The sequence below is a fragment of the Carcharhinus amblyrhynchos genome, chromosome 7 (genome assembly GCF_965287045.1).
Source record: "Carcharhinus amblyrhynchos chromosome 7, sCarAmb.v2.hapA, whole genome shotgun sequence".
NCBI lineage: Eukaryota > Metazoa > Chordata > Chondrichthyes > Carcharhiniformes > Carcharhinidae > Carcharhinus > Carcharhinus amblyrhynchos.
In genome coordinates this window covers 20,711,072-20,999,429 of record NC_137330.1, presented here as the reverse complement: position 1 = coordinate 20,999,429, position 288,358 = coordinate 20,711,072, and the positions used below count along the sequence as shown (strand labels likewise).

The following is a 288,358-nucleotide window of genomic DNA, read 5'->3' as shown; positions in this document are numbered from 1 at the left end:
TTTGTAGAGACGACATAACTTTGACTGTAAATCATGATGGAAAAATGAAATCCAAAGCTCTTGGTAATGATGAGAATCTGATACACATCATCATAGCACTGTTCATCTGAAATAATTACTGCCACAAGTATCATATCTCATTTTCGTAACACCATCAGATTGTTATCAGCCACCTACAGTTCCTTCCAGACACATTTATCAGTATGGAGTTTGCACATTGGATTTGTGATTATTTCACTGGCTGTAAAGACAAAGAGGTTTATTCCATGTTGAAGTGCCAAGCTTTGAGTATCACAATTTTACTTTGATTGGATTCTACAAGTTCACTGCCAGAAGGTATCAGGAAGGCTCCGATGTTTAATTATAACATGATACTTAACAAAAATTGCAGCTGACACAAGATCAGAAAAATTGTATGGAACATAATAACATTCAGCCCCTTAAGCCTATTCCAATATTCAATCTGTTTTTGGCTGTCCTTTATCTTAACTCCAACTATCCATTCTGGCTCCTTACTCTGGCCTAATAAAAATCTATCAATCTCAGCATTGAAATTTGCAATTGGTCACACTGGAAATAGTTTTTGAGGGATAGGTTTCTACTGCCCTTTGTATGAAGTAGTGTGGTTTGTCTTTGCTCCTGAATGATCTTACTTCTAATTTTAAGGTTAAGCACCACCAACCCTGCCCGCCCCTCCACATTTTGGGTTCCTCCACCAGAGTGCATTTAGCAAAGCAAGAACATTGCAACCAGATTCAAATTACACTACAGTGAACAGAAAGATGCCAAGAAGGGGCAGCCACGACCTTATTGGTAGCATGTCAGCACAGTGGTTAGTACCGCTGCCTCAGAGCACCGGGGACCCAGGTTCAATTCTGGCCTCTGGTCACTGTCTGTATGGAGTTTACACTTTCTCCTTGTGTCTACGTGGTGCTCCAGTTTCCTCCCACAGTCCAAAAATGTGCGGCTTAGGTTGATTCACCATGCTAAGTTGACCCCACTGTCAGGGGGTTTAGCAGGGTAAATGTGTGGGGTTATAGGAATAGGACCGGGGTGAGATTGTGGTTGGCACAGACTTGATGGGTCGAATGGCTTCCTTCTGTACTGAAGGGATTCTATGATTCTATGATGTGTTATTTCCCTGGCAAGACCACTAATTCTGAAAGAACCTTATTTTGGTGATCTGCGCAGCAGCAGCAGAGATAAATTACCATTGGAAATCTGTAACACTTCTGAATAAAACTCTGAGGGATTCATTCTGGTGACAAGCTTCATAAACATGTCCTTCATCATAATTTGCAATCAACTGGATAGCAAAGTCATATAATCTCAACAGATTGTTAATATATTTCAATTGTGCAGTGCTGAATGGGTTGCCAGAATAGAAAAGGTAAATGAAAATCAGTACAGCCTTCAAGGGCTCAATTGTCCGCCACCTGGGAACAGTCCACTCACACATATGGTTTATATTTTCTTGTAACTTCTATTGGCTGAAAGCAACGCTACTTTGTAAGCTTATCCTCCAACCTGAGATAGCGTGTGCCAATCATTTCCAAATCTCTTTATACATAAATTTTAATCAGAGCTGGATAAAATTTGATAGAAGCGTGCAGGGTTTTAAAACAAAAGGAATTAATCCATGATTACAGAGTGAAGGAACACAGGGTAATATTTTTATTCATCAAGCAAGGCCTTTAATGAGACATAAAATTAAGAGTATGGAGAATAAAACCCTGTTTGAAGCGTTTTCTTAGGTTCTTTAAGAAGAGCTGATTGATGACGGCTGCAGTTATGCTCATCAGAAACTGATTTCTCTGATTCCTTACATTTGTTCTGATAGATTCCATCACAAACACATCTCTGCAAGATGTGGGAAATCAGGTGGAATTGCACAATTCCCATATATTACACAGTTGTTATGTTTGGTGAACTCCTTGAACCCATCTTGTGGATTCCTGTGGTGGGACTCCAGTGGAGAACATCAAAAATGTGAGGTTCACAAGTGGCTGATGCCCAGAACCTGAGCATACTACTTAACAAAATAAAACAAGGACATACAATTCAAGGACATACTTCAAGGACATACAATTATAGAATCATAGAATGACTACAGTTTGAAAAGGAGGCCATCTGGCCCATCGATGTTCATGCCAACACTTTGTATAAGCAACTCAAGCTGTTCCACTTATCTGCCTTTTCTCTGCAGCCCGGCAAATTTTCTCTTTAGCTAATGATCCAATCTCCTTTTGAAAGTTGCAACTGAATCTGCTTCCATCACATTCTCAGGCAGTGTATTCCAGACTTTAACTACTCGCTGCTGTAATTTACAATGGAAAACCTTTATCAACCCCTTACGTCTTCCAACAGTTCTGTACATGAAAGTATGATGCAATATGGTCACACATGTTCACTGACTGATACCACTGGGATGGTGTTCTTTATCACTGAAGTGTTACGTTTGAGAAAGGAAAGTGCAACCATACAGACTAACATGTTGAGTATCTGTTTCGTATGTGAGCAGAATGTGAATTGGTATTTCAGTGCCAGGTTGATTACAACAGGCAGCAATAATGGTGTCATAGCAGTATTGGGTCTCAGTTGCAGTATTGAGCCTATATTCCATGTCTCCTTGCACTCTCCAATAGTTACTGCGCTGACCAAAGGTTGAGACAGCTGTCCTCAACCACTGGCAAAGAAGTGTGGGCAGTTGTAACCTCTATATGCTGCCAATATCCATTGAAAAACCAGCTACAGGATTTTAAATATAGATTTTCCAGTCATTTTTCAAGCTTATGTCATCAGCCAATGGAGGCCTCCTAATTTCATACCAGTGACCTTTCATTGCATGTTTTGTGTCTTCACAAGAGTGAATTCATACAAATTGAGTGCAATGAGATGTCTTGGAACTCCCCCATTCCTAGATGTCTTTGCTGAAGGTATGGTCAGCATTTCCTCTGCAGTCTGGATCAAATAAGGAGTGGAGATGGGATCGTTGGATTTGGAAGTTAGATGTGGCCTATCCCTAATTTGGGCCAACAGCTGTCTTTTATTGTTGCTGAGTTTAGAAAGTTGGGGCCAGTCTCGTGCCATCTGATCTTGGCATCCTTCTTTCAACTCCCTCCCTAAACAACAAAATATAGTAATTAAAACAATCCAAAAACAAACCTCAAAGAAAATAAAGGTTCTCAAAAAGTTATTCCAAAATAAATGTTAAAAAATTGAAATTTCAGACAAATCCAGAATGATGTCATTGTGCAGGGACATAATGAAAGTATTGATTTTTTATAAGCACAGTGGTTAGCCTCAGGGTGCCAGGGACCCAGGTTCCACTCCCGGCTTAGGTGACTGGGTGGGGTTTGCATGTTCTCCTCATGACTATGTGGGTTTCTTCCAGGTGCTCCGGTTTCCTCCCACGGTCCAAAGATGTGCGGGTCAGGTTCATTGGCCACGCTAAGTTGCCACATAGCATCAGGAGGACTAGTGGGTAAATACGTAGGGCTATGGGGAGAGGGGCTGGGTGGGATTGTGGTCGGTGCAGACTTGATGGGCCAAATGGCCTCCTTCTGCACTCTAGTGATTCTATGATTCTAAAGCAGAAACTTTTGTCACTTTAAGAATGCCTGCGGTCTGGATCTTCTCTAGCTTCCTCTCCAAATGGCCACTGAAGGAAAAAGGAGCAAAGGCAGCAGATATCAAACAAAGTGAAGCTTCAGGACCTGATAAGTAATGTATGAAATATAAGACCTCAATAATAAAAGGCAAAAGGGTTACATTTATATAGAGCCTTTCACAACCACTGGGTGTCTCAAAAGAGTTTTATAGCCAATGGAGGACTTTTGAAATGTAGTCACTGTTGTAATGTAGAAAATGGATCAGCCAGTTTGTGCACAGCAAACTCCCATAAACATAACTCTCTTCAGTCTGGGAACATTGTCCAAGGTGATAAGGTGAGCAAGCACTCATAGCAGCTGTGTGAGCAGGGAACATTGAATGATATAAATACATCAATATGACAGTAATATTACTGCTCGTCATCATTCTGTGGTATTTTACAAAAACACAAGAAAATGGTAAAGGTGTGTTATGAAAGCTAGTGGCTTTTGCTGCCAAATAAACGTGTTGGACTTTAACCTGGTGTTGTGAGACTTCTTAAAGTGCGTTACCACAGAGTTTCCAGGTAGACTATTTAGAAAGTAATTTTGGGTGGAATGCTTAGTATTGTGTTTTATGCTTTGGAGATATGCAGATAATACATACAATATATGCAACGGGAATTTTATTCAATACTTTCAAATGTCAGCTCTCTCGCAGCTTGCCTCAGTTTGGTTTCTTTTTCCAAGTCACCACACCCAGGGTTAACTAATCACACACAGTCAGCAATCAACAGACTCACATAATCAAATGCCGAACAACTGAGCAACAGAACACTAGAACACTTCATGTTATTAAGGGGTTCACACCAAAGAACTGTGTACAAAATAGGAAGGAAAGATGCCATACTTACTGCAGATAATATATGTAAGCACACCACATTAAGGTTGCAAACTCAGTATGGACATAGTGATGGAGGGTTCTTCACATGTTTTACTGCCTCCCCCCCATCCCCGTACTATTGATCAGCTGTCAGGTCCACCTTTACAGTCACCTTCCAACACTGTTACCAATTGGCTGCTTCTTTCAATATCTGACAGCAAACCTTTTCTCCAAGCCTGATGCTTTTATTATTAATAAACAAAAATGCCAAAGATTATTTAAAACAATACATGTTCATAATGGCCCGATGATTTCTTTTTTCTCCTGAGATATTGATAGCAGTGTCTTGGAGGCTAATTCTTAACTGCTGTGTCACAGCACCAGGCACCCGGGTTCAATTCTGACTTGGGCACTGTCTGTGCGGATCTGCATCTTCTCCTTGTGTCTACATGGGTTTCCTCCAGGTGCTCCGGTTGCCTCCCACAGTCTGAAAGATGTGCTGGTTAGGTGCTTTGGCATTGCTGAATTCTCCCTCAGTGTGCCTAAACAGGTATCAGAGTGTGGCAACTAGGGGATTTTCACAATAACTTAATTGCAGTGTTAATGCAAGCCTACTTGTGACATTAATAAATACATTAAAAGAAACTGTGCAGTGCTCTGCTTATCTGTGGAATTGTAGAAAATGGTAGAACTTTGGGAATCCTAAACATTTGTTACACATTGTAATAGAAATCTGTGCACTGATAGTTGACAATTTGTCAGAGTACAGTGGGCATAAATGTTGCAGTCGAACTCCTGCAGGGAAGTAGGTTCTCACATATAGCGCTGTAAATAGGACTCATGGATCAATGTTTGCAGCAGCACAATGCAATCATTACTGTTTCCAGTAATGTACACCAGCCTATCAGACAAACAGACAAGACATATGTGACAAATTCACATAGCTTTCAATATGGAATATTGCTCAAAGTTCCTCCTATGGCTAGGTTGAAATGCTGATCAGGAATATTTGTTAACAGAAAGTATGCTATCACAGAACTGCAATGACACAACAACTGCTTATCAAGTCACTGAACAGTGACAGCTGGCTGGAGAAATCTTTTACTGTGTAATGATGGTGTTGTGATATTTCTGCCATTTTCTGTAATGTGCTGCATTCTCAATGTATGAAAAATGTAATTGTTTCTCTGTGGCTTATTTAAAGAATTGACAGAAATGAACAAAAATGAATGACTGTCCACATTCAGAGACAGAAACACATGTAACAATGTGGACTTCTCTCCAAACAATGCAAAAGGAGCAACATATAGGGCAGAATTTTATGACTTCATCAGGCCTATTTTTGGACGGGAAAAAGTCATAAAATCGGGAGTGATCCGACTGGCAGGAATGGTGCCCGTTTTCAAGCCAATTCCCATTTTACTACAAAAAAACTGCACTATCGGGACCCCATCCAAAATAGACAAAATGTTAGTTTGCATTTTTTTGCATTTATCACGATGTAATTAGTGAGCTTTACTCCCAATTGTCCCAGCTCACCTGCCTTAACCACATCATTTACTGCAGCTGGAGCCAGTGAGAAAAATACCAGGAGAGGAGGTTGTTTCGTAGTGGCCACGTTGCATTTTGGGCTGGGGGGAACCTCTGGATGTGTGGGGTGTGGGCCTGTTGTCCAAGCATGGACCCAGGTCTGAGTGCTGACCTTGTGTATTGGCACTGACCCCGAGTCCGAGTGCTAACAGCAGCAATCAATATTTGTGGTGGGAGATGGGCTGGAAACTCTCAGAGCTGGCAGTACTGCGGCAGTACTCAGGGGATATGGGGAGTGTATGTTGCTGGGGAGCTGTGGGGAAATGTGGGCAGTGTGTGTTACTGGAGGGCTGTATGGGATGTATGGGGAGTGTGTGTTTCTGGGTTGAGGGGTGAGCAGAATTCTCTAACTTTTCCATCTCTCTTCTTCTCCCCAAACCATCCTCCACTCCCAGATTGACAAGCTGGCTTTGCAGTGCAACCCATTGATCTTGCTGTTCATTTGGTTGCTGCTGGAGCTGAGGAGGAGGAGCAGGAGGATGGATTGAGGGAACAGGGGGCCCAGGGAATACCACTCACAGGAGGAGTGGGAGACGGCTACAGGAGGCAGGACATGGCAGCCATTTGCCCCAAGTGGGGGGCAGGAGAAAGAGGGAGCAGAGCCCCAGCAGTTCAGCACTCAAGTGTCCTTCGAACAACGTCAGATATCATGTACTAATGACCGCTCCGGCTCTGAAAGGAGACAATGCGACATCTGTGCCATTTGTTGCAGGACCTGGCACCTCAGGATGAGAGAGGCAACCAATCCCAATGGCTATGAGGGTGATGGTTGCCTTAAACGTTTACACCATCGTGTCCATCCAAGCTGCCAATGGAGACCTTTGTGACATCTCACAGTCATCCATGCACAAGAGTCTGAGGGAGGTCAAGGATTCCCTGTATGCCCAGGCTGGCCACTATGTTAGGTTTGACACGGACCAGGGCCAGCAGAAAGCTCAGGCTGCAGGATTCATGGCCACCCAAATGTACAGTGAGCTATAAACTGAATGCACGTCGCCTACCAGACCCTGGTGAAAAGTCCTAGAAGATTCATGAACTGAAATGTCTTCCATTCCACCAATATGCAATTGGTATGCGACCATCAGCTGAACATCATTTACATCTGTGCCAGAAACCCTAGCAGTGAGCATGACAGTTTTATATTGAGGAGCTCAGCTGTCCTGGAGATCTTTGAGGAGACCAGGGTGCAGGGATAGCTAATGGGGGACATGGGGTACGCCCTAGGACTTGGCTGATGATGCTTGTGCAGAGGCCTGAGACTGAGGCAGAGGCCCATGTTACCACCTAGCCAATTGTGGAGTAGTGCATAGTGTTCCTCAAAATGCGATTCAAGTGCCTGGAGCGCTGTGGTGGGGCCCTCCAATTATAGCCCCCAATATCGTGCTACATTGTGATCGTGTGTTGTGCCCTGCGCAGCCTGGCACAGCAGTGAGGAGACCACATGACGGATGAGGAGATGGAGGCCAACCATCACTGGTGTGGAGACTGCCCAGCAGGAGAAAGAGGAAGAGCAAGTGGAAGAGGAGGAAGATAACGATGATCCATTCAGGCGCTGGAGAACTGGTGGCATCAAGGGTCAGGCATCGAGAGCGACAAGGGAGGACCTGATCACCACACGTTTTGGTAACTATGTCTTATGTCTTATGCTGGGCCTTGAGGCAGGTGGGAGGGGGATTCGAGGGATTGTCTCCCAGGTTCTGGGATGCCATGGCACATGTTCCAAGTCATTGCCGTGACATGCCACCTGTTGTAGCCAGTGAATGATTTAAGTGCTTTGTGCTGTAGCAGTGCGCTGAGGGCCCTCCCCCACCAACATCATTGTGCAGGGTCCCTCCAATGACCTTCAGGAGAAGTACATTCCTATTGGAGGCTGATCAGAGACAAATTAGTCACAGCTACGTGGTGAAATAATATTTGTTGGTGCCAATAAAAGTGATATCAAAATAATTGCTGATATAAAGACAAGTGGAAGTGAGACTTTGAAGTGCCTAAAGATTCTATCTAACTAGTGTTCTCCTTCAGCCATGCCATTTTAGTGGTGTTACAACTTCATAACTTTGCATGATGAGGGGGCTATGTTCAAGGGGGTCCCAGGGGAGTGGGGATGCGGGGGAGGTAAGGGGGTCGGCAATGTTGGGGGAGGGGGTGAAGTCCCAATATCCGTGTAGGGGAAGGGGAGGCTGTATCTGGCCCGGAGGGGGTTCTGTCAAGAGAGCTGCTGTTTTTTGAGCTATTTCTGCATGCACAGTTTGTGGCTCTGAGCTGAGCTGCAAGCTGTCTGGTGAATCAAGACCATTGCCTCTGGAGGCTGAAAATAAGGGTTAATCCATTCCTAATGTCTAATTCCATAAGACTGGGAGTGAAGACTCGCCCAAAAAAACGGGTAAGGAACTTCCCATTTTCACGCTAGCTGGGCACTTAGAAAAAATCTCGCAAAGTTCTGCCCATAATTTCCAGGAGTCGGCAACTGCCTAAACAGTAATTAATAACAAGTAGCCTCGTCATTGGTGTAATGCTCTAATTATCTTACGGGTTGGGATTTTAACAAAAAGAAAACGACATAGTTTGCACACAGAGATTAAAAACAGCAACAGCAGGTTTATTAGAGTAGAAAATGAACTAAGGCAAAAGCCTATGAGACACCTCACCGTCAAATCATGTGATCAGCTCTAAAAGCTATCATATACAACCTTTCAAAATATAATAGTTGGATCTATCTGACAGACTACTGGCTCACTATTGCCCTTTGGGGAAAGAAATGTGCCATCCTCACCTGATCTGGCCTACATTGTGACTCACAGACTCACAGATCCAGACCCACAGCAAAGTGGTTCACTCTCAACGCCTCTGGAATGACAGAACAAGTCACTTAATTGCATCAAACCACTATACAATGACATTGGATTGACCAACTGGCATTGACCTAGGCACCCAGTCCTGTTGACCCCGCAAACTCGTCCTTACTTGTGGAGTTTTCCCACAAGCTTAGTCAAGCAACAACTTGAAAGGGTCATACTCATGGAATCATATTTTACAGTCAATAAGAATGACTGAGCAGATCCACCAGAGATGGCAAGACAGGGATATACATTTGGGAGGGAGCTTGGGAGTTCCCAACATCCACGCTAGACCCAAAAAGTTTCATGCTATCAAGTCAAACATGGAAAAGGAAACCTCCTACTGCTTACTGTCCTCCCTCAGTGATGGATCAGTGCTTCTCCATGTTGAATACCATTTCACAAAGGTGGGAGGCAAGGCCCAGGATGTGCTCTGGAAGGGGATGTCTCACTGTCCACCATCAAGCATGGTTTGGTAGCATCATGGCTGACCCAGCCAACAGAGTCCTAAATGACATATGTATCAGTGTTTATAAGAAAGACAATGCTGACAAAATATCCATAGAAACAGAAATGCTCTAGTGAATACTTGAGCTGAAAATTGAACAGCAGGAGGTATCGGAAAGGCTAGCTATGCATGGAGGAGATGAGCCAAATGGTTTGCATGAAAGGTTGCTAAAGGAAGTCAGAGTGGAGAGAGGAAAAGGGCTTGCTTTAATTTTTCAGTCTTCCTTCAACATGGGAGAGAAATCAGAGGATTGGCTATTCAACTTGGAACTCCACTTGGAGTAAACACTAAGGGTGGTAAAGGTACAGAATTTATTCTGGATGGAGGACTTCAATATCCATCACCAGGAGTGGCTCAGTAATACTACCATGGGCTGAGCTGACTAGATCCTAAAGGACATAGCTGCTAGTCTGGGACTGCAGCAGCTGGTGAGGGAACCAACAAGAGGGATCATGTTCTTTCCAATCTGCCTGTCTCAGATGCATCTGTCCAGGGTAACATCAGCAGGAATGACCACTGCGCAACTTGTGGAGAGCAAATCTTAGAACATAGAACATAGAACATTACAGCGCAGAACAGGCCCTTCGGCCCACGATGTTGCGCCGACCAGTTAAAAAACAATGACCCTCTAACCTAAACCAATCCCTTTTCATCCATAAACCTATCCACGGATCTCTTAAACGCCCCCAAACTAGGCTCATTTACAACTGCAGCAGGCAGGGCATTCCAATCCCTCACCACCCTCTGGGTAAAGAACCTACCCCTGACATCCGTCCTATAACTACCCCCCCTTAATTTAAAGCCATGCCCCCTCGTGCTAGCTTTCTCCATCCGAGGAAAAAGGCTATCACTATCCGCCCTATCTAAACCTCTAATCATCTTATATGTTTCAATAAGATCCCCTCTTAGCCGCCTTCTTTCTAGCGAAAACAACCCCAAATCCCTCAGTCTCTCCTCATAGGACCTCCCCTCCATACCAGGCAACATCCTGGTAAACCTCCTCTGCACCCTCTCCAAAGCCTCCACATCCTTCCTATAATGTGGGGACCAGAACTGCACACAATACTCCAAGTGCGGCCGCACCAGAGTTGTGTACAGTTGCAACATCTTGTCTTCACATTGAGTTGTGTGACTCTACCACGATGCTAAAAGACTTTGAACAGATCTAGCAGCTCAAAACTCGGCAAACATGAGATGCTGTGGGCCATCAGCAGCAGGATTATATACAACCACAATCTGTAAACCAATGGCCCAGCATATTCTCCACTCTACTATGACCATCAAGTCAGAGGATCATCCCAATAAAGAGGGCATGCCAGGAGCAGAACCTACAGATAAAGTGTCAACTTAATGAAGCTACAAAATAGAACTGCTGCGTGCCAAACAGCATAAGCAGTAAATACTGACAGAGGTAAGCAATTCCACAACCAACTGATCAGGTGTAAGCTCTGCAGTCCCACACATCCAGTCGTGAATGTTGCTGGACAATTAAACAACTCACTGGGGGAGGAGGCTCCACAAATATCCTCATCCTTGGTGATGGGAGATCCCACCACATCAGCGCAAAAGACAAAGCTGGAGCATTTACATCAACTTTCAGACAGAAGTGTCGCGTGGATGATCCATCTCAGCCTCCTCCAGAATTCCCCAGCATCACAGATTTCAGTCTTCAGCCAATTTGATTCAAACAGCTGAAGGCACTGGATACTGCAACAGCTATGGGCCCTGACAACATTTGGTAATAGTACTGAACACGTGAGCTCCAGAACTAGCCAAACTGTTCCATTACAGCCATAAAACTGGCATTTATCCAACAAAGAGGAAAATTGCATAGGTATGTCCTTTCCCCAAAAAGAAGTCTCACAACACCAGGTTAAAGTCCAACCAGTTTATTTGATAGTAAACCCACAAGCTTTCGGAAACACTGTTCCTTCATCGGGTGTGTGGAAGGTTCCACAAAAAGCAAGATAAATCCAACCCAGCCAATTATCCTCCCATCAGTCTACTTTTACAGAATCACACAGTGTAAAAGAGGCTTTTTGGCCCATCAAGTCTGCACCAACACATGAGAAACACCTAACTTATCTATGTAATCCCGTTTACCAGCATTTGACTCTTAGTCTTGAATGTTATGATGTACCAAGTGCTCATCCAAATACTTTTCAAAGGATGTGAGGCAACCCACGTTTACTGTACTCTCATGCAGCATATTCCAGACTGTCATCACCCTTTGGGTAAAAAAGATTTTCCTCACATTCCCCTAATTTCCTGTTTCTCACTTAAACTTCAACTAAGGGGAACAGCTGTTCCATATCCACTCTGTCCACGCTTCTCATAATTTTAGACACATCAATCAGATCTCCTCTCAGTCTTCTCTGCTCCAACATAAGCAACTCAAGTCTATCTAATCCCGCTTCACAACTTAAATGTTCTATCCCAGGCAGCGTCCTGGTGAATCTCTCTAGTACAATCGTATCCTTCCCATAAGGTGGTAACCAAAACTCCAGCTATGGCTTCACCAAAGTTCTACACAACTCCAAGATGACCTCCCTGCTTTTATAATCTATACCTCGATTGATAAAGGCATATGTCCTATATGTCTTTTTTGCCACCCTACTAACATGCCCTTGCGCCTTCAGAGATCTATAGACAAATACTGCAGCAAGATCCCTTTATTCCTCAGAACTTCATGCTGTTCATTGAATATTTCCTTGTCAAATTATTCCTTCCAAAGTGTATCACCTCACAATTTGCAGGGTTAAATTCCATCTGCCACTTATCTGCCCATTTGACCACCCAGCTATATCTTCCTGTAGCCCAAGACATTGAACCTCACTGTTAGCCAAACAGCCAATCTTTGTGTCATCCAAACTTACTAATCTTACCCCCCACATAGTCATCTATGTCATTTATATAAATGATGAATAATGAGGGTCTCAGCATTGAGGTACACCATTAGACACTGGCTTCTATTCACTAAACATCTTCCGTCATCACCCTCTGTCTCTTGTGACAGCGCCTATTTTGAATCCACTTTATCAAATTACCCTGTATCCCATGTGCAATTGCCTTCTTTATAAGTCTCTGATTTGGAACCTTTGCTGAACAAACATAGAACATAGAACCCTACAGTGCAGAAAGAGGCCCTTCGACCCATCGAGTCTGCACCAACCACAATCCCACCCAGGCCCTAACCCCATACATTTTACCCGCTAATCCCTCTAACCTACACATCCCTGGACACTAAGGGGCAATTTTTTAGCATGGCCAATCAACCTAACCCGCACATCTTTGGACTGTGGGAGGAAACTGGAGCACCTGGAGGAAACCCATGCAGACACGAAGAGAATGTGTAAACTCCACACAGACAGTGACCCGAGCCGGGAATCGAGCCCAGGACCCTGGAGCTGTAAAGCAGCAGTGCTAACCACTGTGCTACCGTGCCACCCGTCTAACCATCTAAACTTTATCAACTGCACTACTCTCAGCTACACCGGATCACCTCCTCAAAAAATTCAACAAATTTGTTAAGCATGAGATCTGACAAAACCATGCTGACTATCTCTTATCAACCCTTGCCTCTGAAATGGAGATATATTCTCTCCTTCACAATTTTCTCCAATAGTTTCTCCACCACTGGTGTGAGACTCACTGGGTCTGTACTTCTCTGGTTTATCTCTACAACCCTTCTTATGTAGCAGAACCACATTACCTGTTCTACACTCGATTATCAGTAAAATGATGGAAGAGTCATCAAAAATGTTACCATTTAGCACTTACTCAGCAACAACCCACTCCATTTGTGTTCTGAAAAGGCACTCATCTCCTCAACTCATTACAGCCTTGTTCCAATATCGATTTATAAAAAGCCAACTAAAGACGTGGGATGACAGTGACTGCCCTTGACATTGAGGCAATATTTGACTAAGTGTGGCATCAAATGGTCCTAGCAAAACAAAGTCAATAGGAATCAAGTTGAAGTTGTCCACTGGATGGAGCCATATCTAGTACATTGGAAGATAGTTGGCGATCAACCACCTTAATCCTAGGACATAACTACAGGAGATAATCAGGATAAAGCCCACTTAATTGGCACTCATCTGCATCTTCAACATTCATTCACTCCTCCACCGGCACACAGTGACAGCAATATATACCATGAATAAAATGCACTACAGTAGCTCACCAAGGGATATCCATCAACATCTTCCAAACAGATACCTCTACCACCTAGAAGGACAAGGAAACACCTACATGATCCTTTCCAAGTCACATACCATCCTGACTTGGGATTTATATTGCTGATAATTTTGAAAATTTTATAATAAATGATAATTGCCAATTATATTGCTGATATATTTGCTGTTTGTAATATATATAAATGATTGGAGGTAAATGTAACTGGTTTGATTAGTAAGTTTGCGGACGACACAAAAGTTGGTGGATTTGCGGATAGCAATGAGGACTATCAGAGGATACAGCAGGATACAGATCAGTTGAAGACTTGAGCGGAGAGGTGGCAGATAGAGTTTAAACAGGACAAATGTGAGGTAATGCATTTTGGTAGGTCTAATACAGATAGGAAATATACAATAAATGGCAAAATCTAATGAGTATTGATAGGCAAAAGGATCTGGGTGTACAGGTACACAGGTCACTGAAAGTGGCAATGCAGGTGGAGAAGGTAGTCAAGAAGGCATATGGCGTGCTTGCCTTCATTGGCCAGGGTATTGAGTTTAAAAATTGGCAAGTCGTGTTGCAGCTTTCTAGAACCTTAGTTTGGCCGCACTTATAGTCTTCAATTCTGGTTGCCACACTACCAGAAGGAGTTGGAGGCTTTACAGAGGGTGCAGAAAAGATTTACCAGGATGTTGCCTGGTATGGAGGGCATTAGCTATGAGGAGAAATTGGAGAAACTTGGTTTGTTCTCACTGGAGCGACGGAGGTTGAGGGGAGAACTGATAGAAGTCTACAAGATTGTGAGAAGCATGGACAGAGTGGATTGTCAGAAGCTTTTTCTCAGGGTGGAAGAATCAATTACTAGGGGACATTGATTTAAGGTGCGAAGAACAAGGTTTAAAAGAACATAAGAACAAAAGAACATAAGAAATAGGAGCAGGAGTAGGCCATCCAGCCCTTCGAGCCTGCCCCGCCATTCAATAAGATCATGGCTGATCTGTCGTGGCTCAGTTCCACATTCCCGCCCTCTCCCCATAACCCTTAATCCCCTCGCTTATCAAAAACCCATCAACCTGCGTCTTAAAAATATTTAGCGAGGCAGCCTCCACCACTTCAACGGGCAGAGAATTCCAGAGATTCACCACCCTTTGAGTGAAGAAGTTCTTCCTCAACTCCGTTCTAAACCGCCCCCCCCTTTATCTTGAGGCTGTGCCCCCTAGTCCTACTGTCCTTTCTGAGCGGGAAAAGCCTCTCCACCTCTATCCTATCCATCCCATTCATCATCTTATACGTCTCAATGAGATCTCCCCTCATTCTTGTAAACTCTAATAAGTACAAGCCTAGTTTATTCAGCCTCTCCTCATAGCTCAACCCCCTCAACTCCAGTATCAGCCTAGTAAACCCTAGTTTTGGACGCCGTACTTACGCAAGGATATTTTGGCCTTGGAGGGAGTGCAGAGGAGGTTTACTAGGCTGATGCCAGAGTAAACCCTAGTTTTGGGCGCCGTACTTACGCAAGGATATTTTGGCCTTGGAGGGAGTGCAGAGGAGGTTTACTAGGCTGATGCCGGAGTTGAGGGGGTTGAGCTATGAGGAGAGGCTGAATAAACTAGGCTTGTACTCATTAGAGTTTAGAAGAATGAGGGGAGATCTCATTGAGACGCATAAGATGATGAATGGGATGGATAGGATAGAGGTGGAGAGACTCTTCCCGCTCAGAAAGGACAGTAGGACTAGGGGGCACAGCCTCAAGACAAAGGGGGGTGCGGTTTAGAACGGAGTTGAGGAGGAACTTCTTCACTCAAAGGGTGGTGAATCTCTGGAATTCTCTGCCCGTTGAAGTGGTGGAGGCTACCTCGCTAAATATTTTTAAGACGCGGGTTGATGGGTTTTTGATAAGCGAGGGGATTAAGGGTTATGGGGAGAGGGCGGGAATGTGGAACTGAGCCACGACAGATCAGCCATGATCTTATTGAATGGCGGGGCAGGCTCGAAGGGCTAGATGGCCTACTCCTGCTCCTATTTCTTATGTTCTTATGTTCTTAAACTTCCTCTGCACTCCCTCCAAGGCCAAAATATCCTTGCGTAAGTGCGGCAATCAAAACTGCACACAGTACTCCAGCTGCGGCCTCACCAATGCCCTATACAGCTGCAGCAAGACCTCCCTACTTTTATATTCAATCCCCCTCGCTATGAAGACCAGCATCCCATTCGCCTTCCTGACCACCTGCAGGCTGGGTTTTTGCGACTCATGCACAAGGACCCCGAGGTCCCTCTGCACCGTCGCCTGCTGCAGTTTTGCGCCACGTAAGTAATAGTCCTTCCTACCATTATTCCTACCAAAGTGGACCACCTCGCACTTGCCAACATTAAATTCCATTTGCCATTTCCTGGCCCATTCGCCCAGCCTATCTAGATCCTTCTGCAGACTCTCCACACCCTCCGCGCAATTTGCCGTTCCAGCAATCTTGGTGTCATCAGCAAATTTCGAGACCATACACTCGGTTCCCTCCTCCAGATCATCTATATAAATGGTAAATAGCTGAGGCCCCAGCACCGACCCCTGGGGCACTCCACTAGTCACCAACCACCAGTCCGAATAGCACCCATTAACCCCCACTCTCTGCCTCCTATTTGACAACCAATCCTCTATCCACGCTAACACCCTACCCCCAACTCCATGTCCCCTGACCTTCTGCAATAACCTCTTGTGAGGTACCTTGTCAAACGCCTTCTGAAAATCAAGACCACTTCCACCGGCTCTCCTCTATCCACCGCCCTAGACACATCCTCATAGAACTCCAATAAATTTGTTAGACACGACTTCCCCTTAACGAAACCGTGCTGCGTCTGTTCTATCGAGCAAAAGGAGATGTACGAGGCAGATTTTTTACACAGAGAGTAGTGGATGCCTGGGACTTGTTGCCGAGGGAGGTAGTGGAAGCAGATACAGTATTGACTTTTAAGGGGCGTTGTGACAAGTGCATGAATAGGATGGAAATAGAAGGATATAGTCTCAGGAAGGGTAGGGGGTTTTAGTTAAGTCGGGCAGTATGGTTGGTGTAAGCTTGGAGGGCCAAAGGGCTATTCCTGTGCTGTAATTTTCTTTGTTCTCTTTGTTCTTTGTAATTGTCACTGAGTCAAATTCGTGGACCTCCCTTGCTGATTGAACTGTGATTTTTCAGAGTGACTTCATTGCACTGTTAATATAAACCCACTTCTGACACTAATAACTAAACTTAAAAAAAACTTTAAACTGTGGTTGTTCCACAGAGACTACAGATTACAGAGTCATAGAATCCCTACAGTGCAGAAGGAAGCCATTCAGCCCATTGAGTCTGCACCAACCACAATCCTAGGCCCTATTCCCATAACCCTACTTATTTACTCTACTAACCCCAACGCGTAATTTAGCATGGTCAATCAACCTAACCCACACATCTTTGGAGTGAGGGAGGAAACACACACAGACACAAGGAGAATGTGCAAACTCCACACAGACAGTGTATCAAGCTGGGAATCAAACATGGGGTCCCAAACGTTGTGAGACAGCAGTTCTAATCACTGGGCCACCATGTTGATTTATGTCTGATTATGGCTCTGTGAAGTACCTTTGGAAGTTTCCTATGTTAAAATTCTAAGAGCTACAGCTAGGATGACAATGATAAAATAAAATATGGTAAATGTTGCTGTAAGGTAGAAACAGTATGGAGAGCCAAATTATTTGAATTCAGGTTAGTTCCTTGTTGGGACAAGGTTTTTTAAAACCTTGCCATTCAAGAAGGCAGCTCACCATCACCTTCTTCTCAGCAATTAGAGATGGACAATTAAGGTTGGCTTAGCCTGCAATGTCTACAGCCTATTAACAAAAACAAATAGTCTAAAAATCACACGCTGTACGTCCAAGATTTCTTGAAATGTGCTTTTAGAAGACTACATTGTAATTCATGCCTGATAGCCCAGAATGACATACAAGTTGGTGAGGGTGCTGCAGTTAACGATAACCGCTTGCTAGCATGAATAATATGTGACTGAACCATTTTTACCTTTTTTTACGGCATTCACTGTCAGCAGACTTGCAACAGTGGTGATGTTACTAATGGTGGAAGAATGGCGCTGGTCATGCAAAAGTCCATACATCCAATAATGGCGCTATTAACTCATAGCACCAGGATCCTATCATAGTCATTCCACTGAATACAACTTACAGATTATACACCACTGATTTTGTTGCTGAAATCCCCATTTGTGCCTTGGTCATCCCCAGTCTTGATTATTTCAGTACTCCCCTGACCAGCTTCCCATTCGCATCCTCTAGAAGCTTCTGTGATGATATGACAGGTGGTTACTGTCAGGCCGCCAAATCCCAAAGGAAAATGTGAAAAGCTATCGCAGTTATTTGCAATTTATATTTTATAATGAGAAAGAATCTGCACTGAAGTCAGGAGAAAATCTTTCAAACCACTTTTGGAGATTTTAAATACTGCATTTCCATAAGACCATGAGACATAGGAGCAAAATTAGGCTACTCAGCTCATTGGGTCTGTCGGCTATTCAATCATGCCTGCTATTTTCTTATCCCCATTCTCCTGCCTTTTCCCCATAACCCCTGATCCCCTTATTAATCAAGAACCTATCTAACTCTGTCTTAAAGACACTCAATGATCTGATCTCCACAGCCTTCTGCGGCAAAGACTTTCACAGATTCACCACTCTCTGGCTGAAGAAATTCCTCCTCATCTCTGTTTTAAAGGATTGTCCCTTTAGCCTGAAGTTGTGCCCTCTGGTTCTAGTTTTTCCTATTAGTGGAAACATCCTCTCCATGTCCACTCTATCCAGGCCTCGCAGTATCCTGTAAGTTTCAATAGGATCCCCCCTCATCCTACTAAACTCCGAGTACAGACCCAGAGTCCTCAACCATTCCTCATACGACGAGCTTTTCATTCCAGGGATTATTCCTATCAACCTCCTCTGGACCTGTGCCAAGGCCAAGCACATCCTTCATTAAACATGGGGCCCAAAACTACCGACAATACTCCAAATGGGGTTTGACCAGAGCCTTATAACAGCCTCAGAAATATATCCCTGCTCTTGTATTCTAGCTCTCTCGACATGAATATTAACATTGCACTTGCCTTCCTAACTGCCAACAGAACCTGCACATTAACCTTAAGAGAATCTTAATGACTCCCAAGTCCCTTTGTGTTTCTGATTTCCTAAGCATTTTCCCATTTAGAAAATAGTCTATGCCTCTATTCCTCTTTCCAAAGTGCGTAACCTCACACTTTTCCACATTGTATTCCATCTGCCACTTCTTTTCCCACTCTCCGAGCTTGTCCAAGTCCTTCTGCAGTTCCCCTGCTTCCTCAATACTACCTGTCCGTCTACATATCTTTGTATCATCTGAAAACTTAGTAACAGTGCCTTCAGTTCCTTCCTCCAAATTGTTAATGTATATTGTGAAAAGTTGTGATCCCAGCACTGACCCCTGGAGCACGCCCCTAGTCATCGGCTACCATCCTGAGAAAGACCCCTTTATCCCCATTCTGCCTTCTGCCAATCAACCAACCCTCTATCCATGCCAGGATCTTACCCGTAACACCATTTCAATGTTTAAAAAAAAATGCAAGATTACACTTAGTCAGTGAACAGTAATTCTACAAACATTTCCCAAAAGATTTCAGCTTTGTTAAACTCAGGGCTAAGCTCCCCTTTTAGGCAACAGCCTTCAACAGGTTCTCTCTATAAAAATTCCTGTAAGGTCACCATAAACATCTCCTGTTGCTACAGGGCTTCTGTCATATTCAGCTCACCTAAAACTCTGCCCCTAACCCACGTCAAACTCTGTCACTGTTCTCAACTTTCTGAATTGCTTCCCATTTCAAATTGTCACACTCATATCCCTTCATGCCTTTGTATTTTCTTATCACTGCCATCTTCTCAAGCCCTGCTTCCAATTTCAAATTGTGATGAACATGCCCTTTGTGTCGCCATTGATGGCCATGTCTTCAGTAATTTACCCTCTTAGCTCTGAAATCCAATCCCTAAACCTCTGTTTCTCTGCATTCTCTTGCCTCTGTATCTCCCCTTTATGAACAAATATTCGGTCACCCCTCCTAACATTTTATTGTCTCAACGTTGATTTCTGTCTGGTTCTGTGGAGCTGTGAAGTTTTCTATGTTAAAGGTGTTACAAAATTCTAAGAGCTACAGCTAGGATAACAGTGATAAGATAAAAGATGGTAAATGTTGCTGTAAGGTAGAGACAGTACGGAAAGCCAGGTTATGTGTATTCAGATTAGTCCCTGGTTGGTCAAGATCTTTCAAGAGTTTGTATTGACATTATTAGTAGTTGGGCTGGATGTACAGTTAGTCTAATCTAAGGGCCTGTAAGAGAAACACCTTCCCCAATACAAACTTTTACTTGTTTCATACCTTTGTGGTCTGCAGCTTCTCTTTTAAAAAAGTGATTCTATACTACAAACACCCAAAATAGAAGAACTGCAGAAATACGGCGAAATGAGAAAAATCATCAGTATTTCAGCCTTTCAAAAGAAATTAAGGTAATAATATCGCAACGCCCAAGCTGATGACAGAGGAGTGCCGAAAAACAGCAGCAACCATTAAATAAAATCAAAGTTTAAATGAAGAGTTTGGAAAAAATCAGCATAAAAAAAGTGCTAAAAACATGAAATACTATGGATGCTGGAATCTGAAACAAAATAGAAAATGCTGGAAAATCTCAGGAGGTCTGACAGCATCTGTGGAAAGAGAATAGAGTCAACATTTTGAGTCAGGGTGACCCTTCGTCAGAGCTGAAGACAGGGAAAATCAAATAAGATTTATACCATGATGGCGGAGGGGGTTTGTAATTGATAGGGATGGCATAGACAAAAAGACAAATGGAATGGAAGTGGTGATGATAAAATCTGAGAATGGTGCTAAGAGCGTCCGTTAAGATATTGGAAAGTGTAAATGGCTGAACAAAGGTGCAGAATGTAGGAATGTGGCAATTAGCTCTCACTGAATGGGGGAGGGGAAACAAGATAGAAAGTGAGATTTTGGAAGTGGAAAATTAAAGATAAGAATATAAAATAATAAACGTGGATAAACAATATGAAAAGAAGAAATAAAACAAATGGAGATGGAGTGGAGGTGGAGGAGAGAGTCCATGGTCTGAAGTTGTTGAACTCAATGTTCTGAAGGCTGTACATTGCCTGATTAGAAAATGAGATGATGTTCCTCCAGTTTACATTGGGTTTCACTAGAACATTGCAAAAGGTTGAAGATGATCATGTGAACAGGACAGCAGGATGGTGTGATGAAATGGTAAGCAACAGGAAGGTCTGGGTCCTGCTTGTAGACAGACCGAGGGTGTTAAGAAAGGGCGTTTAAGAGATCCGTGGATAGGTTCATGGATGGAAAGGGGTTGGTTTAGGTTAGAGGGTCATTGCTTTTTAACTGGTCGGCGCAACATCGTGGGCTGAAGGGCCTGTTCTGTGCTGTAATGTTCTATGTTCTATGTTACCCAGCCTATGTTTAGTTTCTCAGATGTAGAGTAGACCACATTGGGAGCAGCAAATGCAATAGACCAGAGTGAAGGAGGTGCACATGAAGTGCTGCTTCAGATATAAGGTGTATTTGGACCCTGGGTGAGCAGGATTGAAGGGGCAGGTGTTGCACCTTCTACGATTGCATGGGAAGATCCCATGATGATGGGTGAGGTGCTGATTGTGACGTACAAATGGATCGGGGTGTCCCAGAAGCCCCGCCTGCCCCCCATATAATTGCAGGCCGTTCCCCACCACCACCACCCCTCCTGCCTACCCGCACCTCCTTTTATCCTTTGAGTATAAATTTTGTCTGATTTTTCTTGTCTTCAGCTCTGATGAAGGATCGTCCTGACTTAAAATGTTGGTTCTCTCCGCAGATGCTGTCAGACCCGCTGAGATTTTCCAGCGTTTTCCGTTTTTGTTTCAAAATAAGTGCTACCGCATGCTCTGCATATTCACAATTGGAACAGTGCCTGGAACAGTGCCCCCTCTACTGTGAGTAGCAAGTATTGCCACAATTAATTGAGAGCTCAGGGAACCTTGTTTGAAAGAAAAAAAAGCAAGGTGGTGCTTAAAAACTTCATGACACATTTGTGCTTACGCAAATCTTCCAATAGTAAAAATGGTGGGAGTTTTGGCATCATGGGACCATATGATGGAAGCACCGAGAGCTGGAATTCATACACTGAAAGATTCAAATACTTTGTCCAGGTTAACAAAATGTTGATAGACATTTTAATCCCAGCCTTTCTGAGCATGATAGTGGGAAAAGCTTTCAACCTCCTGCGAAGTCTGCTGCAACCAGAAAAACCAGATGTAAAAAGTTATGATGACATTGTGGAAATATTGCAGGTCTCTTCTCACCAAAATGTTTGGTCATCATCAAGAGGTACAGGTTACATAGACGTAACCAACAAAAAGATGCATCAATTACAAAATTCATGGTGCCTTTCAAGAAATTAGCTGAATTCTGTGAATTTGGAGAGTTCTTGAACAACACCATTAGAAACAGACTGTGTGACTTAAAAAGCAAGCTATCAAAAAAAAAGCCTATTAATGGAAAGCAACTTAGAATAAAGAAGGCTTCAAAAGTCACAATCCCTATGAAACTAGTAGCTAAGGAAATCCAACAATTAAGCTCCAGCACTGAAGTCCATAAGGTATTGTCTGTGACCCGAACACCGACACAGCTTCGAAATTGCCACTGGTTTGTAAAATCTTGTTGTTGTAAAGATGCAAAATGCAAGAATGTGGTTAAAAAGAGGAAGATAGTTGGAGAAAGAAACAAGTTTCAAACAATAATTATGAAAAGCATGATCCAAATGAATCAAGTGGAAAACAAAATAGAGGGAAGAGTGTTCACATTGGTACAAAAAGGGTGCACAAAGGGACCACGATAATGAACTGTCATTGCACCAATTGGCAACTGCTGGTACAACCAACCATTACCGGATGGACAACCAGTAAAAACGGAGGTGATATTGGCACTGAAACTGCAGGAATAATGGTTACTGACATAATGTCTATAAGCGAAGAGCAGCCATTGGTGTTTGCATCAAGATCTGTGAACAAAGCAGAAATGAACCATTCACAGATAAGGAAGGAAACCTCAGGCTTCATTTTCAGAATCAAAAACTTTTACCAGTACCCATGTGGAAGGAAATTTAAATTACTAATGGATCATCAACCACTGACAATGATACTCGGGCCACACATCAGTATTCCATCTCTAGCCAGATGCAGATAAAATATGCACATAAAATATCAATCAAATCTCCATGGAAATGCTGATGGATTCTTCAGATTACTTCTCTGTAACAAGTTGTCAATGAATAATTTGAGTGGCAGTATTTTATATTTTGAAAAAGTTGAGAGTATCCCTGTAACCACCGGAGAAGAAGCATACCTGGAATGATTTATTACTATCAGAAGTTATGGACATGGTACATTGTGGCAAATCCATGGGAACAAACCCAGAGCTGAAACTATATGTTCTCTGATGAATTGAACTATTTGTACAGACCACTTGTCTTCTCTGGGGAATGAGGTTCGTCATTCCACCATTGTTAAGGAAATGTATCCTAAACCAAATTCATAAAAGTCACTGTGGGATAGTAAGGATGAAGGAGATAGCCAGAAGATGTTTTTTGATGGCCAAGATTCAGTAATGGAATCAAGAAGGTGTGAACGTGTTTGTCATGTGCCAGAGTTCGAAACTTGTTACCACCAGTGTCATCACACCCATGGGAATGGCCAGAAGGGCCATGACAAAAAGTCCACATCAATTGTTTGAAGGGTATGTTCCTCATTGTGGTAGGCCTGCATTCAAAATGGCTTGAAGTCACCGTTATGAAGAATAAGCCCTCAGAGACTATAATCAAGAGACAGGGTGAGATTTCTGCAAGATTCCATCACCCTGAACAATGCGTTAGTGACAATGGGCCATAGATCGTTTCACAGATTATCTAAAGGAGAATTGAATCAACCACTTTTGATTTGCTTATCATCTTATCACAAATGGCTGGCTGACAGGTTTGTCCAGACATTGAAGCATTCATTGAAAGCGACTAGTGAGCAAAGTTCACTGTCAAAATGACTGAGCCAATTCCTGATGACATACCTGGATACTCCAAAATATGATATTCCAAAGTCCTCCAGCACCACTCATGACAAAATGCACAGCATTCGATTTGCTAAAGCCACCTTAGACAAGAGAAATTGTTGAAAGAAAACAGCAAAGTCAAATTGTGTGATATAAACACAGGGCTAAACGCTGTGTTTTTCAGAAAGATCAAGATGTATTGGCAAGGAACTATTTCACCATTGAGAAGTGGATACCTGCTATCATATTGGCACAGACAGGACTGGTCTCCTCCACTGTGCAAACTCAGAACAACGTGGTGTGAAAAAGACATGCTGACCAACTCTTAGCAATGAGAATAATGTTGCCAGAGATGGAGTCAAACGAGAGCCTACAATAAGTTGTGCCAATTCCTGAGAATCTGACAATGTCTGAAGTAACTGTGGAGGAAAGTATCCAGCTGAAGACATTTCAACATAGAGAGTCAACCTGCAACATCGTTTAATTCAACCAAAAACACCTGAGGTTGCTGGCAGGGAAACTTGAAAAACGGCTAGAGCCAATTTTGGGTCAGACATTTTTCAGGCAACCTTGGGGCTCCATGCATTGGTCCCCAAATTTTGGGCTTTGTTTCATCCTTTCAGATTCATAAAATGGGAGAAACCAGGTTCCAATTCTACCTACACATCTCTGAATGCTATCACAAATAATGCAGTGGACTTCTGTTTGATAATGCCTATATTAAGTTAATCTTTCTCTACACCCTATCTTTGACTGTAATACTATATTCTGCACCTTCCCCTTTCCTTCTCCCCTATTTATTCTAATGAATTATATGTTCTGTCTGTTCAGCACGCAAGAAACAATACCTTTTACTGTATCCCAATAGATGTGCCAATAATAATCCAAGTCAAATAAAGCAGCTGGTGAACAAAGCAGCCAGTCAGTAAACTGAATGTGTTGTGGATTGGAGTGGGAGGAATGAACTTCATGCTCTTGATGGTTTCAAAGTTCATTGTGGGTTCCATTTGTTTTCCTGATAAGTCAATTTGATTGCTCCTTCAGCAAATTGAAGTATATATCAAATATACCTTTCATTCAATTTTAGCTGATTTATAAAATAATTGTAAATGCATTACAAAAACTTTGTTTAGAGCTGGTATTTGTTGGTTTGTAAAGCTACCAAGGGATATGGCAATGACAAGCCTCATGCCAATGTAAATGTATATTATTCATGTATTTTTTTTTACAATGCATAATAATAAGCTGCAAATGCGCTCCATGCACTTCCCCCACTTCCAGATATTCCAAATGTCTTGCATTCATTTTCAGATTTTCAGTTATTTTTTTCCTTCCTGACTAATTTTTCACAGCAATTCTTCATGAGTTATCCATCTGTTGTCCAGTATCCAAAGCAACTGCTTCTCAAGGACACTGAGGAAGCATTTCAGTTTGCCTCTGCTGGACAGGCACATTTATTCTAAGATTGCTGGAAAATGTATTATTAACTACAATCAAATGCAACATCTTTAATTGAAGCAAGGTGCTTCACAGAGGTGCAGGCATGAAAGATGGATGCCAAGCCAGAAAAAAAGATACAAGGAAGGGCAACCAAAAGGTTGCGAGAAGTGACGGGTTTAAAGGGCAGTCTGAATAGAAGGTATAGTTGGAGAAATAGAAGCTCCGTCAGCGGTGGAAAGTTATGAACTGTCAGAAATAAGAATTTTTTGTGCACATAAATTGAAGGTGGGATGGGGGGTATGGACGGGAGTCGGGGGGGTGGGTGGACAGGGAGGGAGGGGCGGATCGGGGTGAGGGGTGGATGGGGGAGGAAGGGAGGGATGGGGATGGGGGTGCAATAGAGGAGGTGGCTGATGGGGGGAGGCAGACAGGGGGAGGTGGATAGGGTGGGACAGGCAAGGGGGAACAGATGGAGGGGGGGTCGGACTGGAGGGGGGGGTCGGACTGGACGGGGGTCAGACTGGAGGAGGGGGGTCAGCTGGGGGGGGGAGCGGGTTGGCGGGGAGAAGGCTGATGGGGTGCGAACAGGGGGTACAGATAGGGGGGCGGATGGGGCATGAACAGGGTGGGAGGACGAACGGGAAAGGCGAATGGGAGGGTGGGCAAACAGGGGAGCGTGAACTGGGGGGGGGGGGGGCAACAGGGGGAGCGGGAGCGAAACAGGGGGTGCTGCGAGGACAGCGAACCTCGCAAATTACCATCTTCCACTGTGGAAAAACCTGCCACGGCCAATGATTCTGCTTCCACTATCTTTTCAGGAGAAGAGTTCCAAAGTGTCATGACCCTCTGAGAAAGAAATCTTCTAATTTCTGTCTTAAAAGGTCAACATCTTATTTTTAAACAGTCATCCAGTGAAGGGAAGGGAAAGGGAATGTAAGACCTGGGAAAGGTACAGACAGCAGGAGGTGGGTAAGCTAGAAAAAGATTTAAACAGCAGAGTGGTAATTTAAAATTTGCAGTCCAATATGCAGAGTTTGTTTCTTTTGAACAGTGTCATGAATGCATTCCAGGTTGGGACTGCGAGTGAGATCGCTGTCAATTAGTGCACAGCAGTGACTTGCCCCACTAGAATCCTTGCAGTAGCAACTGCATCATGTGTTTGCTACAGCATTGGCCAGGAAATCTGTACAGATTTGCATATAGTATGTAAAATTTAGGCTTTTCATTGTTAAGAGGAATTGTGAATTTTCCAGAGGTATATAAAATAGGAATGGAAAGTTAAATTCTGGTCATTTTTATGGCAAATTGGAACAAAACCTGTACCTGTCAGTCAGCTTGCCAACCAATCTGCAATCCTTTCTCCCACAGTACAAATTGCTCCGATTGTTTTAAATTTGGCATTCATGCATTTGTCCTGATGAGTGCAAAATGAAAAGCTTTGGCACCATGTCTCACTTTTCAACAACATTATTACTTTAAATTAACTTGCGCGAGTACAGGTTCAAACCGGTAAAGGGGAATTCTAACACTGATTTAAGAAATTCTTTCTCAAACAAATGACAGCAAATTTGACGCCCATGGGATTAAAGAGGGAATGGCAATATGGATACAAAATTGGCTAAGAGATAGAAAGCAGAGTGTAATCGGATATGATTGTTCCATAGACGAAGAGGGAAATATACAGTACAAAGTCTTAGCAGCCAGCAGTAGGAATATTTCTCTTTTTGATTGACATTAACAACTTGCACTTAAATATCATTTAAAAATCAACAGATGACACAAAGTTCAGAAATGTAGTAAACAGTGAAGTGGATGTATCATCAGACAGGCGGTGAAATGAACAGACATGTGGCAGATGAAATTTAATGCAAGCGAGCGTGAAGTCATACATTAGGGGAAAAAAAGGGAAGACTGCATAGACTAAATGGTACAACTCTGAAGTAAGTATTGGGAAAGAGAGATTTGGGGTTTATGCATGCAAATGTTTGAAAATGGCAGGATGAGTTGATAAAGCTGGCAAAGTAGCATAATAAGTAGGATAAGGCAAAGTAGCATAAGGCAATCCTGACTCTAAGTATGGTGGCATTGAGTACAAAAGTAAGAAAGTAATGCCAAATCTTTGATCATATCACTGGTTAGCATCAGCTAGTTTATTGCATCAGTTCTGAGCATCACACTCTTGGAAAGATGTCAAAACCTGGAGGATGCAGAAAGGACTTCTCAATTTGCACCAAGGGTTATGATATTTAATTATAGAGCTGTTGTCCTCTATAGAGCAACGAAGGTTAAGAAAAATTTAACTGAGGTGTTCAAAATTATGATGTGTTTTGTAAGAATAAAAGAAGAAACTGTGTCCAGTTGTGTAGCCAAATACTGATTTAAGATGATTGGTTCCAAAATAAATGGCCGGAGATTTACCTCAGTAAATTTTAATGATCTGAATTGCATTGCCTGAACGGATGGTGGAATAACAACTTTCAAAAGGAAATTAGATCCCTACTTAAAAAAAACAGCAGGGCTATAGTGAAAGAACAGAGGAGTGGTACTAATTAGTTCGATATTTTAGAGAGCTGACTTCTTATAATATGTCAAGTGGCTTCCTTCTGTGCTGTATGATTTTATACTTCTGTGAATCTAAATGTGAAATGTTGCAATTTAGAAGGAATGATGAAGCAACACAAACTAAATAATACAATTATAAACCAAGCACAGGAGCAGGGAAACCTGTACATTAATTTTTGAAGATGACAGGAGACATTGATAAGATTGTCATAAAACATATGTGCCAGAGATTAAAGGTCATTCCTGCCTGGTAGGATATTACATAGAACAGAATCATAGAAACTACAGTGTGGAAGGAGGCCATTTAGCCCATTGAGCCTGCACCAACAACAATCTCACCCAGGTCCTATCTCTGTAACCCCACATATTTACCGTCCAAGTACCCCCCATACTAAGGGGAAAATTAATCATGGCCAATCAACCTAACCCGCATATCTTTGGAATGTGGGAGGAAACCAGAGCACCCAGAGGAAATCCAAGGAGACATGCAAATTCCACACAGACAGTGACCCAAGGCCAGAATTGAACCCGGGTCCCTGGCGCTGTGAGGCAGCAATGCTAACCACTGTGCCACTGTCTGCCCCAATTACGACAGTGGTTGCTGAACTTGACCATTAATAAATAACTCGTATTATAAAAGCTTCTATCTTACGAACATTACCCTGCAACATGCCAATGAAGACAGAATTTTGTACCTTATCAGAAAAGAAGCCCACATTCAAATTTAGAGTGGACATCTGAGTTCATTCTGAGGTAAGCGGCAGTTTAAATGGCCTGCCGTGTGTGTGTATGTGTGTGCGTGTGTGTGGAGGGGGGGAGGGTGTGTGTGTGTAAGTGGTAAAATCCTAATGTGGAGATGCCAGTGTTGGACTGGGGTAACCACAATAAGAAGTCTCACAACACCAAGTTAAAGTCCAATATGTTTATTTAGTAGCAAAAGCCACAAGCTTTCGGAGTGCTGCTCCTTTGTCAGGTGGGAGTTCTGTTCACAAACAGGACACATAAAGACACAAACTCAATTTACAGAATAATGATTGGAATGCGAGTCTTTACAGCTAATCAAATCTTAAACGTACTTGAGTGGAGAAAGGGTTAAGCACAGGTTAAAGACATGCGTCCAGAAAGGACAGTTAGTGAGATTTTGCAAGTCCAGGCAAGTCGTGGGGGTTACAGATAGTGTGACATGAACCCAGGATCCTAGTTGAGGCCGTCCTCATGTGTGCAGAACAAGGCTATCAGTTTCTGCCCAGCGACTCTGCACTATCATGTGTTGTGAAGGCTGTCTTGGAGAACACTAACCCAAAGATCAGAGGTCGAATGTCTATGACCGCTGAAGTGTTCCCCAACAGGAAGAGAACAGCCTTACCTGGTGATTGCCAAGCGGTGTTCATTCGTCCATTGTCGTAACGTCTGCATGGTCTCCTCAATGTACCAAACCTCTGGACATCCTTTCCTGCAGCATATCAGGTAGACAACATTGACTGAATTGCAAGAGTATGTACCCTGTACCTGGTGGATAGTGTTCTCACATGAGATGATGGCATCCGTGTCGATGATCCGGCACGTCTTGCAAAGGTTGCTGTGGCAGGGTTGTGTGGTGTCATGGTCACTGTTCCCCTGAAGGCTGAGTAATTGGCTGCGGACAATGTTGTGTTTGATGTTGTGCAGTTGTTTGAAGGCAAGAAGTAAGGGTGTGGGGATAGCCTTGGCGAGATGTTCACCTTCATCAATGACATGTTGAAGACACCGGAGAAGATGTTGTAGCTTCTCCACTCCGGGGAAGTACTGGACGATGAAGAGTGCTCTGACAGCCATGTCCCCTGTTTGTATTCCGAGGAGATTGGTGCAGTTTTTCACTATGGCATATTGGAACTGTCAATTGATGAGTCGAGCACCATATCCTGTTCTTATGAGGGCATTTTTCAGCGTCTGGAGGTGTCTGTCGCGATCCTCCTCATCCAAGCAGATCCTGCTTATACAGAGGGCTTGTCCGTAGGGGATGGCTTCTTTAACATGTTTAGGGTGGAAGCTGGAGAAGTGGAGCATTGTGAGGTTATCCGTGGGCTCGCAGAAGTGCTGAGGTGACTGTCCTTCATGTAGATGCGTGTCTAAGAATCCAACCGATTCCGGAGAGTAGTCCATGATGAGTCTGATGGTGGGATGGAACTTGTTGACGTCATCATATAGTTGTTTCTGTGATTGTTCACCATGAGTCCAAAGGGAGAAAATGTCATTGATGTATCTATCCCTCATAAGAACAGGATATGGCGCTCAACTCATTGATTGACAGTTCCGACATGCCACAGTGAAAAACTGCACCGAGCTCCTCAGAAGACAAACACGGGACAAGGTGGACAGAGTACCCTTCATCGTCCAGTACTTCCCCGGAGCGGAGAAGCTACGACATCATCTCCGGTGCCTTCAACATGTCGTTGATTGAAGATGAACATCTCGCCAAGGCCATCCCCACAGGATGGCCATCCTTCTTGCCTTCAAACAACCGCACAACCTCAAACAGACCATTGTCTGCACCAAACTACCCAGCCTTCAGGAGAACAGTGACCATGGCACCACATAACACTGCCACAGCAACCTCTGCAAGACGTGCCGGATCATCGATAAGGGTGCCATCATTTCACATGAGAACACCATCCACCAGGTACACGGTACATACTCTTGCAACTCAGCCAAAATTGTCTACCTGATACGTTGCAGAAAAGGATGTCCCGAGGCATGGTACATTGGGGATACCATGTAGACGCTACGACAAAGGATGAATGAACACTGCTCGACAATCACCAGGTAAGGCTGTTCTCTTCCTGTTGGGGAACACTTCAGCAGGCACGAGCATTCTGCCTCTGATCTTCGAGTGAGTGTTCTCCAAAGCAGCCTTCACAACACATAACAGCACCGTGTCACTGAGCAGAGACTGATAGCCAAGATCTGCACACACGAGGATGGTCTCAACTGGGAGCTTGGGTTCATGTCACACTGTCTGCAACCCTCACAACTTGCCTGGACTTGCAAAATCTCACTAACTGTCCTGTCTGGAGACAGTACACATCTCTTTAACCTCTGTTTAATGCTCTCTCCACTCACATTGTCTGTAGCTTTAAGACTTGATTAGCTGTAAAGACTCGCATTCCAATCTGTAAATTGAGTTTGTGTCTTTATATGCCCTGATTGTGAACGGAACTTCCACTCACCTGATGAAGGAGCAGCACTCCGAAAGCTAGTGGCATTTGCTACCAAATAAACATATTGGACTGTAACCTGGTGCTGTGATACTTTTTATTGGTAAAATCCTAGCCAAGGGGATCCTAAGCTTTATAAACAGCTTTCTTTTCACAAATATGTACCCTGCAACAGACCAACAAGGTCAAGACACAATTTTGTACTAAAAGAAAAGAAGCCAACATTTTTAATTTAGAATGAAAATTTATGATTGTCCATACTTTCTGCAAGGGTGCACAGGATTCTGAACAGAAAGTCCTTTCTTGTCCAAATTAAGGCACCTAAGAGGCCACTTAATCCGAGTTAACATTTTGACTCTGTGTGATTAATTCTACAGAATTAAGGAATGGTGTAGAAAAATGTGATAGATTTAATACTGTTTAAGAGGTGGTAGAGTAGCTGGATCAGAACAGAAGGTCAGAGAGAGGCGAGAACTAGGAAAGATTTGACAAAATATTGCATGAGCACAAGACAGACAGAGTGTCAATGATCATGTTAAACACTGAAAGTGCCGATATATATTGGCTATAATAATTCCGGTTCACAAGTACGGTAAATAAACATTGCAATTGTTATTCAGTTAAGAGCAAAACAAGAAATGTTACTAGCATAAAGGTAAGATAGCAGAACAAAGCAAAACTTAAGAACAGTCATCACAACATGGCCTTGTGGGGGAGGAGTAGCTTTGAGACGATAATAGAGAGTCAAATTGGAGGAAAGAATTCATGATCTTAAGTGTTGAACTTAATGTTGAATCCAGAAGATTGTAAAGTGCCTAATCAGAAGATGAGGTGCTTTTCCTCCAGTTTGCATTGGGCTCCACTAGAGCATTGCAGCAGGCCAAGGATGGACATGCGGACATAACAGCAAGAGATAAAGTGGCACACAACAGGAATGTTGGGGTCATGTTTACAGATTCAGTGAAAGTGTTCTGCAAAGTTGTCACTCGATTTGCATTTAGTCTCCCCGCTGTAGAGGATACTACACAGGGAGGAGTGAATTCAGTAGATCAAATTGAAAGAGGTGTAAGTGAAATTGGCTTAACTTGAAAGGAGCATTTGGAGTCTTAATGGTGAGGAGGTAAAGGGGTAGATGCTGCACCCTCTGCAATTGCATGGGGAGGTGCTGTGGGAAAGGAATGAAGATTTAGGGGTGTTGGAGGAGAGAACTAAGGTGTCAGGGAGGGAGATGTCCTTGTGGAATGCTGACATGGGAAGTGAGGGGAAACTATGTTCTAGGAGGGATGGGATGATGTGAGGGCAGAGGTGTGGGATGCAAGTTGGACAGGGTTGAGTATCCTGTCATCCACAGTGGGAGGTAGGAACCCTTAGTTCAGGAAAAAGGCAGACGTGTCAGAAGTGCTGTTTGCAAGGTAGCATCATCCAAAGAGATGCAACAGAGGCAGAGAAACATTGGAGAATAGAATGGGGCCCTTACAGAAAGCAGGGGGTGAGAAGCTGTAGGAGTCTTATGGTTGGTGAGCGATAGTGTGACAAGAGAAAGTAGAATCTTAAATTACCATTATAAAATAAATTTTAAAAGCAATCAGCTACTGCTCCAAAAAAGAAACTTCCATTCGCTTTCACCTGAAGAAGTTAGCATTTACTCACAATAAACATCATATGGTTTGGCTATAATAACTGTAAATTGACTCCACATTATTTTCCCTTTTAGACAAAAGCAGGATCAGATTTTTTAATACAAAATATGGTGAGAGCAGTGTAGAAATTGTGATGTACCTCCCAGGTTTTCAGGATTCATATTAAGCACCACAGTCATGTTCAGGAGCGCGGTGAGAAAATGCCCAAAGAGCAGGAATCCTTCAGCATGATCTGGACAGGTTGTGTGAATGGGCAAATCAATGGCGGATGCAGTATAATTTGGATAAATGTGAGGTTATTCACTTTGGAAGCAAAGACAATAAGTCATATTACTACCTGGATGGCTGTAAATTGGGGGAGGTGGGTGTGCAGCGGGACCTGGGTGTCCTTGTGCACCAGTCGCTGAAGGTAAGCATGCAAATACAGCAGGTGGTAAAGAAGGCAAATGGCATGTTGGCCTTCATTGCAAGAGGTTGAGTACAGGAGCAAGGATGTGTAGTTGCAATTATACAGGGCCTTTGTAAGGCTACACCTAGAGTATTGTATGTAGTTTTGGTCTCCTTTTCTGAGGAAGGATATTCTTGCTCTTGAGGGAGTGCAGTGAAAGTTTACCAGGCTGATTCTAGGGATGACAGGACTGATGTGAGAGGAGAAATTGGCTTACCTTGAAAGGAGCATTTGGGGTCTTTACAGTGAGGAGGGAGGAAGTAAAGGGGTAGGTGCTGCACCCTCTGCAATTGCATGGGGAGGTGCTGTGGGAAAGGAATAAAGCGTTAGGAGTGATGGAGGAGAGAACCAAGGTGTCAGGGAGGGAGATGTCCCTGCGGGATGCTGACATGGGAAGTGAGGGGAAACAATGTTCCAGGAGGGACAGGATGATGTGAGGGCAGAGGTGTGGGATGCAGGCTGGATAGGTCAGGTTTGTTTTCACTGGAGCTCAGACAAATGGGGGGGGATCTCATCGCGACTTATAAAATTCTAACAGGACTAGACAGGGTAGATGCAGGGGGGATATTCCCAATGGTGGGGTTCACAGTATGAGGATTCAGGTAGACCATTTAGGACAAAGGTGAGGAGACATTTCTTCATCCAAAGAGTGGTAAGCCTGTGGAATTCATTACCACAGGAAATAGTTAATGCCAAAACATTGAATGGCTAGATAAAGCACTTGGGGCAAATGGGATCAAAATTTATGGGGAGAAAGCAGGGATTAAGCTATTGAATTAGATCAGCCATGATTGTAACGAATGGTGGAGCAGGTTTGAAGGCCAAATGGCCTCTTCCAGTTCCTATTTTCTATGTTTCTATGCCATATTGATCCAAGTGCTCAATAGGCATCTTTCCATCTCCCCGTCCCCTTCCCTGACATCCCCCTGACTACTGCAATATGTGTAGCTCTCGATTATATCTCTCCCCATTTATATTCTGTGCCTGTTCCTGGAAAAAGCTCTCCCCTAATTCACTTAGAACTGTATTTTCCCAGCGGTGTAACCTTTAGCCTTTCATTCACCACAACATTCTACAGTAACCAGTCTGCACTACTCTGTCACTGTGCTAAACCACAGTAAAATTATTGCCATCTCGCACCCTGGCCATTCTCTGGTGATCCCTGCTGCTCAAGTCCAAATGACATAGACTTGAATGCACCTATATGAACAGTGTTTCAACTGCTCACCATCAGATATAACTGGACCATGTAAAATGTCTGCAAAAACTGATCACTGGCCTATCGAGGATGCCTATTGAGAACTTGGATCAATATGGCATAGAAACATAGAACATAGGAACTGGAAGATCAGGGGCCAAATGATCTTCGGGCAAGTGTTCTCCAAGGCAACCTTCACGACACATGACAACGCAGAGTCTCTATACAGAAACTGAGGGCCATGAGGATGGCCTCAACTGGGATCTTGGGTTCATGTCATACTATCTGTGACCCCCACAACTTGCCTGGGCTTGCAAAATTCTGGCTGGAGACAATCCACATCTCTTTAACCTGTGCTTAACCCCCTCTCCACTCACATTGTCTGTACCTTTAAGACCTGATTACCTGTAAAGACTCACATTCCGACCATTATTTTGTAAATTGAGTTTGTGTCTTTATATGCCCTGTTTGTGAACAGAACTCCCACTCACCTAATGAAGCACACTGAAAGCTTGTAGCTTATGCTACCAAATAAACCTGTTGGACTTTAATCTAGTGTTGTGATTCTCCTTACTGTGTTTACCCCAGTCCAACACCGGCATCCCCACATCATGGCTTCTAAGACCGAGCCAGTTCCTTATCCATTTTGCCAGCTCACCTCTGATTCTGCATGACTTCACCTTCTTCCAGTCTGCCATGAGGGATCTTATCAAAGGCCTTACTGAATTCCATGTAGACTACTTTGACTGCTCTACCCTCATCAATCATCTTTGTCACTTCCTTGAAAAATCTGATTAAGTTAATAAGACACGATCTCCCCTTCACAAAATCATGTTGCCTCTCGCTAATACGTCCACTTATTTCCAAGTGGGAGTAAATCCTACCTCAAAGAATCCTCTCCAATAATTTCCCTACCAGGGGCATAAGGCTAACCAGCCTGCAATTACCTGGATCATCCTTGCTACCCTTCTTAAACAAAGGGATAACATTGGCTATTCCCCAATCTTCAGAGACCTCCTCTGCAGCCGGTGAGGATACAAAGATTTCTCTCAAAGCCCCAGCAATTTCCTCTGTAGCCTCTCTCAATATTCTGGGGTATATCCCATCAGACTCTGGAGACTTGTCTACCTTAATGTTTTTCAAGATCCTCAGTGCTTCCTCCTTTATGATTTCAACATGACCCAAACCAACTACGCACCCTTCCCCAGATTCATCATCCACCAAGTCCTTCTCTTTGGTGAATACTAATGCAAAGTATTCATTTAATACCTCGCCATTTCTTCCAGCTCCACTCATAGATTCCCTCCTCTGTCCTTGAGTGGCCAACCCTCTCCCTGGCAACCCTCTTGCTCTTTATATATGTATAAAAAGTCTTGGGATTTTCCTTAATCCTGCAGGCCAATGACTCCTTGTTTAAGTTTCTTACTCCTTGTTTAAGTTTCTTTCTATTTTCCGTATATTCCACACTTGCTTTTTGTGTTCCCAGCCTCCTAGCCTTGACAAATGCTTCCTTTGTCTTTTTGACTAGGCTCACAGTATCTCTCGTTATCCAAGATCCCTGAAACTGATTGATAGGCTGATTGATTGGGTAACAAATTGTCCCTATATTGGACCTCCCTGATCCTCGCACATTAGGCGTAGACTAAAATCATGAATAGGTCACTGAGACAATGGGACGGCGGCGCGGGCTCGTTGGGCTGAAGGACCTGTTTCCCGTGCTGTGTTGTTCTTTGTTCTTAAACTTGCCATATTTATCCTTCATCCTTACAGGAACATGCCAGTCCTAACTTCTGATCAACTTACACTTGAAAGCCTCCCACATGCCAGATTTTGGTCTGCCCTCAAACATCTGCCCCAAATCTACATTCTTCTGTTCCTGCCTCATATTATTGTAATTAGCCTTCCCCCAATTTAGCACCTTCATCTGAGGACTACACTTATCTTTATTCATCAGTACCTTGAAATTACGGAATTGTGGTCACTGTTCCTGAATTGCTCCCCTACTGAAACGTTGACCATTTGGCCAGGCTTATTCCCCGATACCAGGTCCAGTACGATCCCTTCCCTGTCTGAATTATCTACATACCCTTTCAAGAAGCCCTCATGGATGCTCCATACAAACTCTGCCCCATCCACGTCCCTAGCACTAATTGAGTCCCAGTCAATACAGGGGAAGTTAAAATCAGCCACCACAACAACCTTGTTACTTTTACACCTTGCCAAAATCTGCCTACATATCTGTTCCTCTATCTCCCACTGGCTGTTGAGAGGCCTATAGCAAATCCCCAACATTGTGACCACACCTTTTCTATTCCTGAGCTCTACCATACTGCCTCGCTGTATGAGCCCTCCGAGGCATCCTCCCCGCAGTACAACTGCGATATTCTCCTTAACTATCCCTTTTACATCCCCTGTATCCTGCCTGAAACATTTATATCCTGGAGTGTTAAGCTACTGATTGTGGTGTGTGGGTTAGAAAGTTCAGGATCTAGTCACAGAAGGAGGAGCCAAGGCCCACACCACAGAGTTTGGAGATGGGTTTCACAGGAATAATGGTGTTGAAGGCTGAGGTGTAGTGAATAAATAGGAGTCTGACATAGGTGTCTTTGTTATCTAGGTGTTCCAGGATTGAGAGCAGGGCCAGGGAAATGGCCTCTGTTGTGGACCTGTTGCGGCAGTAGGTGAACTGTAGTGGATCCGGGCAATCCACGAGGCTGGAATTGGTTCGTGCCATGACTAACGTAATGATTTAAATGACGAGCTGCCTCAGTAAACCAGCATGCAGGAAAATTATCCTGCTCCAGTGAAAACAAGAATCGTCATGTTCAGGGCAGGACTTACAATTTGTAGCCAGTTCAGCTACTTCACAATGGAAAGGCTGCTGTGGTGTAAGTCTGAGACAATGTTTCTAATCATATTCAATATTATTTAGCAGAAAAATTATTAAAGGAAAGATATTAAAATCTCTATAAATTTAAATTCTCCACATGCTGTTCAATTTCCACACAGGTACCAATTATCTAAAGAGGCTGCTTTTACTCAACATAATAACAACTTAAATAAAAAAAGTGATAAAAAATAAATTGTTAAAGCATTACAAGTTGCCTCATAGGTAAAGTGTCCACAATGGAAGAATTCAGACACTGTCAACGACAGATTAATATCATGTAGCTTCAGCATGTGAAGTGTTAGAGGACATCTTCCCTACCAATTGGATATGCTTTTACATAAAGATAAAAATGGACTAGTGTGCATGAAATTCAAATTTAAATGATAAATTCTTATACAAATACAGTAAGCACTTTGATCATCATAGGCTCCTGTAAGTGAAAATAAGTTGACCTGGTTTAACAAGTAGTATGTACAACGGTGTATAAAGTAGTATGTACAACAAGTAGTATATAAACGGTCCTTTGTCTTTTATTTTAAATGTCCAAGATTTTAAACCAATGATTGATATCAGACACAGCCTGAGGCACTGACTATAACATTACAAATTAGTCCCACCAATCTCAAATACAAACCTTGCTAGGAAATCTGGCCTGCACTCTCTATTGTCTCGACATCCTGTCATGCCCAAAATTGAACACAAAACTGCAGACGAAGCTTGACGTGTGATTTACAGAGGTTTGCATTTCTTCCTTGCTTTTGAACTTTTGCTTCTGGTTGTTTATAAAATCAAAGATCCTGCATGTTTTATCAACAATTTTCCCATCTTGTCCTGCCACCTTCACCAAACAAATCCATTTAGTTAATATTGTCTCTCCTGAATATTCCCATCAAAATGCGTCATGTTACATATCACTGTGTTAAATTGTACCTGTCATGTGCCTGCCCAATAAATCAGTTTGTCCAAGTCATCCTGAAGTCATTATAATTCTTCTCACATTTTTGCAACAGTTCCAAGTTTTGCGTCATCTACAAATTTTGAGATTATGCCCTTTAGGTGTAGTCCTAATATCAATCCTTGGTGACATCCTGAAATGGGCCTGGTGGCACATGGTTAGTATTGCTGCCTCACAGTGCCAGGGACCCAGGTTTGATTACGGCTTTGGGTGACTGTATGGAGTTTGCATGTTTCCCCCATCTCTTTGCGGGTTTCTCCAGGGCGATCCAGTTTCCTCTCACAGGCCAAAGATGAGCAGGCTAGATGGATTGGCCATGCTAAGTGGTCCCTCAGTGTCTAAAGATAAAAGCCATGGTAAATGCAGGGGTTATGGGGAGACCATTCTTTTGTAGAGTGGTGCACACGTGATGGGCCGAATGGCTTCCTTCTACACTTTAGGGATTCTAACCTTCCTTCCAGTCTGAAAAGCAATTATTCACTGCTACTCTCAGCCTCTGTCTCTTAGTCAATTTCTTTAGATGCCATTGCTCATTTAAATCCCCTGAACTTCAATTTTGCTAACATGTCAAGGAGATAACATTATATCAAAGACTTTCTGAAAGCACATATGTGCACAAACTGCATTATCTTTGACAATCTTCTTCACTACTTCATCAAAGAATTCAAATCATGTTAATACAGTATAATTTGACTTCAACAAATCCATGCTGGCTGTCATTTATAAAGCTGTATTTTTTTCAAGCGACAATTATTTATTTTTCTTGGATTATTGTCTCTGATTGTTTCCTTGTAACTGACTGTTTGGTCTGTAGTTATTCCTCCATCATTTTTATTTTGAACATGCCTGTAGCATTTCTAATCCTCCTCTGGTCTCCTAGTTTGAAGGATTGCATATTAAGGAAAATTAAATATCTGCACAATCACTTCAAACCACCCTATACAAATCACAAAGTTGTAAAGCACAAAGTACCTTTCAACACAAGAAAATTATGAATTTTGTTCATAAATTAGAAAAATAAATTGGAGTTCCACAATTTGACTGCAAACAAACAAAAGAAAGGTTGTAATTCCACCAAAAAGCAGTTCAGTTCTAATTTTATACCCGGCATTAGAGAGTTAGCTGGATTAGCACGGTGGCATCGTGGTAAGCTCAGCACCCAGGCATCAGATTCGATTCCTGTCTGTGTGGAGTTTGCAAGTTCTCCCTGTGTCTGCATGGGTTTCCTCTGGGTGCTCTGGTTTCCTCACACTGTCCAAAGATGTGCAGAGTTAAGTGGATTGGCCATGCTAAATTGACCCTTAGCATCAGGGGGATTAGCTAGGGTAAATATATGGGGTTATGGAGATAGGGCCTGTGTGGGATTGTGGTTGGTGCAGATTTGATGGGCGAATGGCCTCCTTCTGTACTGTAGGGATTTTATGATTCCTTTAAAAAAATAAAGGGAGTTCTTTAACCTAAACCTCCACACCACATGCAGACCAAAAAGGAGGTAAATAACTGAAGAGCACACAAGAGGGCTCGGTAATAAGTATGCATGCACTTTGATATCACATGTGAGTACATGTTAGTGGACACATGTGTAAGTGTATATGCCCCTGCATGTTACTTGCGAGCAGTCACTCTTGCTGGTTAATCAGTGCCTTGATCATTCGAAGAAGAGATAGTGAGGGTTGGGGGTCAATACTGCTGAATATTTCCAGAATTTTTGGTTTTCATTTCAGAGCAAGTATGTTCCCTTCAAGAAAAAAAGGTGGGAAACTAACAAATGCAACGCCTCTCTGTGTCAAGGAGGTTAAAGAAGAACAAAGAAGCATCAGTCTTACGACGATATTAAGTGCTCAAGATTACAGAAAACCTGGAAGAGAATTGAACGTTTAGGGTGGCATGGTGGCACAATGGTTAGCACTGCTACCTCACAGCAGTAGAGACCCAGGTTCAATTCCGGCCTCAGGTCATTGTCTCCGCGGAGTTTGCACATTCTCCCCGTGTCTGCATGGTTTTCTGAAGGCGCTCTGGTTGCCTCCCACAGTCCAAAGATGTGCAGGTTCGGTTGATTGGCTATGCTAAAATTGACCATGGTATCAGGGGATTAGCGAGGTAAATATGTGGGGTTACAGGAGTGGGGCCTGGGTGGGATTGTGGTCAGTGCAGAGTCAATGGGCTGAATGGCCTCTTTCTGCACTGTAGAGATTCTATGAATGGCCTCCTGCTGCACTGCAGGGATTCTATGATTCTATGAGTAACATTAAAAAATAATTTAGGAAAACAGAGAGATGGCATGAGAAAACATTGACAAGTATAATCAAGGAAAATGTAGAGTTTTTATAAAAACATAAAGAGCAAGAGGATAACTAAATAAAGACTAGAGCTTATTACAGATGATTTGGCTAAGCTCTGTATGGGTGTAGCGTTTATGAGTAAGCTCCTAAATGAATACTTTGACAGGGATGATGCAGACAAGTACACATGTACCCAAAAAAATGTATTACACATAAAACTGACAGGTGTGCACTCTTACACATGTACCCCAGGGGCATATACCCTTACACATGTGGCTGAAGTACACAAGTAAGCTCACTTCGAATAGCACCCACTGATCAGGCACTGATTTTCCTGCTAATAGCTGTTTCCAGTCCACCAGAGCTAAATCATATTTCAGCTTAGCCTTACCCCAATTGAGAATGAACATTCCTGATCTATATTCATCCATTTTCATAACTAGCATAAATATAACTGAATTATGCTCACTTAAACCGAAGTGATCCCCAACCATCCCTTTTACCCACCCAGCTTTATTCACTAAAACTAAGTCCAGAATGTAACGTTTTTGCTGGGCTAAAAAAAATTGTCTGAATGCATTTTAAGAATTCTGCTTGCTCTCTGTCTTTCACACTAATTTTATCCCCATTAACATTTCAGGTACTTGTGACAATCATTGCAGTTCTTTGAGATTTGCATACATATTTGCTCTTCTATCTTCTTTTTGAGTCAATAGTACACACCAAATAATGGGATTGTCCCTTTTCTGTTCTTCAGTTCAAACACATGACCTAATTTGATAATCCTTCTAATACATCATCCCTTCTTATAGCAATAACTGACTCTTAAATCAATAATGTCACCCCCTCCCCCACATCATCATCATCATAGAATCCCTACAATGCAGAAGGAGGCCCATCAAGACTGCACCAACCATAATCCAACTCAGGCCCTATTGCCGTAACCCCACATATTAGAAGTTTAGAAGAATGAGTTTAGAAGAATGAGGGGAGATCTCATTGAGACGTATAAGATGATGAATGGGATGGATAGGATAGAGGTGGAAAGACTCTTCCCGCTCAAAAAAGACAGTAGGACTAGGGGGCACAGCCTCAAGATAAAGGGGGGGCAGTTCAGAACGGAGTTGAGGAGGAACTTCTTCACTCAAAGGGTGGTGAATCTCTGGAATTCTCTGCCCGTTGAAGTGGTGGAGGCTGCCTCGCTAAATATTTTTAAGAAGCGGGTTGATGGGTTTTTGATAAGAGAGGGGATTAAGGGTTATGGGGAGAGGGCGGGAAAGTGGAACTGAGCCACGACAGATCAGCCATGATCTTATTGAATGGCGGGGCAGGCTCGAAGGGCCAGATGGCCTACTCCTGCTCCTATTTCTTATGTTCTTATGTTCTTATGTTCTTATATTTACCCTGCTAATACCCTGACACTAGGGTCAATTTAGAATAGTCAACCAACCTAACCCGCACACCTTTGGACTGTGGGAGAAAGCCGGAGCACCCAGGGGACACCCACATAGACATGGAGAGAATGTGTAAACTCCACACCAACAGTGACCCGAGGCCAGAATTGAACTCAGGTCCCTGGCGCTTTGAGGCAGCAGTGCTAACCACTGTGCTGCCATGCCACCCTTAATAACTGCTAATACACATACTTATTTTTTGCACCCCTCTCTATCTTGCTGTCTACTTATCTCTGTGTAATATGACGAACATTACATATTTCCACTTGCATTTGTAAGAATACATGCCTCTCGGGTAAATTAATATATATGCTCTTTGCATATATTGTAAGAACGCATTTTCCTTGTGTACTGTGATGTCAGAAGGAGTCAGTCAACAATATAGATAGGGATCCAAATCACACCATACTTACCCAGGCATTCAAGTAATAAGTTTATTAATGAACACACACAAGGACATATAGCCAACTTTGTGAAAACAAAAAGATTCTAGTTACCAAGGAGGTTCTCATCCAGTCCTTAATCAAATTCAGATAGGTTTGTTACCCATAAAGCACATAGTGAATTTGCAGCCAACAGTTAACCGGCACAAGAGCCCAGCACCTTCCTAACTTTCACCCTAAGGCTCCCTCTTTTAGCAGGACTCTGCTCACATTGGCTGATAAGCTTGCACAGCTGATCCTTGCCTGCACTGATTGTTCACCTGTGGCCATCTTGGTTGGAGTGGCTGCATTTAGCAGCCATGTTGAATGAGGGGTAGACATGGTCTAGAAAGTGAAGGGGCAAGTGTCAGAAATACTGCTTCTCCAGCAGCCAGCCTTTTGTCAAATCACAGTACATTTGTAAGAATATCTTTCTTGGATAGATGTGTAAGAGTACATGTTCCTTGGTTCCATGTGTATACATGATCCTTTGATACATTCGTAAGATTACACAACTCTTCAGTGCATGAGTGCACATGCCTCTTGGGTACATATGTGAGTGGACATATCTCTTATGTATGTATGAGGACTGGAGGGTAGCTAATGTGGTACCGCTGTTTAAAAAGGGTAGTTGGGATAACCCTGGTAATTATAGACCAGTGATTTTGACATCGGTGGTAGGAAAATTGTTGGAAAAAATTCTTAGGGATAGGATGTATAAGCAATTGGAGCATTGCGATCTGATTAGGGATACACAACATGGCTTTGTTCAGGGGAGGTCTTGCCTTACGAATCTGGTAGAATTTTTCGAGGAGGTGACAAAAACGGTTGACGATGGGCGAGCCGTTGATGTCATCTATATGGATTTCAGTAAGGTGTTTGACAAAGTCCCTCACGGTAGGCTGGTAGAAAAGGTTAAGGCACATGGGATACAGGGACAGGTAGCTAGATGGATTGAAAACTGGCTAGGCAACAGGAGACAGAGAGTAGTAGTGGAAGGGTCCTTTTCTCGCTGGAGGTCTGTCACCAGTGGTGTGCCGCAGGGCTCAGTACTGGGACCTCTTCTCTTCGTAATATATATAAACGACTTGGAAGAGGCCGTACTTGGTGTGGTCAGGAAGTTTGCAGATGACACCAAGATGGCAGGATTGGCGGATAGCGAGGAGGATTGTCAGGTGACACAGCAGGATATAGATACGTTGGTATACTGGGCAGATAGATGGTAGATGGAATTTAATCCTGACAAATGCGAGGTGATGCATTTTGGAAGGAATAATGCAGGGAGGAGTTACATGATAAAAGGTAGACCAATTAAGAGTATAGAAATGCAGAGGGACCTGGGAGTGCAAGTGCACAAGTCTCCTGAAGGTGGCAACCCAGGTGGAGAAGGTTGCGAAGAAAGCTTATGGAATGCTAGCCTTTATAGGAAGGGGTATAGAGTATAAGAGCTGGCGTTTAATGCTTCAGTTGTACAGAACGTTGGTTAGACCGCATTTGGAGTACTGCATCCAGTTCTGGTCACCTTACTACTGGAAGGACGTGGAGACCCTGGAGAGAGTGCAGAGGAGGTTTACCAGGATGCTGCCTGGTATGGAAGGACTGGGATATGAGGAAAGATTGGGTAAACTGGGGCTCTTCTCCCTAGAAGGACAGAGATTAAGGGGGGATCTGATAGAGGCGTGTAAAATAATGAAGGGTATAGATAGAGTCAACAGTGGCAGGCTTTTTCCTAGATTGGAGACAAATATCACGAGGGGTCACAAGCTAAGGGTGAGGGGGGAGAAGTATAATTTGGATACTACAGGAAGGTTTTTCACACAGAGGGTCGTGGGGGTGTGGAATGCACTACCAAGTAAGGTGGTGGAGGCAGGCATGCTGGACTTGTTTAAGGTTTACTTAGACAGGCACATGAGTGAAACAGGGATGGAGGGTTATAGAAGACGGTATTAAAAAGGGTCAGAGCCTAGGGACGATACTGGAAATGTAATACTACATGTTAATGTTTTGTCTCTTTTAATCCGCAGGTGTGTCGGTCCACCTTGTTGCCTAACGAGGGGTATGCACACGGTGGGTCGTGTGTGGGCTGCTCTTGGATGTTTCAAGAGTGGCCTAGTACTTCGCGTCATTGTGCATGCTTAAACCTGGACCAGCAGATGGGCACCACAACAGCTCAGTGACTATCACTGTTTGCTGTGCAGATACGTGGATTTGGGCCAGTATCTGTGGGAGTTTGCGCATTCTCCCTGTGGTTGCGTGGGTTTCCTCCGGGTGCTCCGGTTTCCTCCCACACCCCAAAGATGTGCTCTTAGGCTGATTGGTGTAACAAATTGTCCCTACACTATTCTCCCTTGAATCTGGTTACATTAGGGGTACCATTCGCATACACACGGGGCAAGGTAGGTGTAGGAAAATGCTTTGTTAAGTTGGCGGCGCAGGCTCATTGGGCCGAAGGGCCTGTTTCCTGTGCTGGGTTGTTCTTTGTTCTTTGTTTGTTTGTACATGCCAGAATATACATATCTTGCAGGTAGATATGTGTGAGAACATATCCCTTGGGTACACGTATGAGAAGATATATCTGTCAATTATGTGTGTGAGAGTACTGACCCTCGGGTAGGTGTGTGAGAATATACAAGTTTCTGGGGTAAATGCCATCTCTGAGTTTGTGACTGGTTCAGCCGGCTGGCAATCCTGGTCTCCCAAGTTAATGTCCAATACCTTTTGATATATTCCGGTGAGCCCCCTCATATGGATTTGAGCAGAACATCCTCAAGCTTTCAGGAAGCCCTCTGGCTTTCCAAAAGTGCGCTCGCTGCTCTCTGCAGGTGTTAACGCAGAGTTAGAAGAGCATTTCCCGCGCCCCCCCACACACACACCTTCAGAGGGGAAAATAGACATTGAGGGGCTGCTGAGAGAGGCGGATTGGAAGGGGTGCTGAATAGGAAAGCGTCAGCAGCACATGAAAGCACCTGCGGGATCTGTACCTGGATCCAGCCGCAGCAGTTTCTGTTCCTGGGGGCTGGAATGATTATGGGCAGTGTGTGAGCAGACACTGCAGCGTTAACATACCAATTAAACGGGAGAGATGGAGGGAGCCGGCACCAACACGGAACACTCCAATGATATCAACAGCAGCCTCCAGCTCACCGCCAGCGCGGATTACGACGATGAGTTTATTCGGTATCTGTGGACGGAGTACTTGTACCCCAAAGAGTACGAGTTGGTCCTCATCGTTGGTTATATTTTAGTGTTCCTTGTGGCTCTAGTTGGAAACATTTTGGGTGAGTAACACTTCCCTAGACTTTAAGCAATGCCATCACTCCGCTCTGAAGGCGCTAACTCTACCTGTATTGGCATTTAGACTGTAACTTACAACCTGGGACTGTTCTATGCTACTTGTACCCTAAAGTCTGCAGCTGCTCTCTGCTACTGTACTTGTATAGGGATTTCAATCATCCACCTTACAGCCCGTCGCTGCCTTCTGCTAATGTACCTGTACTGAGATTTAAACCATGTACCTTACGGTCCGTGGCTGCTCTCTGTTACGGTGGCACTGAAGCTTCTTAGCGCCAGGGACCCAGGTTCAATTCTGGACTCGGGTCACTATCTGTGGGATGTTCTCCCCGTGTCCGCCTGGGTTCCCCCGGGTGCTCTGGTTTCCTCCCACAGTCCGAAGGAGTTGCTGGTTAGGTTTGCTGCCAAATTCTTACAGAATCATAGAAAATTACAGCTCAGAAACAGGCCTTTTGTTCCTTTTTGTCTGTGCCGAACCATTTTTTTGCCTAGTCCCACTGACCTGCACTTGGACCATATCCCTCCACACCCCTCTCATCCATGAACCCGTTTTTCTTAAATGTTAAAAGTGACCCTGCATTTACTACTTTAAATTTATTCCCTCAGTAAACCCCGAATAGACGCTGGAGTGTGGCCAGGATTTTCACAGTAATTTCATTGCAATATTATTGTAAGCCTACTTGTGGCATTAATAAATGAACTTTATTAACCTCTTGTACCTATATGGGGAGTAACACACTGTACCTCACAGCTGGCAGATCTCTGCCAATGTAGCTGTATTCAGTTTTACAAGTATACCTTACAGCTTGCAGTCATTCTGTCACTGTACCTATATTGGAATCTAGACCTGTATCTTACAGCCTACATCTGCACTCTGTTACTGTGCTGATATTAAAATTTAGATCTGTACATTACTGGCTGCAGCTGCTCTCCACTACTGTACCTGTATTAGCAGTTAGACTGTAATTTACAGCCTGTAGCTGCTCTCCTCTACAGTAGCTGTATGGGGACTTAGACTGTATCTTACAGCCTGCAGTTATTCTCTGATATTTTATAGAGATTTAGATCCTTTAGCTTGCAGTTTTTATCTACTCTATGCCACTGTCCCCATACTGGCATTTTGGGGTTTGCATCTGTACCTTACAGCCTGTATCCTTATTGGGGTTTAAGGGTCTACCTAATTGCCTATGATGCTATCTGTTGCTGCACCAGTACTGGGATTTAGACTTGTACCTTAAAACCCTGTGACTATCTGGCCAATCAATCTAACCCGCACATCTTTGGACTGTGAAAGGAAACCGGAGTGCCTGGAGGAAACCCATGCAGACACAAGGAGAATGTGCAAACTCCACACAGACAGTGACCTGAAACAGGAATCGAACCCAGATCTCTGGAGCTGTGAAGCAGTAGTGCTAACCACTGTGCTGCCGTGCCGCCCCAGGTCTTAATTCCTATTTATAGGGATTAAGACCTGTGCTTCGTATTCTGCAGCTATTCTTTGCAACTGTACCTGCATTCAGAATTTGAGGTGTATTTTACAGTCTGCAGCTATTCTCTGCAAATGTAACTTTACTGTGATTTAAACATGCGCCTTACAGCTGCATTACAACACCTAGACCAGGAGTTTGACCTGTACCTTTACATGAACAAAAGAGTGACTGTTAAACTAATGAACAAGATTTTAAAAAATTTGTTGCACAGACATAATGCTGTTGGTGTTGGAAATCTGAAATGAAAACAAAAGCTGTTGGAGGAGGTCACAGTCTGGCAGTGTCTGTGCAAATAGATAAAGCCACCTTCCATGAAAGGTTATCAAAATGAAAGATTACTTCTGTTGCGTTGTCATGTCTGTGGATGTGAACATGGCCCTTGATTGCAGAGAGCTGAGTAAGTGTCTTAAAAATCGGATTTGAGCGTTCCTCATTGTCCCAGCCAGAGACATCGACCAGATTGGAGAGTTTAGCTTTGCACATGGCGTGTACACGAGAATACCAAGTACCTAAAAGAATAGCTAGTGCTGCCTTTACCTTTGTGTGGGTGGCTTAGCTGATTGTATTCTTTAATCCTGTTAGCACAATGGAATTTTTTGACCTTTTTTAATAAAAAACTTTTTATTCCTGATCTTCTAGCCTATTAGGAGGCATAGTCAAAGGGTCAAAAGGCAGCATAAAACTGTGAATTCCCAAACCTGCACTTGTTTTAATTCAATTATCAACTTCAAATTGCTGCCAAGCAGTTTATCATGCTCATTGACAGAAAAGTGTCAGTAGGATAGAGATAGGAGGTTGGATTGGAGGCAACATATCAAATCACTGAACAGGTATGAAGATGCAGTGAGAGGGAAAATGGAGAATTCAATGGAAAGATCAATTAGATAGGCCACTCTCATTTGTACTTACCTTACAATTGTGTAATTACCCAACTGACAGCACTGGGAGATAAGACCCACTTTTATAGACATCTTAACATATCATCTTGAGAACCATATTTCACCAATGTCTAAAATGGTACATTGCACTTCCTGAAAAGTTCATAAATTTCTTTTTCAGTCTTGTGCTGAGAAAGATAAAGCTGCCACCCGCAATCTGATAACATTAATGATTGTCACTGAGGATTAACACGTAGACACAGCTTGATGTATATTATCAAGTTAGGTTGAGGAAACCATTGCAGACGAGTTAAAATGTTGATGACTGGGAACAAGCAATCAGGATAATGTCATTAAATCTTTTAGCAGTAGTGGGAGACTCCTCGCTATTCAAGCATGTCCAAGCTGGACATGATTGTCACAATTTTACAATGAAATCTATGCTAAAGAATTTGATTATAGTGGAGGAAGAGTGAGTTCTGTTATATCCACTCTCTGTTTACTTTTGTATAATGCCAGAGGCAAGGAGGAGCCAAAATATCTGAAGAGCTTGGCAGTTGCAGTGGATGGTCAGTACCTGGTATTTCTCTGCTTTCAGTCTTTGTTTCAGTCCCACCAGGATTGCTAATCATGGCTTATCTCATAAAGTCATAATGGGACAGGCATTTTGGGGATCATACTTTGATGTATTGGAGGGACTTGTGCATTGTGATACCATCAGGAGCTCTTTGTTCCTGGTAGGGCAGAGTGAGTCAGAAGTGCAAAGTGGATAATCTATTTCAACCACTTCCAGAAGTCCTTAGCATTACAGATGTCAGTCTTAAGCCAATTCAATTTACTCCATGTGGTATCAAGAAACGGCTGAAGGTGTTTGAGCCTCTCAGTTGCTGTAGAGTAAAGGAGACACGTAGATGCAGGGAGAATGTCCAATCTCCACACTGACAGTGACCCAAGCTGGGAATCAAACCTGGGATCCTGGCACAGTGAGACAGCAGTGTTAACCACTGTGCCATCTAAACTGACCTCTGTCGATCTGTAGTTTGAGGATTACTGCAGTTTTGTTGCCCCACTCTGTGCTGAATTTGCAAGACATTTGCAATCTCTTCAATTCTACATACAAGAAACTTGGCCAAAACAAAATCTTTATAGCTTCCTGTTGAAACAGAGATTCTGGAACATGTTGAGAAATTCCCATACTCTGGCAGCTACGTTTCTCAAAAGGTTACATTCCTATAAGGATGAAAGATAAGTATGGCAAGTTTTGGGAACTTTGGATAATGAGAGATATTCTGAGCCTAGTCAATGAGAAAAAAGAAGCATTTGTCAAATCTACGAGGCTGGGAACATACAAAACAAGTGTGGAATACAAGGAAAGTAGAAAGAAACTTAAGCAAGGAGTAAGAAGGGCTAAAAGGGGTCATGGAAAATCATTAGCCAGCAGGATTAAGGAAAATCCCAAGGCTTTTTATACGTATATAAAGTGCAAGGGGGTAGCCAGGGAGAGGATTGGCCCACTCAAGGACAAGGAGCGAATCTATGCGTGGAGCCAGAGGAAATGGGTGAGGCATTAAATGAATACTTTGCGTCAGTATTCACCAAAGAGAAGGACTTGGTGGATGATGAATCTGGAAAAGGATGTGTAGATAGTTTGAGTCATGTTGAGATCAAAAAGGAGGAGGTATTGGGGTTCTTCAGAAACATTAAGATAGACAAGCCTGGTGGGATATACCCCAGAATACTGAGAGAGGCAAGGGAGGAAATTGCTGGGGCCTTGAGAGATATCTTTGTATCCTCACTGGCTACAGGGGAGGTCACAGTAAGAAGTCTCACAACACCAGGTTAAATTCTAACAGGTTTATTTGGTGGTAAACACCACTAGCTTTCGGGGTTTGCCCCTTCGTCAGGTGAGTGGGAGTTCTGATCACAAACAGAGCATATAAAGGCACACACAGTTTACAGAATACTGATTAGAATGTGAGTTTTTACAGCTAATCAAGTCTTAAAGGTGCAGACAATGTGAGTGGAGATAGTATTAAGCATAGGTTAAAGAGATGCCTCCAGACAGGACAAGATGTTGCAACATCCCAATCTCCGCCCAATTTTCCAGCCTATCAATATCCTGCTGTATTCACTAACAATGTTCATCGCTATCCACAACTTCAGCAATCTTTGTGTCATCTGCAAACTTACTAATCAGACCAGCTACGTCTTCTTCCAAATCATTTAGATATATCACAAGCAGCAGAGGTCTCAGTACAGAGCCCTGTGGAACACCACTAGTCATGGATCTCCAATCAGAAAAAGACCGCTCCACTGCTACCCTCTGTCTTCTATGGCCAAACCTGTTTCGTAGCCATCTAGCTAGTTCATCTTTGATCCCGTGAGATTTAACCTTTTGCACCAGCCCGCCATGAGGGACCTTGTCAAATGCTTTACTAAAATCCATGTAGACGACATCCACGGCCCTTCCCTCATCAATCATTTTTGTCACCTCCTCAAAAACACTCAACCAAACTTGTGAGGCATGACCTCCCTCGTACAAAACCATGCTGTCTATCGCTAATGAGACTATTCAGTTCTAAATGTGTATAAATCCTATCTCTAATAATCTTCTCCAACAATTTCCCTACCACAGACATCAAGCTCACCGGCCTATCCGGGTTATCCTTGCTACCCTTCTTAAATAACGGGACCATATTTGCTATCCTCCAATCCTTTGGGACCTCACCTGTGTTCAATGAAGAAACAAAGATTTCTGTTAAAGGCCCAGCAATTTCATCTCTTCTCTCTCTCAGTAATCTAGGACAGGTGCCATTTGGCCCTGGGGATTTGTCTATCTTAATGCTTCCTAAAACATCCAACACTTCCTCCCTTGTAATTGTAGTTTGTTCTAACAGGTCTACACCGCACTCAGAATATAGTGTTCAATTCTGGTCAAAGTATGTGGAGGCCTTGGAGAGGGTACAGAAAAGATTTACCAGGATGTTGCCTGGTATGGAAGGCATTTGCTACGAGGAGAAGTTGGAGAAATTTGGTTTGTTCTCACTGGAGCGACGGAGGTTGAGGGGAGATCTGATAGAAGTCTACAAGATTATGAGAGGCATGGACAGAGTGGCTAGTCAAAGCTTTTTCTCAGGATGGAAGACTCAATTACTAGGGGGCATAGGTTTAAGGTGCGAGGGGCAAAGTTTAAAGGAGGTGTACGAGACAGATTTTTTTACACAGAGAGTAGTGGGTGCCTGGAACTCGTTCCGGGCGGAGGTAGTGGAAGCGGATATGGTAGTGACTTTTAACGGACATCTTGACAAGTACATGAATAGGATGGGAATAGGATATGGTCCCCGGAAGGGTAGGAGGTTTCAGTTAAGTCAGGAAACATGGTCAGTGAAAGCTTGGAAGGCCGAACAGCCTGTTCCTGTGCTGTAATTTTCTTTGTTCTTTGTTATAATTGATGAGGAAATCCAACATAAATCAGTGTGCCAACTCAGCGTTCCACAAACCAAATAACGTACGTTTGACAACAAGCACTTTCACAGGCCAAAAAAAGTCAGTATGTTCAGAGCAGTTGTTGTCCCATAGTCCTGTACTACAGTGACATCTGGGTTGTGTGACACATAAGACTGCTAAAGAAATTCCATTTGTAATTAGGAATGAAACTGGACAGACCACCTGACATTGACTCAGTCACGTGGAAATGATGATGGTAAACTCAACCTTGTTGACCCTGCAACATCCTCCTTGCTGAAATGTAGGGGCTTGTGTCAAAAATGGGATAGCTGTTTCACAGACTATTCAAGCACTGCCTGACATAATCAGATCTTACAGATAATGTCCCAGACACTGCCATCGCCATCCTTGGTTACGTCCTGTCCCACTGGCAGGCAGATCGAGCAGAGGTGGTGGCAAAGTGGTATGTAATCAGGAAAAAGTTGCCCTGGGAGGCCTCAACATTGAATCCAGACCCTATGAAGTTTCATGGTGTCAGGTCAAACACAGGCAAAGAAGCCTCCTGCTGATTACCAAGTACCATCTCCCTTCAGCTGATGAATTAGTATTCCTCCACATTGAACACCACTTGGAGGAAGCACTGAGGCTGGCTAAGGTACTTAATGTCCTTTGGGTGGGGAATTTCAATGTCCGTCACCAAGAGTGGCTCAGTAGCATCACTAATGATCAAGTTGGCTGAGTCCTAAAGGATATACTGCATGACTAGACATGCAACAGGTGGTAAGGGAACCCGCAAGAGGGAAAAACAATTTTGACCTCATCCTCACCAATCTCCCTGCTGCAGATACATCTGTCCATAACAGTATCAATAGGGGTGACGGCTACTTAGTCCTTGTGGAGACAAAATCACATCTTCACATTGAGGATAGTCTCAGTTGTTTTGTGCCCCAGGGATCGGTGCTGGGGCCTCAGCTATTTACCATTTATATAGATGATCTGGAGGAGGGAGCCGAGTGTAAGGTGTCGAAATTTGCTGATAACACAAAGATAAGTGGAACAGCAAGTTGTGCGGAGGGTGTAGAAAGTCTGCAGAGGGATCTAGATAGGCTGAGCGAGTGGGCGAGGACCTGGCAGATGGAATACAATGTTGGCAAGTGTGAGGTTATCCACTTTGGTAGGAATAATAGTAGGAAGGACTACTACTTACAGGGCGAAAAGCTGCAGCAGGCTACGGTGCAGAGGGACCTGGGGGTCCTTGTGCATGAGTCGCAAAAACCTAGCCTACAGGTGCAGCAGGTGGTCAGGAAGGCAAATGGGATGCTGGCCTTCATAGCGAGGGGGATTGAATATAGAAGTAGGGAGGTCTTGCTGCAACTGTACAGGGCACTGGTGAGGCCACAGCTGGAGTACTGTGTGCAGTTTTGGTCGCCGCACTTGCGCAAGGATATTTTGGCCTTGGAGGGAGTGCAGAGGAGATTCACTAGGCTGATACCGGAGATGAGGGGGTTGAGCTATGAAGAGAGGCTGAATAGACTGGGCTTGTACTCGTTAGAGTTTAGAAGGATGAGGGGGGATCTTATTGAGATGTATAAGATGATGAAAGGGATGGATAGGGTAGAGGTGGAGAGGTTCTTCCCGCTCAGAAAGGACAGCAGGACTAGAGGGCACAGCCTCAAGATAAGAGGGGGGGCAGTTTAGAACGGAGTTGAGGAGGAACTTCTTCACTCAAAGGGTGGTGAATCTCTGGAATTCTCTGCCCGTTGAAGTGGTGGAGGCTACCTCGCTAAATATATTTAAGACGCGGGTAGATAGGTTTTTGGTAGGCAAGGGGATTAAGGGTTATGGGGAGAGGGTGGGAATGTGGAACCGAGCCACTTCAGATCAGCCATGATCTTATTGAATGGCAGGGCAGGCTCGAGGGGCTAGATGGCCTACTCCTGCTCCTATTTCTTGTGTTCTTATGTTCTTATGTATGACACGACCAACGTGTTAAATGGCATAGACTTTGATCAGGTCTAGCAATTCAAGACTGGGTGATCATGAGCAGTTTCGGGCCATTAGCAGCAGCAACAGAATTGTACTCAGCCACAATCTGTAACGTCTTGGCCCGGCATGAAGTAAAGTGGGCACCATGGTGATACAGTGGTTAGCACTACTGCCTCACAGGGAATTATGTTCGATTCCCGGCTTGAGTCACTGTCTGTGTGGAGTTTGCATGTTCTCCCTGTGTCCGAATGGGTTTTCCAGGTGCTCCGGTTTCCTCCCGTTGTCTGAAAGATGTGCTGGCTAGGTGGATTGGCCTTGCTAAATCCTCCCTCAGTGTATGTGAACAAGTGCCAGAGTGTGGTGACTCAGGGATTTTCACAGTACCTTCCTTGCAGTGCTAAGTTAAGCCTACTTGTGACTAGTAAATAAACTTCTAACTTCACTTTAGCAAGTAATAGTCAGAGCTAAGCAAGCCCACAACCACCAGATCAGATCCAGCTCTGCAGTTCTGCCACATCCTACCATGAAGGCTGGCAGACAATTAAACAACTCACTGTAAGAGGAGGCTTCACAAATATCCCCATCCTGGACGATGGAAGAGCCCAACACATCTGTGCACAAGATAAGGCTGATAAGGCATTTGTTAAAACTTCAGCCAGAAATGCTGAGTGAATGGCCCATCTCAGCCTCCTCCAAAGATGCTCAGCATCACAGATGTCACTCTTAAGCCAATTCGATTCACTCCACATGATATCAAGAAATGGCTGAAGGCACTGGGTACTGTAAAGGATGTGGACTCTGACAATATTCAAGCAATAGTACAGAAAACCTGTACTCCAGAACTAGCCACACCCAAGCTGCTCCAGTACAGTTGCAACACTGGCATCTGCCCAGTGATGTGTAAAATTGCCCAGGTATGTCATAGAGTCGTACAGCACATAAAGGTCCTTTGGTCTATCGAGTCTGCACTGACAAAAGCTACCATTAAAGTAGCTTTAATCCAGCACTTATCCCATATCTTTTAATGTTATGATATTTCAAGGGTTCATCGAAATAATTTGTAAGGTTTCCGGCCTCCACTACTTTCCCAGGCAGTGCATTCCAGATTCTCACTGCCCTGTGAGTGAACTTTGTTTTTCTCAGATTCCTTCTGAATCTCCTGCTCCTCATCCTAAAACTATACTCTCTCTATTCATCCTGTCCATACCCTTCATAATCTGATACACCTCAGTCATATCCCGCTCACCTTCTCCAAGCCTATCCAATCTCTCTTAATAGCTCAAATGCTCTATCCTAGACAGTATCCTGGTTAGTCTCCTTTGTGCCCTCTCTGATGCAACCATATTCTTCCTATAGTGAAGTGACCAGAACTGCATACAGTATTCCAGCTGTGCTCTAACCAATGTTCTGTACAGCACCAACACAACTTACTGGCTCTTATACTCTGTGCCAAGACTGATAAAAACAGGTGTCCCGTGTGCCTTTTTAATGTCCTATTTACCTGCTCTGCCTCCTTCAGGCATCTGTAAATAAGTACCCCAACATCCATCTGTTGCTCTGGGCTTCCGAGAGTCCTGTCATTTATTAAATATTTTCTTATCCTGAATGTATCACCTTTTGCTTATTAGGGTTAAATACCATTGCCACTGCTCTGCCCACCTGATCAACCCTTCTATATTTTCCTGTAATCTGCAACCTTCTTCACCAATCTTGGTGTCATCTGCAAGCTTACTTATCATTCCCGCCACATTCTCAGCTGTATAATTTCCCTAAAAACAATAAGGGACTCAGCACTAAACTTCATGGTACACCACTGGGCATCAGCCTCCACTCACTCAGATAGCCTCCTGTATGCAAAACAGGATAAATCCAAATCAGCCAATTACCACACCGTCAGTCTATCAGTAAAGTGATGGAAAGGGTCATCAACAGTTCTATCAAGTGGTACTTACTCAGCAATAGCCTGCCCAGTGATGCCCAGTTTGAGTTTTGCCAGGGTCACTCAGCTCCTGACTTATTGCAGCCTTGGTTTAAACATGGACAAAGGAGCTGAACTCCAGAGTTGAGGATGACTGTCTTTGACATCACGGCAGCATTTGACCGGGGTATGGAATCAAAGAATGCTAGCAAAACTGGAGTCAACCTGAATCAGGGGAGAACATGCCACTGATTGGAATCATACCAGGCACAAAGGAAATTGATTGTGGATCTGGAGAGCAGCCGTCTCAGCTTCAGGATATCACTTTAGGAGTTCCTCAGGTACCGTACTAGTCCCAACTGTCTTCAATTGCTTCATCAATGATCTTCCTTCCATCACAAGATCGGAAATAGGGATGCTCACGGATGTTCAGCATCATTAATAATTCCTCAAATGCTGAAGCAGTCCATATTCAAAAGCAGCAAGATCTGGAGCAATATCCAAGTTTGGACCAACAAGCAGTAAGTAACATTTGTGACACAGAAGTGCCAGGCAATGTGCATCTCCAACAAGAGAGAATCTAATCATCACCCTTTGATATTGAATGGCATGACTGCTCTCAACATCTTGGGAAGTTATCATTGTGATGATACTGTGCCTTTAAGAAAGGTATTTTAGTCATGTTTCTGTGCTGAATGCGTTTACTAGTCCCTTACATTTTGTCTGGATCCAGCAGCACTATTGTTACTGTAGCAACATAACTAATCTTAATTGATAAATTGTTTGTTTTGATTTTAATTAATGCAGTGTTCTATTGTTTTATGTTTTCCCCTGGGATATTTCAGAGTGGGGCTTGATTAGTTGATTGACAGATAAGGTCATATGACTGGGTACAGCTAGGCTTTCAAAGCAAACTCAAGCCAGTCTACTTTGAGATTTTTAGTGAGAGGTTGCTTTCTCTGTATATCTTGCTCCGTTCGATATGGAGACTGGAATCGGCCAAGAAATAAGCTTTTCCCTCTGAGATTCTATTATTTGGGAGTGGAGCTTTCTCTGGAATTTGCTGCATGAAAGGTAGACGACTGGTGACTGTCTGGATCACTCTCCAGTAGTGTCAAAAGACAGGAAATCTACTATCTATGTGAGCATCTTTGGTTTCGTGCCAACTGGTTCAAAATAAGGGATTCATGTCTGTGGAGGATAGTGCTACACAATAGACATAGCTGTTAAGCTGTATTTTGTTTAAAAACTTCCTAGTGGGTCACTTGAAACATACCTGGAATGAAAAACCTCATGCCTACCCAAATACCAAAATCAAGTATAAAAGTTAGAATCTAGGCTAACTTCATAAAATACGTTGGAGTTTCTGATCTTGTTCTTAACACTATTGACAAGAAACTGAACCGGATGAGCCGTATAAATATGATGGTGACAAGAGCAGGTCAGATGCTAGGAATTCTTCAATGAGTAACTTACGTCTTAACTCCCCAAAGACTGTCCAGAATATGCAAGTCACAAGTCAGGCCTGTGATTGAATACCTTAACACAGTAAAAAGTCTGACAACACCAGGTTTTAGTCCAACCTATTTATTTGATAATATACTCACAAGCTTTCGAGGTTAGCCCCTTCGTCAGGTGAATGGAGAGTTCTGGCCTCAGACAGAGCATATAAAGCACAGACAGTTTAGAGATTACTGATTAGAATGCGAATCCTTACACCTAACCTGCTGTTCAAGACCTGAAGTGGCTGATAATGTGAGTGGAAGGAGCACTGATCACAGTTTAAAGAGATGTGTATTGTCTCCAGACAGTACAGTGAGTGAGGTTTTGCAAACCCAGGCAAGTCACGGGGGTTACAGATAGTGTGACATGAACCCAAGATCCCGCACACATGAGGACGGTCTCAACAGGGATCTTGGGTTCATGTCACACTATCTGTAACCCCCGTGACTTGCCTGGGTTTGCAAAACCTCACTCACTATACTGTCTGGAGACAATACACATCTCTTTAAACTGTGATCAGTGCTCCTTCCACTCACATTATCAGCCACTTCAGGTCTTGAACAGTAGGTTAGGTGTAAGGATTCGCATTCTAATCAGTAATCTCTAAACTGTCTGTGCTTTATATGCTCTGTCTGAGGCCAGAACTCTCCATTCACCTGACGAAGGGGCTAACCCCGAAAGCTTGTGAGTATATTATCAAATAAATAGGTTGGACTAAAACCTGGTGTTGTCAGACTTTTTACTGTGTTTACGCCAGTCCAACGCCGGCATACCCACATCATGATTGAATACCTTCCCCTTGCCTGGATGACAGCAGCTCCAAAAATACTTAAGAAAGTTGACACTATCCAGGATAAAGCATCCATAAACATTCTCTCCCTGGGCACCGATGCACAGTAGTAGCAATACGTACCTTCTACAGATGCACTGCAGGAACTCACAAAACTTCCTTCGGCAACACCTTCAAAGCCCATGACCGCTGCCACGTAGAAGGACAAAGGCAGCAAATAAATGGGAACACTACTACCCTTAAGTTCCCCTCCAAGTCACACACCATCCTGACTTGGAAATATATTGCTGTTTCTTTGTCACTGGTTCATTATCCTGGAACTCCCTTCCTAACAGCACTATGGATGTACCTACTTTGTGGTTGCTGGTTTCTGAAGTAAGTTCCATTGAAAGAATTGAGGTCATGTCCAATGGATTTAGGGATGTTTTCGTTGGAAAGAAGGCGGCTAAGAGGGGATCTTATTGAAACATATAAGATGATTAGAGGTTTAGATAGGGTGGATAGTGATAGCCTTTTTCCTCGGATGGAGAAAGCTAGCACGAGGGGGCATGGCTTTAAATTAAGGGGGGGTAGCTACAGGATGGATGTCAGGGGTAGGTTCTTTACCCAGCGGGTGGTGAGGGATTGGAATGCCCTGCCTGCTGCGGTTGTAAATGCGTCTAGTTTGGGGGTGTTTAAGAGATCTCTGGATAGGTTTATGGACGAAAAGGGATTGGTATAGGCTAGTGGGTCATTGTTTTTGTAACTGGTCGGCGCAACATCGTGGGCCGAAGGGCCTGTTCTGCGCTGTAATGTTCTATGTTCTATGTTCTATGTTCCCCTCGGTGCCACAGATGGGGATTTCTGGTTGTGGGATGAATCAGCACAGAATTCATTGCAGGTAGGAGGGCAGCAGTGATAGAAACTAGATACACTGAGGTGGGAGAATGTCTCTGACCATAAGAGGAGCATTGCAAGAAAGATTTGTTCCTGTAAACTGCAAGGATCTGAGTGGGAAACTGTCTTTTGAACTTTGGGAAGGAGTCACAAAAGCAGATCCTTCTGTGAGGAAGACTTGGTGACTTTGAGCTAGTTTTTGGAGAAATGAAAGTTTGGTTGTGCCTTCAGCTGGCCACCAAGTCATGAACAGGCATGCAGTTGTTGGAGATAGAGCAAAGAACCACAGCAATAGTCCCAATGTTAGATGTCTGAATTGTAAGGAAAGGCTGAAGCGAATAGGATGTTTAATTTGGAAAGGAGGTTAGAACAGAGAAGGTGAAGGGGAGATTTAATGGAGTATTGGTAAAGACAGGAGATAGATTTGAGGTACTCAGAAAAAGAATGAGTGGTGACGTTTTTTTGTGTCATGAGTTGTTCTGATCGATAATACATTATTATTTAATAGGGTGATCAAAGCAGGTTCAATGACCACACTCAAGATAGAATTGGATTAACACTTGCAGGTCTTTGGGGAAAGAACAAGGAAGTGGGGCTATTTGCATGACACACTCTAAGAGCCAAGTGAGCCTCGACTATATGGCATCTTTTTTTATTCTTTTATGGGGTGTGAGCATCACTGGCTAGGCCAATATTAGTAGCCCATCCCTGATTTCCCTTGGAAACATGTACTAAACCGCATTCCTGAATCATTGCAGTCAGACCTAGTCTAATCCATTTTCAATACATCAATAAGTCCTGCATTCTGCCACTATCTTATTCCCATTACAAATTTCTCTACCTAGATTTAAAGTGGGAATCCCCAATATGTTGAACTTGTCAAGCAATTCTGCTTTTCTATCCAGGGGTGCTGCAATATCTTCAGTAAGGGAGGCTGAAGTTACTGTGTTGACAAATTTACAGTGTTACCATTGAAGACATAGGAAGTTGTAATTGAAAAAGGGATGGGATAGATTTTTTAAAGATCTATTTTACTTTTAAGTAAAGTTTGCTGAATTTTGATTGGGTGTTCCCAGTACCAGGGAGAGTGGGGCAACAGTTTCCTTTCAGTCTCTGGGGCTTTTCGTATGGCTAATTGAAAACTGGGACAATCAGATCTCCCGTATCTGTGTTTACACAACGTCTGAGTAAATAACAAGGAGCAAAATTTCCCAGTCGCTGCTGAACGAAGTACCAAAGAGCCATTGGGAAGCTTTTCAGAACCAGCAACCAACCCCATTTTCATTTTCTAAAGGCAAAAATCTAGCTGTAAACTGCAACTTGCGTTGTTCACATATAAGAAATAGATCTTAAATGACTTTAAACTACATTTAGGGTGGCATAGTGGTTAGCATTGCTGCTTCACAGCACTATGGACCTGCGTTCGATTCCAGCTTTGGGTGACTTTGTGGAGTTTGTACGGTTTCCCTGTGTCTGGGTGGGTTTACTTCAGATGCTCCAGTTTCCTCCCATAGCCCAGGTAAATGCACAGGGTTATAGGGAAAGAGCAAGTTGGTGGGCCTGGGTAAGATGCACTTTCAAAGAGTTGGTGTAGACCCGATGGGCTGAAGGACCTCCTTCTGCACTGTAGGGATTCAAAGGGACTATCAACTTTCATGACATCTGTTTTAATAAGAACATAAGAACATAAGAAATAGGAGCAGGAGTAGGCCATCTAGCCCTTCGAGCCTGCCCCGCCATTCAATAAGATCATGGCTGATCTGTCGTGGCTCAGTTCCACTTTCCCGCCCTCTCCCCATAACCCTTAATCCCCTCTCTTATCAAGAACCCATCAACCCGCTTCTTAAAAATATTTAGCGAGGCAGCCTCCACCACTTCAACGGGCAGAGAATTCCAGAGATTCACCACCCTTTGAGTGAAGAAGTTCCTCCTCAACTCCGTTCTAAACCGCCTCCCCCTTATCTTGAGGCTGTGCCCCCTAGTCCTACTGTCTTTTTTGAGCGGGAAGAGTCTCTCCACCTCTATCCTATCCATCCCATTCATCATCTTATACGTCTCAATGAGATCTCCCCTCATTCTTCTAAACTCTAACGAGTACAGATACAGTCAATATAAAACCCAGTCTCTCACAAACCTATTAGTCGAATGAAAGCGATTGGAAAGAGATGTGTGAACAAACACTACATTCTTTTAATGCATTGCAGCCGCTGAAAGCACTAAATTGGCTTCAATCTTCATTCATTCTGACCCTCTGAGATTTTGGAATTGACATCATGTCTATGTGGGTTTCTTCTGGGTGCTCCAGTTTCCCTCCATTGTCCAAAGATGTGCAGGTTAGGTGGATTGATCATGTTAAATTGTCCCTTGGTGTCCCAAGATGTGTATGTTAGGGGGCTACGTGCGCTTATGGGGATCAAGCAGAGGGTGGGCCTGAGTAAGATGCTCTGTCGGTGAGTTGGTCCAGACTCGATGGCCGAATGGCGTCCTTCTGCACTGTAGGGGTTCTATGAGTCAATGATATCACGATTAATTCGCAATAAATCAGAATTCCTATACTGATAAATGTTGCTTTGTTTAGTTAAGCAGTTTAATATATGCTGGCAGTGGGAAATGAACTTCAGTCATCCTTGACCAGCTGTTCTAACCCTTTAAGGTTTTAAATGTTGCTGCTGTGGGGCAGTCAGTTTTAAGGGAGAGAGGAGGTTAACAAGCAGCAGGACTGCTCATGCCCGCTGGCTGAAAATCTGCAGGGATGCCTGGGCACACCACTACGGGGAGGGTAGACTTAGTTCAGTCCATTTCTCAATGCTGCTGGCAGAAAACAAAAGAACTGTTGAATGACTGGAAGGCATGTTGGAGGGTACCTGGTGTTGGTTAGGGTTATGTTTGCAGCTATTGAAGTTTGTGGTAATAGGGTTAGATGAGGTAAGGCAGGAGGAGTTTGATATCATAGAGTATCATAGAATCCTACCAAGCAGAAGGAAACCATTTGGCCCATCAAGTCTGCACTGACCACAAACCCACCCAGGCCCCATTTATCCCAGCTAATCCCCTGACATTAAGGGGCAAGTTAGCATGGCCAATCCACCTAACCCGCACATCTTTGGACTGTGGGAGGAAATTGGAGTGCTGGAGGAAACCCATGCAGACACAGGAGAATGTGCAAACTCCGCACAGTGACCCGAGTCGGGAATCGAACTGGATCCTTGGCGCTGTGAGGCAGCAGTGCTAACCACTGTGCCACGTGACAAGCACCTCACCAGTATGGACCAGTTGAGCTGAATGGCCTGGTTATTATGTAATTCAGAATGTTGTGAGAGTGGAATGAACAGTTTAATTTTAGCAAGTACCTTGGTGCTTTGAATTGCTTGGGTCGCAATGGGTGTTAAGTTCATTTCAATAGCAAACCAACAAAAGTACTTTGCTGTGACACAAGATTCGACTAATTGCTACTGTGTTGGCTGCCCTTTCCTCTTTTTTTAGGCTAAACTAACACATGACAGAAGGTGAGATGACTTTCCCAGATCTGTGTGCTGTGCGAAGAAGGGTGATGCAAACTTGAAAAGTTAACTCTGTTTGTCTCTCCACAGAGACTGCCAGACCTGCTGAGTTTTTCAAGCATTTTCTGTTCCTTATTGCTATTTGAGAAGTTACTTGTGGATGATTTACGTAGTGAGACCTTAGAACGAAAGCGATAGTGGGCGTAAAGACAGTTAATACTAGCCAACAGCCTGGCTGGTATACTTATTTATGTGGTTTAAAAATTATATGTCCAGCATAGTCCACAAAGTCACTACCACGTGTCATTGCAGACAGCCCTTAGCATCTCTCCTGCTCTAGCATATGAACTCCTGACAGTCCTTTCCCTTTTAACAGAAGTTAGATACAGTTCTATCTTGGAGGCAGCAGCCCCAAATACACTTCAATATCAGTGAATATAAAAATCTGAATGTAATATCCTAACTATGTTAGAGGTTGTGTGTTTTAAAGAAAAATATGTGGTTTTCACATGTAGGTTCAAAATAACAACAACAGGTCTATTGCAAGAGCTGTTACATGTACACAGAAATTGTAACTATGGTAGAAGCCTGTGAAACAACCCAACCACATCACCATCAAACCAGCCCTTAAATCAATCATGCAACCACTTAAATTTGTGTTTAGAGTTATATATTCAAATAGCAGTACCAGAGACACACTGATTCAAGACAGCATAGACACCAGGCTAGAGATGGGATAACAAGATTATGTCAGGGTAGTAAGGAAGGACCAGGTGATGTGACTATCAGCCAGCAATGTTCAGACATTCAGATACCATCAGGCCCAGCTCAAAATGGAGAATGCTGCTCTTTGCAGTACCTGTCATGAGTCAAATTGTTCCTGGAATGATATGGAGGGAGTATTGCAATCTTCCTCTGTCATGCTTCCTCCCACTGTGACCAACCTTGGTACCAATGTGACTGACATTATATCAACATCCATGATAGATGCAGCGGAGATTTCCACACCTAGAAAACTTGAAGCCTCTCTTGACTAATCGCCAATTGGCAGCCAATACTATGCAATGACAAGGCAGGATATGATTAATGCAATTAGAGCATCGTAGCAAACATGAATAAGAAATTTCAGGCTAAGAGCATATGAGGTCAAAATGGCAAATAATGCAGCACCTAGATACACTTTTATGATGTGTATTAATAGAAGTTAAATTACTGAGATGATTTAAACAGAAGCAAGCTACAGTGGATGCTGGATATCTAAAATAAGAAAAGGAAGAGCTGGAAAACACAACAGGTCAGGTAGCATCTGTGGAGAGAGTTAATTTTTCAGATCAATGTCCTTTTGATCAGAATTGGAAAAAGTTAGAAATCTAACCGGTTGTAAGCCAGTGCAGTAAAGGGGGATGGGAGTAGAAGAACTAAAGAGAAAATTCTAGGCTGAAAAGCAAGAGAAATTAAATGACAAAAGGGACAATGGTTTAAAAAAAAGGTTGGTAATGCGATATGTAAAGAAGTGAGAGTTGGTCAGTTTAAATGGCAATCAAGGGATCATTACCAAAAATTGGTGTCTAAAAATGGGAGCAGTGGCTCTGATCTGAAACTGTTAGATTCAATGTTGAGTCTGGAAGTTGGGAAGTGCTGACTGATGAGGTGCAGTTCCTTTAACTTCTGTTGAACGTCATTAGAACAGTGTAGGAGGCCGAGGACAGAGAGGTCAGTGTGGGAATGGAACAGAAAACTGGCAAGTGACCAGAATCTTGGGATTACAGTAGGCAGAGCAAAGGTGTTCTGCAAAGATGATCCCCCTCCCCTTCCCCTCCTAATTTACCTTCAGTCTCCCCAGTGTAGAGGAGACTGCATCATGAACAGTGAATAGAGAATATTAAACTCACAGGAGTCCAAGTAAAACATTGTTTCACTTTGAAGGAATGTTTGAGGCCTTGGACGATGGGAACTGCAGAGGAAAAGGGATGTGTGTTGCATCTTGCATGGAAAAGTGCCAGCGGAAAGGGAAAGGATGGGGCAAGGGATTGAAGAGTATATCGAGAACCAGCTGTGGTGCCACAGGTCTGGCTGCTGTTGGTATCTCCCCCCTGACAGACTATCCCTCTCAACAGTATCCAAAACAGTACACCTGTTGAAAGGGGAATAGGCACAGGAGACCCCTGCACTGTCTACCTGTCTGAACCTCGAGTGTGACAACCTCCCTGTCTATCACACTCTCTGCCTCTTGAATGCTCCGCAGTGCATCCACCTGCCACTCTAACCGAACAACATGGTCTGTGAGGAGCTACAACTGGAACACATTTCCTGCAGACAAAGTTGTCAGGGAGACTCGATTGCTCCCTAATTTCCCACATCTGGCAGGAAGAGCACACCACTGCTGTAACTACCATCCTGTCCTTATAGAAGTAAAAGAATCTCAACTCGCCTCTCCTTGCATGTGGTCCTCCTGCCAACTTTTTTTTTTGTTTTTATTCCAATTCAATCCAATCAAGTCCAATTCAGAATGTCAACAAGTTGACATATTCCCAATCCAAGCTGACAAGACAGGGCTCTCACCTCCTGTCTTGGGCTTGATCTACATGATCCAAGCTGATTGGAGTAGGTGTAGCACCTCCTCCAAGGCTTGATTTCAGCCAAAATGGCTGAGATGCCACTTTTAAAAATTGCTTCAAATGAAGCTGAACTGTAACCTAATGACTTCAGCCAAGTACAGCATGTCAATACAGTACTTCATCTAACACAAAAGGCCAAGAAATGATTTGGTTCAAAAAGAACATAGGAAAACACTAAAGTAATGTTTGTGAGGGGTGTTTAACTGTCCCTTCACAGCAGCTCCTGCACAAACTACCTTCTGGTTGCAGTGACTGCACCTATGCAAATATTACCTGTAACCGCCAATCGCCTTCGCCATTCTGCTGCTTCACTTGGACACTTGCCTTAACTCAAAGTAAGAAGGTGTCTCCTGGAAACCCATCACCTGGTCACAGTGACTGCACCTATACAAATACTACCTGCATCCACCAATCACCTTTGCTGCTCAGCTTCCTTCAATCTAGACACTTGCCTTCACTCAAAGTAAATGGTCGCAGGCTGTTATGAGGGAGGATGGCAGACTCCACGGAGAAACTGGTTCAGCAGATTCTTCTGGAGATATGCACAGACCTGCACTCTGTCACTGTCACCATGTGTGAGCTTCTGCAGTGGCTATACAAAAGGAGAATTGAGCATCTTGACCTCCTTCCAGGTGCCCTGGCCCTCAAACCTTCTAGCAGGAGCCTTCAGGCACCCAAAGGGAGGAGGACCACCACTTAAGACTCTCTAAGGATGTCTGGCCCTTTTCCATGTGACCCCTTCAGCCTTGTCCTCTGTGACCGCACAATACATCCCCATGCCTCTTCACCTCTCTATACCCCCAATGCCCTACACCCCACAATACTCCATCCACCTCTCTACACCCCCAAGCCCCATTTGCCCCTCTACACTGCAATGTCCCTTCTCACCTCTACACTAATGCCCCTTCAAGCCTCTACAATGCCTATGCCCCTTCACCACCCTACAACCTACAGTGCCCCTTCATCCCTCTATATCCCCAGGCCCTTTGCATCCCCCAATGACCCCTTCTGCCTACTACAGCCCCCAATGCACCTTCACTCCACTGCACCCCATTCACCTCGCTACACCCCTATGCCCCTTCACCTCTCTACACCCGCCATGCCCTTTTGCCCCTCTACACACAACCCCATGCCCATCGTGGATAGGTTTATGGATGGAAAGGGATTGGTTTAGGTTAGAGGGTCATTGCTTTTTAATTGGTCGGCGCAACATCGTGGGCCGAAGGGCCTGTTCTGCGCTGTAATGTTCTATGTTCTATGCCCTTTCACACCTCTGCAGCAAAGTTTCAAGTTTAGTCCTATTTGCCACATCCTAGTTTTGGGGTGCTGTGGATGACTCTAATATGTAGTTTTGCAACAGTTGAAACTTTGTCAAGAATGTTTTATGTGAGATATTTTTATGATGTAGAGAGGCTGGCGTTGGACTGGGGTGGTCACAGTAAGAAGTCTCCCAACACCAGATTAAAGTACAACAGGTTTATTTGGATTCACGAGCTTTTGGAGCACTGCTCCTTCCTCGAGTGAATACTTCAGCGCCCTGAAAGCTCGTGATGTCAAATAAACCTGTTGGACTTTAACCTGGTGTTGTGAAATATTTTTATGTTCGATGACTTGGTCATATGGTTAAAAGAGGACGATTTACTGCCAAACATGAGCACAATCCTGAGGTGTAAATAGATGCTATGAACTTGAGAATAAAATCCTTCCAGCACAACCCATCCTACTCCCTAGTAACTTGCTGGCACAATTTATTTTTCTGTGCCCCCCCTCACTGCCAGTTGCCCAGGTCTCCACACCCACCCTTATGCTGCTTTACTTATATGCTCCCTGTATATTCCTCCCATCCCCCAGCACAGACCCTTCCCACACATTAGTCCCTCCTACAGCCTTCTACTTATTGTTTGAAGGGCAGGCAATTCTGCTCATAAGCACTCCTTCAATGGCCACAGACATCACACAGCACAATTGTTCACCCTATCAGAGGGTAGGATTCACACAGTCAGTACAGTGAGAGCTGAGAGAAGCAAACACACCCATCAGTTACTAATATTCAACTAAATGTCAACCCAGAATTCTGAGCTGGAGTTCTCATCTCCAATCTGGAATCGTGTGCACGCCACGAACCTTCCTGCACCAAATTTAGGGATGTTACCAACAAGCCAAAGGCTCAGTTCAGTGTCCTGTTGCAGAAATATATTTGTACTCAACCAATTAATTTGTCAATTTTAAGCTGATAAAATAATATTTCTCGGTATCTCACTAGACGTGGCACTATGAAATCATTAACCTGACAGAGACATAGACGACACAGAATCCCTACAGAAGGATAGGGATGGCAAGGTAACACAGTAGCACTGCTGCTTCACAGCACGAGACCTGTGTTCTATTCCCAGCTTCGGTCACTGTGTGGAGTTTGCATGTTCTCCCCGTGTCAGCGTGGGTTTCTTTTGGGTGCTCTGGTTTCCTCCCATATTCTGAAAGATGTGCCAGTAAGGTTCATTGACCCAAACAGGTGCTGGACTGTGGCGACTAGGGGAATTTCGCAATAACTTCATTACAGTGTTAATGTAAGCCTTACTTGTGACTAATAAATAAACTTTATTTCATTCAGCCTATCAAGTCTGCACCAACCACAATCCCACCCAGGCCCTATTCCTGTAACCTCACATATTTACCCTGCTAACCACCTGACACTAGGGTCAATTTAGCGTGGCAAATCAACCTAACCCACACATCTTTGGACTGTGGGGGGAAGCTGGAGCACCCGGAGGAAACCCACGGAGACACAGAGAATGTGCAAACTCCATACAGTCAATGACCCAAGACCCCAGTCAGAATCGAACCCAGGTCACCTATGCTGTGAGGCAGCAGTGCTAACCACTGTACCGCCTGTTGCACTTCCATTTGCTGTTGCTTGTATTTCAATTGATTTTGTCTTTTCATTGGAAGATTACACCATGGTTTTGCAATGTGCCCTGAGCATGCTCCAACCACCAGGCCATACAATATTTTCGGCTGCTTGGAAAGGCCTGCTTAATGAATTGGTACCATTTGCTTCATGATAGCTGTGCTGTGCTGCACTTTCAAAGTAATGTAGATGCATCCTATGCAAGTGTTCCAGTGCATAAGAGAAGACCTGTTATTTGATGACAAAATAATTCTCATCTAATAGTCTGGACATATTGACTATAATTAAATCTGCTAACCCATTTTAATTGCTTACAATAACTGTGCTTCTGATCCATGCAGAAGAATGTTATACTGCTTCAAATATGTCATATTATAGAAAGCAGTTATGTTTGTTTTATACATGAGGAGACAAATTTCAATTTTCCAGGTTTTGCTAGTAAATGGAAATTACTTATACTCTTTCTTCAATTTATTTGCTTAAACGTCATGTAAGTTTATACCTTGAGGCAAAGCGGATCCACCTGTTATGTAGTTAGAAGTAATGAGAAAGAGCACACTTGTTAAGATTTAGTGACCGCTACAGGATCAGATGTAAGCTGCAAGATGGATACAGAATTGGCCTGGTCATAGAAGCCATGATGTGGAGATGCCAGCGTTGGACTGGGGTAAGCACAGTAAGAAGTCTCACAGCACAAGATTAAAGCCCATCAGGTTTATTTGGTAGCACGAGCTACAAACTTTCAGAGCGCTTCATCAGATAAGCTATCAGTTTCTGATAGCCAAGCTCTGCACACATGAGGATGGCCTCAACCAGGATCATGGGTTCATGTCACACTATCTGTAACCCCCCATGACTTGCCTGGGCTTGCAAAATCTCACTGACTGTCCTGGCTGGAGACAATACACATCTTTTTAACCTGTGCTCAACCTTCTCTTCGCTCACATTGTCTGTACCTTTAAGACCTGATTACCTGTAAAGGCTCGCATTCCAACCATTATTTGTAAATTGAGTTTGTGTCTTTATATGCCCTGTTTGTGAACAGAACTTTCACTTACCTGATGAAGGAGCAGCACTCTGAAAGCTTGTGGCTTGTGCGACCAAATAAACCTGTTGGACTTTAACCTGGTGTTGTGAGACTTCTTACTGGCCATAAAAGACGGAGGGTAGCAGTGGAAAGGTGTGTTTCTGAATGTGGTAAATGTTAGTGCTAGGGCCTTTGCTATTTGTAATATATATAAATGATTTGGAGAAAAATTTAACTGGTTTGATCAATAAGTTTGCGGACGACACAAAGTTAGTGGAATTGCAGATAGTAATGAGGTTGGAGATTTGAGCAGAGAGGTGGGTAGATGGAGTTTAATCCGGACAAATGTGAGCTAATGCATTTTGGAAGGTCTAATGCAGATGGGAAATATACTGTAAATGGCAGAACCCTTAAAAGTATGGATAGGCAGAGGGATCTGGACTTAAAGGTACAAAGGTCACTGAAAGTGGCAATGCAGGTGGAAAAGGTAGTCAAGAAGGCATACGGCATGCTTGCCTTCATCAGCTAGGATATTGAGTTTAAAAGTCATGTTACGGGGCGACCTGATAGAAGTCTACAAGGTTTTGAGGGGCATGGACAAAGTGGATGGTCAGAAGCTCTTTCCCAGGGTGGAAGAGACAATTAGTAGGGGGCATAGGTTAAGGTACGATGGGCAGGTTTAAAGGAGATGTATGAGGCAAGTTCCAGTGTCTTGAACTGGCTGTCGCAGGAGGTAGTGGAAGCAGATATGATAGTGACTTTTTATGATAGTCTTGACAAATACATGAATAGGATGGGAATAGAGGGATATGGTCCCCAGAAGGTGACGGTTTTAGTTCAGTGGGGCAGCGTGGTTGGTGTAGACTGGGAGAGCTGAAGAGCCTGTTTGTAAGCTGTAATTTTCTTTGTTCTTTGTTCAATAAATTGGAAGGAGAAGCACAGAGGGAGTGGCAAGAGGGAAGGTAGCTGTTGATTCGTATAATTTTCTCTCATTTCATTGAGTTTGTACATTTGTAGGTTATTGGACTTGGTAATAGCTGACTAATATATTAATACTACCAGAGACCTCTCCAGTCCCACAATCAATGACATCAATAACATTTCACAGCTGGCTTTACACCAGCATCTTAGAGGTCACCGAAGCTCTTCAAACCTGGAAGAACACTTATATCTCCCCTGTGGTGGAAAGCAAGTAGTTCGTGAGGTAGTGGATGTTAGAATAATATAATATCTTAGGCTTATTAACTGTACAAGACACAAGGCACTAATCACACATATGAGATTAGGTAAACACATTGAGGGTAAATTTATTAAAACCAGGCACAGGAGAACAGTTATACTAAAGTAGGAACTTTGAAGGCATCAGAACTGTGTGTGCATGTTCTGCTCAAAGCAAAAGTGAAACAATGACTAGATCACATGACACGTTTCACTTCCATTGATGTCACACTGATATCCATCAAAGGGAGATTACAACAGTTGAGTTGGGAACTAGAAATAGAATCATCATGTTTTTATGTTCATTGGCCTATTTTGTACAGACATGATTGGGAGATGAATTGTTGTTAGCCATGGCTCAATGATAGCAATCTTGCCCCTGAACAATGAGGTTGTGCATTCAAATTTCAGTCCAGAGATATGATACACAACCAAGGCTGACAACTCACAACAGTACTGAAGGACTAACAAGCCCAGCTGCCATTTTATGACTCTCACTCTTTCACTCCAACCTTATCCAGTAAACACAAGTGACCTCTTAAATTGTAATTGCCGAAAGACTGTGTAATTTTCCAGCCTCGAGATGTTTACTCAGTTTCTTTTACCCAACAACCTTTCAATTGAAAAAATAATTTCTAACACTGGAATGTAAGTTTTTTTTTATATAGAGAGGGAGATTGAGGAGAAATTACATAAGTTAAATGGCACAGTTTTAAAATGGGTGAGAGAACAAAGAAACCTATAGGGGTACTTGTGCACAAAACATTGAAGATGTCAAACCTGATTGACATAGGAATGGACAAGATATGTGGGATCCTCTGCTTTTAAATAGAGACATATAGTCCAAAATCCAGAAAGTTAAGCTACAAACTATAAAACATTAGTTTCAGAACCAGCTGGAGTACCGGATGGAATTTTACTGCCCTCTCGCTTGATGCAATATTCTAGCCCTATCCCCTCCCGAAGTCAATGGACTTTTGATCAGCAACAGGGCCATAACATTCTGCCCCTGTTTCTAACTCTGAGTGCCACACTTTAGGGAGTGTTTTTTTTTGAGGACTCAGAAGAGATTTATTAGATTGCTTCTCAGGATTTCAGTCGCATGGCTAGATTGAAGAAGCTGGATTGTTCTCCTTGGAGGAGAAAAGGTTGAGAGGTGATTTGCTAAAAGTGTTTTAAATTCATGAAGTGTTTAGGTAGAGTAAATACAGACCGTCTGCTTCCAATAGCTATAGAATCAACAACCAGAGGGCACATATTTAGGATGATTGGCAAAAGAACCAGAAGTGAGATAAAGAAACTATTATCCAGCATTGAGTGGTTCGAGTTTGGAATGGTCTGTCTGACAGGCTGGAAAATCTGATTTCAGTAGCAGCTCAGGTTGGGTAAATATTTGAAGGAGAAGAAAATGTAAGAGTATGTAGGGAAAGCAGGGGAATGAGATTTACTAGAGTGTGTTGTGAAAGAACAGGCGCAGATTTGATGTACTGTTCAATGATTCTTGTTTAAAGCAATGTGAATTCACATTGTTTAATAAACCACATGCTGCAGCCACTGAGGTAGAGGGCGAGTTTGATGTGCTCATCTAATGATCCAACAATTTCTACTCTTTTCTGCTGTGACTGAGGACGTTTTTAATAGAGTCATAGAATCCCTACAGTGGAGAAGAAGGCCATTTGGCCCATCAAGCCTGCACCGACTACAATCCCAACCATACTCTGTTATCTCATCTCAGGTGGCCTAACAAAACATGTATTATGGTGATGATTATATTCATGTGAGACCAGTATGAGATGGCACAGTGGTTAGCACTGCTGCCTCAAAGCGCCAAGGACCCGGGTTCAATTCCCAGCTTGGGTCACTACGTGTGTGGAGTCTACACATTCTCCCCGTGTCAGTTTGTGTTTCCTCTGGGGTGCTCTGGTTTTCTCGCACAATCCAAAGATGTGCAGGTTAGATGGAATGGCCATGCTAAATTGCCCCTTAGTGTTAGTGGGACTAGCTAGGGTAAATGCATGGGATTATAGGTATAGGGCTTGGGTATGATTGTGGTCAGTGTAGACTCGATGGGCCAAATGGCCTCCTTCTTCACTGTATGCTCTATGACTTCTGAGAATATAGTTTTGGGTACGGGAACAGTCAACTTGAGTCTTCTTGCAAATCCATGAGTGGCAAAGGGTTCAAGGGGTCAATACAAAGCAGAAGAAAAACAGAAAGTGATAAACAAAGGGGACTTCTGTGAAGTTAAGATGCAGGAATCAGTTGTTATTAAAAGTGTGATTTAATACTCTTTTATCAAGGAGAGAATTAAGATTAAGTGAATAGGGTGCGGTTTGTTTACAAGTGTTTTCTGCAGGTTTATTTTCTGTCTATAAAATAAAAGAGTTTAACAATCCCTATTGAAATTTTCATATTGCATTATTTCTTAATCCTTCTACAGAAAAATGGGATTAGTTACCTCAATATCAATTTCAAGATTACGAGATATTGTTAACCTCGGTGGTTATGCAATTGTCTAAGTATTGGATAGTACAGCTCCATGCCTGAGTGCAAGATCCTATGAATGCTTATGCAAATGACCACTCTTGCATTTGTGTAAATATACAGGGTGGACCCAACAGCTGTAATAGAGTTTTAATACTCAATGTAACACTCTTTTCTGCTGTGACCAAGGACATTTCTAATCAGCTATCTCATCTCAGATGGCCTAACAAAACACATATTATGATCATTAATTTAAAATTGATGCTGAGATTAAAGAGTAATTTCTTTATACAGCAGGTTGTTGGAAAATGGAATGCATTACTCCAGGTGTGGCTGAGGCAGAGTGTATTGCATCTTTTGAGTGAAAATTGAATCAAGCGGGTACACAGTTAAAATGGGATGATTAGCTCAATTCTTGCTGGCCACCATTTAATGGCACGCAGAGAGTGAGGTTTTTGTAGGAAGCTGTTGGATAATACATAGATGCATGCAAATCTGTTGTGCCTGCTGCACAGTCTGCTTTAACACATATACGGTGGACAAATAACTGCGAGTAGACGTCTTGTTAGTACAATCAATATTTATTTAAGACACAATCAATAATCACCCACCCAACCAATAATAGGTTATCTTACAGAAAATACGAGAGTTCAAGTCTAATACAAGACCTTGACTTAAATTTGCATGACTGACAAGCAGATATTGGCCTTTATCTGTGCGTTGGTCACCATCGTCCTCTGAGCAGTCTGGTCCTTTGGTCTGGTCTGGCACTCTGGCTCCGGTCTTCCTTCCTTCTTGGGTGTGGTGGCTCTCCTCGTGCTGGTTGTCACTGGTGATGGTCACTGCTGTTGTAGCCCGTTCGTGGGGTCAGAGAGAGCAATTCTTGGTTGCGTGTCACCCAATATACCCTGTTGGGATTCACGCGGCTTTTGGCCATTGCCAATCAATCGATCAGGACTTAATCACCCTGATCGATAAGAGTCCAATCAGGTGCTGCCACACCAATCTCTGGGTGTGTCCGAAACGGCCATGTCTGTAGGTGCTGGGGGCACGTAGAATACATGTCTCTCTCCCAAATAAGGGGTTACGGCGCTCCTATGTCTGGTAAACAATCCAGTTTAACCAGAAAGTCTCAATTGTACTGGAAATTACCCTTATCCTGTGTATTTATTTGTCTGGGTTGCAGTCTGTTTATCTCTGTCTGTTAGGCTGCATGATGTGGATATGCTGGTGTTGGACTGGGGTAAACACAGTCACCAGGCAAGACTGTTCCCTTCCTGGTGGCGAACACTTCAGTGGTCACGGGCATTCAGCCTCTGACCTTCGGGTAAGCATTCTCCAAGGCGGCCTTCACGACACACGACAGCGCAGAGTCGCTGAGCAGAGACTGATAGCCAAGTTCCGCACACATGAGGACGGTCTCAACAGGGATCTTGGGTTCATGTCGCACTATCTGTAACCCCCATGACTTGCCTGGGTTTGCAAAACCTCACTCACTGTACTGTCTGGAGACAATACAAATCTCTTTAACCTGTGATCAGTGCTCCTTCCACACACATTGTCGGCCACTTTAAGACTTGAACAGCAGGTTAGGTGTAAAGATTCGCATTCTAATCGGTAATCTGTAAACTGTCTGTGCTTTATATGCTCTGTCTGAGGCCAGAACTCTCCATTCACCTGACGAAGGGGGTAACCCGAAAGCTAGTGAGTTTACTATCAAATAAATCGGTTGGACTTAAACCTGGTGTTGTCAGACTTTTTACTGTGTCAGGCTGCAGCCTGTTGTTTTAGCTCTTTCCCAATTTTCCCAGAGCGTTTTACAAATCGCCACTTTAGATGGCCCGTTTGGCCACAAATGTAATGTAATTCAGATTTTAATGGTCTCCTGCCAGCCCTGTCAGTATCCAGATCATTAATTTCTGAGGTCCGAAGGTTGGTCAAAGATTGTCCAAAGTGAGGTCATGAGATAAAGAGAAGCTAAAATGGGCCCAGGACTCTCCCTTCTAACCCCACACATGAAACTGTCCAGATTCACACACCACCTGCTATTAACCCTGGGGCTCTGGGTATCTGCTGAAACCAACTTGCCTGGGACAGAGCTATAAGCAGAGACTGGATAGGCCTAGAATTTTTTCTTTAGAGCAGCGAATGTTCTAAAGAAATGATTCTAGGACATGATTGAGGTGTTTAAGATTGAGTGGTATGGAAAGGGTGAGTGGGGAGTCGCTGTTCCCCTTGGTTGAGGGATCAGTCAAGATGGTGCATTGTTTTAAGATAAGGGGCAAGAGATTCAGAGGGGATTTGAGAAGGTTCCTTTTCACGGAGATGGTGGTGGGAATCTGGAAATACACTGCCTGGGAAGGTAATGGAGATTGGAAACCTTACAACCTTTAAAAAGTATTTGGCTGAGCAGTTGAAACATTATAACATTCAAGGATGTGGGATAAGTGCAGGAGAATGGGATGCGTGTGCCTTTAGTGATAGTTATTGTTGATGCAAACTCAATGGGCTGAAGAGCCTTTTCTGCACTATACAATTTACTATGACTGTATGGGGGGGGAATTTCCCCATCCCATTCACTATGATAATCGTAGCAGCAGCAGGGAGGGGTGGTGGTTGGGGGGGGTGGATTGGCGGGGGGCTGTGGACCATGCAAGGGTCCATTGACCTCGGGTGGGATATTCCAGTTTTGGGGCAAGCATGCCAGAAAATCCTTCCCTATGACTCTACTTCTTTCTCCCCGTTTCACGTGGACAGCTGGCTAATGGGGTATAATTCAGATTCATCCTTTAAAAATCAGCTCCCACAGGCACTTATTCCCCAGAAGGTGAGGCATGGACTCTCTCCATCCATCTCCCTCCCTGCTTCCCACCAGGAAGTTAAATTCTAGAAAGGACAAGGGAATGTGCAAGTAGTGAAAAGACTTGATTTTATCTTTGCTGTTTCTAATTTTTTTTCTTTCAGTTTGCATTGCAGTCTGGAAGAATCATCACATGCGGACAGTCACAAACTATTTCATAGTTAATTTGTCATTTGCTGATATCCTTGTTACAATTATCTGCCTTCCTGCCAGCCTGCTGGTTGATATAACTGAGACATGGTTTTTTGGGCAAGTTTTCTGCAAAATAATTCCATACCTGCAGGTAAGACCGTCCTCGTTTCTCAGCAAGTGTTTATAAAAAAAGAGACTTGCATTTATATCTCACTTTTTACAAGCACTGGCTGCCTCAAAGCTTATCTAAAACAAAGCACACTATACAGTGTGAGCTTGAAAAAGAGCAAAAGTAAATTATAATAACAGAAGCAGAAGAATGATTGAAAATCCAGATCGATTAGTGACAGCTGAAGGATTGCCATTCTGTTTAATTAAAAAATTCAACAGCAGCAAAAAAGGTTTTTAATTCAAGGATGGTTCGGTAAATGATTCTTAAACAATGTGAGGGGAAAGGCACTGGGAAACTTTCCTCTCCAAGTTAAGTGTAACAACATCATAAATCCATTTATAAAGAGCACATTTTGAATCTGACATCATGCATAAATCAAACCTGACTGCCTGGCTGTGGAGAGGCTCTAATTCACTCTCAGACTCCTTGATCACACAATTAGTAATGCGCTGTATTGTCCAGAAAGTTATTCAGTCCCAAGTTGAGCTGACTAATCTCAACAAGTGCTGAAATTGGTGTGCTCCGTATTGGCCCTGGCATCTCTGGTCTTGGGGGAGGGGAAAGCATGAGCCTGCATTCCTGTTCCTGTTTATTGTCTGGTGACCCTACTAAAAGGTGGCCATGTGTGGATATCAGTTGTAGATATAACCTTCTACCCCCGTCCCACTTCAACAGCACTCACCCCTGCCCCACCTCAAATAACATCATGACAGATTACTGTCTGGACATGCCAACGAAAATATCTTCCTATCCTGCCAAAAGTGAATGGACTTGTGGCTGGCCCTCCGCATCTCCCATGGGGAGGGGGGTCCCACCACATGAGATCGGAAAGCCCCAGTTAACGTTTCAGGTCAATCAGAACCCATCATCATAATTTAACAGCGCAAGCACCAAAATCATTGTGGTGAATCTGTGTTACACATCTTCCAAGACCAGTTTATCATTGCTGAGGTTCAATGCTGAAAACTGAATCTAGTATATGTGCTTTAACCAAGGCTCTGTACAAGTACGGTATAATTTGCTCGTTTTTTTATTCCACCTCCGTTTAGTTAACGACAAACATTCCATTAACCTTAGAAATTCATGCACTATTGATGTGTGTGCTAGGACACCCAAATCCATCTTCTCCCCCATCCTTCTGGTCTCTCACTATTGAAATCAATTAGAATTTTTTTTCTTGGATCTCAATTGAATGCTTTTATGATTTCTTTACATTAAATGACATGTGTCTTAATTGCACCCAATTACTTAATCTGTCTATGTCTTTGTAATTTCCTGCTCCTACGGGTCATTTTTAAGGCCTCCCCTACAACCTTGATTAGAGAGCTCTCTATTTCTGTACCCAAATCATTAGAATCATAGAATCCCTACAGTAAAGAAGGAGGCCATTCAGCCCACCGAGCCTGCACCGACAACAATCCCACCCCAGAAACAAACCCCACACATTTATGCTGCTAATCTGTCTAACCTACACATCCCAGGGAGCTATGGGGCAGTTTAGCATGGCCAGTCAACCTAACCTGCACATCTTTGGACTGTGGGAGGAATCCGGAGCACCCGGAGGAAACACACGCAGGCACGGGGAGAATATGCAAACTCCAGACAGGCAGTGACCCAACCCGGGAATTGAACTCAGGTCCCTGGAGCTGTGAGGTAGCAGTGCTAACCACTGTGTCACCATGCCACCCATTTTCTTTCGTGTTGTTATATTTTGCCAGATGACAATGGATGGGATGATCATTAATGTACATAGCAAAAATCTCAGTGTTAGTGTAAGCCCCTGGGGAACATGACGTGTCACATCCTGATATGCAGAATGTATTCCCTTTATCCATGTCCTTTCTCCTGACCCAAGAGAGAAAGACCTGAATTTATATAGCACCTTTCACAACGACTGTACAGCTCAAAGTACTTTACAACGTATGAAGCACAGTCACTGTAGGAAATGCCAGCCAATTTGTGCACTGCAAGCTTCCACAAACAGCAATATGTTATCATAGATTGTAGGAGGAGGAGGAAGCCATTTGGCCCTTCGAGCCTGCTCCACCATTCATTACGCTCATGGCTGATCATCCAACTCAATAGCCTATTCCTGCTTTCTCCCAATAATCTTTGTTCCCATTCTCCCCCAAGTGCATATCCAGCCACCTTTTAAATATACTCAGTGTTCTGGCATCAACTACTTAATGTTGTAATGAATTCCACAGGCTCACACTCTTTGGGTGAAGAAATATATCCTCATCTCCATCTTAAATGGCTTACCCTGGATCCTCAGACTGTGACGCCTGGTCTGGACTCCCCCACTATTGGGATATCCTCCCTGCATCTACCTTGTCTAGTCCATTTAGAATTTTATAAGTCTACAAGATCCTCTCTCATTCGTTTGAACTCCAGCAAAAACAATCCTAACCTAGTCAATCTCTCCTTGTACATCAGTCCTGCCATTCCCAGAATCAGCCTGGTAAACCTTTGCTGCACTCCCTCGAGGGCAAGAATGTCGTTTGTCAGAAAAGGAGACCAAAACTGCACACAATACTTGAGTGACCTCACCAAGGCCCTATATAATTGCAACAACATATCCCTACTCCTGTATGCGAAACTTCTCGCAATGAAGGCCAACATACCATTTGCCTTCTTTACCACCTGCTGCAACTGCACGCTCACCTTCAATGACTGGTGCACAAAAACACGGCTGCACACTCCCTCTCCCAATTTACAGCCATTCAGGTAGTAATCTGCTTTCTTGTTTTTGCTTCTAAAATGAATAACCTCACCTTTATCCAAATTATACTGCTTCTGCCATTGATTTGCCCACTCACCCAACCTGTCCAGATCATTCTGAAGGATCTCTGCATCCTTATCACAGTTCACCCTCCCACCCAACTTGGTATCATTTGCAAACTTTGAGATGTTACATTTTGTTCCTTCATCCAAATCATTAATATATATTGTGAATAGCTGGCGACACAGCACCAATCTCTATGGCACCCCACTAGTTACTACATGCCAATTTGAAAAGCACCCATTAATTCCTACTCTTTGTTCCCTCTCTGCCAACCAGTTTTCTATCCATTTCAATACACTTCCCCCAATCCCATGTGCTTTAATCTTGCACGATAATCTTTTGCGTGGGACTTTGTCAAATGCTTTCTGAAAGTCCAAATATACACACCTGCTTGTCAACTCTACTAGTGGCATAAGAACATAAGAAATAGGAGCAAGAGTAGGCCATCTAGCCCTTCAAGCCTGCCCCGCCATTCAATAAGATCATGGCTGATCTGAAGTGGATCAGTTCCACTTTCCCGCTTTCTCCCTATAACCCTTAATTCCCCTGTCTGTCAGAAACCTATCTACCCGTGACTTAAATATACTTAGCGAGGTAGCCCCCACCACTTCAATGGGCAGAGAATTCCAGAGATTCACCACCCTTTGAGTAAAGAAGTTCCTCCTCAACTCCAATCTAAACTGCACCCCCCTTATCTTGAGGCTGTGCCCTCTAGTCCTGCTATCCTTTCTAAGTGGGAAGAATCTCTCTACCTCTACCCTATCCATCCCTTTCATTATCTTATACGTCTCTATAAGATCCCCCCTCATGCTTCTAAACTCCAACGAGTACAGACCCAGTCTATTTAGTCTCTTTTCATAGGCCAACCCCCCATCTCTGGTATCAGCCTAGTGAACCTCCTCTGCACTCCCTCCAAGGCCAATATATCCTTCCGCAAGTACGGCGACCAAAACTGCACACGGTACTCCAGCTGCGGCCTCACCAGTGCCCTGTACAGTTGCCGCAAGGCCTCCCTGCTTTTATATTCTATCCCCCTCACTATAAAGGCCAACATTCCATTCACCTTCTTGATCACCCACTGCACCTGCAGACTGGGTTTTTGCAACTCGTGCACAAGGACCCCCAGGTCCCTCTGCACCATAGCATGCTGCAGCTTTTCACCTTTTAAATAATAATCCCTCCTACTATTATTTCTGCCAAAGTGGATAACCTCACACTTGCAAACATTATACTCCATCTGCCAGCTCCTCGCCCACTCACTCAGCCTATCCAGATCTCTCTGCAGACTTTCCACACCCTCCACGCGATTTGCTTTTCCACTCATCTTCGTGTCATCAGCAAATTTCGTCACCCTACATTTAGCCCCCTCCTCCAGATCATCTACATAAATAGTAAACAGTTGAGGCCCCAGCACCGATCCCTGCGGCACTCCACTAGTCACCAATTTTCAAAGAATTCCAACAGATTTGTCAAGCATGATTTCCCTTTCATAAATACATGCTGACTCTGTCTGATCCTGCAACTGCTTTCGAAATGCTCTGCTATAAAGTCCTTGATAATGGATTCGAGAATTTTCCCCACTACTGATGTTAAGTTTATTGGTCTATGTTAATGAACAGGTTAACCAGTTTTAGCTATGTTGATTGAGGGACTTTATTCACTTTCTGTGATGAGCACCAGGGAGCTAACTGGTTCTGACAAAGGGTCATCTAGACTCGAAACATTGGCTCTCCTCACAAATGCTGTCAGACCTGCTAAGATTTTCGAGCATTTTCTGTTTTTTTTGGTGAGGTAGAAACAACGTTGTGTTGTCATTCTGTTATTTTATAACAGAAATCACAAAAACATTGAAGTAACTTCTCCACTGTCCTCCAACATAGTAAGAAGTCTGACAACACCAGGTTTAAATTAAACTTAAGTTAACTTAAACCTGGTGTTGTCAGGCTTCTTACTGTGTTTACCCCAGTTCAATGCCGGCATCTCCACATCAGTCCAACACAGTGCCATGAGACCCTCAACATAAACCTGAGGGGAAAGACAGGTTCCCAGTTTAATGTTTCCTCCAAAAAGGAACACTTAGGACACTGTAGCACACCCTCAGTACTGCACTGGAGTGCCAGCCTTAAGTTTTTATGCTCAAACCAGGATTGAAACCAAGTTAAAAATATAGAAAAGAGATCACTGCCCAGGACTGACACACAAAAATTATGAGGTATCTCCAATTCTGTAAACTTTCATTTTTGCCAATAATTTTGCATCAGAATCCTAAGAAATGCCTAATTGATGTCAAGATAGGGAGGCTCCATAGTCACACTCCTTATCTACCACTTTAATGGGCTCCTTAAAGAATTCAAAATGGTTAGTCAGATGTTTGGTGCTCATAACTCGTTTTAATGCCTTTGAAGCAATCCAACAATTGTAAACAAGGCCAAATGTCCCTTTTTGCTGAATAGTTTAGTTCCTCCTGTGGCCTAGTGATATAGGTCACTAAACTGGTAAACCACACACCTAGAGTAATGCTCTGGGATTCCAATTTCAAATCTCACCACAGTAGATGGTTAAATTTACCAAAAGAAACTAGTTTTAAAAGAGATCTTAAAGATGTCCAATCTCTAACCATGTTGGTGCCAGAATCAATACCAAAGTATTAAATACAGTCCCCAGCATTGTAATGTCAGTGGAGATTGGTCAGGATGCATAAAGTTGATTTATTCAGGTAAATAGACTCGAGCAGAAGTCCCTATAAATTTCAGTGCCAATGTATTTCTCCTTTTCATGCCCTTAACTGATGTTTAGTTTACAAAGTGAAGTTTAATAAATGTGTCCTCTTTCTTTCAGACTGTTGCAGTTTGTGTATCAGTGCTGACACTGAGCTGCATTGCGCTGGACCGCTGGTATGCTATATGTCATCCCCTCATGTTCAAAAGTACAGCCAAACGAGCACGAAACAGCATAATAATGATATGGATCGTATCTTGTGTCCTAATGATTCCCCAGGCAATTGTAATGGAATGCAGCATCATGGTGCCTGAGTTGGCAAACAAAACTCTTTTATTCACCATCTGCGATGAACAGTGGGGAGGTAAAAACAATATTGTATTTTGGACAGCTTGTTTTATAAAATTATTCACAAAACAATAGACGCCAGTGCTTTATTTAACATTGATATTCATGCCCATTTCGAGCTTCAAGAGCTAAAACATTCAGACCTAGTAATCATCATGCTGTGTTTCTTTATGTTTAAATTTTAGATTACAGATTTTTGTGTAACATCTGATTTTCTGCTGTACCAGCACAGCACTGAATTTCTGACCGTTGTTTAGTCTAGCCTGACACAACAGGATATCCCTGGCATTATTAATAATCTGAAAAAAGATGCAATTTTTTGTGCGCGAGTAATTGAGCACTTACCGCTAACTGTTGGGAGTGCCATGTTTTCCAACATGTTAATTATACTGAAGTTGAGAAATACATTGCAGAAGCAATGGGACTAAAAAATAAGAAGAGAAATGCTAAAAGTGTAATCTCAGACGAAGCAGAATACAAAAGACAAGAAAGGTTACTTTTTCCGAGAAACTCTTTACTGATATTGATATTGCTTTTATGGGACAAGCAAAGAGGAGGAAAGTCCCCATCAGGCACAGGGCATGACTTCTGATTTAACCAGTGGGGAATAGAAAGGGAGACAATAGCCATGATCTAACCAAGGGCACAAATTCTGTAATGGTTGCTAAATCTCATGAGCTGCCAAAAACGGGATTTGCACTGGCAAGATCTCAGTTTGAGATACTCCCAGAAGGGGCGTGAACCTGATTTCAGTACATTAACATACTATTAAACGGTTTGACACCATAACGTCCAACCACGGCACATCCTTCTCCCCTACCTCCCCTTCCCACCAGCTGGTAGTATGGTGTCATTCCGGCTAAGGGGGCAGGTCAAGGGGACAGTGCTAAGAGGGCTCTGGCAGAGGGAGTTACATAAGAACATAAGAACATAAGAAATAGGAGCAGGAGTAGGCCATCTAGCCCTTCGAGCCTGCCCCGCCATTTAATAAGATCATGGCTGATCTGTCGTGGCTCAGTTCCACATTCCCGCCCTCTCCCCATAACCCTTAATCCCCTCTCTCATCAAAAACCCATCAACCCGCGTCTTAAAAATATTTAGCGAGGCAGCCTCCACCACTTCAACGGGCAGAGAATTCCAGAGATTCACCACCCTTTGAGTGAAGAAGTTCCTCCTCAACTCTGTTCTAAACCGCCCCCCCTTTATCTTGAGGCTGTGCTCCCTAGTCCTACTGTCCTTTCTGAGCGGGAAGAGTCTCTCCACCTCTATCCTATCCATCCCATTCATCATCTTATACGTCTCAATGAGATCTCCCCTCATTCTTCTAAACTCTAACGAGTACAAGCCTAGTTTATTCAGCCTCTCCTCATAGCTCAACCCCCTCAACTCCGGCATCAGCCTAGTAAACCTCCTCTGCACTCCCTCCAAGGCTAAAATATCCTTGCGTAAGTACGGTGCCCAAAACTGCACACAGTACTCCAGCTGCGGCCTCTCCAATGCCCTATACAGCTGCAGCAAGACCTCCCTACTTTTATATTCAATCCCCCTTGCGATGAAGGCCAGCATCCCATTCGCCTTCCTGACCACCTGCTGCACCTGCAAGCTGGGTTTTTGCGACTCATGCACAAGGACCCCGAGGTCCCTCTGCACCGTCGCCTGCTGCAGTTTTTCTCCACGTAAGTAATAATCCTTCCTACCATTATTTCTACCAAAGTGGACCACCTCGCACTTGCCAACATTAAATCCCATTTGCCATTTCCTGGCCCATTCACCCAGCCTATCTAGATCCTTCTGTAGACTCTCCCCACCCTCCGCACAATTTGCCTTTCCACCAATTTTGGTGTCATCAGCAAATTTCGACACCATACACTCGGTTCCCTCCTCCAGATCATCTATATAAATGGTAAATAGCTGAGGCCCCAGCACCGACCCCTGGGGCACTCTACTAGTCACCATCCGCTAATCCAAATAGCACCCATTGACCCCCACTCTCTGCCTCCTATTTGACAACCAATCCTCTATCCACGCTAACACCCTACCCCCAACTCCATGCCCCCTGACCTTCTGTAATAACCTCTTGTGAGGCACCTTGTCAAACGCCTTCTGAAAATCCAGAAAGACCACATCCACCGGCTCTCCTCTATCCACCGCCCTAGACACATCCTCATAGAACTCCAGTAAATTTGTCAGACACGACTTCCCTTTAAGGAAACCGTGCTGCGTCTGCTCTATCAAGCAGTTCCCCTCAAGATGCCTCGCTATTTCCTCCTTGAAGACGGATTCTAACATTTTACCTACAACAGACGTTAAACTAACCGGCCTATAATTCCTTGCCTTTTGCCTGGCACCCTTCTTAAACAACGGCGTAACATTAGCCGTTTTCCAATCTTCCGGCACTTTCCCGGAATCCAGCGACGTCTGGAAAATAACCACCAAGGCATCCACTATCACCTCCGCCATTTCTTTCAGGACCCTCAGATGCTTTCCATCCGGTCCTGGGGACTTGTCCACAATCAGCCCCTCCAGTCTGTCGAGCACCGCCTCTCTAGTAACAGTAATGTCATTAAGACCCTCCAGTCCTACCACCTTTCCATCACTAACACCCGGCAAATTATTCACGTCCTCCTCCATGAAGACAGAAACAAAAAAGTTATTCAAGACCTCCGCCATATCCCCATCCCCTACCACTAAGTCCCCCTTCTCATCCTCTAAAGGACCAACGTTCACCCTAGCCAGCCTCTTCCTTTTTATATATTTATAAAAACTCTTGCTATCCTTTTTTATATTAAGCGCTAGCCCAGCTTCATAGTTTCTCCTACCCTCCTTTATCAACTTCTTTGTCAATCTTTGTTGACATTTAAACCTCTCCCAATCCTCTTCTCGCCCACTACTCTTAGCTACTCTAAACGCCTCCGCTTTTAATTTAACACTTTCCTTCACCTCCTTCGTTATCCACGGCTTATTACCTCTCCTCCTACAGTCCTTTTTGACCATCGGAATAAATTTCCGCTGAGCACCAAGAAAGATCTCCTTAAAGATCCTCCACAGCTCCTCAGCAGACCTACCTTCCAACGCGCTCCCCCAGTCCACATTCGCCAATTCTTCTCTCATCCTACCGTACTCCCCTCTGTTCAAACAAAGGACATATGTCCGGGAACCCACTTTCTCCTCCTCCATCTGCACCAGAAACTCCACCATACAATGATCACTCTCCCCAAGAGGATCCTTCACCGCAAGTTCCCTAATTCTACCCGCCTCATTACATAGTACCAGATCCAAGATAGCTCGCTCCCTCGTCGGCTCCAACACACACTGTTCCAGGAAACTATCCCGGCAGCATTCCAAGAACTCCTCCTCGAGCCCACCGCGTCCAACATGGGTCGACCAATCAATATGCAGATTGAAATCCCCCATAACTACGGCCGTCCCATTCCTGCACGCTGCACTTATTTGCGCGTTAACAGCCCGCCCCACCTCCAGATCATTATTGGGGGGCTATAGACGACACCCACCAGCGTCTTCCTCCCTTTGCTGTTCCTAATCTCTACCCACAACGATTCCACCTTCTGCTCCTTGGCTCCAATATCATCCCTCGCTACCACCCTGATGCTATCCTTAATCAGCAGAGCTACGCCCCCCCCTTTTCCCTCCTGCCTATCCTTCCTAAACACTTGATACCCCTGGACATTCATCTCCCAGTTCCTGTCACCTTGCAGCCACGTCTCTGTAATGGCCACCAGATCATATCCATTTGTGTCGATCTGCGCCACCAACTCATCCACTTTATTCCGAATGCTTCACGCATTCAGACAAAGCACCTTCATCCCAGCCTTCACCTGGACCTTATTTGCCAGAACGCCACCAACCATACTCATGCCCCTTACTCCCTCTATTATTGGGACATCCTCGGCCTCTATCCTTACCTGTACCGTCTCCTTTACTTTAGACCCCGTAATGTCACCTACCCTCACACCCTCCCCCCCCCTAATTAGTTTGAAGCCCTGTCTACAGTCCTCTTTACACGATTAGCCAGCACTCTGATCCCAGCACGGTTCAGACCAACCCCATCCCACCTGAACAGGTCCCACCTACCCCAATACTGGTGCCAATGCCCCATAAATTCGATCCCATTCCTCCCACACCAATCCCTGAGCCACCCATTCACTTCCTTAATCCTATCAACCCTACGCCCGTCTGCACTCGGTTCAGGCAGTAGCCCAGAGATGACCACCTTGTCGGTTCTACTTTTTAATTCCATTCCCAACTTTTCATACTCCCTCCCCAGATCCTCAGTCTGCATTTTGCCTACGTCATCGGCACCCACATGAACAACTACGACCGGATTCTTACCCTCCCACTCCAGGTTCCTCTGCAGCCCAGATGCGACATCCCGTACCCGAGCACCAGGCAGACAACACACCCTTCTGTGCACTTTGTCATTGTGACAAAGAACAGTGTCAATACCCTTAACCCCACTATCCCCAATTACAACTACGTTCCTTTCCCCCTTCTCTTTGCCTATGGCCTGCTGCATCACTGTACCGTGTGCAGTCTGCTCACTGACCTCACCTCCCTCGTTCTCGTCCAGACTGGAAGCAAGAACCTCAAACCAATTATGCAGCTTGAGAGGCTGAGGCCTCCTCTCCCCACCCTCCTTCCTCCTCTCAGCAGCCCCCTCTTGTTCCTGACCCTTAGAGTTAGCCAGTCTAGGGGAGGTGGATGTTACTTGCACCCCATTGACAATGGCCCCCTTTCTCCCCCTGATGAGCCTCAGCGTCCGTAGCTCAGAGGCCAGCTCATCTACCTTGAGCTGGAGCTCCTCCAGCAACCTGCACTTACTGCAGACATGTTCACTGGGGAGGACCCTGGGGTCCACCAGTTCCCACATCATACAGAAACCACACATCACATGCCCCTCCATTATTCACTGCAGTAATTTTGAAAATTTCCACATGAACTCACCTGGCCCTTTTTCTCCTAAGCCCTTTTGATATTAAGCCCTAATTGCTCACTCTGCTTCCCTCTCACTCCACTGCCCGCTCCGACGCTGTTCTTCAAGTTAGTATTGGGGGTGTGTTCCCGATTTCCATCAGGGGATCCCGATGTCTGAGAGGTGGGGGGAAGGGGATGGTCTCAACGTGTGTGGAGGGGCATCCAAAATTCCTTGGGAGCGTGGATTTCGATGTCCATGGGGGTTGGAGGCGATATTTGTGGGATAAGGTCTCCTTGTCAATCGGGGAGTGGCGGGGGGCTGAAATTTAACTTGGAGGTCTCAGAATTCCAGCTTTGCTGGCATGTTTAGACCCTGCCCCTCCAGCTGGCTGTGTAATTCTCATGATGTGGGAATGCCGGCGTTGGACTGGCGTAAACACAGTAAAAAGTCTGACAACACCAGGTTTTAGTCCAACCCATTTATTTGATAATATACTCACAAGCTTTCGGGTTAGTCCCTTCGTCAGGTGAATGGAGAGTTCTGGCCTCAGACAGAGCATATAAAGCACAGACAGTTTAGAGATTACTGATTAGAATGCGAATCCTTACACCTAACCTGCTGTTCAAGACCTGAAGTGGCTGACAATGTGAGTGGAAGGAGCACTGATCACAGGTTACAAAGATATGTATTGTCTCCAGACAGTACAGTAAGTGAGGTTTTGCAAACCCAGGCAAGTCACGGGGGTTACAGATAGTGCGACATGAACCCAAGATCCCTGTTGAGACCGTCCTCATGTGTGCGGAACTTGGCTATCAGTCTCTGTTCAGCGACTCTGCGCTGTCGTGTGTCGTGAAGGCCGCCTTGGAGAATGCTTACCCGAAGGTCAGAGGCTGAATGCCCATGACCACTGAAGTGTTCGCCAACAGGGAGGGAACAGTCTTGCCTGGTGATTGTCGAGCAATGTTCATTCATCCGTTGTCATAGCGTCTGCATGGTCTCCCCAATGTACCATGCTTCGGGACATCCTTTCTTGCAACGCATCAGGTAGACAATGTTGGCCGAGTTGCAAGAGTATTTACCATGTACCTGGTGGATGGTATTCTCACGTGTGATGATGGTATCCATGTCGATGATCCGGCATGTCTTGCAGAGGTTGCTGTGGCAGGGTTGTGTGGTATTGTGGTCACTGTTCTCCTGAAGGCTGGGTAGTTTGCTGCGAACAATGGTCTGTTTGAGGTTTTGTGGTTGTCTGAAGGCAAGAAGTGGGGGTGTGGGGATAGCCCTGGCGAGATGTTCGTCTTCATCAATGATATGTTGAAGACTCCGGAGAAGATGTCGTAGCTTCTCCGCTCCGGGGAAGTACTGGACGACGAAGGGTACTCTGTCCACTGTGTCCCGTGCTTGCCTTCTGAGGAGATCGGTGCGGTTTTTCGCTGTGGCGCATCCCCGGAGCGGAGAAGCTACGACATCTTCTCTGGAGTCTTCAACATATCATTGATGAAGACGAACATCTCGCCAGGGCTATCCCCACACCCCCACTTCTTGCCTTCAGACAACCACAAAACCTCAAACAGACCATTGTTCGCAGCAAACTACCCAGCCTTCAGGAGAACAGTGACCACAATACCACACAACCCTGCCACAGCAACCTCTGCAAGACATGCCGGATCATCGACATGGATACCATCATCACACGTGAGAATACCGTCCACCAGGTACATGGTACATACTCTTGCAACTCGGCCAACATTGTCTACCTGATACGTTGCAAGAAAGGATGTCCCGAAGCATGGTACACTGGGGAGACCATGCAGACGCTACGACAACGGATGAATGAACATCGCTGGACAATCACCAGGCAAGACTGTTCCCTTCCTGTTGGCGAACACTTCAGTGGTCACGGGCATTCAGCCTCTGACCTTTGGGTAAGCATTCTCCAAGGCGGCCTTCACGACACTCGACAGCGCAGAGTCGCTGAACAGAGACTGATAGCCAAGTTCCGCACACATGAGGACGGTCTCAACAGGGATCTTGGGTTCATGTCGCACTATCTGTAACCCCCGTGACTTGCTTGGGTTTGCAAAACCTCACTTACTGTACTGTCTGGAGACAATACACATTTCTGTAACCTGTGATCAGTGCTCCTTCCACTCACATTGTCAGCCACTTCAGGTCTTGAACAGCAGGTTAGGTGTAAGGATTCGCATTCTAATCAGTAATCTCTAAACTGTCTGTGCTTTATACGTTCTGTCTGAGGCCAGAACTCTCCATTCACCTGACGAAGGGACTAACCCGAAAGCTTGTGAGTCTATTATCAAATAAATGGGTTGGACTAAAACCTGGTGTTGTCAGACTTTTTACTGTGTAATTCTCATCAGCACTTAGAAACTGCACAGAGTGCTGTTAAATCAGGCATGTAAAGGCATCTGTGAAGCTGGCAATAGTTTCACACTGGTTTCTGACCTGCTATTTGGGAAGATTTCACCCAATGGGTTTGGTAGATCACAAATTGATTTTTAAAAAAATGAAAGAAGAGGTATCATCTATTCATTACAGAAAGCTCACCTCAAATGAGAATTTGATAGTCAAGGAATTAATAGACTGTGGCATCAGAATCTGACTCTATGGTACCTGAAAAATGGCCTTCAGAAGCTCTGTTATGGCAGACAGGAAATGCACATTTATCTGGAGTCAGTAGTGTGCTTCTTTCCATCCTGCAATCTGCGTCCAGGGCTCCCACCTGAAAGAGACATTAGGTTCTGTGAATACTCAAGCAAGTCATCCAACATTTGTTTGAGGTTCACACAGTCATTTTGTTTGTCCTAAAAACAGGTGGGCTGCCTAGAGGAATTTTAGATCTACATGCAAACTGGCCAGCATTCCTTATAGAGCAGTTCAGCCCACTAACAGGCTGTATTTAAATCCGCTTACCTGATAGTGGAGTCAGAACAATCAGAATTGCTCTTCTTGGTCTTTCATTAAAACCACACAGGCTATCCTTGGCCACTCTTTCCCCACCATTGCATATTGCTTAGAGGTTTATAGCATAGAAACAGGCCATTTGGCCCAACTAGTCCATGCTGCTATTTTTTTTAAAACCCCTAAGCTAATCCCAATTGCCCACATTTGGCTCATCCCTCTATACCCATCTTACTCATGTAACTGTCTAAATGCTTTTTATAAGACAAAACTGTACCCGCCTCTACTACTACCTCTGGCAGCTTGTTCCAGACACTCACCCTCTGTGTGAAAAAATTGCCCCTCTGGACATTTTTGTATCTCTCCTTTCTCACCTTAAACCTATGCCCTCTAGTTTTAGACTCCCCTACCTTTGGGAAAAGGTATTGACTATCTAGTTGATCTACGCCTCTCATTATTTTATAGACCTCTAAGATCATCCCTCAGCCTTCTACGCTCCAGAGGAAAAAGTCCCAGTCTATCCAGCATCTCCTTATAATTCAAACCATCAAGTCCTGGTAGCATCCTAGTAAATTTTTTCTGCACTCTTTCTAGTTTAATAATATCCTTTCTATAATAGGGTGACCAGAACTGCGCACAGTATTCCAAGTGTGACCTTACTAATGTATTGTACAACTTCAACAAGGCATCCCAACTCCTGTATTTAATGTTCTGACCGATGAAACGAAACATGCTGAATGCCTTCTTCACTACTCTGTCCACCTGTGAATCCATTTTCAAGGAGCTATAATCTCTTTGTTCTGTAACTCTCTCCAATGCCCTACCATTAACTGAGTAAGTCCTGTCCTGTGCAATCTACCAAATGCATCACCTCATATTTATCTGAATTAAACTCCATCAGCCATTCATCAACCCACTGGCCCAATTGATCAAGATGCCATTGCAATCGGAGATAACTTTCTTCACTGTCCACTGTGCCACCAATCTTAATGTCATCTGCAAACTTACTAATCATGCCTCCCGTATTCTCATCCAAATCATTAATATAAATGACAAATAACAGTGGGCCAGCACTGATCCCTGAGGCACACCGCTGGTCACAGGCCTCCAGTTTGAAAAACAACCCTTTACAACCACCCTCTGTCTTCCATCAAGAAGCCAATTTTGTATCCACTTAGATACCCCACCCTGGATCCCATGAGATTTAACCCTATGCCACAACCTACTATGCGGTACCTTGTCAAAGGCCTTGCTAAAGTCCATGTAGACAATATCTCGACCTTTTGACAAAGATCAAATGGAGGATCAAGTTTGAGATTGTGTGTAACGTCTGTTCTTGTTAGCTTGGATCTTGTATGTCTCATTTGTCAGGACCAAGAATTGGAATTAAAATTGAATTTGTTTTTGGAGCAAGTGAGGAGCTGGATTAAGGGATTGGCCGGTCCATTCTGCACATTAACTTTGTTACCACTGAGAAAATCATAGAGGTTTACGGCCTGGAAATAGGCCCTTCGGCCCAACTTGTCCATGCCGCCCTTATTTTTTTTCAAAACCCCTCTAAGCTAATCCCAGTTGCCTGCATTTGGCCCATATCCCTCTATACCCATCGTATCCATGTAACTATCTAAATGCTTTTTAAAAGATAAAATTGTACCCGCCTCTACTGCTAGCTCTGACAGCTTGTTCCAGACACTTATGCCCTTTTTGTATCTCTCCCCTCTCACCTTAAACCTATGCCCTCTAGTTTCAGACTCTCCTACCATTGGGAAAAGATATTAACTATCTACCTGTCTATGCCCCTCATTATTTTATAGACATCTATAATGGAATAATTTTTTAAAAGTTGAAACTATGATCTCTGTGCAACTGCTTTCTAGATGATATCCACTCTTCCCAATCCCCTGACGCCTCTCCCCTCTTCCTAGATTAGGTTCTTGTCAGCTCAATGTGGCTGAATATGAAGTGCGCCTCAGACACATCCTTTCAGTAACAGGGGCCATCTCTGCCCCTTCTATTTGGGGATGTGGTCAATCAACAGAATCAAAGTGAATAGAATGTGAACAAGTTTGAGGGAATGTGGCTGGAGGAGAAATATTGACAAACATTGTTTCAAGGCAACTAGAATAACTCCAGTAAGTTGTTGGCCCCTGCTGTCCGTGCAGCGATGACTTGTCCATTGCCTAAACAACCAGTCCTATCTATCTTGCCAGAAGAGAGGAAGAGGGAGGTGTATGGGATTATTTTGGAGTCAGGTCAGACCTAAGTTTGCATGTTATTGATAGAAGATCAGTGTTAATCTTCTATGGTTCAGTTGGAGTTGCAGTGCTTTGAAATTGCAATATGTACATATTGTCCACTTGGAGCTGCTATGCAGAATCACAGTAAGAAGTCTCACAACACCAGGTTAAAGTCCAACAGGTTTACTTGTAGCAAATGCCATTAGCTTTTGGAACTGGCTGTTCCTTCGTCAGGTGGATGGGAGTTCTGATCACAAACAGGGCATAGAAAGACAAAAACTCAATTTACATGAATAATGATTGGAATGTGACTCTTTACAGTTAATCAAGTCTTAAAGATACAGACAATGTGAGTGGAGAGAATATTGAGTGCAGGTTAAAAAGATGCGTATTGTTTCTAGACAGGAAAGTTAGTGAGATTTTGCAAGTCCAGGCAAGTTGTGGGGGTTACAGATAGTGTGACATGAACCCAAGATCCCAGTTGAGGCCGTCCTCTTGTGCAGCACACAACAGTGCAGAGTCACTCAGCAGAAACTGATAGCTAAGTTCCGCACACATGAGGATGACCTCAACTGGGATCTTGGGTTAATGTCACACTATTTGTAACCCCCACAACTTGCCTGGAAAGTTAGCAAAATCTCACTAACTTTCCTGTCTGGAAACAATACACATCTTTTTAACCTGTGCTTAATGCTCTCTCCACTCACGTTGTCCGTGCCTTTAAGACTTGATTAACTGTAAAGGTTCATATTCCAATCATTGTTCATGTAAATCGAGTTTGTGTCGTTATATGCCCTGTTTGTGATCAGAACTCCCACACACCTGATGAAGGAACAGTCAGTTCCAAAAGATAGTGGTGTTTGCTACAAATAAATTTGTTGGACTTTAACCTGGTGTTGTGAGACTTTTTACTATGTTTACCCCAATCCAAAACCAGCATCTCCACATCATGCAGAATCACACCAGCAGATGGAGCTGTAAGGCAATGCACATAAAGAATGGAGAAACCAGATAAAATAACCCATCGTTACTCATGCACTTTTGTTTTCTGGTCTTTCTCTGGTTGTTCTCGAGTCCCAAGAGCCTCTCACTGGCTATGGACCTCGCAGAGTGACAATGAATGGGCAGCCCATTTTACAGCTCTCAACTTTTATTTCAAATGATCTCTGTGATAAAATTTGAGAGAGACAAAAAAGTTTAAGTTTTTAAAGTTTAATTAATTTGTGTCACAAGTAGGTTCACATTAACACTGCAATAAAGTCACTGTGAAAATCCCCTCGTTGCCATACTCTGGAGCCTGTTCGGAAAAGCTGAGGCAGAATTTAGCATGACGAGTGCACTTAATCAGCACATCTTTCAGACTATGGAAGGAAACAAGAGCACTCAAAGGGAATGCATGAAGACACTGAGAGAAGGTGCAAACTCCACACAGACCCAAGTGACCTAAACTGGGAATTGAACCCAGACTCCTGGCACTGTGAGGCAGAAGTGCTTGCCACCCTGCCACCCCAAAATGGACTATCTACTTGTAACATTCATTTTACTAGCACGATGTATCAAGATCCACATTAGTATCTGAGTAAACAGCAAATACAAACATCTTGTGAGGAATTGATCTAATTACAAAGAAAACAAAAAACAGTACAGCACAGGAGAAGACCCTTCAGCCCACCAAGTTTGTGCCAACACAGATGCCTCTCTAATCTATCATTTTCTTGCCTCTTTGGGAACACTTGGCATCCATATAAGTTCTGAGGTTGGCAGTCTGAAACTGAGAGAGAATGTGGTCTCTACACCAGATACACTATGTGAACTTCCCAATATGTCACTTTGAAGTCCGTTGAACATGATGATGTTTTCCTGTGAGAGTTAGATACTTGACTGGCTGAAAAAAAAAATCAGTCTCACAATTTCATTAAGTAATGTTATTTGCACAGATAACATCTCTCATCTAAATGTAATAGGGATGGTATGTGTTACAGTAATTTAATACTGGTAGATTTTGGGGGATGACTTTTCTGTCTGATCTTTAACAGCTTTGTTATGAAATGACAATCAGAATGTGTCTCCAATTGTGGAACATCATTGGCTGTTCTCTAAGATCCTGCCTCCTTGTAAAGTTTTTAAGTGGTAACAGAATTGAAATTTATACATTTCAGAGGCACTGGTTTCTGAGAAACTCCTAACAGCTCATGCAAAGTTCTAAATTTCCCATTCTATATTTCACTACCACTAAATAGCTTGGAAGATAAAGAAATTGTTGAACTATGATCAGCTATCTTTCCTAGTTAATATGAGCTTCTATGTTACAAAATACCTGAATATATTATCTTGAAATATCCACTGACAATATTTATTCACTGGAAGGACGTAAAATTTAAATTCAAACCAAATGATGGACTAATATTATTTTACTTGACTATTGCCAGAACAGAATAATTCATTATAATTTTATTGAATTTCCAACGTGCAGTTTTTATACTTCCTATCTTTTCATTACAGATGACATTTATCCCAAAGTCTATCATATCTGCTTTTTCATTGTTACTTATTTGGCTCCTTTGTGTCTTATGACTTTGGCCTACTTTCAAATATTTCGGAAACTCTGGTGTCGACAGGTGAGTGTGTGACCATGCTACCAATGGGAAAATTACAGTCACTCTCAGAAAGTTTGCCACAGACTGTACTTTTTCACTTACATTGTAGATACCAGGGACTTTGTCGGTGATCCAAAGAAATTGGAAGCCTCTTGCGCTGCAGTGTTCATCACAGAAGGCTGGCAAGGTCCAGGTCAAGTCACGGACAAGTGCCGTGGCTGCAGAAATCAAACAGATCCAAACAAGACGGAAAACAGCACGGATGCTTCTGGTGGTTTTCATTTTTTTCACACTTTGCTACCTTCCAATAAGTGTGCTAAATATTCTGAAAAGGTAAATTTGGTATTTCCCAGCAGACTGGTGTTAGGATTAGGTGAGGAGGAACAACCTGATTTTCCTTTATTTCCACTCCTCCTTTGCAGAGTTTCTGAATTTGAGAACAAAGGGTGCCATATTGCCAATTCAGCTTGTAGTTGATTGCGCGGGATTTTTAAGAATTAAGCCAGGCAGCATGTTCCTGAGTTAAAGACATGAGGGAGATTTTGTTTTAATATACTAAAATGCCCACCCCTCCAGGTAAACACTTATAAATGTTGAAAAATGTACAAACATGTCCTACTTCCCAGTAATGTTCACACACACACACACACACACACACACACACACACATGTTCACACAAGCACGCAGAAAAAAATACAACTTTACAGAGTATCAAAGGTTAAACCTGGCCAAGTTCTTGGGTGGCACAGTGATTAGCACTGCTGCCTCGCAGTGCCAGGAACCCAGGTTTGATTCCTGGCTTGGGTCACTGTCTGTGTGGAGTTTGCACATTCTCCCCATTTCAGCGTGGGTTTCTTCCAGGTGCTCCGGTTTCCTCCCACAGTCCAAAGATGTGTGGGTTAGGTAGATTGGCCATGCTAAAATTGCCCTTTAGTGTCAGGGGGATTAGATAGGGTTGCAGGAATAGGGCCTGGGTGAGACTGTGGTTAGTACAGACTCAATGGCCAAAAGACCTCCTTCTGCACTGTCGATTCTATGATAAGTTAAATGCAGATTAAAAAGAAGAAAAGTCAATGAGAATTCACTGATTGCATTCAGAGACATTGGTTTTCCCGCTGAGACAATTGGTTTAAAGTTGTGGTTGATATGATGCTTTTCTCCTGGAAATGCAGTTGAGAGTGTCTGCCTGCTGTAGGAATGTAGACGCAGTTTTAAGTTAGCAAAAATAGGGTTCAAAAGTTTAGATGGACTATTGAAGAGAGAGAGAGAGTGCAAGATCACTGCTTCCTCTAGCAGCTAGAATATCTTTGCCAAATCCCAAACTTAAGCATCCACACACAAAATTGTGTCACATGACCTCTGTCCATGTCAGTTCTGTCTGCATAAAGGCAAAATACTGCGGATGCTAATATCTGAAACAGAAAATGCTGGAAAATCTCAGCAAGTCTGACAGCATCTGTGGAGAGAAAATAGAGCCAACGATTTGCGGCTGCAACCCATCCATTTTCCTGCATTTCCCTGTTTTTGTCTGAGTTCTATCCATATGAGTTGTCTATTCTAAAAGGAAGTTAATCAGTTCATGTTTGTCACAGCTCCTCTTAGCCATTGTGATAGCCAAGGGGATTAACTGCTCATGGTCCTGCAACCAATTCCTAAATGGTTTATGCAGAGATGCAATAGGAAGAAAGCTTTTTGTACCTCCAGGGAGGTATTTGTTTGTGGGGGCCTCCATAGATCCTATATCTCCACAAAATAGAATGAGGCTACTAATAATATTCATTTGAGACAAATACATTAAAGTCCACAACATTGATCAAAATATCAATCAGGAGGAGGATTTGGTGATCAGTGAAAGTTAAAAATAGTTGATTTGTAGCCAGAGTCTGGAATTATTAACTAGACCTCACATCCAGTACCACATCCTATTTCTATTGGCTTCAAAACTTCAAAACTATTCAAATTATAATTAGATCTGTATGTAACATTAAATTACCAGATTATCTTTATATAAACTGTGCTGGGTTGGAGAGACATATGGAGTAAAATATCTTAAATTTTAATATTAAATATAATTTTGACAAATATTAGAGATACTTGAATCACTGATACTCAAGCCTGAAGACTGGAGGGTGGCAAATGTTGTGCCTTTGTTTAAAAAAGGGCTGCAGGAGAAAGCCTGGAAACTACATGCCGGTGAGCCTCACATCTGTAGTGCGTAAGTTGTTACAAGCTATTTTGAGAGAGACAGGATCTACAGGCATTTAGTGATGCAAGGACTGATTATGGTCAGCATGGCTTTGTGCGTGGAAAATCACGTCTCACAAATTTGATTGAGTATTTTGAAGGGGTAACCAAGAAGGTAGATGAGGGCAGTGCAGTTAATATTGTCTACATGGACTTTAGGTAGGCCTTTGACAAGGTACCACATGGTTGGTTGTTGCATAAGAATAAATCTCACAGGATCCAGGGTGAGGTAGCCAACTGGATACAAAATTGGCTTGATGTCAGAAGGTGGTTGTAGAGGGTTGTTTTTCAAACTGGAGACCTGTGACCAGCGGTGTGCTCAGGGATTGGTTCTGGGTCCATTGTTATCTGTCATTTATATTAATGATTTGGATGAGAAGTTAGTGGGCATGGTTAGTAAGTTTGCAGATGACACCAAGATTGGTGGCATAGTGGACATTAAAAAAGGTTATATAGGATTGCAACAGGATCTAGATCAATTGGGCCAGTAGACAGACAAGTGGCAGATGGAGTTTAATTTAGAAAAATGCAAGGTGATGCATTTTGATAGATCAGACCAGGGCAGGATTTAGTCAGTTAGGGCATTGGGGAGGGTTAGAGGACAAAGATCTAGGGGTACAAGTTCATAGTTCATTGGAAGTGAAGTCACAGATGGACACATTGGTGAAGAAGGCATTTGGCATGCTTGGTTTCATTGGTCTGAACATTGAATATAGGGGTTGAGATGTCTTGTTGAAGTTGTACAAGACATTGGTAAGGCCACATTTAGAATACTGTGTACAATTCTGGTCACCCTATAATAGAAAGGATATTAAAGATTTACTGGGATGCTCCCAGGACTTGATAGTTTGAGTTATAAGGAGAGTGTGGATAGACTGGGACTTTTTTCTCTGGAGCGTAGGAGGCTTAGAGGTGATTTTATAGATGTCTATAAAATAATGAGGAGCATAAATCAGCTAGATAGTCAATATCTTTTCCCAAATGTATGGGAGTCTAAAACTAGAAGGCATAGGTTTAAGGTGAGCGGGGAGAGATAGAAAAGGGTTCAGAGGGCAATTTTTTCACACAGAGGGCGATGAATGTCTGAAACAAGCTGCCAGGGATGGTGGTAGAATTGGGTACAATTTTGTCTTTTAAAAAGTGTTTAGACAATTACATGGGTAAGCTGGCTATAGAGGGATATGGGCCAAACGTGGGCAATTGAGACTAGATTAGGAGTTAAAAAAAAGGGCAGCATGGACAAATTGGGCCAAAGGGCCTGCTTCCATGCTGTAAGTCAATGACTCTATTAAATAGAAGCAAATACAAAGAATAATGAGCACAATAGTTTGGAAATGATTCAGGTGCATTTGTTGCAAAATTTATTGCAAATTTGCTCATCGATGCTGCATTGAATTTCTCCTTCACGGAGGAAAAAAACAAAAAAATTACAAAACAATTGAAAACGTTCAATGATTGCTAAATTTTGAAAGCAAAATGCTGCGGATGGTGGAATCAAATAAAAACACAGCATGCTGGAAATATAAACTCAACATTGGGGACAATGGTTTCAGATCCAACCGACTTTGATCAAGGCTACCCTGCTGTGATATTACACACTGGACAGCCTTAACAAGACTGGGAGTTCCTCCCTTAAGTGGATGGAAGTCCCATCCTTGAGAGCCTCCAACCAATTTGATTAGTCGCAGGTCTTGCATTCCCAGCAGTGTCTGAGCTCAGTAATGACCATTGCTGGGACTACAAGCACCTCCACTGAGAGGATTGATAGTGATTGGACCAAGGTAAAGCCAGGGCGTTTTGGGCATGGAGCAATTGGGCACTCTCGGGGTGGGAGGGTGGGGTTTGGAGGTTCAGGCGGGGAGGCACAAATTTTGGGGTACCCCTGATGTCCCATCGCAAAAGATGTACCCTTTCTCTCTGCCCTTACACCCACATTGAAAGAATGGCTTTCGCCCTCTTGTCCACCTTTCAGGGGCTAGCCTATTATAACTAGAGATGGATTGAGGCCTCTAATTGCCACTGAATTGAGCCCAATAGGCCTACCGGTTGGACAGGCTACAGGATATATTACACTTATTAACATGTAATGTTTATTTATTGGTGTCCCAAGGCAGCTTACATTAACACTGCAATGAAGTTACAAGAAAATCCACTAGTTGCCACACTTTGGCACCTGGTTGGGAACACTGAGGGAGAATTTAGCATGGCCAATGCACCTAAATAGCATGTCTTTCGGACTATCCAGAGCATCCAGAGGATACCCACGCAGACACGGGGAGAATGTGCAGACTCGGGCACTGACAGTGACCCAAGCTGGCAGTTGGACCTGGGTCTCTGGCATTGTGAGGCAGCAGTGCAAACCACTGTGCCGCCCACCAGGCTGGGTGGGCAGGAAGACGATGGGCTACCTACCCATCAGATTTTACAAGTCCCCTGCAGGCAAAAACATGCCCAGCGCGAGGCAGTAAAATTCACCCCCTCCTCCTGGGTTTTCAGGGTAAACAACGCGGGAAGCAAATCCACTCAAAATCCCCTAGCACAGGACACTGACCTTTAATACGAGCCACACCACAAAATCCTTAAAATTATGCCTTCAAAATTAAATTTATGTTTATTTCAGTAAAGTGGTCACAGGGATTGATCCAGTTTTTTTTTTGTTCGTTCCCTCAGAGTGTTTGGAGTCTTCGACAATGTTAACAACAGAGCAACACTCTACGCATGGTTTACATTCTCACATTGGCTGGTGTATGCCAACAGTGCAGCAAATCCTATTATTTATAACTTTTTGAGTGGTAAGTTGGCTTTTCAATTAATTTGGCTTGTGTTGCTGAAACATCCAGATTCAATCCTGACCATAAATTGTGCTTTGTTGTAAGATGTTGAAAAATCATCATTGCCATCAATCTAAGCAGGCAGGCATTGGTTCCAAAGCTGAGGCAGCTGCTGAATTAGTAGACAGTCGAAGTGATTGGAATGGGCAGATTTTAAAAGATGAGAAGTGAGGTAACTGAAGCGGAAAAACCAGCTGACGTACAGGTCTGTCGGTCAGAGATGGGCTACTTTTAAAAAGAGGTTTTCAAAATTGCAGTGTAAGTATATGCCATTACAAGTTTCAGCATGCTATGGTTCTAGGATAGACATATGCTAACACACGTTTAACAAAAAGGAAGAAATGAAGAACAAGTGAAAGAAAGAGACTTGCATTTACATAGCACCTTTCAGAATGTCCTCCAAGTGCTTTACATTGAGGTGTAACCACTGTTGTGATGTAAAAACGTGGCAGCCATTTTATGCACAGCAAGATCCTACAAATAGCAATCAAATAATCGCCATGTAACCTGCTTCAGTGATGTTGGTTGAGGAATGAATGTTGGACAGGATGTCAGAAAGAACACCTCTGCTGTCTCCGACCTGGTGCTATAGCACCATTTACATGCAGGGGGTGAAGGCCGCAGAGGCTTCACCTTAATTCCCCATTCAAAATCACAACACTAGAGGGGACTGAACGATCCCTCCAGGGAGTAGGAAAGAGCAGTTGGGACTGTTTCCAGCTATCATACCTGTTCCCAAGGTGGGACGACAATCACTCACTGGGAGGATTCTCATGGAGGGCCAGGTTCACCTCTAATTACGGATGTCAGACAGACTCTCAAACCACTGGACCAATCAGAGGCTTTTCAGCTTAGAAGGAGCAGCAGGGTGTCATGAAAGGTAAGTGAGAGCGAGGGCATTTCAAGATGGGAGAGTCCTCTCTCCAACTTTAAAACCTTTGAATGTAAAAATGGCTTTTGCAGGCAGAACACCACTGAGAGTATGTGTTGAGGGGGGAAGGGTAGAGGAATCCTTCCCACAGGATATCCTGTACCCAGATCGGCAATTGGCATTTCTAAGCTTGCCTGGAGCAATAGCATTCCTGGTGCCCGTCTCCAGAAACCTGTCTGACCTCTGCTGCCTACAAGAACCTGGATGTCAAGTGGAAATTCCCATCTGACCTTCTGTAATTGGCTTCCATTCTCAATGAGTCTGATAGTCTATCCATTGGAATGCAGATAGGTAGTGAAGTCATCTCCCAATCTCTGCCTTCACAAAAATATCCCGGAAGTGGGAACGGAACTGGGGAATTAGCGCGCCGATGAGCCAATAGCAATACTTTTAGCAGACCCCACCTGCCAATCTCCTGTTGGAGCCCCAGCGGCTACTGATAATTCAGGCCAGATTTTGTGTTTAACTTTCTGCTTAACTTGAGACACAGAACTTTCTGACTGACAGACAAGAGTGCAAACAACTGAAACAAGGTAACCACCTGAAAACAAGTGAGTGAAGAAAACATGAAAAGAAGTTTTAAGAAAAGAGAAACAAGGAAAGCAAGGAGAAAGTTTGAAGAGAGAACTTCAAAAAATATTGAACCATTTTGTATTCTCCAACACTTCAGAGGTATGATGAATGTGAAGAGAGGCCAGTGAATTAGCAAAGGATTCGCTGATGTCAGAAGATATACTTGAAAAGTACTTTGCTTCAGTGATTACAAACGAAAGGGATATGCAGAAAGTAGTAAATACTAACTTAATTAAAAGAAAGCTGTGAAATACTATAATGCAGATTGGAAAGCCATTAAGATCCTTAAGGTGTCCAAAGTACTTGGACCTGACATGGTACATCCAGAGATTATGTAAGAAATGGGGCCCTTCAAAATTATAGATTGGGCTTCTACTGAGTGAGTCTGGGAAACGATATGTAGATGTTTTAGTCACTTTGAGATCAAAAAGGAGGTATTGGGGTTCTTGAGAAACATTAAGGTAGATGAGTTCTCAGGGCCTGATGGGACATACCCCAGAATACTGAGAGAGACAAGAGAGGAAATTGCTGGGGCCTTGAGAGAAATCTTTGTATCCTCACTGGATACAGCGGAGGTCCCAGAGGATTGGAGAATAGCCAATGTTGTTCCTTTGTTTAAGAAGGGTAGCAAGAATAATCCAGGTAATTACAGGCTGGTGAGCCTTACATCAGTGGTAGGGAAATTATTGGAGTGGATTCTTCGAAACAGCATTTATTCCACTTGGAAGTAAGTGGACGTATTAGTGAGAGGCAACATGGTTTTGTGAGGGGGAGGTCGTGTCTCACGAACTTGATTGAGTTTTTCGAGGAAGTGACGAAGATGATAGATGAAAGTTGAAAGTGATGATTGAAAGTTGTCTACATGGACTTCAGTAAGGCCTTTGACAAGGTCCCTCATGGCAGACTGGTGCAGAAGGTGAAGTCGCATGGGATCAGAGGTGAGCTGGCAAGGTGGATACAGAACTGGCTTGGTCAAAGAAGACAGAGCATAGCCGTGGAAGGGTGTGTGGCATTCCTCAGAAATCAGTGCTGGGACCTTTGCTGTTTGTAATATATATAAGTGATTTGGAGGAAGCTGTAATATCCCACCCCAGGTCCTATCCCTGTAGCCTGATGTATTTACCCCACTATTCCCCCTATAAACTACACATCTTGGCACAATAAGGGACAATCTACCTAACCTGCATATCTTTGGAATGTGGGAGCAAACCAGATGAAACCCATGCAGACATGGGGAGAACGTGCAGACTCCGCACAGACAACAATCCAAGGCTGGGATTGAATCCAGGCCCCTGGTGCTACAAGGCAGCATTGCTAACAACTGTGTCATGGTGCCACCCCATTTAGATGATGGGTCAAGAGAAAACTTCAGCTAGAATCCAAAAACCTTTGTTGTTGATATTAATTGGTCCCAAGGTCTGGCTTTCCTGAGTGCAGCCCACACTGACTCCAATATCTCAACATGTGCTTGCAAGGAACTGTAGCAGTGAACCTCATAGCACATACTAGCTTGTGCCACTATATGCTTTCCCCAGTTTCTGAAAGATGGATTGATTATCTATATGATGTTACTAGGTGAATTGCAAATCAACAAAGTGGCTTATTTTGCAACTGTTCTGTGAAACATCAGAGTGGCATTTAGAATAAATCTCTCTGTTCTATGAATTCATTCACTCTCATTTCTAAAAGGATAACATGTTACAAACCTAAGTATTGCCTTATTTCCAGTGATACTGATTGGCTCAATTTCAAATGTTGCACTACATATGTTGTTTTTTTTGCTCCCTTATTCGGTGGTTTAGGTTTTCAATAACTCGAGTCATATATCAAGAATTCCCTTGAACTCCCTTGAAGAGATGGATGTTCCGCAGGTCACAAAGTCAGTCACATGTAGTTCCTTCTTATCAGATCAGCAGATCCGTTTCTTTAAAAAGGTAGAGTTGGAATAGGAATTGGGCAGGGATAGCATTTAGATTAACAGTCTCCAGAAAATTATAATTTTTATAGTTATGAATAGGATATGATGTCACTAGGCATGATACTATGCATCATATCCAATTCATAACTTTAAAAATTATAATTTTTAGTTGGAGGGTGCTACTGACAAGGTCTAACAACTTGATTAGCACCCTTATCCATCACCTTCAGCATTCAATCCCTCTATCACAGTGATTGCACTGTGTACCATATACAAGATGCAATACAACAACTTGTCAAGGCTTTGTCAATAGCACCTTCCATTTACAACTGGGTAGGTCAGTGCTAAACACCTGATCATCTGTTTGTTCTTTCCCTCAATATAGTTTAGACTTTTCACTGAAAGAGTGGGAAATGGGGATAAGTCAATAAGCTTTCAGGAGAATATAATGTGACTCATTTATGTCACAAAGACTTAATTGGTGTCTCAAAAATCACACAACAGCTATGTAATATAAATTCAATGCTTGATTGGTCAAATTTCACTTCCAGAACCTAAAACCCCACCTTTCATTTTCAAAAACAAACTTGTAATATTTAACCAAGAATTAATTTTGATGGGTGGTTTCCACCACTTACACTGCCCAACCTTATCACAGGTGGCTATCTAAATTAAGCAAATGCCATACACCATTTCCCAGTACCGTGAGTTAATCACAAAGGCACTGCTTATACTGTATTAAGCAGGCTAGCTCTTTTAGGAAGTGCAATCCCCATAATTACTGATCTTATAACTAGCTTGCTATTTTACCATTTATCACAGTAAGAAAGTCCTTTTGCATTTTCTAAAATTACCAATTCACCCACGTAATTCATTCAAAATTCCCTGTGAATATTGGGAAGTGATTACAGAGTCATAGAGGTTTACAGTATGGAAACAGGCCCTTTGGTCCAACTTTTCCATGCCATCCACATTTTATCATTAAGCAGTCCAATTGCCTGCATTTAGCCCATTTCCGTTTATACCAGTCTTATCCATGTAACTGTCTAAATGCTTTTTAAAAGACAAAATTGTACCTGCCTCTAGTACTACCTCTAGCAATTTGTTCCAGACATTCACAACTCACTGTGTGGATAAATTTGCCCCTCTGTACCCTTTTGTATCTCTCCCCTCTCACTTTAAACCTATGCCTTCTAATTTTAGACTCCTTACCTTTAGGAAAAGATGTTGACTATCTACCCTATCTATGCCCTTCATTATTTTTTAGACTTCTATATGACCACCCTTAAGCCTCCTATGCACCGGGGGAAAAAAAAACAATCTATCCAGCCTCTCCTTATAATTCAAACCATCAAGTCCCAGGAGATCCTAGTAATTCTTTCCTGCATTATTTCTAGTTTAATAACCTTTCTATAGTAGGGTGACCAGAACTGTGTACAGTATTGCAAGTGTGGCCTTAAAAATGTCTTGTACAACTTCAACAAGATGTCCCAACTCCTGTATTCAATGTTCTGACCAATGAAACCAAGCATGCCGAATGCCTTCTTCACCACCTTGTCCACCTGTGACTCCGCTTTCAAGAAGCTATGAACCTGTACTCCTAGATTGCTTTGCTCTATAAATCTTTCCAATGTCCTACCACTGAGTAAGTCCTGCCCTGGGTCGATCTATCAAAATACATCACCTTGCATTTATCTAAATTAATCTCCATCTGCCATTCATCAGCCCACTGGTCCAACTGATCAAGATTCCATTGCAATCCTAGATAACCTCCTTCACTGTCCACCATGCCACCAATTTTGGGGTCATCTACAAACTCACTAATCATGCCTTTTAAATTCCCATCCAAACCAATAACATAAATGACAAATAACAGTGGACCCAGAACTGATTCCTGAGGCACACCACTAGTCACAGTCCCCAGTTTGAAAAACAACCTTCCGTAACCAACCTCTGTCGTCTTCTGTCATCAAGCCAATTTTGTATCCAATTGGCTACCTCACCCTGGACCCTGTGAGATTTAAACTTATGCAACAACCTACCATGCAGTCAGTGCCTTATCAAAAGCCTTTCTTAAACTCCATGTAGACAATGTCGACTTCACTGTCTTTATCTACCTCCTTGGTTACCCCTACAAAAAACTCAATCAAATTTGTGAGATATGATCTTCCACTCACAAAGCCTTGCTGACTGCCCCTAATCAGTTTTTGCTTCTCTAAATGCCTGTAGATCCTGTCTTTCAGAATACCTTTTAACAGCTTACCCACTGTAGACATTGTCCATTGGGGATGGTATCTTTAACTGTTTAGGGTGGAAGCTGGAGAAGTGGAGCATCTTGAGGTTATCTGTGGTACAGCGAAGTGCTGAGGTGACCATCCTTGATGGAGATGTGTGAGTCCAAGATGCACCGGATTCTATGGACAAGCCCTCCTTATACACAGGATCTGCTCAGATGAGGAGGATAGCAACAGACACCTCCAGACGCTGAACGATGCCCTCATCAGAACAGGATATGGTGCTCGACACATCAATCAACAGTTCCGACACGCCACAGTGAAAAACTGCACCGACCTTCTCAGAAGACAAGCATGGGACACGGTGGACAGAGTACCTTTCGTCATCCAGTACCTCCCCAGAGAGGAGAAGCTACGACATCTTCTCCGGATCCTTCAACATGTCATCGATGAAGATGAACATCTCACCAAGGCCATCCCCACACCCCCACTTCTTGCCTTCAAACAACCACACAACCTCAAACAGACTACTGTCCACAGCAAACTACCCAACCTTCAGGAGAACAGTGACCACGACACCACACAACCCTGCCACAGCAACCTCTGCAAGACATGCCGGATCATCGACACAAATGTCATCATCTCACGTGAGAGCACCATCCACCAGATACACGGTACATACACTTGCAACTTGGCCAATGTTGTCTACCTCATACGCTGCAGAAAAGGGTGTCCCGAGGCATGGTACATTGGGGAGACCATGCAGACGCTACGACAACAGATGAATGAGCACCACTCTACAATCAGCAGGCAAGACTGTTTCTTCCTGTTGGGGAACACTTCAGCAGCCACGGGCATTCGGCCTCTGACCTCTGGGTTCTCCAAGGCGGCCTTCATGACACACGATAACGCAAAGTTGCTGAGCAGAGACTGATAGCCAAGTTCCGCACGTATGAGGACGGCCTCAACCAGGATCTTGGGTTCATGTCACACTATCTGTAACCGCAATGGCTTGCCTGGGCTTGCAAAATCTCACTCACTGTCCTGTCTGGAGACAATACACATCTCTTTAACCTGTGCTTAACACTCTCTCCACTCACATTGTCTGTACTTTTGAGACTTGATTACCTGTAAAGACTCGCATTCTAACCATTATTTTGTAAATTAAGTTTGTGTCTTTATATGCCCTGTTTGTGAACAGAACTCCCACTCAGCTGACGAAGGAGCAGGAAACGCTCCAAAAGCTAGTGGATTTTGCTACCAAATAAACTTGATGGACTTTAATCTGGTGTTGTGAGATTTCTTATTGTGAAAATAACAGCAGGGCTAATGATACTTGGTGTTTTTTATGATAAGTGGCAGAGCATGTTCAGGAGACAAGCAGATACACTGTTAAATGGGAATATGTAAAAAGAATGCTGTCTGAATTATCACCTGCTATTAACTTCCAAAAAATGGTAATTGGGCCTTAATCCCCCCCTTTTTGTTAATGGAACTTGCTCTATTTTTGCCTGTAAATTGCTCATTAAACTTGCCACAGAAAACCATCTAACTCTAATCCCAATGTCATTAAACCTTGTTAATGATGTGATAGGTTAAGAACTGACAATAAATCCACCCAAGGCTGAAAATTGACTATAATAATGGAGTCTCTCGTGCCTTCAGATGTCAGAGAGGAATTTTCAAAAATAGTAAAATTTTAAATGTTAAGCTCATTTTTTCTTTACTTTTCTCTCCTCTCTCTCTTAATCCACACTTTCTTCCCCACATTGTTATTTTAATTTGTTTACTCTAATTCACCCTATTTCTTATTGCTATCATTGTTCATTTCCCAAACCTTAATTCTGATTGGGTAACAAGATAACCTTGATGTTTTCCCTATTCACAGAGACCTCGGATGCACTTTTAACAGTTCAGACAATTTTATAGGAAAAATAGTTTGGAGCTGAAGGGTGCAGGGTCAATGTTAGACAATAACAGACACCATTAGAGTCCCTGCAACAGCAATATTTAACCCAATAATTTTCCATTCTGGAATCATTCACTGCAGAAAAAGAAGCCGTGATTTAAATAACTATTATTCTATTTACAATTTTCTCTGGTCGGAATATTTCTTCAGTTAGTTGTTTGTAAAAATGATCATAAAAGTAAAAATATTTAAAAACTAAAATATCAAATTTATAAAACTGGTCAAATCCTATCAGTTGTCCATTAACTTTTGCTCATTAAGAGCTATTGTCTCTTTGTGCCTAACTTCTGCCTCTTTACTGAAGCTTCCATTCTTGAGGTGCTGATGACTTGCATCTTATTCCCTTGGATAATATGACCAACATTAACAAAAGATCCCTAGATGATGGAGATTGCAGGTTTGGGAGGTGCAGTTGAAGGAGTTTCGGTGAATTGTTGCAGTGTAGTTTGCTGAGCTCGGAGAGCCGATAGTTCCCCATTGCTTTTTAGAGTCAATTTGCCAACTAATTTTCCTCTTATTGAATATTTGTTGTGATTATTTGAAATTCTACATTCTTGTATTTGTCCTGATGCGCGAGAATGAAAAGCTTCCGCAGCATATCTCCCTTTTCAGCAATATTCAAGATATTTGTTATAGAAGACACGATTTCAGCTGGTTTTGGGTTGTGCCTGCCCACTGGTGGTCATATGGCTGCCATAGCGATAATTCTATAACACATACATTTTTTTGATAGAGATTTGAAAACAGTTTCATCTCTCCAACTCTTTCCTGACAGTACTGACTCAGTTACCAATCCACAGTCACCTCTGTCTCTTGAGTATCTTGTCTAATTACCCATTCTTAATGTGGAACCCAGAGCAGGAAGTGTCATTCGTTCATGTCCACACACACGCTCAATCTCACTTTGTCCTGTATCAGCATTCAAATTGATCTCAATGCTATCCTATCTGGATCAACATTCAAATCCAATACACTTTGTCCTGGTTTGTCAGCATTTGAATTAATTTCACTTTGTCCTGTATCAGCAATGGAATTGATCTCATTATCTCACTTACCAGCATTCAACAATTCTCACTTTGTCCTGTATCAGCATTCAAACCAATCACACACAAACACATTGATTTGATTGCTGATACACAATATACATTAACGATTTAAAGAAGGAACTGAAGATATTGTTGCTAAGTTTGCAGATGATACAAAGAAATGTAGAGGGACAGGTAGTATTGAGGAAGCAGGGAGGCTGCAGTAGGACTTCGACAGGTTAGGAGAGTGGGCAAAGAAGTGACAGATGGAATACAAAGTGGAAAAGTGTGAGGTTATGCGCTTTGGAAGAGGAATGGCGGCATAGACTATTTTCTAAATGGGAAAATGCTTAGGAAATCAGAAACGCAAAGGGACTTGGGAGTCATTGTTCAAGATTCTCTTAAGGTTAACGTGCAGGTTCAGTTAGCAGTTAGGAGGGCAAGTGTCATGTTAGCATTCATGTCAAGAGGGCTAGAATACAAGAGCAGAGATGTACTTCTAAGGCTGTGTAAGTCTCTGGTCCAACTCCATATGGAGTATTGTGAACAGTTTTGTGCTGACCTTGGAAAGGGTCCAGAGGATGTTCACAAGAATGATCCCTGGAATGAAGAGCTTGTCGGATGAAGAAAGGTTGAGGACTCTGGGTCCGTGCTCATTGGAGTTCAGAAGGATGAGGGGGGATCTTACTGAAACTTATAGGATACTGTGAAGCCTGAATAGAGTGGATGTGGAAAGGATGTTTCCATTCGTAGGAAAAACTAGAACCAGAGGGCACAACCTCAGGCTAAAGGGACAATCCTTTAAAACAGAGATGAGGAGGAATTTCTTCAGCCAGAGAGTGGTGAATCTGTGGAACTCTTTGCCACAGAAGGCTGTGGAGATCAGGTCATTGAGTGTCTTTAAGACAGAGATAGATAGGTCCTTGATTAATAAGGGGATCAGAGGTTATGGGGAAAAGGCAGGAGAATGGGGATGAGAAAAGTATCAGCCACAATTGAATGGTGGAGCAGACTCAATGGACCAAGTGGTCTAATTCTGCTCCTATGTCTTATGGTCATATAGGACAAGTGATTGTAATTAAAATGCTGATAAAGGATAAGTGATAGCAATTAAAATGTTGATACAGGACAAATGATAGCGATTAAAATGCTGAAACAAGAGAAAATATGATCAATTTGAATGTTGATCCAAACAGGACAATGCTTAGATTGTTTCAAATGCTGATAGAGAACAAAGTGAGAACGATTCTAATATTTATACAAGACAAAGTGAAATTGATTTGAATGCTGATACAGGACAGAGTGAGAATTGTTGAATGCTGGTAAGTGAGATAATGAGATCAATTCCATTGCTGATACAGGACGAAGTGAAATTAATTCAAATGCCATACCAGAACAAAGTGTAATTGGTTTGAATGTTGATACAGACAGGATAGCATTGAGATCGATTTGAATGCTGATATAGGACAAAGTGAGATTGGTTGGATGTTGGTACTTGATGCAATGATATCGATTTAGGGTTTAGTCTGCAGGGAGCAGTCAGAGGGTGGAGTAGCAGCTCTGAGAGTGTATAAACTAACTTACCTCAGGGCTCTGTGGCCTAGTATGCAGGGAGCAGTCGGAGGGTACAGCAGAGCAGCATAGAGTGAGGATATAAACAAACATACCTCCAGTCCAAAGATGTGCGGGTTAAGTTAGTTGGCCATGCTTAAATTTCCCCTTAGTGTCCTGAGATGTGTCGGTTTGATGGATGAGTGGGTGAAATATGTAGGGATATGGGGGTAGGCTCTGGGTGGGATTGTGGTTGGAGCAGACTCGGGCCAAATGGCCTCTTTCTGTACTGTAGGGTTTCGATGATTTCTATGAGGAATCCACACCCTAGCCTGCAGGGAACAGTCCCAGGGCTCAGCAGAGCAGTGCTGTGAGTATATAAACTAAGTTACCTTGGGGATTGTGGCCTTGACTGCAGGGAGCAGTTGGAAGGCAGCACTGAATGTGTATAGACTAACTTACCACGGTAATGTGCAGCCTACTCTCCAGGGAGCAGTCGGAGAGCAGGTCAGCACAGTGAGGATAGAAACTAACTTACCTCAGGGATCTGCGGCCTAGTCTTCAGGGAGCAGTCGGAGGGTGGAGCAGCGGCACTGTAGGTATATAAACTAACTTACCTCGGTCATCCGCAACTGAGTCTCCAGGAAACAGTCGGAGAGCAGAGCAGCACAGCGAGTCCAGAAATTAACTTGCCTCGAGGACCTGTGGCCTAGTCTCCAGGGAGCATTTGGAAGGCAGAGCAAAGCAGCACAGAGTGTACATTACAACAAAAAAACCCTGGAAAAGTGGTGTCACAGGAAAGCTGTGACCTAATTGGCTGGTAGGAAATCTGTGCTAAAATCTAAAAAACACAACAAAACTAATTAATGAATTAATTAACTAAATAGAGATGGCTGTCCGGGTGATGTGCTGTATGTTGTGGGAGCTGGCAGATTCCATTGTGACCTGCAGTGACCCCATCTACAGCATGTGTTGATTCTCAAAGAATTTCGTCTCAGAATTGATGAGCTGGAGTCCGAGCTTCAGATGCTGCAGCACATCAGGAAAGGAGAGAGAGTTACCTGGATGCTTTGTTTCAGGAGGTGGCCTTACCCTGTAGATTAAGTACCTCCAATTGGGTCAGTGTTCAGGGACAGCAGGGTGTGACTGCAAGTGAGACAGGTAGAGGAGTCCTGAATTCAGGAACAGAGGAGCCTCAGCTCTTGATCTTATCCAACAAGAATGAGGTACTTTCTCCCTGTGTAGATGAGGTAAAGGGCTGTAGGGAGCTGACTACTGCACCATGGAAGCCATTCACGAGGGAGGAGCAAAAAAGACAAGTGGTAGTTATAGGGAATTCCATAATTAGGGGGATTGATATATCCTTTGTAAGCAGGATCGAGCATCCTGCATGGTATGTTGCCTAACTGGTGCCAGGATGAGGAACACCTCTGACCAGCTTGAAAGGATAATGTAGAGGGAGGATTTGGTTGTTGTGGTCCACATTGGGACAAATAACATAGGGGATTATCAGGCACTAGGAATTAAATTAAAGACAGGTCCTCAAGGGTGATAATCTCTGGATTTCTACCCAAGTCATGTTTGAATTGACATAGGGATGAGAAAATTAGGGAAGTAAACATGTGGCTAAAGGAGTGGTTTAGGAAAGAAGGATTCCATTTTGTGGGGCATTGGCATCAGTATTGGAACAGAAGGGATCTGTACCATTGGGACGGTCTTCACCTGAACTGATCTGGGACCAGTGTTCGAATGGGGAGGATAAATAGGGTGGTCACAAGGACTTTAAACTAGCAAGTGGGGGGAAAGCGAAGGGTAAAATAATGGGAAGTATAATGGTTAATGGAAAGCAAAGCAGTAGGTTAGCATATGGTGAGGAGGGTTCAACTACATGGTAAATTATGAAATAAGTTAAAGTGAAGGAGAATTTAGGAGATGCTATTAATGGAAGTGTTAGGATTCAAAAAGGTGTAAAAATTAGCATAAGGACACTTTACCTAAATGCTCATAGCATTCAAAACAAGGTAAATGAGCTGACGGTACAAATCATCATGAATCTCAGGGTAGAAGGGTCTAGAGGGCACAGATTTAAGGTGCAAGGGGCAAGATTTAAACGAGATGTACGAGGCAGATTTTTTTACACAGAGTAGTGGGTGCTTGGAACTCATTGCCTGGGGAGGTAGTGGAAGAAGATACGGGAGTGACTTTTAAGGGGTGTCTTGACAAATACATGAATAGGATGGGAATAGAAGGATATGGTAGGAGAAGGGTAGGGGGTTTTCGATCAGTCAGGCAGCATGTTCGGTGCAGGCTTGGAGGGTCGAAGGGCCTATTCCTGTGCTGTAATTTTCTTTGTTCTTTGAATGAGTATGATTTAGTAGCCATTACAGGGACATGGTTGAAGCATGTTCAGGACTGGGGGTTAAATATCCAGGGGTATCAGATCATTTGGAAGGACAGACAGGAAGGTAAGGGAGGTGGTGTAGCTCTGATATTTTGTCTTTGTCCAGTTGGTAATAACTTCAGTTAGCTGTACAGCTGTCAAAAACAAATTTAACATTCTTGCTCTCTTTAAGGCAAATTCCGAGAGGAGTTCAAAACCGCGTTCTCTTGTTGTCTCCGGATGGACCATCAGGCTGAGGAACGACTCAGCAGAGGTCGAACGAGTACCGAGAGCCACAAATCTTTAACCACACAGGTCTGCCACTTTGATAATGTTTCCAAAACTCCAGAGCAGGTGGCACTTACAAATGTGACAACATCCCAGGCCTTACAGTGATCTTACTGCAAACAACATCTGCTAACAGTGACAATATTCGCAACATTCATCTCAGCATTGAAGTAAATCATAAGATTCAGACCAAAGTCTTGTTTCTGGGATACCAGTGTAAACTTCAAAGAGTGAATGTAATTTGTGTTGTGCTAGGTGACTGTCTATTTTTGGAATCGTAAATTGAATCAGGAAAATGCCACTTCACAGTAGGGATGACACTTCCCCATTATGTTCAGTGTTTGCAAACCAGCATCCCATCTCTGATCTCCCTTTCTCCTCCAAATTCCTTGAAGTTGCTGTTGCCTCCCAAATCCATATTCACCTTTCCTGGAACACTTTGTTTTGAATCCCTCCAATCAATATTCCACCCCCACCTTTGCACTGAAACAGGCTCTTATCAGAGTCACAACTGACATCCTCTCTGACGAGAGCTCTCGTCATCCTTCTGGGGCAGCACTGCTGCCTCACAGCTCCAGGGACCCAGGTTCGATTCCACCTTGGTTGACTGTGGACTTTGCATATTCTTGCCGTGTCTGGGTGGGTTTCCTCCAGATTCTCCGATTTCCTCCCACGGTCCATAGGTGTACTAGTTGGGGGTAGTTTAGCATGGCCAATCCACCTAAGTGTTCAAGATGTGTAGATTAAATTAAACAATTTCATGTCTAATTTATTGGAAAAATGTGTGAAATTACAGGAATAGGGCAGGGGAAAGGGCTTAGGTAAGATACTTTGTCAGAGGATCGGTGCAGACACGATGAGCCAAATGGCCTCTCTTGCATTGTAGGGATTCTATGCTTTTATTCTATGATTCTCAATCTGTTTGCCTCCTATAATGCCTCTCCACTGTCATTCAGCTGGGTGGAACTGCTCTTGTGTGGTTCCATTCTTGCTTGTTTCATTGTAGTTGGAGAATCACTTGAAATGGCTTCTCTTTTAGTATCAAATGCCTTTTAGAAGTCCATGTACACCACATTACAGCATTGCCCTCATCAACCCCCTCTAATATCTCTTCAGATAATTAAGAAGTTAATTAACTATGGTTTTCCCTCTGCGCTGGTTTTCCTCATTAATCCAAGTTATTCCTTCTATCTCCATCTTGCTTTCATCTTTCTTGATAAACAGCAAAATAACCCCTTAGTGTTTTTGGTGGGGGTGGGATTAGCATGTGGTTGCAGGGATAGAGCCTGGGTGGGATTGTTATCAATGCTGATCCAAATGGCCTCCTTCTGCACTGTAGGGATTCTGTGATTCTATGCCATTAAAATGTCCAGATGATTAATATGTATCGAAAAGAGCAATACTGACCCTTGGGGAACACCATGCGACTATTTATCCACTAGGAAAAAAACAACCATTCGCCGCTACTCCCTGGATAAGATTATAAGAAATAGGCCATTTAGTCCAACAAAACTGCTCTGCCATTCAATAGGATCATGGCTGACGTGATTGAGGCCTGACCTCCACTTTCCTGTCTGCCTCTCACATCTTAATCCTCAAAAAAAAAATCAGTCTAATTCCACCTTGCTTTCTATCCCTGAACCAAGTCTGGATGCTCACTGTTACTGCCCCTGATTCAATGGACGTCTAATTTGGTGATCCCATAGCGTGTTTCTTGACCAAGAACCTTTTGAAAGTCCGTACAGGGTCAACTGCATGACCTTTTAGCCCCTGTTCCTTGTTTCATCAAATCCATTGATTTCAATCAGTTATCAAATAAAATTTGTTTGAAACAAATCTGTGTCAAATGTCATTTATGAACTATTATTTTTTCTCATGATTTATTTTGCATTGGATGGGGTGACAGTGGTTAGCACTGCTGCCTCACAGCGCCAGGGACCTGGCTACGATTCCCACCTTTGGTGATTGTGCAAACTCCATGTAGACATTCTCCCTGTGTCACCTGTGTTTCCTCTGGGTGCTCCAATTTCCTCCTACAATCCAAAGATGTACAAGTTAAGTTGACTGGCCAAACCAAATTGCTCCTTAGTGTCAAGGGGATTAGTAGGGTAAATATGTGGGGTTACATGGATAGGGCCTAGGTGGGATTGCTGCCAGTGCAGGCTCAATGGGCCAATGGCTTCCTTCTGCACTGTAGGTATTCAATGATTCTATTACTGTGGTTTCTCAAAGTTCCCCCACCACTGGTATTAAGCCGAGTGGCCTATATTTACCGGGTTTCTCCCACTTTTGAACATAGGGAGTAAAATTTGAAAGTACCATCTCAGGTGTCTGGTAGGTTAGAAATGTTATTGTTGGGGAGCATGGGTGAGGAGTGCGATATCAAAGGAAATGCTGGTTCTCGGTGAGAATAAATAGGGTTGGAAATTTTTGGGTGCCGGAGTCCATGGATGTAGAGAGGTTAGGGGAGAAGGAAAGGGGCAGGGGATGGCCCTGAACATGGAGACTAGAATTAATATGGAGCAGAGATTTGAAGGAAGTCTTAAGAGGCACCTTAAAGGGTGAATTGAGAGAAAAAGGAGCTGAGGAGAGAGTCACAGTGCAGAAAAACATTACTCAGCAAGAAGTCAAATTGAACACACACAATGTGAAATCAAAGGAGCAATGCTGAGAGTTTACACCATCTGAAAGTGACAGACTAACATCGCAGGTATGACTGAAACATCGCTGCATAGATGCTGCAGGATGCAATGAGTATTTCTAGTATTTTATGATGTTACTTCAGATGCATGAGTCGCAAAAACCCAGCCTGCAGGTGCAGCAGGTGGTCAGGAAGGCGAATGGGATGCTGGCCTTCATAGCGAGGGGGATTGAATATAAAAGTAGGGAGGTCTTGCTGCGGCTGTATAGGGCATTGGTGAGGCCGCAGCTGGAGTACTGTGTGCAGTTTTGGGCGCCGCACTTGCGCAAAGATATTTTGGCCTTGGAGGGAGTGCAGAGGAGGTTTACTAGGCTGATACCGGAGTTGAGGGGGTTGAGCTATGAGGAGAGGCTGAATAAACTAGGCTTGTACTCGTTAGAGTTTAGAAGAATGAGGGGAGATCTCATTGGGACGTATAAGATGATGAATGGGATGGATAGTATAGAGGTGGAGAGACTCTTTCCGCTCAGAAAGGACAGTAGGACTCGGGGGCACAGCCTCAAGATAAAGGGGGGGCGGTTTAGAACGGAGTTGAGGAGGAACTTCTTCACTCAAAGGGTGGTGAATCTCTGGAATTCTTTGCCCGTTGAAGTGGTGGAGGCTGCCTCGCTAAATATTTTTAAGACGCGGGTTGATGGGTTTTTGATAAGCGAGGGGATTAAGGGTTATGGGGAGAGGGTGGGAATGTGGAACTGAGCCACGACAGATCAGCCATGATCTTATTGAATGGTGGGGAAGGCTCGAAGGGCTAGATGGCCTACTCCTGCTCCTATTTCTTATGTTCTTATTTCCAGCATTTGCAGTATTTTGCTCCCGAGATGTTCTATCTTCTCATGAATGGGTTAACACTTATAATCTTTGTAGGTGGAGGAAGAATTGCTCCGATCTGTATGTGTAATAGAATCATGAGTTTATGCTTTCCTGAGTTCATATTTGATGTTACAGCTCAGAACCAGAAGTGTTCCTTCTGCAATCCTTCTAGAGCTTTCTGCGCTGTGCTATTCATCAATATGCTGCAAGGAGCACTAGAGGGCAGACTTTACCAGCTTAACATCCATACCACGCTTTTTTCACACAGTCGTTTCACCAAAAGGCAGTGTCATAGCATCTGCACAGTCCAGAAGAGGCCATTTGATCCATCGAGTCAGCACTGACTTCCAACAGAGTATCTTACCTAGGCCCTCCCCCCTGCCCTATTTCTGTAACCCATTCACCATGGCTAATCCACCTAACCTACACATCTTGGGACCCTATGGGGCAAGTTAGCATAGCCAATTGATCTAATCTGCACACCTTTGGATTGTCGAAGGAAACCAAAGCACCCAGAGGAAACCCACGCAGACATGGGGAGAACGTGCAAACTCCACACACACACTCACCCAAGGCAGAAGCGGGACCCAGGACCCTGGAGCTGTGAGGCAGTAGTGCTAATCACTGTGCTATCTTGTCCTGAATGGGATGAAATTACAATAAACATTTCTTGACCATATAATTTTCATGCCAAGTCAGTTCAACACAAGTTCAAATGTTGAATAGTACAGTGTATAGGATTGAAACATTCAGATAGCCATTATCAGGGAAAGGTAAATGGGATTCATTGATTTATCAGAGGTATGTTATGAAACACTAGTGCAAGGAATTTTCTCACAACATCATGGCACAGTGGTTAGCACTACTGCCTCACAGCAATAGGGTCCCAGGTTCAATTCCCACTTTGGGTAACTGTGTGGAGATTGCACATTCTCCCCATGTCTGTGTGTGTTTCCTCCAGATACTCCGGTTTCCTGCCACAGTCCAAAGATGTGCAAGTTGGGTGGATTGGCCATGCTAAATTCCCCTTAGTGTCCCATGATGTGTAGGCTGGGGGGATTAGTGGGATAACTATTTGGGGTTATGGAGATAGGGTGGGAGGTAAGCATGAGTAAAATGGTCTGACAGTTATTTGGTGCAGCTTTGATGGGCAAAATGGCCTCCTTCAGCACTGTAGGGATGCTATCATTATCCATTCTGCCACAGCAACTTTTGATAAAAATCCTATTTACTGGTGAAAAGAGACTTTCTGCTCAACATAAGGCAGCAAAGTAGAGGACCTGAAGTTTCTTTGATAATTTACATTCTAATTGCTTTCCTCGATACTGAGCAGACATGGGGCAAGCATAGTGCAGAAAGGAAAATTGAATTCATGTTTTTCCTCAGTAGCAGAGGAAAAATGAAATTAATTATAATGACCCTACCATCAGAACCACACCAAATTGAGATTGGGTCTTTATATGCCCTGTTTGTGAACTGAAATCCCACTCACCTGATGAAGGAGCAGCGCTAGTATCTTTTGCTACCAAATAAACCTGTTGGTCCTTAACCTGGTGTTGTGAGACTCCTTACAGCGGAGGTCCCAGAGGATTGGAGAATAGCCAATATTGTTCCTTTGTTTAAGAAGGGTGGCAAGAATAATCCAGATAATTACAGGCTGGTGAGCCTTACATCAGTGGTAGGGAAATTATTGGACAGGATTCTTCGAGACAGGATTTATTGCCGCTTGGAAATAAGTGGACGTATTAGTGAGAGGCAACATGGTTTTGTGAAGGGGAGGTCGTGTCTCACGAACTCAATCGAGTTTTTCGAGGAAGTGACGAAGATGATTGATGAGGCGTAGGACAGTGGATGTTGTCTACATGGACTTCAGTAAGGCCTTTGACAAGGTCCCTCATGGCAGACTGGTGCAGAAGGTGAAGTTGCATGGGATCAGAGGTGAGCTGGGAAGCTGGATACAAAACTGGCTCGGTCAAAGAAGTCATGATGTGGGTATGCCGGCGTTGGACTGGCGTAAACACAGTAAAAAGTCTGACAACACCAGGTTTTAGTCCAACCTATTTATTTGATAATATACTCGCAAGCTTTCGAGGGGTTACCCTCTTCGTCAGGTGAATGGAGAGTTCTGGCCTCAGACAGAGCATATAAAGCACAGACAGTTTAGAGATTACTGATTAAAATCAGTAATCTCTAAACTGTCTGTGCTTTATATGCTCTGTCTGAGGCCAGAACTCTCCATTCACCTGACGAAGAGGGTAACCCCTCGAAAGCTTGCGAGTATATTATCAAATAAATAGGTTGGACTAAAACCTGGTGTTGTCAGACTTTTTACTCGGTCAAAGAAGACAGAGGTAGGAGTGGAAGGGTGCGTTTCTGAATGGAGGGCTGTGACAAGTGGTGTTCCTCAGGGATCAGTGCTGGGACCTTTGCTGTTTATAATATATATAAATGATTTGGAGGAAAATGTAACTGGATTGATTAGTAAGTTTGCAGACAACACAAAGGTTGGTGGATTTGCAAATAGCGATGAGGACCATCAGAGGATGCAGCAGGATATAGATCAGTTGGAGACTTGGGCGGAGAGATGGCAGATGGAGTTTAATCTGGATAAATGTGAGGTGATGCATGGGAAATATACAGTATATGGTAGAACCCTTAAGACTATTGATAAGCAAAGGGATCTGGGTGTACAGGTACACAGGTCACTGAAAGTGACAACGCAGGTGGAGAAGGTAGTCAAGAAGGCATACAGCATGCTTGCCTTCATCGTCTAGGTTTTGAGTTTAAAAATTGGCAGGTCATGCTGCAGCTTTGTAGAACCTTAGTTAGGCTGCACTTGGAATATAGTGTTCAATTCTGGTCTCAACACTACCAGAAGGATGTGGAGGCTTTGGAGAGAGTACAGAAAAGATTTACCAGGATGTTGCCTGGTATGGAGGGCATTAGTTTATGAGGAGAGGTTGGAGAAACTTGGTTTGTTCTCACTGGAGCAATGGAGGTTGAGGGGAGACCTGATAGAAGCGTACAAGATTATGAGAGACATGGACAGAGTGGATAGTCAGAAGCCTTTCCCGGGGTGGAAGAGTCAATTACTAGTGGGCACAGGTTTAAGGTGCGAGGGGCAAGGTTTAAAGGAGATGTGCGAGACAGATTTTTTTTTTTACATAGAGAGTAGTGGGTGCCTGGAACTCGTTGTCGGGGGAGGTAGTGGAAGCGGATACAGTCTTGACAAGTACATGAACAGGATGGGAATAGAGGGATATGGTTCCTGGAAGGATAGGGGTTTTAGTTAAGTCGGGCAGCATGGTCGGTGGAGGCTTGGAGGGCCGAAGAGCCTTTTGCTGTGCTGTAATTTTCTTTGTTCCAGTGTAATTAAGACATACTGTTTAAAAATGGCACAGAGGCTGAATTATGAAACAGGCACCATGTCAGAGTCAATGCCTGAGATGATGAATTTAGCAAATAGGAAACATCTGGGCATCCGTATTTTCATTTCTCTTCATCACTCTTGGCCCTGTAGTGAGGGAACAAGAGAGCATGCAACCATTATTCTAGCAGCATTTCCAATTTTTGCGGTCTTAGCCATTTCTTTATATGTGGGAATTTTAATGGGGGTCTTATACAAAAAGTGTAGGTCTTTTTTCCTGACCATTTGCATGGCATGGACTTTATCCAACAAGTGATATTAATAAAATGAAATACAAACGCAGGAGGTGTACACTTATCCTTTTACCTCTTTTCTCCCACCCAATCAATAGGATGGTTTTATCTTACTCAGGGTGTCAATAAAGTGTAGCCTTACGGTAGTTCAAGAATGCTAATAACACTTGGGTTTATCTATTAGCCCAACTCCTGTGACATTCATCGTAAAGGAAGTATCCCCTTGTATGATAGTCATCTGGGCCTGTCAGAACCAGACAGACTTCTCATCAACATACTTTTACAACATACATTGAAGAGAAACCTTCTGCTGAAAAAAGTCAAAATGGTGAGGGATCTTCAGCAATGAGGGAAAAGCAAATGGCTTAATATATTTATCTTTCAGAAATGATAAATGCTGCAGTTTTGTGTAATTATGCAGAGAACTAAAAGCACATAAAGAACATTTCAAAAGAGATTAGCTTTAATGAGCTGCTTAATCCGTTTTATAGAGGAAGCTCATTTGAAGGCTTGTGGGAAAGCATTCCAAGAGATAACTATTATACCCTGGTGAAGACTTTGGAAATGTGTTTTTCATTAAGGCAGTTCAAGATTCAAAGTCTCTAACTTCTCATCATTTTTTCCCTAATATATCCACCCCAAACACTAATAGAGAGCGATGTCTGTTCTCTGGTACATCCCAACTTGCGGTATATGAGAGGAATTAAATCTGCTTCATAGCACTGTGCTGGCATTTTAGTGCCCCCTATTGAGAGATGGACTTAAAAAAAAGTTTCTTCAAAATTAGGGCAATCTTCACACAATAATCTGTGAGTTTACCAAAAGCCTAACAACGCTGACAGGAAGATATATTGTCAGTGTTCCTTATATGTGGGAATCTATATTTAGCAGGACGTCCAGTGGAGTGAGAAAAAAACTAATGTCTTCCCCATTCCCAACAATATCTACTACATTCCTCAATGTTATTGGAAGACTCACAGGCCCTGTTACGATGCAGGGGTTGCCCCCCTTTTGAGACGGAACACCGAATGCCCTACAGAAGAATGCCTTGCCTTGTAATCTGATGAAAGTGTGTGGGAAGGTATAAAGTGATATTCGGTATTGTTTAGTGGTTAACTAATGTAAATACCTGACACTGACTTTAAGATGAATGCTTAACAATTCACTTATTTAAGTAACAGGGAACTAAACAAGTAACATACTGAATAAAGTAAGCTTCTAATGGAATGCTGTTCAAATAAATATAATATTCATTCATTAACCAAAAAATATACAAATAGAATTCGGTCACTCAAAATTACAACCAGGCTTTGTGGATTTCAGAAACCTTTGGAGTTCTTCTGTTGATTCCTCTGCCTGTAAGTTCTTTCTGATTTGGTAACTTTCGCTAGTTAGATGATGCGTTCTCTTAAGACATATCCAAAGCTAGCAAAAGTTGAGAACTGCCCCTTCCTTTCAAGGCTTGAGAGGTGGCAATTGTTAACTGCTGTTTTACTTCTTTGCACTCTTTTATACCTATGATGACCAGTCAATTTTCCTACAATGGGATTGGTCTGATGTTGTCAACATCATCGAATTCAAACCTTGCTGGTACATGGTAGCTGAGTGCCTGCTTTAAATTGATTTGACAGATGAAAAAAAACAGGTGGTCTTGTCAAGACTTTTTGATACAAATGTTTCAGTTTGGATTCTGGAAGTATTTTGCATCTCCAAGCACTGAAACAAAACACCAGCTTTTAAGAGGGACCACACAATGTTTATTTTCCCCTCTAGCATTTTTACAATTTTTACATCTTTACCAACATCAAATTCCAACTTCACAAACTCAACTTTGCAACCGGCTCATGTTCTTAACTACTAACAATGTGACTTCAATATGACTGATGGAGTTTGGAAAACAGAACAAAATTCACAAGAAGTTGTCCCAAAAGCCTTGTGAAAGAACTGACAGAAGATCTCTGGCTTCACTCATCTGCAAAGCTCATGCGTTTCTTCAACTTACACCATACAAATCACGACAGATGGAAATATCTGATGTACAAATGGTAAATTTTTTAAAAAATCAGCTAATTGACAAATATGAAAAAGAGACATCATAGCAATACTCTCCACTACTCCTGAAATTACTGAATTAGCCACTTCAATGTAAAATTATAGTTGTTCTACAGTTACACCAGGGATAGGAAAGGGGAAAGAATCCTGAACATATGAAATGATATTTCAGACAATATGGATGTAATTTAGCCTGTCATAGTCATTAAATTTCATGAGAGGCCAAAAATGGGATTTGCGCCGGTGAAATTTCAGAATGCCAAGCCCCCCATTTGATGATGCAATCAGGAAGTATGCAGATCTGACTCACATTAATTGTAATTCATTAACATCTATTTAACAGGCTTGATGTTGCATCTTCAGCCATCATTGAGTCTTCCCACCCACCAGCTCTGACATCATGCAGATACTAATAACTCCTGCTCTTTAAAAATGGGAACCAGGCACCATGATCTCTGAGAGGGAGGCAGAAGCTGAGCACTAATGTCTCCACTCAGCACCAGGGAGTTAAGAGGGACAGAGGCCACTGTGCAGTGCCAGGAAGAGGGACTGGGGGGTTTGGGGGAGGGTGTCAGGGAATGAGAGAGAAAAAAGAGACCAGCTGTCAGGGACATAATGCTTTATTCATGGTGGAGGATGGGGGGAGATTCGCGGTTGGTATTGGTACTTTCAGAGTTTGCTGTCTATGCTGTAACTCTACTTACAGAGCTGTGTGAGTTGCAGAACATGCTGTGCAAGTATGCAGTCACTGGCATGGGAGTCTAGGATGGTGATAGAACATAGAACACCACAGCACAAACAGGCCCTTCGGCCCACAAGTTGTGCCGATCCTATCCCTTCCTACCAGGCCTACCTATAACCTTCAATCCCATTAAATCCCATGTACTCATCCAGAAGTCTCTTAAAAGACTCCAACGAGTTCGCCTCTACCACCACCGACGGCAGCCGATTCCACTCACTCACTACCCTCTGAGTGAAAAAATTACCCCTGACATCTCCTCTGTACCTGCTCCCCAGCACCTTAAACCTGTGTCCTCTCATAGCAACTATTTCAGCCCTGGGAAATAGCCTCCAAGTATCTATCTATACCTGTCAACATCTTATAAACCTCTATCAGGTCGCCTCTCGTCCTTCATCTCTCCAGGGAGAAAAGACCTAGCTCCCTCAACCTATCCTCATGAGGCATGCCACCCAATCCAGGCAACATCCTTGTAAATCTTCTCTGCACCCTCTCAATAGCTTCCACATCCTTCTTGTAGTGAGGCGACCAGAACTGCGCACAGTGCTCCAAGTGGGACGCACAGTACTCCAAGTGTGATGTCTGGCGCCAGGGCGTTTATGGGGCACGTGGGCTTGGGGAGGGGTTTGGGATATGATGAGCCATTGAGTTAGGCCAGATGAATAGAATGGATGAGACACTGGAAGGGAAACCAACTCGATATCTGTCTGAGTTTGGGTGGAGAGAGGGGGAAGAGGATGGGGAAGAAGATGGGGAGAGGAAAGGGAATGTAAACCTATTGATCAGCTGTCCAGGAGACTTGATTATAGGGAGATGACAACAATGAACTCTTTGAATTATCTAGCCTGACTGAGTAGTGTGCCTATCCGCTCTGCCTCTTCCTGAAGGAGAAAGCAATATGCACTGTTGCATCCCTGAGACTCACACTTATGACGTTAGTTGGCCATCAAGTGTTGACCCTTAGCAATGCCAGTTCCCCACCGTCTCAAAGTCAAGGAATTTGATTAAGCCTCAGGTTTCAGGCCTCTAAATTTGGTTGCATGAGATCAAGAGGCAAGGCAGTAGCTTCTCTGCAGGACCGCAACACTTGCCACTCAGGATCAATCAGCACCACCCTCCCCTGCCCCCACACCCCATCTCAAAATTTATCAAGTGACAATGTTCTCCAATTACTAGTACCTAACTTCACCCATGCCCACGCTGTGCCCCTACAATTTCTTAGCCTTCCATTATGTCTAGGTGTGTCCCCAGGATGTACATCAGAAGTGGAGGCAGCCTGCTGCCTTCCATGTCCTGTTGCCTGAGATGCCCTTGGCGGATGTCCTCGAGGGCTGAGACCTAGAGGACCGCGGTCTATTTTTGGGTGGCAATGGTGTTTTATCATCACTCTGTCCTCCCCACGATGCCTGAGTTGCATCAGGCACAGGAAGGCTCCCAGGATCTCCTGGATGAAAGGCCCTGGGATGTGCTCCAGCAAGTCCTCCTCCTTCTGGGTGCTTATGGGTGCCTGGGTTACTCCATGGGATGGAGGAGCAGCTGCACTGAGCTCCAGTAGCCTTACCGTCATCTAGTGCTGCCAGTCCTGGAGGATTACCATTGTCATACCATGGAGTTTAAGTCCTCAGCCATGGTGCTATGGGACTGAGCCTTGCTTCAGCCATCTCCTGCCATGGATTTGTCACCACGTGCTTGCCTTTCCATTGCAGACACCACTCTTGCAAGGTTGGTTTGTGTACCATCTCCTGCAACAGAAGGCTTTGGGACTCTTCCATTCAGCTTGCAGTCACAGGGTGTCGTTGACAATCCTGCTGTCCCTGGCTCTGCCTTTGCAGCTGCGGGAAAACCTTGTCCGGAGGTATGGAACCAGCCTGGTCACAGCTGTGTCCTGGGATCCAGCAAACCTCTGACTGCTTGGGACTTACCTTCCTCCCCATAATGTGCATCAAAAGCAGTGTATTGCTCACCAGAGAGTGGCCCAATAGCTTGCCTGCTTCAATCTTCCACTGCAGGTGATAACTCTGACAGATCTTTGGTGTGACACCATCTCCTCTAAGGTCGTGTTGAGGGTGGGCAGTGGGACACTCCTGGTGGCCCAGCGAGGCTTATTGGGTGATGTTCCTGCAAGCAACGGAACATGGTAATAATGTACGGCCAGGGCAATGGTCTGGGATGCACAAAAATCACTTGAGATTGGCTACGTTTGACCTCCTCACTGTAGCGGCTCCTCACTTTTCCCTCATAGGCGCACCTCTCTCCCAGTACAGGCCCACTCTATCTCCTTCCCTATGAGTTCCACAGCTTTCTCCTCAAAAGGACTCAGGATCTTCAGCTCTGGTATCCGACCTTCCATCCTTGCTTGCTCACAGTGTTTGTGAGCAAGCTTCTCCTGCAGTAACAAAAATGGGGATGATGTTAACTGGCCACCTAGTGGGTCAAATGTTGATGAAACTTGTCTTGTGAAAAAGTTAGTTTTTGCTTGAAAGCAGTTTTGTAGTGGGCACAGTGCGTGAGCAGGGAGGGGTTGTGAGGAGAGGATTCCTGGGGATGTGAGGAAGCTTGTGGTCATAGTTCGGGTACTGAGGAACTGCAAGGTGGCAGCACGTGGGCTTGAGATGACATTCCGAGGGGTGACAGCAAGGTGGAGCGCAGAGAGGAGACAGGAAGCATTTACCCTGGCAGAAGGAAGTAGATAGTTGATCTTCTTGCAGCATTGTACCCCTGTCCCCTTGAAGAGAGCTGGCACTGACCAGTGCTGCCACTGTCACTCAGGAGGGGTTGGTGATGTTGCTGGAATTTCTCCTGCCAGCCTGAGGCTAAATTGTTCCCCTTCTCTCCTCTACAGCATCAAGCAGATGGCTGAAGGCCCCCCCCCAAACAAAATGCAGGCTTCTTTGCTGCTATCCTCCAGGCTTGACTGTCAGCAAGAGCTGTGGAGCTGTTTAATTGCAGTGTGCCCTTGATACAATTGCTCAGATGACCCCCAGGACGGGGGAATTTTTTTTCCAAAAGTGACTAAAAATTGCAGTTCAGGGCAGGTGGATATTCATACCATTCTCACACTGAAACTGACACTTGCTAAATTCTGGAAAAATTCTGCACAATCATTTCTGCAAAGTTCAGGTGCCATAACATTTAAGTGATGTCTATCTCCTTTCATTTTCTTTTTCAGATAATTATGCATTTCCCTTTCAATAGCTACTATAAATTCTGCTTCCACCATGGCCCGTGGTAGGCATTTTCTTTTGGAACAAACCTTTGTGTGAAAGGAAATTTAACCAATCTTTCTTTTCAGTCTTTTGAAGCTGCCCTCCAGCTAACAGCTGACTAAGTAATGGAAAGAATTTCGTCCTAAAGTCTTTATAATCTTCCCTTACTGTGAACATTCTTTCTTATTCCAAAGCAAACAGCCTAATTTTCACTGTAATGACCATTACTGTAATGACCACCCTCACTGGAGGCTGCTCCAAAGTTGCTGATATGGGAGAGACCCCTTGATTTGTCACTGTCTTTCTCCACTCTCATACCAGCTTTTCACTCACACCAAATCCCTGCACTGTGGCACATTTCATGAGTTAGCAAATGTTACAACTTTTGCTTGAAAGCAGTTTTGTAGTTCATTCTCTTTGCAGGAGGATTCATTTCTGTTTATGGTTATCATGCGCAATCTGTTCTGCATTGGGGTGTCTTAAATTCTCCTGCATCTTCTTTTGCAAGGCAGCTCAGATCACCCACCTTATTTCATGTCCTGACTGTATGTTTCTGGGGTGAAAAATGCAAGTATGGCATTTCACAGCTGAAAAGGAGAATTGACTTATACATTGATTATATATGCAAAAACATGATTTTCGGACAAATAATAAGAACATAAGAACATAAGAAATAGGAGCAGGAGTAGGCCATCTAGCCCTTCGAGCCTGCCCCGCCATTCAATAAGATCATGGCTGATCTGTTGTGGCTCAGTTCCACTTTCCCGCCCTCTCCCCATAACCCTTAATCCCCTCTCTTATCAAGAACCCATCAACCCGCTTCTTAAAAATATTTAGCGAGGCAGCCTCCACCACTTCAACGGGCAGAGAATTCCAGAGATTCACCACCCTTTGAGTGAAGAAGTTCCTCCTCAACTCCGTTCTAAACCGCCTCCCCTTTATCTTGAGGCTGTGCCCCCTAGTCCTACTGTCTTTTTTGAGCGGGAAGAGTCTCTCCACCTCTAGCCTATCCATCCCATTCATCATCTTATACGTCTCAATGAGATCTCCCCTCATTCTTCTAAACTCTAACGAGTACAAGCCTAGTTTATTCAGCCTCTCCTCATAGCTCAATCCCCTCAACTCCGGTATCAGCCTAGTAAACCTCCTCTGCACTCCCTCCAGGGCCAAAATATCCTTGCGCAGGTGCGGCGCCCAAAACTGCACACAGTACTCCAGCTGCGGCCTCACCAATGCCCTATACAGCTGCAGCAAGACCTCCCTACTTTTATATTCAATCCCCCTCGCTATGAAGGCCAGCATCCCATTAGCCTTCCTGACCACCTGCTGCACCTGCAAGCTGGGTTTTTGCGACTCATGCACAAGGACCCCGAGGTCCCTCTGCACCGTCGCCTGCTGCAGTTTTTCGCCACGTAAGTAAATAGAACGGGGTCTACCTTATACTTCAGGTCATCTTACATGCCACGATCTATGGATAAATATTATTCTACTTTTCCTGCCAAAGTGGACAACATCAGATTTTCCCACTTTATACTCTGGCTGATAAACTTTTTCCCACTCACTGAATCTATTTATACCTCTTTGCACTCTGTGTTCTCCTTACAACTTGCTTTTCTGTCTCTCTCTGCATCATCAGCATAAATGGCTACAAAACAGTCAGTCCCATCATCAAAGTCATTAAATTGATTATAAGTAGTTGAGGCATGCCACTAGATACAGTTTGCAAATCTGAAATTGACCCATTTAGCTCAATTCTCTACTTCTTAGAACATAGAACATAGAACACTACAGCACAAACAGGCCCTTCGGCCCACGAGTTGTGCCGATCACATCAACACCTACCAACCTACAGACCTATCTATAACCCTCAATCTCATTAAACCCCATAAACTCATCCAGAAGTCTTTTAAAAGACCCCAGCGAGTTCGCCTCCACCACCACTGACGGCAGCCGATTCCATTCACTCACCACCCTCTGAGTGAAAAACTTACCCCTAACATCACTTCTGAACCTCCCTCCCCGCACCTTAAATCTGTGTCCTCTCGTAGCAACCATTTCAACCTAGGGAAATAGCCTCTGAGAGTCCACCCTATCTATTCCTCTCAACATTTTGTAAACTTCTATCAGGTCGCCTCTCAACCTTCGTCTCTCCAGGGAAAAGAGTCCCAGCTCTTCTTGTTTGTTAGTCACTCATCATGTTAATAAACAGGCACAGTACAAAACCAGCAACTTCAGGATTGAGTCCTCGCTGGATTTTGGATCTTACTGGTATGGGAGTTTGGGCTGGGTCTTGTGGGTTCACTTGGACCATTTGGAGCATGGAAAGAGACAGACACATAAAGCTGAATACTAGTCAGTACCCCACTATATCAGCACAATACCTAACTGCGCAAGCCAGTAAGCTACTTTTATCATCTGATAATAATTTAAATTCAGGCATTGCAGCTTAAAAATATGTCCAGTTTTCAGATATCACCAGTTTTTAGGGAGCAGGATTTGAGATACTGTATCTGTATGTCCCGCGACGCTCTTATCTTGTGTAGTAATTCTTTTTGCAGCACCTTATAGAATGAATTTTAGATATCAAAATATACTACAACTACTGGCTTCCCTTTATCCACCCTGCTGGATAAAGGGATATATCCTGAAAGAACCTGAAATAACTTTGTCAATTATGATTCTCCTATCAGAAAACTATGTTAACTCTGTCTGATTAGAACATAGAACAGGGCAACACAGTACAGGCCCTTTTGGCCCTTAGTGTTGTGCTGAGCTATGTCCAAACCCAAGATCAAGCTATCCCACTCCCTTTCATTCTGGTGTGTTCCATGTGTTTATCCAATAACGGCTTGAAAGTTCCCAAAGTATCCGACTCCACTATCACAGCAGGCAGTGCATTCCACAACCCAACCACTCTGAGTAAAGAATCTACCGCAGATATCCCTCGTATATCTCTCACCATGAATCTTATAGTTATGCCCCCTAATCGTTACATCTACCTGAGGAAATAGTCTCTGAACATCCCCCTCATCATCTTATAAACCTCTATTAAGTCACATTTCATCCTCCTCCATTCTAAAGAGAAAAGCCCCAGCTCCCTCAACCTTTCCTCATAAGACTTACCCTCCAAACCAGACAGCATCCTGGTAAAGCTCCTCTGCACTCTCTCCAATGCTTCTACATCCTTCTTATAGTGAGGTGAACAGAACTGCACACAAATGTGGTCTCACCAATGTATGGCCTGGTTGCAGCATAACCCCATGGCTCTTAAACTCAAACCCCCTGTTAATAAATGCTAACACAGTATAGGCCTTCTTCATGGCTCTATTCACTTGAGTGGCAATCTTCAGAGATCTGTGGATATGAACCCCAAGATCTCTGTTCCTCCACATTCCTCAGAACCCAGCCGTTGACCCTGTAATCCGCATTCAAGTTTGTCCTACCAAAATGAATCATCTCACATTCATCAGGGTTAAACTCCATCTGTCACTTTTCGGCCCACCTCTGCATCCTATCAATGTCTCTTTGCAGTCTAAAAGAGCCCTCCACCTCATCCACTACTCCACAAATCTTGGTGTCATAAACAAATTTACTAACCCACCCTTCAACCCCCCCTTCCAAGTCATTGATAAAAATCATAAATAGCAGAGGACACAGCACTGATCCCTGTGGTACACCGCTAGTAACTGGTCTCCAGTCTGAAAATTTTCCCTCCGCACCATCACCCTCTGTCTTCTATGAGACAGCCAGTTACCTATCCAATCGGTCAAATTGCCCTCTATCCCACACCTTCTTACTTTCTTCATGAGCCTACCATGGGGAACCTTATCAAACGCCTTACTAAAATCCATGTATATGACATCAACTGCTCTACCTTCCTCTACACACTTAGTTACCTCCTCAAAGAATTCAATCAAATTTGTGAGGCAAGACTTACCCCTCATGAAACAGTGCTGACTATCTCAGTCTAAGCTGTATTTTGAGGAAAGTAATTGCTGACAAAACTTATCAATGTAAAACAGTAGATGTACTTTTGCACTAAGTAGAGGTCTCAAATCTATGCAGTATATGACAGATAAAACCCCAAATGTACCAGCCATTGTTTGTACAGGTTTATTCTTCTTGTTGCATAATAATTGCGGAAAACTCACAGACCTGGAACATTAGTTCTGCTTTACTCTCCTCAAGTGTAGCCAGAGCTGCTAAGTATTTCCAGCATTTTCTATTCTTGGTTAAACTACAGTTGGAGTTCTTGCCTCTATGTTATAGAGGGATATTGAGACATTGGAAAGGGGCAAAACTATTCACAAGGATGATACCAGAACTGAGAGGATACAGTTATCTGGAAAAACGAAACATGTTAATGTTCTCTAGAAAACAGAAGGCTGAGAGGTGACCTGGTAGAAGTCTTCAAGATAATAATAGGAATTACTGGGGTAGACATAGGAAAAATGTTTCAATTTACAGGAGGTCCAGAACCAGAGGTCATAAATATAAGTTAGTCACCAATAAATTCAACATGGAGTCAATAATAAACATTTTTGTGCAAGTAATTTGCCACTTGCAATCAGAATAGTTGAGGGAAATTGCATAGATTCATTTAAGGGGAAGCTGGACAGTTTCAAGAACAAGAGAGGAATAGAAGGATATGGTGATAGGATTAAATGTAGAGGGATGACAGGAGTGCTGATATAGAACAGTTGGGTTGCATGATTTGTTTCTGTCCTGTTCCCTACTTTGTGCATCACGACTCATGTTACAATTTTATAAAGGGAAACTGCTGTCATACCAAATCTGTCAGCCTCTCATCACAAGGTGGCAACACAGAGCGAATCACCTTCCTCTATTTACTTTATTCTGTTTGCTAATTTTGTTTGTCATTTTTCAGCAGCATGGTGGCATAGTGTTTAGCACTGCTGCCTCACAGCACCAGAGGCCCGGGTTCAGTTTCCAGCTCGGGTCACTGTCTGTGTGGAGTTTACGCATTCTCCCCATGTCTGTGTGAGTTTCCTCTGGGTGCGCCAGTTTCCTCTCACAGTCCAAAGATTTTCAGATTAGATGGGTTGGACATGCTAAATTGCCCCTTAGTGTTTGGGGGACTAGCTGGGGTAAATGCATGGGGTTGTGGGATAGGGTCCAGGTGAGCTTGTGGTCAGTGCAGATTCGATGGGCTGAATGGCCTCCTTCTGCACTATAGAATTCTATGATTCTAAAACCATACTTATATGTTTCCACACAAGGATTAGAGCACCTACGCCAATTTGTGGCCACTCAATTTCTAACCTTTGGTGATGGTCTACCCATTGCCATCCATTGTGCTTTACCCCCAGTTCATGAGTCTGGCATATTGAGAAGGCAATTCTTTGTTGGCAGATTGCAGTTATTCCTTCATAGTCCTCCCCAGTTTCATACCCTGAAATTACAGTTGCTGGGTCTTAAGTCTCTTCAGCCTCAGGATCATGACACACAATCTCACAGTCCCTACTTTATGAGCCCTGACCTCTGTGATACTACACCACATGTTCCCTATCTCCTGATAATGCCTTATTCATTTACAAGATATGGGCACTGCTGTAGGCCAGCATTTTATTGCCCGTCCCTAGTTACCCTTCAGCAGGTGGTGACAAGCTGCCTTCTTGAAGTGCTGCAGTCCCTGAGGTGTAGGTACACCTACAGTGTATTAATTGCGTGGGTTTCCTCCGGGTGCTCCGGTTTCCTCCCACATCCCAAAGATGTGCTTTTAGGCTGATTGATTGGGTAACAAATTGTCCCTATATTGGACCTCCCTGATCCTCGCACATTAGGCGTAGACTAAAATCATGAATAGGTCACTGAGACAGTGGGACGGCGGCGCGGGCTTGTTGGGCCGAAGGGCCTGTTTCCCGTGCTGTGTTGTTCTTTGTTCTTTGTTCTTTGTTCTACAGTGCTGTCAGGGAAGGCATTCCAGGATTTTACCCCAGCAACAGTGAAGGAACAGCAATAGGTTTCTAAATCAGGATGGTGAGTAACTTCGAGGGGAACCTCCGGATGGTGGTTTTCCAAGGTATCTGCTGCTCCTGTCCTTCTAGTGCCCATTTTATCCGTAACATTGCTTATCTTTCTTCCCACTATCTGTTCTTCACAGTGGTTAAACCACCGTGGGATTGTTAAACTAGAAGAAATAATTACAATTTCTTATGGTTTAACAATCCCGTGTGGTTTATGAGCGCTCAGACTCATTATAAATATAAAGCATTCAAGACAGCCTTTACTTCTCCGTCTCCAAGCATACCAGACACAACTTTCTTTACAAATCCTTTCAGCAGCCTTGTGCATCCATCTCTCACCCACAAGCAAATACCCACCTCCATCCACTTGTGCCATTCCTCTAATACAAGGAGACCGACAGCCCTTGACATCAAGGCTGCATTCGGTCGAGTGTGGCATCAAGGACCCCTAGCAAGACTGGAATCATTGGATTTCAGGGGCAAATTCTCCACAGGTTGGATTCATACCTGGTGCATTGCAAAATGGTTGTGGTTGTGGTGGGTCAGTCATCTCAGCTCCAGGAGTCCATCAGGGTAGTGTCTTAAGCCCAACCATCTTCAGCTGCTTCATCAATAACCTTCCCTCCATGATAAAGTCCGAAGTGGGGATGTTCGCCAATGATTGCACAACTTCAACCCTATGACTTCTTACCTTAACTATTAATTGCTAATGTTGAATCTTGCCTAAAGCTTTCTGAAAATCCAGCACAGCTTCGTTTAATCAGACCCACCCTTACTAATTGCTTTAATTGGAGCGTCAGTCATTGCCCTAATCCCTTACAGCTGGGTTAAATTCCACGAGGTAAATGTGGACGTGGAGTAATTATTATAAACATGGCTCTTTCAATAATGGAAAAATATTGCAATAAGCAGTAAACATGCAATAAGATCTATGCGCAAAGCATAATCCAGCAATAACTTTACCCGTGCTTGAACTAACGGAAAATTCCATAATTTCTTCATGCATGATTTACATGTTATTTCCGTATTTGGTACTTCTTTTATCATTTCTAAAACAAGTTGTTTCCAGACGAAGACCACTGAATGTGAGATTTTTCCAAAAGATAGGCAAAATGTCAAACGCACTCGCCGTTTTGTTGCTCAGCAAGGTCAGTCCATTAAAGAAGTATTGTATTGAACAGGTCCCAGAAAGGTACCCGGTTGAATCAACATATGTTTCACTGCCAGCCTCAAATGAACTAAACCAGCATTCTTGTGTGGGTGAGGGTTGGGGAGTTCGCCACAACCATATATATCAGCAGCCAGAATACCCAACTGAGAAACCACAATGCAGTACATCTTTCAACCAAACATATTTCAGGCGCTCACCCAATAGTATACAATTACACAATGATCGTAAGGCACTGGTTAGTGAAGAATTCTTTGAGGATTATGTACCACACCCAGAAAAGACCAACGTCTCAGTCCAAGCAGCTATTTCCATTTTGAGATTCTGTTTTTTTCAGTTGCATCAGTTTTCCATAGTCAACATTCAAAGCAAAATAGTCAGTAACTAAGCAAAAGATACAAAAATAGGCATATCAAAACCTTTCAAAATCTTTTTGTTAAAATTTCTGTTCTGCCTAAGAAACACTTGCAGCGACTATATAGCCCATGAAGCAATAGTGTGGATAGCTCAACCTGATACTTGCTGCATAGCTACACAGGCACAAGACTGAGCCATCAGATTGACACTGTGGACTGATATGAACAGGTTGCTGCTCCACAAGCACCTCATGCATTACCAACTTCACACTAGCAGCCTTGAACAAAGGGTACCTACTAAATTTCACTACATATCCAAGTAACATCCTAAAAACAACTGTAAATCAGGAAATGAAAGGGAGGGAGGAACTCAGAAAAATTAATTACCAGGGAAGTGGTACTTAGCAAATTGTCAGAGACGTGGACTGTCAAATTCCCAAGTCTTGATGGACTTCATCTTAATGGGCAGAATTTTACGGGCTCGCTCATCCTGAAACCAAAAAATCTCCCCTGAGGTCAAAGGACCTTCTCATGGTCCATCTCTTGCCCGCTCTGATTCCCCTGGTAGGAGGGACAGTAGGGGAATTGAATACAAAAGTTAGGAGGTTATGCCTCAGTTATGGAAGACATTGGTGAGATCACATTTGGAGTACCGTGTACAGTATTGGTCTCTTTATTTAAGGAAGAAGTAAATGCGTTGGAAGCAGTTGGAGGTGGTTTACTAAACTAATACTTGAAACTGGCAGGTTGTCTTATGAAGATAGGCTGGACAGTCAATGCTTGAAACTACTGGAATTTGGAAGAATAAGAGATGATTTGGTTGAAACATATAAGATTCTGAGGGATCACAAGAAGGCCAAGATCAGAAAGATGTTTTCTCTTGCCAGATAATCTAGAACCCCCTTGTTCTAAATTATCCGGCAAGAGAAAACATCTTTCCCCCCCTTATTTTTAAACAGCGAACCCCCTTGGTCACTGTTTAAAAATAAGGCATCACCCATTTAAGACAGAGACGAGATTTTTGTTCCCTTGAGGGCTGAGTGTTTGGAACTCTCTTCCTGAAATGACAATGGAAACAGCCTTTGAATACCTTTAAGGCAGAGCTAGATAAATTCTTAAGAAGCAAGAGAGTGAAAGATTATTGGGGAATGTGGAATTGAGGTTACAATCAAATCAAACATGATCTTATTGATTGGTGGAGTAAATTTGAGGTGCCAAGTGGCCTACTTCTGCTGTTAATTCATATGTTCATTTCTCCATACTATATTCCTTGTTCCAAATTTATGCTGACAGCAAGGCTACCCTTTCCTTTAATCTTTGCCTGCCATTTCTTAGACACATTATATATGAAGCTTGTTTATAATTTGACATGCCCTTTGAGGTCCCTAGGAATTTGTGTAGTTTGCTCAATGATGTGAAAAGCTCCTCTTTAATTGGCCTTATCCTTTTGAATTTGGCTTCCACACAATTTTCCTCCCACATCACTTGTCTGTCTCACTGACTCATCTGAGACTCTTGCTGTGAGCAATTATGCAATAGAATTGAGAGCAATCGGCACATATTATTTCAGACAAAATGTGCACTAGTCTGGGGCCCAGTAGGGAATTTGAGTTGCCCTGAGAGAAACTGGTGCTGGGCCTTGTCTCCTCAGCTTTGCTGGTGGGGACCAGATTAGCAAGTATCTGGCATCAAATTGGTCAGCTTAGAATAAAGGAGCTAGAATAATAGAATAGCTTAGAAGAAAAGTAACATCAGAAGCACCTGATGTAACTAGGATATAATGACACATGATTAGGTAACAGAGATTTGGAGGGAGGAGCAGTCCAACCTTGTGCAGAGTTCCTAGGATGTATGTAGAGCTGTAAATAATTATTAATGGTTTTAACAAACAATAGTTCTGAGTAGCTTCTTTAGGGAAAATAGACAGACACTGAAGAGCCCATTTAGACCTTGGATACATGATAATACGTAATGGCAAAGGTCAGCGAGTAAAGGACCCAGAAAAACCCCAAGAAAAGCCTATGGACCTGACAAGCCTACAGATCTTTGAAAGAAGGATGAAAGGAACAGGTGGAAAATAACACCAGTGAAACAGTAACAAGTACAGAGTTTAGTGCAATCAATGGATTTACCTGCCACTCCTAGGACCTTTGGAAGCATTGAAAGCTCACAAGCTCAGCACTGAAACAATTGGAGAAACTGGTTTTCCAGGTCTGCTTTTGGTTTGCACGAAGAGGAACAGAAGGATCAAGTCTTTACTCTATGTAATTTGACCTATTGCCAAAAACATAATAAGACAGGGGGTGTGGGTAGTCAATACTACTTAAAGTTCTTATGAGAAAGTCCTCCAGGCATTTGATTCATATTTTAGCATTTCCAAAAATATAATTAAAAAATGGGCAAAATTCAGCAAACAAAAATAAAATCAGGTGAAGCCATGGATTCATTCATTAATGATCTGCACAAACTGGCAAAAAATTGCAACTATTGTGGGATGAATTGATTCATGATCATATTGTCACTGAGTTCCTACCTGAAGCTCCATCAAATGTCTTGCAAACAAGAGAAGAACTAACTCTAATTAAGATAATACAAATTATGAGGCAAACCAAGCTCAGAAAGCAAATTAAAAGTGTTCATTTACAGGGAAAGTGAGATCCCTCAGAAACAAATGAGTGAGGCCCTTCAATACATGGTCCAGAAGAGGGAAAGCGCACCATATGGAAGGCACAAAAACTGGGAAAAATGCTTCAATCACATCTTTAAATGTTCTCAATGTGGTGGGAAAAACCTGCGGGAAAATGCTCAACATGGAAAGCAGATAGTCATAACTGGGAAACTGGAACACTTTTTAAATTATTTATCCATCTAAAACACAGCCTGCAAACGGAAACAGAAAACCACCTAGAAAAAGCAGAAGAACCAAAGACAAAACAAATAACTTTTCCAGGAGAAGCAAACAAAACAGAAAATAAATGCTGAAGTATTAAACCTGGATTGCACAACCCACAGTGTTTAAATTAAACCTGGGGTAGGTGTTTCAGTTTAGCTTATTGTAGGTTTAAGCATGTTACACAACAGCCCTGATTCAGTTACAAGGTCCAGGTGGGACTCCACTGAAATTCATAGGACAAGAACTGGCAAATTAAAATACAAGGATAGATGAATCATTGAACATCATACTTGGTTCTGTATATCGTACAGATCCAAGAATCATCGTTATTAAGAGGAAAGCATGCTTATAATTGAAGTTGATCTATAAAGTTGATGAAATTGTTGATGAGAAGTACAGAATCACAGACAGGAATACATTCCCAAAATTAGTTTACAGGCTTGGGAAAATGAAGCTTGAATACCATGTTACCCTGGTGCTGATGCTAAACCAATATATCTCTTCACAATAAGGAAGGTCCCTCATTCACTCTTGGAAAAAGTCGGGGTGAAATTGAACACAAGCCACAACAGAGGGTTATCTCTCCAGTAACCACACCAACAAAATAGTGTTCTGGAATGTTCATGATCCCAAAGTCAAATGACTCAATTAGAATCTATGTGGACTTGATTCAACTAAAAGAGCAATGGAGCATGAGATCCACCCGATGGCACCAATGAACGAGAGTCTTGCCAAACCAACTAAAAGTACCCTATTCACCAAATTAGTTCCAGACAGTGGACTTTGGCAGTTTCCTCTAGACATGAATCCAGATTGCTGACCACTTTTATAGCTCCATTCTGTCGTTATTATTTTAATAGATCGCAATTTGGAATTGCTTCTGGTCCAGAATATTCCAGAGAACAATGTCCCAAACCTTAGGATGTATGGAAGGAGCAATATGCCATATGGATGACATGTTCGGCTCCCTGAGGAAACAGCACAAAGGTAGAGTGAAATTAGTCCTGGAAGTTCAATAAGATGCTGGTCTGACATTTAATGAGAAATGTGAATTTTCAAAAACTATTGTTAAACTTTTAGGGGATATTGTGCAAGCCTCAGGTATAACAGCCAACCATAGAAAACAAATGCGAACAGGGAGTTTTCACAACCCAGGAACATTACAGAGGGACCTAAGAGTGGTCAACCAAACAATTGCAAAGGAAGCATTGGCAGCAACATGGGTATGCGAGAAGTTCTCACACTATGTGGCGTGATTGTGTTTTAAATTTAAAACTGACCGTGAGCCATTAGTCACTCTTCTGAACATGTAGGAGATTGTGAAGATAAAAGCAAATTATTGCAACTGCTGGATTCTGAAACCAAAAGAGAAAATGCTGGAAAATCTCAACAGGTCTGGCAGCATTTGTAAGGAGAGAAAAGAGTTGACAGTTCGAGTCCAGATGACCCTTTGTCAGTGCTAAAAGGCATAGAAAGGGGAGGTATTTACACTATAGGATGAGGGAATGAAAGATGAGTCATAGCCACAACAACAAGGGGAAAGACTGCTAGTGGCACCTACATTCCTGGAGATTACATGCTGTGTGGAATTTGAGTTGAAATCCATTTTTGGTATGTCGGAGATGAAGACAGTCATCGAGGACGGAAATATGGCTGTGGAAACAAGTCTTGGAGATTATGAAGATGTTGCCTAGATCTCAGATCAAAATTAATGAGGTATGATTACATAACTGAATACACGCAAAGGAAGTTCTAAGTGATAGGATATCAAGAATATAAGTTGAAGGTATCAGAATAGAGCATTTGAATGAGATCAAGAGGGTGGAAGCTCATTGCCAAGCTCATCACTCATTATAAAGCACCTATCAGCTACTGCAAAGAAACTGCAGAGATCAAACAAGAAAGACTCCTTCAAATCATGAGAAATTAACCAATTCAGCAGACAAGCAATGCCAGAGCTCGCAAGCGATTGATGGCAACTAAGCGAGCTGCATCTGTATGACAGAACTCTGCAACAGAGAGCGCAGATAGTATTGAGGTGTATCAGAGGATACAGCAGGGTATAGACCAGTTGGAGACTTGGGCGGAGAGATGGAGAAAGCTAGCACGAGGGGGCATAGCTTTAAATTAAGGGGTGGTAGTTATAGGACGGATGTCAGGGGTAGGTTCTTTACCCAGAGGGTGGTGAGGGATTGGAATGCCCTGCCTGCTGCAGTTGTAAATGCGCCTAGTTTGGGGCGTTTAAGAGATCCGTGGATAGGTTTATGGATGGAAAGGGTTTATTTTAGGTTAGAGGGTCATTGCTTTTTAACTGGTCGGCGCAACATCGTGGGCCGAAGGGCCTGTTCTGCGCTGTAATGTTCTATGTTCTACGGCAGATGGAGATTAATCTGGACAAATGTGAGGTAATGCATTTGAAGCTCTAATACAGGTAGGAAATATACATTAAATGGCAGAACCCTTAGGAGTATTGATAGGCTAAGGGATCTGGGTGCACAGGTACACAGATCACTGAAAGTGACAATGCAGGTGGAGAAAGTAGTTCAAGAAGACAAATGGCATGCTTGCCTTCATTGGCCGGGGTAGAGAGTTTAAAAATGGGCAAGTCATGTTGACGCTTTATAGAACCTTAGTGGAATATAGTGTCCAATTCTGGCTGCCGCACTACTAGAAGGATGTGGAGGCTTTGAAGAGGGTACAGAAAAGATTTACTAGGGTGCTGCCTGGTATGGAGGGCATTAGCTATGAGGAGAGGTTGGAGAAACTTTGTGTGTTCTCACTGGAGCAACGGAGGTTGAGGGGAGACCTGATAGATGTCTATAAGATTATGAGGGGCATGGACAGAGTGGGTAGTCAAAGGTTTTCCCAGGATGGAAGACTCAATTACTAGGGGGCATAGGTTTAAGGTGCGAGGGGCAAGGTTTAAAGGAGATGTGCGAGACAGATTTTTTACACAGAAAGTAGTGGGTGCCTGGAACTTGTTGCCAGGGGAGGTAGTGGAAGCAGATATGGTAGTGACTTCTAAGGGGCAAGTACATGGGAACAGAGGGATATGGTCCCTGGAAGGGTAGGGGGTTTTAGTTAAGTCAGGCAGCATGGTTGGTGCAGTCTGGGAGGGCCAAAGGACCTGTCCCTGTGCTGTAATTTTCTTTGTTCTTTGTTCTTTATATGTTTCTGAACCACAGACCCGACTGTGGATTGGAGTATATCTTTTGTATACATTTTGGGCTAACTTTAAAACTTCAGCAGTCTGCGCTATTCTACAAGTAACGTTTAGCTTCTAGTAATAAAATATAATGCAATGTTTATTAGTAGATATGGCATTGCTATTCAACAGCAGACTATTAAAATCCTTTCTTTCTAAATGTTAAAAAAAACCTCAGAAGTATTTAACTAGCTGTAAAATGTTTTGTGATGCCCTCTGATTGTAAGGGGTGCTATATAAATGTAATTCTTTCTTCTGAAGAATGTATTTATTCTTTATATTTCAGCAACGCAACATCCCTGATCATTATTGAAAAATGCACCTCCTCTTTTAAAACCAGCCAGCTACCTATAAGTGGTGACTGGCTGATCTGCTGGATTTCCCACTCTCCCAATTAGTGAGTTATTAGCATTGGATCGTATTTAAATTATACTCCACCCACTAAATTGATTGGGCCAAGAAGTCAAGACAAATAAAGAGTACAATTCTAAATGGGCTGCAGGAAACAGACAGACTTGGGGCTTTATGTGCACAAATTGATGAAACTGACAGGGCAGATTGCATGAGAAAGTGAATAAAAAGATATATTTGATCTTGGGCTTTATAAATAGTGGAAAGTGTGTAAAAGCCGGGAAGTTAAATGCACTTTTATAAAACATCAGTTTGGCCTCAATGGATCTCTGATGAAGCAGGGTGTGAGCAGCTGTTATCAAGGTAGCAATGGGAGTTGGTGGGCTTGTGAAATAGAGACAGAGAGGTCAATGAAGAGAAGGGAGATGACCATGTGAAGGTGAGAGAGAGGTGGAACTCAGAAATAAAATTGCTATATTTTCCCAGATCCAGACGCGAGCATGAAGCAGCACTGGTACAGTCATTGATGTAACTGAAAAAGAGTTGTGTGACTGGGCCTGGGCAAAGAATTTTCCACATACCCCTCAAAAAGACAGGCGTAACAAGGGCCCATGTGGATACCCATAGTAACACCTTTCACAGATGTGTAACTCAACTCTTATTCCCCCTGCCTAATAAATAATCTGTTACTCTCATCTTGAAAATTTCAAACACCAGTTCCCTCTCGGCAGAGAGAAAGTTCTAGATTTCTAATACACATTATGCAACGAAGATTCACCTGATTACCATTTTAAATAGCCTAGCTCTAATTTTAAAATCATGCCCTCTTATTCTGGATTCCTTCAACAGAAGTAATAGTTTTACTTATCCTTATCAAAGCCTTTTATCACTTTAATGCTTTTTATTAAATAATGCCTCAATCACAGAGTCATAGAGGTTTACAGCATGGAACCGGGCCCTTTGGCCCAACTCGTTCATGCCACCCTTTTTTTTAAACCCCTAAGGTAACCCCAATTACCCATATTTGGCCCATATCCCTCTTTACCCATTTTACCCATGTAACTGGCTGAATGCTTTTTAAAAGACAAAATTGTACCCGCCTCTGCTACTACCTCTGGCAGCTTGTTCCAGACACTCACCACCCTCTGTGAAAGAATTCTCCCTCTGGGCACTTTTGCATCTCTTTCCTCTCACCTTAAACCTTTGCCCTCTAATTCTAAAGGTAGGTTTGGGAAAAGATATTGATTATCAAGCTGATCTGTGGCCCTCATTATTTTATAAGATGCTCCAGTGAAAAAAGTCCCAGTCTATTCAGCCTCTTCTCAAGCCATCAAGTCCCCGTAGCATCCTAGTAATTCTTTCCTGCACTCTTTCTGGTTTAATAATATCCTTTCTATAATAGGGCGACCAGAACTGTACACAGTATTCCAAATGTGGCCTTACCGATGTCTTGTACAACTTCAACAAGACGTCCCAACTCCTGTATTCAATGTTCTGACTGATGAAACTAAGCATGATGAATGCCTCCTTCACCTCTCTGTCCACCTGTGACTCCACTTTCAAAGAGCTATGAACATGTACACCTGGATCTCATTTTTCTCCTCAATGCCCTACCATTAACTGAGTACGTCCTGCCCTGGTTCAATCTACCAAAATGCATCACTTCTCATTTATCTAAATTAAACTCCATCTGCCATTCGTCAGCCCACTGGCCCAATTGATCAAAATCATCTAAACTCAAGGGAATGCAAGCCAAGTTTACACAATCTGTCCTTATGACTTAATCTGTTAAATTCCTGTGTCATTCTGGTGAATCCACACTGCACCTCTCCAAGCTTAGTATACCCTTCCTCAGGTTCTGTGTCAAACGAACTTTTTTGGATAAAGTTGTTGCTTTCTCAAGTGAATAGGAAGGTTTGCACAGCAATGGTTCAAGTAGAGCAGGAAAGTTCTCCTCAGAATCTTGGCCAGTGTTTATCCTTCACAAAAATCATTAAAATAAATTATCCGTACATTATTCCATTGCTGTTTGTGGGTTCATGTCTGGAAAATTGACTGCCACATTTTCTACATTCCTAAAGTGTCAAGATAACGTACTAGCTTTCTTTTAGTAATATCATTGTCATATTTCTTCTGTACTGGAAGACAAACTATTCAGGGGGTTGTAAGTATGTAATTGGGGAAAGAGACAGGGTGATTGCGAGAATCTAAACCAACACTAAGAAGTGGTTCTGATATGGCAATGAACCAAGAGGAACTTCAATAGCAATTTTACATAAAGAAATTACAAGAGTAGATTTGAATCAATTGTGTTAGTTCAAAATTGCAGATTGTTAAAAAAAAGGCGTAAGGAAGCAAAGTAAATAGGATAGGTCAACTTTTTAAACCCCAAGGGCTAAAGTAAATAAATGTAATCAGCTCTGGGAAGAAAGCATTTCCAAAGAGACTGAGGGCCCGATTTTACCATTGTGTTGCGCTCATTTTGGGTGTAAAAACTTGATAAAGTCAGGCATAAGGCCATTAAAATGATCCGCGTCCGCATCTGTGCAGATGCCCACTTTACCAAGGCCTGAAAATGGCTACATTTAAATTGAATTAATGAGCTGCCCGCCCAACTTTACCAGGCCTTTACCATCATGTTCGCAAATCCAGATTCGGCGTGGAACAGACCTGCTCGGCAAAGGTCTGTTCCGGGTGCTCCAGCTTCTGAAGAGGTAAGTTCAAAGCTTCCAACGGCTCTCTGACTCAGATTGGCAGTGGGGAGAAGGGAGGTGGGCCAGATCACTCTCTGGTGAGGGGGAAGGAGGCAGGCCTGATAGGGGAGGGAGGAAGAAGGCCAGCTTGTTGTTTGGTGGTAAAGGGGAGGCCTGATTATTCTCTGGTGGAGGCGGGGAGCCCGATCACTCTAGGGGTGGGGGTGAGGCCCGATCATTCTGAGGGGTGGTGGGGGTGGTGGGGGTGGGGGGGGTGGTGTGATCTTTATGGAGGGGGTGGGTGGTGCTGGTGGAGGGGAGGCCTGATCATTCTGGGGGTGGAGAGGGGGGGGAGTTAATTCTATTCCATCACATTCCTAATTCTGACCATTCCTAATTCTGACCACTCCTGTTATAAATGCTACTTAGATTATATTTCACTTGCCATGAATGTTATTTTTTCCCCTACACCAGCAAGTTCAGAAGAAATAGAAATGATCTTATTAACGTTTCCCAAATGATCTTCTAAGCTTGGAAATGCAGCTCTTAGAATTTACTGCAAATTGGCTGTTGCTAACCTCAATTCTAAAGGTTGTTGAATCAGGCAACAGTTATTTGTACACGCACTTATATGTTTCATTACACACCTTCATTACAGGCTTGGTTATGTACCTCAGTGGATTTTGCAAGTACAGGCATCAGGGACAAGGGATTCCACAGCTATAATAGTCCACGTGCATTTGCTTAGTGAAACGGTCAAAGTACTTGGCTGTGAGTATGTGAAATATACTGGGAGGGATGTGCTTTTGTTCACCATTGCAAATGCTGCAGACATGTCAAGAGATCAAGATAGTTGAGAGGTGTTAATCGAGTGGATTCTCAGAAAATTTTTCCCAGGGCTGAAATGGCTGCCACAAGTTGGTCATGGTTGGTCAGGGCAAGATTAGGGCCAGTTACAGACAGCAGGGGGAAGTTGTGTGTGGAACCGGAGGAGATTGGAGAAGTATTGAACCAATATTTCTCTTCGGTGTTCACGCAGGGGGACATGAATATAGCTGAGGAGGACATTGGGTTGCAGGGGTGTAAAATAGACAGTATTACGGTTGATAAAGGGGATGTGCTGGAAATTCTTGAGGGGCTGAAAATAGATAAGTCCCCTGGTCCGGATGGGATCTACCCTAGGATTCTCTGGGAGGCTAGAGAGGTGATTGCAGAGCCTCTGGCTCAGATCTTCAGGTCGTCATTGGTCTCTGGTGTAGTCCCGGAGGATTGGAGGATAGCGAATGTTGTCCCATGGTGGTGGATGGTAAATATTCATCATGGAGTACAGTTACGAGTGGTGTGCCTCAGGGATCTGTTTTGGGGCCACTGTTGTTTGTAATTTTTATTAATGATCTGGATGAGGGTATAGTTGGGTGGATTAGTAAATTTGCTGATGACACCAAAGTTGGAGGTGTGGTAGATTGTGAGGAAGGGTGTCATAGTCTGCAGGGAGACTTAGATAGGTTGCAGAGCTGGGCCGAGAGGTGGCGGATGGAATTTAATGCGGAGAAGTGTGAGGTAATTCACTTTGGTAGGAGCAACAGATGTGTCGAGTATAGGGCTAACGGGAGGACTTTGAATAGCGTGGATGAACAGAGGGATCTAGGTGTGTGTGTACATAGATCCCTGAAAGTTGGGAATCAAGTAGATAAGGTTGTTAAGAAGGCGTACGGTGTCTTGGCGTTTATTGGTAGGGGGATTGAATTTAGGAGTCGCAGTGTAATGTTGCAACTGTACACTACTCTAGTGCGGCCGCACTTGGAGTACTGTGTGCAGTTCTGGTCCCCGCATTACAAGAAGGATGTGGAGGCGTTGGAGAGGGTGCAGAGGAGGTTTACTAGGATGTTGCCTGGTATGGTGGGGAGGTCCTATGAGGAGAGACTGAGGGATTTAGGGTTGTTTTCGTTGGAAAGAAGGCGGCTAAGAGGGGATCTTATTGAAACATATAAGATGATTAGAGGTTTAGATAGGGTGGATAGTGATAGCCTTTTTCCTCGGATGGAGAAAGCTAGCACGAGGGGGCATGGCTTTAAATTAAGGGGGGGTAGCTACAGGACGGATGTCAGGGGTAGGTTCTTTACCCAGCGGGTGGTGAGGGATTGGAATGCCCTGCCTGCTGCAGTTGTAAATGCGTCTAGTTTGGGGGCGTTTAAGAGATCTCTGGATAGGTTTATGGACGAAAAGGGATTGGTATAGGCTAGTGGGTCATTGTTTTTGTAACTGGTCGGCGCAACATCGTGGGCCGAAGGGCCTGTTCTGCGCTGTAATGTTTTATGTTCTATGTTCTATGTTCTAAGAGGACACAGGTTTAGGGTGCTGGGGAGTAGGTACAGAGGAGATGTCAGGGGGAAGTTTTTCACTCAGAAGGTGGTGGGTGCATGGAATCAGCTGCCAGCGGTGGTGGTGGAGGAAGATTTGATAGGGTCTTTTAAGAGACTTTTGGATGAGTACATGGGACTTAGTAAGATAGAGGGTTATAGGTAAGCCTAGTAGGTAGGGATGTGTTCAGCACAGCTTGTGGGCTGAAGGGCCTGTTTGTGCTGTAGTTTTTCTATGTTCTATATTGACAATGGTTACAGTCACACAGGATGACATTTCTGACTTCAATCATTGTCATTTTAGTAGTGTGGCATAAAGCAGATATTTGAGTGAAAGTCTTCAACTTCTATTTTTTGAATTTATTCTTGAATATGGGTGTCACTGGCAAAACCAGCATTTATTGTCTATCCTTCATTGTCCTTGGGAAGGTGGTGGTGAACTGCCTTCTTGAACTACTGCGGTCCATGTGTTGTAAATACACTCACAGTGCTATTAGGTAGGGAGTTCCAGGATTTTGATCCAGTGACAGTAAAGGAACAGTGACATATTTCAAGTCAGGATGGTGAGTGGCTTGATGCAGAACATGCAGGTGGTGATGTTCCCATGTACTTGCTGCCCTTGTCATGGTCATGGGTTTGGAAGGTGCTGCTTAAGGAGCCTTGGTGATTGCTACAGTATATGTGATGGATGGTACACAATGCTGCTTCAGTGTGTCTGTGGTGGACGCAGTGTATGTTTATGTACGCCAAGCAAAGAGCTGCTTTGTCCTGAATGGTCATAGAGTTGTGCAGTGCAGAAAAAGACCTCTGGCCCACTGATCTTATCCTGACAATAACTACCACTAAAATCGCGCTAACCCCATTTTCCAGCACTTGTCCCATATCCTGAATGTTATAATATTTCAAGTGCTCATCCAAATACTTTTTAAAGATTGTAAGGTTTCTGGCCTCCACTACCTTCCTAGGTCATGCATTGCAGATTCTCACCACCACTGAGGGAAATTTATTTTTTTTCAAATGCCCTCTGAATCTCCTGCCCCTCACCTTAAAAATATGTCCCCTCGTGATTAACCCCTCAACTAAGGGGAACAGTTGCTTCCTATTTACCCTGTCCATATCCCTCATCCTTATTGAGTGTTGCTGGAGTTGCACTCACTTAGGCAAGTGGAGAGTATTCAGCCTGACTTGTGCATATAAATGGTGGAAAGGCATTGGAGAGTCAAGAGGTGAGCTCTGCACTGCAGCACTCCTAACCTCTGACCTTCTCTTGTAGCCAGAAATTTATATTTATAAAATGTATGACGAAGCCTTAGACAACATGGGCCACTTTCTGTACCATGGGAGTCAGTGTGCCAGCACAATTTGTAGTTGCCTGAGGAAGAAAGTATTTGAAGACCAGGACCTCAGACCTGGCATTAAACCCATACAGAGCTGTAGTCATACCAACCCTGCTATTGGGCTTTGACACAGCAAGTGAGTCCTAGGAGGGCAAAGCAAACATTTCAAGGACATCCGCAAAGCCTCCTTAAAAAGGTGCAACATCCTCTCCAGCACCTAACTCAAGACCACCTGAAATGAAGGGAAAGCTTGCGGGAAGGAGCTGAACATCTCGAGATTTATCACTCAGAACAAGCTAAAGCCAAATGTCAACAGCAAAAGGAGTGTGTCACAACCTGTGCCCCCCACCCACCTGCTCCACCGTCCACTGTCTACCCCACCTGTGACAGAAACCATATGTCACTCCACAGTCACCTGAGAACTCAGTTTTAGTCTGGAAGCAAGTCACTCTTGACTCCAAGGAGATAATGAAGAATAAATAGATATATATGGCTAATTCAGTTAGGTTTCTGTTCAATGATAACCCAGGGCTGTTGATAGAGGGGGATACAGTCATGGTGATATTATTGAATGTCAAGGACTGATGGTTAGATTCTCTCTTGTTGAAGATGGTCATTGCCTGGGTGTGGTCCAGGCCTTGCTGCATTTGGACATGAACTGCTTCAGTATATGAGAAGTCATGAATGATACTGAACTTTATGTCGCCATCTGTGAATATCCCCACTTCTGGTCTTATACTGGAGGGAAGGTCATTGATGAAGCAATTGAAGACACTACCTGAGTAGTAGTCGGCCTGAGACACTACCCTGAGGAACTCCTAGAGTGTCCTGGAGCTGAGATGATTAACCTCCAACAACCACAAGCATATTCCCTTGTGCCAGTTCTGACTCCAACCAGTGCAAGGTTTTCCTCTGAATACCATTGACTCCAGTTTTGCTAGGGTTCCTTGATTCCGCACTTGGTCAAATCTTGCCTTGATGTCAAGAGCAGTCACTCTCACCTCACCTCTCGAGTTTAATTCTTTTGTCCATGTTTGAACCATGCTGCAATGAGGTCAGGAGCTGAGTGATCGTGGTGGAATCCAAACTGAGGATCAGTTCACAAGTTATTACTTGTGGTGTTTGATAGCACCGTTGATGATCTCTTGCATCATTTTACTGATGGCTAAGAGTAGACTGATGGGGTGGTAATTGTCCTGTTTTTTGTAGACAGTGCCTACCAGAGCAATACTCCACACAGCTGAGTAGGTACCAGTGTTGGAGCTGTACAGGATCAGTTTGGCTCAGGGTGCAGCAAGTTCTGGAGCACAAGACTTCATCATTAATTCTGGAGTATTGACAAGTCCAATAGCGTTTGCAGTGTCCAGTATATTCAGCTGTTTCTTGATATCACATGGAATGAATCAAATTGGCTGAAGACTGGTATCTGTGCTGCTGGGGTTCCCAGGTGGATCCTCCATTCTGCACTTCTATCTGAAGATTGTAGTAAATATATTATTGGTGGGGATGAGGAATATTTGAGTTGCTTAATGAAACAACTCAGTGACTTTATTTTTTTTTGAGACAACTAAGTGGCTTGCTAGTTGTTTTCAGAAGGCATTTAAGAACCAATTACATTTTTGTGTGTCTGGAATCTCACGAGGTGGCTTAGCAGCTCAGAATAGTAGATTTCCTTCCCTAAATGAAATGACAGGAACGGCATTAGACAACCAGATTTTCATGACAATTGCTTCATAATTATCCTTTGGCTTTGAATTCTAGATTTTTTTATTGGATTCAAATTCATCTACCATGTTGGGATTCAAGCCCTGATCCCCAGAGCATTACCCTGGGTCTCGATTATAGTCATGATATAGACTCACATTCCACTCACATTGTCTGCATCTTTAAGACTTGAATAGCAGGTTAGCTGTAAAAACTTGCATTCTAATCAGTACTCTGTAAACTGTGTATGACTTCATTTGCCCTTCCCTGATCAGAACCTTCCACACACCTGACAAAGGGATACCGTTTCCGAAAGCTTGTGGGATTACTTTCAAATAAACTGGTTGGACTCTAATCTGGTGTTGTGAGACTTCTTACTCTCGATTATAGTCTAGTGACTATATCAACACTCCACCACCTCCCCCAAGATGTCAATACTTGGAATTGCAGCAAGAATGGACATGAATTTGGCAAGTGAAAACCTATTTAATCATTCTGGAAAGGAAAGTGAGGTTGAAGATGAATTGATAGCTTGTTATGACAGGAGTATACAGGGTAATATGGCATCAGAAGCTTATCTCAGGACCAATTGGATCATTAAGATTACAAATGGTCTGGTTCAATCTGAGGCTGTGTTACAATCTCTCTAGGGACTAGTAACATTAAAAAAGAGATTATTTTCACAAATGACCAATGAAAATAAACTGATGGACAAGATTTTACTTTTGAGACTATTGCTATTACAAACACACTAAAATCAATGTGAACAGACTTTAATTTACAAACAGCTAATGCACCAAAGTTAAGGAAATGTTCTACATTCAGTAACTACCACAACTGAAATAATTCTTACAAAACACATACAATGCTAGACTTCTAGCCAATTGCCACATTACAGGAATGTCATACAGTCACTCTCAGCTCTGGGGTTTAAAAATAACGGGGAGAGTACTTGATGAGAGGAGCCTGGTTGTAATGTCAGCTAGCATGAGGGTGTGGTGGTTATGAAGATGGGTAGACAGGAATCTTGTTTATGTTGAGAGCAAAATGATGCCCTTATGAATTCAATGGGTTCAGAGCAAGTGTGAGTGGAAATGGTAGTAAAGAAACTGGAAGAGATGTAGTCTCAGAATTGGGCAGCCGGGCTGGGGGTTCAGAGTAATTTGGCTTGGAGGAGAAATGGAAGTATAAGAGACTGCTGAAGACATATTCCCTCTTCTACATTCAGTAGCCTAATAAAAATCACAGGTGCAGAGCCAGTTTACACATGTACATGCTTGATACCTTTCCACCAATTGCAATGTCACACTCTCTTCCCGATATCCAGTTAAAATGGAAAAGACCAAAGTCACTGCCATTGGGCACAACAACAAACTCCAAAAACTTGCCAACAAATCTATCCCCCTCTCTGGGTTAACTTTTTGGTTAGACCTGACTGCAACCTTGCAACTCTGACCAGATCTTCTGAGTCCATAACGTTCTCCATTATATATGAAAAAGCTTTTTCACCTTTACTTCATTTCTTCAATACTCTACTCTTTGTGCTCTACCACAAGTCAAGTTTTGCTTACCCATCATCCATATCTCTGCCGATCCATATTGGCTTCAAGTCCTGTGGCACTTCAAACTTAAATTTCTCATCGTTGTGTTAAACTCTCTTTACAATATTATCCTTGCCTATAACATCCTGAAGCCCCAAATCTCTCCTACATTAACTGTGGCCTCTTATCCTTTCATTTCACCCTTGGCACCCATGCCTTCAGCGATCTTGGCTCATTCTCTGGATTTCCCTCCCTACACTTCACCAACTCTCTTCCCCATCTTCACACAAGACCAACTCGTTTTTGCTCACCGCTCTTGAGCGTCTCCATCGTTTGGGCTCCGCACCCAGTTTATGATTCTATGAAGCACTTTGTGGTGCCTGTCTATGCTAAAGGCAATAAACAAATGTAAGTTGTTGTTCTGTGCAACTTTAAATCGGACACGCGTTGAAATCCTGAATACGATCAGTGGATTCGTGTGAATCCCGCAGCACTTCACTAACTTTGTTGTTAGTAAGGAATCCTCCCCATTAGCTTACCCGTGAATGACGTTCATGTGTGAATATTGAATGAGGAGACTATCCCAATGCCCTGTATGTCAATTCTCCTACTTATTATCTTGTATTTCAGTGATGGCCGGGTGAATTTTATCAGTTTTGGTTATGATACTTTGGGATTCTAGGTGTTAATTCACTTTCTCTGTGATTTGGCTAGGAAGTCTGAGAGAGCTGACCTTTGCGTATCTATTTATAAACCTGATTTCCTGGAATTGTCATTGTTCATTCTGACCCCTCTCTCCCAGCTGCCCCTAAAGAGGGTGATAGTACGGCTGGCATGTTTGTGAAGGGCGGCGAAGCTGATGTCATTGGAGATTGCCTTAGCTGGCCTCACAGTTGGAGCTGTTCATTCTCAGAGTGCTGAAATCACAAATCAGTCGCCTGCACTCAGCAACCTGACATCAACATCTCCCCCCTCACAAAGACTTATTTTCTCTTAACCTCTCCGTGTACAACAGCCATGAGAAGCACATTGTTGTTCGGTAAGTGAGTACAAATTTATATTATCACTGGGTCGCGCTCGTACTGTCAGATACTGAACCGAAGCAGGGGAGCGTTTAACCAGAACTGTGCTACTTAAAAAAAGTTGGTGTAATAGTAATTTAATGGCAGGAATTTCTGTGTTTCAAATATCTTTTTACATTTAGACCACTACAGAATTTATTTGTCTATTTAAAGATACTGCACTTCATACTTTTTAAAGTTTTAGCAGCCATATTTTAACTATGATTTCAGAGTTTAGCTCTGATTAAGAGTGATCTTCTTGCCATCCGGCATGTTAAATGATTCTAGTTTACTTAAACCATGTTTCTAAGAGATGAAGGAGACCCTTCAATGAAAGAGTACAACACCCTCGACCCTCGAAACAGATCAACTTTTGGTATAAAGGATTTTGATGCTTTTTTTTCATTGAATGAAGGGCGAACAGTCCCTTTAAGCGCAGTAAAGACAAAAGAAAGCTTCCAAAGGGTGATTTTCACCCTCTCAGAACTTCCCAAAGCACTTTCCAGCCAATGAAATACATTTAAAGCGTAGTCACTTGCCATAATGTCGTAAATTTTACAACCAATTCATTCATGCAAGACAAGGTCCCACAACCATCCGATAATGACTAGATAAATTTGTTCTAACAATGTTGACATAACAGTGAGTTATTAAGGTCAAGGAATATATTTTTAAAACTACTATTTCTTATGGAATCCAGCAAATTATGGAAAGGGAAAAGAACAACTGGGGAAGTTGTTTTGCACATTGTTGGTATTAGAAGAGATGCTGTTTCTGTTGTTAAACGGATGCGTTACAAAATGGAACGTACATTTCAGGAAATTAAACATTCTGTCTGTTAATGGAGTCACTCCGCCGTGATGAAATTAAAGTACGATGTTTGTGTCTAAATGAATATTCCCATGTTTACTTAGGGCAGAAATAAAGCAATCATTCGCGTGAAAGAAAAATCAGAATCACTGCTGAAAGGTAGCACTCTGGAATGGGCAGCTCCCATTAATCATCCTCACTTAGCAAAGGTCAGATTGGATTAGCTGCTGTTGAGAACGTTTCAAGGAGAACAGCTATATTTTCAGTTTAAAAAAACTACTTTTCCCCAATATCCTGAAGATTTAATCAGGCAATATATATATATAATTGACGGAATTCTTGAAGCGAGATTCAATTTGGCTGTGTAATATAGACATAGTGGGCCACGCAATTTTAGAGACAAGTCATAGAATCTCTACAGCGCAGAATGAGGTTATCCGGCCTATCGAGTCTCCACTGACAGCAATCCCTATCTTACCTATTTACCCCGACACTAAGGGGCAATTTAGCATGGCCAAACAACCTAATCCGCACATCTGTGGAGTATGGGAGGAAACCGGAGCAGCCGGAGAAAACCCATGCAGACACAGGAAGAATGTGCAAACTCCACACAAACAGTGACCCAAGCTGGGAATCGAACCTGGATTCCTGGCGCTGAAAGGCAGCAGTACTAACCACTGTGCCACCGTTTTGTATAAAATTTCTTTGTCCACTATTTCAATGGAATGGTTAATTGTGGCCATTTTAAATTGGTTTAAAACTTCGACTCGAGTCGATAAATGAATTTCAAATTGTTGCATTGCCACATCTGTTGCTTATAGCGTATAAAGTGATTTTAACTCGATGCGCAGGGTGTTCACGGTTAAGGAAAGGTTCTGAGGGACTCCAGTCATCTACTACAATTGCAGTTGGCAAGTTTTAATAAACACGTCTTCAGGCACGCGATTTAAAACTTCTCGATAATACAGAAAGGAATAACACAAATAAACATTTTCTTCAACGATTGGCAACTTCTTGTCAGGTAAAATTGTAACGCGAACAATTCAAATTAAAAGTTGCAAGAAACACTTAAGGGCCTGCTGGGAGAAGCGCATGCTACATTAAGATAAATTAGTCTATTGTAAATAAATGGTTTGATGGCCAGCAGAAAGAGAGCGAGCATTAGTGAGCAGTAAAAGCTTCCATTCCCAGAACTACCGGAGCTGATCAAAATCAGCACCATGTGAGTGCTTAAACTGCCACAACTGGCTTATCTCTGCTCCGTCCTGTCCACTAATGATTGGAATGAATATTCTAGCAGGCTTTATGTTGGAACAGGCAGTCTCGTTAAAGCTGGAACAAGCAGTCTCCAAAAAGGCACAACTGCGATGTCCACCGACATTGATCATTTATTAGAATAATTACAATAAAATACAACAACTTAACTATCGGAAATAAAAACTGGAAATATACAGCAGGTCAGTCAGTGTCAGGAGAGAAAGAGCTTCATTTTTTAGTTCCCAATCTATGTCTATTCACATGTGTACTAACCTGTTGAGTTTTTCCACCATCTGCTGTTGTTTCATGCTATGTAACCTGCTAAGCCACTAAGCAGTGAGTAACAATAGCTGATTTCTGATGTTCTTCAGGTATTAGACAGATCACAATGCAAATAAGTTCTCAGGCAGACTGTCTCATTTTCTGATTGCTACAATTACTTGAATGTACTCAGGAGGTGATGAGTCTCTCCGATTGGACATGCATATTCAGAACATAGAAACAGCAGCCCCTCAAATCTGTTCTGCCATTCAAGTAAATGAGGGTGGATCTGTATTATGGTGGCACAGTTGTTTGCACTGCTGCCTCACAGAGCCAAGGACCCAGGTTTGATTCCCAGCTTGAGTCACTGTCTGTGTGGAGTTTGCACATTCTTTCTGTGTCCGTGTGGGTTTCCTCCCACAGTCCAAAGATATGCGGGTTAGGTTGATTGGCCATGCTAAATTGCCATTTAGTGCCAGGGGGACTAGTAGGGTAAATACGTGGAGTTATGGGGATAGGGTCTGGGTGGGATTGTGGTTCATGCAGACTCAATGAGCCGAATCGCCTCCGTCTGGCACTGTAGGGATTCTTTAATCCAATAGTTGATCTACCTGCCTCACTTTTTAAAAAATCCACAATAACCTTGCTTAACAAAAATCAATTAACCTCTGTTTTAAAATGTCCAATTGTCTCAACCTCAACAGTTTTGGGGGGAAGAGAGCTCAGTTTTCCATTGTCCCTATGTGTAAAGTAATGTTTCCTGACATCACCCATGACTGGCTGAGCTCTAATTTGAAAGTTATGGTGCCTTGCTGTGAACTCTTCCGCCAGAGGAAGTAGTTTCTCTCTGCTTATCCCATCAAATCCTTTAATCATCTTAAACTCCTCAATTAGATCATCCCTTGATCTTCTATACGCGTGAGAAAACGAGCATGGAATACATGACCTGTCCTCATAATTTTACTCTTTTAGTTCAATATTATAATGGACATCATTATTATTCGATCAATGTTTCAGGTATCAGCTTGTTTCTTGATTCTTTTTCAACAACTTCCACTGGTTAGACTCCTTTTCCTCTTCCCTAAAGCTTTCCTAAAGCTTTTCCTTTCACCAATATCTTGGTTAAAGTAATAGGATGAGTTTAAGTGAAGCATATAAAACAATGTTGATCATTTTTAAGGCATACCTTTGCCACCCAGTAGAATCTTGCTTCCCACCAAAACATAGAATGTCATTCCACATATATGGAGATAAACATTACTTGGCAATTTGTATACTGCATTCACAGGCCTTCTTAAGAACAAGTACCCTCTCTTTTTTAAGGTATCCTGAATTTCACCTAGCTGTACACACATCCAATCTACTTACACAAACATAAGAACATATGAATTAGAAGCAGAAGTAGGCCATTCGGCCCTTGGAGCCTGATCCACCATTCAATAAGTTTATGGCTGATCTGTTTGTAACTTCAACTCCATATTCCTGCCTACCACTGAAAATCTTTCACCCCCTAGTTAATCAAAAATCTATCTAGCTCTGCCTTAAAATTATTCAAAGACTCTGCTTCCACTGCCTTTTGAGGAAGAGAATTTCAGAGACTCGTGACCCTCTGAGAAAAAAGAATTCTCCTCATTTTTGTCTTAAATGAGTGACCTGTTATTTAAAAAAAACCCTAGTTCTGGTATTTTTGGGAAGAGCTGGAGGAAAGATGAAGCATGTGTTGGCAACTAGTTTTGGAAGTCTGAATACAAATATAAATGTCTTGACACCGTAGATTACTCGGTGCAGTATCAACTGAAGATTTTGAATTACAGCTGCCGCCACCTAAATCATAGCACCAAATCACCTACTGAGAAGTTCCACAGGAAAGTTTAATTTTTGACAGCCGTCACTGTATATGTAGCCTAAAGACTCCTAACAGTAGAAATACTGGAGCTATAGACTTCAATGTCATTGGTTTCATTTCTCATTGACTTGTTACCTCTTGGCAACTTCATCTAAAACAAAACTAATTTCCACACTGTATGCTTTATCTAACCACCAACTTTCTTTACCTCTCTACTATCTCTATACTGCCAGCCTGCTGTTCTACCATCTCTATTCTCCCAAAAAAATTCTAAGTATTGAATTTTGTGTCTTTTACTGATGGAAGAAGATAGGAGAGAATATGTATAGGGTGTGCGGGGTCCTGGATTATTCTGGCAGCTTTTCTGAGATAGTGGGAAGTGTAGACAGAGTCAATGGATGGGAAGCTGGTTTGTGTGATGGACTGGGTTCACAGCCCTTTGTGCGGTCTTGATCAGAGCAGGAACCATACCGAGCTGTGATACATCTGGAAAGGATGCTTTCTATGGTGCATCTGTAAAAATTGGTGAGAATTGTAGGAGACATATTGAATTTCCTTAACTTCCTGAAAAATTAGAGATGCTGGTGGGCTTTTTTAATTATAGAGTTGGTGTGGAGTGATCAAGACAGATTACTGATGATCAGGACACCTAGAAACTTGAAGTCTTTGACCAATTCCACTTCATCCCCATTGATGTAGTCAAAGATATGTCCTCCACTACACTTCCTGAAGTTGATAAATATGTTTTACTGACATAAAGGGAGAGATTATTGTCATTGCAGTATCTTACCAGATTCTCCATCCCTTTCTTGACTCTATGTTTGAGATCGGACCCACTATGGTGCAGCATCAGCAAACCTGAAAATGGAGTTGGAGTGGAATTTGGCTACATAGTCATAAGTGTATAATGAGTACAGTAAGGAGCCTGAGGACACAGCCTCATGAGGCACCAGTGTTGAGGATAATTGTGGAGGAGGTGTTGCTGCATATCCTTCCTGATTGCAATCTGTGGGTTAGGAAGTCAAGGATCCAGTCGCAGAGAAAGGAGCTGAGCCCCAGGTCATGGAGTTTGGAGATGAGTTTTGCAGAGGTAACGGTGTAGAAAGCTGAGCTGTAGTCAGTAAATAGAAGTCTGACATAAGTGTTTTTGTTATCCAGATGTTCCAGGGTTGAATGCAGGGCCATTTGACAAATGGTGTCTTCACCGGGCTCTCCAAATGAGCATCATGATTTACTGCCATTCTCCTGCCTTTTCCCCATAACCTCTGTACAGTGTTTCTACTCAGAAAATCATCTGATGCCATCTTGAACGTCTCGATTGAATCTGCCTCCACCACAATTCAGGGCAATGCTTTCCAGCCCGGCTGTGTGAAAAAGATTTTTCTCACACCACACTTGCTTCTTTTGCAAATCACTTTAAATCCATGTCCTCTCTTTCTCAATCCTCTTACAAGTGGAAACCGTTCCTCACTATTGTCACTATTCAACCATTTTGATTTTGAATAACTCCTTCCTATAATGTGGCACCATTTACACCATATTCCAGCTGAGTTTTAACTAGTGTCTTGTAAAAGTTCAACATAAGCTACTTGCTCTTATACACTATGCCCCTATTAATAAAGCCTATTAATAATTACTGTATGCTATATTAAATACTCTGTCCACAAGTCTTGCTACCTTCAATGATCTATGCACATATATACGCAGATCTTTCTACCCCTGCACTACCCTACAAATTTTACCCCTTATCTAGTCTTGTCTGTCCATGTTCTTCCTATCAAAATGCACTACCTCACATCTCTCCACATTAACTTCATCTGCCACCGCTCTGCCCACTCCACCAACTTATCTGTGTCCTTTTGAAGCTCTCTGTACTTTCCTCTTCACAGTTTACAGTACTTCTAAGTTTCATGCTGACCACAATTTTGAAATTGTCCCCTGCACACCAAGATCTAGATCATTATTATATTTGAGGAAAAGCAAGGGTCTGGAAATATCTTGGGAACAACACTACAAACTTTCCTCCAGCCCAAAATCTCTGCTTCCTATTACTCCACTAATTTTGTATCCATGTAGCTACTGTCCCTTTTGTTCAATGACTTTTCTCACAAGTCTGTTATGTGGCATTGTATCGAGTGCCTTTTAAAAGTATATGTACACCACATCAATGCCATTATTCTAATCAACCCTTTTTGGCTCTTCCGAAACAACCCACATTTTTCAATTGATTACTAATTCTATCCCAAATAATTGTTTCTCGAAGCTTCCCCACCATTGAAGTTCAGCTGACTGGTCTGTAATTGCTGGGGTTATCTTTACAACCTTTTTTGAACAAAGGTGTAACATTTGCAATTTTCCAGTCCTCTGGCACCTGAATCTAAGGAACACTGGAAGATTATGACCAGCACCCCTGCAATTTTTTACTCGCGCATCCTTCAATATCCTTGGATGCATTGCATTTGGTAACAATGCCTTAACCAACTTGCAGCATTGACAGTCTGTTCAACACTTCCTCTTCATCAATTTTGAACTTCAATTCTACGTCACCATGACCTGGATAGAATCTGTTCTTATCAGTTTAATATTTAATACATCCCCTTTCTGGGGGCCAAATATTAAATGCTCAAAAATGTGTTGACTAGGTTGATTGGCCATGGTAAGTGTACAGGGTAACAGAGATAGGTTTGGGCCTGGGTAAGATGCTTTTCAGAGAAGCGGTGCAGACTCAGTGAGTGGAAGGGGTTCCTTCTGCACTGTAGAGATTCTATGGTGTTGCCCCCCTTCATAAAGTCAGATGCAAAATATTAATTTAATATCTCAGCTATGCTCCCAGCCTCCCCATGTAAATATCCTTTTATGTCCCTAATCAGTTCTAATCCTCTTTTTGTCACCATTTTACTATTTATATGCCTTTGGAAAACTTTGAAAGTCCAGTTTTATGTTAGCTCCCAGATTTTTCTCATAATCCTCTTTGCTTCTCTAATGTGCTTATTCACCTCTCCGCTGAACCTTCTGTATTCCTCTTGGTTTTCAATTATATATTCTGCCTGACACCTATCATACGCACATTTCTTTTTTATCTTAAGTTCTATCTACTTTTTCATCCAGGGAGTTCTGGATTTGTTTACCCTATCTGTCCCTTTGAGGGAATATGTTTTCAATGTCTCCAAATCATTATTGTTCCTGTCTGCATTTGGATAATTAAAGTTCCCCATTAAAATATAATATTAAAATACAATATAATGTTTGCCAACCATCTGTAATTTCCCTGCAGATTTGCTCCTGTGCATCTTTCTCACTAGTTGGTGGTCTATAGACTACATCAAGCAATGTAACTGCACCCTTTTTGTTCCTTAGCTTTAGTTAAATTGATTCTCTCCTGAATCCTCTTGGACAACCTCTTTCTCCAGCACTGCAATGCTGTCTTTAACCAAACTTCCACCCTTCCTCCTTTCCTATCTTTTCTGAACACCTTGTACCCAGCAATATTTAACACCCAGTCCTGCCCCACCTCAAGTCAGGTCTTTGTTATCAGCACAACATCATATTTCCACATGGTAATCTGTGCCTGTAATTCTCCAATCTTACTTACTATACTCTGTGCATTCAAATACATACAGTGCAACCCTGATTTAGACTTCATTACTTTCTCCCTTATTCTAATCCTGCCTATTAACTTACTCCTCTCCGTACAAGTACTATCTGTCTCTCTCAGTATTTTGCACATTCTGGTATTCCTTTTTAATATTATCTCTTGTTGTCCACAACCCTGATGACTTAGTTTAAAGCCCTTTCAACAGCACTAGCAAGCAACTCAGTCCCAGCTCTATAATAAAGGCAAATTACTGCGGATGCTGAAATCTGAAACAAAATCAGAAAATGCTGCAAATCCTCAGCAGGTCTGGCAGAATCTGTGGAGAGAGAACAGAGCTAGCTACTTTCTAGTCAGGATGACCCTTCATCAGAGCTGAAGACAAGGAAAATAGGACAAGAATTATACTGTGAAGGTGAGAGGTTGAAGGGACCTGTAATTGATAGGGATGGCATAGACGAAAAGGCAAAGTGAATGTAAATGGTGAAGGTAAAGGTTAGGAACATTGCTAAGAGCATCCACTAAGAGATTGTAATGTGTAAATGGCAGAACAAATGTGCAGAGTGTAGAAACTTGATAGATGGCCCTGGTGGGGTGGCAGGAGGAAGGGTGAAAAAAGGTAGAAAGGAAGATTTTAGAAGTGGAAAAAATAAGAGTATAAAGTAATAAAAATGGAGTAATAGAATGAAATAAAATGAATGGAAAACGAATGGATGCGGAGGAGAGAGTTCATGCTCTGAAGTTGTTGAACTCAGCGCTCAGTCTAGAAGGCTGTAATGTGCTCAATAGGAAGATGAAGTGCTGTTCTTCCAGTTTTCACTGGGCTTCACTGGAATATAGCAAAAGGCCATGGATGGACATGTAGACAGAAGAGCAGGGTAATGTGTTAAATGGCAAGCAACTTGGAGGTCTGGGCCCTGCTTGCAGACAGCAAATGGGTGAAGCTACTGAATGGATTGTTAACCTTGATATATGGGGTATAACGTTACCAGATGAACTTGTTGGTCAATCAGTGTGGCAACTTAGGAGGATAGCTTAGGAAGCCAAAATCCGATTCACATCCTTCTTTTCACTGGCTAGAACGGTGTCATGCTCAGGAAGGGCGTGAAGCTTATTAATTTAAAAATTATGAAAGATTCAGCATGACTGCATCTGGCCTCGCTGATGTGACTGGCAGGGTGATTCTAATTACACTGGGGAAGTTGGCTTCAGAGTGCTTGGGCAACATTTCAGTGAGAATCACTACTGCTCTGCAGCAACCGGGACCTGGCGCCATGGCCATGCTAGGGAGCCATTGAAGCTCTTAGGTTGTAGGGGACAATGCTCATCAGGCAGTGCCAGCCTGAAAGTTCCCTCCTTACAACCTGGCAATGTCTGATTGGGAACCATAAGTGTGCCAGGGCAGTGCCAAGAGGCAAGAGGGTGGGGCCTGAGTGGTGATGAAGCCTGAGTAGGGATGGGGCTATGACTGGGGAGTGAGGTATTCACAATGGCTGGGGCTTCTGCAAGAGGGGTGGTTAGCAAGGGGCAGTTCTGCAAGTGGCATGGGTTGTGCAGGGGATGCCTATGCAGAGGGGGAATTTTGCAGGGGGGTGGGGGCTGGCATGCAGGAGCATGCTATGGAGGAGGTTGTGATGGGATGAGTCATGTTGGCAGTCCATCAGAGGTCTCATCAGGAGGGTCCTGATGCTTTGATGTCTGTGACCCATGTTAGTGTGGGGAGGATGGGGTTGCAATGCCACTGATGATGGGGGTGGGGGGTTGGATATATATTGTGCGAGGAGGGTGCATGGCAGGAGGTCCCCTGCTTCACCAGCACCGGGTTTCCTGCACAATGTTGCCCAAGTGCTCTGAAGCCGGCTTTTTCAGTGTAATTAGACTCATCCCCATTAACTCAAAGTTCCCAGCCAGAAGATTATAGTGCCAGGCTAGCCCAAAATACCAGCGTGGAACATTTCTGTTTTCACGCTGTTATGACACTTTTTGGGAAAATTTTGCCGATGATATTTATGTTATTTATATCCTGAACTAAAAGATAAGGATGCCAGGAGGACAATACTGGAGTTGGGTAAAAGGATCTGCTCAACAGTGAGAAGACTCTTCACCATGAATGTGGCTTGGAGGCAAAGGTGATGGAGGAAGTCATGCCAAGATCCAAATTCATTGAGATTGGTGCATGACGAGTCTTTGCTGAGGACAGGTCATTCAGAGCCAGTGGAAAGAATGTCAGAGGATATTGTGAAGACACAGCAAGAGGTGACATTCAAAAAGAGGTGAGGGAAGGAAATGGAAAGAAGGATCTGGAGAGGTATTGAGAGATCCACATCTGAAAGGAAGATGAAACATTTTTGTTAAAGGATTGGGTGAGGTGGAGCATGAAGTGAAATTACAAATCAGAGAGCACTGAATTAGTGAGTCGGTGCAGCTCAAGGTAGTTTTTAAGAGTGCATGTGCAGCTCTCAAGATGTAGTGAGAACAGCTGCTTGAGAAATTCTGAACATCTCAGAGATATCTGATCCAAACATGAAGAGTGGAATCTCTGTTGGAATCCATGTGGAAGAAATTGGAGCCAGCTATAGTGGCTGGGGAAGGAGACATGGTCGTGGAAGAGGGTTTTGGTAGATAGCTAATTGAACGTGAGGAGGGAAATAGGAAACAATGAAGATAAACAAGGGAGAAGAATCACGTGGAAATCTTTCAGAGAAAAGAGCAAAGCTTCTTCAAGATGAGCGTTCCTTGAAGAGAAGCACCATAGAATCCCTACAGTACAGAAGGAAGCCATTCAGCCCATTGAGTCTGCACCACCTCTCTGAAAGAGCATCTTGCCCACGCTCACCCACCCATCCTACCCCAGTAGCAGTCAATTGAACGCTAATACGAAAATGAAATGCTATTGATGCTGAAACTTTAAAATTCAAATTTGGTAGGGTTGATGATATGATTTCATATGACTTGCAATATATTATTATTGATATAATAACATAAATTGGGTGAAAAACATAATTTTAAGCTTTGGGGCATTTAAGATCAATGATTTTCCTTTCTCATTTAATGTTAGTGATTTTAACAACATATTAAAGGTGTTATTGAAAGATATGTATACCCCTTGAATATATCTGGTATGTGGCGATGTGAGAGATTCATTCGTAAAGTTGTTGCCACGATCTTGCCTGCCTTTCATGCCTGGCCCCCAGTGCAGCAAGGTAGGAGTATTTGGTGGCCAGCCAAATCTCCAGTCACTGCAGTGGGATGACAAAATCTCCCTGGCATGAATGGTGATAAGATTCCAGCCATTATTATTATTATTATTATTGGTAGGGGGATTGAATTTAGGAGCTGCAACGTCATGTTGCAACTGTACAAAGCCGAAGGGTCTGTTCTGCGCTGTAATGTTCTATGTTCTATTAGGTTTTTCTACTGATAAAAGCTAGCAATATTTGATGTTTGGTTTTAGAAGAAAGCAAGTATTAACACATACTAAGATCAATTTATTCACATTACAAGCAGAGATTCCTTTAAACAGGCTTCATAAGAACATAAGAACATAAGAAATAGGAGCAGGAGTAGGCCATCTAGCCCTTCGAGCCTGCCCCGCCATTCAATAAGATCATGGCTGATCTGTCGTGGCTCAGTTCCACATTCCCATCCTCTCCCCATAACCCTTAATCCCCTCGCTTATCAAAAACCCATCAACCCGCGTCTTAAAAATATTTAGCGAGGCAGCCTCCACCACTTCAACGGGCAGAGAATTCCAGAGATTCACCACCCTTTGAGTGAAGAAATTCCTCCCCAACTCCGTTCTAAACCGCTCCCCCTTTATCTTGAGGCTGTGCCCCCTAGTCCCACTATCCTTTCTGAGCAGGAAGAGTCTCTCCACCTCTATCCTATCCATCCCATTCATCATCTTATACGTCTCAATGAGATCTCCCCTCATTCTTCTAAACTCTAACGAGTACAAGCCTAGTTTATTCAGCCTCTCCTCATAGCTCAACCCCCTCAACTCCGGCATCAGCCTAGTAAACCTCCTCTGCACTCCCTCCAAGGCCAAAATATCCTTGCGTAAGTACGGCGCCCAAAACTGCACACAGTACTCCAGCTGCGGCCTCACCAATGCCCTATACAGCCGCAGCAAGACCTCCCTACTTGCTTCTGAGTGCTCCCTTCTTCTGAGTGCTTGTGGTATGGATACCTTATATTGATTATTCATTTGAACTAAGCAGCATAATTAACAAAGAGGCTCATTAAAAGATAGTAGATTCTTGCCTCAAGGATACTATGAGTTCATGTATATTTAGATGGGCCATTGTGTGGAGTCTCATGCTCCCGATCTATTCCCTCTTTGGCCAGCCTTGGAAAGAGTGCCATTGAAGCAAAGCATTCGTTAATATATTTAGATGTTCAGCTCATTAAATAGTTTAATCTGGAATTATGAATATTACATATCCAATTGTTACAGGAAGGCTGAGTAACAGACTATTTCAGCAACAGCTAGATAGCTTTATGTGATTAACGATTAATGCAATCAGTGCTTTGGGATTAGTCTATACGCTGATATTGATATGCAGTATCTATTGAGCTTTCATTCTTTTCAGTGCGCCGCTGATGTGAGAAAGACTTCTTTTCTTATCCAGGATTTTGTTGTCTTTGGACTAATACTTGACATTTTGGACAACTGTGGAATGCTTTTGGCTATTTCTTTGATTGAATTCCACATGACTATTCAGAAGAGTGAGGCCATATAATTAATAAGAGGAGCTTGGAGAGCATTTGGACCTCAACTGTTAGGAGATATTCTCAAATGGGAAATGTGAACAAAGAAAGAAAGAACAAAGAACAAAATCAGCCCGGGAAACAGGCCCTTCGGCCCAACAAGCCCGCGCCGCCATCTCAACACCACCAGTCCACCTCTCTACCCATGACCCCTATCTAAAGTTTTATGGCCATCCAGATTGAGGGAAACTGATTTAGGGACAATTTATTCCTGCCAATCAGCCTAACAGCACATCTTTGGGGCGTGGGAGGAAACCAGAGCACCCGGAGAAAACCCACGCAAGCACGGGGAGAATGCGCAAACTCCCACAGACACCGGCCCAAATCCATGTGTCTGCACAGCAATCAGCGATAGTCACTGAGCTGTCGTCTTGCCCAGTATCTTGTCCAGTTTAGGCACACACTAACGACATGAAGCACTAGGCCAATCTCAAACAACCAAGAGCAGCCCCAGTACGACCCATCGCGTGTATGCCCCTCGTTGGACACGAGGTGGACCGACTTAAAACCTGTGAATGAAAGAGAAAAAAAACAACATTATTATCATACTATACTCATTTACAATACCAGGGACGCCCCAATGCTAATGACCCTTATTTAAAAGGTTCTCCTATATCCACCCATCTCCAACTCAGTCATATGCCTGTCTAAGTTACTCTTAAAGGGCTCGAGTGTGTTTGCCTCCACCACCTTACTTGGCAGAGCATTCCATACCCCCACTACCCTCTGTGTGAAAAACCTCCCTCTGATATCTGTGTTGTACCATTCCCCCCTCGCCTTAAGTCCATGGCCCCTTGTCCTACATGTCTCTACTATAGGAAATAGCTTACCTCTGTTTACTCTATCTATACCCTTCATAATCTTATATACCTCTATTAGATCCCCCTTCAGTCGGGTCAGGAATAATAAAAGGTCAATATTAGGGAATAGCTATAGTTTGATAAAGAGCTAGAATGTGCAAAAATATGCAACTCTTTTTTTAACAGAGGGATTTCTGATCAGTCAAAAGCAAGGGTAATTTTAACCTAAAAAGCCAGACAAACAAGAACCCGATGTAATCAGATCAGTTGTCTATTTTACACCCCATTTGATTTGACTTTCTGATGAAGGGTAACTTGTCATTCATGTCAATTATTGTTTGTGGGGTTTGTCTATATAACAGTGAGCTGGTGTTACTAAGGAGATTTATTTAGAGGCATGATAAGGTGCATCATCGTGAAGCACTGTGTGAGTACAAATCTTTTGCTTCTACATGATGCATGAAAATTGTCTCCAATTCTGGGCACAATACTTCAGGAAGGATGTCAAGCCTCTGGCAAAAAATTACTCAAGTGATACCAAGGATGCAGGACAGTTAACTGGAGATAACAGAGAAGCTCAGATTGTTCTCCTTCAGAGCATGGAAAACTAAGGGATGAGGACTTCAACGCAGATAAATGCGTAGTCGTCCATTTTGGCAGAACCAACGGGATGAACGAGTACACTATCAAGGGCAGGAGTCTTGGTAGTGTTGAAGAGCAGAAGGATCTTGGGGTCCGGGTCCACAGGACTCTTAAATCGGCCTCGCAGGTGGAGGAGGTGGTCAAGAAGGCGTATGGTGTACTGGCCTTCATTAATCGAGGGATTGAGTTTAGGAGTCGGGAGGTAATGCTGCAACTTTATAAGACCCTGGTCAGGCCTCATTTGGAGTACTATGCGCAGTTCTGGTCGCCTCACTATAGGAAAGACGTAGAAGCTATTGAAAGGGTACAGAGGAGATTTACAAGGATGTTGCCTGGACTGGGAGGCATGCCTTATGAAGTTAGGTTGAGGGAACTGGGTCTCTTTTCCCTGGAGAGACGTAGGTTGAGAGGCGACCTGATAGAAGTTTATAAAATGTTGAGAGGAATGGATAGGGTGGATTCTCAGAGGCTATTTCCCCGGGTTGAAATGGTCGCTACGAGAGGACACAGGTTTAAGGTGCGGGGAGGAAAGTACAGAAGTGATGTTAGGGGTAAGTTTTTCACTCAGAGGGTGGTGAGTGAATGGAATCGGCTGCCGTCAGTGGTGGTGGAGGCGAACTCGCTGGGGTCTTTTAAAAGACTTCTGGATGAGTATATGGGGTTTTATGGGATTGGGGGTTATAGATAGGAGTTGATGTGATCGGCGCAACTCGTGGGCCGAAGGGCCTGTTTGTGCTGTAGTGTTCTATGTTCTATGTTCTATGAAACAAAAGTGTTTGATTATTTTAAGGCATTTTGATGGAGAAATTGCCACAGATTGCAGGAGGATTGTTAGTGAGGAAGCATAGCCTTTAAGTGTTTGGAAAATTAGCCTGAGGAAGATCGCTTATGTCAACAGAAAACTAGACTGACGTTTTTCAAACTGATTTTGTGTGGGAGTCCTACCATCAAAGAAAATATTTTCATCCCATTAATCTGGGTGAATAAGAACTGAGGTCCATGACAGAAGCAAAGAACTTGTATTTATTTTAATCTTCCTGCTATGTTTAAACATTCAATGCATTATGTTTCTTTGAAAAAGATATCTAATTAGATGCATTTGGCTACCATTTCCCCATTGTCTTGTGAACTTTTTCCATTTTGATTACATAATCACTTTCGTTTTGAAAGCTATTACAAGGTTTGCTTTCACTACCCTTTATACCTTCCAGAGTTCATAAAGATTAGTTGTGAAACTAAAACTCACCTCATCTCTCCCAGGTTCATTTGCCACCCTCCAACTGTGTCTGCTAGTTACCGACCACCCTGTCAGTGGTTCCTTCTTACTCTATTCAAACCTTTCATAATCTCGAGCACCTCTTTTAAAATCCCCCTTAGCCTGCCTACTTGAAGGAGAAGAATCTGAATTTCTCTAATCTCTTCAAGTAATATTTGAGTAAATCTTCTCTGAGGCCCCTTCAAAGTTTTGGCAGACTTCCAGGAGTGTGGTATTCAGAATTAGAGCCATTTGCATGTGCAGTGCATGTAATGCCAGCTTCAAGATAGCCGGAGGAGTCATGATTAAAATGGCAGTGGATGGTACACTTTTGGCAAGGAATGAAAACATACGTTGTCCACACTTGGGACCCTTAGGCACTGGCTTCACATTTGTACAATGGTTGTAACATGAGGCAATTTCTAAGACATATTGACCAGAGGAAATCTCTTGCCATGTTTAAGATATCATTGTAAAAAGTCTGACAACACCAGGTTTAAGTCCAACCGATTTATTTGATAATACTCACAAGCTTTCGAGGGGACTGCCTCTTCGTCAGGTGAATGGAGAGTTCTGGCCTCAGACAGAGCATATAAAGCACAGACAGTTTAGAGATTACTGATTAAAATGCGAATCCTTACACCTAACCTGCTGTTCAAGACCTGAAGTGGCTGACAATGTGAGTGGAAGGAGCACTGATCACAGGTTACAAAGGTGTGTATTGTCTCCAGACAGTACAGTAAGTGAGGTTTTGCAAACCCAGGCAAGTCACGGGGGTTACAGATAGTGCGACATGAACCCAAGATCCCTGTTGAGACCGTCCTCATGTGTGCGGAACTTGGTTATCAGTCTCTGTTCAGCGACTCTGCGCTGTCGTGTGTCGTGAAGGCCGCCTTGGAGAATGCTTACCCGAAGGTCAGAGGTTGAATGCCCGACCTCTGACCTTCGGGTAAGCATTCCCCAAGGCGGCCTTCACGACACACGACAGCGCAGAGTCGCTGAACAGAGACTGATAGCCAAGTTCCGCACACATGAGGACGGTCTCAACAGGGATCTTGGGTTCATGTCGCACTATCTGTAACCCCCGTGACTTGCCTGGGTTTGCAAAACCTCACTTACTGTACTGTCTGGAGACAATACACATCTCTGTAACCTGTGATCAGTGCTCCTTCCACTCACATTGTCAGCCACTTCAGGTCTTGAACAGCAGGTTAGGTGTAAGGATTCGCATTTTAATCAGTCATCTCTCAACTGTCTGTGCTTTATACGCTCTGTCTGAGACCAGAACTCTCCATTCACCTGACGAAGAGGCAGTCCCCTCGAAAGCTTGTGAGTATTATCAAATAAATCGGTTGGACTTAAACCTGGTGTTGTCAGACTTTTTACTGTGTTTACGCCAGTCCAACGCCGGCATTCCCACATCATAAGATATCATCAACATACCGTCAATAAAGGAGATTCTTCCTTCACAGACAGCAAAACAATGGAGATTTATGAAAATATAAAAGATTATTTGAGTATGTTCTCTTCACAATAGGAAAATTTTAATGCACAAATATAACTTCTCCAATATCTGAAGCAGGAAAGAATAATTTTAATTATTTGTTCTCGGTGGCGTGTGGCTTGTCAGTACTATTTCTAATCTTTTCACCAAACCATGTGGAAATATATCAGAAATGTTGAGGAAAATAATGTAAGAAGTCTCACAACACCAGGTTGAAGTCCAACAGGTTTATTTGGTAGCACAAGCCACTCGCTTTCGGAGCACTGCACCTTCATCAGCTGAGTGGGAGTTCTACTCACCAACAGGACATATAAAGACACAAACTCAATTTACTAAATAATGACTGTAAATTGAGTTTGTGTCTTTATATGCCCTATTTGAGAATAGAACTCCCATTCACCTGATGAAGGGGCAGCGCTCTGAAAGCTAGTGGCTTTTGCTACCAAATAAACCTGTTGGACTTTAACCTGCTGCTGTGAGACTTCTTACTTTGTTTATCCCCCTCCAACGCTGGCATCTCCACATTGAGGAAAATAATGCCATACAATCATCATAAGGAAATTAGAGAAAGTGAAATATTGAAAGTGGCTAATGTGCAGTTGCGAAAATTGAAATAAATGAAGACGGGAATGAAAGTTGCTCGAGTGGAAATAGAAATGCAGAGCAGCTAATGTGATTGCAATCTTCAAAAAAGGTCACTGAAATGATCTTGGTAATTATAAACTAGTTAGCTGGGTCATAATAGTGGCAAACATATTGGCATCTCCTGTAAAGAAAGCATTTAAGGGCCATCTTGAGAGGTTGAAGGTAATTAAGCAAATCCTACTGAAGTGAATGACAGCCTGTATTTAAAATTTTTATGAGGATCTTTTGAGGATGTAATCAACCTGCTGGATTAAAGTAATATGGACAATATAATGTTTTGTTTTTTATAAAGATGAAAGCTTTGTTGTTAAGGGGCAGGATACAATTTAGATGGAGAACCAACTGGACAATTTGCAGCCAAGAAAATTCTGAATGAGTGCATTGTTCCAAGTGCTACTGTTGACTTGGAGGCTTCAACAGGAACCAATCACTGGGGTTTTCTGTGCTGTATACCTGTTCCTGATGCTGGTTTCAATTTCAAAATTTGTAGCTTATGTCCTATTAATAGAGAAATTACATAATGAAGTAGGGGAGTTGCACAAAAACTTACCATAATGTTGCATACACCTAATTTAATGTGCTGCTTCAATTTTAAAATGTTCATCCTTGTCTAATTGGATTTAGTCCCTTGAGCATCTTCTGGTATTCCACAAAACCATTGTTGTTCAGCAACCCAACTCCATCGACCTGCTTTTTCCCCATATCCCTCAAGGGGAGTGTTGGGGATAAAATCCTGATACATTAGTGAAGATTTTAAATCATTAGACTTTTAAGACACTGACAGAACTACCAGCATCAAGATAAATGATGTTAAATCAGACTTATAAGCTAACAAGGGAGCAGCCTTGCACACATATGAAATGCAGTAAAAAAATTAAACAAGTAACAATGATTTAAAAACATAAATATGTTGATATTTTGGAATATATTAAATTGTTTTATAAAGATGATTGTTCGCTTTAGCCGATGGCAGATTGCCTCAAGGTATGGTGGTAAAGGGCATTTGGACAGAACCACATTATATAAGTGAATAATGAAACCTTGGAAATATGTAAGTTTTATCAGCAGAGTTTCTAATGGTGGAACACTCAGGGCAACTTTATGAATAGGCTTATTCATTGTTCAGATTAGATGGATGCATGCCTGAAAGCAGGATCATGTGTTGGCCTGAATAACAATGACCTGGAGGGAAATGTGTGGGAACGTTAGCTTTGAACTTAGTGGCCAGGCATCTGGGTACTGATGGATACGGGATGTTGAATTAGCCAAAATGGGAAGTAACGTCTGGATTTTATAGACAAATGAAATACTGTTATGCCATAAGGTAAGATGCAATTGGCTGGAGTATATATCAAGTATTATTGTTGATTTATGTATACTGAAGACGATTGATTCAAAACTAATGAAAGGTGGATTATCTGATAAGAAAGTGTGTCATTGATCTATCTTGAACAGTATACATCAGAACTTACTGGAGATGTCTGGCTGCTCTATGCTTGAAGAGCCTAGGACTCTTCGATAATTTCTCCCTAAGCTTGTTGGTCAAATAAAGTTACGTCTTTAAATGAGACATTGGCTTTCATGAATCTTGTATTGTCTGACGTTTCAGTGATACCTGGCTATCTCACAAACCCAGCAACAAGGACAGAGTTGGCACAAAGGGTAGGGTTAACTCTTAGAGGGTCCTCCCCCCACCCTCCACCCACCAACCCTGAATAAATCCATGCAGGTTCTTTCTGGTCAACTGAAAATACTCAAATGTGGTTAGTCACCTTATCCTTAATTATCGACCCTATTTATTTCCTGGCAACTGATGTTAGGCTAACCGGTCTTTTTTTTCAGTTTTATGAAATGGCTACTGAATCCCGAGAAAATTGTAAGGTAATAGTTAGGGCACCTGCAATGTCCTCACCTAATTACTTTCAAATTCTGTGATGGAAACCTGATGATTTTTCACTCTATAGCGACATCATTTTCTTCATTACTGTTTTTATACTTCTTCTAATTTTGGTGAGTTCCTGTCTCTGATTTAGTATTAGTTTCTTTAATATGTCTGCCCTGCTGACCTCTCCCTCTATTCTAAACATTGATAAATAATGTTTCAACCGGAATACCATTTCTTTCCTTTCAATGACAGTGTCACTTCTATCAGTTTTCACAAATGGCCCTCACTGTTCTGCACTACCTTCTTTTTGCTAATATAATCATAGAATCATAGAATCCCTCCTGCGCAGAAGAGGCTATTCTCTGATAGAGTATCTTATCCAGATCCTCTCTCCTCACCCTATCCCTATGACCCCCTACATTCACTATGGCTAAGTTATCTAACCTACTCATCTTGGGGCACTAAGGGGCAATTTAGCATGGCCAATTCACCTAACCTGCACATCTTTGGACAGTAGGAGGAAACCGGAAAATCCAAACAGACATGGAGAGTATGTGCAAATTCCACACAGTCAGCCAAGGCTGAAATTGAAGCCACGTCCCTGGCGCTGTGAGGCAGCAGTGCTAAAAACTATGCCACTGTGCCACCCTTCATAAATTCTTGTGTGTGATATCTTTGATATTCATTGCAATATTATTTTCATACTCCCTTTCTGCAGCTTTTATTATCCATTGCTGTTCTTTGAACCTTTTCTATTTGCAAGATGTGCATTTTTTTGCGTTTATGCTCTTTTTGTGGCTTCCCGCCGCCAACTAAATGCTCTTTAGTTGTCCGTGACTGTCTTTTCTGGCAAAAACATTGACCTTTTGGAGTCTAACTTGGTTCTTTAAATTCTTTGCGTACACATCCCACCAATATTCTGTTGTTTTACCCAGTCACAGGGCTTCCCAGTTTATTATGGGCAGATTCCATCTCATCATATTGCAGTCAGCCATAACAAAATCTAAAATCGTATTACTGTTTGCATCTCGACTTTTTGAACATATGAATACTATTAGTTTAATGTTCATGCATTGTTAGGCTGTTAACTAGCTTTAATATTGGCTGCTCCCTTTTTGGTTCCAGGACATATTGCGAAAGAAAAGGGTACAGGACCTTGGTACCCCGGACTTACCTACCTGCCGCCACCCACCCTTGCTTAAATGCCCTTCCCGCCACCAAATACCCAAGAGGAAAGTACAAAATTTTGCCCTATAACTTTGCAGCTGCTAGGAGGATGCCCCAATACAACAATCTCTACTGTCTTTAATCATTTCCTATTTCAGAATTCTACTCTTAAAAGTCTCTGCTGTCTGCTTAACACTCCTATTAACCCCCTTATATCCTTCCTTTCCTTTGAATTAATTACATCCTCAAGCACATTTTCTTATCTTTCCTTTGGAATATTTGGTTAACAATCATGAGATTTTGAAGCTATGTCTCAGTAATGGCTACCATGTTGTACATACCCTTCAAGCTAAATTTGTGCCTGTATCAGATTCCTCCATGGTCTTGTCCCTCCCTGTTGCTGAGCCACCTCCCACCGTACTGTAGTATATTGAAAACAGCATTTTGTATCTTGTCGACCTAAGTGTACATGCCCATATACCAACAGAGGGAGTCTAGAAAGAGAATGAAGGAACCCATGTTTTAACAGCATGTGCCGTTCCGATTCTGGCTACTTCTTGCTGAATCCAAGGACATATAACCCTCTAAGATCTCTGCATACTTCTAATTCGGACCTCTTGCTCAGCCTGATTTTCATTGTTGCACCATTTTGGTTGGGATGTTGAGTTCATGGAACGCATTCAGTATACTTTCTCAAAACAATACATCATGGGACCAACTAAGAAAGATGTTATTTTATATCTCACTTTGTGTAATGAGATAAGGTTAATAATAGTAAGCGTAGACCTGTGGAAGAATGATCATAATAAGTTGGAATTTCATTTATTTAAGTTTTAATTTTGGATTAATGTAAATTACTTTCAAAGTTAAAGTCAGTTACAAAGGCATGAGGGATGGAAGTGACTGAAGTACATTGAGAAATTAAATCAATAGGTATGTTGATGAATGAGCAAATTAACATTTAAGGAAACACTTAATCCTCAGCAAATTTACATTCCACTGAGAAATAAAAATAGTGGGTGCCAGTTTAATAGCAAAATTGTGTTTGTGCCACTTCTGTCCAGTTCCTGCATAGCCATCTTGTGGCATGAATCTGGGTGTTACCTGTATGCACCAGGGGTATGCAGTGTAGATAGTCCTGCAACACCAGTCAATATCTAAGATTGATTTGACACCAGACTAGCCTCTTGGATCTCATTGCTCTCACCTCTGAAACACACACATCTGGACATTAGTTCAATAGCACAGCCCCTTTAGTGCCATTTATAGACATATCCAGTTTGCAGTTTTTTGATTATTGCTTTCTACTGGCTTTGCTGGAATTTTGGAGGATGCTTATAATTGATGAAGATTGCTGGAAGTCATGAACATAGTTCAGCTGTTCACTATATGTTACTGCATTATAGTGATGATAGAGGCTCTAAAGGTCAAGAGATGACAGAGGCTTATATGTCAAGACAGGGACTTCACTGTATTCTATCTGAACAGAAGGAGGCTGGTGGAGTATGCACATAGCTTTCCCAGCATAGTGCGCCTCCCCATGGTGCACAGGCTACAACTGATTTCACAAGTTCCACTTTGCGAATACTATGCCTGGAATTTTCAGGCTGTTCATGCCCCATGCCACTGCCAGCAAGAACAGAAAATTTGGCACTCAGCCATATCTCCATTCACAGCAGTGGAACCAGAGAATCCCAGCCACACACGAGGTCAGAGAAATCGGCCTCATATCTATCTCAACTCAGAGATGAGTCACAGCCGCAAAAGTTACCAGTTGCTCAATGTATAATTGGGTATAAGACTATGCTCAGCTGTTTTAATGCACAATGTCAGGGTGGGGGAAAGCAAAAGTTACATTTTTATAATATTTACTGATTGTAAATCACAACAGATTTTGGGATGACAGTAAAATGGGATTTGTGAACAACCTTGATGTTTCAGTTACACAGCTGCTCACAGACTCAGCAATGACAAATCCACTCATGGCAAACAATGACTTAGCTCCATGGTGAGAGTGTGAAGTTGTACGAATGAAGTAGTGGCATGATGGGAAAATTGGTCAAGTATTTGGTACAAAGTAAGGAAAGCTGATCAAGCTATTCCAAAATGCCAGACCCCTGTAAAAATTAATAAGACTGACTCTGCATAACTTAAGACATGAATAAGACCAGAGAAGGTCAAGCTGTGCCTAACACCAGTAAGACCTGATAAGGCTGACTCCACATGACCTAGGGCTGTATGAGTGAGACAAGCTAAGGTTAGGGATGAAGGAGTCACCGACCTTCTTCTGTTCTATCAAAGGACAAGACAAAGGTATGACTGATGAGACAAAGAGTCCGAAGAGGTCAGCAGGTTGTACCATGATTTATGACATTGCTTATGACACTATTATTGATCGAATTTCTGAATAAGCTTTTGCCAATACTGCATGCAGTGTTTTGTAAATAAAGACAAGTTATTTTGTTGGAATGAACTTTGTTGAGTCTTTCTACCATGGTCAAGAAGCTGGAAAATTTCCACTTCAACAGGAGCTAAGAGATTGGGGGTGGTGGGGTGGTTTTAGCACATGCATGGGTGCATGTTCCCTGTCAATTAGTTTCTGCAGCTGCCTTTTATGAGGCCCCTTGTGCTGCAGTAGATGCAATAGAGAGAGAATTGGTGTCAGTGAGTGTGGTGCAATATGTTTGGGTGATGAACCTGCCACAGTTCAATAGCGAGAGCAGTGCGCCAGCTGTGAGATGTGAATACACTGCTCACACCAGAGCAAAGCATATAAAATAAACGGGAGGCTTTGAATGTAACATACGAGTCATGTTGATGGAAATTGTTGGCGCATTGAGCAGTGTGCAAGATATCAGTGTAGTTGATGGGAAATTACATAGAACAGAGCTATAAAATCATAGAATGGTTACAACACAATAGGAAACTGTATCACCATGTGAAGATACATTCACTGAACTTCACCACTGACATCCAGGTCTCAGGAATTGGACTGCTGGCACCAATCACACCATTTACCTGCTCCCCCTGCCTTCTCAGTACCTGTCTAGAGGGTCTTCTGCTCCCGAGGGAAGAGAACATTGCTCCCTCCGCTTCACCTCCTGTACAAAAGTCTCCAGCGTGGCCTTAGAGAACTTTGAAACATGCTCACTTGCATAGGACACCAGTTAATGTAATTCAGTTCCCAATTAGGGGCAACTTCAGAGTCTCGCTATCATTTTGTCATTGGTGAAGCAGCCCTTCCCACATCCCTTACTGACTCATCCACCCCACTGCTTGCTGAGGCTGCCACCTCAATGGAAAAGTCTCCCTGTGGCACACTGGAGTGACCAGTGGAATTAGAGGTTCCAATGTCTGAAAGAAGGCGCTCCTCTTCTGAAAGGCTTATCCAGTGGAGGAGTTTCTCATTCACCTCATTGACTTACCAATCTAGATCCCGGTTATTTATGCAATACTGTGCAGGCTAGCAACAGCAATGCCATTGTAACACCTCTTGCCACGCCACCATTTCAAGCCCAATGACATGCCTCATAAAATTCCACCCTTTAGGAAGTTGTGGCTACAGGCTTGCCCACCTCTGAGCCAGCAGCATTGAGAGCCCATTTCATTTTCATATTAAAGGTGAAAAGCTTGGAGTCAACTAGGAGGCTGCCTTCAGGAAAATTATTCCCACAGTCTGGGCTCAGAGTATCTATTTGTGCCTGGCACCAGGGTCCCAAAGCTCATGGGTAGAGAGAACACACCCGCCTTTGAGGCAATGCAACAAAGGTTCACTGGATTGCACAGTGCCTGCCACCACTTTGAATGGCTATGAGTTAACTGACAAAAGAACCACTACCAGGGCCTATTCAATGTAGCACCCAAAATATCTTAACCCAAATTTGAGTACCTTCACACCAATGTGAAGAAAAACATTTTTCTTGGACTAAGCAATGTGGTTGCCCCCCATACTGAAAATATCTTTTGATGACACAATACTTTCTAGATGTATTGTGTTGTTACATCTGACCTCCATTTCATAAGTTGTGCAGTGTCATGGGGGAAAATCACAATGTTTTGGTGAGCTCCCTAACACATCATAATCGGATAACCAGTCTTCCTATTTCCTGGAATAGGGTGAGGTAATTGGAGTTTACTGGTTTCTGTTCTCACCTCTGTTACAGAGTGATTAACAAATTCCTTCAGTATATTGAGGGCTGAAAATTCTCCAACAATGTTATCCATTCCACCTTAAACACATCCCCAGCTTCCTTGTTTCAAGTCAATAGTGGGATAGCATTATTCGCAATATTAATTCCTTTGTAACTTCTCCGACTGCAATCTTCTCGGAGATACGAGATTACTCTATACTGCTTCACTTTACACTGTGTAGTCCACTTTATTCCAAACTTCTATGTCTTTCATTGAGTGTTCATTAGTCACTTTGTCATTTAACTTTTTGGATTAAATTCAAACAAAATCCTCCAATCAAACTGCCTGTTATAGTTTTCAATATGTTCTGGTCTTCAGCTCTGTAATTACTTAGTTTAGTGACTTAATTAACTTAATGCAGATTTGTTTCCATCTTCCCTATAGCCCTTCATTGATATTAATGCAAGTATCTGTTTGCCAAATCGACTCTATTTGTTTAATTGAAAAGTAGTTTCACTTGGCATTCCGTAATCCTTTCGAATGGCCCAGTGAGTATTCCCTTTCCTCACTTCCCCATAACTCCAACATCATTTGATTATGATTCTAAGGTCCAGAAACTTGTCCTCTTCATTTGTCTCGTGCATTGTATAAACTCATTTAAGTCAAAGTTTTTAGGCCAAAAAACATAGGATCAACATTTACCTGAGATTGATTTTCTTTCTTTATACACTAGTGAGAGTTGGGCAGGGAGAATGTAGGATAGAGTTTGGGTTTCCATTTGATCTTTATATATTCTGCCGTTTGTCACCACTGTTTACTGACCTGAAGTGGTCTGTTGGAAGAAGAAAGGGGTTGGTAGAACCTGATGTTCTCTGATTTGAGTCTGAACACTTACTTTTGGCTCACCAAAAGAACAAAGAACAGCACAGGAAACAGGCCATTCGGCCCTACAAGCCCGCACCGCCCATTTTAACACTCAGTGAGTGCCTTATTCAAGTCCTTCATCGATCGTCGACATTCTTGTCTACCTCTAGTGGACTCCACAATAAAGGGGTGCAATTTAAGGAATTATATGTGTGGCAGATTAAGGGAGATCCAATTCAGGGACAATTTATTGACACCAATCAGCCTAAAAAGCACGTTTTTGGGATGTGGGAGGAAACTGGAGCACCCGGAGAAAATCCATGCAAGCACGGGGAGAATGTACAAACTCCCACAGACATTGATCCAAGCAGGAGATCCGACCCGGGTCCCTGTAACTGCACAGCAGACAGTGATACTCACTGAGCTGTCGTGTTGCCCGAGGCCTACAAAATCTGCAACTATTTGTCAAGTCTCATCTTCCCCTTTAACTGTTGTCCACCACTTTGATGTTGCAGTGATATGTCTCTCTCTTGGCCACAAAATCCTGCAGAAGTTCCAGCTTTGCATGAAGGGGAAATTCCAACTTAATATCCCAAAATGGAACTTCTGCAGCCTCGATCAATACAAGTAACCTTACCAATAGGCCAATTACTATTTGTAAAGATAATTGCTGTTACGTGATTGGAAACAAATTAGAGCTGAATGTTGGTAATAATCCTTTCTGTCTTCTTTTGCAGCAATTTTAATGTTTCAAATCACCATTAGTACAGGTACGAAGACCACTGATTGTCTCCAGGTAAAGACATGGTGCATTTCTGACACAAATGGCTGTAAAAATATATGGGACTTAATTGAAGAAGTCTGTAATGTAACAGGTAATTATCAAATGGAAGATATATTGTTAACATGTTTGTCCTGAATGCTAGTACTGGAATTTAATAAAATGATTCATATTTTTAAAAGTGCAATGCTGTGGTTATGTTACAAACTCTGCAATTTTACAGATTGAAATTTCTCTTCAACTTGTATAATTATATGAACTTATAAGCTGATTTTATTTTCAAATGGTCAAATTTATTATATTGGTCTTTGGAAATTAAATTAAAAGTTGGTGCCCAGGATTAAATAGTTGTCACATGAATTGCAGGAGTTCAAATCAGAGAATGTTTCCAGCTTTAAGCTGTGAAATGTGATGACATTTAAAGCCTGTCACATAGTCTTGCAAATATCATTTTGTTTTACAAATCATTTGGTAGTACCTCAGAGAGACCATAATTCTGCATAAAGTTTATTCCATCAGTAAAATTTGTAATTTAGTAATTCCCTTGTCTCAATACACTTTAATTCTTTTCCTGTTTAAATGAATTTTGCTTCCCTTTTAAGAGCATTTATGGATTCTATTTCCATTATAATTTTTGACAGATTAATCCAAATTGCAGCAATTGTCTCCTTAAAAATAATCACCAACTCTATCCCTTTGTTCTTTTTAGTGATGCTCTTAAATGTATGTTCCAGAGTCACTGACCTGTAGAAATAATTACTATGTATTCCTGACCTCTCTTTACAAAGGCTTAAATTAGCACTCAGTACTGAAATGGTTATAGCTTTGTCAGTAGGCTGATAGTCTCCTGAGATTGAAAGTGTATAATAGCATGCAGAGCTAATCCTAAACCTAATCCCCCATGCAAGACTTCTTGAGAAGGTGAGAGGGCATGGGATCCAAGGGCCTTTGGCCTTGTGGATCCAGAACTGGCTTGCCTGCAGAAGGCAGAGAGTGGTTGTGGATGGGTCTTTTTCTGAATGGAGGTCAGTCACCAGTGGAGTGCCCCAGGGATCTGTTCTAGGACCCTTGCTGTTTGTCATTTTCATAAATGACCTGGATGAGGAAGTGGAGGGATGGGTAAGTAAGTTCGCTGATGACACGAAGGTCGGTGGTGTTGTGGATGGTCTGGAAGGATGTCAAAAGTTGCAGCAGGACATAAATAGGATGCAGGACTGGGCGGAGAAGTGGCAGATGGACTTCAACGCGGATAAATGCGTAGTCGTCCATTTTGGCAGAACCAACGGGATGAACGAGTACACTATCAAGGGCAGGAGTCTTAGTAGTGTTGAAGAGCAGAAGGGTCTTGGGGTCCGGGTCCACAGGACTCTTAAATCGGCCTCGCAGGTGGAAGAGGTGGTCAAGAAGGCGTATGGTGTACTGGCCTTCATTAATCGAGGGATTGAGTTTAGGAGTCGGGAGGTAATGCTGCAACTTTATAAGACCCTTGTCAGGCCTCATTTGGAGTACTGTGTGCAGTTCTGGTCGCCTCACTATAGGAAAGACGTAGAAGCTATTGAAAGGGTACAGAGGAGATTTACAAGGATGTTGCCTGGACTGGGAGGCATGCCTTATGAAGTTAGGTTGAGGGAGCTGGGTCTCTTTTCCCTGGAGAGACGAAGGTTGAGAGGCGACCTGATAGAGGTTTATAAGATGTTGAGAGGAATGGATAGGGTGGATTCTCAGAGGCTATTTCCCCGGGTTGAAATGGTCGCTACGAGAGGACACAGATTTAAGGTGCGGGGAGGAAAGTACAGAAGTGATGTTAGGGGTAAGTTTTTCACTCAGAGGGTGGTGAGTGAGTGGAATCGGCTGCCGTCAGTGGTGGTGGAGGCGAACTCGCTGGGGTCTTTTAAAAGACTTCTGGATGAGTATATGGGGTTTTATGGGATTGGGGGTTATAGATAGGTGTTGATGTGATCGGCGCAACTCGTGGGCCGAAGGGCCTGTTTGTGCTGTAGTGTTCTATGTTCTATGTTCTAAAATGCGATAGAGAAAAAGATGTACACTACTCACTTTGAATCCAGTCTGGAATGGGTGAGTTCATTATGAGAATTCATACAAAAGAGTTCTGAAGTGAAATAGCCTCTGCATGGCTCAGTACTGACCCCCATCTGTCCTTAATACAACCTGCCCCATAGTTCAATGTTAATTTACCTCCTGGTGAGAAACCCTGGTGGGAGACATGCCACAACCTCCCACAGGGGACGCTTTTACTTCACATTGGGACTCTGGTGTATGTTTGGCAGAAACTTCATTCATCACACGATAAACTGAATTTCTGTCTCTCATCTGCCAAAATTTCACATGAACACAAGAGTTAGCAGCAGGTGAAGGCCATTCAGCTCCCTGAGCCTGCTGTGCCATACCATAAGTTCATGGCTGGTCTAATAGTGGCTCAAATACCAAGGACTATCAACTTCTGAGAGAAGAAATTCTTCCTCATCTCAGTCTTAAATGGAACACTCCTTATTTTTAAACTGCCCCTATAAAAACTTCATTAGTGAACACAAAAGGTATTTATTCATAAGATGTATAAGATAGACAGCACAGTAGCACAATGGTTAGCACTGCTGCTTCACAGCTCCAGGGACCTGGGTTCGATTCCCGGCTTGGGTCTCTGTCTGTGTGGAGTTTGCACATTCTCCTCGTGTCTGCATAGGTTACCTCCGGGTGCTCCGGTTTCCTCCCATAGTCCAAAGATGTGCAAGTTAGGTTGATTGGTCATGCTAAAATTGCCCCTTAGTGTCCTGAGATGTGTAAGTTAGAGGGATGAGTGGGTAAAATATGTAGGGATAAGGGGGTAGGGTCTGGGTGGGATTGTGGTTGGTACAGACTCAATGGGCTGAATGGCCTCTTTCTGTACTGTAGGATTTCTATGATTCTATGTAGCTGCATGAATATAACTACGTCCCAAAATTCCTAGGAGCTTCTCTCACCATGAGGTGATCCCACATTCGACAGTATTACCTATTGTAAAGCAATTCATCTCTGTGATTATTCACATGATATGCATTGACATCACCAGATACATTCATGACTTTTTATCTCTTCCATGTTGGACTTCGATCTGGCAACAGCTTTTATAGTTCCAGTCTCTCCCACAAGGGCAACTTGTCAAATCCCCTTAGGATCTTGTATGTTTTAGTAAGATTACCTCTCATTCTTCTGAACTCTATAGAGTATAGGTCCAACCTGCACAACTTTTCCAATGTCTGTGCAGAAGAGAAACCTTGTGGAAATTTCCAGAGATGCAATGCAAATAAATCCAGATTGTTCCTCAGTCTATCTCAAGTTAACTGATTTTAGTCTGAAGAATATTGGTATCCTACTGCTCCACAAGGGTCAAGCCAAAAAAGCATCACCCTCAAAAGTTGTTGCTTCTAATGATTAAATAACTCAGCCACTCACATACTGAGGCTTTCCACATCCCCACTCACCAGCTTGAGATTTCTTTCATTGACTTAAACAAATGGCAAACAACATGTTGATGAACAGAAAAGTGGAAAACCATGTCTTCACTGTCTAGCCTCCATCAGATAGATTTGGCCCTTGAGCTTGGCCAGGTATTAAAGGATTCATGAGCTAGATCTATGGCAGATGGTCAGAGAAACAAGCTGAAACCATTTGACTTTCAAACTCACCAAGCTACTTTTCGCAGACATGTTAATGCTGATAATACTGGATGTGGTCCACCATTCAGTCCTTGTGAACACAAAGATTGCTCTTCAAGAGGATCCAGTATTGTGCATGGTGTCATCTGATTGTACCTTGAGGCCACAATCAGACCAGCCATGAACTTATGCTAAATGGAACAGCCTTGAGGTACTATGGATGATTAACTAACAATTGTGTACTACCACAATATGTAACATTGTGCCCTAGCGCAACCCTCGCTCTTTAATCATCATTCAGCCCAAAAACCAAGCCTGGTTCAATGCAATGTATGTCAGACACACCTTAAATGAGGTACAAATATAGGGCCACCTGAGTGCTAAACATCAAAAGCAACAGGATAAAGTAGTAAGCAATTGGATCAGAGCAAAGCTCCTCAGCTCTATTGCAAGCAGAGAAGGCTATCAGTGAAAAAATAGGCAACTACTGGTAGGAGGACACTGAATATTCCATCCTCAACCACAATGGAGTCAAACAGGAATGCAAACCAAATATCTGCAACTGAGCGTTTTCAGATAGGATGCTGATTGTTCAGATGACAAAGCAAGGGAGGAAGAAACTGGAATAATGTCTTTTATCAGCTTCTTATTGAGAAATGAGCACAGCCGCTGTATTTTAATAAACATGCATTCTGAGAGCATGGTACTACATTCAGCACACAAGTCAGTGGTTTTTAAACATAGCCACTTCACTCATAATTGATTTCCTGTCTAATGAGCATCAGCAGGCATCATGAGCCACATTTTTTACATTCATGGAGTGGTAACATGGTGCAGTGGTTAACATTGATGCCTCACAGTGCCAGGGACCCGGATTCAATTCCCAGCTTGGGTCACTGCCTGTGTGGAGTTTCTACATTCTCCCTCTATCTATGTGTATTTCCTCTGGGTGCTCAGGTTTCCTCCCACAGTCCTAAGATGTGCAGGTTAGGTGGATCGGCCCTTAGTGTCAGGGGGACTACCTAGGGTAAATGCATAGGATTATGGAGATAGGCCCTGGCTGGGATTGTGGTCAGTGCAGATCTGATGGGCTGAATGGCCTCCTTCTGCACTGTTGGATTCTATGATGGAATGTGGGTGTCACTGGCTCTAATTGCTCTTCAGAATGTGGTGGTCAGCAGCCTCTTGAACCACTGCAGTCCACATAGTGTAGTTACACCCACAAATAGATAGGGAGTTCAGGAATTTGACCCAACAACAATGAAGAATGGTGATATATTTCACAAGTCGGGACGGTGTTTAGCTTGAAGGGGAACTTGTAGGTGCTGTTCCCACGCGTCTGCCATCTTAGTCCTTCTATGTGGTAGAGGTTCTAGTTTTAGAAGGTGCTGTCAAAGGAAGCTTGGTGAGTTGCCGCTGTGCATCTAGTAGATAGTACACACTGCTGACAGTGTGTGTCAATGTGAAGGGAGTGAATATTTAAGGTTATGGATGGGATGCTAATCAAGCAGGCTATTTTGTCCTAGATGATATTGAGCTACTTGACTGTTGTCAGGGTTGCACTCATCAACATAATTCCTAGCTTTTGACCCATCATTTAGTTCACTTTCTGGTCAATGGTAACCTCCAGGATGTTTACACTGAGGGATTCAGTGATGCTAATGCCATTGAATGTCAAAGAGAGATGGTTAGATAATTTTTTTGTAGGAGATGGTCATTGCCTAATACTTGTGTGGAGGAAACATTACTTGCCATTTATCAGTCAAAGCCTGAAAATCATCCAGATCTTGCTCCTTATAGACATGGGCTGCTTCGATATCTGAGGAGTCGTGAATGGTGTTGAACATTGTGCAGTGATTAACAATCATCGCCACAACTGATCTTATGATGGAGGGAAGGTCATTGAGGAAGCAGCATTGGATACAACCTTGAGGAACATAACATTATTGGTAGGGGGATTGAATTTAGGAGTCGCAGTGTAATGTTGCAACTGTACACTACTCTAGTGCGGCCGCACTTGGAGTACTGTGTGCAGTTCTGGTCCCCGCATTACAAGAAGGATGTGGAGGCGTTGGAGAGGGTGCAGAGGAGGTTTACTAGGATGTTGCCTGGTATGGTGGGGAGGTCCTATGAGGAGAGACTGAGGGATTTAGGGTTGTTTTCGTTGGAAAGAAGGCGGCTAAGAGGGGATCTTATTGAAACATATAAGATGATTAGAGGTTTAGATAGGGTGGATAATGATAGCCTTTTTCCTCGGATGGAGGAAGCTAGCACGAGGGGGCATGGCTTTAAATTAAGGGGGGGTAGCTACAGGACGGATGTCAGGGGTAGGTTCTTTACCCAGCGGGTGGTGAGGGATTGGAATGCCCTGCCTGCTGCAGTTGTAAATGCGTCTAGTTTGGGGGCGTTTAAGAGATCTCTGGATAGGTTTATGGACGAAAAGGGATTGGTATAGGCTAGTGGGTCATTGTTTTTGTAACTGGTCGGCGCAACATCGTGGGCCGAAGGGCCTGTTCTGCGCTGTAATGTTCTATGTTCTATGTTCTATGTTAAACTCCAGTGTTTAAAGGAATGCTTCAAACAAATAAAGTGAAGTATTTAGTGTTGTTAGGGACTGGAAAATAATCATTAGAATGGAGTTGTGATGGGTTAAGGAGATGCCTGCTTCACTAACACTTCCTCCAGATGTGTTTCACTGGGAGCTGTGTGGCCCCAGAGGGAGATACTGGGTGGGATTTTATGAGACTTGTTTCTAAGTGTCGGACTGGCGTGAAACTGGGAGAGCTCCTGATCTATTTTTTTTGGGCATGTTTTCAGGCCCAAGCTTGTGCACCTGGACTTGCCCAAAATCTCGGAGAGAGTTTCTCACTACAGAAGGTAGTGTTTGGGGTTTAACGCATCTGAAAACCTGCAGCTCCAGTCAGAGCCTCAAACTATGAATGCGCCAAAAAAAAAACTAAAATAAGGCAGCTCCCCTGCCAGGTCCCTCCAGGGGCAGATGCCGCCACCGCCTGGCTCCCAAGGACATTGGATCCCCTCGTGCCCTCCTTTTTTTTGCCCGGACCCACTTGCACATGGCTCCCATCACCCCCTGGCCCCAATGGCTGTCTGACACGACCCTCTTTCCTCTCTCTCCCCTGCCCTCAATCAGCATAGAGGCACAAATTCACCCCCACACCCCACCACCCCCCCTTCCCACCAGCACACCTGAAAGTGCTCACTTGCCTTCCCCTCAATGCTAACAAGCAAACTGCATTAAACTTGCTGCAATGCTCTCCCAAGCAGATCTGCCCTAAGGAGAGGCAGCTCCATAAAAAACTCCAAGGATGGACAAGGCAGGCAGTGCAGGAAGAATTGGCGTTGAGAAAGGCACCTCCCAGATTTTCTGAACCTGACCTGGTTGGGTGGTTCGAGGCAAGATTGGAGCCTCAGAGGGCCACCCCCTAATACCCTGCAGGAGTCATGCCATTAGATTTTCCTCGGCTCCTTCTGTCCCCACAGGAGAAGAATGCCCATAATCGCTAGGAGAAGGTGAAGACTGAGTGGTGAGCCTGACCTCCGAGTTGTCATCCCCTTTGAGGATCGGGCGCTGGAACTTGTGGGAGAGGAGGACATCCAGACCATCAGTGACTGCACGGTCGGGCTGGAGAATAGAAGTGAGCACCTGCTAATTCCACACTCAGTGCAGAAATGTCAAATAGGTTGCCCGCATTCCTAGATTCCTCTCCCTCGCTTGCGCGTAAACCTTGTGTCCTGTGTTGCAGGAAGGGACCCCGAAGTGCCTGAGCATCGTGGCTCCCACTGCTGCTCCCACCCATATACTGCCACTGACAGATCGGAAGACTCCCTGGATGAAGGGACCTCCGAATGCAGCACCAGTTCAGTGTCAGCTTCTACCTTGCAAATCACAATCCCAGAGACTCTCACTTCGATGGGTCAAGTTAGTGGTGAATCATCTGGGTAACTCTCTGGCGTGCACGATACATCTGCTGATGTACGTCGGGTGGAAGAGGGAACATCTGAGGCCTCTGACATGGGGGGGCCTGCTGGAGCTGAGGACTCAGCTGGCCCCAGGCTATGTGTTGGACCTATGTGCTGGAGATGCAGCAACAGAGCCAGGGAATGCAGGAGGGGCTGACAGCAACACTGGACCGAATGCAAGGCATTCTTTGGGAGGAGTCCCAAAGCTTTCAGGTGGACCAGCTATTACCTGTCTTGTGTGGTTCCCAAGCCAATACTACAAGAATGGCATCCTTGGTGGAGAACGTGGGGCAGGGAATCCTCACTGAGTGGCAGAGTCCAAGCGATGGCCAAGTCACAGCAGGCCACAGCGGAGTCCCAGAGGATTGTGACTGAGTCACAGCAGGCCACAGCTTCAACAGGCTTCTCGAGGTTCTGTGGCCTAGGACTGAGTGGCTCATGAGCTTGCAGGAGGCCTAGTGGGACATCTCTGAGACACAGTGGGCTATGGTAGCAGCCCTTGAGAACTTGGCCCAGTCACAGAGGGTCATGGTTGAGGGATGCAGAGCATGGTGCAGTCTCAGGGCACTTGCTTCTGCCATTGACAAATGGCTCCTGACTCAGTGTCATCGCAGAGGGCTTGACCACCACTGGTAGAACACAAGTGGCCCTCCAGGGTTGGCATGGCCAGATGACACTGCAGCTCCCTGCCAAAGGACTGGCATCCCATGGAGTGACCCAAAGGCTCTCAGGAACCTTGAGGGAGGAGGAAGAACTGCAGTCCATGCTGGGGTCAACCACACAACGGACTGTGGCTGTGGTTACACCTGACTACCCCCTTCCTGATACTAGGGCATCTCAGGGGCAGTGGGATGAAAAGGATGTCATGGAAATGTCCCAGGCACCTAGAAGTTGGCCAGGGCCCTCAAAGTCTAGGCCCTACAGAGGACAATCGCCAAGGACATCACAGGCCACAGGGTGTGTAGCTAGAACATAGAACATAGAACATAGAACATGACAGCGCAGAACAGGCCCTTCGGCCCACGATGTTGCGCCGACCAGTTACAAAACAATGACCCACTAACCTAAACCAATCCCTTTTCGTCCATAAACCTATCCTAGCTGACCACCTCCATCTCCTGGGGAGATACTGAGACGTGGTGGTAGGCCACATAACGTTAGGAAGTTGTAGTGCCACTAAGATTGCATTGGTGAAGGGCAGCACTGGGTAGATAAAATAGTTATGCACTTTAAAGTCTCATGTTCACATGTTTGCATTTTATTACTTATTGTTAAGACACTTATTGGCAGAAATAAGTGTCACTTCACCATCCACCTGCGACTCATTTTATCTCAGATTTGTCCTTACCCCACAGGAAACCTGCATGTTGATGTTGGATGTGGACCCCCCCCCCCCCCCCCCCACACCCCCACACCCCCGTGCCCCCAGTGCTGTCACTGAGAAAAGGAAGGCACTTCAAGAAATCACTGGCTATGTGGGTGACCTGCATTGGCAACACCTTGCAACATCTGTCAGGCATCCCCAGAGCCAATGAAAGATTCCCTCCTCTCTCCCCCACCCAACATGCCCCGTGGCCCTGCATGGGAGTTTAGTGATCGCTTACCCATACGTGAGCCCAGTTGCCAGCATGCACAGGGGGCACAGATAGGAGTCAGACTACTTTCCACCAGAGCATTATCACAATGGTACATAGTGAGTTGTCATCAAGCCTCCCCTGCCTGCATGGAAACTGGCTAACACAGCGTACCCAGGCCTGCCACTCTGGTCTGATGAAGTTGCAGGAGATTGTAGGACGTGGAGGGGCTTGGAATGTTTGGAGAAGGGGAGAGACGGATGGAGAGGTTAAAGAATGCTGCTCGCCCCCCAAAGCACATACTCCTCACCCACACCTTCTCCACCCACAGCGGCTCCCCCCCCTCTCCACGCCCCCCACAACTCCCAGCAATACACACCATAAACCCCCCCCACAGGTTCCAGAATGGTTACACAGCAACCTCCCACCCACCCCCACTCACAGGCAGAGACTCAGAACCTGTGCAGTAGTGGCCGCAGGCAGTGTTGCTTTAAAAGCCCTGTGATGGCAACACTGTCAATTTTCAGTTTTCAGCAAACCCCCACTTGCAATAGAGCTTCTAGCTGCATGCACTGGGGGCCATGAGTGATCACTACAGTCCGAGGTCAGCGCTCCAAACCGGATCCATGTGGAAAGACCAAGGTTGGACTTGTCAGTAATAAAAGCCCCACACACTCACAGCACTCCTCTGACCCGAACCACAACATGTGCACCACGAAATAGCCCCCTTGAGCAGCACGGAGCAGTTTGAACACAGAGTCTTACCTCCTCGCTCACCCACACTAATTCAGCGACAGACTCTGACTTGTGTAAAGGAGTTCCAGACCGATTCAGTTGTAGCGAGTGAGGTGGTAAAGGCGGGAGAGCTGGGATGATTGGACGTGAAGGTCTGTTAATGAGATTATGATGAATGTGAAAACATGCAGATCATTGAAATAAAGTTTTCTCCAGCCAATAATGTAGCAACCTGCATTGATCATCAAAAGTTACAATCAAGCAAGTACTTGTAAACCTTCAACAATGTCTTGCACACTATGATTGCTAACAGTGTTAACAGCATAGTGTGGCTGGACTCCGACGAATGGTGGCAGCAGCAGCAAGGAAATGGAGACTCCACCCAAGTTCATCCACTTCACAGTCAATGCCTACTCTTTCACCTTTCCAACCCTACCTTACACAGCCTAGCTTGTTACCCAGTGGCAGTATCTGCTGCTGCTCAGGATAGGTGAACTAGTCTTTCGTGGGCTTCTCGTGGACTCCAAATCCAGAGGATTTCAACTAAGAACATTTTGAGGGACAGATTTGGGATGGGCACAGCTTGCCTCTTCTATTGCTGAAGCAATAGGAATTCCACCTTCCAGAAACCAAAAGAAAATAAAGAGAATGAATTTGTTGCTACATAAGGGTATGCACATGAGTTTGTTAGACAATGTTGTATAGTTAAGTGTCTGTTCCACATTTCAAGCATTTAAATCTTTCTCTTTTGGAGACTTTCCCACCTTTCCCATTCTTGATTGCTGGCTGGAAGCTGTGTGTTGGTGAATAGGAAGACATGGATTGATGGTGACTAATTGGGGATGCTGAGAAAGGGGTGCTTGGTTGTTTGCAGGAATGCTTTGTGTTAATGATATTCTAAGTGAAGGAGTATGTGACTCATGCATGTGATAGAACATAGAACATTACAGCGCAGAACAGGCCCTTCAGCCCACGATGTTGCGCCGACCAGTTAAAAAGCAATGACCCTCTAACCTAAACCAATCCCTTTCCATCCATAAACCTATCCACGGATCTCTTAAACACCCCCAAACTAGGCGCATTTACAACTGCAGCAGGCAGGGCATTCCAATGCCTCACCACCCTCTGGGTAAAGAACCTACCCCTGACATCCGTCCTATAACTACCACCCCTTAATTTAAAGCTATGCCCCCTCGTGCTAGCTTTCTCCATCCGAGGAAAAAAGCTATCACTGTCCACCCTATCTAAACCTCTAATCATCCTATATGTTTCAATAAGGTCCCCTCTTAGCCGCCTTCTTTCTAACGAAAACAACCTCAAATCCCTCAGTCTCTCCTCATAGGACCTCTCCTCCATACCAGGCAACATCCTGGTAAACCTCCTCTGCACCCTCTCCAAAGCCTCCACATCCTTCCTATAATGTGGGGACCAGAACTGCACACAATACTCCAAGTGCGGCCGCACCAGAGTTTTGTACAGTTGCAACATGATGCTGCGGCTCCTAAATTCAATCCCCCTACCAATAAACGCCAAGACACCGTGTGCCTTCCTAACAACCCTATCTACTTGATTCCCAACTTTCAGGGATCTATGTACACATACACCTAGATCCCTCTGTTCATCCACACTATTCAGAGTCCTACCGTTAGCCCTATACTCTACACATCTGTTATTCCTGCCAAAGTGAATTACCTCATACTTTTCCGCATTAAACTCCATCCGCCACCTCTCGGCCCAGCTCTGCAACTTGTCCAAGTCTCCCTGTAAACTATGACACCCTTCCTCACTATCGACCACACCTCCGACTTTGGTGTCATCAGCAAATTTACTAATCCACCCAACTATACCCTCATCCAGATCATTTATAAAAATTACAAACAGCAGTGGCCCCAAAACAGATCCCTGAGGCACACCACTTGTAACTGAACTCCATGACGAATACTTACCATCAACCACCACCCTCTGTCTCCTATCTGCTAACCAATTCCTGATCCAATTACCTAAATCACCCTCAATCCCATACATCTGCATTTTCTGCAGAAGCCTTCCATGGTGAACCTTATCAAACGCCTTACTAAAGTCCATATATACCATGTCAACTGCCTTACCCCCATCCACCTCTTTGGTCATTTTCTCAAAGAACTCAATAAGGTTAGTAAGGCACGACCTACCCTCCACAAAACCGTGCTGACTATCTCCAATCAATTCATTACTCTCTAAATAACTATAAATCCTATCCCTAATAATTTTTTCTAAAACCCTTGCCCACAACAGAAGTAAGACTCACCGGTCAATAATTCCCGGGGAAGTCTCTGTTCCCCTTCTTAAACAATGGGACAACATTCGCTATCCTCCAATCTTCTGGCACTATACCGGTGACCAACGACGACCTGAAGATCAGAGCCAGAGGCTCTGCAATCGCCTCTCTTGCCTCCCAGAGAATCCTAGGGTAAATCCCGTCCGGCCCAGGGGATATCTATTTTCAAACCCTCAAGAATATCTAGCACATCCTCCTTATCAACTGCAATACTGTCCAGTTTACAACCCTGTAACCCAGTGTTCTCCACAGCTACATTTATGTCCCCCTGCGTGAATACCGAAGAGAAATATTTGTTCAATGCCTCTCCAATCTCTTCCGGTTCCACACATAACTTCCCACTGCTGTCTCTAACTGGCCCTAATCTTGCCCTAACCAACCTTCTGTCCTTAACATATCTATAGAACGCCTTAGGATTCTCCTTAATCCTATCAGCCAAAGTCTTCTCATGTCCTCTTTTAGCCCTTCTTAACTCACTGTTTAACTCCCTCCTAGCCAATCTAAAGCTTTCTAGTGATAGATGAATGCAATGAAGAACCTAATTGAACTTTGCAATAATCATGGCATCTCAAGGGTGATGCATTGTCCACTCCACTTTCTGCACCTTGTCTGGCAGGGGTATTCGCAGACATCTACAATCTCTCTTTATGACATTCTTGAGGTCCCTATCTAGAACATAGATAGAACATTACAGCGCAGCACAGGCCCTTCAGCCCTCAATGTTGCGCCAACCTGTGAAACCAATCTAAAGCCCGTCTAACCTACACTATTCCAATATCATTCATATGTTTATCCAATGGCCATTTAAATGCCTTAATGTTGGTGTATCCACAACTGTTGCAGGCAAAGCATACCACGACCTCACTACTCTCTGAGTAAAGAACTTACCTCTGATATCTGTCCTTTATCTATCACCCCTCAATTTAAAGCTATGTCCCTCATGCTAGCCACCTCCATTCGAGGAAAAAGACTCTCACTGTCCACCCTATCTAATCGTCTGATCATCTTATATGCCTCTATTAAGTCACCTCTTAACCTTCTTCTCTCTAATGAAAACAGCCTCAAGTCCCTCAGCCTTTCCTCATAAGACCTTCCCACCGTATCAGGCAACATCCTGGTATATCTCCTCTGCACCCTTGCCAATGCTTCCACATCCTTCCTATAGTGCGGCGACCAGAACTGTGTGCAATACTCCAAGTATGACCGCACCAGAGTTTTGTACAGCTGCAACATGATATCATGGCTCCGAAAATCAATCCCTCTACCAATAAAAGCTAACACACCGCATGCCTTCTTAACAACCCTATCAACCTAGGTGTCAACTTTCAGAGATCTATGCACATCGACACTGAGATCTCTCTGCTCAACCACACCACCAAGTATTTTACCATCAGCCCAAAACTCTGTTTTCTTGTTACTCCTTTCAAAGTGAATCACCTCACACTTTTCCGCATTAAACTCCATTTACCACCTCTCAGCCCAGCTCTGCAGCTTATCTATGTCCCTCTGTAACCTGCAACATCCATCTGCACAGTCCACAACTCCTCCGACATTAGTGTCATCCGCAAATTTACTAACACATCCTTCTACGCCCTCATCAAGGTAATTTATAAAAATGACAAACAGCAGTGGCCCCAGAACAGATCCTTGTGGTACACCACTAGTAACTGAACTCCAGGATGAACATTTCTCATCAACCACCACCATCAGTCATCTTACAGCTAGCCAATTTCTGATCCAAACCATTAAATCACCCTCAATCCCATGCCTCTGTATCGTCTGCAATAGCTTACCATGGGGAACTGTATCAAACGCTTTACTGAAATCCATATACACCACATCAACTGCTTTACCCTCATCTACCTCTTTGGTCACCTTTTCAAAGAACTCAAAAGGTTTGTGAGGCACAACCTGCCCTTCACAAAACCGTGTTGACTGTCCCTTATCAAATTATTCCTTCCTAGATGATTATAAATCCTATCTCTTATAATCCTTCCTAAATCTTTACCTACCACAGAAGTAAGGCTCACTGGTCTATAATTACCAGGGTTGTCTCTACTTCTTTTCTTGAACAAGGAGACAACATTTGCTATCCTCCAGTCTTTTGGCACTATTCCTGTGACGACCTAAAATCAAAACCAAAGTCTCGGCAATCTCCTCCGTCGCCTCCCATCCAGCCCAGGGGACTTATCTATTTTCATACTTTCCAGAATTGCTAACACCTTCTCCTTATGAACCTCTTTCCCATCTGCTCTAATAGCCCATATCTCAGTATTCTCCTCGACAACATTGTCTTTTTCCTGTGTGAATACTGACAAAAAATATTCATTTAACACCTCTCCTATCTCTTTGGACTCCATGCACAATTTTCCACTACTGTCCTTGACTGGCCCTAATCTTACCCCAGTCATCCTTTTATTCCTGACATACCTATAGAAAGCTTTAGCGTTTTCCTTGATCCTACCTACCAAAGACTTCTTATGTCCCCTCCTGGCTCTTCTTAGCTCTCTCTTTAGGTCCTCCCTGGCTAACTTGTAACTCTCAAGCACCCTAACAGAACCTTCACGTCTCATCTTGACATAAATCTCCTTTTACCTCTTCACAAGCAATTCAACTTCTTTAGTAAACCACAGTTCCCTTGCTCGACCACTTCCTCCCTGCCTGACAGGCACATACCTATCAAGGACATGTGATAGCTGTTCCTTTAACAAGCTCCACATTTCAATTGTGCCCAAATCCTGCAGTTTCTTTCCACATCCTATGTATCCTAAATCTTGCCTAATTACATCATAATTTCCTTTCCTCCAGCTCTTGCCCTGCGGTATATACCTACCCTTTCCATTGCTAAAGTAAACGTGACTGAATTGTGGTCACAATCACCAAAGTGCTCACCTACCTCCAAATCTGACACCTGAGCTGATTCATTACCCAGTACCAAATCCAATGTGGCCTTGCCTCTTGTTGGCCTATCTACATACTGTGTCAGGAAACCCTTCTGCACACATTGGCCAAAAACTGACCCATCTAAACTACTCGAACTATAGCTTTTCCAGTCAATATCTGCTTCAAAAAGACAAGCATCATCCCACTACCAAAGAAAATCCAAGCAGCGTGCCTTAATGACTATCGTCCGATGGCTCTGACATCCATCATGAAAAATGCTTCGAAGGGTTAGTCATGGCACAAATCAATTCGAGCCTCCCAGATTGCCTGGATCCATTACAGTTCGCCTACCGCTGCAACAGGTCCACAGCAGATGCCATCTCCCTGGCCCTGCACTCAATCCTGGAACACCTAGATAACAAAGACACCTTTGTCAGACTCCTATTTATTTACAGCTCAGCCTTTAAAGCTGTTCCCACAAAACTCATATACAAACTCCGTGGCCTTGGCCTAGGCTCCTCCATCTGCGACTGGATCCTGAACTTCCTAACTCACAGATGACAATCAGTAAGGATAGGTAACAACACCTCCTCCATGATCATTCTCAACACCGTTGCCCCACAAGGCTGTGTTCTCAGTCCTCCTACTATATTCCTTAAACACCAACGATCATATGGCCAAATTCTCCTCCCACTCGATTTTCAAATTTGCTGATGACACCACCGATGAGACAGAGTACAAGAATGAGATAAAGAATCTGGTGAACTGATGCGTTGCCAATAATCTCTCCCTCAATGTCAACAAAACAAAGGAGATTGTCATCAACTTCAGGAAGCGTAGTGGAAAACATGTCCCTGTCTATATCAATGGGGATGAAGTAGAAATGGTTGAAATTTTTAGGTGTCCAGATCACCACCAACATGTCCCCCCCATGCCAACAGTAAAGTTAAGAAAGCCCATCAGTGCCTCTACTTTCTCAGAAGACAAAGGAAATTTGGCATTTTTGGTACAACTTTCTCCAACTTTTACAGATGCACCATAGAAAGCATTCTTTCTGGTTGTATCACAGCTTGGTTTGGCTCCTGCTCTGCCCAAGACCACAAGAAACTACAAAAGGTTATGAATGTAGCCCAATCTATCATGCAAAGCAGCTGCCCATCCATTGACTTTGTTGACTCTTCCCGCTGCCTCAGCAAAGCAACCAGCATAATTAAGGACCCCACTCATCTGGACATTCTCTCTTCCATCGGGGAAAAAGTCTGAGATCACGTACCAACCGACTCAAACAGCTTCTTCCCTGCTACCATCAGACTTTTGAATGGGCTTATCTCACATTAAATTGTTCTTTCTCTACACCCTAGCTATGACTATAACACTACATTTTGCACCCTCTCATTTCCTTCTCTATGAACGGTCATTGATGATGCTTTGTCATATATCTTGCAAGAAACAATACTTTTCACTGTATACTAATGCCTGTCACAATAAATCAAATCACATCTTCCACCTCTGCCTTCTCCTCAAAGTTTCTGCACCTCATGATATGGTCGGCCTTGAGCTGATGCCTAAAATTGGTGGGAAAGGAAACTTGTTTTTACCTTTTAAAGGCTGGTGATAATTCCTGCTTTCATTTTCAATAAACAATTATTGGTCATGTAGACGCCCTGAAGAAGAGACTTTAAAAAATAGCTAAAAGTAGAGGGACGGGCAAATAAATAATCAAGAAAATGAGTCATTGATCATAAAATGTTGTATTTTCCATCTGCTCAACATAAACTTTTGACACAGCATCAAACTGCACACTCAGAGGCCACAGGGTAAGTGCACTCCCAGATAAAGCATTCAGATACAGTGCATTATTGGGAAGGGGCATTATTCGGAAGTATTTCTTCAGCTGGGAAACATTGTGAAAGGTAGGAGGCTCAAAGCAGAATAAAAATAACCAGAAACAGAGAAAGGAGGTATTTAATCCATCAGTTGAAATTTAGTTATACTTCTAAATTTAGTTAAATGTAGAGCAAATTTAGTTATATCAAACCTCACACTAGCACTGGATTCCAATGAAGTTCTGCTACAGTAGGTGAAGGACCTATTGCTAAAAGTGGGTTGCTGATAAGAAGAACTAGATTTGCAATCTCTGAGTTTGTTAAAATGAGATTTGTCTGGACATTAGTGGCAAGTCATAGAACCTTTTCCGCAAACAGATTTCATATGGAAAGACTCTCCTGAAGGCAACTGCACAGAAATGGTAAAAAATTGAAAACATGGAGCAATTTGATTCATTTCCAATCTCAGTAATTTGAACCATGGTTTCTTGGATAATTCAGACTGTACTAAATCATCTGCATTTTGGCAAATCTAACAAATACATTCAGATATGATCTTTTAATTCATTGCAGGTGAAGCTTGCACAGTAAAGGATCTCAGCAATTGTAACCTAACCATCCAGTATTTAACTGACAGTTACCCAGCGTTCAAGGAGTGCAGTTGTCTTGAAGACAAATCATGCGACTTTCTCAGGCCACTTGGGACACCATGCACCGGCGAAGGAGGTAATGAAATAGCCAGAGCTGTATAATCAGGTAGGATCTATGAACTTCCAAACAGCCTCATGTTCTATCAATTGCAATATAAGGTGAGACCCTTTCCCTCGATTAACACCTGCTTTGAAATGACAAGGAGAGACTTTGATCAAACACGTTAAGTGTTTATATAGAAACAGCACCAGTCAGAAATTGGAGTAAATAGAGAATTCAGTGAGCACTGTTTCACAGGGTAATGAATAAACATATGGAACAAATTACTAGGAAAGTATATGGTGAGAAGGCAAAAAAGCAGGGTGGAGATTAACTAAAAACAGACTTGTTTTATTCGGCCAAATGTCCTTTTGTCATTCCTCAAATTTGCTAAAAAAGTGCCAGAGTTTGGCTTTTAGAGCAAAAAATCTAATCAAAGTAAAATGGTTCAGTCAATATTGTTATGGGCTTAAACAGGTGTATCTATGTTACTGTTGACATGGTCAATATATTTTAGATAACTATCAAAAGGGTGTTTGACATTTGAACGGTTACTCTCCTTTTTGCGCAGAGCTCTCCAGAACAGTTCCTGTTAATCCCAAAGTACAGCATGAGTGGAGTCAACATTCAAGATTAATGAGTATAAATAACCAGATAAAGAAGGACAATGACTGCTCCGTAGTTAAGTATCGCTGTCGAAAATCCGCCAATTGCAGTTCATTGTATGTAAGATTTAAGAAGGTGTGCAAGAACAGGAAAGGTAATTGCAACACCCCATCTGTAAGACAACAGTGTCTGACTGCATGGCAAGCATTGCAGCACACGCAACTCGCCAACTGTGGCTGTTCAAGACAAGGAAGACAAAAATGCCAGAGGATACAGACCAGTCTTTTCGACAATGCCTGCGTGCAAATTGCATTTGCAAATCTAAATACAAGCGGTGACGAAGGAAGGGAGGAACATAATCCTGTTGGAGGCAGCAGTACGTTGACATCAGTGCCTCACCTATTGAGCGTAGTGCCTTTCTGCTTTGAATCTGTTGTTGATTTCTGAGTTAAGTCGATGTGCATGTTTACACTATTATTTCTATTACAGGTACAGACGACTTCATGGAGAGCAGAAAATCAACAACAGAATCCACTGTTCTTGCCAAGTATGACAATGAAAGTAAGAGATAAAAGAGCCTTACCTGTCAGAAACATTTATTGAAAAAGTGGCTGTAAAACGTAAAATTTTATACATCCTTGTTCGTAATATAGGAAAATCCCACTACTTGCTCTCTATTTTCCTTTACTTGGCTGTGACAACAAACTAGAATTGTCATCCTTTGTTATTTAACGTAACTTTTTTTTCCAGATAAATGTTATACAGCTGATCTTAAGGGACCAGTTATACCACAGTTACTCAGCGCACAGCTGGCAGCCTAGAAATATAGAATTGGTTCCTTTGTCATCCTTTGACCTTCATGCAGTACTTTGCTCACCACCCTGAAACTCTCAGTGGAAAATTCTAACGTTAAGAGAGAGCTGATGGGCTGGTTGCACTCTGCTAACATTAAAAGCATTGAAAATGAGGGTTAAAATGTTCCCAGATGGATTATTGGACTGACTTTTAAACTAGGCTTCAGACTAGATTGAAGCTATTGAGCATTTGGCAAAAACCCAGCTGGTATGAGTCTATCCCTTGGAGAATCAACAGCTCACCTTTTGCCTCTAATGTGGTCAGAATGTCAACCTGACTTCCAAATTATACTTCATCCTTTATGTCGATGTGCTTCCAAAACTAAGGTTGAAAACCTATAAATAGCTTTCATCTTAGCCAGTATTGAGTATTCACTGGTATTGATTTCCTGTACCGGTGTAATCTGTTTACTCCTGAGAGCAAAGGTTATATTTAACACACAGTAATATCTAACCTGATAGATCTTGCAAAGTAAATTGAACAATCATTCTAGCAATACACCCAACATTATATGTCCTAGCCCAATTTTCTCACTTGCAACAGTTTTTGGCACCACAGAGACTTAAGAATCATTGCATAACAGTTAAACACACCAATCTTTGCTCATCCTTCGAAACCGCTATTCTACTTCAGCAGAACAGTGACAGTTTGAACACTGTGCTATCTCTTTCACAAACCCATTACTCTAACAAAAAAAAGATTGGATGCAATTTTCCACTCCAGTTGGTGGCAGGAATAGTGATAGGTGGGTCATGAGATTTGGAGTAATGGGAAAAGTCAATTTTCCAGCATTGAGAAATCAGTTGGAATATTTTTCCCCTGATGTTGGGTTAATGGTGTCTCATGTTTCCTGCTGATCAATGCTAGGATCTACATTTGCATCTCATGAAAAGCCCAACTCACTGGATCACATTCCCTCCTCAAATTAAGGAGGAGGATCTTTTCAGGGTGAGTGGGATACAAGATAAGTACAAATAGCTGACGAATAATCATGAGAAAATTGTCTGAACAACACTTAGTTGTGAGCCTCACTCAATGGTGAAGTCCACACGGCAGTAGTTTACTTTTGAATCACAGTGTCTCAGCCTTCAGATCCTGGCAAGTTGGGGGGCAGCCATTCATTCTGAATGATTTGGCATTGGCTGCAGTCAAAGGCCTTTATGAAATTAAGAGGCTAGCCCTCATGGGCTTCTGCAATGTTGAATATTGACCCAATCACAGGTGGTGTATCACCACTGGCTGTGCTCTTGTTGAGAAACGTGTGAAAGGCAAAGCTGAGGCATCCTCCTATGATCAGGGATATGGTTGCTTACACCTGTCAACTTCACTAGTGTGAGTTGCAACCACAAGGACTCTGGAGGGGTAATGTGAAGCTTCGATTGTGCATTGAGTTAATGTGTTCTTTAAAAATGGAGCCAGGACTGTTGGAACCATGTTGTAATGGCTGGGTAAGCGACTTCCTGCCTGCCCCACCACCAAATCTGCCAATTTCCTCATGCATGCATAATTAATTAGCTGGAAATCTTATGTGTTCACCTGCACTGCCATCCAATGGCAATCTCACTGACTTTCCCCATTCACTGCCACACTTAGTCCCCAGAATAGAAAATTCCACCCATTCTCTCTATGCAATGACACTGATTTTAGAAAGCCTAATCATTGGTTAAACAAACATTGAATACAAGATTGATAAAGGGTGGTTCAAAAAATCCACTTTACTCCATAGTTTTCTTGCACAAATATCATTTTGGTTAACAACACCAATTCTCATATCATAGCCACTGTCTTTTGCTTATATTTATGCTTTGTTTGTACAACCTGAAAATTGTGGAACAACTTTTCAGAGTTTCATAATACTGCACGTTGATGCAGTGATACAGTAGTTCAATTTTGTAATTCTTGACTTTTTCAGGATAATTATTTCCAAATATAATAATAAATAATTTAATAATAATAGCTGCTTTGGTCACCAAAAGATGGAAGCTGTGTAACATGACCCCAGTCAGGATATCAATACAATAACCAGGAAATGTAAATGCTGCAACATGTATTGAATATAAGAAATGAGATTCTTTTTATTTCCGGAGGTGTGAATAACAAAATTCCCTCACAATCTCAGAGAGAGCAAACAAATCAACTCTTCATACATACAACACTGGAGATAAATCTGGCACATATAAAAAGAAGCATAAATGGCCCATCAAACAGCCTCTGCGATTGAAAAGAATGGAGCAAACCTTTCCATGTCACTCCCTCCAGATTTTGCAGGCTTCAAAAAAATGTCTAATTTATTTTACATCTTTTTTTATGCGATATTTCCAGCCTGGCAGGGTTAAAGATGCATCTGATCCATCAATTACACTTATACTGCAGTTACACATCTCACCTGCTGAGCTCCCTGCAGCCAGGCAAAGCTATGTTTGTGTTGCCTGGCTGATACTTGGCTACACCTTTACCTATTTCATTCTGGAGAAAGCTGGAGGCTACTGAGATACAGGACCGTGTGAAGTCCTTTCTCACTGCAGTTCAAATTTTAAATGCTGAAGGAAGTGGGGGGAGGAATCCAATAGACCACATCAGCATCTTGTAAAACAGATTTTACACTGCAGTGAATTTATATTCCATGTGGTTTCAGATCAAAGTGTGACACAACCTTCCTCCAGGGAGTTTCACTGGGATCTTGGTGGGAGTCAGATTCAACTTTGGCCTTAGATTTACATGGGCAGTTGTGCATTAGTACAAAGGCGAAACTGATCGACTCTTTGTGCTTTTAACTTGCACTATTTAGGCATTGGAAGAAAGCAGTCTCATAAATAATTGAGAAAATTTGTAAAGCTTTGGGGAAAGAGCAATAGAGAGTGATTAATTAGACTGCTTTGGAGGGCTGATGCATGTATGATGGGCCAAATGGCCTCCTTCTGTGCTGCTAGATTCTATCATGGGGTGGAATGTTTTGTGGATGCTTTGCTGATCCAGGTTAATGTTGAAGTTATCCCTGTAATAATTTTGCACACATGTTTTCATTCAGGAGCAGAATAAAATTCCTATCTAAAAATATCTCTGCCTCTAATAGATTACTCTACAACAACAATTTACATTTATGTAGTTCCTCTGAAGCAGTGAAACACCTCACTGCTTGAAGGAGCGATGATCATACAGATTTTAACACCAAGCCACATAAGATATAAGGAGCAATGACAAAGTTTCTTGGAGAAAGAGCAGCATTTGAAGGAGCATCTTGAAGGAAGAGGGAGAGGCTGAGAGATTGAGGTTTAGGAAGGGAATCCACGAGTATGGAAGCATTGAAAATGGGAGCTGTGCAGAACTCTAGAGAACATCAGAAATAGGTAGCAACATTTAAGACATTGCATTTTGTTACAGGTTAGAGAAAATGAGCGTCCAATTTTATGAATAATATATATTAATTGATATATTCTTGAAATTTCTGTTGAGACAAAATATGTCATGGATGAAATGAATAAACATCCTGAACCAGAGGGGGTCACTGAGCATGTATAATCATTGTTTAGACAACATTTGGAGTATTACAAAGAACAAAGAACAAAGAACAAAGAACAACCCAGCACGGGAAACAGGCCCTTCGGCCCAACGAGCCCGCGCCGCCGCATCACCCTACACCTATTCTACCCTGCGTATCTACGAATGGAACCCTACTCAGTCAGATTCAGGGAAGAAATAGTGTCAATAGTCTCAATCCAGTATTGTCTGACAGTATCTGTGGGGAGAGAATAGAGCCAACATTTCGAGTCAGGACAGAGCCTACAGCTCTGATGAAGGGTCATCCTGACTCAAAACATTGGTTCTATTTTTTTCTCCACAGATGCTGTCAGACTTGCTGAGGGCTTCAGCATTTTCTGTTTTTGTTTCAGATTTGCCTTTATCGTTGGAATATTGTTTTCAGATCTGGGCATCTTATTTACGGAAGGATGTTAAAGCCCTAGAGAGAGTGCAAAGGAGATTTGCTGGAATGATATCGGGGATGATGAATTTTAGATGCAAGGAAAGATTAGAGAAATTGGGCTTCTTATCCTTGGAGCAAAGATTAAGAGGTGACCTTATTGAGGTGCTCAAATGACAGGATAAAGGAAGAAATTCTGTTTCTACGTGCTGAATGGCCTCCTCCTGTGCTGTAAAATTCTTATGATTCTATGTATGTGTAAGAACATGATAGGAGTAGATCATGGGGCCACCTCACCCCTGTTTTGCTTTTCAGTTTCATCATGACTAACCTTCAGCTTCAAATCCACTTGTCTGCTCCCTCCAATATCCCACTGGTACAAGGGAATCTTTATATTAAGTCAAAGAGAGATACTTACTGAATGTTATACAAGTAAAACTATGGTAATGGGTAAAATAATGGAATTTAAGATTTAGAGATTTCTGGATCTGGTGCTTTATAAGGTTCCTAATGGAAACAGGAGAGGAAATTGAAAATTTATGAGTTAGCATAGAGGTTTACAGCATGGAAACAGGCCATTTGGCCCAACTTGTCCATGCTGCCCCTTTTTCTAAACCTCTAAGCTAGTCCCAATTGCTCGCATTTGGCCCATAATCCCTCTATACCCATCTTACCCATGTAACTGTCAAAATGCTTTTTAAAAGACAAATTTGTACCCTCCTCTACCACTATCTCTGGCAGCTTGTTCCAGACACTTAACATCTGTGCAAAAGAACTGTCCCTCTGGACCCCTTTGTGTACCTCTCCTTTCACCTTTAACCTATGTCCTCTAGTTTTAGACACCCCTACCTTTGGGAAAAGATATTGACTATCTAGCTGATCTATGCCCCTCATTATTCTATAGACCTCTATAAGATCACCCTGTCAGTCTCCTACAATCCAGACAAAAAAGTCCCAGTCCATCCAACCTGTCCTTATAACGCAAACTATCAAGTTCTGGTAGCAACCTAGTAAATCTTTTCTGCGCTCTTTCTAGTTTAATAATATCCTTTCCATAATAATTCATGGGTGGCATGGTAACACAGTGGTTAGGACTGCTGCTTCATGGCTCCAGGGATTTTGGTTCGAATCCTGGCTCGGGTCACTGTCTGTGTGGGGTTTGCACATTCTCCCCGTGTCTGCATGGGTTTCCTCCGGGTGCTCCGGTTTCCTCCCACAATCAAAAGATGTGCGAGTTAGGTTAATTGGCCATACTAAATTGCCCCTTAGTGTCCCAGGATGCATAGGTTAGAGGGATTAATAGGTAAATATGTAGGGATATGGGGATAGGGCCAGGGTAGGATTGTGGTCGGTGTAGACTAATTGGGCTGAAACTAATTGGACCAAATGGCCTCTTTCTGCACTGTAGGATTCTATGATTCTATGATAATAGGATGACCAGAACTGTGCACAGTATTTCAAGTATGGCCTTACCAATGTCTTGTACAATTTCAACAAGACATTCCAACTTTTCAATTCAATGTTCTGACCAATGAAACCAAGCATGCCGACTGCCTTCTTCACCACTCTGTCCATTTGTGACTCCACTTTCAAGGAACTATGAACATGTACCCCTAGGTCTCTTTGTTCTATAACTCTCCCCAACACCCTATCATTATCTGAATAAGTCCTGCCCTGGTTCAATCTACCAAAATGCATCACCTCACATTTATCTAAATTAAGCTCCATCTGCTATTCTTCAGCCCACTGGTCCAATTGATCAAGATCCCATTGCAATCCGAGATAACCTTCTTCACTGTCTATTATGCCACCAATCTTGGTGTCATCTGCAAACTTACTAACCATGCCTCCTATATTCTCATCCAAATCATTAATAGAAATGGCAAATAACAGTGGACCCAGCATCAATCCCGAGGCACACCGCTGGTCACAGGTCTCCGGTTTGAAAAACAAGCCTCTACAACCATCCTCTGTCTTCTGTCATCAAGCCAATTTTGTATCCATTTGACTACCTCATCCTGGATCCCGTGAGATTTAACCTTACGCATGAACCTACCATGTGGTATACCTTGTCAAAGGCTTTGCTAAAGTCCATGTAGCCAATATTGACTGCACTGCCTTCATCTACCATCCTGGTTATAGCTTCAAAACACTCAATCAAATTTGTGAGACATGATTTTCCATTCACAGAGCCATGCTGACCATCTCTAATTAGTCTCTGTGTCTCTGAATGCCTGTAGACCCTGTCTCTCAAAATACCTCTTAAAAACTTATCCACTACAAATGTGAGGCTTATCGGCCTATAGTTCCCAGGCTTTTCCCTGCAGCCCTTTTTAAATAAAGGCAACATTTGCCACCCTCCAATCTTCAGGCACCTCACTTGTGACTATTGATGATTCAAATATCTCTGCTAGGGAGCCTGCAATTTCTTCCCTAGCCTCCCACAATGTCCTGGGATGCAATTCATCAGGTCCCGGGGATTTATCCAGTTTGGTGCACTTAAAGACTTCCAACACCACCTTCTCTGTTATATGTAAACTCCTCAAGACATCACTGCTTATATTCCCCAGTTCCCTAATATCCATGCTTTTCTCAACAGTAAATTTTCCAACATTCTTTATGTTGGGGAATTACGTGATTAGATTGGAAAACAGAAAATGTTATATTATTTCGGACATAAGGGAGAGAGTTAAAAAAAACTAACATTGTTTTTTTAACACTGATTTCAATGACCTGGATAATGCTAGTGCATTCATTAACTATCCCTAGTTGACGTGAAAACGTTGGGATAGGCTTTCTTCTGAACAATGGTGTCAGTGATACACGGAGTAGTTTGATAGGGCACCTCAAAGACCAGTTAGAATCAACCACATTAGTACAGGCCTAAAGCCACATCTAATCAAACTTGGTAAGGGCAGCAACTTTCATTTCCTAAAAAGACATCAGTGAACCAGTTGATTTCGAATGATAATTGTTACTTTTACTAGTATTAACTAAGAACTTCCAGATTTTTAAACAAACAAAGATCCAAATTATCAAAGGGCGTGGTATGATTTGACTATATGTTTTCTGGAGGGCAGTGGCACAGTGGTATTGTCACTGGACTAGTAATCTAGATAACCAAGGCACGATCTGGCGTAGTGAAGACACCATGGCAGATGGCAAAATTTAAATTGAATAAAAATTTGGACTTGGAAGTTTAATATGACCATGAAACCATTGTCAATTGTCGAAAAAACCCATCTGATTCACTCATGTCCTTTAGGGAAGAAAACTGCCATCCTTACCTGGTCTGGCCTACATGTGACTCCAGATCCACGGCAATGTGATATCTCAAATACCTTCTGAAATGGAAAATAGTTAGGGATGGTCAATAAACGCTCATATCCCATTAATGAATAAAAAAAAATACAGGCCTCTTAATCATTAATATAACAGCTAAGCTGATGCATACCTGTCAGGTCATGCTAACAATTGTGGAGAAATTCTTAGAATCTATCATCAAGTCAGAATGAGCAACACATAGAGTCACCTTGGATTATTGCATGCAAGTCATGTCTCAGGAATCTAGTTGAATCTTTTGAAGAAGTCACTACTATGCTGAATAAGGGAGTGCCCATGAATGCTGTCAATGTGGACATCCAGGAGACATTTGATGCAGTTCCGCACAAGTGTTCCGGTCTGTACATGTTATCTGCATATAAGTGGAGACTCCACTCCCCTGATGAAGGAGCAGTGCTCCAAAAACTCGTGATTCCAAATAAACCTGTTGGACTTCAGCTTGGTGTTGTGAGACTTCTTACTGTGCCCACCCCAGTCCAACACTGGCATCTCCAAAAGTCAAACAATGTCTATCTTAAATATACTCAAACAACTTCACATCCTGGGGTAGAGAGTTCAAAAATTCATGACCTTTTGAGTAAAGACATTTTTCTTCATCACATTTCGAAATGGCCAACACGTTCTGAGACTGTAGTCCGTAAGTTCCAGCCAGGCAAACAATCTCCCAACACCTAAAGTTAAAGTTTACTTACTGGTCACAAGTAGGCTTACATTCTCGCTGCAATGAAGTGACTGAAAATTCCCTAGTCGCCATACTCCAGCGCCTGTTCAGGTACACTGAGGGAGGAAACCAGAGAACCCGGAGGAAACCCACAAAGACACAAGGGGAACGTGCAGACAGTGACCCAAGCTGGGAATCGAACCCAGTCGCTGGTGCTGTGAGACAGCAGTGCTAACCACTGTGCCGTCCCAGTCAAGACCCTTAAGAATTTTATATGATTCAATGTACTTTAGTCAATTTTAATTTTTAATTGTTGATTCTAAACCAGAGGTTGATTTGTGAACAAAAGATCTTAAGGAATACAGGGCAAATTAGGTTGAAGATCAACTGTGGTCTCATTGAATGGTGAACTGGCTTGAGGGATAAATGGCCTCCCATTACAATGTTTAGTAAGAACATCTTACATTCTTCTAAATTTTAGGGAATATAAGATTAGTACACTCGATCTCTTCTCACTGGTCAATCCCATATTTCAGAACCAGTCTAGTAAACCTAGGTTGCAATCCCTCCGAGGCGAGTATACCCTTCTTAGTTATCAGCAAGGAAAGTATGGGCCAGTTTTGGTGACAAAACTGATTTGATCAACACCACAGTCACCCAGGGGTCTGGACACTGGCCCAATCAGAAGGCCAGCAGCTTTTGATTCTTGACAGCCCCACTGGGAAAGGCGAACATAACATAATAGATTCGAGGGTCATAGGGGCACCTCAAAATGGAAGCAGCCATGAAAGGGAAAGTTGGTGAGGGCTCAGTCTAGTAGGCAGAGCGGAAACCCCTCTGAAGGAATTGTGTGGGCTCTGGGTGTGACTTTTCCTGCTCAAGGCTCTGCCATGGGGCATGGACTCTCCAGCTGGTAGAAAATTCTTGCAAAGCTGCAAAGTCACCTCCAGTTGATCTCAGTTTGTTGTCTGCTACCTCGTAGCTTACAGTTGATCTTGTTCCCAGAATTCCACTGGGAAGGTTTCCCAGCTGTGAGAACTCATTAGGTAATAATCCTAATGTGGCTCCGCCCTATTCTCCCAACCATACCACCTCCAACCTTGTCGCCATAGGAAAATTAAACCCCATGTTTCAAGTGACTTTCAGTAAGGAATATTCTTTAATTCAAAATCTGCCAAAGGCTGCACAAGGCTTTGGAAACTACTCACCTAGACTAATATCCAATTTCCTCCAGTTTTTATATCTTTACATTCAATGGCAAAATTCAGGTCATACTCCCAGTTGCTAGCTGATGCCCAATATTTGCCATGACGGTACACCATTTTTGTGCTCCAAAGCACTGGTAGATTTTTTCATAGAGTATAAGAATCAGAGTTCCTACAGTATAGAAGGAGGCCATCCAACCCTCCCTGAGTGTGCACTGGCAGCTATCCCACCCAAACCTAACCCCGTAACACCCCATAACAAGTATTTACCCTGTTAACGCGTAAACACTTGGTGGCAATTTAACAGGGCCAATTAATCAAACCCACACATCTTTGGACTGTGAGAGAAAACTGGAGCACCTGGTGGAAACACACGGGGAGAACATGCAAACTCCACACACAGTCACCCAAGGCTGGAATTGAACCCAGGTCCCTGGTGCTGAGGCAACCACTACGCCACCATGCTGCCTCATTTGTTAATTTTTTTATTCATCCTGGAATGTAATCATTGCTAACAAGGTCAGTGTGTTTTCCTCATTCCCAATTGCCCTGGAGAAGGTGGTGCCTTGTTGAACTGCTGCATTTCCTGTGGTAAAAGTACACCTACAGTGCTGTTAAGGAGGGAATGCTGGGGTTTTAGCCCAGTGACGGTGAAGGAGCAGTGATACATTTCTAAGCCAGGATGGTGAGCAGCTTAGAAGGGAATTTGCAGGTGGTGGTGTGCCCTTGTCTTTGCTAAACTTGTCCAGGTTGGAGATTTTGCAGGTTTGGAAGATGCTGTTGGAGGAACCTTGGTGAGTTGCTGCAGTGCATCTTGTAGATGGTACATAATCCTGCCACTATGCATCAGTGGTGGAGGAAATGAATGTTTATGGTCATGGATGGTGTGCTGATCAAGCAAGTTGCTTTAATCTCTATGTCATTCAGGCAAGTGGAAAGTATATTCCAGCACACTCCTGATCGGTGCCATATCCATGCTGGGAGTTATTTGTCCTCTGACCTGTCCTTGTAACATTATTTAAATGGCTACTTCTAATGAGTTTCTTGTCAGTGATAACATCCTAGATATAGATGGATTGTATAGATGGGCAGGTAAATGGAGTTATGATATAAATTAGTTATCACCTAAGTATATGGTGGAGTGGCTGTATGGACATCTTCTTGTCCTATGCCCACTATACAATAAGAATGCAGTTTGTGATGTTCCCGGGCTACAGGTGTAAAACTATTATCTTAAACAATGGGCAATCTTGTGCGTACTGTGCTGACAGTATTCTTTTTGCCTGCAGAACTGAAGCATTCCATGTCTTGCTTGAAAGTAACCGAGCAATGCATAAAGGATCAAAACTTTTGCAACCGGCACTTGACTCCACAGAAGAAGGCTTGCCCTCATGCTCGTAAACATTGTAACCTCAGCAACTGTCACAGTGCAATTCGATCATTTTACTCCAAGATCTCACCAGACCTTGCTCAGATGCTGGTGTTCTGTGGATGCCACCCATCCGAAGAGCTTTGCCTACAAGCAAAGGAAACCCTCCACAACAATTCTTGCGCCAATCACATGGACACAAAGCCAACATGTCTACATCTGAGAGAAAATTGCTTCAATGATGAAATATGCAGGTTAGTGCATTATGTAAAATGTCTAGTATCTGCACACCAGATTTCAACTTAGTACAGCTTGACCATGGACCCAAAGCACATAATACCTCTGACCTATCATTGGTCTTGCCATTGCCAAGGAAATCAATAAAATAAAAGAATGGGTGGCACAGTGATTAGTACTGCTGCCTCACAGCTCCAGGGACCTGGGTTCGATTCCCGACTTGGGTCACTGTCTGTGTGAAGTTTGCTCATTTGCAGCGTGTCTGTGTGGGTTTCCTCCCACAGTCCAAAGATTAGGTGCATTGGCCAGGCTAAATTGCCCCTTAATATCCTGGGATGTGTAGGTCAGAGCGACTAGCGGGGTAAATATGTGGAATCACAGGGATAGGGCCTGGGTGGGATTGTTGTCAGTGCAGACTTGATGGGCCAAATGGCTTCCTTCTGCGCTGAACGGTTTCTGTGATAAGCTTTCCCACAAAATCTCCCAAATGGAGAATTTAGCAAACAGCATAACATTTTTTGTAACTTTTACTTTAACATGCATCAGTATCAATGTAAATTAAACATGTATTAACTGTCAAATTACACATGAAACAGTAGATAGCACAAAGAGTATCCAATGGAGTTTATAGGCAGTCCATTCCCTACCTATTGGATTTCTTCCAATCTCATATCTTTCTAAGACACAGTTCCAGTCCCTTTCCTTCAGGGATTTAGCCAATTCTTTGCAGGTAGCAGCGATTGTATGAACGTACGAGTTAGCAGTAGGCCACTCAGCCCCTCAGGTCTGCTCCATCATTCAATAAGATCATGGTTGAGCTAATTTTAATCTCAACTTCCCATTTTCGGCAACCCCAGTAACCTATCACCTCCTTGCTTATCAAGAATCTATCTACTCTCTGCCTTAAAGATATTCGAGGGCGTTGCCTCAACTAATCTTATGGAAAGGAAAATTCAAAAAGTTCATGACCTCCGAGGGGGAAAAACATCTTTGTTTCCAGCCTAAATAGGAGCACTGTTATTTCGAAACAACGACTGAGTTCTAGGTTCTCCAATAAAAGGAAACATTCTTTCCACAACTACCCTGTCAAGTCACTTCTTACTCTTTTATCCTTCACCAGATACAAGGCCAGACCATCCAGTCTTTCCTTATAACATAACCTGCCCATTGCAGTAATAGTCTAGAAACCTTTTCTGAACTGGATTCAATGCATTTACATCTTTCCTTAAATAAGAAGACTAATACCGTATACAATATTTCAGGTGTGGTCTCACCAATGCCCTGTAAAACTGAAGTAAAACATCTCTACTCTTGAATTCAGTTCCCTTCACAATAAACAAGAACATGACATTAGCTTTGCTAATTACTTGCTGCATTTGAATGCCTTGTGATTTATGCACGAGGATGCCCAGATTCCTCTGTAACTCAGAGCACTGCAATCTCTCAGCATTTCAATCATATGCTTTTTTAATTCATCATGCCAAAATGACCAGTCCCACATTTTACTCCATTTGCCAAATCTTTGCCCATTTACTTAGCCTGTCTATATTCATTTATAGCCTCCTTGTGTCTTCTTCACAACTTACTTACCAACCTATTTACCTTTCTTTACCAGCATACTTAACAACCATATCACCAGTCTCTTCATCCAAATCATTTATATAAATCCAGATGGCATATTTCTTTCCAAAATCTTCTCAACTATCAGTTCCTGTGAGTAATACCAGCATGAATCTTTGCATGGTATGGCTGATTCTGTGCATTCAATCATTTGGGGTGACAAGGCAAGAGCTGCAGTCTCAGGCATTGTTTCCAACCGTACAGGAATCCTGCTGTCTGATCTGGCTTACAGCACGCCTCCTGTCTCCTGCTCTTTCCTTTCCTCTTTGTCTCTCTGCCATGCAGCCTCTGTATTTAAATTTCCTATCTGTTGCTTCTGGTCAAGGGCTGCCAGATCACATGGACCAGTTCTTCTTATTAGCCATAGATTAAAATCAATTCCTTTACAAGTCATACAAACAATTAGAAGTCCTTTTTTAGATATCTTTAAAAACAATTACTGATTCCCCAAACATTTTTTAAAGTGATTATGAATTTTCCTTACTGTTACTGCAGGACAAAGGTCATCACATGGGTTGGAGCATCAAGGCATTTAGAACTAAATGGAATTAAAATATAGATTATCCAAGATCAAGTTGAATGGCGGAGCAGTCCCAAGGTGTTGAGCAGTTTAATCCTTTTTCTATAATATGACATTAATATTTTACGCCATTCCGGGAAGCCATAAGTTAGCTGGTGTAAGAAATTTTAAAAAACAGCGTTGTGAGGTACGGTGTGTTCCTCTTAGATTCTGGATGACACACAGGCAAATTGGTGTAGTACAGGCAAATTAAACCCACTGACACAGATTACCAAGTTTAGCACAAGGCTATTATTCCTCTTCCACCTATCTAATGCCCTGTCCGGTGAAACCTAATTAATGTTTGCAATGGGTCTGTAAGACAGCTTTATAACATAAATCATATCTGAGATGAGCGTAGACAACTCTTTATTTAACGATTGTGTAACAGGGAAACTCAGTGAAACTACACTACGCTCATAAGTAGGTAGATGGCCAATGGTCCAGTTCCAAGCTGAGACCACCTTTTACTGCCCCAGTCTATACTTTGTAGAAACAGTTAATTTTGAACTCTATGATTCTGTAAGCATGTTGGCTTATCACTTCTTCACACGCTTCAGAAACCAGTTACCAAGTGCGCAATAAGCAGGTGACTTCTTCCCGTCCTCCTCCAGATTTGATGGCCGATTTGATGGCCTTATTAAATCCCCTCATGACTGCAGCTAAACTATTGGTGAGGCACCAACAACATCGTCCACCAACAGAGTCTTGCTCTCCTTAGACACAGTAAACCTTCCAAACATTCAGAAGTTAACCACCGGCCTAAACTGACAAACCAAGCCTGTAAGTTCCACATGATGGATTTAAATCGTGCTGGGAGATCTTTTTGCTTGTTAGCCTGTGAGCAGCTGGGCAAGGTCAGCAGATGTTCAGTCAGACAGGAGCAGAGCAAAATTGCAAACCGGACCTTCCACGAATGAAGAAGACCAACTCAAGTATCCTCTGATAGTTGGTCCTGACTCCAACAGAGTTGTTTCTGCATTATGTTGGTGCATTTTCAGGTTGTGAGGTGCCTGTCCTTCCTATCTGCTATGTCGGAGGCTCAGAAGGCCATTGTTCAGAAGCTGTGTGATCAAATTTCTAAGCCAGAGAATCTGTTTTTTTTGATGTGGAGAACAGAATAAAGAGCCATATAGCCTTAAAGTTAGAGCAAAGCTATTTAAGAATGAATTTGAGAAACAATTTTGTAAAAAGAATGATCAAAGTCTGGAATGCTAATCTCAAAGCTGTGGATGCAAGAAGTCAAGTGAAAATTTCAAGACTGAGATTGTTAGATTTTTATTCAGAGAGGATATGGAACAAAGGTGAGAAAAGCAGAGTTGAGGTTTAGATCACTCAGATTCTGCCTGAATGGTAACATTGCTTTGGTGGGATTCCTCCAGTGGCCATCTTCCTAAATTAGGACACAAGTCCAAGGTTGTTCTGCCGCAGCTATTTAGTGCTCGACTGATTTGTGTCTTTAATACTACAATCACAAACACAAAAGGGAGCTGGTGCTAAAAATTCTGAGTTAAGATGTATCACTTTCAAGATAAAACTTTCGATCGATGGGTTACATTGATTAAAAAGATCCTGTTCTTCTAGCATTTCTGTGCAAGCAGTGGTAAAACAGAGCAGGAAGTTTAGTTTTTATCACATTAAAGGACTGTACATTTGTGTCTTTAGGTCAAGATATAAACTGTTTCAAGCAAAATGTTGGGGCCATATGATAGGAGCATGTCAGCAAGAAGATGCTAAAGACTGCCTTTCAGGACTCAATTGGAATGAATGGAGCTGCACAGTCAATGCGGAGTGTATGGCAGCATACATCAGCACACGGGGTACACTTCTACAGGTGGAATGCACATGCAGTGGTGTTACAAAAGATGACCAACCCCTTTGTGAACTATTCCAGCACATCTTAAACTATCAAATGTGTTTCGGTAAGTCATGTCATCATTTACTTCTTAGGTTCCCCTCCACTGTTCCTTCCTCGTTAAAATTTTGGTCCTTGATGAAATTTGATCACACAGACTTCATCTTAAGAAAAATAATGAGAAACAAGGAGGGGGCTAAGTTAAAATATGAGAGAGCAACAATATAGAGACAAAAAGGCAGAATAGGCCTGTGGTCCAAGTAAGAATTCTATGCAATAGTGCACGTAGTGGTATATATATATATATATATATATATATACATATATGTAAGTGGTGAGTTACGATTGCAAGTTCAGCTGGATGGGTAGGGTGTAGTGGCTGTCACCAAGATATGACTATCAGCTGAGCATGACTGGGTGATAAATATACCCAGGTTATAATATCTTTAAAAGGACTTGGGGAAATTGGAAAAGTTGGAGGAATTGAAAATGGGAATGTCCACGTGTGGGCGAATAAGTTCTAGAAACACTTTGGACAGAATTGAAGAACGAAACAAGATGTAAGACAGCAATACTCAATTTCTATACGACCAAATGACTACTTTGTTGAGTGTTGTCCACTGACCTCCTGAAAGCGAGGGTAAAGTAGTAGGATGCATAAGTACAGAGGTTTATTGTAAAAAGCATAATAATCATAATCAGAAACTCTAAATTTTCACTCAGACTGGTAGAAGCAGAACAGTTTAGTTAATTTCTTGAATGTGTTCAAGAAACAAATGTTCTCCAGGAACAAATGTTCTTGAACCAATAAAAGGGCAAACCATATGAGTACTGAGCCTGAATTCATCAAAGGCTAGAATTCTCCAGCTATTCGCTAGTGGTGGATCCTTTGGTCCTACTGGCAATCTATCCTGCCATAGGTGGTGTGGGGTAGCTAGAAGGGGAATCCTGGCTGGGATTCTCTAATCTCATTTGCCACCACCACTACCAGCGAGAACAGAGGATTTGACGCTCAGCCAGAACTCCATTCACTGCAGCAGGACCGGAGGATCCCAGCTTCAGATGAGGTTAGAGAATCCCAATCCCATTAGACAGCAGCGAGACCAGAAGATCTCTCTGTTAGCCAGCAGCACGCTGCCTCTCACTGCTGAGAAACCTGGTGAGGGAAGACCAAATAATTCCAGCCAAAAATTTGACAGTAAGTGATCACATACCTGAACACCATCACCAGAATTCTACCATCCCATCTTCCATGGAATTGGAGCGGGGGAGGGGTGGATAATCCATTGACCTTGGGTGAGATTTTCCAGTCTTGCTGGAGTGAGGTCATAAAATTCCACCCCACATATTTGTTAAAATATACAAAGTGCTCATACACCTAAAGGGCAAGAGCTTTACTTGGTGTATTTTGGAACAATGTGAATAATAGTACGAAACAAAAAGAAGGGTTCATTTGAATGCAAAGAACAATAGAAATCCTGCAGGCTAGGAGAGAATTGCATAAGGATACAAAGGGAGTAGTAAGGGCTACAGAAATGGATTGCATGAAAAATTTTCCAATAGATATCAAGGACAACACTTAAGGGTATAATATACAAGTATGTTATGAGAAAGAGGGGTTGAAGAGTGATTGAGGTTCTGAAAGACAGTTGCAGGTGACATTGTAACTGAAAATCAGGAAATTCAGGTCAGTAGTCAACACTCACGGGAATATTGCTAAGTATTTATTTGGTATCAAACTAGAGGATGAGGATAAAGCACCAGAGATACAAGGAAATAAATTGAGCTAGGAACATAGTAGATTTATGATGTGTGATAAAATGGCAACTGGGAAAATCACAAGGCTAAAGACAGACAAATCTCCAGGAACTGATGGTTTCCATCTCAGGATATTAGAAGAAGTAGGAGAGGAAGTTATAAATGCTCTAACCATAATTTTCAAAAACTCTTAATTCCTTCTCAAGGTTGGGCTAATTCATAATTTCAAAATAGAGATTGATAGATTTTTCTATTAATGGTTAATAGAATTCTGACAATTCTATCCTCTGACAATGTTCGCCCTGGAAAGACGGAGGATAAGGGAAGACCTAATAGAGGTGTATAAAATTGTGAAGGGCATAGATAGGGTGAACAGTGGGAAGCTTTTTCCTAGGTTGGAGGTGACGAACACAAGGGGTCACAGGTTCAAGGTTAAGGGGGCAAGGTTCAACACAGATGTCAGGGGGACGTCTTTTACACAGAGGGTGGTGGGGGTCTGGAATGCGCTGCCAAGCAAGGTGGTTGAGGCAGACACACTGGGATCGTTTAAGACTTATCTAGATAGCCACGTGAACAGACTGGGAATAGCGGGATACAAACGAATGGTCTAGTTGGGCGCATGAGCAGCGCAGGCTTGGAGGGCCGAAGGCCTTGTTCCTGTGCTCTGCTGTTCTTTGTTCTTTGTTTGTTCTTTGTTACAGAACCAAAGCAAGCAAGTTGAATTAAGATATAAATTATCCATTATCTAATTGAATGGCAGAACAGGCTTGAGGGCCTGAATGCTCTATTTCTGTTTATATGTCCCTACCTACTCTCTCATGCCAAGAATGTCTCTTCTTGCTTGAACCAAGAGAGTGAATGTTGGCACAGTCATTTTCCCATAGGTGCTATTTATAAGTTTCATCCCACTAATAAGCATTTATATGTGCATACTATTTCATAGCAGGCAGTGGATACAAACCAATGATAGAAGTCCAGACTGACTATTATGCCTCCATAGTCATGAACACTGATTTTAGCAGTGTTCTCACACATTGATTGCACCTAGCTACCACAGAACAAGTCAGTCATCAAACTTGGAGGGTACATAGTTTAATTCAATGCTATATTACAGAGTAATTTTCTGACACATCATTACTAATGCATTACTAGAAGAAAGTATTAGAAGTATGCGAGTATTTAACATAGATCAGGAAATTGTAGGCCTACAGCCCTTGATCCTACATCCATTAAAGTTAGTGTATTGGCATTTATGTGCTGCACACAGTCCAGTTTCTAACATGTATTTCTGGCATTAATGCCTGAGGAAAAATTGCTGAGAAATTTAGACCATTTAGCCCCTCAAGACTGGTTATTCAGTGAGATAATGGCTGATCTGTGATTTAATTCCAAATATTTGCCTTTACCCAATATCCCACAATAGCTGCAGATAGCAAGAATCTATCAACCTTAAAAGTTATGACTGATGTAATGTTAGTTGCGTTTGCAGAAAAAAGTTCCAAACCTCTACCACTCTTTCCCTGTTGAAGTGTTTCCAAATTTCACTCTTGATGGGTTGAACTCTCACCCTTTAACAATGTCCTCATGTCCTAAATATCCCCAAAAAAAATAAATAGTTTCTCGCTACCATTTCTGTTCTCCTTAATACCTTAAAATGTTTGATCAAATCATCCTTCAACCTTTAAGTTCTAGGGAATATGGCCCTTATTTGTGTAATCTCTTCTCCTAATTTAACTGTTGGAGTCCAGGTATTGTCCTGATAAATCTAGGCTGCACTCTCTCAAAGGCCAATGAATCCTTCCTGAGATGTGCTGCCTAGCACTGCTCACAGTACTCCCAAGTACTGTCTAATCAGGGCTTTGTATAACTGAAGCATGACTTTTACCCCCTTGTATATTAGCCTGCTGGATGAAAAGCTCAGAATTCCATTTACTCTTTTGATTAGTTCCTGTACCTCTTCATGGTCTTTTAATCTTTGTACCTGGACCTCACAATTCTCTCTGCATCTCCACTGTTTCTAGCTTTTTACCATTTGGAAAGTGCCCTGTTTCATCCTTTTTATATCTAAAGTGGGTACTCTCCCGTTTGCCAAAATTTAAATCAATTTGCCATAATTTTTCCCAACCATTTGTGGCCCAATTTCTGACAAGCACTCCAGAATATGCATTGGGGGACCCCCTGGAGGTCCCCACACAAGGACTGCATGGGAATTGCCTGGGAAGTTCAAACTTCCAATGGGCAATTACTCTGCATTGGGAACCATTTGATTCTTTGACTTAAATCAGAGACTTCAGATGTTTCCAACAATTTTAGCAGAATAGTTACCCATGATATCCTTTTTTAACGCAAGGATAGATACATTTTTGAACAGTAAAGGAATTAAGGGTTATGGTGAGCGGGTGGATAAGTAGAGCTGAGTCCTCAAAAAGATCAGCCATGATCTTATTGAATGGCGGAGCAGACTCGAGGGGACAGATGGCCTACTCCTGCTCCTAGTTCTTCTGTTCTTATGATAAGTCAGAAGGATTGAAACCACTTCTAACTGTTGAGTAGTCATAGCACTGTCACCACCCAACTTCTCACTGGACCCACTGACTACAACCTCCCATCCCTCTGTCTATCCCCACTCCCCCAAGCCACCTCTACCACCACACTTACCCACACCCTCTCAACTTTCCTACCATCCTCCCAACCCCCAATAATCCCAAATACGTCTCACGCTCGACTCCATCCACAGCTCCCCTGACCACCCCCAACCCATCCTACTCTCCCCGCAGACCATCCTATCTCCCCCCCCCGCCACTAACTGACTACCCAACCCACCCTGACCCATCCTACTCTCCTCACCCCACTCCCCATCCTCCCCACTGACCTTATAAACCAACTTTGTCCCTATTTCTTAAAGTGGCTGGAACCTTTCAACTTGCCAGTTTTACAGAAGCAAGGGCCTTAAAAATGGGGCATGGCTTCACTTCCCCCATGTAGTTGTACTAGACTGAAGGCCTTAGGAACCCGCTGCACTGGCTTGGAGGTAGTCAAGGTGATTGGGGGGGGGGGGTGATGAGTAGAAGGTCAGATAGGGAAGTTGCACTCTCAACTAAGGGAAGGGAAAAGGAGCAGAGCGGCAATACGACTGTGACTGCTAATCCTCAAAAGTCCTGGTTTGTAATATTGCTTTGTTACCTTAAGCTTCCAGTTACACTGCTCACAATGCAACCTATCTTGAGTTGTTGACAAATTTATATGTGCAATTCTGTAGTTACTTTGACAACAGATGTTTGGCTAACTGATCTATGATTCCATAGTTTCTGTCTTTCTCAAATAGCAATGTGGCGTGTGTAATTTCCCCAGCTAAATGGACGGTTCCTGAATTGTGAAACGCTTGCTGATATTTGTATTTGCCATGCTTTCACCCACTTCCCTTAAAATCCTGGTATGGAATCCACCTGATCCTGAGAACTCAGCACTCTCTAGTGCCCTTGAGTCCTACATTACTGTTATTTTGCACGTGTTAATTTTGTCGTATAGCTGTTCCTTATTCAATCTTCTTGATTTCTGGCAAGCTGACCTCTTTCTTTACTGTAAGTACTGACTCAAAGTAATTATTCAATGGGCAGATTTTTAGGCTCCCTCCAAGGCAGATTCTGAGGTGGGTGGCTGGCTTTCTTCCCCTCCCCCAATCTCCTCAGGAAATAGGGACCCCTATCCTCTGATGCCACACTCAAAGTTTTGCTAAAATTATAGAAAGCCAGTTAGACCACAACTGGAGTACTGTGAACAGTTTTGGTTCCCTTATCTAAGGAAGGATATATGGGGTTAGCCCAGAGAAGGTTCACTAGATTGATCCCAGATAAGGGAGGATTTTCTTTTGAGGAGAAGTTGAATAGGTTGGACATAAACTCATTGGAGATTAGAAGACTGACAGGCAACCTGACTGAGGTGCATAGGATTCTCAGGTGACTTGACTCAGGTGGGAGAGTCTAGGGCCAGAGGGCATAATCTCAGAGTAAGGGGTCGCCCATTTAAGACAGAGCTGAGGAAGAATTTCTTCTCTCAGCAGGTGACAGCACAATGGCACAGTGGTTAGCACTGCTGCCTTACAGCGCCAGAGATCTGGGTTTGATTCCCAGCTTGGGTCTGTGTGAAGTTTGTACATTCTCCCTGTGTCTGCATGGGTTTCCTCCCACAGTCCAAAGATGTGCGGGTTAGGTGCATTGGCCATGCTAAATTGCCCCTCAGTGTCACGGAATGTGTAGTTTAACAGGATTAACAGGGTAAGTATGTGGGGTTCTGGGGACGGGGGCTGGGTGAGATTGTGGTTGGTGCAGACTCGATGGGCTGAATGCCTTCCTTCTGTACTGTAGGGATTCTATGATTGATTCAGGTAGTGAACCTGTGGAATTCTTTACAGCAGAAAGCTGTAGCGGTTAGGTCATTAAGTATGATCAAGGCTGAAATAGACAGATTTTTAACTGGTATGAAAATAAGGTGAGAAAGTGGAGCTGAGGATTATATCAGATCAGTCATGATCTTGTTGAATGGCAGAGCAAACTCACTGGGCCAAATGGCCTACTTTTACTCCTACATCTTATGGTACTTCTTTCTCCCCAAACAAGCTTACTCTTCTTATGCATTTGTTATCTACCCTAGCAGGAACGAAGATGTGATATATGTGAGTGATAGGGGTGTTGAGCATGGTGAGGGGTGAGGGTTCACATTTAAAAATGTTGATGACGCTGATCATCATTATATTCAGCTGGGCTGCTCTGTGGATTAAAGGATCAGCATTTATATAGCACCGTATGCAATTTCAGTGCATCCTAATTAGTTTTTTGAAACGATATCATATCAATGTGTGACAGACACGGCAAGGTCCTGCAAGCAAAAATTGAATGAATGTCTAACTCCCACTAGAATTTGTCGTAGGTTAAATATTTTCCAGGATGCCAGGAGAATATTCATTTTAATGTCCACCTGAAAAGAAAGACATGGGCTGGAATTCTCCCAAAAAAGTTCCCAACGTGCAGGAAAATGGGGGTAAATCCCACTTTTTTTTAAAGCATGATTTTCAGAAAGAATCTCTGACGCTCTGAGCACTATAGAGTGTCTCAGCGTGATTCACTCTGGAAATCAGAGGGCATGGCCTTTTCCCACTCAAGAGGCCGGCGGCATACAGTTGAGTGGCCATTGCGCGTGCATCGATCTGTCAGAGCAGAGATATATGCATTGCTGGCCCCGATCGCTGGCTAGCCCAATCATTGACCTTCCCCCATCACTACCTTCCAACCCTCCCACTCACTGATCACCGGCTTCATATCCTCCTACCCCCAGCCAGCCAGTGATATGTGGCCGGGCTGGCACTGCCCAAGAAGCACCCCCTCTCATCCCAGATCTCCTGGAGCTGGGGGGGGCGGAGGGGACTCAATGGCGTCTGTTCCCTCCAGTGGGGTTAGGCCGCCTGTTCCCCATTTGTGGAGAGCAGGAATAAATCCCACTAGAGGGGCCTGGAGAATTCAGTCTGGAGCCGCTAATCAGATGCAAATGGGGATTTCAGCTTCAGGTCCATCACCAGCGAGGAGCTGATTATGCTGGCAATCTTGTGTGCGGAGACTCGCTGAGGACATGGCGCCCAGTAGGAGACCCACAAATCGGCTTCCGCTAATGTCTCCCGGCCTGCTACACTACTCGAGCAGCGCAATGGGCTGGGAGAACTGTCCCCAGTGCCTCAACTCCAGATATCATCACAGTACTGCATGCCCTCACTGGAATGGGACTTGAATGCATAGCTTTCTGCTCAAGAGGTAAGAGTGAAGCTGCTGATAATGCTGAAATGTTAAGTTGACAAAACAGTAATATCTACAGAGAATCAAATCTACAAGTCTTTATTCTGCAATAGCTGGAAACTGAGTAAATAACAAACACTGCGGAAACAACTCTGATTGTCCTGTATGACAAATGATGACTCCCAGCCCGCTACACTACTTGAGCCAGGCAGAGGGCTGGGAGAACTACCTCCAGTGCCTCAATTCCATACGTCATCAGAGTGCAGCATGCCCTACAGGCTTTCAATTAATTATGAGATAAAATTCTTTCTATTCACTATACAGGATCATCCATCCTCATCGGTGTGTAATTCTATCAAGAGGTTAGTCATTAGTCTTCAAGAATAAGTATTTCCAATTTGCACTCTAGCATCCCAGGTCATTTGTTGCCAGGTTCGATCAGGCCCAAAGAAGCAGATTAAACGTAAAGGAGCATTGCACTGTGAGACAGCAGTATTAACCACTGTTAGTTTCCAGAAATTTTTTTGGAACTGAGTTACAAGGACCGGGCAGCACAGTGATCATAGATTAACACAGCATTGAAGAAAGGCAATTGGTCATGTGTGCTTGCACATGGCTCTTTCAAAGAGCTATCAAACTAAACTAGGGACCCAGGTTCGATTCATAAGAACATAAGAACTAGGAGCAGGAGTAGGCCATCTGGCCCCTCAAGCCTGCTCTGCCATACAATAAGATCACAGCTGATCTTTTTGTGGACTCAGATCCACTTACCCACCCGCTCACCATAATTCTTAATTCCTTTATTGTTCAGAAATTTATCTATCCTTGCCTTCAATGAGGTAGCCTCAACTGCTTCGCTGGGCAGGGAATTCCACAGATTCACAACTCTTTGTGTGAAGAAGTTCCTCCTCAGCTCAGTCCTAAATCTGCTTCCCCTTATTTTAAGGCTATGCCCCCTAGTTCTAGTTTCACCCACCAGTGGAAACAACTTCCCTGCTTCTATCTTATCTATTCCCTTCATAATCTTGTATGTTTCTATAAGATCTCCCCTCATTCTTCTGAATTCAATGAGAATAGCCCCAATCTACTCAATCTCTCCTCATAAGCCAACCCTCTCAACTCCAGAATCAACCTTATGAATCTCCTCTGCACCCCCTCCAGTGCCAATATATCCTTTCTCAAAACTGTATACAGTACTCCTCACCAGCACCTTATACAGCCGCAACATAACCTCACTGTTTTTAAACTCCATTCCTCTAGCAATGAAGGACAAAATTCCATTTGCCTTCTTAATTACCTGCTGCATCTGCAAACCAACTCCTTGAGATTCCTGTACAAGGACACCCAGGTCCCTCTGCACAGCAGCAAGCTGCAATTTTTTACCATTTAAATAATAGTCCATTTTGCTGTTATTCCAAACAAAATGGATAACCTCACATTTATTGTCTGTGTGGAGTTTGCATGTTCCTCCCACGTCTGTGTGGGTTTTCTCCAGGTGTTCCAGTTTCCTCCCACAGTCCAAAGATGTGCAGGCTAGGTGGATTGGCCAATGGGCTGACGAATGGCAGATGGAGTTTTGATAGATTGAACCAGGGCAGGACTTAATCAGTTAGTGGTAGGGCACTGGGGAAAGTTACAGAGCAAAGAGATCTATGGGTACAGGTTCATAGCTCCTTCGAAATGGAGCCACAGGTGGACAGAGTGGTGAAAAAGGCATTCAGCATGCTTAGTTTCATTAGTCAGAACATTGAATACAGAAATTGGAACATCTTGTTGAAGTTGTACAAGTCATTTGGCCATACTTGGAATACTGTGTACAATTCTGGTCCCCCTTTACAGAAAGGATATTATTAAACTAAAAAGAGTGCAGAAGTGATTTACTAAGGTGCTACCAGGACTTGATGGATTGAGTTATAAGGAGAGGCAGGATAGACTGGGACTTTTTTCTCTGGAACATAGGAGGCTTCGGAGTAATCTTATAGAGGTCTATAAAATAATGAGGGGCACAGATCAGCTAGATAGTCAATATCTTTTCCCAAAGGTAGGGGAGTCTAAAATTAGAAGGCACAGGTTTAAGGTGAAAGGGGAGAGTTACAAAAGTGTCCAAAGGGGCAATTTTTCACACAGAGGATGGTGAGTGTTTGGAACAAGCTGCCAGAAGTTGTAGGAGAGGTGGGTACTTGTCTTTTAAAAAGCATTCAGACAGTTACATGGGTAAGATGGGTATAGAGGGATATGGGCCAAATACGGGCAATTGGGATTAGCTTAGGAGTTTAAAAAAAAGGGTGGCATGGACAAGTTGGGCTGAAGGATCTGTTTCCATGCAGTAAACCTTTATAACTCTATGCTAAATAGTTCCTTTGTGTCAGGGAGATTAGCAGGGTAAATAAGTAGGGTCACGGGGATAGGGTCTGGGTGGGATTGTTACCAGTGCAGGCTCGATGTGTTGATTGGCTTCCTTCTGCACTGCAGTGATTTTATGATGTAGCTTTGATCAAAATCACTTATTTTACTTGAGGCATTTGTTCAAATCATTTTAAGATCTATTAATACATAAAGCATGTGGTGAAATTCAATTTTTCTGACCTTATGACAATGCACTCTCAAAATCAAGGTCTGGACTTTTGTAAGCATTTTAATTTCACATGTCTGACAATTTAATTTGTTCATTTAGTGGCTTGATACTAAAATCTTTATATAAAAAATATTGACATTTAATAGAATCATGGTCATTGAGGTTTACAGCATGGAAACAGGCCTTTGGCCCAACTTGTTCATGCCATTCCTTTTTTAACCGCTAAACTAATCCCAGTTGCCCAGGTTTGGCCCATATCCCCTCCACCCATCTTACCCATGTAACTTTCTAAATACTTTTTAAAAGACAAAAGTGTACCCGCCTCTACTACCACCTCTGGCATCATCCTCTTTGTGAAAAATTGCCCCCTGGACACTTTTATATCTCCTCCCTCTTATCTATGCCCTGTAGCTTTAGACTCCCTACCTTTAAAAAAAGATATTGACTATCGAGCTGATCTATGCCCTTCATTATTTTATAGAGTTCTGTAAGATCATCCCTAAGCCTCCTATGCTCCAGAAGAAAAAATTACAGTCAATCCAGACTCTCCTTATAACTCAAACCATCAAGTCCCAGTAGCATTCTAGTAAACCTTTTCTGCAGTCTTTCTAGTTTAATAATATCCTTTCTATAATAGGGTGATCAGAACTGTACACAGTATTCCAAGTGTGACCTTACCAATGTCCTGTATAACTTCAACAAGACTCCCGTATTCAATGCTCTGACCAATAAAACCAAGCATGCCTTGTTCACCACTCTATCCACCTTTGGCTCCAATTTCAATGAGCTATGAACATGTACCCCTAGATCTCTTTATTCTATAACTTGCCCCAATGCTTTACCATTAACTGAATAAGTCCAGCTTGATCTACCAAAATGCATCACTTTGTATTTATCTAAATTAAACTCCATCTGCTATTCATCAGCCCACTGGCCCAATTGATCAAAATCCTGTTCCACTCCTAGATAATCTTCTTCACTGTCCGCTATGCCACTACCCTTGTTGTCCAACAAGGGGCATACACGCGGTGGGTTGTGCGAGGGCTGCTCTTGGATGTTTCGAGAGTAGCCTAGTGCTTCACGTCGTTAGTGTACGCTTAAACTGGACCAGATGCTGGGCAACACGACAGCTCAGTGACTATCACTGTTTGCTGTGCAGATACATGGATTTGGGCCAGTGTCTGTAGGAGTTTGCGCATTCTCCCCGTGCTTGTGTGGGTTTTCGCCGGGTGCTCCGGTTTCCTCCCACACCCCAAAGATGTGCTCTTGGGCTGATTGGGGTAACAAATTGTCCCTAAATTAGTCTCCCCTCAATCTGGTTTCCAATGTGGAATGCCATAAGCATAGACAAGGGTCATGGGTGGAGAGGGGACTCACAATGTTGAAATGGCGGCATGGGCTTGTTGGGCCGAAGGGCCTGTTTCCCGTGCTGTGTTGTTCTTTGTTCTTTGTATCCCTAACCAGTCCTTGTGTCTCTAAATGCCTGTAGATCTTGTAGATTTAAGATGAGAGGGGAGAGATACAAAAGTGTCCAGAGGGGCAATTTTTTCACACAGAGGGTGGTGAGTGTCTGGAGCAAGCTGCCAGAGGTAGTAGTCGAGGCGGATACAATTTTGTCTTTTAAAAAACTATCTAAGTTATATGGGTATGATGGGTATCGAGAGATATGGGCTAAATGCAGGCAATTGGGATTAGCTTAGGGGTTTTAAAAAAAAGGGCAACATGGACAAGTTGGGCTGTAAACCTCTATGACTCTATGACTCTCAAAATACCTTCTAACAACTTACCCACTACAGATGTGAGGCTCATCAGCCTGTAGTTTACAGGCTTTTTCCTGCAGCCCTTTTTAAACAAAGACACAACATTTGCCATCATCCAATCTTCAGGCACCTCACCTGTGACTATCGATGATTTAAATATCTCTGCTGGGCACCCGTAATTTCCTCTCTAGCCTCCCACAATATCCTGGGATGCACTTCATCAGGTCCTGGGGTTTTATCTACTTTGATGCGCTTTAAGACTTCTAGCACCTCCTTCTCTGTTATATATACATGCCTCAAGACATCATTATTTAATTCCCCAAGTTCCCTAATGTTCATGCTTTTCTCAACAGCGAGTACCGATGAGAACTATTTAGTTAGGGTCTCATCCATCTCTTGTGGATCTGCATATAGACAAGAGTAAAAAACCTTGAGGTTTTCCTTTATCCGACCCACCAAGGACTTCTCATGCCCCCTCCTAACTCTCCGAAGCCATTTTTTTAGCTCGTTCTTTTCAGTGTTTACCAAGGAGAGGGGCCATGTTTTTTGAGGATGAGAGTGTGATACAGGATGATAGGCTGCAGGAGGTAGATGTTCTGAGGAAGATGTATTCGCAATTTTGAAAAACCTGAGGGTCTATGAGTTCCCTTGGCAGATGGGATACATCCTAGAATTCTTTGGGAGGCAAGGGATGAGAGTGCGGAACCTTTAGCTTTGATCTTTGAGTCCTCACTGTCGACAGGGATAGTACCAGATGATTGGAGAGTGGCAAATGTTATTCCTTGCTTCAAGAAAGGAAATAGGAATGAGCCTGGTAATTATAGGCCGGTTAGTCTTACTTCAGTAGATGGTAAGTTAATGGAAAAGGTCCTGAGGGAAAGGATTTATGACCATTTGGAAAGATACAGCTTAATCCGGCTTAGTCAGCATAGATTTGTGAGGGGTAAGTCTTGCCTCACAAATTTGATTGAATTCTTTGAGGAGGTCACTAAGTATGTAGATGAAGGTAGAGCAGTTGATGTCATATACATGGATTTTAGTAAGGCGTTTGATAAGGTTCCCCATCATCGGTTCATGAAGAAAGTAAAGACGTGTGGGATAGAGGACAATTTGACTGATTGGATAAGTAACTGGCTATCTCATGGAAGACAGAAGGTGGTGGTGGTGGGTGGAAAATTTTCAGACTGGAGGCCAGTTACCAGCGGTGTACCACAGGGATCAGTGCTGGGTCCTCTGCTTTTTGTGATTTTTACCAATGACTTGGAAGAGGGGGTTGAAGGCTGGGTCAGTAAATTTGCTGATGACACCAAGATTGGTGGAGTAGTGGATGAAGTGCAGGGCTGTTGTAGGCTGCAAAGAGACATTGATAGGTGGTCGAAAAGTGGCAGATGGACATTAACTCTGATAAGTGCGAGGTGATTCATTTTGGTAGGACAAACTTGAATGTGGATTACAGGGTCAACAGCAGGGTTCTGAGGAATGTGAAGGAACAAAGAGATCTTCGAGTTCATATCCACAGATCTCTGAAGGTTGCCATTCAAGTGGATAGAGCCGAAAAGGTCTATAGTTTGTTAGCATTTATTAACAGGGGGTTTGAGTTTAAGAGCTGTGGGATTATGCTGCAACTATACAGGACCTTGGTGAGACCACATTTGGAATATTGTGTGCAGTTCTTGTCATGTCACTATAAGAAGGATGTGGAAACATTGGAGAGAGTGCAGAGGGGATTTACCAGGATGCTGCCTGGTTTGGAGGGTAGGTCTTGTGAGGAAAGGTTGAGGGAGCTGGGGCTTTTCTCTTTAGAGCGGAGGAGGATGAGAGGTGACTTAATGGAGGTTTATAAGATGATGAGGGGACCAATAGAGTGGATGTTCAGAGACTATTTCGGGTGGATGTAGCTGTCACTAAGGGGCATAACTATAAGGTTCATGGTGGGAGATATAGGAGGATGTCCAAGGTAGGTTCTTTACTCAGAGAGTGGTTGGGGTGTGGAATGGACTGTCTGCTGTGATAGTGAAATCAGACACTTTCGGAACTTTCAAGCAGTTATTGGATAGGCACATGGAGCACACCAGAATGATAGGAAGTGGGATTGCTTGACCTTGGTTTCATAGAACATAGAACATTACAGCGCAGAACAGGCCCTTCGGCCCACGATGTTGCGCCGACCAGTTAAAAAACAACGACCCTCTAACCTAAACCAAACCCTTACCATCCATAAACCTATCCACGGATCTCTTAAATGCCCCCAAACTAGGCGCATCTACAACTGCACAACATCGAGGGCACAACATCAAGGGCCGAAGGGCCTGTACGCTGCTGTATACTATTCTATGTTCTATATTCTATGTTGTATAGATGACCTTGTTGATACTTAAGAGTCCTACTCTCTCCCTAGTTACTCTTTTGCCCTTTATGTATTCGTAGAAGCTCTTTGGAATTTCCTTTGCCTTATCTGTCAAAACAGTGTCATGTCCCTTTTTTTCCCTTCTGATTTCTCTGTCAACTCTACTCCTACACCTTCTATACTCTTCAAGGGATCAATGTGATCTCAGCTGCCTACACATTGAATCATAGAATCCCTACAGCGCAGAAGGAAGCCATTTGGCCCATTGAGTCTGCACTGTCTATAATCCCATCCAGGCCTTATCCCCAAAACCCCACATATTTATCTGCTAATCCCTCTAACATAGACATCCCAGGACACTAAGGGGCAATTTAACATGGCCAATGAACCTAACATGCACATCTTTTGGATAGTGGGAGAAAACCAGAGCACCTGGAGGAAACCCACAGAGACACAGGGAGAACATGCAGACTCCATACAGAGTGACCCAAGCAAAGACTTGAACCCGGATCCCTGGAGCTGTGAGGCATCAGGGTTTAACCACTGTGCCACCATGCCACCCCATGTCACGGACTTCCTTCTTCTTCTTGACCAGGGCCTCAATATCCTGAGTCATCCAGGGTTCTCTACTTTTACCAGCCTTGCCCTTCACTCTAAGAGGAATGCGCTTACCCTGAACCCTGGTTAACACACCTTTGAAAGCCTCCCACTTACAAGACATCCCTTTGCCTACTTACAGACTCCCCCAATTAACTTTTGAAAGTTCCTGCCTTATACCATCAATATTGACCTTGCCCCAATTTAGAATTTTAACTTTTGAGCTAGACCTATCATTTTCTACAGCTGACTTAAAATTAATAGAATTATGGTCACTGGTCCCAAAGTGAACCCTCACTAACATTTTTGTCACCTGTCCTTCCTTATTTCCCAAGAGGTGGTCAAGTTTTGCCCCTTGTCTAATTGGGCCATCCACATACTGAATGAAAAATTCCTCCTGAATACATTCAACAAATTTCTCTAATACTCAAAGCCTCTAATACTATGGCTGTCCCAGTCAATAGATTAGTAAATAAATGGTTTCTGTTAATTCATTCCAAACATGGATGAAATAATAAACTAGACATCAATTCTTACTTAATACTGGATCTATTGACAATGTGCACTCAGCGTTACAGAATGTCACTGTACTCTCTTTAAGATACTTAATCAACAAAGCCCTCCACTTGCATAGCCTTAACACTACAGTTAAGGGTCACTCATTTTCCAGAGCTCATTACAGCTTTCGTTCAAACATGGACAAAAGAGGTGAGGTGAGAGCGGCAGCCTTTGATATCAAGGCTGCATTCGACTGAGCGTGGCATCAAGAAGCCCTAGCGAAACTGGAATCAATGGTTATCAGGAGACAAACTCTCCACTAGTTGGAGTCATACCTGGTACATAGGGGGTTGGTTGTGGTTGTGAAGGGTCAGTAATCTCAGGTCTAGGACATCTCTGCAGGAGTCCCTCCGAGTACTGTCCTTGGCTCAACAATCTTCAGCAGTTTCTTCAACAACCTTCCCTCTGTCATAAGGTCAGAAGTGGGAATGTTTGCTGTTGATTGCAATATTCAGTACCATTCGTGACGACTCAGATGCTGAAGCAGTCAATGTTCAAATGCAACAAGATCTGGACAATATCCAGGCTTGGGCTGACAAGTGGCGAGTAACATACATGCCACACAAATACCAGGCAGTGACCATTACCAGTAAGAGACAATTTAACCACTGCCCCTTGACATTCAATGGTGTAACCATCACTGAGTCCCCCACTGTCAACATCCTTGGGGTTACCATGGACCAGAAACTCAACTGGACTCACCACATAAATACAGTGGCTACAAGAGCAGATCAGAGGCTACTGATCAGAGGATACTGTGGCGAGTAACTCACCAAAGCCTATCCACAAGGCACAAGCCAGGAGTAAGCTGGAATACTCCCACTTGCCTGGATGGGTGCAGCTCCAACAACACTCAAAAAGCTTGACACCATCCAGGACAAAGCAGCCCGCTTGATTGGCACCACATCTACAAACATTCAATCCCTCACCACCGACGCTCAGTAGCAGTAATGTGTACTACCTGAAGATGCACTGCAGCAATTCACCAAAGATCCTTAGACAGCACCTTCCAAACCCACGATTACTTGCATCTAGAAGCACAAAGGGAGCAGGTAAATGGTAATACCACCACCTGCAAGTTCTCCGAGCCACTCACCATCCTGACTTGGAAACATATCGCCGTTCCTTCACAGTTGTTGGGTCATAATCATGGAATTCCCTCCTTAATGGCATTGTGGGTCAACATGGACTGCAGCGATTCAAGAAGGCAACTCACCAGCACCTTCTCAAGGGCAACTAGGGATGGGCAATAAATGCTGACCAGTCAGCAATGCCAATGTCCCATGAATGAACAAAAAAAAAAGTTAATCTACACTTATAAAACTGTCATGATAGTCATTTTTCTGTTGCTTCATCTACATGGAAAAGATGAATAAAACTTCCAAGCTGAAGTTCAGTTTTCTTTACAGTATTTAAACCAAATTACAAAGGATCATAATGGGGAGCACAGTGGCACAGAAGTTAGCACTGCTGCCTCACAGTGCCAGGGACCCATGTTCGATTCCTGGCTTGGGTCCACTGTGTGGACTTTGCATGTTCTCCGCGAGTCTGTGTGGATTTACTCTGAGTGCTCCAGTTTCCCCCCACAGTCCAAATATATGTGGATTGGATGGATTAGCCACACTAAATTGTCCCTTAGTGTCAAGGGGACTAGCTGGAGTAAGTGCATGGGATTATGAGGATAGAGCTTGGGTCGATTGTGGTCAGTGCAGACGCGATTGGTTGAATGGCCTCCTTTTGCACTGTAGGGATTCTATTCTATTCTGTTCATAATTTTAGCACGGAAAACAGAGTTCATTCCATCCTATCAGTACTGGCTTCACATTAGAACTGTTTTCTCTCTTCCCTACAGCCAAATATATTTTTGCTATTTAATAGTCTCTCTAATTCCCTCTAAAGTAATGTGATGGTGAGTTTTCACAGAGGTTTTCCCAATCATCTGCTATAACTTGGACAAAAGAACTATGGAAAGTCCAGAGAATTCTTGCAAACAAAATTGTTCAGCGTAAATAGGTGAATATAATACAGTATTATAGTTTGGTATCAGCTTTGGCTCAATCCCCCTCCAGACTCCAATCCAGGTTAACAATCAATACAATATTGAGGCCCCACCTGTCCTTACCAGTGGATATAAAAGATCTTTCGGTACTATTTACAGAAGAACAGGAAATTCTTTGAGTGCCCTAGCCAATACTCATCCCATAACCAACAACTAAATCAGAATATCCAGTTGCTATCACATGGTGGGAGTTTGCTGTGTACAACTTGGCACTGAATCCAAAGAGTCAGCACTTATAATCACTATCAACACCCTTTGGATGACTTTTGACCAGAAACTGAATTGGACTAGCCATATAAACATTATGCCTACAAAAGCATGTCAGAGGCTAGGAACCCTGCAGTGAGAAACTGATCTCGTGACTCCTCAAAGCCTGTCCACAATATACATGGCACAAGTCAGGAGTGTAACGGAATACTCTCCCCTTGCCTAGATTAGTGCATTAGACGCAGCAGCCTACTTGATTAGCATCTCTTCCACAAACATACTCTCCCTCCACCACCAGGACACAGTGGTAGCAGTGTGTACCATCTACAAGATGCACTGCAGGAACTCACCAAATCTCCTTAGACAACACCTTCCAAACTTACGACCACTTTAGTGACTCTAAGTTAATTATCTTAGTCTGAAGAAACATTTGTCATGTTGGACTGATGACAAACAGTCTCTTTCGATGATAGTATAAGTAAATGTTTATTTGATTGCTAAGGCTTAGTCCTGTAACTTGTGTTTTATCGTTTCACTGCAGCTCACATTGCAAGCCCAGCTGATGAAGCAGACATGAGTCAAGTGAGCAAAGAGATCACTGCAACAGGGTCACCGATGGTGCTAAGTGGTATGTCAATCCCATTCCTCCAACTAATGGGCAAAAAACACACTACTTCATCATTAAAATATTGACCATCATAGCTGCAAAGTTTTATCCATGACACTTCACTGGGCATTACTTAATCAACCACATCAATGGTGTAGAAATCAGATCGGTACCAAAAACAGGCAAGTGCCAGGTGTCTGATGCAAGCAGCAATGAATGCTAATGCAGTCAAAAGATAATTTTTGTGCTGCCAGCTAATTGGCACTGCCAGGTAAATAGTGCTGGGGCATGTTCCTCACCACCTGGGGCTGTACTTATCTGTGCACCCCCTCATCACAATGGACATTTGTTATTGAAAAACCGGTTGTGACTCATGCCAGCATGACAACACATTGACTGGGTGGAACAAGGGCAGAAATGACTAGTAAGCTTGCTAATTAATTATAAAACATGCTTATCAGGCTTGTGCCCGTCCTGTTGTGAACCTGATTACATCATCAGAGGAGGGCAGGGAAGATCCCAAACTGAAACACACTGGCACAAATCCCATTTTTGGCCTCTCGCAAGATTTAACAGCCATTATGGGATTTATGCCAGAAGCTGGTGTGAATGCTAAATCGCAGTCATTGTCTTTGAGGTTCTAATGACTGAAGATGAATGATGGACAAACAATGGAAATTGTTGGGCACTGCATAACCTGTAAACATGTTTGCACACAATGATATGCAGCATGGAGGATGCCAGTACGGAAACTCAGCTATCATCAACCTCCCAGGCAGTAGCCACTGGGGAAACACTTCATCGGAGTACCAGGTTATGTAAATGGTCACACAAGACGGATACTAAGGTTTTTTCAAGATGATTTGGCATTATTTTTAAATAATTATGACATGATTGTTTGATTTGACTTTTTATTATTGTTACATGTATTAGTAAGAAGTCTCACAACACCAGGTTAAAATCAAATAGGTTTATTTGGAATCATGAGCGTTTGGAGCATTGTTCCTTCATCTGGTGATGAAGGAAAGCTGAAGATTCCAAATAAACCTGTTAGACTATAACCCGGTGCTATGAGACTTCTTACTGTGTCAACCCCAGTCCAATGCCACCATCTGCATATGTGTTTCTATGCAGTGAAAAGTTTTATTTCTTGCGCGCTATACAGACAAAGCTACCATACATATGGAAGGAAAGGAGAGAGTGCAGAATGTAGTGTTACGGTTATAGCTGGGGTGTAGAGAAAGGTCAACTTAATGCATCCGTTCAAATTTCTAATGGCAGCAGGGAAGAAGCTGTTTTTGAGTGGGATTGGTACATGTCCTCAGACTTCTATATCTTTTTCCTGATGGAAGAAGGTGGATGAGAGTATGTCTAGTCTGCATGAGGTCCTTGTTTACACTGGCTGCTTTTCCGAAGCAGCAGGAATGGGTGGGAGGCTGGTTTGAGTGATGGACTGGGCTTCATTCATGACCCATTGTAGTTTATTGCAGTCTTGGACAGAAAAGGAGCCATACCACGCTGTGATAAAACCAGAAGGAATGCTTTCTATGGTGTATTTGTAGAAGTTGGCGAGAGTTTGTGGTTTATTTGACAATGTGCTTTCTGTTCTGGATTTTGTGTTGGTATTTATCTTTGTTGTGAAGTGAGTAGCACATACAGTTGAACAGAATAAAGTTAATCATTTAGACAATGGAAATCAGTGGTAAGTATTGTCAGATGGTTGGGGCTTGGAGAAAAGGCTGGTTCAGTTGGATAGGTGCTCTGATGGTCTCGACTCTTATTTGCCTCTTCTTCCTCTTGGACTTGGATGATTTAAAATCTGATTCCTCACAATGGTGAAGTTGCGCAATATGCAACAGATGACCTGAAATCTGTTTAGGTAATGCTGCAAAACACATTGTTCTCTCAGTAATGTTTGTGGTGATAGCCCAGGTCTCATTGTAGACCAAATCTGCAATTGTGTACAGGTACCCAACTGGAGTCATGAGGTATGCTGGAGACAAATGCCTTTGTTGGTCAATAGCAGGGCTGTAAGTTGCTGGTCTAGTTGGTACAAAAGTTGCATAAAGGGCTAGTGCCAAATGACAGACCGATTGTAGGATAATAAGCACAGATCTGCCTGATATCCAAATCAGATCAGCAGGAGGCAGGTGGCAGGATCATGCAAAATTGATGACGTGGACAGCCACGGGCAATTCTCTCCATGTAATGGTGTACAGCTTAATTGGTGGCAGCAGCAACTGGCGTAACTCAGTGACAGCATTCTATGTGAAGCAAAGGCACTCTATGCATTGCTCCCCAGTCATGATGTGGGTATGCCGGCGTTGGACTGGCGTAAACACAGTAAAAAGTCTGACAACACCAGGTTTTAGTCCAAACTATTTATTTGATAATATACTCGCAAGCTTTCGGGTTAGCCCCTTCGTCAGGTGAATGCCAGAACTCTCCATTCACCTGACGAAGGGGCTAACCCGAAAGCTTGCGAGTATATTATCAAATAAATAGGTTGGACTAAAACCTGGTGTTGTCAGACTTTTTACTGTGTTTGCTCCCCAGTGACATTCATCCAAGTCCACAGTGGATATGGAGTCCTGTTCAATTCCTCTACTCTAACTACTGCTTCTCCTATTTTTTGTACTGTCTTTCTCCCACTTCATCCCCCAGTCCCAAAGGCAGCCCCATGAGATCATTTAATCTCTGAAGTCAAAATCTCTCCGTGAGGCAAAATGCAACAAATGTGCAGGAGCAGAATAAAAAAATTGTGTAGCCAAATGAACTTTGCAGTGATACCAAAAACACCAAGCGATCAAACAGTGAAGTAGTAAACTCACAACTAACCTGTAAATTACAACATGATTCCTTTCAATAATGCTGCTCAGTGATCCATCAGGCCAATTAAAGCATGTTATGCTGAACAAGGTCAGCAGGTGATGAGTGAAACTTTGGGGCAGTCAAAAATTGGTAATGGGAAAATGAGAGCTTAGCACAGCCTCTTCTGCCAAAATGGCAGGCAGTGAAGCACCTGCAATTGTGTGTCTGTACTTATTGTCTGCCTGCCATATTGAGGACATCATAAACTGATTAGCTCCTGAAAAACAATGCGTGCAGATGAATTTCTAGGCTAATATGCTTACTGATAATGCATTTCCATTTTATAATGGGGAATGCGAGTTTCATCCATGGTTACTTTCTTAGTATTGGCTGAGAGACAAAAATGTAGAATTCAGATTAAAATAGGAAATACTATCTTGCAAAAAAATAATTTAAAATACATTGACAATAAATAAATGAATTTAAGTATTTATTTTTTATTATGTTACAGAGCCATTGCAGCAATCTAAAATGCCATTAACAATTGTCTTGTTTTATCGATTTAATACATTTATACTCATACAAGTTAGAGCAAAAATTATCAATTTGCTGTGGACGTGGAATAATGGTTGTATGGAAATGATTACATGATTCTAATCTCATTGTGAGATTCAAATAATGTCATAAACCACCAGAGAAATTTATATCTGTTAACTTGAGCCTCCTTAGGGAGATTACCACTCCGAAATCGCTCCAAAATTTCTTTAAATAAAATCAAGTTGTTTCCATGTGGTTCTCACAGATAGGCTGGGGTCTAGAATATGGGTCAGGATATTAGCTGCTAATCTGTCTCATCCCTTAAAGTACTGCTCAAGACTCCCTGTGAGGAAGTGATCTAAATAAGCAGATTCAGATAATTTGAGCTGCTGGTAAACTCCTAGGATGGCTTGGAGGGAGTGTAGTCTGTGGGGGGAAGAGGAGGGATGGTCATTGAACTGCTTTTAAGTTTCAGGCATCAGATCAGAAGAATTCTACATGAAATGATTAATACGGATTGTGACAATTGATAGTGCAACAGCTGCATTGTGATGGATATGTACAAGATTAAGTTTTATGTCTGCACATCTCTGTGGGATAGTGGATTGTGAGATTTATTCCACTTTGCATCTGATATTTTCACTTGTACAGTAGTAAGCATTGTGGCAGATGACAGGTTGTATATTCTACCTTGTTGATCCACGATTACACCTACATTGAAAGTTTAACAATACTTCTGCTTCTTCTCGTGACCAAGTCCTCCAAGGGTGTACTCAGGCCACCACTCACTCCATCCATACTTTCCTTGACCCCAGTCTCACTGAAAATAAATTTGTAGTTTGGTCTCCCATCGCTCTGAAACAACACTAGGTTTACCTTCGCCATGAAACTCACCTTGGTCCTTTGTCCATTAAAACCCAATTGCGAGGCAAATGTCTTTCCATGGCTGTTGGTTCACTGACATTGTCAACAGCAACCTTGATAACTGGAATCCTCCCCTTCAAATCTGCCAACATCTTGATGTTCTCAAAAGATCAACTCTTAAATCCTGCCGCCATTTCCATCTACAGCACTATCTCCAGTATTTATTGAACCTATTGATTTAGAATTTCAATAGGGATGTAAAAGGGCACCTGAGCATCCATGTACATGTTCCACACTGGAAATCCTCTTCCTAGCATATTGGTAAAGATACATGTTTAGATGTCCAGGGTCCATGTCTGGAACAGGCTATAAGTACTTTGCGTATACAAACAAGAGGGCCTAACATTTGTTTTGGGACCCTTTTACCAAACCTTTTAGGACTGACCACTGTAAGCGTGGTGTGGTCAGTATCCTCAGGCCCGTGCAAACAACCAAAAGATAGCTTTACTCTTAGAACATAGAACATAGAACATTACAGCACAGAACAGGCCCTTCAGCCCACGATGTTGCGCCGACCAATTAAAAAAGCAATGACTCTCTAACCTAAACCAATCCCTTTCCATCCATAAATCTATCCACGGATCTCTTAAACGCCCCCAAACTAGGCGCATCTACAACTGCAGCAGGCAGGGCATTCCAATCCCTCACCACCCTCTGGGTAAAGAACCTACCCCTGACATCCGTCCTATAACTACCCCCCCTTAATTTAAAGCAATGCCCCCTCGTGCTAGCTTTCTCCATCCGAGGAAAAAGGCTATCACTGTCCACCCTATCTAAACCTCTAATCATCTTGTATGTTTCAATAAGGTCCCCTCTTAGCCCCCTTCTTTCTAACGAAAACAACCTCAAATCCCTCAGTCTCTCCTCATAGGACCTTCCCTCCATACCAGGAGGGAACCTATTTCTTTACTTGTTGTGGAACCGAGTGAAACACCAGTACCTCTGGTTCCATATTAAATTCTCAGGTTGCTCCTGATTGCCACCTAACTCAATTGCCTCTACTTGCACCCTCCGCACTCCACACTGTGCTTAGGCCAGAGTCTGAGCTAACTATTAGGCATTCTTCCCAGGACTGGTGAGCAGCCTCTGGAACTGTGGCCATGAGCTCTCCTATCTCACCAGGGAATAAACAATCGAGAACTGGTGAATTAGTTCTGCATGATTTGGCCTCATCACATAAACAGCATGCGCTAGACTATATTCACATGGACACAATCTAATTTATGGGCTGTTTTCTCTATCCCGATCTCCGCTTATTTCTCATATCATTCCATGTCTGGTTTCTCCTGAGCCCACAGTTTTTAGATTGCCCTGGTCAAAGTACCCAGTTTCAATCTGAGTAAGTATGTCTACGCAGCTTTATCTAACGACAGACCAGTCTGCTGTAGGGAGGCTGTCTCCACTAAGCAGGCAGCCTCTGCATGAAGCAGGAAGGCACTCTGCTACTGGCTGCGAATTCACCTTGAATTGGGGGCTGACTGTCTCTATGGTTGGAGCAGCTGAACTGCATTCCTGCGTGTCCTGGGAAATGTCCTCGGCAGTGGGAGTGCATTGGGGAGTTGGTCCGATGAGGTTTCTACCTGTTTTCCCAACCCTCTAGCTCCAAGCCTGCCACCATGGGAAAACTCAATCCCATGTCCTTTGCAGCTAGCACAACTAGATACTTTTTTTTGTCTGCCTGCTGTATGGTGTCAAAACACAGATATACCAGAATCATAGACCCCTACAGTGCAGAAAGAGGCCCTTTGGCCCATCGAGTCTGCACCAAACACAATCCCACCCAGGGCCTAGCCCCATATCCCTACATATTTTAGCCACTATTTCCTCTAACCTATACATCCCAGGACACTAAGGGGCAATTTCTTAGCATGGCCAATCAACCTAAGCTGCACATCTTTGGACTGTGGGAGGAAACTGGAAGAAACCCACGCAGACACAAGGAGAATGTGCAAATTCCACACAGACAGTGACAGAACTCTCTTGAACATTACACTAGCCAGCCCAAAACCTGTTTACCTTTCAACATTTACCCCATGTAGCCTTTTGTAACCTGCAATTTCACTCTACATACCCCACTTTTGATAACTGGCAGGATCTAGGCAGTCAACTCTTTAAGCACAAAGCCTATCTCCCCAATCCAATGGCTTCTTTAAACATGATTCTCTAATCATACCATTCAACTGGAGGTCAGTTTAGCTCAGGTGGTTAGACAGCTGGTTATTGATGTAGAATGACACCAATAGCGTAGGGTCAATTCCTGTGTCGGCTGAGGTTATTCTTGAAGGCCTTACCTTCTCAACCCTTGCCTGATGTAGTGGTGATCCTAGGGTTAAATCACCACCAGTCAGTTCTTCCCTCTCAAAGGGGAGGGCAGCCTCTGGGACTATGATGACTTCATCTCCTCTTTTAATGCCACTAGATAAGCACAATATTAATCTGCTATTGCTGGCTTTGTGGAGAATTCACCACCTGCTCTACCACAGCTTCTCTTTCCATTGAAATGAAGGTTTCCACCAATGGCAAAGTTAAAATCACTTTAATTTGATTCAGCAGTTGTGAGGTTTTATTGTCAGGGTTGATTGTACAAACTTAAAATATTAGATGGAGCCTTAATGCACAATTCTAGAACTGCAGGCTATAAGTGAAGATATTCTCCAGCTCTGAGAAAGGTTCAGAAAGAAGTTACAAACTTTGGAAGATCTCTCAGGAACAGTGCTGTATCCTTACTGGTCTGTCTTAACATGTAACAATTTAACGTAGATCTTTGAAAATAACCCACATGATGATGCCAGTCAGTGAAAACTGATACCTATCATTATAGTTAATCAAAATGACAGCCAACCACTCTCATACAAGCTACTATTTGAAATTGAACCTTACAGATCAAAGCCAGGGAGTACATCTGACTTGAAGATTTAAGTGGTAGGACATAACCCACATCTAAATTATTCTCGAATCACAAACAATCTCAAACAGCATTTGTGTTGTTTAAATAGCATTAGAGGCTATCACTTTCCTTCTCTGAGTGGGAATCCAAAGTAAAGGATATTTATTAGCACAAAGCAAAGTACTGTAGATGCAGAAAACCTGACATTAAAAACAGAAAATGATTGAAATTCAATGCAGGTCTGGCAGCATCTATGGAGACAGAGAAATTGGGCTAACATTTCACATTGATAAGTTATAATGAAAGGATGATTAACTGAAATGTTGGGGGGAATTTCCCAGGGAAGTTTTAGCAGGTTTGGTTGCGTGCAGGGAGTGAAATCCCTTAAAGATGATGTGCCAGGATCCCAACCTCATTGTACTTTTTTCAGGTTTCAACAGGATATTTTACAGGTGAGCAAGGAACTCTCCCCCTCATAATAAAGATACTCAAATAGCTGCATTGTGTTCTAACCAAGAATTCTGGATTTACCAGCCAGTTTATTACCCGAGCTATCAGCAAATTGCCAGGGTCAAACAGACACAGTGAGAAGAGCTTCTTCGGTGAAACTGACAGATTAGTGAAACTGAAGAGCTAAAGCCAAGACCAAGCTGCGGCTCACAGTTTTCCCTCTCATGGAGTGCTTCAATGCCTAACAGGTTATTGGCAACTTCCTGGATGTCAGTTCACTTGTCTTGCACTTTGTTCACCTTCACTTCCCTCCTATCAACCCTCGCCATGGCATGGGAGCAGTTTACTCATCTCTACCTTAACCTCTGAGAAGGGACAAAAGGGGCAACATCTCCAACATCAACAGCAACAGAAGGAGCAATTTTTAATGGTTATAACACAGAAACATACCGTTTAGCTAAGCAACCTGTGCTGACATTTACTCTTCACACAATTCAATAATCCTAATCACATTAAACTGCCATGTCCTCATCTCTCTTTTGCCTACATCAGGATGTTAACCATGCCACAGTGGACAGTATTCTAGCCTCTGAGTCTCTGGGTTCAAGTCCCACTCTCAGAATTTGAGCACAGAAATCAAGGCCAGCACTTGCTGTTCAGTACTGAGGGATTGCATTGCTGCCTTTTGGATCAGGTTTTAAACAGTGTTCTCATCTGACTTGATTGATTGGATTTCATGGTGCTATTTCGAAGAAGAATCATAGAATCCCTACAGTGCTGAAGGAGGCCATTCAGCCCATCAAGTTTGCACCAACCACAATCCCAACTAGACCCTATCCCCATAACCCCATATATTTCTAATCCCCTGATACTAAGGGGCAATTTAACATGGCCAATCTACCTAAACTGCACAACTTCAGACTGAAGGGAAGTAGAATTATTCCTGGTTGATCCCCTCAGTCAGCTTCACAAAAATAGATTGTCTGGTCATGATTAATTTGCTGTTTGTGGGGATATACTGTGTACAAAGTTGCTGCTGTTTTTCCGACATTACAACCATGACTACACTTCAAACATGCTTCACTGGCTGTGATGTGCTTTGAAATGTCAGCTGGGAAGTGTTATGTGAATGCAAGACTTTCTTTCTTTTTCATCCGCTTCTCCATCCAATCTTGAATTTTGTCTTGGCTGGATTAGCAATACTAACCCTGGAAGTGAATTCCACTCCCTGACAACTTTGTGAAAAGAAGTTCCTAGAATTTCTGTTCCAAATCTTTTACATTTGAACATGTATCTATGTTCCCTCAATCGCTCCCCTTTAGCTACTAGAAATAACTTGTCCCTAGCCACCCTGCCTTAGAATTCTAAACAATTATGTCAAATATTTAGACATATTTGTATTTCCACATACCAAGCAGTAACGCTGGTGAATCTGCATTGTCATTTTGAACATTTGGTGTCCATGTGTTAAAAGAGCCCCAGGAGACTGAGGGAATTTCCCACAAACCAGAAACAAATGGACATTTACTGGAGCAGTTTCTCAGACAGGCGAAATATCCTGGCAAGGACAAAACTGTTTACTTCTGTGGCAAGATCAGGATGTGCCAATGTGGCAATGAGGAATTATTTTTATACATTTCACAGAATGTTATGGAGCTCAAAAACTGCAATATATTTTTCTTTCAAATGCTTTATTGACAGAAGAATTGACCAGAATATCAGACCCACCCAGTTCATGGGGAAGGTAAGGACAGGCGGAAATGCTGAAGAACAGAATTTCATATTCTGCAGGGATTCATCACAATTAGCACAGCGAGGAAACATCAGTCTCCCATTTGGAATTGGGGATGCATTTGCTGACTTAAAATATTTCCCTTTGATATTCATGGTTTTCTAAAGCAAACTTTTTATCAAACTCCAGAGTGATGCCAAGCGTGTCAAAACTTAAAGATTGGAACTTCTGAATCTTGGTGGAATGGTGGCACAGTGGTAGCACTGCTGCCTCACAGCACCAGGGACCTGGGTTCAATTCCAGCCTTGAATGATTATCTGTCTGGCGTTTACACATTCTCCCCTTGTCTGCTTGCATTTCCTCCCAGGTGCTCCGGTTTCCTGCCACACTCCAAAGATGTGCAGATTAGGTCATTTGGCCATGATCAATGTGTGAGGTCATGAGGATAGGACAGGGGGAGTGAGCATTGGTAGTGTTTTCTTGGAGGGCTGAATAGTTCGATGGGCCAACTGGCCTCCTTCTGTAAGGATTCAATGGACTTGAATCACACTAACTTGAGAAGAAATAAGCAGAGTTGCAAAGTCACGGCAGAATAATTTAATTTTTTCCAAGTCATAGAATTTGATCTGCGTTACTGCAGTTAGCAGCTTCCTTAATTAATTAAAAACTAAATAGCAGTGGGTAAAGCTTGGCGTTTCCAATGAAGTCACTTAGAAATAAAATATGTAAATGAAACTTAATATTGCGATGTATAAAATGACTTGTGTCAATACTACCATTGCACATTGGGGTTGTGCTTCATTAGGATCAACGTTCGTATGTACCACTAAACTTTGTGCGATTTCAGCATCACCAATAACCATCCTCCCACTCACTCCACCCACGCTTCAAGTTTTAACATTGCTAGCCTTGTATTCAAATCCTTCCTTCATTTCTATAGCATCCTTTAGTTTACAATCTTTTAAGAACACTGAAATCCTCCAATTCTTGACTTCACCACATCTCATAATCAAATGTCCTGGTGGCTATTTCCTGTATGCCTTCTACAAAGTACGTTGCTTCTTTTTTTATGTTAAAAGGGCTTTTATAAGTTATAAGCTATGGCTTTTCTGAACAGAATAACTACTTCCCCTCCCCCATCCCCACCCCTCTCATTTTTCAGCCCTTATTACAGATAAGCAACTTCAGGCCATTTTGTACACTCCAAAGCCAATTTCTAATCCTAACCATGTTTTTTAAATTGGTTCAACTTTCCAAAGCCAAAATTTTGGATCATTGAAATCAGAAACATTAAGTATTTCAATCTGACCACCCAGACCACATCTGAAGCAAAATCCAAAGCCAAAGACCTGAAACCGAATCCTAGTATTTCCTAGTATATCCTGTATTCCTTGAAAACAGAATGAAGACACATACCCAAGGGACAACTTGAACCAATTTTAATGTGGATGGAAAAGTCAGCTTAACTGTTGCATGCCAATTAATTTCTTAAAACTCTTCTCTCTGTCTGCAACAGCTCACAACAGAAAACCATATCACTTCTAACCAGCTGCAATAAAAAGCTGCACAGCAAGACCTGTTCTCAATATTCACATTAGTTACAGTCCACAATTAAATCCAATTCCTACTGGAGCAAAATAGCAGTAAAGATGGCTGGACAGTTTAATTAAAGACTTTTGGGAAGTCTCTTCGGGTATCATTGTCCAGATTGGCAACACTGAATTGCAGCATGATGCTGTGCAGAGGGACCTGGGTGTCCTTGTGCAGAAATCTCAAGGAGTTGGTTTGCAGGTACAGCAAGTAATTAAGAAAGCAAATGGAATTTTGTCCTTTATTGCTAGAGGGATGTAATTTAAAATGTGAGGTTATGTTGCAGCTAAGTTGTCAAAGGTGCTGGTGAGGCCACACCTGGCATACTGTGTACAGTTTTTGTTTCCTTACTTGAGAAAGGATATACTGACACTGGAGGGGCTGCAGAGCAGATTCACTAGGTTGATTCCGGAGTTGAGGGGGTTGGCTTTTGAGGAGAGACGGAATAGAGTACCCATTGGAATTCAGAAGAATGAGGGGAGATCTTATAGAAACATATAAGATTAAGAAGGGAATAGATAAGATAGGAGCAGGGAAGTTGTTTCCATTGGCGGGTGAAACTAGATCTAGGGGGCATCACATCAAGATAAGGGAAAGCAGATTTAGGACAGTTGAGGAAGAACTTCTTTGCACGAAGGGCTGTGAATCTGTGGTTTTCCCTGCCCAGTGAAGCAGTTGAGGCTACCTCATTGAACATTTTTAAGGCAAAGATAGATAACCTTTTGAAGAGTAAAGGAATTAAGGGTTATGGTGAGCAGGCAGGTAAGTGGAGCTAAGTCCACGAAAAGATCAACCATGATCTTATTCAATGGCAGAATGGGTTCGAGGGGCCAGGTGGCCTACTGCTGCTCCAAGTTCTTATGTTCTTATTAAGACTTGGAGACACATCTTATGATAGGATTTGGCACAGTTCAAAACCATGCACATTAATAGGAGTTCATGATACAAAGAACAAAGAACAACCCAGCACGGGAAACAGGCCCTTCGGCCCAACAAGCCCGCGCCGCCGCATCACCCTACACCTATTCTACCCTGCGTGTCTACGAATAGAACCCCTGACTTAGCCAGATTCAGGGGAGAATAGTGTCAATTTGGTAAAACCAATCAGCCTAAGAGCACATCTTTGGGGTGTGGGAGGAAACCGGAGCGCCCGGAGGAAACCCACGCATCCACAGGGAGAATGCACAAACTCCCACAGACACAGGCCCAAATCCATGTATCTGCACAGCTAGCAGTGATAGTCACCGAGCTGTTGCGGCGCCCGGCTACCGGTCCAGGATCAAGCACACACACCGACACGAAGTACTAGGCCACTCCCGGAACCTCCAAGAGTAGCCCACACACGACCCACCGTGTGCATGCCCCTCGTTTGACAACGAGGTGGACCTCCACCTGCGGAATAAAAGACAAAAACGTTAATCACAAGCCTGCCTTTCCGGTCTCTCCCGAGGTTCTAACCCTTATTTAATAACCCCTACCATAACCCTCCATCCTCGTTTCACTCATGTGCCTATCTAACTGAACCTTAAACGAGTCCAACGTTCCCGCCTCCACCACCCTACTCGGTAGCACGTTCCATACCCCCACAACTCTCTGCGTAAAGAACCTTCCTCTCATATCCAAATTATACCTCTCCCCCCTCACCCTTAAATCATGTCCTCTTGTATTTGTAACCAATGTAGGGAGCGGTCTCTCACTATTGACTCTGTCTATTCCCTTCAGTATCTTATATACCTCTATCATGTCCCCCCTCAATCTCTGTCTTTCCAAGGAGAATGATGTTAGTTTTTTTTACATGTTGCTCTGGGATATCCTCCCCCTGTTTCTTGGTCTTTCTACCTCACTTTCCTCATTTAAGACACTTTGTAAAACCTACCTCTGTGATCAAACTTTTGGTCATCTGATGTAATGTCTCCTGATGCGACTCAGTGTCATATTTTGTTTTATAATTCTCATGTGAAGCACCTTGAGATGTTATGTTAAAGATGCTATAGAAATATATGGCGAAAATCTCCAACCTTGTCCGTGGTTGAGATTCTCCAGCGCTGCTGCAGCAAATGAAGTTTTGGCTGAGTGCCAAATTCTCCGTTCTCGTTGGCAGCAGGGCAACCATAGATGAGATCTGAGAATCCTGCTCATAAGTTGTGATTGTTAATGCAAGTTGTGTATCATACCATTAAAGAGATGGGGCCCATGTCTCTGTCTCTGTGATGTTGGGAGAGTGAGAAAGCTTTCACGTTTGCACCAGGAGCACCAGCACTACAGCAGTTGCAGCTCAATATTCTGGGTCAATTCAAATTGGCCTTTTGTCTACATTTTTTTTAAACAGTGGCGTCACATTTGCTGCTTTCCAACCTGTGGGAACCACCCCCGAGTCTAGCGAATTTTGGTAAATTACCACTAGTGTATTTGTTATTTTTCCTGCCATCTCTTTTAGTACCCTGGGGTGCATTCCATTAGGACCAGGAGACTTGTCTACCTTTTGCCTCAGTAACTTGCCCAACATTACCGCTTTCGTGATAATGATAGTTTCTAGGTTCTCACCTGCCATGGTCTTCCTGTCATCAATTTTTGGCATGTTATTTGTGTCTCCCACTGTGAAGACCGACACAAAATACCTGTTCAATGCCTCAGCCATTTTCTCATTTCCAGTTATTACATCCCCCTTCTCGTCCTCTAAAGGACCAATGTTTACTTTTATATATTTTATGTTTTTATATATTCATATTTTATATATTTCTCACTAACAAGTCTAAACTGTTTAATCCAAAACAGAATGGATGTGACATTTCTAGCCATAGGGCTTTTTTTGTCTCTCTCTCTCTCTCTTTCTCTGCCAGAAACTGCCAAGATCAAGTATTTTTCTTGTAGTTACTCAGCTGTATGCTCTTGCAACCTTGCAAGGAAATAATAGTGCTTTTTATCAATCAACATCCCACAAAAACAAACGCTAAGGCAAAGCAAATGTTAAGGGAAGATGGTAGTGTGGCGGTAATGTCACTAGACCAGCAGAGGTTCGAGCTGTTGGCCAGTAGGTTTGTGTTCAAATCTCACTATGACATTGGTGAAAATTAATAAATTCAATTAATTAACAAAATATGGAATGTGCTGTTTTCAGTAATGGTGGCAATAATATCATCATTAATGATTCTGCCTTCCTTACCTGCTTTGGTCAACATATGACTCCAGGTCCACAGTAACATGGCTGACTCTTAACTGCCCAGCGAAATGGCCTAGCAAGCCACTCAGTTCTCAGGGACAATAGGGGATGGGCAACAAATGCTGACCTTGCCAGTGACACCAACATCCCATGAAATAATTTTTAAAAAACCTTGTTGCAATGAGGGCACAGTCAGTTTATTCAATGGAAATTCAAAATGAAGTAAACTTTATGTAACTATGAAGTGACGATTAAATGCTTATCACAGGCTTTCTTAAAATAAAAGCAATTAACTCCAATTTCTGACATTGAATGGAAATATTCATTGAGCCCTTTTCAAAATAAAAGCAGAGAAACATTACTAACAGAGATTTTGTAAGTTTCCCCTTCAAGCCACTCGCCATTCTTGACTTGGAAATGTATCAGCATTCCTTTACCGTCGCTGGGTCAAAATCTTGGAACCCCCCCCTGCCCCCCAAGCCATTCTCCACCCCACCCTCCCCCAGCCAACATTACCCACACCAGAGGAACTGCAGTAGTCCATGAAGGCAGTGCACCATTACCTTCTCAAGGGCAATTAGGGAGGGGGAATAAAAGCTGGGTTAGCCGGTGAAGCCCACATTCCTTGAATGAATGAAAAACCATTGAAATTTGGAACAAGTGCTTTAAGGCTTGACCATGTCTCATTACAAAAGGAGAGAATCGAGATTGTTGTAATGACCATCATTTCTTTAATTGACGTTTGATTATTAAATGGTGTGGGAAAGTGTAATAAAACCTATAATGAAAAAGAAGCCCCATCAGAAACCCCAGTACAGAGGGGTTAGAGAAAGTTAAACCAGGTGTTTGTTATTTTCTCACAAATCTGTAAACTATGAAATAAACTGACTTCATGGCAAGCTGCCCAACCTCTTATCACTTAGGGGAAGGGAGTCTCTGTGAAAGACAGCAGTCTTAAATATAGAAAATTAAAACATGCCCAAGATAAATCACTGCGCTTTTTACTTTGAACCTAATATTCTTCCTTTCAGTTTTACTACCATTTAGATAATTATTTTTCTGACAATTTATTATCTTTATAAAACATTTTTGCTTTAAGTGAATTGCATTGCCTGAAGGTACTGGAAAAGGTCAAGAGGTGACAGCATATGATACCTATTCAGTGTGCAAAAGTAACAGATAATTCTACTGGCTTCATGATGGCCAGGCCAAAGGACTGAGAGGCCATTGAGCTCAGGGAACTGGATTTCATTGTACTGGATGGTAATAGGCTTTCTTGTGTTCATGTTAACTTCATTATCTTTCCCCTCAGAATGAAAAACACCACTGCTGCTTTTAATGCAGTCAGTGGTATCTCATGTGTATTAAAGCATTTTTCCAGGAGGATATTTTCAAAAATCATTGCTGAAATAGAACATCAAACAAACAATGATCAGTCAAAGACGTATCATTAGTGGTACAAGTGTCCTGCTGTATAAATGAGGGTCTTCTACTTATGATTTTTATTCATATCCATTTAAGAACTCTGGTTAGCATCAGAGTGCAGCATTTTAGTAAGAGCACTATTTCAAAAGGTAATGACAGCTGACTAAAATATTTTATAAATCGGGCCTCTATGAACATTCACCATACATTTTACGACTTAACATCAAATGGAATATAAAACTGAGTGAGTGTTTCTTTTTCCTCAGGTTTAATGATATGTGCGATCACTTATGTCTGTGGAGTTACACTCATTATTGGAGTTATTGTTATCGTTATCTTAAGCAAGACAAGGTGAGGACTTATTAATTTTTGAAGCATCTCTTTCCAAAATGAAAACCGGACGGAGGGTGCTGTAGGAGTGAAACAGTGTTCTGTGCACTGTGCTTTGAATTACTACAACACTCTCTGCTTTTATTGGAATGCTGGTTTAAAGTATTTTCGTATCAGTTGTGTGTGCAATACATGTACATGGAAATACAATTCTTATTGGATTTAGTGAGGCTGACCTTGGTTCAGATGTCATTTCTATCAATCAGTGTGTTGTGATTAAATCAATGTGACTGACTGCTTATCCCTAAAATAATTAACTTATGGGTTCCATCACTTCCATTGTCGTCACAAGAATATATTGGGGGCTAGGATGATTATGCCGAAAGCAAGACTAAATTCTATTGGATTGCTGAATGCTGAGTCCAGTGCTCATTAACTACAGTATTTAACTGAGTGTTAGTAAGAGTCACATCAGATTTCACCACACGGTACATGAGGTAAGTAACCGAATGCCCTTGCAGGTCACAAAGGTACATTGCAAACTTTATACTTCTACATCCCCAACTTAAATGAGAAAGTGATGCTCTGATAATAATATGGAGTTGCCGCTGTTAGATTGGAGAAGGCACAGTGAGTAGTCTCACAACACCAAGTTAAAGTCCAACCGGTTTATTTGGTAGCACGAGCTTTTGGAGCATCGCCCCTTCATCGGGTGAGTGAAGAGTTCAGTTCACAAACACGGCATATACAGACACAAACTCAACTGCAAGATAATGGTTGGAATGTGAGTCTTAACAGGTAATCAAGTCTTTACAGGTGCAGATAATGTGAGTGGAGAGAGGGTTAAGCACAGGTTAAAGAGGTGTAAATTGTCTCCAGTCAGGACAGTTAGTGAGATTTTGCAAGCCCACGCGAGTGATAAGGGCTACAGATAGTGTGACATGAATTCAAGATCTTGGTTGAGGCCGTCCTCATGTGTGTGGAACTTGGCTATCAGTTTTTGCTCAGCTATTCTGTGTTGTCGTATGTCACGAAGGCAGCCTTGGAGAACGCTTACCGAAGATCAGGGACTGAATGCCCTTGACTGCTGAAATGTTCCCTGACAGGAACGGAACATTCCTGCCTGGTGATTGTCAAGCGGTGTCCATTCATTCATTGTCATAGAGTCTGCATGGTCTCACCAATGTACCATGTCTTGGGACATCCTTTCCTGCAGCACATCAGGTAGACAATGTCGGTTACGTCACAATACTATATACTATATACCAGGTGGATGGTATTTTCATGTGAGATGATGGCTTCCATGTTGATGATCCGACATGCCTTGCAGAGATTTGGGTGGCAGTGTTGTGTGGTGCGTGATCACTGTTCTCCTGAAGGATGGGTGGTTTCTGCGTACAATGGATTGTTTAGGGTTGTGCGTTTGTTTGAAGGCAGTTATTGAAGGTGTGGGGGTTGGCTTGGTGAGATGTTCATCTTCATCAATGACAAGTTGAAGGCTCTGGAGAAGGTGTCAACAATATAGACTGCTAACTCAGGATTTCTGAACTCAGTACTGAGCCAAACCCTGTCATAGAGGTTTACAGCATGGAAAAAGGCCCTTCAGCCCAACTTGTCCATGCTGTCCTTTTTTTTAAACCCCTAAGCTAGTCCCAATTGCCCGTATTTCGCCCATACCCATCTATACCTATCTTACCCATGTAACTGTCTAAATGCTTTTTAAAAAACAAAATTGTACCCGCCTCTACTGCTACTTCTGACAGCTTCTTCCAGACACTCGCAATCCTTTGAAAAAAATGTCCTTTTGGACCCTTTTGTATCTCTCCCCTCTCACTTTAAACCTACGCCCTTCAGTTTTAGACTCCCCTGCCTTTGGGAAAGGATATTGACTGGCTAGCTGATCTATTTCCCTCGCTATTTTATAGACCTCTATAAGATCACCCTCTCAGCCTTCGATGCTCCAGATGCATTATTAGAGCACTTGTATTGTTTTATCATGTTAAAATTCATGAAGAGAACTGTACCCTGGTAGAACAGTTTGGGGGAACTTTTGTGGTTGACTGGCTGCCGCAAGGCCATTTCAGGAAGTCTGGGCCTTAAATGTACTTCCCAGGAACTTTTGGCAACATTCCAGACAATGACCCAGGAAGCCTCAGCTAGGTGGGGAGAAAGAAAGTAAATGGACCAGGAGCACAGGCCTTATCCCAGGTGCCCTTTCTGTTTAGCAGATGGGGAACAGAAAAACAGAAGAATTAGGAGCAGGAGTAGGCCATCTAGCCCCTCGAGCCTGCTCCACCATTCAATAAGATCATGGCTGATCTTTTAACAGACTCAGTTCCACTTACCCGCCCGCTCACCATAACCTTTAATTCCTTTACTGTTCAAAAATGTATCTATCCTTGCCTTAAAAACATTCAATGTGGTAGCCTCAACTGCTTCACTGGGCAGGGAATTCCACAGATTCACAACCCTTTGTGTGAAGAAGTTCCTCCTCAACTCAGTCCTAAATCTGCTTCCCCTTATTTTGAGGCTATGCCCTCTAGTTCTAGTTTCACCCATCAGTGGAAACAACTTCCCAGCTTCTGTCTTATCTATTCCCTTCATAATCTTATATGTTTCTATAAGATCTCCCCTCATTCTTCCGAATTTCAACGAGTACAGCCCCAGTCTACTTAGTCTCTTCTCATAAGCCAACCCCCTCAATTCCAGAATCAACCTAGTGAATCTCCTCCGCACCCCCTTCGGTGTCAGTATATCCTTTCTCAAATAAGGAGACCAAAATTTTAAACAGCACTCCAGATGTGGCCTCACCAGCACCTTATACAGCTGCAACATAACCTCGCTGTTTTTAAACTCCATCCCTCTAGCAATAAAGGAAAAAATTCCATTTGCCTTCTTAATTACCTGCTGCACCTGCAAACCAATTCCTTGAGATTCCTGCACAAGGACACCCAGGTCCCTCTGCACAGCAGCATGTTGCAATTTTTTACCATTTAAATAATAGTCCATTTTGCTGTTATTCCTACCAAAATGGATGAGCTCACATTTACCAACATTGTACTCCATCTGCCACACTCTCGCCCACTCACTTACATTATCTATATCCCTTTACAGACTTTCAGCATCCTCTGCACATTTGTTCTCCCACCCATCTCAGTGTCATCTGCAAATTTTGACATCTATGAAAATCGTAAACAATTGCAGTCCCAACACTGATTCCTGAGACACACCACTAGTCACTGATTGCCAACCAGAAAAACACCCATTTACCCCCAGTCTTTTTCTGTTAATTAACCAATCCACTATCCATGCTAATACATTACTCGTTACACTGTGCACCTTTATCTTATGTAGCAGTCTTTGGTGCAGCACTTTGTCAAATGCCTTTTGGAAATCCAGATACACCACATCCACATGTTCCCCATTGTCCATTGCACATGTAATATTCTCAAAGAATTCCACCAAATTAGTTAAACATGGCCTTCCCTTCATGAACCCGTGCTGTGTCTTACCAATGGGACAATTTATATCTAGATGTCTTATTATTTCTTCCTTGATGATAGGTTCAAGCATTTTCCCTACTACAGAAGTTAAATTAACCAGCCTACAGTTACCTACCTTTCGTCTACCTCCTTTTTTCAACAGTGGCGTCACATTTGCTGTTTTCCAATCTGCGGGAACCACCCCAGATTCCAGCGAATTTTGGTGAATTAGCATGAGTACATTTGCTATTTCTCCCGCCGTCTCTTTTAGTACACTGGGATGCACTCCATCAGGATCAGGAGACTTGTCTACCTTTAGCCCCGTTAACTTGCCCAACATTAACTCTTTGATGATAATGATAGGTTCTCACCTGCCATAGCCTTCCTGTCATCAATTTTTGGGAAGACATAGTCAACAGCAAGTCACAGAATTGTTACGGTGCAGAAGGAGGCCATCTGGTCCTTCACGTCTGCACTGGCTCTCCAAACAAGTATCATAGCTTAATGTCATTTCCCTGACTTTTCACCTGATGGCTAAAATAATGGAAAATATTATACTTAGTGAAACAAGCAAATTGATTGTTTGTGTTAACAGATCAGGGTTGAGAGATTATGGAAACCAGACATGCTCTGGGAAACAGAAAGTCAATATGATTCAAAAGGCATTGGATAATGCAGGCCACGCCTAGCTTTATGATCACGTTAAAATAGGAGACCCAGAAACCTTGAGCTAAATGTCAACTGGTCGACTGGAACCAGATGAAATCTGGTGAGATGCACCACGCTCAGGGTGTAGGTAAATATTGGTTGCCTCAGTGGATGTTGATCACTATTACAATGCAGCTATAGTTACTGCTCTTATTGCTGATTAGGTTGGCAAACTTTAATTAGGTGTATTCTGACCACTGAGAGCCTTAAAGAGATAGCAACGAAAGATGTATAACTTTGCTCTCTCCGAGGTTCATCATTCTAGAAGTTCCACGGGCTTATTTTCACATACAAATAAATCAGTGTTCCTATTGCAGCTATTATAATTGTCTCTATTCCCTTTGTTCAAGAAAGGGAGTAGAGACAACCCTGGTAATTATAAGCCAGTGAGCCTTACTTCTGTTGTGGGCAAAGTTTTGGAAAGGATTATAAGAGATAGGATTTATAACCATCTAGGAAGAAATAATTTAATTAGGGATAGTCAGCATGATTTTATGAAGGGTAGGTCATGCCTCACAAACCTTATTGAGCTCTTTGGTAAGATGATCAAAAGGTGGATGAGGGTAAAGCAGTTGATGTGGTGTATATGGATTTCAGTAAAGTGTTTGATAAGCTTTCCCACTGTAGGCTATTGCAGAAAATACAGAGGTGAGGGATTGAGGGTGATTTAGCAGTTTGGATCAGAAATTGGCTAGCTGTAAGAAGACAGAAGGTGATGGTTGATGGGAAATGTTCATCCTGGAGTTCAGTTACTAGTGGTATACCTCAAGGATCTGTTTTGGGTCCATTGCGGTTTGTCATTTTTATAAATGACCTGGATGAGGGCATAGAAGGATGGGTTAGTAAATTTGCAGGTGACATTAAAGTTGATGGAGTTGTGAACAGTGCGGAAGGATGTTGCAGGTTACAGAGGGACATACATAAGCTGCAGAGCTGGGCTGAGAGGTGGCAAATGGAGTTTAATGTGGAAAAGTGTGAGGTGATTTACTTTGGAAGTAATAATAGGAATACAGAGTACTGCCATGGTGGGATTCAAACCCGGGTCCTCAGAACATTTGCTGAGTTTCTAGATAAATAGTCTAGTGATAATACCGCCAGTCTCCTCATTAAGTAAAGCTTCAAATCCTTTACCAAGGTGGTGTCATGTGCTAAGTGCAGACAGCTCCATCTTGGACACCTTGGAGTATCTGAAAATTACCTCCACTCCACATGCAGGAAAGAGGATACCATTTTTTCCTAACTGAATTTCCATTTCTTCTTAGAGTGACTCCAAAGGATGTTGGCTTCCTCCAGTATATCCATTCTAAAATAATATTTCATGTGTGAGCCTATACAGTTAGTATAGGCACCAGCAACTGAATCCACTCCTTTCCTTAGTCGATATCCACATACACATCTTTCAGTTGAGTAACTGGATATGGACTACAACCAAAAATCACAGATCTTTGTACAGAAGTTTTTTGAGTATAGTTGTAAGATCCTGCATTGTATTGTTCTGACTGAGACCAGTGAACCCAGGACAGAGCAAGAATTCAAGGTGAAACTTCATGGGCATCATTCATGTTACACCAGACAGCTCTTAGCCATGAGAGCATTGGCAAACTAAAATAATGCTCTTATTATAAGACCATAAGACATAGGAACAGAATTAGACCACTCAGCCCATCAAATCTGCTCCACTATTTAATCATGGCTGATATTTTTCTTATCCCCATTCTTCTGCCTTTTCCATATAACTGCTGACCCCCTTATTAATCAAGAACCTATCTGTCTCTGTCTTAAAGACACCCAATGACCTGGCCTCCACAGCCTTCTGCAGCAAAGGGTTCCACAGATTCACCAGTCTCTGGCTGAAGAAATTCCTCCTCATCTCTGTTTTAAAGAATCATCCCTCTGGTTCTAGTTTTCCTACTCATGGAAACATCCCTCTGACGTTGCACTCTCTGGTTCTAGTTTTTCTGACTCATGGAAACATTCTTTCCACATCCACTCTATCCAGGCCTCTCAGTATCCTGTAAGTTTCAATAAGATCCCCTCTCATCCTTCTGAACTCCAATGAGTACAAACCCAGAGTCCTCAACTGTTCCTCATACAACAAGCTCTTCATTCCAGGGATCATTCTTGTGGACCTCCTCTGGACCCTTTCTAAGACCAGCACATCCCTCCTTGGGTATGGTGCCTGAAACTGCTCACAATTCTCCAAATGGGGTCTGACCAGAGCCTTATACAGACATACATCCCTGTTCTTGTATTATAGCCCTCTCGACATTGCATTTGTCTTCCTAACTGCCGACTGAACCTACATGTTAATCTTGAGATAGTCTTGAACAATGACTCCCAAGTCCAATATAACTTGTATTTTTAGAAACATAGAAGACAGGATCAGGAAGAGGCCATTTGGCCCTTATGAGATCTGCTCCTGGTTGTTTCGAGAGTAGCCTAGTGTACGTCATTAGTGTACGCTTAAACTGGACCAGATGCTGGGCAGCATGACAGCTCAGTGACTATCACTGTTTGCTGTGCAGACACATGGATTTGGGCCAATGTCTGTGGGAGTTTGCGCATTCTCCCCGTGCTTGCGTGGGTTTTCTCCGGTTTCCTCCCACACCCCAAAGATGTGCTCTTAGGCTGATTGGTGTAACAAATTGTCCCTAAATTAGTCTTCCCTCAATGTGGAATGCCATAAGCATAGACAAGGGTCATGGGTGGAGAGGAGATTCATAATGTTAAAATGGCAGCGCAGGCCCGTTGGGCCAAAGGGCCTATTTCCCGTGCTGTGTTGTTCTTTGTTCTTTGTTTTTTGAGTCTACACCACCATTCATCACGATCATGGCTGATCATCCAACCCAATAGCTTAATCCTGCTTTCTCTCTAGTGGAAAAGTCCTGCTTTCTCCCCAGGATTTAAAAGCATCAGGCTTCCTGACCCTGTTCTTGGTTTCTTTCAAGTTGGTTTTAATCAATTTTCAGGCATAAATTGAGCAAAGTGACCAGAAAGCTGACTGGAGATCAATAATTGCCAGTTATCTGATCATTTTTTACCATCTGTCCATTCCCAGTGTCTAATGCACCGGGGACAGAGGGTGGTTACCCAAAGCGAGACAAAACTTCAAGGAAATCTAGCATGACATTTTTCAATATTTGTACATACAAGGCAAACATTAGTAATTTCAGCCATATGAATAAAAAATCTATCTCACTAATCTCCTTTAGGGAAGGAAATCTACCATCCTTACCTGGTGTGGCCTATATGTGACTCCAGACCCAAAATAATGTAGTTGATCCTTAACTGCACTCTGAAAAGGCAATTAGGCATAGACATTAAATGCTGGACTTGCTAGTGATACCTGCATACCATTAAAGAATTAAAAAAACAAAAGTAGCTAAGAGTCATGAGGTAAGGTAAGTGTACAGATAGTCATTGAAGTTAGGGTAATTTTTTTTGGATATCTTTTTGTATTTGTATCTCCAGATTTCTAACTCTGTATCTCCACCAACTCTGTAACTCTATAAGACTTTGACATTTTCCTAATTCCCAACGCCCATGCACCTCTATTCCACCTCTGGTGGCCATGCTTTTAATTGTCCAGGCCCTGGAATTCCTTTCTCAAATCTCCCTGTCTATCTCTTTCTTCAGACATTCTTTAAAACCTACCACTTTGATAAAACGTTTTCACTTGTCCATTTACCTTCTTAAAGTTCGTTGTTAAATTTTGTTTGATAACATTTCGGCAATATGCCTTTAGACATATTACTAGATTAATGTTATATTAATGTAAGTTGTGTATAATGCAAACTTTTCTTTGAAGCCTCTGAGCCTTTCTAGAAAGCCGAAATGTTTGAAATCCTCCCTATTCCAATGAAAGCCTTTGGTCATTTTGAATTTCACAATTTCACTCATTTGACGAAGGAACAGCGTTCCGAAAGCTTGTGGTGTTTACTACCAAATAAACCTGTTGGACTTTAACCTGGTGTTGTGAGACCTCTTACTTAATTTCATAGTGCAGTTCTTTGAAATAGGCTTTTGTTGACAGAATAATGGTTTTCTACTGAGCATCCATACAAGCATTTATTTTGATTTGCACTGTTACTTTGGTCCTTTGTTTGCTTTCTGATAGATAGCTAGAATGATGGAATCTTACAAAGTTGAAGGAGGCCATTCAGCCCATCAAGACTGCACCAGCTACAATCCCATCCAACTCTATCACTCTTTCACTCAGAGGGTGGTGAGTGAATGGAATCGGCTGCCGTCAGTGGTGGTGGAGGCGAACTCGCTGGGGTCTTTTAAAAGACTTCTGGATGAGTATATGGGGTTTAATGGGATTGGGGGTTATAGATAGGTCTATAGGTTGGTAGGTGTTGATGTGATCGGCGCAACTCGTGGGCCGAAGGGCCTGTTTGTGCTGTAGTGTTCTATGTTCTACGTTCTATGTTCTATCCTCATAACCCGATGCATTTACCCTAGCTAGACTCTCTGACACTAAGGGGCAATTTAGCATGGCCAATCAACCTAACCCGCACATCTTTAGACTGTGGGAGGAAACCAAAGGAAACCCACACAGACACTGGGAGAATGTGCCAACTCCACATAGACAGTGACCTAAGCCGGGAATTGAACCGGGTCTCTGGGGTTGTAAGCATCTAGTTGATGCTTTCATCAAAATGATGATTAATGTGCCTGTTCCACTGTATCATCTTCAGTTTTATGGGCTGCGTTGGGGTGGAGGGGAATGTTAGCCCCACCTACCCAATAAAACTTGACAGTTATAATTGGCCTCCCATCTGATCCTGTTAACAACAAATTTAAATGGCAGGCACCGTAGATACCAATTTTATACTTGTTTAAATATACAGATCAAGTCCTAATGCTATCATCCAGATCTGTTATTAACCTTAGAACTGCATGGAGAGGCCCCTGGTTTTTCTCATCTTGCTGGTAACAAGCAAAGTAGGATTACATCTTTGGGCCCCACAAGAAGAACCTGGGCCTCCCTTGCCCTGAGCTTCCCTCTCCCTTCCCTGGTCGCTACAGACAACCCACCCCAGACCATTACCTTATACTGGATGCTGTCTTGTCCTGTCACCAATCATTCTCCTTTTCATTTTCTCCATCTCCAGTCTCCACACCACTACTGGGTTCAAATGGCAGTCCATTGTACAGAATGTAAATGAGGCCCCACCATTAAAATGAACAGGGCTTCTCTTACGCTAGGCCGCATTCTCACCCAAGGGTGAACTGACTTGGCCATTTAAACCCTGGTTAGCAAAAAGTATTACCACATGTTACTAGTAAGACCATATCATTTTCATTGCACTGCTTCTACTCTGCCTCAACTCTTGATACTACAAGCCTATCATGCTTTAAAGGTTAAGTCAGGATAGATGGGAACAGCTATTCGTGTAATTTTTGCGAATGAGCACATTTACAGCAAAGCAATTCCACTATGAATGCCTGCCATATAGCCATTTATGTCAATATCTAATTCATGTTCTTGTGGCTAACGCAAATACAATTGTTTTCTTTCAGAATGTGCAGGACGTCTAAACAGACAGTGAAAAGCTCTGCTTGTTAAATAAATACGAATATCCTGAAACTTAAGCATTTTAGTAGTTTCCATGTTGCCTCAAGAATCTCTGTATATCACAATTCTGTACGGTGTGCATGTATGAAACCGTATTTGGTTGTAAAGTTTTCCAAGTACACTGACATAGCTTGTTTGATTAACTGTATTGGCATTTGCTGTGAGGAATTGTTTACTGGATTAAATTCAACGATCCAGAGTTTTTCTGGACAGAAAGGGAATTGTTACAGAATCAGTAGTACATGTTATCTTATTTCCAATCCATGCTTCCACTGAGAAGACTACGCTGTGAGCATGGGATCACAATATTTATTCTGATGCGTACAAAAAGGTTCAGTGGCTGTATTGTTTATTGTTTTTGTAAAATACAGTATAAGTACTGAGATGTAAGAAAATTATTGATAATGTCCAAATAATTCTAATAAATACATTTTAAAAATGGGCAATATTTTCTTGTGATGTTGTGGTGATTCACATCTGGATGGCTTTTATTTTGACTTTGCCACCTAAAAACATCTGCCGATAATTTTCTCTTGCAAAACCCAATTTTCAGGAACTAATCGACTTACGAAAATTATAAAATAGTGGACAGCAAACATGGGCAACCTTCTATCAGGAAATGTGTGACCCGCTATAGTGACAGAAGAGGTCATGCAAGAACTGGGAGTGTAATATTAACCTCTCGGTAATGTCAACAGAGTATTGAGATACTTACCATTTTCAATTGCCCCAGCACTTCATTAACTGAGAGGAAGAAGCTATTCGAAGAGTTCATATAGTATTGACAGATTAGTTGCATGCTTTATTGTTTCTGGCTGTAGCTTTATTTATTGATGTATTCTGATTTTCATTGCTTGCCCAGAAGGGAAAAACACTTCAAACTAGTATTCTTATTTCCTTGTTTTACTAATGTTCCAGTTTAAAGTATACAAAACCAGTTCAGACCAGTTTTCTTATTTTCCCATTTTACAAGTGTTCCATTTTAAAGTATATAAGATCAATTCAGGCCAGTTTTCTTATTTCCCTGTTTTACAGGTGTTCCAGTTTATACAAGGCCAATTCAGACTAGTAGTCTTCTTTCCCCATTTTACCTTCTTTACCATATTTTTCCTTTTGGGTAGGCTGGAGTGGTTTAGCTATGAAGAGAGGCTGGTTAGGTCAGGGTTATTTTCCTTAGGGCAGAGAAGGTTGAAGGAGGACCACATCAAAGTGTACAAAATTATCAGAGACATAGATAGAGTAGATAAGAAAGAACTTTTCCTCTTAGTCAAGGGATCAATAGGCAGGATGTGGATAAGAAGCAGGAGATTTAGAGGGGATAGAAAAAAAAAACTTTTTCACCCAGAGGATGGTTGGAATCTGGAACTCACTGCCTGAAAGGATGGTAGAGGTGGGAACCCTCACAATATTTAAGAAGCATTTTGATGAGCACTTGAAACACCATTGCATTGGGGCAGCATGGTGGCATAGTGGTTAGCACTGCTGCCTCCCAGTGCCAGGGGGAGGTTTTACTGGTATTGCACTGTAGATGTTTTTGCTTCCATCAGAAATTCCACAGGTCTGTCAATGTACTGTAGAGATCTTTTTATATCTTACCTACTGTTACTACATTGTCACATTTTGTCCTATCTAGAAATTTTAAAATTGTGCCCCATTGTATCTAAAGCAGCAATGATCTTAGTAATGCAGAACTCCATCCAGTCTAAAAAACGGAATTCACCATTATTCCCAGTTTTCTATCCCTTAACCAATTTTGTATCCAGGCTGTTGCTGATTGCATGAGTTTCAACTTTAAGGACAGGCCTAATATGCAGTATTTTATCAAATGCCTTTCGAAAATCCAAATAGAAAACATGTTATATTTCTAACTGTCTCTCTAATTCCCCTGTATACCTATTCAATTGGTGCCTAATCTTCTTCTGAATTAGTTTAAACCTTCTCACAGCACTAACCTATCCACAAGGATATTGGTCCAGCTCTGTTCGGGTGCATCTGGCTTAGGTTCCTCCTGCCCCAGAACTGACCCAATGTCCCAGGAATGTGAAGCTCTCTCTCCTGCACCATGACACCATCCACCCATTAACCTTCCATATCCTCTAAGTTCTACTCTCATTAGTGGAAGACACTAGGTGTAACCCAGAGATTACTGTTCTTGGATGACTTAATTTTAACTTTTTCAGTTACTGTGGGCCATCAACCTTCTTTCTCCCTATTTTACCAGTTTTGCTGCACAGACAAACATGAATTAGTTGCAGGAGTAGGCTTCTCAGCCCTTTGAGCCTGCTCTGCCATTTAATGAGATGATGGCTGATCTGATTTTAACCTCAGCCCCACATCCCACCTACTCCTGATAACTTTTCATTCCCCTGTTGATCAATAATTTATCCAGCTCCAACTGAAAAATATTCAAAGATTCTGCTTCCACTGCCTTTTGAGGGAGAGAGTTCCAAAGATTCATGACTCTCTGAGAGGAGAAAATTCTCCTCATCTTAAATGAGCGACCCCTTATTTTTAAACAATGACATGAATCTCAACTTCTAACTTTTTCAAGATGGGCTCCGAAAGCTTGTGCTGCCAAATAAACCTGTTGGACTTCAACCTGGTGTCATGAGACTTCTTACAGTGCCTAGTCCAATGCTGGCATAGCCACATCATGGCTTTTTCAAGATGAACAGTCTGCTGCCTCAAGTGGATGTAACGATCCTATGGTGCATTTCAAAGATGGGTGAGGTATTTACTCCTGGCCGTATTTGTCCCTCAAACAACACATACAAACAGATTATCTGGTTATTATCACATTTCTCTTCCTGAATCTTGCTTTTGCAAATTGGCTTTTGAAGCTGTGTAGTAATTAAAGTCAGGGATACACAAGGGGCCAGGAGTAGGGGAGTACAGACAGTTCAGACGGTCTGGGGCCAGAGGAGATTTCAGAGATAGAGAGAGAGACAAAGCTATAGAGGGAGTTGAAAACAAAGATGAAGATTTGAAAATCATGGTGTTGCTTAACTGACAGTCAGTGAGACACACATGATGGGGGAACAAGATTTGCTATGAGTAAGGAGACAGGCTTTTGGATGACCTCAAGTTTATTGAATATAGAATGTGAGAGACCAGCCAGATATTTTGTTATAATCAAGTCCAGAGGTGAGACTTTCAATTGTAAACGAGCTAAGGCTGGAGAGAAATCTGGCAGTTTGCTCTCAGGGCTCTTCATGATAATGGTGGTTAGTGGTTAGTGCTGCTGCCTCACAATGCCAGGGATCCGAGTTCGATTCCCGGCTTGGGTTACTGTCTGTGTGGATTTTGCACATTCTCCCAATGTCTGCTTGAGTTTCCTCCAGGTGTTCCAGTTTCTTCCCACAGTCCAAAGGTGGATTGACCATGCTAAATTCTCCCTTAGTGTACCTGAACAGGTGCCAGAATGTGGCGACTAGGGGATTTTCACAGTAACTTCATTGCAGTGTTAATGCAATTAACTTGCGATTAATAAACTTTAATGCAGATCTCTGGTCTTAAGTCTATCTCTGAGACAAATGAAACCAGAAGATTCCAAACAATCTGGTTCAGCCTCAGACAGGGAGGGGGAACGGAAAGGCTGGCTAGACAGAAAAATACTTGTGGCAGGGATTAAAGACAATCGACTCAGTCTTCCTAATATATAACTGGAGGATATTTCTGTTCAGCTAATACTGGGTGTCGGACAAGCAGCCTGATAATTCAGCTACAGTAGAGGTGTGGTGAGTTAAATTTGGTTGTCAGTTGTATACTAATTGTGCTTAATTGGATGCAAGTGGTATGCATTACTGGGGGATTCATTTGGGCCCCTATGAATGGGAACAGGAGAGGGGATTTGGCACGGAGAGTGTTGCATGTGGCAGTCTGTTCAATATGTGGGTCAGATGATTCACAGAGTCCTGGGATGCCTATAATTTTGATGGCCTGGAGGAGTCTATGTTTCATACCCATACAGAGCGTGAAGGTTGCAAACACTGTCATTATCTGAGAGGAGTTGCTGCTCAGTTTCTGCTTGCAATTTAGCCCCACCCTCCTGAGCCTTGGCCATCCAGTGCAGAGGGGGGTGGGCAGATCAGAGGGTCTCCTTATTGTTCTGCTCCTGAGCCTGGCCAAGGTGACCATGAACAGATGGTGGGCTGTCAATCGACCCAATTGCCTGCTTCTCTTCTAAGACAATGTCTGTGCTCAGATAACCCTGAAGAGGGAACTGCTGGTATACCAGAGGCCTTCCACAACTGGTGGGCATTGGGTGGTTTGGAGTTCATTATCATCCCTGGAAATACCATTTTAATTTAAATTACAAAGTTTCCTTTCATATTTCACTTTTTTTTGTTTCAGTAGTTCAGTAGAGGTCTTTTTAAATGAAGCGCTTGAGTGTTTATAGGTTTCTCAAAAGAGATATAAATATGAACAGATTTGAAAAGGGGTTTGAATTCGGAAGGTGCAGACTTGTAATGTGAATATTTGTGAATAAAGACGTATTGAAATTGAGGAAAGTTGAGGCCCCAGTTAGATACTTCACTATCTCTCTTTCTGTAGTAGACCAATCATTGACAGGTGGTGAGGAGAGATACGGCTGCTGATCTTGATGCTACTGGAGACTGGGGCCTAGATGGCAGAGAGAGAGAGAGAAGTGAGAGAGGAGGAGAGAGCTTTTCAATTGCCTGGCTGCTAATTCCCCATATGGGAGAAAGGGAGAGAGATGAGACAACAATAATTAATCACATCTACTCTGGAGAAGAGAAAAAGAATGAGAGTGTGAGAGAGATCAATAACAGCTCGAGCTCCAACTCCATTTTCAAGTTTCTCAACGACATCACTAAAGTGGGTCGGATCTCAAACAATGATGAGATGGAGTAGAGGAAAGGGATAGAAAATCTGGTGAACTGATGCAATGACAATAATCTCTCCCTCAATGTCAACAAATGAGGGAGGTAGTCATTGATTATTAAGGAAGCATAGTGGAGGACATGCTAGTGTCTACATCAATGAAGCTTAAGTGGAAATGGTTAAGACTCCAAGTCTCTAGGTGTCCAGATCACCAACAATCTGTCCTGGTCCCTCCACACAAATGCTTTAGTTAAGAAAGCCCACCATCGCCTCTAATTTCTCAGGAAGTTAAGAAAATTCAGTATGCCTGCTATGACTCTCACTAATTTTACAGATGCACCATAGAAACCATTCTTTCCAGGTGTATCACAGCTTGGTATAGTTCTTGCTCTGACCAAGACCACAAAAAACTACAAAATGTCATGAAAGTAGCCCAGTCTATCGCACAAACCAACCTCTCATCCATTAACCCTGTCTGTACTTCCCACTGCCTCATTAAAGCAGCCAGCATAATCAAGGACCCCATGCGTCCCAGACATACTTTCCTCCACATTCTTCCATCGTTAAAAGATACAGAAATCTGAGATCACGTACCAACTGATTCAAAACAGTTTCTTCCCTGCTGCCATTAGACTTTTGAATGGACCTATCATATATTAAGCTAATCTTTCATTACACCCCTAGCTATGGCTGCAATTCTCCAATCCCACTGCACTAATTTTCCAGCACAGTGGGCCGGGAGAATCATGCAGTGGGCGATGAGTAGGATTTGCGCATGTGTTCCCACTCCAATAGCGTCTCCCAGTGCCGGATTTCCAACAATGTCTGCTCCACGCCGGAAATTGGCGGAGAGGCATGGAAATATTATTTTAAATGCAATTTAAATATGATTAGCAGACCCAGGACTGAAATATCGGGGCCCGCTAGCCTGCCATCCGCCCCCACTTTCCCTCTCTGCACCTGGAGTACTTAACTCCAGTGGGGTTTACGGTAACTGCTCACTTTTGGGGAACCAAAGGCTCAACCCTACTGGATTGAAGGGGGGAAATTGCCCCCCCACCCCCCACCCCCCCGAGGGCCCAGCACCGGGGGTGAGGGGGTTGGCCTTGGCATTGACAGTTTGGCAGTGCCAACCTGTTCCCCTGGGAGTACCCAAGAGGCACCTTGACACTGCCCATCAAGCGTCGGGCAGTGCCAAGGGCATATGTGGTGGGCCATGATAGGGGCGGGGCCTAGTGGGGTGGGGGTATTGGCTTCCACTGCCACTCTGCAGTCGGGATCAGTGGGGGAAGGAGGGAGGCCGGCAATTGGGGCAGGCTAGGGGTCAGCCAGTTAGGGGTGGGGGGGGGGGAGGGAGCTATCAGCCTGCTGGAGGGGTCGGCACTGTGGGAGGGCAGGGGTCAGGACTATGAAGACTACTGGCCAGCAATCAGGGGACCGTCAGTGCGGGGCCACTACGCATGCGTTGATCTTGGCATATACAGTGGCTCACTCAGCGTACTGATTTCAGTGGGGATAGGCCCGCCCCATAGATTTTAATGATATTCACATGAAAACTGCAGTGATTCATGTTTTTTTCAGTGGAGTTCAGAGAAGAATCTTCTACATTCTGTGTACTGCAGAGGCCACCAGTGTGAATATCATTAATATCATTAAAATCTATGGGGCAGGGCCCATACAGTCCAATCAGGTGCTGCCACACTGATCTCAGTGTGTACCCAATAGCCATGCTTGTAGATGCTGGAGACACGTAGGTCACCAAATAAGGGGTTAAGGTGCCCTTGTGTCTGGTAAACAACCTAGTTTGACCAGGGGTGTCCATTGTCTTTCGGATAGCTATTTCCTGTGTATTCAGTCGTCTGAGCTGCAGCCTGTCTGTTTCTGTATTTGGACAATTATCCCAGCATACTTTTTAAATCATCATCTTAGGTGGCCCATTTGGCCACGGTGATGACTCTTAAACCTTCCCTCTTTCCTCCTTTTGTCTTTCTCTGAGAAGAGAACTAACTTCACCTTTGGATTCCTCAGTGACTACTATCATGTCTTTAAAACTATACAGTTGGGAGAAAGCCCATCTGTGTAGTTTTAAAGACATGATAGTAGTCATTGAGGGAAGTGTGCCACTCCTTCACGACAGGGCTGTCTTTTCCTGTTGCCTGAGAGGGGCAATCTCCATCTGCTTAAGAACTGGCATCCAATCACCCTGCTCAGTCTGCACGACTAGATTTTATATCTGCTCATATGGACATCACGTTAACCCACATGATCCACCCTGACTTATTTTTCAAATTAGTTCATGGAATGTGGTTGGGCCAGCATTTGTTGGCCATACCTAATTGAACTGAATGACCTGTAAGGCCACTTCAGAATGAATTCAAGAGTCAACATGGAGTCACGTGTTGGCCAGATCAGATAAAGATGGCAGAATTAATTCCTTAAAACACATTAGCAATTCAAATGGCTTTTTACAACAATCAACAATGGTTTCACTGTCATTATTAGATTTATTAATACCAGATTTTTATTGCATTCAAATTTCACCATCTGCCATAATGGGATTTGAGCCTCGGTCCACAAAGCATTGCCCTGAGTCTCTGGATTACTAATCCAATGACACCACCACTATGCTATAGCCTCCCTTAATGTGCTACGTGGTACCTGGCTGGAGAACTGGCTGGAGGCCAAGGTCACCATTCAGGGAACTTAGGAACCAGTAGAAGCCTGTGCTCTGCTACCTCCTAGTAACATCAGCTAAATTAACATTAACCCAATCTCAAACCTGGACTCTTTTCCAAGCAGCCCTTCTTATTTTTGGCAAAAGACTTTTATCATTTAATCACTTTTCAAAAAACACTCATTTATCATTTTATTAAACTGAGTTATCCAATTAGGGTTCAAAGCAGCAGAAATATTTGTTCGATTATGCTCCAATGTCATGTTACCAAAGCAGATGACTAGCAGCTTCAGTGCAAGGTAATCAGGGTGAAAATGATGTATATCTATGGTGACTGAGCACTGCTACATTATCCACACAATGTTTTTCCACAGAGCCAGATTAAAATCTTGATTAAAAAGCTAAGTAATCATTCTCAAATGGTTCTAAATAAATACTTTGAACAAAATCAACATGGCAATATAGACACATTAGAACTTTCTGTTTACTGATGCTTTCAATATGGCTTAGTATGATTTACTGAGTACAGTAAATACTGAGGAGAAAAGAAATCTGTTCCCCTTTGTATTCATGGAAAAAAATTCTCACACTGCATTTTAATTCTTTATGTTTCTCAGTACCTCAGGAAAACTGCCACTGATGTGTTAAGTTGATCTCTGGTTTGTGTTATGTTTGATGCCAGGTATGTAGATTGGCCAGCAGTGTTTTACAGATGGTAGTTTATGACTAGCATACGCGCTACTGGTGAAAGAACAAGCTCCTCATATCATCTGCTCAACATTGTAGGACAGTACCTGACCACAGACCCATTCTACTTCCACTAGCATACAATTAATTCTGACATTCACCTGTTCAAAATAATTTCTAAGAAAAACACCACGTGAATGGCACTCTCAATAGGGAACAATCATTGAATGAATCATGAACTGCTTTCTGCCTCAGACAGTTTAACTCAGGCTTATACATAACTGTGAGTAAATACTGCCAGGTCATCTTCACATGAACTGTTTCATGACAGCTCCAGTTCTAACTGCTGCTTTGTTTTTTTCCACTGTATTTTTAAAAAAATTTTTGCAAATGTCATTTTACTGTATGTTTGAATGTAACTGGTGATAACATTGGATCAGTTGTAATGTGACCTAGGGTAACAAGCTGTGTCAGCTGACCCAGTAAACCATGCAACCAATGACAGAATGATGTGATGATCAGCTGATCAGCTGATTCAGTTTAAATTAGAGCATGGTGGGAACTTGGAATGGCTCAGGTGAGATCTCAAGTTTGGAGAAATGAAATTTCTTTATTAAACTTTTATTTAATTTATCAGTTGGAGTAAGTTTTGTTATATTTTGTTGTCTACACTGGAAAAGTTCCTTCTGGGTTAATACTGCATCTCCAACTCTCTGATTTGAAAGGTATATGTGTAGATATGTAACAGGTTCTTTATCCCATTATTAAATAATTGCTGATTTCAGGATTTGCTTGTGTGACTCTCACTTTTTTTTTCTGCACTCTGTACTTTCCCAAATTTACCAAAACTAAAACCAGCAAAGTTACTGAAGTAGATCTTGAATGGAACTAAAATTTTGGAGAAATGTAAAACAAGCAGCCAATTCACTAGCAGGCATTTTGCATTATCATCAAGAGGCATCCTCTATGTGAGGAATTGAAGGAGAAGCACCAACAATTGCTGTTCTAGCTCAGGAATGCTCTGTAGTCAAACATGTTTGTGCCAATTAGCAATAGCACTACACAGGTTAGTGGTGCCATTTAACCACTGATTTCCTTGCTATTGCCTCCAGAACTGTAGGTTCCAACCAGGACTAGTTGCATCAAGGATAGTGGCCATTCACCATTATGAAATTCAGAGACCATTCATCTACAAATCATAAAAAGGATACATATATTTTTCTGACTCCAAGTACTTGCAAACTTGGTATTGATTTTTTTGTTTGGTTACAATTTTTGACAATCTGTTATATAAAAATGTAAATCCAATGGTCCTGATACTATAGCAGAAACCTCAAAAAAATAGGCATTTTCATCCCACCTGTCTGGCAGAGCAGATGAAGGGCAGTTAAAATACCCTGGGTCAGGTGCCTGCTAGAAATCCACTTGGAACCCTGGCACTTCCCAGTTTATAGAAGGCTTCTCGATGGCCGAGCGATTTAGCTGTCAAAGTCAGTGGGGTTATTATTGACATGTTGTAGTTAGTCAGATCACCCTCGTCACTCATGAATTTATACAGACTGATTTTATCATTTAACCTTCTAATCCTTGGATATCATTCTGATGAGCAAAGAAAATTATAGCACAGGAACAGGCCCTTCGGCCCTCCAAGCCTGTACTGACCATACTACTGGTCTGAACTAAAACCCCCTACTCTTCCAGGGACCATATCCCTCTATTCCCATTCTATTCATGTATTTGTTCAGACATCTCTTAACAGTCATTATCATATCCACTTCCACTACCTCCCCCGGCAGTGAATTCCAGCATCCACTATCCTCAGTGTAAAATAAAACTTGCCTCGTAAATCTCTTCTAAACTTTGCCCCTCGCAACTTAAACCTACGCCCCCAGTAATTGATTCTTCTACCCTGGGAAAATGTTTCTGACTATCCACTCTGTCTATCTTGTAGACTTCTATCAGGTCGTGCCTCAATCTCCATCATTCCAGTGAGAACAAACCAAGTTTCTCCAACTTCTCCTTATAGTTAATGTCCTCCATATCAGCAGCATTCTGGTAAATCTTTTCTGTGCCCTCTCCAAAGCCTGCACATCCTTCTGGTAGTGCGGTGACCAGAACTGAACATTGATTGAACCTCCGTTACAACTTCACTCAACTCTGCTGCCTACAATTGAATGCAGAATTCCATCTGGGCTGCCATGTAGAAAATGTTTAATATCATCAGTGTGCCAAGGAGCTGCCTGACTATATCTGGGAATGTGTAGGAGTTCTGTAGCAGTTTGCATTGTATCACCACTTTGCAATCTATATCCTGGATGGTGTGCTCACCTCCATGAAAGCTGCCAAAGAGCGTTCACAGCAGGAGGCTGTGCTTGCATGATAGGCAGTTAGGCCGAAGGTCAAGCGGTTGTCATGCAAATTCTCAACTCTGAAAAGCTGGAGTGAATTTGAAGGGATTGTTCAGTCTGAAGTGATGAGCTGCCAGTGTCAAGACAGTAATAATGGGAGGATAGGCGCAGTCCGTGATGTCTACTGTCAGCATAACTGCACATTGGTCCACTATCGGCCAATATTTGCACTGTGTCTGCAGGTAGCTAAGTCTGATTGCATTTGAGATACAGAGGTCTGGAGCTGGGCCCTCTCAGGTTCAAGCACAGAGAAGACAGCTTACCACTACCTTCCCAAGGGCAATTAGGAGTTGGCAATAAATTCTGGCCTAGCCAGTGATGTCCATATACAGTGAAAGGACTTTTTAAAAGTCACTGCATGGTCAAGGGGCATGTCAAGAGTCCCCTCATGAAGAACAACAGCCTTTAACTAGCTTTGCTCAGGCCATTGGGTGAGTAGCTCATACAAGTGATAGGAGACTGTTAAAGGAAAGCAGTGTAAGGAAATTAATGGAAAGCAATTTTTATACTTTTCATTAAATTAGCTGTATTTATTGCATTTGCAACTCTGATCTGATCCAGAGGTTGTCTGAATGGTTTGAATATTCTTTAGTACAGGATTAGGATGTGGTTTTGACTATATCTGTTCTTTCGGGTGTGTTGAGAATGTTCAGTTACTTCATTTGTCAAGTAGGTAAGGGCTTATTTCTTGTCTCCAGGAGTTATTCCCTCATGGTCCTCCCAGGGTTACGGGTGGATTATTAGAGAATAAAAGCATTGTGATGGCTTCCTAACTAGAAAATCATATGGAACAATAGAGCTCTGAAGGAGGCCATTTGCCCCAATGTTACCTTTTTGAAAGACTTCATCAATTAATTTTTCTTCAGTTCTCCTACCCCATTGCCCCAAAAATAAAAAAAAATTCTTGCACAGCATCAGAAAATAAGCGCTTGTTACCTGCTTAATACAGTTGTGAGCTTTATCCTGGGGAATGTGGTCCACAGCAGAGGAGAGTGGTGTGAAAATTCACAGTTCTGGTGACCAAGACATCCAATCTGTTGGTATATCCCCTCCTCCAGTGCCCTCACCCTCAGCAGCAGTAGGTGCAGTTGTAGAAAGCCGCGAGGTTTGCCGCAGCCTGGCTAATGAAGCTCCACCTTGTCCTCTGTATTGCAGCTCAGTGAGATCCGGGAAGGTGAGAGTTGTCCTGTTGCCTCTATAGTGCTGGGCATGGCTCCCTGTGCATTTGGAGAGGGGTAAGCAACACCGGCATCTCCATATCATTCGGAGAGGCCCAGGTGGTGACAAGGCTGGTTGTGGAACTCTTTGCCACCAAAGGCTGTGGAAACCAGGTCATTGAGTCTCCTTAAGACAGAGATAGTTAGGTTCTTGATTAATAAGGGTGTCAGGGTTATGGAGAAAAGGCAGAAGAATGGGGATGAGAAAAATATCAGCCATGATTGAATGGCAGAGCAGATTTGATGGGCTGAGTAGCCTAATCCTGCTCCTATGTCTTATGGTCTTATGGGTTGAACAATTGGAAAATTGGAGATCCTTCCAGCTCAGAGCTGGCAGAACAAGATTGAACTCATTCTTTACCACTCACCAACTCTGTTAATCAAAAAGATGGTGGTGAGAGAGAGATGAAAATGGTGGCCCTCATATCCAGAATGGCCATCTAATATTGACTCCCACCAAAGTCCATGCTTTACCTTGTCACCTCAGGAGGAGTTATGTTCAAAAGCAAAGTACTGTGGGTGCTGGAAATTTGAAATAAATACAGAGAATGCTCATAATACTTAGCAGGTCAGACAGCATCTGTGAAGAGGGAACCAGTGTTAATGTTTTTAAGCGTGCTTCTTTTACGAAAGATGTTTCGAGCTCAGACCCGAGCAATTGGAAAATCATGAGCAGGAGAATTCATAAATGCCCAACATACTACATTCTTAGTGTGCAACAAAAAAACCAAAGCATTCTTAATCAAACTGCTTTCACTTAAGGTAATTGAGATTTGTTTCACAGAAATGGGTTATTTTTCAGACCATGAGAATGTGTCGTGGAGCAACTTGCTCCTTGATCCCCACTTTATAAATCAACAAAAACTAATGCATAAAGCAGTATTATTAGTTGCTGACTACTAACCAAAATATACATATGGATTACATTACTTAATAATAATTCTAATGGACATGCATTTCTTTGAATGCTATGTGAGAATATTGCATTTCCAAGTTGTGTGTGATCTTGGCATACTGGGAGTGAATCATTATCTAGTTGAAGAATCTAACGGAATATTTGTGTTGTATAGATGTCTACATTAATTGAACTTGAAAACTGCACCTCTTAATGTGTTTTACAAACAAAAATATTGGAACAACTTGGTGACATGTTGGCGGAAAGCATTTTGATGATTTGAAGGATCTGAATTCCTCCTGTTAATTGATGAGTAAAGACTACACAATAACATTTGTTGGTACTCATTATTCATCATTCCACAGCGAATACAGTTCCTTGGCCTTTGTACCTTTGGAAGGGCTTAGCCATCTGCACCATAGAGAAATATCGACCAGAATGCTTTCTACTGGTGTCTTACAAACAGCCTTCAACATTTCCTCGTTAGCTATGCGCTGCTCCAGATTTATGGGTTTGTTTATCATTTCCACTGCCCATGTATAAGTGTCCACTTTCTTTCCTTTAATTCATCTTTCAATATTCTACTTCAGGTTATAAGCACAATTATAATGTTCGAAAAATGACATTGAGACCGGACTACAAAGGAGAATGCTATGAATGTTGAAAACTGTCTCTCCCTCTCTCCCTCCCCCTCTCTCCCTCCCCCCTCCCTCCCCCTCCCCCCTCTCTCCCTCCCCTCCTCCCCCCTCTCTCCCTTCCCCTCTCTCCCTCCCCCCTCTCCCTCCCCCTCCCTCCCGTCCCCCTCCTCCCCTCCCCCCTCCCCTCCCCCTTCCCCTCCCCCCTCCCCCCTCTCCTCCCCCCTCCTCCTCTCCTCCGCCCTCCCCCCTCTCCTACCCCCCTCCCCTCCCCCTCTCCACTCCCCCCTCCCCTCCCCCCTCCCCCTCCCCCCTCTCCCATCCTCCCTCCCCCTCCCCCCCTCCCCTCCCCCTCCCTCTCCCCCTCCCTCCTCCCTCCTCCCCCCTCTCTCCCCTCCCCCTCCACTCCCCCCCTCCCCCCTCCTCCCCCTCCCCCCTCTCCCATCCCCCCTCCCCCTCCCTCTCCCTCCTCCCCTCCCCCTCCCTCTCCCTCCTCCCCCTCTCTCCCCCTCCCCCTCCCCCCTCTCCCCTCCCTCCCTCCCCCTTCTCCCCTCCCTCCCTCCCCCTTCCCCCCTCCCCCCTCCCCCTTCCTCCCTCCCCCCTCCCTCTCCTCCCTCCCCCTCCCCCCTCCCCCCTCCCTCTCCCTCTCCCCCCTCCCTCCCCTCTCCTCCCTCCCCTCTCCCTCTCTCCCCTCCCCCTCCCTCTCTCCCCTCCCCCTCTCCCCTCCCTCTCTTCCCTCTCTCCCCTCCCCCTCCCTCCCCTCCCTCTCTCTCCCTCCCCCCCCCCCCCCTCCCCTGCCACTAGCTTTCAGGGCTCTGTCCCTCCGTCAGGTGAGTGGGGACCACTCCCCATTCACCTGATGAAGGGCAGAGCCCCAAAATGTGGTGGCATTCGCTACCAAATAAATCTGTTGGACTTTAACCTGGTGTTGTGAGACTTCTCACTGTGGTTACCCCAGTCCAACGCCGGCACCCTGACATTAGGAAGTCTAGCACCAGAGCGCCCAGTCTTAGAATAAGGGATAGGCCATTTAAAACTGAGATGAGGAGGAATTTCTTTAATCAAAGGGTGGGGAATCTTTTTACCCCAGCGCGCTGTGAAAGCTGAATAATTGAGCATGCTCAAATCAGAGGTTGATAGATTACAAGATAATAAATATATCAAGGGATAAATGGATAATGCGAGAAGATAGCATTGAGGTAGAAGGTGAGCCATGATGTCATTAAATGGTGAGAAACCCAAATGGCCTACTCCTGCTCCTATCTTCCTAGAAGACAAATGCGTCAAAATTATGTTACAAGTACTGACATACAAAGAATGGTTAGAACATAAGAACATAAGAAATAGGAGCAGGAGTAGGCCATCTAGCCCTTCGAGCCTGCCCCGCCATTCAATAAGATCATGGCTGATCTGTCGTGGCTCAGTTCCACCTTCCCACCCTCTCCCCATAACCCTTAATCCCCTCTCTTATCAAAAACCCATCAACCCGCATCTTAAAAATATTTAGCGAGACAGCCTCCACCACTTCAACGGGCAGAGAATTCCAGAGATTCACCACCCTTTGAGTGAAGAAGTTCCTCCTCAACTCCATTCTAAACCGCCCCCCCTTTATCTTGAGGCTGTGCCCCCTAGTCCTACTGTCTTTTTTGAGCGGGAAGAGTCTCTCCACCTCTATCCTATCCATCCCATTCATCATCTTATACGTCTCAATGAGATCTCCCCTCATTCTTCTGAACTCCAACGAGTACAAGCCTAGTTTATTCAGCCTCTCCTCATAGCTCAACCCCCTCAACTCCGGTATCAGCCTAGTAAACCTCCTCTGCACTCCCTCCAAGGCCAAAATATCTTTGCGCAGGCCAGACCTGAAGTCATTGTGAGCAGTTCTGAACACCACACCTTAGTAAGGATACATTGGCCTTGGAGGGAGTGCAATGCAGCTTTACCCCAATGATAACTGGACTCTAAGGAGTTAAATTGTGAGGAGAGATTACACAAATTGTGTTTCATTCCCAATAAATTAAGAAGTTTAAAGAGTGATTTGATCAAGGCTTTCAAGATATTAAGGGGAACAGATAACACAGAGGGGGACAAATTATTTGATTCTTGGGGCGTAGGACTTGAATATATAGGGCCAGATATTGCAATCCCAATTTGGAATCACACAGAATCGAACAGGAGAAAGAAATGATGGCTGGAGTGCAGTTCTGGAAGTTCTGCCTCATTTCTGTCTTTGGCTATTTTCAGTGAAGTGGGAAAGAAACCTGACATGTTGCTGATTAGAAGTTGCCGGTGTTAAGTGAATCAAAGCCAGATGGTGAAATACAAAACAAGTCACAGATCATTTCCTTGATAGGTTTATTCAAACACAGCATTAGAGATCTCTGCCAAATCAATCACCTAGTGTCCTAGCTGATTCTCTTTATTTATGCTTTAAATCATTAATCAAAAAATATCCAATACTTTGTATCTTTAACAACATCATCAACCAAGCATTAACAGCTGGTACCATTCTGAAAGTGGCAATTTTAAAATGTCTGCAATTTTCAAGGTGGTGGCCACATTTTGGAAGCCTTTTTAAATTACAGCTGATGAGTTTAGGAGTTTGGGAATATGAATCATGAATTAGAGACAACTAGCTATTCTCACAGTCACATATTTTCTGGTCTAATTGAGTCTTTAACAGATGGGGTTAGATCATATACCTGTTTATCTGTGGCAAGAATACGGTATGTTGAATGAATAAAAACATTAAATAAATAAATTATTTTTAAAACATGGAATGAAACAAACTTTCTCTTGTTCTTTGCTACAAAGCATGAGCAGTCTACCTTCATTAAATGACTGTATTAGACAAAGAGAAGTAAGGTGATTTAAGTTCTTGGAAAGTTAATTTAAGGTGAATAATTTGCAGAATTGGATTTAGATCCATAGAGTCAAAGAGGTTTACAGCATGGAAACAGGCCTTTCGGACCAACTTGATCATGCTGCCCTTTTGTTTTAAAACCCCTAAACTAATCCCAATTGCCGCATTTGGCCATATCCCTCTATACCCATAGTACCCATGTAACTATCTAAACACTTTTTAAAAGATAAAATTGTATCCACCTCTATTACTACCTCTGGCAGCTTATTCCAGATACTCACAACCCTCTGTGTGAAAAAATGCCCCTCTGGACACTTTTGTATCTCTCCTCTCACCTTAAACCTATGTCCTCTAGTTTTAGACTCCCCTACCTTTGGGAAAAGATAATGCTGACTGTCCCTAATCAGTCCTTGCATCTCTAAATGCCTGTAGTTCCTGTTTCTCAAAATACCTTCCAACAATTTACCCACCACAGATGTGAGGCTCACTGGCCTGTCGTTCCCAGGCTTTTCCCTGCAGATTTGTTTTCTTGAGGAAAAGAAAGATTGAGCAGGGATGTAATCTGCTGTTTTAATTATGAAGGTATTAACAACATATTAGCTTAGTTCCAGTCACCTCTGAGTCAGAAGATCATTTGTCCAAAATTTGAGCACGGAATCCAGGTTAATAATTACTCAGTTCTATTACTGCCAGACGTACCATCCTTTGGGCCAAAACAAATCATTGCCTTCCTCTTTAGGCAACTATTAAAGCCCGTTGAATATGTGGACAGAAATTGTGACCAACATTCCAGCTAGAAACAAAATCACTGAAAGAGAAAGCCTGACTGGTCTTGAAAGCATGCAGAGGGAAGGAACAATTATTTACTTTGGGGGTTCACGATGCAGAGTTTTGTAAGCAAATTCAAGAATGCATCTAATTCTTGGCAAGAAGTCCCACTGCAGAAATCAGCATTGGGAGAACAAAACCTAGCCACACCATTGGTTTTAGGACTTTGCCATGTTCAAAGTGGTTGCCACATTTGCTTTCTTAACAGTCACTATGGATCCAATTAAATCATGCCAAGTGCTTTAGCTTGTTACTGGCAAACGTGATAAGGTGCCAAATAAATAGAAATATATTTCTAACTTTTAAAACCAGAAAAGTATTTCTCTCTATGGCTTGGGGATTTATGGAATATATTCCAAGATAAAACATTAGTTTACATTAGTATTTATCAAAAGTGGAACATTCACAGGCAGATTTTGTGTAAATTTGCAAAGTGTGAATAATGGCAAATTCCTCTGAACAGGGATTCCTGATCCAATACAATGAGAACCTTATGACTCCAATGTTAATGTTATTTTAAAACAGTCTTGAAGACGTATTCATTATAAAAATCTGAATGCTGACAACACCATTGGTATGACTAGCACTCAAAGCAATTGATGTCATTAAATATAAGATTATCCAGTAGGTACCCCTATCTTCAAGTGCACAGAATTGCCCTTTGTAAATCAGGAGATTCAACAATTCTTACAGGAAATTCAAGTAATTTGAGTACCTCACTGGTATTATGGAGTTAGGTCCAAATAAGTTCAACGTACCTATGCTTACTATTCTGCGCTGAGTATTACAGAGAGGAGACAAAATTAACATATTTATCCCCTCACCATTTGTCCATAAATAGAGGTGTTTTGAATCATTTTTAAAGTAGTTTCCCCTAAACACTCAAGTTGTGTGGTCCCAATTTTATACGTAACACACAGCAAACTCTCTTTATGATTAACTCAGTGCAGAGTTCAGTCTAGATGAGTTCCTGGTTGGAGACAGCAGCGTGAAAATCCTTAAAATGAATAACGATGCAGCACAATGGGATTTTAGTGCTTAGATTGCTTGGCAGGCAATGATCAGAGAGCTCGAAAATCAAGCAGGCTTTGAGGAATTGAGAGATGGTGACCAGCTGCTTTGTCGGCTGGAAGTCCTTCCGTTCGCTCTTCCAGTTGGAAGTAATCAGCAGACTGCTTTGAATCTCAGTTCCCAAATCAATGTAGAGATTTCAGAACGTTCACTTGAGTTATATGACTTTCTTTCTTCCCAATGATTTATCCAGTGTCTCAGACTGATCTTTGTTTTATGGCTTATAGTGTCCCAGTCGTTAACCTCTACAAGAGTCACCATCCATATAGTTTCAGGGAGTCATTAATTAGGCAGACCTCATGACTCCAATAGAGGGATGAGTTTATACAAATGACATCCATTGCCTCCTTAGTGGTCCTCTTTTGAAATGGACCTTGACAGTCCCAGGTGTGACATTTGTCTGTTAATAACTTTGCATGAGTAACAACTTTTGAACTCTGCTAATCCCCTTTGTGATTATAATATCTTTACAATAGAATGTGAGATTCCATGAGGATGAAAGGGGAACGTAATTATTTTTGTAACTCCTGTTGGAAGCATCCAGAACAGATGGTCAATTATGTGAGCCACGTGACCTTTAGCAATCATCATTTTGATTCAGAAAGAGTCCACTTAAGAATAAAATTGTATACAATTTTGATATATTTTTGTGTTTTATTGGCAGTACATGAACTAACTGATGTCAATGGTGTCACGGATGTGGTCAGAGACAGTTGTCTCAGCCCTTCAAGTTGGATATGAGATAAAAGATGGTCAGGATTCCTGCCACTAGTTTTTTTTTATTATTCCTGGGATATACATCGCAGGCAAAGCTGACATTTAATTGAGAGGGTAGTGATGACCCTCCTTCTTGGATCATTGCAGTCCTTGTGATGAAGGCGCTCTCAAAATTCAAGAGCTTTAACTCAATTATTAACCAATATCACTCTTACAATTGAGCATTTATGTGGAAATATCAGCCAGAATTTTCTGGGTCCTTTGGGAATGGGGTAGGAGGCTGGAAAATTGGCAAATTGGTATGGAAAGATATTGCCAACATCTTTCCACTGCCATGCCAATTGCTGGCATGGTAAAGCATCTGATTGGCTGTCCATCAGGAGGCCAGTTGTGCCCAAATTACTTGTGCCCTCTAAATTGTTTGAGACATGATTCTCGTTGTTACACAATGATGGCATCTGCCAATGCCAATCCTGCCACAGTATCTGGTAGTCATGATGTGGAGATGTTGGCGTTGGACTGGGGTAAACACAGTAAGAAGTCTCTCAACACCAGGTTAAAGTCCAACAAATTTATTTGGTAGCACAAGCTTTCGGAGCACTGCCCCTTCATCAGGTGAGTGGGAGCCGTGTTCACAAACAGGGCATATATAGACACAAACTCAATTTACAAGATAATGGAGACAATGCACATCTCTTTAACTTGTGCTTAACCCTCTCTCCACTTATACTGTCTGTATCTTTAAGACTTGATTACCTGTAAAGACTTCCATTGCAGCCATTATCTTGTAAATTGAGTTTGTGTCTATGTATACATAAGAACATAAGAAATAGGAGCAGGAGTAGGCCATCTAGCCCTTCGAGCCTGCCCTGCCATTCAATAAGATCATGGCTGATCTGTCGTGGCTCAGTTCCACATTCCCACCCTCTCCCCATAACCCTTAATCCCCTCTCTTATCAAAAACCCATCAACCCGCGTCTTAAAAATATTTAGCAAGGTAGCCTCCACCACTTCAACAGGCAGAAAATTCCAGAGATTCACCACCCTTTGAGTGAAGAAGTTCCTCCTCAACTCCGTTCTAAACCGCCCCCCCTTTATCTTGAGGCTGTGCCCCCTAGTCCTACCATCCTTTCTGAGCGGGAAGAGTCTCTCCACCTCTATCCTAACCATCCCATTCATCATCGTATACGTCTCACCCTGTTTGTGAACACAACTCCTCTCTCACCTGATGAAGGGACAGTGCTCTGAAAGCTTGGGCTACCAAATAAACCTGGTGGACTTTAATCTGGTGTCGTGAGACTTCTTACAGTATCTGGTGTCAGGAGTAACTACCAATCTCAATTTTGCATGGGGAAGCCTTTCAACAGCCAACATTGTTTTACAACTCTGCCAACAAAAAGAGAAAATACTGCAACGTTCTGCTGGCTGAGCGGCTTTCTGCAGAGAAGTCAGAAGTTTAATAATTTCCCCTTAGTTCCAAAGATGTGTAGGTTAGGGGGGTTAACATGATAAATGTGTGGGCTTATGGGGATAGACAGGGATGGGGCCTGGGCAGGGTGCTCTACTGGAAAGTTGATGCAGGCTTGATGGCTAAATGGCCTTTCTCTGCACCTTTGGGATTCTATGATTCAAATGTGAATACTTCACTTGTTGAAATAATTCAGGGGGTTGTCTCTTTTTATTCCAGAAACCTTTGTAAGTTAATTACATACTTGTATCTTAACCTTGCCTTTGAATGTCCAGGTTGCATCCCAGACCTGGTTTCCCTCCTGCTGGAACTACTAATTCCAACAATATATTGCGACTGTTCCATCAGACTCCTATTGCAATTGCAAAATGATTCTGTGCAATCAACCGAACAATTTAATTGTCCATGATAACATGGAAAGAAGGGGTGACATTGTGAGTTCATATTGTCAGTAAGGTCTACTGGAAATTACAAGAGAAAATGGGGTAAAGATTCTAAATATTTATTATTAATGTTCATTGATTGCAGGATTTCACTGCTGCATATAAATACTCAAATAAAATATTTATTTTTGACTTCAGTCATCAGTAGCTATTAGGATATTAATAATTCAAGTCTGCTATCTTTCAATGTTATTTGTCAGAATGCCGATTCGCTTGCATTTCTCAGAATGTTGAACTGACATCAAGTCAGATGAACATTTTCCAACTGGAGATTGGGAAAACTGAAATTATCCTATTTTCCATCACCCTTGTAGCTGTTGGTTGTGGCTGTTGATCGGCCCTGAGTCCTGCTCTGGTGGTTGCGGACTGGAGGTTAAATAGCAGACTGAGTTGTGAGTCTAGAAATGTATTATTAAAATCCCTAAAGAGCAGAATCTAAGTAAGGTCTTGTGAAATTGCATGTTAATGAGTCAGTTGCAGGCTGGCAAGCAGTTGCTATGTCTCAGTTCAAAATCTATTGTTCACCTGAGGAGATAGGTAGTGACTATTAGCATCTCTGTAAATATCACAAGTTTCAATGGCTCTCCCTTTGTTATATGACCAGGTTGGGAAACAGCGTATACCTGGTTTCATTGACTGCAATGTGTCTTTACAATTAGAGCGATGTGATACCACAAGATAGGGGTTGAGCTTTTGTCCCGTAAGTGTGTTAGAAATTTTCAGAAACTTTTGCCAACTTGTGAATCACATGACATGTTACAGCTATCTTTTGGTTCAGCAAAGTGCTCTTCTTAATACGTAAAAAAGTAAGGTTTGGTTTAGATAGTTTATGATCTATTGCATATCTGAGGGACATGGCGGACTTCCAAAGCCACGTTGAATATACTTCCTCACTAGCTGCTTTCTTTAAGGTTTTCATACAATACTTTGTCCATCTCTTCTGCATCCATTCTTATGACAAAGCTGAGCTCATCCCTAGTTGTCCTCGAGAAAGTGGTGGTGAGCCACCTTCTTGAACTGCTGCAGTCCATGTGGTAACCCCAGAGCGTTGTTAGAAGAGTTCCAGGGTTTTGACCCAGTGACTGTAAATGAATAGTGATACACAATCCTGACTTGGAAGTATATGACTTAAAGGGGAACCTGTAGATGGTGTTATTCCCATGCATCTGTTGCCTTTATCCTTCCAGATGATGGAGGCTGCAGGTTTGGAAGGTGCTGTCAAATGAACCTTGGCAACTTGGTGCAGTTCATCTTGTATGTGGAACACACCGGAGCCACTATGCACCAATGGTGAAGGAACTGAATGTTTAAAGTGTTGAATAGGGTGCTGATCAGGTGGGCTGCTTTGTCCTGGAGGGTGATGAGTTTCTCGAGTGTTGGATTGGAGTTACTTATCTAGGAAAGTGGAGTATTTTATCACATTTTGTATCTTATAGACAATGGACAAGATTTGAAGGGTAGGAGGTGAGTTACCCTCAAATTTACAACCCCTGATCTGCTTTTGTGGCCACAGTATTTATATAGCTGTTCCAGTTCAGCTTCTCCTTCATGGTGACCACAGGATATTGATAGTGGGTGATTTAGCGATGATAATGTCAAGGTAAGAGGCTTATAAATTCTCTCTTATTGAAGATGGTCATTGCCTGGCACTCAGATGACCTGAATGTGTACCACTTCTTAAATGTCATAATTTTCATTCTCCATCTTGTTCTCACTCTGATTTCTCTCTCCTTCATCTGCTGCAGTGTTACAATGAACCTCAATGCACATTCAAGGAACAGCACAACATCTTTTTATTCAGCACTCTCCAGCCTTCTGGGTTCAACATTGAATTCAACAAATCTAGATCATAACCACCACCCCCATTTTGTTTCCTTCCTCTTACCTTCTTGGTTCCTGTCTCATGTTTTTCTCTTTTTTCAATCTTTTTTTGCATTCTGACAATTGCTATTCTTTCCATAGATACTACCTGACCTGCTGAGTATTTGCTTTTATTTCAGCTATTCAGGATCCTACTACTCACAGCTCCCATGGATACAACTTTGTTTCTTTACTTGTCTGTTTGTCCTTGCACCATGAAGACTTTTGTATTTTAATCTCTCTTGCCCTCTGCTGTATCATCAGCCTTCCCTTTAGTTCCTTTACTACCCTCTCCTTTTCACTTGCTTAAAACTTTCTAACTTTTTAACATTTCTAACTTTTCTTTTTTCTGATGAAAAGACATTAACTTAAAATGTAAAAACTGTTTCTCTCTTCACAGGTGCTGCCAGACCTGTTGGGCATTTCCAGCAGTTTGTTTTCATTTCAAATTTGCAGTATGTGCAGTATTTTGCTTTTATAATCACACTTTAACCCCAAATTAAACCTCCAAATAGGAATCTACAGATTTTTGATTTGGAAATTTCCATGCAATTCCCCAAGCTCTTGTATCAAATTTTCCTTCCTGAATATATAATGTCAATGCTTTATTATTTCAAATCTAGTCAATAACAAACATAGTCGTTAAAAATTGAAGTATGTCCAACCTTGTGTCTTTGTAAGTGCAATAAGGAGACTTTTAACAATTTTGTATACAACACACTGATTAAAAATATAAGAATAACCACACAATTGCCAGAATTAAAGCGTTACAAATTTTCTTGTCATGAAATGACCATGAAGAATGTAATTCCTAAGGCCTGATTTTCTCAATGCATATCCCAGGTGTAGACCTTCAAGCACAAGAAGTACATATCAATAAATCATGGGAGTGTTCCTGGTGTTCTTACATCTATAAATTTCTGCCAGTGGAAAACAGTGGGGAGGACTCCTGTGGTTTCCCAGTGAATAATTCTAATTGGTGAATGCCAGGAAAATAGGATTTGGAAACTTGGCACTTCTTAGTCAAGATACCTGTTGAATAATAATAAGGATGACAACGGTAAATATTAACTTTGTGAGTCCAGAGATATAAATAGAAACTGTGTTACTCCGGTGCCAGAGTAAATATTGCATATGACAAATCATCATGGTCTGGTCCACCTAACTGAGCAATTGATCTGCCTTTGGATTTAATACATTCAGAAGTCCCTTCAACCTGTTTGCGATGTGTGTTGGTGATATTTCTGACGCACCTATAATTTTTTTTTTTCTTTCCTTCATAATCTTTCCTTACCTTATGGGATCATCATGGCAGATGCTTATCCAGCTGTGGCCGCTTGGAACATCAGATATTCCAGGTCTGTTGGCAGTTTGCGTCAAGGGAAATGTCAGTATACAGGAGGCTGACTTTTCAGCATTCAGGCAAGAATAGGTTTCAGGACTGTTTTTGGGTGAGGAACACTGTCCCCAGAGGCAAACTGGTTAAAGTTAAGGTTTTCATCAAGGTAAACCCTTCACTGAGAAGAAAATGTGTCTCCTTCCAGTAGGGACCAGTGGAGATGGGAATGGAGGCAGGTCAGGTGAATTGGGCGACCGATTTTGATTCCACATGCAGCCATCACTGAGGTTGTCCCAAGGGAAAATATGTGTTGATTGTGCCAGAACTTTGCTTCCTGTCTCTCCTTGGACTGTCTACTGGGGTTAACATTGACTTGCTTTCACTCCAGTTCGATGGATTCTGAGATGACTAATAAGTCCAAAGTGCAATCTACAGACTCTGCTGCAAGTGGACAGGCAGTGCTTGGAGGGTGGGTTCGCTGAGCTGTTTGTAGGTTTGTGCCCTCTTGTTGACAGCTTGATTTTGCCTCAGTATATTTCCAACAAGCTGTCTGATATGTGCGGTGCCTTCCTGAACGAAGATTCTCCAGTCTGGTCAGTCCCAAGCCAGAGACTCCCATAAGTCAACAGGAATGTTTGACCTCTTGCAGGGATACTTTGAGGACATCTCTGAAGTATTTTAATTGTCCTTCTTGAAGTTTCCTGTCACAACTGAGTGGAGATGTTGTCTCGAGAGCAAGTCTTCCACAGCACCCAGGAGAAACTAGCTGTCACATGAGAGCCAAGGCCTGGCACCTGGACAGTACTATCTCTCACTTCATTGATGCCACTAGGTATCTAATATGGGAGAGCATGTTGGACAGGAGGAAGGTCCTCTTCCCAAAAGGGGGCAGAAAATGTCCATCCATCAAAACCAAAAATGCCCAGGTTCAGATTGCTGCCGCTGTTAGTGACAAAACTAAGAAGAGAAGAACTTGGTGTTGTGAAAGGTTCAATGATCTTGCACATTCTGGCAAGATGAGTGCAAACCCCAGCCCTTGACAGGTTCCAGGCCTTGCACCCACAGTCCACTTGAGGAACCTCGGAGCATTGCTGCTCCTGAACATGGGAGCAGTGCATGCCCAGGGAACTTACTCTGGGTGGCTCAGTGAATCTGCCAACCAGATACATGGTTTCTAATAGAGAGACAAAGATGACACGGGCCAAAGAAGACAACAGTCCTTTATCTCACTCTCCTTGTCCTTGCAGGAGAAGCAGGCATATGATGTCTGGGACAGTCCCTAGCAGGAAAAGGGATGTCATTCTTCTCCTGTATCATCTCAATGGAACACAGAATGATCAGAGTTACCCAGGATTATGGAGGAAGGGGCAACTGAGCTGGTGAGTCAGGAACTCTGGGTGGACCTACAGATTGCATGGGGCACAATTATCATTAAGGGCACTTCACCTGAACCCATCCAGCAGAGAGGCAAATTGTTGCGAAAAACAGTCTGTGCACTGTGCCTCTAATGGGTCAGCAGGGGATTGAGGGGGAGCTAATGGTGTGAGATAACAAGGTCACATACCAAAGCAGTGAAATTATCCACAGGGTGGATTCAAACCCTGGGAACCAGCTGTTATTTTGATTGTGTCTAGTTTTTGGGAGTGTCTGTTTATACAGGTTTCATTGAGCATCGTTTAGTCATACAAAAATTCACGTTGGTTTGTTCTCTTGTTGGAGAAGTTTCCTCCCGTTCACTGTTTCAATAAAATAGCTACAAGGATATTTCAAAAGTGTGAAATGTCAGCATTTTACCCTCAAATGTCTTCACAACGGTTCACAATAATTTTAACCAATACAAAAGTTATTCCCATTTGCTCATTATCTCAGAAAATATGTACATCAATATCCCACTGTGATAGACACATTATAAATAATAGTCATTGCCTGAAGTGGCAGCTGAAATAAGTTGTTGTCTTTATTAAAAAGCATACATTACATCATACATCCAATGTCACTCAACCACAATAGTTTTAAACATTTAACTTTACTTTTGCATAAGAGAACATTTTTAAAGTTTGAAGTTTCACACCAAATAAATTAAAGCTCATTTTTTTAAGGCTAGTATATGCACATTTAAAGATTCTAACCCAAATGTCATTGTTCCAATAGTGAACAAAATGAAGAATTAACCCAATAATGTAAGAAGCATGATGCACATTCAACACATGGCAGCTGTGTTGAACAATGCCCTGAGAATAGGGTGAAGGACAAAACTATGACAGTAAAACAGATGGTTAACATTTAGGGCATCATATTTAAAAGGAAGAGGTTTGGCAAATCCTCTGTCTTGTTCACAAATACCTGACGTAACAGCACAAATTGCATTAAAATAAATCATTGTCTCATTTGCATTAACCATCAGCTATCTTGCCTGGCCCTCAGTTATAACCCTAATGCTCCAAAATAAAGAACATGTCCTTTGCCCTTTACAGTGAGCAGAACTGGGAGGAAACATCAGTACTCTGTATGTTGGCTATCATTTACTTCCTGAGGCCTAAAGCCTAAACTTGCCAATTACCTAATAATCAATTGGACTCTATTCTCTAGTAAAGGTAGATGGGGCCCCTTTGGCTCCAAATTAGCACACTTAGTGATGGTAGATCGCAATCAAGGCAAGTGTTTGGAACAGACTTTGTTAGCAGAGTCCTGGTTGACAAACCAGTCTGAGTACCCATGTAATAGGAGTTGAGTCATAGAGGTTTACAGCACGGAGACAGGCCTTTTGGACGAACTTGTCCGTGCAGCCCTTTTTTTTTAAACCCCTCAGCTAATCCCAAATGCCTGCAGCTGGCCCATATCCCTCTATACCCATTGTACCCATGTAACTACCTAATTGCTTTTTAAAAGATAAAATTGTACCCGCCTCTACTACTACCTCTGGCAGCTTTTTCTAGACACTCACCACCGTCTGTGTGAAAAAATTGCCTCTCTGGTCACTTCTGTATCTCTGCCCTCACCTTAAACCCATGCCCTCTAGTTTTAGACTCCCCTACCTTTGGGAAAATGTATGGACTATCCAGCTGATCTGTGCCTCTCATCATTTCATAGACCTCGATATGATCACCCATCAGCCTGCTAAGCTCCAGAGAAAAAAGTCCCAGTCTATCCAGCCTCTCCTTATATCTCAAACCAAGTCCCGGTAGCATCCTAGTAAATCTTTTCTGCAGGGCTCTTTCTAGCTTAATAATATCCTTTCTATAATAGAGTAATCAGAATTGCACACAGTATTCCAAGTATGGCCTTACCAATGTCTTGTACAGCTTCAACAAGATGTCCCAACTCCTGTATTCAATGTTCTGACCGATGAAACCAAGCATGTTGAATGCTTTCTTTACCACTCTGTCCACTTGTGACACCACTTTCAAGGAGCTATGAATATGTATCCCTAGATCTGTTTGATCTGTAACTCTCCCCAGTGCCCTATCATTAATTAAGGCCTGCCCTAGTTCAATCTACCAAAATGCATCATCTCGCATTTGTCTAAATTAAACTCCATCTGCCATTCATCAGCCCACTGGCCCATTGCAATTGGAGATAACTTTCTTCACTGTCCACCAAGCCACCAATCTTGGTGTCACCTGCAAACTTGCTAACCATGCCTCCTATATTCCCATCCAAATCATTAATATAAATGACAAATAACAGTGGACCCAGCACTGATCCATGAGGCACACTGCTGGTCACAGGCCTCCAGTTTGAAAAACAACCCTCTACAACACCCTCTGGCTTCTGTCAAGAAGCCAATTTTGTATCCATTTAGATACCTCACCCTGGACCCCATGTGATTTAACCTTATGCAACAACCTTGTCAAAGGCCTTGCTAAAGTCCATGTAGACAACCATGCCTTCATCTACCTTCTTGGTTACCCCTTCAAAAAACTCAATCAAATTTGTGAGACATGATTTTCCACTCACAAAGCCACATTGACTGTCCCTAACCAGTCCTTGCATCTCTAAATGTCTGTAGATCCTGTCTCTCAAAATACCTTCCAACAATTTACTCACCGCAGATGGGAGGCTCACTGGCCTGTAGTTCCCAGGCTTTTCCCTGCAGTCCCTTTTAAACAAACGCACACTTGCCACTCTCCAATCTTCAGGGCACCTCACCCATGACTATCGATGATACAAATTCGGTTAAGGGATCCACAATTTCCTCCCTAGCCTCCCACAATGTCCTGAGATACACTTCATCAGGTCCCAGCGATTTATCTATCTCGATGTGCTTTAAAACTTCCAGCACCACCTCCTCTGTAATATATACACTCCTCTAGACATCACTTTTTATTTCCCCAAGTTCTCTCACATCCATGAACCATAGAACCAAAGAACGTTACAGTTCAGAAACAGGCCTTTTGGCCGTTCTTGTCTGTGCCAAACCATTTTTTGCCTAATCCCACTGACCTGCACTTGAACCATATCCCTCCACACCCCTCTCATCCATGAACCCGTCCAAGTTTTTCTTAAATGTTAAAAGTGACCCTGCATTTACCATTTTATCCGACAGCTCATTCCACACTCCCACCACTCTCTGCATGAAGAATCCTCCCCCCCAACTAACATTCCCTTTAATCTTTTCTCCTTTCACCCTTAACCCATGCCCTCTGGTTTTTTTCTCCCCCAGCCTCAGTGGAAAAAGCCTGTTTGCATTCACTCTATCCATACCCATCAAAATCTTATACACCTCTATCAAATCTCCCCGCATTCTTCTATGCTCCAGCGAATAAAGTCCTAACCTATTCAATCTCTCTCTGTTACTCAGCTTCTCAAGTCCCAGCAGCACCCTTGTGAACCTTCTCTGCACTCTTTCAATCTTATTTACATTCTTCCTGTAACTAGGTGACCAAAACTGTACACAATACTCTAAATTCGGCCTCACCAATGCCTTACATAACCTTACCATAACACTCCAACTTTCATACTTGATACTCCGATTTATAAAGGCCAATGTACCAAAAGCACTCTTTACTACCCTATCCACCTGTGACGCCACTTTTAAGGAATTCTGTACCTGTATTCCCAGATCCCTCTGTTTAACTGCACTCTTCAGAGGCCTACCATTTAGCCTGTACGTTCTACTTTGGTTTGTCCTTCCAAAGTGCAATACCTTGCTTTTCTCAACAGTGAAAACTGATGAGAAATAGTCATTTAGGATCTCACCAATCTCTTATGGATCTACACATAGATGGCCTTGATCCTTAAGAGGTCCTACTCTCTCCTTTGTTACTCTTTTGCCCTTTATGTATTTGTAGAAGCTCTTTGGATTTTCCTTTGCCTTATCTGCCAAAACAATCTCATGTCCCCTTTTTGCCCTCCTGATTTCTCTCTCAACTCTATTCCTCCACTCCCTATACTCTTCAAAAGATTCACGATCTCAGCTGCTAATTCATGTCATGAGCCTCTCTTCTTCTTGACCAGGGCCTCAATATCCTGAGTCATTCAGTGTTCCCTACTTCTGCCAGCCTTGCCCTTCACTCGAGGAGGAATGTGTTTACCCTGAACCCTGGTGAACATACTTCTGAAAGCATGCCACTTACCAGACATCCCTTTGCCCTCCCACAAACTGCCCCAATTAACTTTTGAAAGTTCCTGCCTGATACCATCAAAATTGGCCTTGCCCCAATTTAGAATTTTAAATTTTGGGCCAGACCTATCATTCTCCATAGTTATCTTAAAACTAATGGAAATATGGTCACTGGTCCCAAAGTGATCCCTCACTAACACTTCTGTCACCTGTCCTTCCTTATTTCCCAAGAGGAGATCAAGTTTTGCCCCCTCTTTAGTCAGGCCATCCACATACTGAATGAGAAATTCCCTCTGAATACACTCAACAAATTTCTCTCCATCCAACGCTCTATTACTGTGGCTGTCCCAGTCAATATTGGGAAAGTTAAAATCTCCGACTATTATCACCCTATTTTTCTTGGAGCTGTCAGTAATCTCCTTACATATTTGCTCCTCAATTTCCCGCCAACTATTTAGGGGCCTGTAGTACAATCCTATCAAAGTGATTTTCCCCCTTCTTATTTCTCAGTTCTATCCATACAGACTCAGTGGCCGAACCCTCAGATGTATCCCCCCTCAGTATGTCATGATGCTTTCCCTAATCAAAAGTGCAACTCCCCCTCCTCTCTTACCTCCTGTCCTATCTTTCCTATAGCATCTGTACAGTGGAACATTGAGCTGCCAGTCCTGTCTCTCCCTTAGCCATGTTTCAGCAATTGCTATAATATCCCAGTCCCATGTACTCATCCATGCCCTGAGTTCATCTGCCTTGCCCGCCTCGCCCCTTGCATCGAAATGAATGCAGTTTAATCTGGACTTCCCTTGCTTTCTGTCTTGCTTTTGCCTGATCTGTCTGGTACTAAGATTACTGACACTGCCTTTACTATTTAATGTGCTCTCTTTAACTTCTGTGCTGTCCTCAAACTTCTCTTTTGTCTCCCTACTGCTTTGGATCCCAACCACCCCCACCCCATGCCAAACGAGTTTAAACCTTCCTGAGTGGATCTAGCAAATCTCCCCACCAGGATGTTAGTCCCCCTCCAGTTCAGATGTAACCCATCCCCAGGTCAACCCTTCCCCAGAAAAGATCCCACTGATCCAAAAATCTAAATCCCTGCCTCCTGCACTAGCTTTCAAGCCAGGCATTCATCTGCCTAATCCTCCTATTCATTCTTTCACTAGCACATTGGCAGTGGTGGTAATCCTCTAAATTACTACCTTCGAGGTCCTGCAGTTTAGCCTTCTGTCTAACTCTAAGGTAGTTAGTTCTATCTTTTAGTAGTTAGTTAGTTGTTCTATCCTTTTATCCGTGTAAGGGCAATATGACAGTTAGGGCAGTGACATGCTCCTCCTGCCAGATGTGGGAAATTAGGGATTATTTAGAGTAATCTCTAAGGTAGGGCATGTTTAGCACAATTTGGGGACCGAAGGGCCTGTATTGTGCTGTAGTTTATCTATGTTTCTATGTTCTATATTCACATTTCAGGACCTCATCCCTTTTCCTACCTATGTCGTTGGTACCAATATGTATAACAGCCGCTGGCTGCTCACCCTCCCCCTTAAGAATGTCCTGCAATCATTCAGTGACGTCCTTGACCTTGGCATCAGGGAAGCAATACACCATCCTGGAGTCTCAATTGTGGCCACAGAAATGCCTATCTGTGCCTCTAACTAGCGAGTGTCCTATTACTACTGCTTGCTTGCTCTTTGCCTGACCCTGTCCCACAGCAGAACCAGCTGTGGTGTCACAGGCCTGGCTGCTGCTGGTATCTTCCCCTGACAAGCTATCCCCCTCGACAGTTATCCAAAGCGATATACCTGTTTGAAAGGGGAATAGGCATTTGAAAGGGGAATAGGCACAGATGACTCCTGCACTACCTGCCTGCCTCTTTTGGTGGTCACCCATCTACCTGTCTGAACCTGTGGTGTGACAGCCTCCCTGTAACTAGGATTGATCATACTCTCTGCCTCCTGTATGCTCCACAGTGCATCCACCTACTGCTCCAGCTGAAAAATGCAGTCTGTGAGAGCTGCAACTGGACACACTTCCTGCAGACAAAGTTGTCAAGGAGTCTAGATTGCTCCCTAATTTCCCACATCTAGCAGGAGGAGCATGCCACTGCCCTAGCTGCTATATTGCCCTTACACAGGTAAAAGGATAGAACAATCTCAACTCATCTCTCTTTTGCCTGTGGTCCTCCTGCCAACTTTTTTTTGGTTAGAGGAGGAGGTAGGGAGGGAAACACTGAAGTAGTGTTTGGGGCTTAACTGTCCTTTCACAGTTCAGATGTCATCTAAGCATCTGAGGGTGTTGGAATTTCAGTTTGCACCTTATGTTGATGTCTTCACAGTTTCAGTGGCATTAGTTCCTCCCCTATACACCTTTTATTTATCTGAGTTGACTCTTACTGCTCTGTGTCTATTTGAAAGGTAATGTAATCCATCAGTTTAACAGGAGTATCTCTTCAGATAGGAACTGAATATGTTTTTGGCACATGTACTTCTTATACCTGCTTAAACGTGGACTTGGTATATACCTGTAAGACCATGCTTGATTATTAGTCTGCCTTTTTATATAGCAAGTGAATACACAGGGCAACAATTAAGACTGCATGGATGACTTCAAGTCAACAAACCAATTTCCATCTCTCCCTCCTTGCAGCCTCTTTCTGTGTTCTACAGCTTTCTGTGTTCTACAGCTTTCAATGTTCTAATTGCTTGTCATTGGCCTGTGTCTGTCTTGTGTCTCTTAAGTTTCACAGCAGCAATGAGGATGCAAAGACTTTCCAATAATATGGTTGTGATGTATTTAACATTTACCAAGACATGCTAGCTGATAAGCTATTACTTACTGTTTATAAGGAAACTTCAACAAAAGCATTCTTTAACACCTTAACTGTCCATTGTCTCAGAGTGAGTACTTATGGGTATTATTTTCCAATTTGCCAAAAGCGTAGTCTAAAACTTGTATTTCAATGTCTCCAAGGTGGTTATGATGGCCAAAGAATGAACTAACTGGGTTCTGTGCTGGTAAGGCACACTCATTTGGTAGTCTGGTTTTAGCACACAATTGTAGTCATAGTTGCTGACTAGCATTGATTGAACTTTGCCTGCAGGTTTTGCACACAAGTGTTGATTCAACACAGTTTTCATGAGTAGTATATGCAGGCTCCACGCACCTACTTCCAGGTGAGAAATGCTGTAGTTGACACAAAGCAACTTGTCACAGGATAAGTCAGTGACCAAGCAAGAACGCACAGCCTCTCGTATGTTGCACTGTTAGGAGCAGAAATATCCTATACCATCAGTGGTTAAATAGAAAATGTATATGTAATTTGCAGGAGTTCAGCAACCAAAGGCTTGTCCCATTTTTCAGATTACAAACTATGTTGGAGAATTTGTCTATACCTGTGGTGTATAAACTTACTGCAAATCAGAGACGGTTCAGCATAGGAATTTGCCAGATGGTTTAGGAGAGGAGGTGAAGAGGAAGGTGACAAATATGTAAAGCTCACCCAGAGACTCTCCAGGATACCGCACAATTCATGTTCCTTCACCCCAATCTTCTACAATTAACCCTCTACATCTTTGACTCCCTCATTCCTTGATACAAACTCAGATACTGTCAAACTGAGGCAGTTAGTTAGTGACTATGTGATAACGGGGAGTACAAGAGAACTGGAGAAATGAGAAGTTCATGAGGATGTACCACCTTTAAAGAGTGGGGGGGGGGGATTGATTATGCTTCCAAACTGAGGAGCTCCAAACCCATGGCTTTTTGTTAGAAAAGAATATGATACAGAATTTGAGATTGATCTGGGAAGACACATATCAGTAGTTGAGTTCATGGCTTTTCTTTGCAGCAACATCATAGGAGCTTAGTCTTCTTTGCTGCTCCCAAAGGAATAAGTACCATCTTAACTGGTATCATTAACAGATCCCTGGCTGTGAAATGGCCAGAAACTAGCCATGGCCTCCATCTCCAGTGAATCTCTGATAATAATGCTTTTTATTTTCCCTCCTATTGTTTGAATCAGGTTGCAGACCTTGGAGGCTGTGACGCATTCTGCTATCTCTCAAGGCCTTTTGAAGCCCCAATAGTTGCCATTTCTCAGGGCAGCATTTGTGTGTCAGGAACTGACCCAGGAGCAAAGACCAGAGCTTCAGCCCACAGCCATGATCTTACAGCCTAGTTGTGAATCTTCTGAGGAGCATGAGAAATAACCACTTAAGATCCTGACCCTCAGGATGCATCGATGAGGAGAAGTAGAATTGGTGAAAGAAAGGCATATACAGACAATCAGTGAAGAAAAGTTGTTAATTTGTTTACACTTTGGAATTTGATAGCATGTGCTCTAACGTGCCACTTTGTTATTTGTGATGTTAGGAAGGGATACACTTAGTTCATACTGAGCTATTTGTTCAGTTGGCATTTATCAGTTTGTTCTTGTAGGGCAAAAGTGCATTGATTGTGGTGCAGAATGGGTGTTATATTGAAGGAAGGTCTCTAAAGCTTTTTAAAGTTTATTTATTGGGGTCACAAGTAGGTTTACATTAACACTACAATGAGGTTACTGTGAAAATCCCCTAGTTGCCACACTCCAGTTCCTGTTCGGGTACAATGAGGGAAAATTTAGCAAGGCCAATGCACCTAATCAGCACGATTTTAAGCCTGTGGGAGGAAATCGGTTCATCTGGAGGAAACCCATGCAAGCACAGGGATTCACACAGACAGTGAGCCAAGCTGGGAATCGAACCTGGGTTCCTGGCGCTGAGTCTGCAATGCTAAACACTGCCACCATGCCACCCATTTATTGGAAAGTGGGGGAAGAAGGGCAAAAGTGGACCATGCTGTACAAAAGAGCCAATTTCAGTGGTGATGACCTCGAAGCAGGCATTGAGGAGTCCTTGGAGTGCCGTCTATTCTAATGCTCTTCTGCACATAGACTGATCTCTGACAGAGCCAAAGCTTGCAATGTCAAAAGTTAGCTGTCTGAAATGGTGAAGATATGAAGAATAGAACTGTTTGTGATGCAGGATTTAGAATGTACTGAATCCCTCCTGATCTGTCCAGGCAGCAAAAATATGTCTTTAAAAGCTTATCCTCCCTCTGACCAAGCTTGAAGAACTACATGCCTGATCGGCATGAACAGAAGAGACGCTCATCAACCTTACAACAACAACTTGTATTTATATAATAACTTTAACAGAGTAAAAGACCCAAAGGCACTTAACAGGAAAGTTATAAATCAAGTTTTAGACTGAACCA

The 288,358-nt window shown here is 42.9% G+C and overlaps 2 protein-coding genes across 2 annotated transcripts; both read left to right on the top strand.

Annotated features, from left to right (window-relative positions):
• The first annotated feature begins 45,308 nt into the window (after nucleotides 1-45,308).
• hcrtr2 (hypocretin (orexin) receptor 2) lies at nucleotides 45,309-111,914 on the top strand. The gene is made up of 7 exons (XM_080193173.1): nucleotides 45,309-45,504; nucleotides 75,125-75,303; nucleotides 80,948-81,191; nucleotides 93,767-93,882; nucleotides 93,971-94,194; nucleotides 98,777-98,898; nucleotides 111,712-111,914. Exons 1-7 carry the CDS (start codon nucleotides 45,309-45,311, stop codon nucleotides 111,912-111,914), a joined length of 1,284 nt encoding a protein of 427 aa, XP_080049299.1.
• An 8,946-nt stretch (nucleotides 111,915-120,860) lies between these two features.
• gfral (GDNF family receptor alpha like) lies at nucleotides 120,861-253,809 on the top strand. The gene is made up of 12 exons (XM_080193172.1): nucleotides 120,861-121,022; nucleotides 123,475-123,623; nucleotides 132,021-132,109; nucleotides 175,797-175,934; nucleotides 193,383-193,535; nucleotides 194,071-194,481; nucleotides 194,595-194,666; nucleotides 205,377-205,710; nucleotides 209,538-209,794; nucleotides 227,913-227,999; nucleotides 243,761-243,845; nucleotides 253,541-253,809. Exons 1-12 carry the CDS (start codon nucleotides 120,861-120,863, stop codon nucleotides 253,584-253,586), a joined length of 1,983 nt encoding a protein of 660 aa, XP_080049298.1. The 3' UTR covers nucleotides 253,587-253,809.
• Nucleotides 253,810-288,358: the final 34,549 nt, after the last annotated feature.

Coding starts and splice junctions, on each gene's coding strand:
- gfral (XM_080193172.1), top strand. CDS start 120,861: ATGGAGTTTGGAAAACAGAACAAAATTCACAAGAAGTTGTCCCAAAAG. Junction 175,935..193,382: donor AGAAGTCTGTAATGTAACAG/GTAATTATCAAA, acceptor AATTCATTGCAG/GTGAAGCTTGCACAGTAAAG. Junction 228,000..243,760: donor GTCACCGATGGTGCTAAGTG/GTATGTCAATCC, acceptor CTTTTTCCTCAG/GTTTAATGATATGTGCGATC.
- hcrtr2 (XM_080193173.1), top strand. CDS start 45,309: ATGGAGGGAGCCGGCACCAACACGGAACACTCCAATGATATCAACAGC. Junction 75,304..80,947: donor AAATAATTCCATACCTGCAG/GTAAGACCGTCC, acceptor TCTTTCTTTCAG/ACTGTTGCAGTTTGTGTATC. Junction 81,192..93,766: donor CTGCGATGAACAGTGGGGAG/GTAAAAACAATA, acceptor TTTTCATTACAG/ATGACATTTATCCCAAAGTC.